Below are 279,540 nucleotides of genomic sequence, written 5' to 3'. Positions count from 1 at the left end.
GGAATGACCTTCCAAAAGAGGTGGTTGCAGCAAGGTCAATTTTGTCATTTAAGAAAAAGTTAGATAGAGGTTATGGGCAGAGTGCAGGCAAATGGGACTTGAGGAGATCACTTAAATTGGTACAGACTAGAGGGGCCAAGATGGCCTGTTTCCGTACTGTAATTGTTATATGGTTCATGTTCATGAATCATAAGTAAAATCATGAGAATATTTTAAGTCCTAATGTTATCAACAATGAAGTCAGAAAGCTGGACAGACATGCAGTAAGCAGTGCCCCTACACCCCCCCCCCCCACCCCACCACCCCACCACCCAACTCTGAGATTTAAGTGCTCAGTGCTCATTGAAATCTGGAAAATGATGCCAATAAACACAGATAAATGATGAGGAAACCCTTTTGGTTAAATTGAAGACTGCATTTGATGCTATTAATTGACGCATAGTGAAGATGCATTTATTTTAATAATATTCAAAACATTGAGCTGCATGTTGTTCAGTTAACTCCAATGGGTCTTGCTGAACTAATTAAAGCTAAGTAGATATGGTTTTGAGCTAAATATTCCAAACTAAACAAAGATTCATCAAGTCACCTTGCTCTCTCAGAAATATTGTACAGAGCACAGCAGTCATCCAGTAACCTTCAAACTTATTTGTGTGAACCATGGTGTATTTCATAACTAAAAGGAGTCTGAAGTCTATGATTCTATGGGTCTTTGAATGAATGAACCATCCATGACATTAAAAAATTTAAACCATTAATATTAATTGAACCATTACAGTCGAAATTTCAGTGAGATTGAAAGATTTTATAGATCTATATCTCATGTAATATTAACTCTCTGTAGAAACCAGTTACACCCAGTAACCTTCATGGCTTTAAAAAAATTTGAACTGCATGGAATTCTTTAACACACATTTGGCTGTGATACAGTTGACTTGTTAAATGAAGATTTAAGTCCCAATTTTAAACCAATACAAATATTTTGTAAGAATAACATGGGTGTTCTTGACGGTCCTAATCATTTGTTGACCTCACCAAAGCCTTCGGCACCGTGAGCAGGAAAGGGCTTTGGCAAATACTAGAGCGCCTCGGATGCCCCCCCAAAGTTCCTCAACATGGTTATCCAACTGCACGAAAACCAACAAGGTCGGGTCAGATACAGCAATGAGCTCTCTGAACCCTTCTCCATTAACAATGGCGTGAAGCAAGGCTGCGTTCTCGCACCAACCCTCTTTTCAACCTTCTTCAGCATGATGCTGAAACAAGCCATGAAAGATCTCAACAATGAAGACGTTGTTTACATCCGGTACCGCACGGATGGCAATCTCTTCAATCTGAGGCGCCTGCAAGCTCACACCAAGACACAAGAGCAACTTGTCCGTGAACTACTCTGCAGACGATGCCGCTTTAGTTGCCCATTCAGAGCCAGCTCTTCAGCGCTTGACGTCCTGTTTTGCGGAAACTGCCAAAATGTTTGGCCTGGAAGTCAGCCTGAAGAAAACTGAGGTCCTCCATCAGCCAGCTCCCCACCATGACTACCAGCCCCCCCCACATCTCCATCGGGCACACAAAACAAAAACAAAATCAGGCAGAATTAAGCAGGAGTCAGCCAGTTTGATGGGGCCTGCATAATGCATTTCAATTAATGCTTTAAGGTGATTTTAAGTCTAGAAATCTGGAGATAGGAAAAGTGCAAACCTGCCACAGAACTTGGTTAGGGGGAAGCAGGAGGAAAAAGGAGATTGTTTTATTCTAAATTCATCTGTGAGTAAATAAGCCCAGGAATTGGATCAATGAACATTGTTTTTTTGTGCACCTATCAGAAAATTGGGCCAAATTCTACCATACGTAATTAATATTAGCATGTTTGATGTTTTCCAGCATTGGACGTGCATTCAATGGCATCTTTATTTATGCAAGAGGCAGTTCCTCTTTTATCAACCTATCTTCAATGTAGGGACAATCGCTGGAAAGATTAATATAATTACTGCCCTTGTGGTTGTTCATGCTGGGCGCCTTTTTTAGACTGCAAGTACCTGTATGCAACAGTCCCGGTGGCTGGACATGCAGTAGAGTTGATGACCGTCAATGAATTTTTCCAGAACAATTTACCCTGCAGGCTTCCTCCAAAAAGTTGTAGGTGTCCTGCAGGATAAATTGTGGTGCAAGACTTGACTCACAAGTCCTGCACATTCCTTTTTAGACTGCCTGCGTGTGTAGTGGCAAAATTCCTGGATTGTGCTCTTACGCGTCTGCAGTCTAAAAACCATAATTGTCCCTTGAGTGTTACAGGCTTCTCCTGTCTGCTGCATTGGAGCAGGAAGACTTTGTCTGCGCCTCCCTCAGGGATCTGGATGGCACTGGGCTCCAGCGAAGAAGTGCACATCCACACCTTGGAGGTCATGGACGGCTGGGTTCAAGCAACCTTCCACAACAACTTGAAGATGAACTTCTCCAAGCTGACTGCCATCTCCTAATATCAGTGAGGCATGCTTGATGGTTCATTAAGCATTTCTTGGTGGTCCGTTTCAGCTTCCCAATCATAATCTCAATCTACTGGAGCATTACAAATATTCCCTTCTCCTTCAACCCCCAAACCACAAATGCAATCCACTAGCAAACAGTTTACTGCCCTGTGACTGTATACCTTGAAGCTATTTGTTCATCCCTTGTTTTGTATTGGCCATCTGAGTGGGTGCAAATGCAAACATCCTCCATGTATTGCAGATCATTTACTGAGGTTTGGATAATCTTGGTTCTGGAATATCACGGCCATAGGTTGAACATCAACTCAGAACTTATGCCAATGAATTTCACTTGAAGCACACAAAACAATTGGCCTAACATTCAGTAGCTGCAATACTTTGGTCATCCACCAACCTACTCCTGCTGAAATGCTCAGCCATCCAAAAATAAGGGTTCACAGTGAGAAATCTGGGAAATATGGGCCATTTTCAATACCTTGGAAGCCACACTCAGTGAAGACAGACATTTGTTGTGTTCAAGAATAGGTTCAATGTGTTAAACAAGAATCAAGCTTGAACACGTGTTATCAATAAACAGTGGGTTTTATTTTCGCACAGGGGAATTCACAAAAGGACACACACGTAGACTAATGTACACAGCACAAGGGCGTAGTATACCAAGAAACGAGGGTTTAACTTCTTCAGTGCCCACCACCTTCAGGCACAGTATACCATGAAACCAATGAGTACCAACACATGAATCTGATCTCCAGTGTCACCACCTGATCAGGATCGAGGATGGGCCAATTGAGTTGACCCTTCAGAGCTGCCCGTGGCATCCAGCATGGAGTTCCGCAAGTGTCACAACTAACAAACACACATACAGCAATAATACACAAATAACTATATATCGGGTGCAAATATATCACTGCTAAGCATTCTCAGTTCACAATTGGGAATGCGAGGGTTAAACAGACATCATCATCAACTCTCTCTATCTCTAGCAGGCACAGCACACAACTAATAAGTATATCAAATAAACCTGGTCTCCAGCATTGCCTACGGCTTGGGATCCGGGATGGGCCCATTGCATTCAATGCTCCAGAGCTACCTGTGGCCTGCAGCTTGGAGTTCAGCGATGGTCACCATGCAGCAGCAGCAAACAGAGAGAGAGAGAGAGCAGAGACTGCACATGCTCAGCTTTTTCAATGCAAAACCCATCCATGTGACATGCAAGGTACAATCATGCATCAGCCTCACCTGTGGGCAGATTTAACCCTGATTGGCAGGTGAGGTGACATCCTATTAGGCTCCAGCCAGAGAAATCTCATGACTCTCCGCAATCACATTCCCACCAGATTCTAGACAGAAAGGCCACGTTATCCTCATAATCCACACTCCCAACAGGTTCCAGATGGAGAGGCCATATGACTCTCCACAATCCACACTGCATTCTACCTCTCAGAAGTCATCATACCATGCCAATCCATTTACAGGCTAGTATCCCATGGACGTATCTACATTACACATAGCCCATACCCACTGATGGCCTGCCAACCTCCGTGCCAACCCCCCCAGCCTCACCAGGTTCCCCATGGGGAGTAATGTCCAAGTAACCAGTTCCTGGCTCAATTAACTTGTTCATTGATTCTCATGTATGGTGAGTGAGTGGTATTCCCAACTGGCCTGGAATGCAAATGCCTTGCTCCTTACCAACAGCAGCACCAGTACCACCACTAACTGCATGCAAGTCATCCAAGGCCATCTTGACTCCTCCTTCCTCTGTGTGCTCCTTCAAATTTAAGAGGCATATGGTGGCATATAGCAGGCACCATACTGTCCCATGGGTAACCTGGGGTCGGCCAAACAGCTGCTCATCCAGGACTTACCCCAGGGAGCACTCACCTTCACTGGGCTGTGAGCTGAAGACCCTCTCGTGCCTGGATACTGTTCCTGCTTGCACACTCACTGATTGGTTGGAGCATTGCCGGCTGTACCATCTACAAAAACATTCCCAAGACCTGCTCACATTTCGGGGACTCACTCTGAGAGATGGCACTTTGTATTGGCCAGATTGTGCACAGGGAAAGATCTGCCCCCGGGCCATCCATCCCATTGGGAAGCTGGATGTGCGCTGTTACTGGTGTGGGGCGGTTGGTTGGTGACCATTACCTTCCCAAAACAGGAATATCAAAACCCTTGGAGCTGGACAGTTCCACACGAGTCTTTGTTTTCAGTTTCAGCAGGGATTAGTGTTCACGGAGGCCCTTCATTATCGTTCAAGTTGTTGGCTCTGTCAGCATATTCATCAGCCACGTGTCCAACCACCACTCAGTGTCACCGTCACCGCTTCCAACACCTGCAGATGTCATCCTGTGAAGGAAGGAAAGTCACTCTTTCTGGGTTAGTCTGTGTGTTTGCATGTAGACAGGTTATTCCTGTTTCCCCTGGTAATGGCACCCATTGAATATTTCCCAGTCCATGTGCTGTGAGCCTCCACCCTTCTCACTGTCCCTTTCCCAGCCAAGCGAGTCTATGATCCACCTAACCACAGGCCATTCCAACTGACCACAGACCGCTCCACCTGACCACAGGCTGCTCCACCTGCCCACAAGTCAGCTCACCTGACCACCTCTCAGTAAGGGCACACCACAGGACACACACAAACAAGAGTCTTTACAAACATGGTGGCTACAGGGAAAGGTTAAATTGGTTAGTATTATGCAAAATCATTACCACCGCATGTAGAGCATGTCGAAAGAATCGAAGGCTTGTTGATCCAAACCAAGGCTTTTATTAACTAGAAGACTAGTTATCACATCTAGGTCGACCAGTCCAGAATAATCTGGAATGGCCAGGAGGAACCCTTTAAGACCAGCCAGTAGGCGTGGCTATGCTCTCAGCCAATCACAATCATCCTACCCTACAATCTATACATAAACCCATTGGTGATAGGATCTGGACTATCACACCCCACAAGTCCAGTCAGAAGTCCTTAAACCCTGCTCACAGCACCAGATGTTGTATTCAAGAATAGGTTTGATGTATTCCAAGAGAATCAAAGCTGGACATGTGTTATCATCAAATAGTGGGCTTTATTTATGGATAGGGGAATTCACAAAAGGGCATACACTCACACAGACTAACTTACATAGCACACAAGGACAGAATACATATCATATTATTCCAGTTGTTTCCCTGTTACATATTCTCTCTCATGGTCACCAGCTCATCTTGATTCCCCGACCATTCAGCCATGCTAGAGATAATTTACAGTGGTCAATTAGCCTAAAAAGCAGCACATTTTTGAAACATGAGAGGATACAAGAAACATGGGAGTAAAGCCATGGGGTCACATGAGAATGCATAAACATCGCAGCACCCATGATCAGAATCAATCCCAGAGGCAAATAACACTGTGAATCTTGAGGCCCTATCATGGTCTTCTATAAGTATTGGAAGGAGCAGACCTCCTCAAAAACTACCCAGATCCCACAATCACCCCTTCTGTCTGGTCAGCCATCACTTGTTCCATCTATGGGAGAATCTGCAGTTGTCATATTGGCATCATTAGCCAATTCAGAACCTACAAACTGAAGTGCATGCAAGTAATTCTTGATTACAGGGGACACTCTGTGAAGCTATGGGCTCCCATGGGCTAGTGCGGTAGTGATCAAAATAAAAAGTCTAACAACTACCATATGTTCCAATCACACATTATTTTTAAAAAATTTAGCCATAGAGCACAGTAACAGGCTATTTCGGCCCAATTACACCCAATTAACCTATAACCCCTGATACATTTTAAACGGTCGGAGGAAACTGGAGCCCCAGGGAAAATCCATGCAGATATACGCCTTACAGGCAGTGTGGGATTCGAACCTTGGTCCCGATTGTTAGCACTGCGGTGGTGTTGTGCTAATCACTGTAAAGGTTAAAACACTGTGTTTTGATTCTTAGTTAATTTTGTGCCTGTCTCTTTAAGAGAACTATTGTTTGTAATGTTACCAATAGTGACTATGATGTAATGTGTCATAATATCCACCAAGGCTAACTCCTTGCTCTCATTCTACAAGATGTGAAGGAAGGGTGAGCATGAGAAATTTTTCTTTAAATTTTGTATCTCTATATATCTTTATGTTTTTATAGCAGTCTTTAGCTATTGCTTTTGTTAAGACAACTTTTGAGTAATTAGATTATCTTTATACAGTAAATGTTTTGTTATTCACTGACATGAAAGTCTTGTGGCAGAGCTATACAAAATGTTTGTCTGTTCTATCAACAAATTAAAATTACATAAAGTAACATCCACAGAGTTTGATTTATTGGATTAAAAAAATCTAAATTTGGGATATCGCAGCACACGCTTTGGAAGATGATACTTTGAAATTAGGATATATTAGAATAAGGAAAGTGCTGTCTACAACCACTAAGCCAAACACCACCCACCTGTGTATAAAGAGAGCAACATAGCCTCTGTCACTGAACTGATCTAAAGAATTCCATGCAGATAATTACCTTCTTACACACTTTTCTCCAATAGGACCATATGTGTAATCAAATACCTGAAGTCACCGATCATGGCGCAACATGGATATATGAATGAACTAATGGTCAGACTGAGATGATCAATTATACCTTAATTAAAATAAATATTATTGCCCAATAATAATGAACATTTTGATCTCTACTGCTACATAAGCAATTGTGTTAATACAAAGAAGCTCTATGATTCCAGCATCTGTAACAGTTAGCCTTTATTCCCAGCATCTGTTATAATTACTAAGTCCGTCTTTGTCTTCAATAAATGTTATCTCTATAATTTGTTAGTTTATCTAAAAAGTTAGTCCAGAATCTCTGCTGGCACACTTTTTCATAGAATTGCTTTAGAGCAGGGGTGTCAAACTCAAATTCACGGAGAGCCAAAATTAAAAACTTGGACTAAGTTGAAGGCCGAACTAAATATTTATTGAAAATTTTCAACAACATCTGCATGTTTTCTCTTCTTTCAACATATGTAATGTTAAACTTTTTCTTATTAAAATAAATGTTTAATAATAGTTTTGGATAAACTCTTTCATTGTCATTGTCATTGGCCCATTTCCTTTAGCGTCTGAAACCGTGCACATGACGAGTCAATGAGGGATGATTAAAGCAGTGGTCTTCAAACTTTTTCTTTCCACCCACAGACCACCTTAAGCAATCCCTTACTAATCACAGAGCACCAATGGCACAGGGATGCGAGTGGAAAGAAAAAGGTTGAGAACTGTTGTATTGTGGTAACTCCACATCTGATTAGGTTAATTGTTAGGCAAGTGGTCAGAGAAGGACTCCCCCACCCCACCCCAAGAAAGGCTTAAATCACAGGAACAAAATAAGCTTCCGTCTCATTGCTCCCAATCTTACACACAGTCCTGATGTGGAATGTGGGGTCGCAGCTCCACGTTCACCCGAGTTCAGGTGCTGTCTGTGTGGAGTTTGTACGCTCTCCCCTTGTCTTGGACCAACAGGTCGGTCACCTGACGAAGGCACCCGAACCCCCCGTTGAAACGCCGGCATCCGGGGCGGTGGAGGAATTGGCTGAGAAGAGCGCGTTGCTCCCACCCCCCTCCCATGGTTGGAGAGGGATTAAACTGCGATCTCACGGCGCCGGGCTCGTCTCCAACAAAAGGAGCAGGAGGCAGGGTCCGCCGCGCACGGAGCGAGGGGGAAGGCATCGCCAACGAGACGTTCGGTCCGGCGTCGCCGCTGAAGCGCAGACCCAGCGAGGATGGTCCCCAACTCCAGCCGCGTCTGTGTGTCCGGGAGCCGGGCGAGCTGAGTGCGGTGCTCCGATCCCCGGGATTCGGGACTCTGAGATCCCTCCACACCTCCGGCGTCTTCATTTTCACCTTCAGTGTGCGTGCGCTATACTGGCGTGGCGGCCAGCAGGCCAACTCTAATATATATTTAATATGATCTTGCGGGCCAAATATAATTATATCGCGGGCCAAATTTGGCCCGCGGGCCAGAGTTTGACATGTGTGCTTTAGAGTGTTCAAACCTCAGTGTGCTACAACTTCAACACAATGGTAGACATTGCTCATCATTGCCTCCTTCATCTTTCTCTCCATTAGTTGTCCTCTCCTGGTCCTGCTCTATGTCCTGTATTTCTGGTGATGGTAAACAAAGGGTATCTCACAATATTTTGTTGAAATGAAATGCCAGTTGTGGTTTAAACAACTTCATGGTGAAGCAGAGCTCAGGAGATTCATATATCATGTTGATGAAATAAACAGTTTTACTGGCAGATTGCAAGTCATTATTGCTGAACATGGTTTAAACCTCAGTGCCTCTCTATGTATTAGTTGCAAAATGGTGCACTTGCATAGACCATGCTCTTATGTGGATTTCCACCCTTCTTTTTAGCTCATTTTGACTAAACAAAGGTGGAGAATGATGTTAAATAATCTTTTCATAACTTTTCCTTTGTGGACTTGTATGGGTAATGGATGGAAAGAAGTGGGTTTGGATAAGGGTAGGACTTTTACAACAAAGTGTGGGCTGTGTATAGTAAAATAACTTTATTTAAAACTTTTAAAAACAACAACAGAAAGAAAATTTATGCAATACAAATAATAACAAACACATATATAGTACATTTGTGTCAGTATTTTATGTTGGTCTGTAGCTTACCTTGACAGATATAGTAAGGAAGTGAAATTGTTTCTAGAATTGCTTGATATAGTAAGGGAATTAAATTGTTCTGTATTTAAGAGATTCTCACTCCTAGCTATCACAATCCCAGCAATACCCTGAAAGGTTGTGCTACTGGATATTACGGACATCTCTCCTGACCTTTAACTGCTAAGTCAGAACACATGCTGTGTGAATTTGGGATCTCCCTTCCTCTCTCTGCCAGCCTCTCCCTCTCATTGAAGCCATTACAAGTGATGGTGGTTTTTCATTGCATTGAGCTCTGTGCCTTTAAGGGCTGACATTTTTCGGTGATTGTCGTGCAGTGATGTCAGACTTTTCAGGACCTTTCATATGCAAGTCCCATTTTTATCCATGTCTGCAGCTGAAAAGCACCTTAACGTGCTTTTTAAATAACTTTAGGGTGGCTTGGGGCCCAGCTTGGCATTAAAACAAAACGCAATGAGTTTACTTCTCCAAAAGAAAGAGTGAATTCTAATTTCTAGGCCCTCGTACACTGAGAGAGGCAGGAAAACTGGCCACGCTTCATCCTCAGGAAATCAGTTGGTTTGCAGTCAGCTTGGTTTCCACAAGCTTATTTTCTGCTCAGACGAGCTCTGAGGGGGTTTTTTTTCCCAACTTGAATATTGTAATTCAGTAACTGGATAGATATATAGTATCAAAGATATGAGGACCATTGAAGCAAATATCACTTTTATTTTAAATGTAAATTTATGTACTATCCGAGCAGTTGAATAATTCAGTAATTTGATAGAGGTTAGGTATTAAAGTCAATGCATATTTGATCTCTAATGAAGGTGATATTGCTGATTGCAGCTGAACCACTGATTGCTTATCGTGTAAAATAGCCTTGACCAATTTAGCAAGCTATTTAACTGTTCATTGTACAGCAATGCCAGAAAATGCTAAATAATCAACAGTTAAATACTTTGCTAATGTGGTTAATGCTATATTAGGTGATATATGTTGTATGGTGCTAGAGAATGTTTGCCAAGTCACAAACTGTTTCTCTAAATGGTCTTCAGGAAAGTGAGCAACAAATTGGCATGAACAAAAGAAATGAATTTTTTAGCTTTAAGTTTACATGACCAATGCGGATCTCAAATTACTGTCTAGATTGAGACTTATTGCTCTTGTACAGTGAAATGGCAGAGATAAAATGGAGACATTTTGACTGGTGACCAATATCACTCACACAATTGTGGCAGATTATTCATTCTAATATGACTTTTACATATAAATAACAACAAATTCCTGTAATAAATTTGCCTACTTACCTCCGGAGTGGCCGTTCACACAGACAGGGTGTTTACACTGGAGTTGCAGTGATTTCGGAGTTGCGGTGATTTCAGAGGCTGGGCGTTTGAGGTGGGGATAGTTTGAGGTGGGAGTAGTTTGAGGTGGGAGTAGGTCATCCCCATCCCCTGACATCCCCTGTCCCCTATTGTCCCTGTCATCCCCATGGAAAAGTGAATCTAGACCTAAGTACCCAGTGGGAGAGAAGCAAGCGGTGGCTGGCTCAATGCAGGAGCAATGGCTGACTTCCTTACCCATAATCCCCAGCGCAGCTGGAACTGCTCTGCATATCCCTGGCTCTGATAGACCGGGTCCAGCTACATGGAGGATTATGAGTAAGGAAGACAACCATTGTTCTCACATTGAGCCAATACCGTGATCTGGTGTGGCGCTCATTTGAACTCTAGGCTCGGTAGCACTGCACTCCTGCTGTCACATTGGAAAGTTAGATGGGGGGGGCAATGGATGGCTGTGGTCAGGGAGGTGATGGATGGCCAGGGACAGGGGAGGGTGGAAGGCAGGGGCTAGGAGAGAGGCGGTTGGGCATATTCATTAGCCCATTTTTGTGGAGCACCTGCAGTCAGTTTAGACCACAGGTGGTCCGTAAAAAATGTCTAGGGGTCCTAGAGAAAAAAATGACAGGATGGAATTTAGCAAATAAATTCCGTCACAACATTTTTACACTGCCAGCGAAGTAGGAAATTTGTGCAGATTTTCTGTTGCTCAGCGGGTGTGTAAAAATCATAAATTACTCAGTCATTTAAGAGAATTCATTGTCTTAAATGGCATTCCTGTCTTTAAGTTTACATAATCATTTTTTCAAGTTACTTCATAATTTTCTAGATGGCAGAGTGAGAGACATGTTGGAAAATTACATCAGGGGCAGTTCAGCCCATTCACTCCAGCCCCAGGATTGGTTGAGTCTATGGAGGGAGGAGTCCACTGGGTTTTCTGTTTGCTGCTTTCTATGCACTTGTCACTGATGACTCTCAGAAAGGAATAAAATCTAAAATCAGTCAGAAATCGGAAATAAAAACAAAAACAAGAACAGGTCAGTCAGCACTGGTAAAAAGAGAACAATTAATATTACAGGTCATGCACCTTTCATCAGAACAACAAGGATGGGAACATTTGAAGTCCATTTAAAGAAGGTTCTTGCAAACTAGCACCAGCATGTCTCCTGCAACACCAGGGGACTGAACACTCTGGACCACTGCTACACTATCATCAAGGATGCCTACCGTGCCAATACTTCAGAATGCCAGACCACCTGACTGCAATTCTCCTTCTTATATACAGGAGGGACTGAAAAGCATGGAATTGGTGATGAAGAGTGTATGAAAATGATCCAGGGAGGCAGAAGTGAAGCTTAGGGACAGTGTAGAGTCAGTGAACTGACTTGGTGGTTATTCTGAATTCATGTGCCACAGTGGTCAATGATGATCAGAAAATGCATGGACAAGAGTGTTCCAACTTAAGTTATCCAAGAGTATCATATCCAGAACCAAGAGATCAGTGGCATTCTGATCAAGCGATTCAGAAACATACAGCAAGTGTTGGTACAACCTCCAGAAGGGCTTTTCCAATGCAAAAAGGCAATTCTGGTCTAAACTGAAGTCATAAATATATGCTTGGAAGCTTGTGGCAGGGCTTGCACGCTATCATATCCTTTAAAGCGAAACAAGGTAGTATCATTACCTATGATGCATCTCTTCCAAACAAGCCTTCTGTGCTCACTTTAAAAGAAAACAAAAGAAGAACCCTTGCAAGCTCCCATATCCCCCAGTGACCCTCACTCCCAGTTTCAGAGACTGATGTGAACTGAACCTTCAGGAGGGTGAATCTTTGAAAAACGTTTGGCCATGTCCTAAAACCTGCATCGATCACCTGGCTGAAGTATTTGCGGATGTTGTCCCATTTCGCTACAAAGGTCAGAGGTTCCCACCGGCTTCTAAAGGTGCTTAAGAAGATCAAGGTGGCCTCCCTCATTGACTGATGATGTGAGAAGGGCTTTGAGAGGATGGTTATGGAGCAGATGGGCTCCTATCTCAGGAAGAAAGTAGACCCACTTCTGTTCACCTATCGTCACTGCGGGTCAATGGCAGACATCATCTCACTGGCCCTCCACTTTGTATTAGATCACAATGACCATATGTCAGGCTGTTTATTGACTATATCTCAACGTTCAATGTCAAAACTAAGGGATCTGGAACTCTGACTGTCCCTCTATAATGGGATTTTAGAATTCATCATCCAAGTCCACGGTCAGGGTGGATTAGCAGCATCACCTCCTCTTCACTGGCTATCAACTCAGGAGCAGCCCAAGGTTGATGGCTCAGTCCCCTACTCTACTCCAGAGTTCTGTTTTGTGTCTTGGCCTATGTGTCGTGTGGTTTTATGTTAAAAAATGACAGTTTGCCTTAGAGAGCCAAGGTGAAGGTGCACTGCTGAGAGAGTGGGAGATGGACTGAACATGTGCAGAAAATGATCTAAACATTTCTAGACTTGGACAATAAACCACCACTGGGGGTGCTGTGGAGTGGAAGAAAGCCCAGAGCATGTGTCATGGTCTGGTTGATAGTTTAGAATGTTGGGATTTCAAAAAGGATGAACTTTCCGAAGGCAGCCAGAAGAATCTGGACCAAGCTAGTGGTTCCTCTCTCTGCAAGCAACACAAGACAACTTCGAATTTTGTGCTCTCTCTCTCTCTCTCTCTCTCTCTCTCTCTCAAAGATCTTTTGGCTTCAGTTTATCAAACAAACTGAATTTTGTTTATGATCTTTGCTTCAGTTGAGATCAAAGTTTTGTGAGTCTTGTGTGTTTTGTGTTTGTTTTGAGTCTAAGTTTATCTCTGGGCTGGTTGGAAGTGTAGCTTAGACTTTGATTACGGATGTTATATTTAGGCTGAGAATTTATTAGTTTTACACTGTTATAGAGATTTGCAAAGTAACCAGTGGGCATTGTTATAAAAGGGGGGGATTTTGAATTAAAGTTTGAAGGTGAATTTTTTTGTTAATAAAGTAATTGTTCATCTTTACCCCTGTGTGATATGCCTTCTTTGTGGTTCCTGGTTTGATCTTGTAACACTCCATTTACACTCAATATTTTGTAGCTAATTTTGGCTCCAACGCAATCTATAAATTCGCTGATGACACCACCGTTGAAGGCCAAATAACTGGAAATGATGAGTCAGAATACAGGATGGAGATCAAAACCTGGTTGGTGGTACCATAATAATCTTGCTCTCAATGTCATCAAGACATTGATGTTAGAAAGAGGAGGTGAAGGAACCACACAGCTGTCTGCATTGATGGGACAGAAGTGGAAAGAATTTGCATCTTCAATTTCCCAGAGTCCACATACAGAAGATCTCTCCCGGAGCCAGCACATCAAGGCAACCATGAAGAAGGCACAGCAATGCCTCTCAATGAAGTTTGAGTAAATTTGATATGTTGTTGAATACTCTACTGGTGCACTGTGGAACATATACTGACTGATTGCATCACAGTTTGACTTGGTAGTTCGAGCACCCAGGAAAGCAGATGGCTGCAGAAGATAGCTTATATAGCCAGGTCCATCAAAGGGTTTGATCTTTCATCCATTATAACTATCTATGTGAGTAAACAAGAAAATCTGCAGATGCTGGGATCCAGAACAGTACACAAAAGTGCCGGAGAAACTCAGCCGATCATCCATAGGAAATGAAAGGCAGTCGATGTCTTGAACCTGAGCTCTCCTTCACGAGTGCCAATAACCTGAATAAAAAGTTGGGCGGGAGGTGGGAAGGGAAGGGGGAGGAACATGGGCTTACAGGAAGGAGATAATAGGTGGATATAGGTGGCAGGCTAGAAGAGAAAAAAGCTGAGAAGTGATGGGGTGGGCTAATAAAAATAGCTCTCTGATAGGAGAAGGAAGGGAAGGGGGTGGACAGCTGGAGGAAGGGCAGCCAATATCATAAAGGACTCCCATCACCCTGGTCACAGCCTCTTCTCACTGCTACCTTCAGGTGCAGAATCCTAAAGTCCAGCACCTCCATGTTCAAGAGTAGTTTCTTTCTTATGCCTATCAGACTCTGGAACCTCCTGTGGTAAACCTCTGTTTGTATATTTAACTGTCTGGACACGCCCATTGGCCAACTGTACCTGTGGCTCCTCCCACTGACCCCTGAATGAAAGTGACTGTACTACAGCCCCCTCCCCAGTTCAGGACAGAAGATTAACGTGGATGTGACTCCATTCTATTGTGAATAAAAGCCTATCTTCTACATAACTTTCAGTTTTTTTGAGTTAATGATGGTGCATCAATTTTATACACAATAAATTTTGATAATGGAGCAGATCCTGAAGCCAGAGAAGTTGGAAATCGACCCTCAATCTCCTGAAGCCGCCACCAACTTCGAACTCTGGCTGTGTTGCTTCGAAGTGTTTCTGCAGGCATCATCTACCATCGTCTGATCAGAGAAAGACAAGCTGCAGGTACTACTCTCCCGAGTTGAGTCCCTGGTATATTCAATGATCAGGGATGACGCATTGTACCCCAGAGATGATGGAGATTCTGACATGCCAGCACCTGAAGAAAGTAAACGAGGACTACGCGAGACACCACCTGCCACTCTAAAACATCAATCTGGGAAACCAAGCATCGAGTTCCTCTGGGCCCTACGAACTCTTGGACGGACTGTGACTGTAAGGCTATGACAGCCATGGAGAACACAGAGGACTTGATTAGAGATGCATATGTTGCAGGCATCAAATCCAACTACACCCACCAAAGACTGTTGGAGCAAGATGAGCTCAATTAGCAGAGGATGGTCGAACTGGCAGGCATGCTGGAGGTGGCCCTTCAGAATATGGAAGCCTACTCGGCTAACAACATGGCTGCCTCATGCTTGCTCCGGGCACCGCCACCTTGGGATATTCCACCACCGCCACGCATCACTAGCGATCTGACCATGGCCGCTGTACACTGCAAGCACCTAACTCTGCTAACGCCACATCCCACCAATGACCTGACCACAGCCGCTGTACTCTTTGAGCAGGCAAAGTGCCTCTTCTGTGGCCTGGGCAAGCACCTGAGGAAATGCTACCCAATGAAAGATGCAGTCTGTTCCACTTTTGAGAAGAAAGGGCATTATGCAAAAGTGTGCAAGTCTAAATCACTCCAACCCAGCAGTATTGAGTGTGGGCTGTGGGGGCCGCAATCTTGGAGACCCACCACCACTGCAAGCATTTATGGGGCCACCATCTTGGATGCTGCCATCTTTGAGACCCAGCAGTGCCCCATGCCGAGCTATGTGGGGCGCCATCTTGGATGCCACCATCTTGTGGCCAAACACACAAACTCTCCACCACACCTACAGACAGTGACCCAACACTTTCCTCCATCACACTGTTCAATAGTGGGAGCACGAAGAATTTCATCCACCCTGACTCGGTTCAGTGCTGCTCCCTCACAGTCAGGCCAGCGAGTCATAAAGTCTCCTTAGCCTCAAAGTCCCATACAGCTGATGTCCATGGCTACTGCATAGCAATCCTGACCATCCAGGGCAAGACTACAAAGACTTTAAACTCTTGATGATGTCACAGCTATGTGCTGCCATGCTACTGGGACCGGACTTCTAATGCCACCTTAAATGCGTGACGATGGAGTACGATGGGCCCCACCCCACCCCAACCCCCACTGCCTGTAACCAGCAGTTCTTAAACCGCCCACTGTGCTCCACCAGCAAGAACCCAACCCCCGGCCCCTACCCCCACTGTTTCCAGCCAGCAACCCGAAGATTGCCCACAGTGCATGACCTGTGTATACTCTCAACCATCAAAATCACCCTTCCACAGCTGTTCACTAACGTCACCCCAACTGCAAACCCATTTCCACTAAAAGTAGACAGTATAGTGCCCGGGGCAGGGCCTTTATAAGATGAGAGGAGCAGTGACTATTCAATGATCTGATCATTGAAGCTAGCATCAGCCTCTGGAGTGCCCAAATGGCGGTGGTGAGGAATGGGGAGAAGAACAAGATGGTCATTGACTACAATCAGACTATTATCAGATATATGCAGCTGGACACGTACCATCTTCCCCGCATATCCGATTATGGTAAACCAAATCATGCAATATCAGGTTTTCTCCACCATCAACCTTATATCATCTTATCACCAGCTTCCCATCCACCCAGAGGACCATCAATATACTGGTTTTGAGGCAGTTGGCTGCCTCTATTTTTTCCTCAGGGTTCCCTTCAGCATCACTAATGAGGTCTTGATCTTCTAGTGGGAGATGAACTGAATGGTAGACCAGTATGAGCTGCAGGCCACATTCCCATATATGGACAATGTCACTATTTGCATCCACAACCTGCAGGACCATGATGCCAACCTCCAAAAATTCCTCCAGACTGCTAAACCCCGTAACCTCTTAAGGCTAAGTGTGTATTTTTCCATCCTTGCCTCTGTCATGGAGAATGGAGTCATTGGCCCTGACCCTGATTGCATGAACCCTCTTTTGGAACTCTCCCTTCCCCACAGCCTCAAAGCCCAAAAAGGTGCCTGGGCTTCTTTTCCAACTATGTCCAGTGGATCCCCAATTATGCAGACAAAGCTCGGCCCCTCATTAAATCTACCTTCTTTCCCCTGGCAGTTTTCAGCCACATCAAAGCAGACATTACCAAAGCTACGATACACCTCATGCATGCCATCCCATTCCAGGTGGAGAGCGATGCATCTGACTTCGCCCTGGCAGTTACACTTAATCAGGTGGTAGACCCTTCGCTTTTTATCACGCACTTTCCAGATCCTCGAAATTTAACACTCCTCTGTCGAGAAGGAGGCCCAAGCTATTATCGAGGCAGTACAGCACTGGAGACACTACCTAGCCAGCAAACGATTAACCTTGCTGACTGTTCAACAACCAGCAGTGAGGTAAAATCAAAAATAACAAGCTATTGAAGTGGAGAATGGAATTTTCCATCTACAATTACGATATCTTGTGCTGGCCCAGGAAACTCAATGAGCCCCCAGATGCTCTATCCCATGAAACATGTCCCAGTGCACAAATAGACCAAATGCAAACCTTCCACAACGGCCTTTGCCACCCTGGAGTCATCAGGTTCTTCCATTTTATTTTAAAAAACCCAATTTACCTTACTCCATTGTGATCAGGACTATGAATAGGAACTGCCAGGACTGTACGGAGTGCAAACCGCACTTCTATTGACTGTACAGAGTGCAGGTGATAAAGGCAACCAGCCCTTTCAATGCCTGAGCATTGATTTCAAAGGACCCCTCCCCTCCTCTGATCTCAATGTGTACTTTCTCAACATCATCGACGAGTATTCACATTTTCCATTTGCCATCACCTGCTTGGACATGACAGTTGCCACAGTCATCAAAGCCCTACGCAGCCTTTTCACTCTCTTTGGGGTCCCCTGCTATATCCATAGTGATCAGGGGCCCTACTTTATGAATGACGAGCTGCGCTGGAATCTGCTGGCCAGAGGTACTGCCACGAACAGAACCACCAGCTACAACCCTCAAAGGAACGGGCAGGTGGAAAGGGAGGACACTACTGTCTGGAAGGCCATCCTTCTAGCCCTGCGGTCTAGAGGCCTTTCAGTCTCCTGCTGGCAAGATATCTCCTTTGTACCACCACCAATGCCACCACATGAAAGTCTCCAGGTAGACTTTATTGGTAACAGCAACCTTGGGCCTCCAGCTCTTAATTCTTAATGAAAAGAAAAGTATACGTAAGGAAAAAATGAATCACACAATATGTAAATGACACACTCCCTCTTCTTGTTTTCTTTATTTTCCCTTATCTTTCCACTCTTTTCTCTTTATAGTTATTGGGGGGATAGTAGGGGAGTTGGGGAAAAAAATGGAAAAAGTCACTATGTATATATACATACAAAGTTTGTGTAAATATTGTTAGAGATTGGATATATTGTGATGTATTAAATTAAAAATTTAAAAAACCTATGCATCATATATTCTTAAATTCAGAGACAGTCATTGTCGTCACTGCAAGGTTTTGTGGAGATTCTTCATCAGAGTCCCCTCAAGGGATTATGTGAATAACCTACATGTGTAAACATCTCCTATAGAACCTCTGTAACATTAACTTGATTTCTCTTTTTCAGAATTATGATGAAGGGTCTGTAACCTGGGATGTTCATTTTCTTTTCCTTTCCACGTATGATGTATGACATGCTGGGTGTTTCCAGCATTTTGCACAAATTAAACTTGAAACTAAAGGAAATGTAGTTTCCATGGAGAAGCTCAAAGGGCGCAGTGATTATTGGCATCAATGTCTGTGAATGAATTAAGCAAATCCATGCTCCAAAGTGAGAAAAGTGTGTGAACAAGAAAAGATATTTATTGGATGGACATAAAGGAGCAAGTATAATCACAATAGAGTCCATACCATACTACATCAATGACAGCACAGAAGTGGTACCAGAAGTAAGTACTGTAGTGTGATAATGTCTTGAAGGAAAGTGTCCATCTGAAACATCAACAATTCCTCATTCTCTCCTCGCATCCCACCAACCCCCAACCCCCCCCCCCCACCACACCACCACCCCCACCACTACCAACTCCTTGGCTATTCTCAACTAGTTGAGTTCCTCCAGCAGTTGGTCCAACTTTTATTATCAAACTTTCCACAATGGAAATACAGAGAATACCACAAAAAATAGCCAAATTGCTTGGAAATGCAAAAGAAGCACATATTAATATTCATTTATATTAAGAATTTGAACTCTATGTCAGGGCAACATTTGGAGCATGGCCTTTTTTAATTGAATGTTGAAATCAGAACAATTGAAAGAAAGGATCAATGGTACTGCAGGCCTGTATAGGTGCAGTGAACTGAGATTCACTGGTAGTGTGTTGTGCTGATGGCTGGCCCCGCCTCCTGGTTCCACCCTCATCTGCTCACATATGACCCTGGTTTCCTGCCTAAACCCAGAACCCTTCCAAAGACTACTATGAGACCCTATCCTTAGTTATAAGCTAATAAAAGTGTTTGCTATCCTCTAGTCATGAGAGCTTTTATTCATGCTTCACCGGGCATGTCCTCACTGGGCTGGGCAGGATGGTCCACCTTCTGTACCTGAAGCCCCTCTCCATAAGATCCCCTAATAAAGGCCAAGAGCCTTAATCTCTTCCCTCATACCTGCCTTGGACCTGAGCCAGCAGCAATGTAGAGGCACGTCTGGGTCTTCTGATCAATAAAGCCTTTGATTCTTGCTTTATGTCTGCGAGTGGTTATTGATTGCACCACAGTAAAATGCAGCACCTTCTCTACCAATTAAGTTACAATAGGCATCAAGTGCTTCTAGGTCAAGGAGGGTTGCTCGGAGGGGAGGACAAATAAATTGCAGGCTCAGAATTAATCTTATTCCATGACTCATCAAGGTATAACTAAGAGTCCTTAATATCAACAAAAAAAGCTATTCTATTCACCAATATTGACTCCACCCAGGAGACAACCAATATTTTTGTTTGCTGATCCTACATGGCTTCATGCTTGCTTCATATTTTCCTAGCGTAAAAACTATACTGTGCAAAATTAGTAGGTAAACAGTATTATGGACTAGAACAAGAAGCTGTAAGAGGTAATTGGGCACTTTCCCCTCAGTGAAAACTTAGTAGATTGGGCCAGCCCATATAGTACATTCATACAGGCAGTGCTAATAGCTATATAGTGGTTCCACCACACTTGGTAACAGGGCTTTTCATGTCTAAATCTCATCATGCCCTACTAAAAGGTGCCAAAATCCTATCTAAAGTCACTTGGAAGCATTTAAAAGCATGTAAATAAGTTGAAACAATTAAGGTATTCTTAAGATACTAATTATTTAATCCAGCCATTCTCAACCTTATTTTGGTTAAGGCCCCATTAGATCTCTGCTTTGTTTATAGGCTCCCATCCCTGTGAAGCAGACAAGTTTAGTTGGTTTCATCCATAATGACTATGTAAAAAACATAAAAATGTTTTATAATTTCAGTTCCCCCCCCCCCTTAAATGTGCTGTGAGCCCTAGGAATGGCTGATTAAAACCATGACATTTGCTCTTCTCCAGTGGGGAAAATCTCTGGAAATTTATGGGAAAATGTAGCAATATCACCCCTCCCCCCCCTTCCTGAAGTGCACGAACAGTCCAGCTTTGAGTACAGTTTGAAAAATGCAGGCAAACAGCTGTCATCAACTTCGGGAATTGTACAAACCCATAGCAATGTATGGAAATTCTAAACTTGTTGGGACTAAGACAGAAAAATGTCACCAATGGACATTGAGACTATATCACCTTGTAATCAATAATCATTTATTTTGTTACATCATTGGCAATTTATTTCTTCCAATAAAGCATGCCTTAGAGGACCAGTGTCAGCCAAATATTTTTTTATAATTTCTCAACCCTTTCTACATGAAATAATGATCATTTTACATGAACAAGGCAATTCATTGATGCAGCAATACACACTGCTACTTTACAACTCCAGGGACTTGGTTCAATCATTACTTCAGATGCTGTCCGTGTGGAGCTTGCAGGATCTTCCCATGACTGTGTGGGTTTCCTCTGAATGCTCTGCTACAATTATTCCCAATCAACAATGGTATGCTGATAGATCAATTGACTAATGTCAATATGAAGAAGTGTCAAAAAGAATCAAAAGAAGCTGATAGATGTATAAGAGAGAATAAATTGCATGACTAGGTGGGAGTAATGAGAGGGGAAATAGGACATCTGAGAATACTTTACTGGAGGCTGGCATGATTTCAAGAATGGCATCCTTCTGTGCGATGAGTGGGCATGTCTTTTTTTACATTTGAACTTGGTTTTGCTTTATTTTTGGTTGATATGAAAATAAATGTTTAATATATTTTACAATTAATGAAGGATAAATAAATTGTTTCTTCATGATGACACAGGTAGAGCGTGTTTATTTCAAATATTTTTTTATAAAGAACAGTTAATTAAATAATGCAATTTAACCTTTACTGTCACTGTATTCAAATACAGTCACCTCATATTATTGCAAAGGCATGATCATTTAATTAACATTCCATTGAAAATGAGAGCAATTTAATACTAAACAAATTTTAAATGCATTTGTTTCTGTGGAAGAGGTGACCAGGTCTAATTTTCATCATTTTTACTGCTATTATCTTCAATGTTTGTTTTTCCCTTAGCCTGAAATTTTTTATTATTTTTATTGGGTAGATATGTCCCTGCCTGGCTTTTATATTGTAGTCAATAATTTATTATTTCAAGTTTTAAAAAAAAAGCATCATGCTTGAATATGGTACTTTATGTAACTCATAAATAACTTTGATCTTGGCGTTAGATGATAGATCATTGGAGCATGTTTTATTCTGAATATAAATGGAACTTTTTGTTTCAATAAATTAATCTCAGTGGGTGTGTGCATAATGAATCAATTTTCATTTAGTGCACAACTAACCTACATTCCATACCCCACATTCCTCCTACAATTGATGTTAATACTAATGAACATGATTATATTTCAAGAGAATAGAATGTACTAATATCATTGTTTATTTCAAAATAATGAAATGCTGCAGATTTTTTTTTCTTGTTGTTATTCTTCTTAATGAAAACAAGATGAAGATAAGTAAATCTAATATTTGGGTCTCGAGACCGTTTTAATGTTAATTTTGCAAATTTGGTACTGAAATTGTTTGCACTGCTATCACTTAAAAAGAAAGAAAATTGAAGCAGAAAACATCCATTTGGCCCTTCGTGCCTGTTTCCATCATTAAACGTAAAGGTTGATCATCTATTCCAATGTTACATTTGTCAAAATGTGTAAATTTCAATGTGATTCCCTTTCACTAGTAAATTTAATTCCTGCCATCCCAACAATCAGTCTGGTGAACCCTTGTTGAACTCCATCCGTGGCAAGTACCGGAACAACCTTTCTTAGGAAAGAAGACCAAAACCTCAGACAATCATCTAGACATTCTCACCAAGAACCAGTGTAATTGTAGCAAGACATCTTGCTTCTCTAACTATATAATTTTGCTATGAAGGCCAACATACAATATGTCTTTTAACTGCTTGCTGGATCTATATATATATATATATATATATACACACACACACATATATAAATATATATGTGTGTGTGTGTGTGTGTGTGTGTGTGTGTGTATATGTATGTATGTATATATATATATATATATATATATATATATATATAAACTTCAGATCATTATCCCAAATCAGAATTTTTTTGAAGACAAGGTGATTTGGACCTGAGCCCTTAGTTTCAAGAGCATTCTTCTTTTCCATTCTCAGGTCCACATTCAAACAAGTGTTCATGCCCTCTAATTTCTCTCAAGCAATATCTCTGGACAGATTTAAATGATAGGACAAATTGTAAAGGGCATGACAATGCAGTGGCTCTGTTAGACCTCTTCCTTCTAGGCATCTCAGAGATCATGAATCCCTTGGAATAGTTGTACTTTGCATGGGAGTCATGAAGCTTACAAGAAGTGTATGAGTGTAAGGGATTAACAATACTTTGAGAAAAATATGAAGCTCAATCGGTGTACATTACTCTAATGAAGTCTTCACCAAGTTCCACTTGTTATTTCATTTTCAAACTTCTCCTTGACTACCACCTCTCCTACCTGTCTGCCCAGGAAAAGCAAGGATTCCTTTTCATGTTAATTTTACTTTTCAATTGCACATGCATCTAGGGGACTAAATAATCTCTTTTCCTCTTTGGAGAGGGGGGGGGGGAAGACGCTATTATCATGTGACTGAGGTATGGAATTGGCTACTCTAGATTGTCAGACAATGTTGAAATGTATGTATGAGACTAAGCCAGCAATAGCTACAAATTAATAATTAATCAAATGTTTAGAAGTAATGTATACCCACTTAAAGCACAACAAAAGGAATAAATATGGCTATCACAGAAATCTAAAGATGGTGTTAATTAAAGGGCAAGTCATATATTGTTGCAAAAGCAGTAAACCTAAGGATTATATAAATCAGAATAGGGCAAAAGGAGGACTAGAGTATTGTTAGTAAAAAGATGGTAAATATATTTTATTTAATGATCTTCTTTAGATATGTAAAATGTAAAAAGATAGCATGGATCATCATCTTGTCATGGTGGAGAAGCTTGTGTGGTCCTGAGATCCCAAAAGTAATGCTGCCTGGAGGTGTGCTCCTGGTAGGGCCACACACGGTGGTAACATTAAGGGTGAGGTCCATGACAAAGAATAATCCAGCCAAGACCTCAACGATGGAAGAGGGCAGATGGTTACTTTGAACTCAATGGTTGTGAAGGCGGATGAAGGCTGCAACAAATCCATCAGCTCCATTCGACATGGTTTTCATGCCATTGGAATGAGTTGGTTGACTAGTGAAGTATCATGTGCTTCTTGGAGTGCAGCATTAAGTACACATTAAACAAATGCACACACGGGCATCTTCGCTCAGTGGGCCACTTTCCAAGATTGTTCTCATAAGCCACTTGAGAGTCCATAGGAAGGAAGACCATCATTCTCGACTTCGAGGGATCACCATGACAACCACCACCCAATGATGCATCCAATCAGGACACTCACTATTATGTTCCTGTAGAATGTTGTTAGGTTGGTGGCTGGTAGCACTACCCTCCTCAATGTCCTTAGGAAGTGTAGGCACAGCTGTGCCTACCTGACTATTCAAGTCAAGTCATGTTTATTTGTCATTCACACCATAACCATTGCAGTGTACACTACTGTACAGTATACAGTAGTTTTTCTCCAGACTGTGGAGCTGGTTATTTACATGGCTAAATTACATCAGAAACTTTTTTATAAATAAAATATCAATTATGAATATCATGTTGCATATGCTTGCCTTGTGTCCCTAGAATTCAGAAGCTTCACAGCTTGGGGAAAACAACTGTTTCGCAAACTGGTCATGAGGGCCCAAATGCCTTGGTACCTCTTCCCGGATGGCAGGAGGGAGAATAAATTGCAGGAGGCTGTGTGGAGTCCTTCACAATGTTTATGGCTTTCCTCAAACAACAGTCATTATAAATATCTATCATGGCAGAGAGAGAGACCCCAAATATCCCCTCAGCAGCCTTTACTATCTGCTGCAGGGATTTGCGTTCTGGATGATGCAGTTCCCGAGCCAGGCAGTGATGCAGTTACATAGGAAGCTCTCAATGCATCCCCTGTAGAATGTAGTGAGGGTGGAGGTTAGAAGATGGACTTTCTTCAACCTCTGCAGGAAGTAGAGGCATTTTTGGGCCTTCTTGGCAATGGATCAGGTGTTGGTAGACCAGGAGAGATTCTCTGCTAGGTGCACACCAAGGAATTTGGTGCTTTCAACTACCTCGAAGGTGGAGCCATCGATAGTTAGCAGAGAGTGAACCCCCTGGGGGTCCCAATAAGGAGCTGTTGAGCTCTAGGATAGGTCATCTATTAAACGGACACCAAGGAACATTGTACTCCCACTCACTCTGCTATGTAAATGTAAATACGTAGTGCAGAATGGTTCTTCATCCTCCTAAAGTCCACTGTACAAGTCTTTCAGCCTTCTCTCTTTAATGACTCATCATTATTGCCAACAAAGCCAACTACTGTTGTGTCATCTGCAAACTTCATGATTCTGTTGGAAATGAAGCAGGGAGTACAGTCGTGAGTTAACACCATAAACAGTAGCAAGCTGAGCACACAGCCCTGAGGTGCACCAGTGTGATGGGATTTGAGGTTTTCCAAGATCCGGTTCCACAGATACTGCCTGAACTGCTGAGAATCCTTAATTGTTTTTCTGCTTTTATTTCAGATTTCCAGCATCACAGTTATTTGTTAAAGCTCTAAAACTAATAGTTCCCCTTTCCCATCACTCTATTTCACTTCCAATCAGACGGATGGGCACACTGCTCCAATTCCTAGTCTAACTCCTGGAAAGTTGTAGCAAGTATGCACTCTGCTGCTGGATTACATGAAGGTTTCAGAGTAAAACTCACCAAATGTCCAGCAATTGGGAGTTTTTCTTTCATACAAATTTCCTGACATAACATGAGCAAGGAACCCATTTTTATTTCTTTTTTATTTTATTTAATACCTCATTTCAACAGCTGTCATGATGAGATGCAAACTAGTGTCAAGATCAATCATCGTTATAAATGCAAAACTCTAATCTCTTTTCTATTATCTCCAACAATGGAGAGAATACTCCATCATCAATAGTACCACCTGACAGTGTAGGAACAATTAACCTGGAATATTACAATCCACAAATACAGTGTTAAAGTTAAATAAAAATGCATATTTTAAAATGTTTCTAGAAGCTCCTGCATTTGGGGAATGAGGAACAAATTTATGTGGTAAAGGTCCATTAACACCCACAGTCATCTGAAATGTGTTTAATTGCTTTTTTTTGTGTGAAAAAGGGTTTCCTGAACAATGTTTTTATCTATTACTGTAAGAAATGCAAGATCACACCATCTGGTGGATCGACCTAGTCATAACATAACTTTCAACTTGGTGCCTGATTTCAATCAAGCTGAATTATGATTGTATAAATTCCTTAATTGAAGTAACATTTGTAACAATTATAATTCAGGGTATTACACAAAATAATTGACAATTAACAGCTCAATTTTGGCATAGGAGCTATCAACTCTGCCAAACACTAAACATACTTCAACAGATGCATTGTGGAATCTATACGAACAGATTGCACCACAGACTGGTTTGGTAAAGGTAACAAACATAGTCAGGTCCATCACAGGCTCTGGCTTCCCATTCATTGAAGACATTTAGGGGAGGGCACTACTTCTAGAAGGCAGCCAACTTCATAAAGGACTCCCATTACCGTGGCCATAACCACTTGAAGGCACAAAATCCTGAAGACCACTGCCTCTATGCCAAGAACTATTTATTTCCAACTGCTATCAGGCTCTCAAACTTCTCCTTGCTGTACAATTTGAGGACCTCTAACACCATATAAAAAGCCTATCTGCATTATTATATTGCCACTTTTTCTTGCACTACTGTAAATGTGAATATTATTTATCTATCTTTTGCATTCTTTGGCTTGGCTTCGCGGACGAAGATTTATGGAGGGGGTAAATGTCCACGTCAGCTGCAGGCTCGTTTGTGGCTGACAAGTCCGATGCGGGACAGGCAGACACGGTTGCAGCGGTTGCAGGGGAAAATTGGTTGGTTGGGGTTGGGTGTTTGGTTTTTCCTCCTTTGTCTTTTGTCAGTGAGGTGGGCTCTGCGGTCTTCTTCAAAGGAGGTTTTGCATTATTGCATTATTATCTCATTTTCATTAAACACTGTAATGGTTGTTTATGAAGTACAAGTAAAATTTTCAGTGCATATGTACATAGCACAATGTACATGTCAATAAACCCATGATCATTATCATCAGCTGTGAACCCTGAAGCAAAAGTGTGGAGATGATATAGATTTAAAAGTCAGCAGGTTGTCCTACCTTCAGAGTTCATGTGTATCACACCTTTTGGTAATCCTATTTGGAGACACTATATTGACCAGAAGCAGAAATAGATGCAAAAACAGTTAATGTAATTATTTTTATTTTAGCAAAAAGAAGACAGTAACAAATATTGTATTTGAGATATAGAATTTGCATTGGGTACCAAAGAATTTGCACATTTCATCATTCCATTTGATTAAACTCCCAGGCTAAGTTGCCTTAATGTTTGCCATACTTTGTTATTGCCTCCTGGGTCACACCTGTGGTGCAGAGCATATCACATGTAGAGATATTATTAGGATCAGATTAAGAGAATCTTTATTTTACCAATCTTCCATAAAGAGGGGAATCGTTTTAGTTTTTTTATCATTAAAATCACTTTAAGAGTTTTTCTACTGTCCAAACCAACCACAGATGATGCTACGGCCTTGACTCTCCACTCATTTTCAAGCCATCTAGAAAATTGATGCCTCATAGACTAGGCTGTTGTTCATTGAATGCTCAACATTCAACATAATCACACCTCAGAGGCTGGTGGATAAACTGTCCTCGCTGGGACTCAACATCTTTCTCTCTTGACCAAAAGACCACGGTCAGTCCCGGTTGGTAGCAAAGTCTCATATTCCACCATGCTGAGAACTGGCACACCTCAAGGCTGTGTGCTCAGCCCGCTGTTGAAAATGCTGTTGACTCATGACTGCACTGCCAGATTCTGTTCAAGCAGAATCATCACGTTTTTGGATGATTTAACATTCATTGGCTTCTTGGTAATAATGATGAGTCGGCTTAGAGAGAGGAGGTTGGGAGGCTCATCAAATGGTGCAAGAACAACAACCTGAGTCCAATGTGGACAAGACAACATTGTGGACTCAGGAGGATGAAAGTTGGCCATATTCCAATGGCAACATGGAGGAAAGAGTGGAGAGCACAAAGTTCTTTGGTGTGCATATAATGAATGATCTAACCTGGGCCCACAACACCTCCTCATTAGTCAAGAAAGTGCAACAAAGCCTACACTTCCTAAAGAGGTTAAGGAGGGCAAGGTTACTGACCCCATCTTGACACAATTGAGATTGTGCTGTCAGCCTGCATCATTGCATGGAATAGTAGATGCAAAGCTTCAAACTACAAGTCAATCCAGAGGATCATTAAAACGGTTGTGAAGATCACTGGGGTCTCTGTTTCCTTTATTGACAATATTCACTAGGAACATTGCTTAAATAGAGCTAAAAGAATTATTGAGGATCCCTACTACTATCAGGTAGGAGGTACAAGAGCATCAAAATCAGGACTGCCAGGCTGAGAGTAAAACATGAAAGTCTGCAGACACAGTGATTGAAGTAAAAACACAATGCTGGAGAAATTCAGCAGGCCAATGTACTTCATATAGTAAAGATAAAGTCTGTTTGACCTGCTGAGTTTCTCCAGTATTGTGTTTTCACTGCCAGGCTGTGAAATAGCCATAGGTATATGGGGACTCTTCGGTTAAGGGGGGCAGAGAGAATGATTTAGACAATGACATAGATAAAAAGAAGGAGGAAGTACTGAAAAAGGATTACAGAGAGCTAGGACAGAAACTAAGAAATAGGACAGCCAGGGTGGTGATCTCTGGTTTGCTACCTGTGCCAAGTGCAACTGAGGACAAAACTGGAAGGTTAAGAAAAATGAATGTGTGGCTGAGGGGCTGGTGTAAAGGACAGGGTTTTGGCTTCTTGGATCATTGGGATCTCTTTTGGGGAAGGCACGACCTCTACAAGGATGGGTTACACCTAAACCCAAAAGGGATCAATATATTGGCAGCTAGGTTTGGTACAGCCGTCGGGTGCGGTTTAAACTAATTTGGCAGAGGGGTGGGAACCTGTATGATAGGGCAAAGGACAGAAAAGATAAAACAGGAAAAGTTAGGTTAGGCAGCGAAAGTAAAAAATCAGAAAGAGCAAGGAGGGTGAAAAAAGCAAATCTGAAGGCTTTATATCTTAATGCAAGAAGCATTTGGAACAAGGTAGATGAATTAGCTGTGGTAATTGAGATAAACAAATATGATTTGATTGGGATTACAGAAACATGGCTGCAGGGTGGGCAAGCCTGGGAACTTAACATCCCGGGGTATACGATATTTAGGAGGGATCGGCAAGAAAGAAAAGGGGGTGGGGTAGTATTGATGGTGAGAGAAGGGACCGATACGATTGACAGAAAGGATATCAACTCGGAAGATGCAGAATGTATATGGGTAGAACTGAGGAATAGCAAGGGTTAGTGGGAGTGGCATATAGGCCTCCAAATAGTAGTGTAGAGGTGAGGGAAGGCATTAAAAGAGAAATTAGAAAAGCGTGCAATAAGGGAACAGCTGTCATCAGGGGAGACTTTAATTTGCATATAAATTGGACTAGCCAAATTAGTAAAAATACTGAGGAGGAGGAATTCCTTGAATGTTTATGGGACGGTTATCTAGACCAATATGTCGAGGAACCAACTCGGGGGCAGGCCATTTTAGATTGGGTATTATGCAATGATAAGGGGCTAATCAACATTCTTGTTGTACGAGGCCCTTTGGGTAGGAGCGATCACAATATGATCGAATTCTCACTCGACATGGAGAGTGATGAAATTAAAACCGAGACGAAGGTCCTGAATTTAAATAAAGGGAATTATGATGGTATGAGATGGGAGTTGAGTAAGATTGATTGGGTGGTGTTTATGGGGGAGTTGACTGTGGATAGACAATGGAAAGCATTCACAGATCTAATGGAGAAATTGCAAAAATCGTTTATATCGGTTTGGCATAAAAATAAACCAAAAAAGGTGACTCAACAGTGGATAACAAGGGGAAATTAGAGACAGCATTAGGTCCAAAGAGAGAGCATATCAATTGGCCAAAAAAAGTACCACAACCGAAGACTGGGAGCAGTTCAAGATGCACCAAAGGAGGACAAAGGGATTAATCAAGAGAGCAAAAATAAATTACCGATGGGGTAAGCTTGCTGAAAATATAAAAACCGACTGCAAAAGCTTTTATAAATATGTCAAGAGGAAAAGATTGGTGAAATCCAGACTAGGTCCTTTGCAGTCGGAATCAGGGGAATATATAATGGGGAATAAGGAAATGGTAGACCAATTAAATTCTTACTTTAGTTCTGTTTTTACAAGAGAGGATACAAATAACCTCCCAAGGATGTTGGGAAACATAGAGACTAATGCAAAGGAGGAACTGAAAGAAATCAGTATCTCTAAGGACATGGTCTTGGGGAAATTGATGGGATTGAAGGCAGATAAATCCCAAGGGCCTGATAATTTACATCCTAGGGTACTTAAGGAAGTGGCCATTCAGATAGCAGATGGTTTAAGAATTATTTTCCAGAACTCGATAGATTCAGGATCAGTACCCATGGATTGGAGGGTAGCTAATGTTACCCCACTATTTAAAAAGGGAAGTAGAGAAAAAGCGGGGAATTATAGGCCGGTGAGCCTTACATCAGTAGTGGGCAAAATGATGGAATCCATTATTAAGGATGTAATAGCGGAGCATATGACTAGCAGAGAAGGGATCGGACGGAGTCAACATGGATTTACAAAAGGTAAATCGTGCTTGACAAATCTATTGGAATTCTTTGAGATGGTGACAGGTAAAATAGATTGGGGAGAGCTAGTGGATGTGGTGTACCTGGACTTCCAAAAGGCCTTCGATAAGGTCCCGCATAAACGACTGGCTTCCAAAATCAAGGCTCATGGGATTGGGGGCAAAGTATTGATGTGGATTGAGAACTGGCTGGCAGGTAGAAAACAGAGAGTTGGGATAAATGGCTCATTTTCTGAGTGGCAGGCGGTGACCAGTGGGGTGCAACAGGGATCTGTACTGGGACCCCAGCTGTTCACAATTTACATTAATGATCTGGATGAGGGGATTGGATGTAATATCTCCAAATTTGCAGATGACACTAAGCTAGGAGGGGTTGTGTGTGCGGAAGAGGGGGTCAGGAAGCTCCAGTGTGATTTGGATAAATTGAGGGACTGGGCAGATACATGGCAAATGCACTACAATGTGGATAAATGTGAGGTTATCCACTTTGGTAATACAAACCGGAGGGCAGATTACTATTTGAATGGCAATAGATTAAGAGATGGGGAAGTGCAGAGAGACCTAGGGGTACTTGTACACCAGTTTCTGAAGGCGAGCATGCAGGTACAGCAGACGGTTAAAAAGGCAAATGATATGTTGGCCTTCATATCAAGAGGGTTTGAGTACAGGAACAAGGATACCTTACTGCAGCTGTACAGGGCCTTGGTGAGACCCCACCTGGAGTATTGTGTGCAGTTTTGGTCGCCTTATCTGAGGAAGGATGTTCTTGCAATGGAGGGAGAGCAAAGGCGATTCACCAGGCTGATACCTGGAATGGCAGAAATGACTTATGAGGAAAGATTGCGCAAATTGGGATTGTACTCCCTGGAGTTTAGAAGATTGAGAGGGGATCTCATAGAGACCTATAAAATTCTGGCAGGACTGGACAGAATGGATGCAGATGGGATGTTTCCAATGATGGGAAAATCCAGAACCCGGGGCCATGGTTTGAGGATAATAGGCAAACCACTTAGGACCAAGATGAGGAGAAATTTCTTTACCCAGAGGGTGGTGAATCTGTGGAATTCATTGCCACAGAGGGCAGTAGAGGCAGGTTCATTAAATATATTTAAGAGGGAATTAGATCTATTTCTTCAGTATAAGGGTATTAAAGGTTACGGAGAGAAGGCGGGGAACTTTAAGATCAGCCATGATCTCGTTGAATGGCGGAGCAGGCTCGGAGGGTCGAATGACCTACTCCTGCTCCTATCTTCTATGTTTCTATGATTTGCCTGAAATTTTACATGGGGCCTGCACTGTGCCCTCTCTGAGCCCCTCACTCACTTGACAGTGCCTCCCCCAAAAATGTTAAAGCCTTACCTTACCGCGTTGTAGGTTAATTGGTTGGGGCACTCCATGAACACGCGGCCACACTTGAGCTGAACTTGTCCAACCCTGACCGTGCCCCCTTGTGGTCTGCATCCTAGTTTGCCTAATGGTAGTGTCAGCCCTGGCCACAACTAGGAGAGTCAGTCACTCCATGGGACATCAGATATATCCAGTGATAGCGTGGACTGAGTCAATGACGACGGCGGATTTCAGTGACCCCCCTCACCCCCACCCCAGAAAATATCAGATGCTTTCTCTGTCTGGCTTCTTTTTTACTTGCTTTGCCCGAATTTTTCACACTGTTTTGCATGAATTTTGGAGGGGAGTTTCCCCCCCCCCACCCCACCCCACCCACCCACCCACCGCTTTGTACATCTATGGAAATAGCTTCTGCCTGCAGTTTGTGAGATTGGGTGCCTTATCATTGAAAGTGAGTAAACTATTCTAGAATATTTATACATATTTATTTTATATTTTATGGATGTACTTGATTATTATGTGCTGTGTGAAAATATATTATGTGTCTATGTGTGTTCACCATGTTCTGGGGAAAGGTTGTTTCATTTGGTTGTATATGTAGTCAGATTTTGATACAAGTTGAACTTGAATTTGAACATTATTTTATTCCTCAGTCTGATTGTTAAATATTCTTATGATTTTTCAAAGTTTATTTTTATTTAATAAACTTACTTTGCAATTTACAATTCTGTCAACACTTAAATAAAACTTATACTCTTGCTTATTTGTGTAGATTTAGATACAATACATAAAACAATCAGCAATTGGTATAAGCATATCTCCTCAATGCCTCACTAAAAATCTCATGAATGTTATGCTGTTAAAATTTATTTTCACTATTAGTATTTACCTTGTGGAAATTTTCATTAATTAAAGCACGGTTAACTTGGCAGTTAGCGCAATGCCTTTTCAGCGCAGCGATTGGGACCAGGGTTTGCGGAGTTTGTATGTTCTCCCCATGTCTGTGCAGCTTTTCCCTGGGACCTCTGGTTTCCTCCCACTCTTCGAAACATACCGAGGGTGTAGGTTCATTGGGTGTAATTGGAGACACGTGGGCCGAAATAGTCTGTTACCGTGTGTAAGTCTAAATTTTTAAAATTAAAATTTCTTTAAAGTTGTGGCATGGTTGGCGTAATGTCAGCAATCCAGACCGGGTGAAAATCGCGCACTGTATTTGAACGTTCTCCCCATGTCTGCGTGGGTTTCCTCCAGTGCTCTAGGTTCCTCCCACCGTTCGGAACGCACCAGGGGTTGTAGGTTAATTGGATGTAGTTGGGTGTCACGGGCCAGTGGGATGAAATGGCCTGTTAGTGTGCTGTATGTCTAAATTTATAAATTTAAAATAGTTGCTTCAACCTGTTTTAAGATGCCTTTACTGCTTTCTTTCTGTCTGCCTCCTCCGATTAGACTTTTTAGCAATTTTTACTGAAATTTTTGGAAGAAACTCATTGAATTAACATGAAACACACATCTGAAAAAAAAGAAATTTGATACAAAAACAGAATACTGGAAGCACACAGCAGGTCAAGCAGCATCGGTAGTGAAAGGAAGAGAGTCATTGTTTCCGGCAAACAATCTTCCAACAGATCTGCAAAACTGCGAGGTACAGTTTGCAATGCATACAGATTTGACACTGGATTCATTAAAAGCATTTAATAAAACACAAAATTCTGCTGACACTGTGGTTGAAGTAAAAACTCATTGCTGGAGAAACTCATCAGGTCAAACGGTATACTTTATTAGTTAGTTAGTTCGGGATCCTTTTGTCTCAGAAGACAATGGTAGCACCATGGATAGTCAGTTGGTTTTAGAGCAGTGTCTGGAATGGCTCTTGGTGTGACAGTCTCTGCCGTACTTGCTGCAGATGAAGTTGGAGCGATGGGTTGTGGTCAACTGGCTATGTTGTCTTCGCTTCCTCCGTGTCCTCTTGTCCTCCAGCTGACGTGCCCGCTTTTCCACACTGCTCTTCATGCCCTTTTTGACAGCTTTTCTCCAGTGGCTATGGTCATCAGCAAGGGGCTCCCAGATGAGCACATGGATGTGAGTGAGTTTCAAAGATGTGAGTTTGCACACATCTTTGAACCACAGCTGTTGCCGGCCGGTGGGCCGAGATCCTTCAGCCAGACAACCATACAGCAGGCCCATCCTCCATACAGTGTACACAGAAAAAAAAAGGTACATAACTATTGTTTCAGGCTTGAGCCCTTTATCAAGGTATGGAAAAATACCTTTCCATACCTCTCCTTTTAAAATTGTGCAAAATCACTTTTCAATGCTTCTATCCAATTTTTTTTTCTCAGTTCGCTGAAATAATACAGTTCTGATGAACTATTCAGGAAAGTAGATTATCCTTTGGAGGTAACAATGACCAATTTATTGAATAACTGCAATTTAGTAAGAATTATTATTTCAGTTGCCTTAGAAACCACACATGCCATAATTTACAAGACTGACTCAGTCTTTGTTGTAAAGTTAGTAGTTTTGGCAATATGACAAGAAATCAAGATTTGGAGAGACCAGTTAATACAGGAACAGAAATTATTCATTGTGTGAAAGAAAGGTAATTTGCCTCTGTCAAAGCTACTGTTTGCTAATTAAATGTGACATGACTACAGCTAAGAACAACCATTGTCAAGTAACTTATAATATTTTCTTACTGATAATAATGTAGAATGAGGGCCAAGTTTTGTTGACTTTTGAAAAGCTGCCAACACTCTCCTCTTCTCATTGAGATTTAAAAAAATAAATGCTTCTCAGCTGGTGACAATGCTGAATTGTGTAAAATAGAAAGACAGTTTTATACACCGATTCAAGATATTATGGGCGAATGAAGAATAAATTAAACAAAGATCCAAGACACCCAATCAGCAAGATCTTTACTTTGTGCTTTCAAGGATTTTTAAATGCTAATAACCTAGCATGTCTAATGCATCTGCAAATTCAACAATCCATGGTAAAATGGAGTTGAGATTATCGGACTAACATGAATTTTGGTGCAAGCTTACTTCACTGGCATGAGACGTGCATATGATTCCATACATATTTTCTGCATATATAAGGAACAGAGAAATTAATTATTGTCATAGCATTTCCAAGACTGCTGATTAGGCACTTTGTAGAGCAACTACAAAGCCTCAATAAAGATTGTGGCTAAGGTTCATATCTTTGAAAATTAGACTTTGGAAGAGGTGCAGCCACTCAAAAAAATATAAAGTATTTGGGGCTTTAGAGAATCTGAGTCTGTGTACCAGAGTGAACAACCACAGCAAACATGTATTGTTTCTGTTAATACCGTCGCCTACATATTACATGGGAACAGTGCCAATAAATGACAATCAAACCATTTGTTGCAGGTTGTGTACAACACGTACAATTCCCTTCTGTCCAATGTTTATTAACTTTGGAAAGTTTGGAAAATTATGGAGTCAGTGAACATAAACTGCTGGAGTCAGTGAACAAAAAAAAAGACTTAAGAAATTCTTGTCTGCAATCCAAATTGCGCAACATGGCAAATGTAATTGTTCTGCTTATTGTTCTATGTTACAGAGGCCATTCCAATCCTGATCACAGGTATGAGTGTCATTACATAGCAGAAAAATATGCTCCCAAAAAAATTGTCAAAAAATGCTTTGAAATTCAGAAAAATACAAGAACTATTATAAATTAATCAAACTACTGAAAATTACCCAATAATTTAATGCACTAAAATATAACAGAATGATAATATAGAATGATTTTAAAACATTGGAAGTAACAGTGAATTTGAAAATAAAAATTAAATAGATTTCCCGCTGCAATTAATCTCATTTGATGTTTTAAATTCATCAAATGATACAGCACAGTAATAAGGCTTTTCCGGCCCAGGAGCTCACACTGCCCAAATACACCCATGAGAATAATTAACCTATTGGAATGTAGAAGGAAACAGAGCACCCATGAGGAAACCCACACGGACACGAAGAGAATGCACAAATTCCTTACAGACAGCGTCAGATTCAAACCCTGGTTGCTGGCACCATAATAGCATTTTGCTAACCACTACATTAATGTTCTGATTAGGTAAAGATATTTAAAGATGCTGAAATGTTTGAATGACGTCCAGCAAGCTATGAAATTCAGATCCATTCAAGACAAAGGAACAAAATTTCAAAAGCTGTGAGCTTGCACTGTTGCTACTATCAAGTACATTCAGTGGTGTCAATCAGAGATGAATTTTTAGATGATTTAGTTTCAGTAATTTAACACTAATGTCTGTATTTTATTTCAATTTTGTTGTTCATAATATGGTCTGTTTGTCTAAATTACTCTCTATCTTTCAAATCATTCTCTTAGCTCTTACCCTTTCTTACCAGTTTCTCTCCTTTACCAGTTCCAATATCGAGTCACTTCCTGATTTAACTTTATACAACAGCTTTACCATTGGGTTGGTCCTGCAGAAACCTTGATTACCTTGGCATTAATATAATTAAAACACAGAAATGGTGGATTAACTCAGAGGGTCTTGCAGCTTCCATAGGAGGTAAAGATATATTATCGATGTTTTGGGCTTGAGTTTTTCTTCTAGGAGCCCTTCCTCATACTTTGAGGAAGGGCTCAGGCCCAAAACATTGGTTATATATATATTTACCTCCTATGGACACTACAAGACCTTCTGAGTTCCATGCATTTCTGTGTTTTTACTGCAATCACAGCATCTGCAGATTTTCATGTTTCACGGTACTATAATTAAAGTGATTTACACTTTTGACAGAATTTCCATTTTTTTAAGAGCAAGAAGTATACTTTTTCTCAAATCAGTTTCAGATAAAATACCAATTAAATCATAATGTAATAGGAAGTGCATGGATAGTTTAATGAAAATAAACTATATAATGTAGGATGGATGATTGGAGAAATCTTATCAGAGACTATCCAATGGCCAGTAGTGGACAGTATAAGCATGACAACCAGACACAAAAGTTATGATCATTAGGTTGGGATTCTATATGTATTGTTTGAATATAATTTCCATTACACTTTGCTTTAGGCACCAAGGAATTCTCACTGTTTCTCTGTAGAACAGGCCAAGATGTTGGTTCTGGCATAAGTGTTCCAAAAATAGCATGGTTTTCTTTTCAATTCAAAACTAACCACTTTTAGATTTATTAAGCAGATGTCGGAGTGATAAATTTGATGGAGTATCTTGATGAATCAGAATCAGAATTTATTGTCATAAACAAGTCATGAATTCGGGGGTTTTGCAGCAACATCACAGTACAAACATTCATATTATAACCATCTTACAACATTACTATAAAATAGTAAAGATAATAGCGCACAAAAAGTAAGGCAGTGTCTATGGCTCATTGATTATTCATGAATCTGATGGCAACGGGAAGCATCTGTCCTCTTCTTTAGGCTCCTGTACTTTTCCCCAATGGTAGCAGAGTGAAGAAGGCATGGCCTGGGTGGTGGGGGCTCTTTGACGATAGAGGCTGATTTTATTAAGACACCGCCTCATGTAGATGTCCTTGATGAAGTGAAGTCTGGTGCCTATGATGTCACAGGCTGAGTTAACCACCCTCTGGAGTTTATTCTTGTCCTGAGAGTTGGCGCCTCCATACCAGGCAGCGAGGCAGCTGGCCAGAAAGCTCTCCATGGCATACCTGTAGAAGTTTTTGCAAGTCTTTGGTGAGATACCGAATCTCCTCAGACACTTGTTATGACACCATAGGACCCCAAAACCCAACAGCAATAGATATTCACCAAGACAAATAGTTACTTAAACAAAAGTTGCTTTTAATCATCTTTAAACATGAAAAAAGGATCATACTTTAACTTATTACCGTTAACTTAACTAACTTAACTTAGCCCCCTTTTAATTCTAAGCACAGGTGTATGTAATGTGTATGTAAGTTCAGAAAAGTTCTTTGATTCATAGTCCAATCTCACTTCTCATTCCTCCAAGTTTACTGGTTGCAAGCAATTCTTATACTGTGCACAGAATTTAACATTTATGAAGTTCACCGGGCTTTGGTGCTTGAAAGGTAAATCAGGAAGATTCTTGTCAGTTTTCAGAGAGAGATTTGTTGTTCCTGGACACAAACTGATCCCTTTTAATCAGCAAGGTCAGTGTCTTGCTAAAGAAACTTGCCCATCAGGGTTTTCCAGATGGTAACCTCTTTCTTTCAGGTCACCACAGAGTTCCTTTTTGTTTCTCTTATTTTCAAGTGAAAATTTAGGCATGAACCACAAGGGCTTTGACCAGGCTAAACTAAGCACTCACAACCCATCTTCCAAATGGGGTTTTTCCACAAGCTTTCCAGCTTGTCCTGTTCCAATCCCAGCTGCTGCTGTTGACTGTAGCACTACAGAACTGATCTCTCTCTCTCTCTCTCTCTCTCTCAGAGACAAAAGCCTGTTTTACTCTCTCTGCTTGAAAAATCACACGGCCTTCTTAGAACAGCAAGCAGCACTCCAGACAGCTTGTGGCTCTGAATTACTTATCTGATCTCTTCCATCTGTTGCTTTTCAAAACAACAATCCATTACTGAAGTCTCTTTGGCACTCCCAAAGTTTTTGCGAAGGCCCCCAGGGGCTACCCTGTCTGGCTTGAGCAGAGCTCCAGTATTTTAAATGAGATCTGTTTTGAAGTGTTTATATATGACCTACACTAAAAAAACCTTCCCCAATTTATCTCCCAAAAACCTATCCATATACAATACAAACACAACATAATCTGTCACACACTTCACAAAGTACAGTCACTGACAAGCCTTTTTTGCGATTATGTCAACATAGAGGCCTCAGGACAGATCCTTGGAGATGTTAACATCCAGGAATTTGAAGTTCTTGACCCTCTCCACTACTGAGTGCTCGATGAGTACTGGATTGTGTTCCCCTGACTTCCTCCTGAAATCCATGATCATCTCCTTGATTTTGCTGACGTTGAGTGCAAGGTTGTTGTCATGACACCATTCAACAAGCTGATCTATTTCCCTCCTGTACACTTCCTCATTGTCATTTGTGATTCTGCCAACCACTGCGGTATCATCAGCAAACTTGTAGATAGCATTGGAATTATGCCTGGCCACACAGTCATGGGTGTATAATGAGTAGAGCAGTGGGCTAAGCACACATCCTTGGGTTGTGCCTGTGCTCAGTGAAGGGGAGACATTGTTTCCAATTCATACTGACTGTGGTCTTCCAATGAGAAAGTCAAGGATCCCGTTGCAGAGTGGGGTACAGAGGCCTAGAGTTTGTAGCTTCTTGACCAGCACTGAAGGAATAATGATATTGAAGGCCGAGCTGTAGTCGATGAAGAGCAGCCATATGTATGAATTGTTGTTTTCGAGGTGATCAAAAGATGAGTGGAGAGCCAGTGATATGTGGAGCGATTGTGGTGATAGGTGAATTGCAGTGGGTCCAGATCTTTACTGAGATGTGTATTAATTCTGGTCATGACCAGCATCTCAAAGCATTTCATCACATTAGAAGTTTGTGCTACTGAGTGGTAGTGATTGAGGCAGCCCACACTACTCTTTTTGGGTACCGGGATGATTGATGTCCTTTTGAAGCAGGTGGGAAACTCTGACTACAGCAATGAGAGGTTGAAAATGTTTGTGAATATTCCAACTAGTTGGTTGGTGCAGATTTTCAGTACACTGCCAGGTATGCTGTCAGGGTCTGACACCTTGCAAGGCTTCACTCTCTTGAATAATGTTCTGATGTCGCCCTCAGAGATAGATATCACAGGGTCCTCAGCCTTTTCAGGGATTCTAATAGGCACTGTTTGGTTCTTCTTCTCAAAGCGGGTATAGGTGTTCAGCCCATCAGGTGGTGAAGCATCACAGTCATCTTTTGTGTTCATCCTCACTTTGTAGCCTGTAATGGCCTGCACTCCCTGCCATAGCTGGTGCATATCTGTCTCTGTCTCTAGCTTCCTCTAGAATTGCCAGTTTGCTTCGGAAATGGCCTTCCACAGGTCATATCTGGATAACTGGTAAAGATCCCAATCCCCTGCCTTAAACAGCCTTGTTCTCGCCCTCAGCAGGTTGCAGATCCTCTGATTCATCCAGGGCTTCTGGTTGGGGAACACCTGATATTTGCACATGGACACACACTCATCCACACAGGTCTTGATGAAGCCAGTGACACTTGTTGAATATTCATTCAAGCCTATGGATTTCTTGAATATTTTCCAGTCCACCGATTCAAAGCAGTACTATAGATGCTTCTCTGCCTCCCTCAATCATATTTTCACCACCTTCACCACTGGTGCTTGATCTTCAGTCTCTGCTTGTATCCTGGGAGTACAGCCAGGTGATCAGATTAGCTGAAGTCCGGTCATTGGTATGCATTCTTCATGGTGGTGTTGCAGTGGTCCAGAATGTTGGTTCCCTGGTCTCACATGTGATGTGTTGGTGGTAGTTTATCAGAGATTTCTTCAGGTTGGCCTGATTGAAGTCTCCCTCAATAATCGGGAAGGCATCAGGATGTGTTGTCTCATGGCTGTTTATCACAGCGCTCAGTCCCTCCAGAACCAGCCTGACATTAGCCTGGGGTGGAATGTACACTGCAACTAGGATGATGGCAGTGAACTCCCTCAGTAGGTAGAATGGATGACACATGATTGCCAGATGTTCCATGTGACAGGGCAGGACTGGGACATGACCGTCACATCTGTGCACCACAGTGAATTAATGATGATATAAATGCCACCTCCCCCGGTTTTTCCAGATGTTGGTGTGCAGTCAGCGCAATGGAGGATGTAGCCCTTGGGCTGCAGCGCTGTGTCATGGTGTTTAGCCATCTTTCTTTAAAGCACATCACACAGCACTCCCTAATGAATCTCTGATGTTGAAGTTTGGCTTGAAGTTCATCAAGTTTGTTCTCCAGGGACTGTACGTTGGCCAACTGAGGCAGTGGAAGCCTCAGGTCCCGACATCTCAGCCTGACCTGTAGCCACCCGCCCCCCGCACCCCCCCCCCCCCACCACCACCACTCCTGCGTCCACATGGTCAAATCTTCTTTACTTGGCCTGTAGGTCCACTGCTGATAGTTCCCACGGTGTTTAAATTTTCCGTGCGCTGTCCCTTTAAATCCTCTGCAATATTTAAATGCGCTGAGCATTTGCTGTCTGCAAATCCCATGAAGTTTAAATGGGCTGTTCTCTAACTGTTTAAAATCCCCATAGTTGCGTGAGCTGTTTAAAGATTTCTCCCTACTAACATTGCTGATTCTACTGGTTTCATGGTCTGTTGCCAGTGATCTTAGTACATCGATGTTGGGTGAGTTTGATTTTATGTTTTTCATTTTTTGTTCGATTTTTAGAAGTTCTGAACAGGAATATTTGATTATTCCCATCAGATCTGCACACAAAGTGTTGCCGCTGTAAGTGCCATTTTGAATTGTACATTGAATTGAGATGGAAGGAGAGGAGAGAAACATATCTGATGTAGGCTATGAATCTTAACAAGATGTTTAACAAAATCCTACATACAAATTAGAAGTGCATGGGTGTGATAGTACAGACCTAAAACAGCCAGATCGAGAGGTAGAATGCCACCATTTGGAGAGCAGTTACACTGGCTCTCTGGTCTAAAGGTCTCCCCACCTCTCACTGGCAGGAGGTTCTCACTAGTGCCTTACACTCCATCCGCTTCCTCCTATGTACCGCAACAAATGCCACCCCCCACGAAAGGATGTTCCTTTTCCCGAGGAAATCCGAATCAGGAACCACTGTACCGGCATGGCTCACCGTCCCTGGCCCTGTCCTTTTGTGACGCCACGTCCAGCACTCAAAGAACGACCCCTTGGTCGACCGAGTGACTCTACTCCACGCGAACCCGCATTACACCTACGTTGGGTTCTGTTAGGTCTGCTTTGTTCATGAATGAGTGAGACAAACACCAGGCTGAGTCGAAATCAGGGTTCTTTGTTCTTTATTACCGGATTGTAACACTTGCGACTAACAAAGTTAGTCGGAGAATGCATTCTGCCGTTATCAGCAAAATGGTGATTTTTTATACCCTTGGATACATGCTTAGAACATCATCATATCATTACTTGTCCAATGACTAAAACTGTTGCTATCCTTTCCCTGCTAGCTTCCTGCCTCTCAATCCATCAATGTCTCTCTTATCTTGTAAGTACAAGGATGCATTCTGTTACTCCTTAGTACTGGGTGACTCCTTCTCCGGTCCCATCTCATGATGTTTTACCTAACAGGAGTACAAGGACACCTCCCCTTCTTGTTACTGCCCTGTACAGGGTAACTCCCTACACATTCCCATCTCATGATGTTTTACCTTACAGTTCCCAGATGGGCAGGAGGACACTGTTTCGGTGCGGGACCTAGCTCAGGATGCGGTAGGCCCAGCAAACCCCCCCAACCCAACCTTCCCCAACTCTTTATTCCCCAGGCCCCATGCCGGAACAGAAGGACCGACAGCACCCCAATGACCCAGGCCACCCTGCCGACAACACGGCTGGGGAATTGAGCAAAGGTGCGGTTGCACCCGACGAGCCCGCTGGCGACACCACTCCAGCGACCCCAATCCCGGCACCACGGCAGTCACGCCAGATGGTCAGACGACCTGACCGCTACAGTCCTTAACCTACCCCTTCCTTTCATTCTCTCTCTCATTTTTTTTTCCTTCCCTTCCATCCCAGGGTCAGTTCTCCAAGAAGGGGTGAATGTGATAGTACAGACCTATCACCAATGTATATAGTTACAGTATCTAGAGTATGTAAAGACTGTGCTTACAGCAATTGGCTGAGAGCTTAGCCATGCCTACTGTCTGGGCCTTAAAGGGTTGTGTCCCTAGCCAGGTTGGATCATTCTGGACTGGTCAGCCACCTCTGAAGAACTCCTGTCTTTTGCTAATAAAAGCCTTGGTTTGGATCAACAAGTCTTTGATTCTTTCGACGAGCTCTTCAATGGGGTCCAAGGAAATGAGGCAAGTTATATCCTGAAGTACAAACGCAATCAGTTACCACAGGACTGAGTGTGGGTCTCTTGCAATTTCTGGTGTTACATCTGACACTTAGAAGTCTTGACCTTTAGTAAAAATACAATCTTTTATTTTTGCCCATGAATTTCATTTTGATTCCTTTTGCCATTAACACGAAGAGGAAACATAAAGTAGCTAATTAATGATGCAACATGTCTTTGGTATGTGGGAGGAAACCCAGGCAGATATTATTCAATTTGGAAAATTACACAATATAAAAAAGAAATGGTTGATCACAGTGAGAAATGTAGAGAAACAGAGAAAATCTTGGAGTGCTTAACCACAGATCCCTTAAGATATCAAAGTAAGTCGATAAAGTGGAAAATAAAAAAAATTGTAATGTATTTCTTTACTGGTCAAAGCAAAATACACAAGAACGTCATGCCAGATTCATATAAAATGCCATTTTGATTACGTCATTTTATGCATTATGGCCACTGCATTACAGGAAAGATGCGATCGCTCTAGAGAGATATTCATATATAAGCGATTTCCAGACTATTTATGAGGTAAAATTTGTTCAGATCAGATTGTTCTCCAAGGACTATCTGCAGGAAGATTTCATTGAGATATATAAAATGATAAGAAGCTAAAAGAGTGAATAAGGATTTCTTTTAATTGGGAAGTCAGAAACTGGGGGGGGTGGGGGGAGGTCATAGGTTTAAGGGGACTTTAGGGACAATTAACCAGAAGAGTGGTTGCAGCTAGAACATACTACACGAAGGGGTGATGGAGGTCAAAATCCTCATCGCATTCAACATGAGCATCTGAAATTCAGTAATGTACGAGGCTTATGGACTAAGTTGTGGGATTAGTCTGAATAGTATTTTTTAGCCTGCTTAAATACAATGGGATGAATGTTGACTTTCTGCATCATAGATTTCTAAAATTGTTGATAATAATTGAATGTTACAGGAATAGGAACCAGAGCAACCTCCATTTAGATAGCTCCCTTAGCATCTCAAGATACTTTGCAAGAATGTTAGAAAGCCAAAAAAAAATGTAACTAGATATTCGAGAAGATTATGACAGTTTTGGTTTTAAGGGGTATATTAGAAAGAAGAAAAATAGAGAAATGGAACTAGTAGGGATTTAAATTTGGAGATACTCAATTGAACAAAATTGGAGGACTTCAGAGAGAGTTATAGCACCGGAAATAGCACAGAAATAGAAATGGGTGAGAATATGAAAGGACCTGAGAACACATATAAGATTGTTTTAATTGAGCTGTTGCTTAATCAAAAACCAATGAAAATGAACAAAAATGAGGTGCATTAGGTGCAACTTTGAACCAGTGGGCCAGAGTTATTTTTTATTTTCCAGTTTACCAGGCACGCCCTAGTGTAGGTAAGATTTAACAATGGCATAGAGACTACAAATGCTGGAATCTAGAGTAAAAGATCACTGGAGAAACCTCAGTGAGTTGAGCAGCATCAGTGGGTGAAAAAGAATTGTAAAGAAAGGGCACATGGCTCTACTTGTAGTCAGAATGCAGTCGAAGAATTGGAGAGCAGTAGAGAGGAAAATTTCAAAGTTGGTAAGGCATGCAGCATACAAAGTAAATTTAGAAGTGACGGAGGAGAAGGCAGAGGGCTAAGAATGATGGCTCTCTGACAGGAGAAGGAAGGGAATGGAAGAGGGTGGGAAGCTAGAAGAAGGGAGACAAAAGGATGATGGAAAATAGAGCAATTGGGAAAGGGGCTATCAGACATTAGAAAGTCAATACTGATGCAGCTGGTTAGAGATTACCAAGATGGAACACAAGGTGTTGTTCCTGCAATATTCAGGTGGCCTCTCAACACGAGGCAATGGACAAATATATCAGTGTGGCAATGGGGTGCGAAATTGAAATAGTTGGCCACAGGAAGTCCTTGGGCTTGCAGCAGACAAAACAAAGGTGCCTTCCTTTCCTTCTTTTATCAGAGAGCTATCTTTCTAAGCCCTCTGCCCTCTCCCATCACTTCTCAGCTGCTTTCTCTTCTTCCTTCCCACCTATATCCAACTATTATTTCTTTCTCATTAAACTGAGTGTCCTCCGCCCACATTTTCCCTTCCACCCCTGTCCCATCTTTTTATTCATGTCAGCCTGATTTTTGGCACTCCTGTGGAAGGGCTCACGCCTGAAATGTCAACCATCTCTTCTGATGGATGTTGCTTGGTCAACTGAGTTTCTCCAGCGCTTTTGTGTACTGTACTGTGCTAGACCCCAGCATCTGCATATTTTCTTGTTCATCTTCAAAGTTGGCATGACTTGAAGATACTTCAAAGTGGAGTAGTGAATTGGAGACACATGAGATTGCAATTGCTGAAATCTTGAGCAAACAGTCCACAGGAGGAACTCAGTGGGTGGAGCAGCACCAGTAGGAGAAAAATAATTGTTCACATAGTCTTTATGAAGAGTTCCAACCTGAAATGACAATTCTTCTTCTCCCACTAATGCTAATCAACCCACTGAGTTCCTTCAGCAGATTGTTTTTTGCAACAAAGGCATCGATGAGTGTTTCAGCATCAAATGTTCTGAGACAGGGGGAGAATATTTGACCTGATATCCAACCACAATATGGCAATATAAAATGCCCATATCTATCATGTTCCACAGATTTTACGACATTTTTGAAAAGTAATATTTTGATATTAATATTTGGATAATTTTGTTTTCAAGATTCAAAATTATTTTATTATCATGTAATGAAAACAGAAAATGTTACATGACACAAAATTTCCTTTAGTCTACCTTAAGGCAGACAAAGATTCACTATCACCAGAAATTTCCCAGTGCCCCATACAATCAGAGAAAGAGAAGCAAAAGAGAGTCCCTCCAGAGTCAATGAATGTCCATGGATTTGCCTCCAGCGCTTCAGTGGCCTCTGCAGCCACATGGCCTTTAATCCAAACCATCAATAACCCAAGCTCGAGATGTAAACATCTGACATAATCAGGAAGCCTCCAGCACCCTTGACACCCTCTCACGTTCCGGTTCCAAAACCTGGAACCCCTTCAGCCAGACTCAAGCAATCACAGCCTGGTTTAAGTCCCTTGACCGCAGTCGCCAGGAGCCAACAGCCTGCCTGGGTTCCTCGTCACAGCCCACAGCCTGTGCGTTCATCAGCCTCAGAGCCCCTGCTGGTCCACCGCCATGGTCATTGTCCCCATGGGTTGGCTAGGCTACTTCTCCTTCTCAAATGAGGGGTGGTCTCCCCTTTTTCTGGTGCCCTGCACCAGTCCTTTGCTTTCCTGGAGTCTGCAACCCATCGTGGTCACTGTTGTATATAGGTGCCTCCATTGTGGACTTAGACCCTGCGGTCGCAGGGTTTTAAAATAAATTAGCAGACCCCACATTAATTTTTGATTTTTAAGATGCACCATAATAGTTCAACCTTTAATTATGCAAGGAAATCCTATTCAGACAATATTTCTAAAAACCCTTTGTAGTCCATTTCCTCCATTTATCAAATTCATCAAGTTGGAGATGAGTTCATAGCAATGCCACCAGATGGTGCACAGACATCTTCAGAGAATAGTGCCTTGAATTGAAGAACTGTCGTGGAGAAAATAAGAGTTGAATTAAGATAGATAATAGACATGAAAATTGCTTTTGCATGATTAACTAATAGCAAACAACAGAAAAAAATTGTTTGGACCTTGCAGAAATGATCATAGGGTTAAAAAAGTGCACAACTGATGTTCCAGGTAAGGTGCATGCTAATAAATTCCCATTGGTGCTGATGAATTGTTTGTTGAGCTTTCTTTTCCCTTAGAGGTGGAATAATAACCAGGTGCAGTCAGAGACACTGAATGAAAAGTAACCTTTATATTTTTATTTGAGATTATTCTTGACTCCAGCTAAACCCATTGGGAAACCATGCAGCAAGAAAACTGCTCACAAGATATTTTGATTCCTATGCTAAGTAAAATAGATTCTTATATTTATCCAAGCCCTTCATAATTTTATATGCTGCAAATAAGTTTGAGATCAGCCTCCTCTATTTTAAATAAATCAAACCCAGTCTATTCAATATTTCCACACAGCTAAAATTGTTTCCTTCTGACAAAATCCCTTTGACTCCTCTCTGCACCTCTCAAGGTCTATCATATCTTTCCTGTACCATAGTGTTCGGAACTAGATTTAGAGCTCAAGCTGCGATCTAACTAGTAGAAAATTTTTCTAATCCTACTCCTGTTTCAATTTTCTTGAATTTTTGTGTGATTGGGTAATATCTCAGCTAATGTAAGAAAGAGCCTCCTTATCAACCTGTCAACCTACTTTTAGGGATATTGGGGCAGAGAAGTCTCAGGACAACAGGCTCCTAACAGCATAGTCAGTTAGCACCCTCACCAATGTTCTTCCGCACTATATTGCACCAAACCCCAACTCCTGATCTGCCCTCTGCTACCAGCATCTCAAATCACATCCAAAATCCTCACTTACAAACCTGCTGCCACTGAGATTCCTGGATCTGTCCTGATCCCTCAGGTCTGCTCCATCCTGACCAAAAATAATTTCCCGATTTTTCCCCTCACGGCCTCTAAAATTCTTTGCTACTGGGATCCAACGTGTTAAAATCACAAGTTTGATATTCATTACAGTTACTTGCTTCGAGTTCGGGTATTAACAAAATAAAGTCAGCATGCTTTTCAAGGGTACTTGTAGCACTGTTACCAGTTTTCTGCAAATTCCATGTTTCAACATTTTCAAATGTAAGGGATCCGGACGTGTTGAACAAAGAAGCTGGAGGACTCAGTGGGTCAGGCAGCATCCTTGGAGAGCAATGGTCACTCAACATTTCAGGTTGGACAGTTTGCCAAGACTGAATCACATCAAGGAAGGGGAGAGGGTGGTAAAGAAACTGGGGAGATGCTCCAAGGGGATATCATGCACAAAAGGTCGGAAGAAGAGACAGGTAGAGGGAGAGAGTGAGGATTAGAGCGAAAAGGAAGAACAGAAGTAGTTAAAGAAGAAATAGTTGGCAGCTCATTCCAAATATGGACTAGCCCCTAGATGAAAATAGTTGGTGCTTAATTCCATAAGACAGGCCATTGAGCCCTTCAAGTCTGCTCCACCATTCAATCATGGCTGATTTATTTTTCTCCCTGTCACGTGAATAAAAGGTCCCTCGACTGGAGGGAGAACAAATGCTTTTATTAGTTTATAACTAAGGATAGGGTTCAACAGTGGTCTTCAGAAGAGTTCTGGGTTTAGGCAGGAAACCAGGGTTATATGTGGGCAGATGGGGGTGGAGCCGGAAGGCAGGAACAGCCATCAGCACAACACCCTACCAGTGAATCCCAGTTCACTGCATTCCCCTCTTCCTGTAGAATTTAGAATCTGTGAATGAAACAGAGAACATGGGTTCAGAACAAGTGGTAAAAAAAATATATAGTTATTTACAAATTTAAGTGGTGCAGTCCAGGGGTCTGGAGATCCTGGTGGAGCACCTTAGCACCAGGGGCCTTGGACTCCATGGGTCTCCTGGTCCCCTTGAGTAGGGAAGAGAGGCAGGCTGGGTCTCCAGCTCAATGATGGAGGGGGGTGCACTTTCCTCCTGAACGATCCCCCAAGACATTGACTGTGGGTGGTGAGAATGAGCTCCATGGCTCGTAGGGCACCTGAGGCAATGACCCTCTGTTCCGGTGGGTGCCAGGTCCCTGATGGAGACGGTGTCCTCCCTGCCATCTGGGTACTCCACATAGGCATACATGGGATTGGCATGGAGCAGTTTCACCCTTTCCACCAAGGGGTCAGTCTTGTTTCTCCTCACATGCTTCCTAAGAAGGACTGGACCAGAAGTGGTGAGCCAGACAGAGAGTGTAGTTCCTGATGCTGACTTTCTTTCAAAAGTGAATAGGAGCTCATGAGGAGTAGCGTTAGTCGTGGTACATAGTAGCGACCAGAGAGTGCAGCGCTATGGGGAGGACTTCCTCGGAGACTTCATGCTCCTCACTCGAGTGATCCCCACCATCCTGGGTAGCCCTGCGTGGGAGAGATGGCATCAATCTTGTAGTCCGGCAAGATGATGATGATGGCACCGAGTTGGAATTTTGGTCGCAGCTAGATGGCCGCCAAGCCTTTTCCCTCCATTTCCTCACCACCAGCCTCCATCAGTGTGTCGCGCAGCATGCAGGTTCGAGTGAATTCAGGGCAGACAGCTTGGGGCCGGAATCAGATCAGAGAGTAGTACAAGCCACAGGCTTCCCTGGGTTTCCCCTCACGTAACAAACCCTCACCCAATCTCCTTTCTTGCCACAGCTGGAACACACTGAGTCTTTTGCTGGGCAACGAGATCAGGGATGCTGGCTCTTGCCGCAGAAAAAGCCCTCCCTGGCATGGGAAGCAGCAGCTGTTAGGGCTGGGGTAGCGGGAGCAGCTGGTCTTTGGAAGGGGTCACCTGGATGGGCAAGCTCACTGGATTCTTGAGCTTGGCCTGTTCCAGTGATTTGGCCAGCTCAACATGGCTGTTCTTCTTTCCTGACTCGAGCAATCGCTGTCTCATGTACCTCGAACAAACCCCCGCAACTAGAGCGTCCCGGATCTGTTCTTCCTCACAAACATCGCTCGTAGCCGCTTCGTATCTGTACTTCTTGGCAAGCATCCACAGATCCAGCAGGTAGTCATCAATTGTCTCTCCTGACCCCTGGCGATGTAGAGCAAGTCGCTGCCTCGCTAGGACCTCGTTCTGCGACTTAATGACTTGTCTCAGTTCGCGTTCAGGTAGGCCTGGAAGCAGTCGAGCCAGTATGTGAACTTCTCAGCCACGTTGGGGGACAGAGGGTCTATCAGTAGCATACTTGGCTTGAGTAGCGCTTCAATCATTAGGGAATAAGCTAATAAAATTGTAGCATGAATAAAAGCTCTCACGACTGGAGGGAGAACAAACGCTTTTATTAGCTTATAACTAAGGGTAGGTTTCAACAGTAGTCAGAAGGGTTCTGGGTTTAGGTGGGAAACCAGGGCTATATGTGGGCAGAAGGGGGTGGAGCTGGGAGGTGGGGCCAGCCATCAGCACAACATCCTACCAGTGAATCCCAGTTCACTGCACCCTTTCAATCCCACTCTCCTGCTTTCTCTCCATAACCCTTGACATTCTTACCAATCAAGAACTTATCAATATCAAATTTAAATCTACCCAATGACTTGGCCTCCACAGTTTCCGCAGATTCATCATCCTCCGACTGAAGAAATTCCTTATCTCTGTTCTAAAGGTACATAACTTTATTCTGAGGACAATAGGGTCTGTACCCTCCGGTCCTGGACTCTCCCATACTGGAAACAAACTATTCACATCTATTCTATCCAGATCTCTCAATATTCAATAGATTTCAATGAGATCACCCCTCATCCTTCTAAACTCCAGTGAGTACGGGCTTAGAATCAATAAACTCTCCTCATACATTAATTCTCTCATTTCAGGGATTATTCTCATAACCTCCTCTGGTCCCTCTCCAACACCAGCATATCCTTCTTTATATGGGGCCCAAAACAACACATAGTAGTTCATATGTGGACTGACCAACACCTTATAAAGCCTTAGTATTACAACTTGGCTTTTCTATTCTAGTCCTCTCAAAATGAATGCTAATATTGCATTTACCTTCCTTAATACTGACTCAACCAGCAAGTTAACTTTTAGAAATCCTATACAAGGACTCCCAAGTCCCTTGGATCTCTGCTTTATGAATTTTTTCCCCATTTTCTACACACTTATTCTTTCTACAGAAGTGCATGAGCATACCCTGTATCTGCCACTTCTGTCCAAGTACTTTGGAGACTCCATGCCTCCTGAACACTCCCTGCTCCTCCTATCTTTGCATCATCTGCAAACTTGGCCAAGTAGCCATCAATTCCATCTTCATCTAACATGAAAAGTAGTTGTCCCAACAGAGACCCGTGCAGAACACCACTATTCACTTGTAGCCAGTTAGAAAGGGCTCCATTTATTCCCACTCTTTGCCAGTCTGCCAATCTTCTATTCATGTGAGTTCCGTTCCTGTAATATTACCTTGTTTAGTAGCCTCATGTGTAGCACCTTGTCAAAAGCCTTCTGAAAATCCAAATAAACATCCACTAACTCTTCTTGGTCTATCCTGTTTATTACTTCCTCAACTAACTCCAAAAGATGTGTCAGACGTGTCAGGAAACCATGCTATCTTCTGTCTATTTCTTTCAGGTACTCTGAACTTCATCGTTCATAATGGATCACTGAAGTCAGGGTAACTGGCTGTGGTATATAACCACAGCACTGGGCCGCGTGCCCACCAGCCTACTGCAAGGGATGACCTTTGTACCTGCAGGTAGACAACCTGGGAGGCCGACTCCACCTGGCCAGCTGTCAATCACCAACCTGTACATAGACTTGAGGCGGTCCCTCCCTGTTCAGTCACACATGTGGAGCCATCAAGATATTACAATTGGTGTACAGACTTTAAGTGGATTAAAGCCTGTAGAACAGTGTTTTTTGTCTGCCTGCTGCTCCACAGCACATCACAATTTAATCCACTTAAAATTAAAGACCATGAAGAAGTTCCTCACCATCGAGAGACTGGACATTGACCCTGAACACCCAGATGTCCCAGCACGCTTCAAGATCTGGAAGCATGCGATTAAGGAGATCATCCAAACACAGGCCGAGGTGATTAACGCGAACCATAAGAGACTCATGGTACTTTGCACCAAACTGGGCTCCTGTGCTTTCCAGGCCATCAGAGACTGCTTGGACTTCGAATCTGCGATGGCTGTCCTGGAAGTCATGTACAGGCAAATGTGCTCTGTGCCTGGTACCTGCTCAGCATCAGGGTGCAGCAGCCAGGTGAGACAGCAGATGCCTATTTGAGGGCTCTGCGTGAGCTAGCTGGCCCGTGCACGACCAAGACTGGGGTGACCGAAGGGGAGGTGGAGCAACTCATCCAAGATGCCTACGTGCGAGGGTTGCGATCGAGGGCCACCCAGCAGAGACTGCTGGAAGAAAGTACTGCCTCCCTTACCAGAATCATGGAGGTGGTTCATGCTTTGGAAGCTGCATCCCACCATATAGAGGTTTTTGATGCACAACTCCCCCAACCTCTAGCCTGGCCAAGGCCAACAACTACAGTCACCAAGGGGCTCAACGGGCAAGAGACGATCAATGCTGCTGAAAGTACTGCGGTCCCGGTTTGGGTCGGACAGGTGCTCCCAGAAGAGCTGCTCGGCAAGGATCTCACATTGCTTCTGATGCAGTAAGAAAGGCCACTTCACTAAGGTGCGTCTTTCTAGACCCGTGGAGAGCACTGCGGTCCTCCATAATCAGCCAGGAGCCCCCTCAGACACGGTCAAGTGTGAAAACCAGACAGCATCATTACCACTTCCGCCCACAATGCCGACATCACTTCTGGCCCAGCCACCCACCCACTCCACTGCTGTGTGTTCACTGCGTGTGCCACCATCTTCCTTCACCCGACTTCCTCCCACAGCAAAGATGACATGTCCACTAGCACCGATGATGTCATCTCCTGCCTCACTTCCAGTCGGGTTGCCCAACTGCCCCGATGCCAGGTGTGTCCACTGGGCACTGCCATCATGGGCCAGCCAGCCCCTGACCGCATTAACTTGCTCACCTTGCCAATGGGATGATATGGTCAACATGTGTGCATACACAACTGCACACTCGCCGCACCCCACGCCCTAGAAGGAAACTGCTGGTTGTTATTTGCCATAACTATTGGGAAGCAGCGACTTGGACCCTGAGATGGTCCAAGTGTCTACCACACTAAAAACAATCATTCCCCATGGACTTGGGAACTCGATGATGGACATCGCTTTCAACAGGAAGGTAACAAAATGCCTGTTTGATAGCGGCAGTACTGAGAGATTTTTGCACTCGAACATGGCCCAGATGCTGAAATTAAAGGTATACCCCACGAACACCTTCACTGCCCAGAACCACTCTATCATGGCATTTGGGCGCTGCTTAGCAGATCAAACAGCAGGTGGGGAAACATTAAGGGTTCAGGCTCCTGGTCATGCCCAAGCTCTGTGCCCATGTCATCTTAGGGCTGGACTTTCAGTGCCACCTCTAAAGCCTCACCCTCGCCTTAGGTGGCCCACTCCCCCCACGCACCATCCACAGCACACAGCCCAGCAACCACCCCCAGTCTACCTGTGGGCTCTCAACCCTACGGGTGCCCCTTCCATCTCTCTTCAACTACCTGACGCCAGTCTGTAAGCTTATAGCAATCAAGAGCAGGTGCTACTGTGCGGTCGACAGGATATTTATCAAGGCAGAGGTGAAACGGCTTCTGGAGGAAGGAATCATAGAGCCCAGCACCACCCTCTAGAGAGCCTAGGTCCTGGTCGTAAAAAGGTGCAGAAAACCAAGGATGGTCATCAACTATAGCCAGACCATCAACCAGTACACACAGCTGGATGCCTACCCCCTACTCCGAATAGCCAACATGGTCAACAAGATAGCCCACTATAAGATATTCTCCACGATTGACCTGAAGTCGGCCTATCACCAGCTCCCTATCCACGCTCGGGATAAATCTTGTACTGCCTTTGAGGCAGACGGGCACCTCTACCAGTTCCACCAGGTTCCCTTTGGGGTCACAAATGAGGTCTCCGAGTTCCAGCGGGAGATGGACCACATGCTTGACCAGCACAATCTCAGATCTCCTTCCTGTAGCTGGACAATGTCACTATCTGCGGCCATGACCAGCAGGACCACAATGCTAACCTGGAGAGATTTCTCTGGACAGCTGAGGAGCTGAACCTCACTTACAACAAAGAAAAGTGCATGTTCAGCACTACACGACTCACCATCCTGAGGTATATTTGGAGCATGGTGTAATTGGTCCCGACCCCGAACACATGCACCCCTTAATGGAAATTCCCCTCCCTCACTCTCAAGGCCTTCCGCAGGTGCCTAGGGCTCTTCTCTTACTACTCGCAGTGGGTCTCCCACTTCTCGGACAAGGTCCGCCCACTGGGCCAAGCCACCACCTTTCTCCTCCCCCCCAGGGTGCAAGTGGCTTTTCCTTACATCAGACAAGATATTGCCGATGCCACAATGCATGCTGTGGACAAGGACAACCCATTCCAGGTAGAGTACAATGTCTCTGATGTTGCACTTGTGGCCACCCTCAACCAAGGGGGCAGACCCGTGACCTTCTTCTCCAGGACCCTCCATGGTTATGGGCTGGGCACTCCGCCATTGAAAAGGAGGCCCATGCAATCGTGGAAGCAGTCCGCCACTGTTGCCACTACCTGGCAGGCAGAAGGTTCACCCTTCTCACAGACCAGTGCGCAGTGTCTTTTATGTTCAGCACCACCCACAGGGGAAAGATCAAGAGTGACAAGATCTTGTGCTGGAGAGTCGAGCTGGCCACTTTCAGCTATGACATCCTGTACAGACTGGGTTAATTCAATGACTCCCCTGACACCTTGTCCCCGATCTATGCCAGTGTGCAGTCCAACAAACTGCAGGCACTGCACAACACCCTTTGCCATCCTTGCATCATGTGCCTGTACCACTCAGTCCCAGAACCTTCCCTTCACAGTCCAAGATGTCTGGACCATGTCCGAGTCATATAGGATCTGTACAGTGTGCAAACTGCGCTTCTTCCACCCGGCACAGGCCCATGTCGTCAAGGCCTCTTAGCCCTTCAAGTAGCTCAACGTAAACTTTAAGGGCCCTCTGCCTGCACGAACAAGAATGTCTATTTCCTCACGGTCATGGATGTATACTCTCATTTTCCCTTCACCATCCCTTGCACTGACACCTCCACCACCACCATTATCAGGGCACTGAATCAGATCTTCATTCATCCACAGCGACCGGGGGTCCGGCTTCATGAGTGAGGAGCTGCACTAGTGTACTGACAATAACCACACCACCAGTGCGAGTATAAGACAGCTTTAATAAACTAATATGTACATTACGAGGTCTTGTCTCTCTGCAAGATGAACCTGGAAGGCTAGACTGTAGCTCTGGACTGCTTTATATACAAGGTCACCGGGATGACTCCTGGTGACCTAGTGGAGTAATTACATATCACCACAGCTAGTACCTGCTAGAGCGAGGCATTGCGGCTAGTCGCAAGGGGCAAAGGGCAGATGGAGCATGAAAGGGGGGTGATCTGGAAGGCAGTCTTCCTGGCCCTGAGGTCCAAAGGCTGGTACGTCGACTATTGTCAAGATGCCCTCCCCGAGGCACTCCATGCCAGACAGTCGCTCTTGTGCATGGCTACCAATCAAACCCTTCATGAGCGCCTTTTCTCATTCCCTAGGAAATCGGCGGGGGGCCTCTCCCTCCCAACATGGCTAATGTTTCCGGGACTGATGCTCCTCTGCAAGCACGTGCGGACCCACAAGTCCAACCCCCTTGTCGAGCTCCTTCTCCATTCGAACCCGAACTATGCCTATCTCAGGTACCCCAATGGACGTGAGAACAGCGTGTCGACCAGGGATCTGGCACCAGCAGGGCCCCCCACACCATCCCCACACTATGGGTACCCTTGGCCCACCCTGTGTTCACCAGGAGCCGCCCACCTTCCTCTGCCTCTCCGGAGGGCCCCATTCCTCGTGGACCAGCCCCACACATAAACCCCCTCGCTGCCAGACACCACCCTGTCCACACCTCCAGCCACCCCTCAGGCAACCCCACCCTTGCCGACCATTGACCAGGAGCCGACCCTGCAATGGTCTCAGAGGCACAGATGGCCGCCGGACCGCCTGAGCTTGTAAATACTACCCGGCACTGAGACCCCCAGCCCCCCAGGACTCATTTTAAGAAGGGGGTGAACGAGGTGACACCACCACAGCAGTGGGCTGCGTGCCCACCAGTCTACTGCAGGGGGCAACCTCTATACCTGCAGGTAAACAACCTGCGAGGCTGAATCCACCTGGCCAGCTGTCAATCACTGACCTGTATATAGTCTTGATCTGGTCCCGCCCTGGCCAGTCACACATGTGGAGCCATCAAGATACTACAACTGGTGTACAGAGTTTAAGTGGATTAAAGCCTATAGTACAGTGTTTCCTGTATTTTGTGTCTGCTTACTGCACTACAGTGCACCACACCGGCCAATAATTTCCTGCATTTTGCCTCTCACTCTTTTTAAAGAGTGGTGATATTTTTAATTTTCCAGTCCTCTGGAAGCATTTTGAATCTAGTGATTCATGAAAGATCAGAAGTTATGGATTCTCAATCTCTTCAGCTACACCTTTCAGAAGTGTAGCGAATAGACCATCCATTCAGGTGACTTACCACCTTCCGACCTTTAGTAAAGGTGACTGCCATTACTTCTGCCCCTTGACTCAAATTTTGATATGTCACTGGTATCTTCCACAGTGAGGTCCCACTTAAACTCCCTCTCCCAACCTTAAACCTATACTTCTAGTTCTAAAATCACCTATACTGGGGGGAAAAAAAACTGTGAGCATTTACTTTATTCATGTCCCTCATGATTTTATATTTGTCCAAAAGATAGCACACAGCCTTCTATGCTTCAGGGAATAAAGAACCAGCTTATCCACTTTCTCTCTATAACTCAAACCTTCAAGGCCCACTAATATCCTAATGAATCTCTCCTGCGCCCTTTTCAACAGTGTTGACTTTCATTATTGATGATTGAATTCATTTTGTGTATAAAATGATCTGCCTTGCCCAGAACTTTATCCTGGACTTGATTATCGGGGAGCAGTGTTTTATACTGGGGCGGGCTCTTAGAAGGCGTCGCCTTCTAATGCAAAACGCACTTTCTTAAATGTTTTAATGACGGAGTCAACAATGGGCTCTAAATATGCACGTAAGCAGACATTAATTGTGTGGTGTAAATCAATATCTGAGGGTGGGGTGTTTTGATTTTTAGAACAGATGATAAGGATTGAATTGCTGGAGGAGGCGGAATTAAATGCTATCATTACATCTATGAGACATTTATACAAGAATTTAAATAGGTGAGGCAGAGAAGGAGACAGATCTTCTTCAGGAAATGTATCTACTGTAGATGGGCAAAATGGTCAGCATGTTCACGGTGGCCCGAAGGAATTGTATCTATGCTGTACTATTCTAAAACTTAATAGCTCTATTAAGTATTTTCCACTCACATTCCACCTTAAGCAATCCCTATGCCATCGGGGCTCTGTGATTAGTAAGGGATTGCTTAAGGTGGTATGTGGGTGGGAAGGGAAGGTTGAGAATCACTACTCTAGACCCAATTGTTACTGAAATATTTTTGTTGAGAAAAATTGTCATTGACCCATTTCCTTTGGAGTTATGAAACTGTGCACATAACAAGTCAATTAGGTATGATTAGAAACCTTATTCTTCCCACCCACATACCACATTAAGCAATCCCTTACTAATTACAGAACACCTATGACATAGGGAATCCTTAAAGTGGTATGTGAGTGGAAAGAAAAAGGTTGAGAACCACTGCTCTAGATCAGGGGTGCCAAACTCAAATTCACGGAGGGCCAAAATTAAAAACTTGGACTAAGTCGAGGGCCGAACTAAATATTTATTGAAAATTTTCAACAACATCTGCATGTTTTCTCTTCTTTCAACATATGTAATGTTAAACTTTTTCTTATTAAAATAAATGTTTAATAATAGTTTTGGATAAACTCTTTCCAGAAGCATTAACAAATGAGAAATAAAATGTTCAATAAATAATATTTCTCTATAGAGGATTTGTCAAATGTTGCTAGTGTGCTGTCGAATAGTAAAATCTGAGGGCTATTGAGAATGTGGGAGAATAACATGATTCCTGAAACAATCAAATGGGTGACTGATTGTGGGCATGAACTCTAGCAGGGTTATTTGCCATGCCCTTTTTCCATTGGTACAGATATCCTTTGATTTACACACTTTTCAAGTTTTATGCCTAATGAGCCTGTATCCAGGTGCAGGACCATTTTTAACCAGGAATATATTTATCACTGTGACATGAAACTATTGGAAGATCGTTTTATCCTGAGATTAAAGTTCATAATACTTACTCAGGCCTGTGTGCGGGAGGGCGGGGTTTGCGGGCGATCGGGTTGGACAACGACAGTGCGGGGGCATCGGCTCTCGCTGCAGGGCGGCATCTCGGTGGATCAGCGGCCCCGTCACCGTGAGTCGCGGGTCGGCCTGCGGCAGGGAGGGGGAGTGGGCAACGGTCCTGGCGAGGTCAGGCCCCCCCGAGTTTCTGCCGGACCCTCCTTGACCTGCTGAGTTTCTCCTGGACCCCCCTTGACCTGCTGAGTTTCTGCCGGACACCCCCCCTTGACCTGCTGAGTTTCTCCCGGACCCCCCTTGACCTGCTGAGTTTCTCCCGGACATCCCTTGACCTGCTGAGTTTCTCCCGGACCCCCCTTGACCTGCTGAGTTTCTCCCGGACCCCCTCCCCTTGACCTTCTGAGTTTCTCCCGGACCCCTCCCCCTTGACCTGCTGAGTTTCTCTCGGACCCCCCTTTGACCTGCTGAGTTTCTCTTGGATCCCCCTTTGACCTGCTGAGTTTTTCCCGGACCCCCTTTGACCTGCTGAGTTTCTCCCGGATCCCCCTTTGACCTGCTGAGTTTCTCCCAGACCCCCTTTGACCTGCTGAGTTTCTCCCTTCTGGTGTTTTTACGAGAACCACAGACTTTCACTCATACATTGATGAGTGGGATCAAGGGCCAAACATTGTCAGGTACCTCTCTGCTGGATAAAGGATACGGTTTAACCCGCTGAGTTTCTCCAGTGTTGGGTTTTCACGAGGTAGAGTCAAAGGGCCGAAGGGCCTGTTTCTGATCTGTAATGTTCTACGGACCCTGCTCTTTTTTCCGTGCCGGTGTCCCAGGACCTTTCCAGGGCAGTCTCCGTGCTCAGGACCACACTGGGATCCCGGTCAGCGGTGGAGGAGCAGGTGAGCATGGCTAATCCCGATCCAGCCCACGCCACTCCCGAGATTGGCGGGGGGTTCCACCCTACCTGCCCGACCAGCCTCGCTCTCCACGTGTACACCGGGCACCCGCCGCTTGTCCGGTGGGAAGGCGCAGGGCGGCCGGCGCCCCCATCGCCCGGCGGGGAGCCCCAATTTTCCCTCCGGCGTCCCGACTCCATCTGCAGCTCCAAGAAACGCTGTTCCACTGGGGTTCCGGGCGCTGGGAAGCGGCCTTGGCTTCCCCTGACACCGGCCAGGCCGCGCTGCGGTGGGGGGGGTGGGCGGGGGGACACGACAGCGTGTTTATAAAACCACCCACCACTACTTTTCAAGGACCAGGATTTTTCTCTCTCTCTCTCACCCTGGGACACAGCGGTTACTGTGCATGCGCTATACTGGCGTGGCGGCCAGCGGGCCACCTCTAATACATTTTTGATAGAGCCAAATATAATTATATAGCGGGCCAAATTTCGCCCACGGGCCAGAGTTTGACATGTGTGCTCTAGATGCTGGAAATCTAAAATTTGGCACTAGAGATCATAGAATTCAATATTAAGTTTGGAAAGTTGTAATATGCCCAGGTGAAGGCAGAGGTGTTGTCCCTCAGACTTGTTGTTGGCAGAGTGGGAATGGGATGGAAAATTAAAGAGGCAGGCAAGATGGAGCTCTGCGCCATCACTGTGAACTAAACATAGGTAGTCTGCAAAGTGATACTGTAATATCCATGGGATTGGTACTCTGTAACATTTTCATTGTTAAAAGCAGATTCAGATGATGATGAAGTTTATTGTCATGTACATTATACAATGGACATATGTGTGGTGGTATGTCATGCATGATGTCATTACGCCACTTGCCACCTGGTGACCTTGTATATAAGCCCGGGGGGAGGGGGGGGGTTGGTTCCCTTCCCCCTCATTCTGGCCTAAGCTTGTTCAGAGACAAGACCAAGACCTCAAAGCCTAGCTGTATACCAGTCTTTTAAAACTAGTGTTTTACCTGCACTCTGCCTCGTGTGGTTTGATGCTAGTAGCCTACAATATGTACCAAAATTCTTACTTTCTGCAGCCAAACAGGTACTTGTAAAGAAAAAAAACCATAATAGTAAACTAATTGGACTAAATAAAAGAGACAATAAAAACATGACTGATATAAATATTCACAGTAATCTATTGAAGACAAAAGTGACTTAAAATCATGCAAACAATCCATAATTAGTAACCAATGGGACGTTCAAGAGACTGATAGCTATTGGGGGGAAAAAAATTGTTATTGAAGCAAGAGGTGTTGTCATACCCACACTCCTGTTCGGCTCTGAATCATGGGTCCTCTACCGGAATCACCTACGGCTCCTAGAAGGCTTCCACCAGCGTTGTCTCCGCTCCATCCTCAACATTCATTGGAGCGACTTCATCCCTAACGTCGAAGTACTCGAGATGGCAGAGGCCGACAGCATCGAATCCACGCTGCTGAAGATCCAACTGTGCTGAGTAGGTCACGTCTCCAAAATGGAGGACCATCGCCTTCCCAAGATCGTGTTATATGGCGAGCTCTCCATTGGCCACCGTGACAGAAGTGCACCAAAGAAGAGGTACAAGGACTGCCTAAAGAAATCTCTTGGTGCCTGCCACATTGACCACCGCCAGTGGGCTGATATCGCCTCCAACCGTGCATCTTGGCGCCTCACAGTTCGGCAGGCAGCAACCTCCTTTGAAGAAGACCGCAGAGCCCACCTCACTGACAAAAGACAAAAGAGGAAAAACCCAACACCCAACCCCAACCAACCAATTTTCCCATGCAACCGCTGCAACCGTGTCTGCCTGTCCCACATCGGACTTGTCAGCCACAAACGAGCCTGCAGCTGACGTGGACATTTGCCCCTCCATAAATCTTCGTCCGCGAAGCCAAGCCAAAGAAAGACCTTCTTCCTGAAGGTAGCTGTGAAAAAAGGTTGTGACCAGGGTGGTGGAAGTGCTTTATAATGTTGGTTGCCTTCTTGAGATAGATATCTGCGAAAGATGGGAGGTCAGAGAACTACGTTGGACCTAACTAGGATTACTATTTTCTGCAGCCTCTGCATTCCTGGGCAGTTGAAGTCCCAAACTAGACCGCGAGGCAACCACAGTGCATGCGGTATTAAGACCTATAGGGATCAAGTGCCCAACTTCTCCCTATTCCATTCACTGAAGAACTCAATGCACCCATTTGTGCTAAACTGGCTAATCTAGTTTAGCAAACAGAAATGTGGAAGGAGTGTCTTCTATAGTTAAAGTATTCTGGAGGAAAAACCCAACACCCAACCCCAACCAACCAATTTTCCCCTGCAGCCGCTGCAACCGTATCTGCCTGTCCTGCATCGGACTTGTCAGCCACAAACGAGCCTGCAGCAGACACCCTCCATAAATCTTCGTCCGCGAAACCAAGCCAAAGAAGACAAAATTAGCAACACAAAGATCTCCATCCTGTGTTCCTGAATGAGTTTGTTGCAGTGTCACTGTGTGTTATTCTCCAATTATGCAGTACTGGTGCAAGATGAGATATAACTTCAATTGAGTGGCTGTTTGGGAAGGAAATGAAAAAAGGAGATAAAACTACTGGGATACCCTGTAAAATTATTTGAATGACAGCCCTATTCTTGCTGCAGGAGAATAAAACCTCTCAGGGATTCCCTCACAAATTCCAAAAGAACATTAGGAGGCCACAATGACTCAGCATTGTGGCTCTTTGCATCCTATTTTCACTGCCCAGTTAGTGGGATATTTATGTCTGGACAATTAGCCCCAATATCATTTGTAACAATGTAAATAACTAAGAAAAAAAGACACTTTGCAGAGGGAGGAGACCATATCATTCAAATAAGAAGTACTTACACCCTAGAAGATGTGTAAATTCATGGAATCAAGATAAATGCTTTATCTGATATTAATCACTAAGATTTTGAGTTTTTAGAAGCGCAACTTGCCATGCAAGCAGGTTTTGAGAACTGAAAATTAATTTGTATAATATGTTTTAGTATCAGTAAATTTTTTTTAACCTTGTTAAATGCTAAGTTTAAGCCTATTTGCTTCATTACAGTATAAGCAAATTGGGTTCTCTTTAACCCAGGGGTCTCCTGGGGGGTCGATGGGACTATCCAAGGGGCCGATAATTGCCAGAGGATTGAAAAGGGTGGGAGAAGTCGATTGAACTTTTGCAGTGGAAAGCAGGGGCAGATCAATGGAAAATAGCGCCTATGGCAGTGGTGGCCAACCTCTCATGATAGCTGGCCTTGGTGGCCGCCATGTTGTATTTGGCTTTGGCCTTTAAATAAGTTGAGAGCAATCAGGAGGATGCACTGTGTGTAGAAGAAAGATCTATGTGTTCTTTGTACCTTTGGTAACGCTACCCACACCGCGTCCAGCACCGCCACCTCATCCAGCGCTGCCTTCACCCCTTCATCCCCTGTCCAGTGTCAGGATTCCATGCCTGGAGATCGACGAGGAATTAAGTATTCCATGAAGGGGTCATTGGTCAAAAAATGTTTGAGGACCTCTGCTTTAAGCTATGGTATAATTCATGCTAGGTATCTAAAAGAGCATTCCAGGTTTTAGACTACAGTATCGTGCAATGTGACTAAAAAATAAATCCAATAACAGCTCAATGTTTCTGTTTATTCATTTTATTAAGAAGGTAGATGTCTAAACAATGTATAGGTCTCATAGCAACTGGGTCCTTGCTTATTTATACTGCTCTTCTCATTAGTGAACCCAAAATAATTTTCCTGAAATTAACAGTAGAAAACAAATCTTTTAAAGGCTGATTGTGAGAGGCAGGCAAAATAGCATGCACGCAGTGAGAGGGGAATGAAATCAAAATGTGAATAGTGAATTTCAGTTTAATCTGCCACCAGTCAGTCTAAATGGAAGATTTTGAACAAATGCATTGGTTTTCAAAGTACAGTATAGAGTCCCACAAGCAGGGATGCAGTGCTGCCGAAGTTCACCAGAGTGCCACTCCGGCACCTCTGTGAAAAAAGGATCAACTTCTCCACGAATGAGGGTGATGTGATTGTAGATTGAGGAGAACATTCCTCTCCCAACAAGTTTTTGAATTTAAGTCCGAATACTGTCTGCTCTCCAGCTTTCCATTTGGCACACAGGTATTAGTGAATCAGGAATGGTGGCGAGGCCAGACTGTAAATTGAGGGAATAATTGGCGGATACTCTGTAGTGCCCCTGTACTCCAATGTGTGTGAGCAAGGACACCGTGGTCTCGTGATACTTACACGGAGAAGATCATCACCATCTGGTTGGGGTTGGACAGAAAGGTCCAGTCTCCCATTTTGCCCGAATTTCATCCGCCTCTATCAATTCAGCTGTGCTCGGCACTTACAGAATGGATCAAACCGATTAGCCCTCATAGAAATTATATTTTTTTATTTCTCGGCCGTTGTCAGAGAGGAGGGGGCTTTGGCTGTGGTCAAAGTTGTTCCAGTGAGTTTAGAGAGAGAAAGACCTGGGAAAAAGGGAAAGACACAGTATGGGGGTGGGGTGGGGGGGGAGGGGGAAGAAAGGCACTGGATAGAGAGGGGAAGAAAGAAAAAAGAGGGTGTAGAGCTCATCGAAAGAATCAAAGACTTGTTGATCCAAACCAAGGCTTTTATTAGCAAAAGACAGGAGCTCTTCACAGGTGGCCGACCAGTCCGGAATGATCTGACCTGGCTAGGGACACAACCCTTTAAGGCCCAGACAGTAGGCGTGGCTAAGCTCTCAGCCAATCGCTGTAAGCACAGTCTAGATACTGTAACTATATACATTGGTGATAGATCTGTACTATCACAGAGGGGAAGAAAGAAAAGCGTGGGATTGAGAGATAGAGGCTCGGAATACAGAGTTGAATGTGTGTGTGTGTGAATGGGGGGAAGTGGGGAGAGCATAAACTAAACCAGGGAGATAGACCCAGGATCGAGAGGGAGAGATAGAAAAAGACCTGGAAAAGAAAGTACTGAGGGATAAGGAGACCGAAGAGAAAAGGAAAACTGGGATAGTGAGAAAGATAAATTGACAAGGAGATTAGGGGCAGTGAGAGAGGTGACTTGAGATAGAGTGATGCAGGACAGAGTGAGGAACCTCAGGAGAAAGAAATATGAGATAGAAAGAGAGAGTCGTGGGAGAGAGGGAAACTGGGTAGATAAGTCAACAGACCTTGAATAGTGTATAACTTGGGTTAGAGAAAAGATAAGAGTGATCTATTGATAGGCCTAAGTGTTGGGTATAAGCCCACGTCATGATGTCACCCTTCCATATATATATATAACCCTGTGCGTCAGTAGCCATGTTAGTCTAATAGAAGTATAGGATGAGAAAGCATCACGTCTTCGAGTCTTAATTGTGCAAGTGCATTCACAACAATAATCTTGTTAATGTCTTAACTATCACTATATTTCTGTAGAGCTCTGGAATACGTAAATATCTTTCATCTTGAAGTGCTTGATATTATAAGAAGCCTTATTCATATGTATGTTACACACAATTTCTGTACCTGATCATTTCATGTACTGGGCAACTTCCCTACTCCTTTCATGTAATGAGCAGGTACATAGAGAGAGGATATAGGAAATGGCAGTCACTTTGCTATCTCCGGCACCTAAAATATTTGCACTGCACCCTTACCTACAAGCTAAATCAATAAGCACAGCAACTTCACTTAACACTTGGCAACACATTGTATGCATGTAACCATCTGTCCCAGCTGTGTTCAATCTCAGACCTAGTGATTTATGATTAAATAAAATGTAATTTAACAAGATTAAAGTTTTGTTATAGTAAATCAAAAGATTACAAAGTAAGATTTTAACTTCTCCATTATCATTCCAATATCTTGGTACAGTAATGAGATTGATTAAAAAAAGTATTTTGCTTGAGATTTTAGAGGCTTTTACACAGCCATTACATTCCGGAATATTTGTGGCTTTTTTACACTATGCACCAACATTGAATTTTGCGGGGGGGGGGGGGGGGGGTGATTCCAGTCCAGGATTTTTTTTCCAGCAGCACCTGAGTGCCATCTGTATAAAAGGGCAATCCAGGACAAACTCATGTGTACCGTTTTTTTTTAGTCTATTTACGGGTAAGCATTTAAAATTTGGACACAACATGCAAGTAGGACAACAGGAAAATTCTTTTTAATAATAATAACGCTGTCCCGCTCTCTCCCGGTGGCCCGCAATTATACAGCAAAGGTTAAAGGCAGAATTCATCTGGCTGACAGCGAGTAATTCACTAGGGAATATCTGATCGCAGGCATCTGGGGTTTAGCTCATTTTAGATGCCTATGCATAAATGTAGATGTCTTCCCATAAATGCAGAAGTCTGAAATGGCTGGAGCTGGAGATGAAATGAGTTGGTGGTGAAATAGTGATGCATCCCCTACTAGACTCACTGTTTCACTGATGTGTTGCTGGGAGGAGGATAAAATAAAATCTGTAAATCCACAGGTAATGCACAAATATTTCCTAATGCTGTTTCATCGGGTAGTTCTTGTGTAATCAGATGACAATAAACTTGACTTGACAAATAAATATAAAGCAGAGGGAAATCTAAGATTAGCTAAGTCTAAAATTGGTCAAAATGCTTTAATTTATAAAACATAATAAAAGGCAATAGTTTTGAATGTTCAAACAACGCATTAAGCCCTGGGAATTTTGTATTGGTGTTTATTTTTGCACCATTTGATTGACATTGGACTCCCTTATCTCCTGAGGATCCCCTCCTGTCCAAAGATGACATGCAGGCCGCCTTCAGGAGAGCGAATTCGAGGAAAGTATCTGGTTCAAATAGAGTACCCGGCTGAGTATTTAAAATCTGTGCTGACCAACTTGCCAATGTATTCATGGATATCTTCCACATCTCACTCTGGTAGGGTGTGGTACCACCTGTTTCAAATGACCATCAATCCTACCAGTGCCAAAGCAAAGTGTGGTAACCTGCTTAAATGACTATTGACTAGAGGCACTCACATCAGCAGTGTTTTAAAAGGCTGGTTTTGAAGCATATCAACTCCTGTCTGAGCAGTGACATGAACCTGTTCCAATTCACCTAATCCGAGCAACAGGTCTATGGTGAATGCCATCTCATTGGCTCAACACAAAGCCCTGGAACATCTGGACAGCAAAAATCCATATATCAGGATGCTCTTTATCAACTACCATTCAGCATTTAACACAATATTCCTCTCAAAATTGGTTAGCAAACCCCAAGACCTTGGACTCAACACCCCACTGTAGAACTGGATCCTAGAATTCTTCACCTCTGGACCACAATCAGTGAGGATTGGAAAGAACATCTCCACCACAATCAGTATTGGAGCACCACAGGGCTGTGTTTTTAGCCCCCTGCTCTACTCACTATACACCTATGACTGTGGAGCTCAGTATGACAACATCATCTTCAACAAATTGGTTTGTTCAAAAAGGAATGATGAGTCAGCATACAGGAGGGAGATTGAAAACTTTGCTGAATGGTGCACCAACCGCAACATTACACTCAATGTAACCAAAACCAAGGAGCTGATTGTTGACTTCAGGAAGGGAAAACCAGAGGTGTATGATCTAGTGATCATTGGGAGAATAAGAGGTGGAGAGGGTGAGAAAATGCAAGTTCTTGGGAGCCACTATCTCAGAGAATCTTTCCTGGGCCCAACACACAAATGGCATTGTGAAGAAAACATGTCAGTATCTCTAATTTCACAGGAGTTTGCAGAGGTTTGGTATGACACCGAAAACCCTAGCAAATTTCTACAAAGCTGTGGTGAAAAGTGTGCTGACTGGTTGCATCATGGTCTGATATGAGGACACCAATACCTATGAGCATAAAGTCCTGCAAAAGATAGTGGACACAGCCCAGGACATCACAGGTAAAACTCTCCCCACCACTGAGAACAATGCAGTGTCATTGTGTAAAGTTTCTTTTCACTTCTAATAAGTGGTAATTCTGCCTTGCTCACAGGAGAAAGAATCTCAGGGTTGTATGTGATGCCATGTCTGTACTCCAATTAATCTGAAATCTGACACGTGAAATCTGTAATCTACTAAGTAAAATGCAATAATGATGATTTCTGGAAATTAAAGAAAAAAATGAAAGACGATGGAATTCTGAAATTAATAAACAAACAGAAGGTTCTGGAAAAGCTCAGCAGGTTAGGCAGCATTTGTGAAAGGAAAAAAAAAATTATATCTGAAACACTCCATCAGAAAAGTTAGTCTGAGTAATTTCTGGAATATTTCATGGGATTCCAGAAATTTGTCCAGATACTTCATGTGATTCCAGAAATTTGTCCATAAGGCAGGCATCATCCCCTGAGCAACATCACAGTTGAAGTTTAGAAGCGACCATCTAACAATTACAGCACAAAAACAGACCATTTTGGCCCTTCTAGTGCGGACTGATCTAAGTACTCAGTCATCCTTGTTTTAATGGTATTTCTCAGGGCTGTGAACCCACAAAGATAAATTTCAATACTATCTATATTTAAATGCCTTTTAATCCAGTCCAATGATCTCAGTCCTGATTGCTCTTTTCCTTGATTCACCATTCATTTCAACCCTGCCAATTCTTTGGATCTTTGACCCAACCTGGCATCTACCAATTTCCCCCAAACCTCCCCAGTCACCAAATGTAATATTCTCAATGGCCCTCATTGTGATGAACTCTGTAACCTCCTCAATGGAGCCCTGATTCTCACCACACTCCTGGACAAATCTCAACCACTCCCTCCCATATAAACAGTAAGATAGATTCCTCTGAAAAGCTAAACCCCAATTTCCCATTGACTTCAAACAGGTCTCTAATGCCAAACAGCTCCACCACCTTCCACTCCAACAGAGTCTGAGTTAAAACACTGTAGCTATAACTTCCTAGGTCTCAAACGTGGTTATGACCACTGACTGTCTCTCACACTCGACCCAGCGAGACATAGCTACAGTCACAGACAATATTTTTCTGTGCACATTTTATGTGTTGGAAGCTACTAAAATTTATACCAGTGGGCCCTTGATTGAAACAGTTAGAAGATATATTTTGAACAGTGCTTTATTGTTCTGCGGCCTACACATAGCCCTCTGATACAAAATCTGCTAAGATAATCCATGTTAACATATCCATAAGGATGAAAATATAGTAAAAACACTCCATTCAAAAATATGAAATAAGAGGACATTCTTCTGGCATCCAGAAGAGCAAATGACCTGCCTCAACCACTATCGGTCAGTGGCACTGACATCTTCCGTGATGAAGTGCATATCAACTCCTGTTTCAGATAGAACTTGGACCCACCAATTCGTCTACCATCACAACAGGTCAATGGCAGACACCATCTTGTAGGTCTTCCAATCTGCATTAGATCATTTGGTTCACAGGAACACCTATGTCAGGATGTACTTTATTGACTATAGCTTGGTGTATAACACATTCATACCAGAAAAGCTTATGACAAAGCTAGATGATCTGGGATTCTGTTTGTTTCTCTGCAAATGGATCTTCAACTGCTTCACCAACACTCCATAACACTCCTTACTCTGACTGCATGGAATGCCTGGAATATTTCTGAATATCAGATCAAGTACAAATTGTATAATATAGTCTCAGCATAATTTAGAAGGGCCTTAAATGTATACCCCCATGGAAACAGGTGTCAGAATTGCAATGTGCTATTAATTTGCATCCAATGATTAAAACGCAGCCTGCATTCCACTTTCTTGCTGCCTGCTAATTAGCATGGTTGTGGCGTGCAGGCAGCACTAACTACCATGTTCATTGGCTGCACACGGCAGCAACAGGCTAAAAATAGTAACTTCTTTGCAGCACTTAAAACATGCATTGCTTTAAAGCTACCCTGCATCTCCCAAAGTGTTGGGAGTTGAGTAGGAAGTGAATAAAAACTGACTTGGGGGGTAGGGGCGCAAGGCAAGGGATAAGGAATGTCACAATGAAAGAAGGTCCTTTACCAGAGAAGCCAGAAAGCCTCCCAGGCGCACACACACAATCAAGAGATCATTGCTATGTCGGAGGACCTGAATACAGATCAGCTGAAAAAAGTTCCACTACCTCATGTTGTCAAGATCAGGGCATGCAGGCACCATTATCCACTCCCACTATTCTACCAACAATCTCTTGGAATTATAATCTGCATTTATTATTCATTAGTAAAACATGAATGCATTCAGACACCATCATTGAAGTAAAAACACAATGCTGGGGAAACTCAGCAGACCAAATGTAGCAAAGGTACATAACCAACGTTTCGGGCTTGAGCCCTTCATCAGGGTATGAAAAAATATGGGCAGGTGCCAAACAAAATGATGGGGGATGTGGGAGGGGGAGCACACTCTCAAAGGCAGGAGGTAATAGGTGGATAAGGGAGAGAGGGTACACTAGCAAGCGGGGAGAAGGTACATCTCTGTGAATGGAAGGGAAGGGGTGGAGAGCTGGAGGAAATAAGACAAAGAGAAAGGGAAGGGAGGGTGAATGAAGAGTAGGCTTGCAGAAACTGGAAAAGTCGAAGTTAATGCAATCCGGTGGAATAGTACGAGGCCATGGACAGACATGTGAGCATGGGAGTGGGGCACGGAATTGAAGTGGTTGGCCATTGGGAGATCCCTGTCACTGATGCGGACAGAGCAAAGGTGCTCAGCAAAGCGATCTCCCAGTCTGCGCCTTGTCTCTTCGATGTAGAGAAGGCCACTAAGGGAGCACTGGATGCAGTAGATAACTCCAGCGGATACACAAGTGAAATGTTTAAAGGACCATTTGGGGCCCCAAATAGATGTGATGGAGGACATGTGGGTGCAGGTTTGGCACTTCCTGTGACCACAAGGGAAGGTGCCAGGGGACATTTGGAGGGGAGGGATGAGCGGAAGAGGGAGTCATGAAGGGAGCGATCACTACATAAGGCAGAGGGGGAGGAGATGGGAAGATGCGTCTTGTGGTGGGATCATATTGTAGGTGGTGGAAATTACGGAGGATCCAGAGACTATTGGGGTGGTAGGTAAAGTCAAGGGGAATCCTGTGTTTGCTACGTCTGGAGACAGAGGTTACCAGGGCAGATAAGCGGGAAATGGAGGAAGTTCGGGTGAGGGCTAAGTTAATGTTGGTGGAGGGAAAGCCATGTTTCTGGAAGAAGGCGGACATTTCAGATGATCTAGATGGGAAGATCTCATCTTGGGAACTGATGTGGCAGAGACAAAGAAATTGTGAGAAGGAAATAGAATCCTTGCAAGAGACTGAGTGTGAAGAAGTGTAGTCGAGGTAGATGTAGGAGTTAATGTATTTGCAAACTATGTCTGGGGAAAGTTTGTCTCCCAAGATGGAGACAGAGAGATCAAGAAAGGGGAGAGTGTTGCTGGAGTTGGACCAGGTGAATTTGAGAATGGGTTGGAAGTTGGCAGCAAAATGAATGAAGTTGATGAGCTCATGACAGGTGCATGAGGCAGCCCCGATAAATTTGCCACTATAGCAGAGGAAGAGTTAAGGGACTTTTCCTGTGTAGACTTGCAGCATGGTTTGCTCGACAAAGCCCACAAACTAGCAGGCATAACTACCACCCATGCAGGTACTCATGGCTATTCCTTTGCTTCGAAGAAAGTGGGATGAGTCAAAGGAGAAGTTATTAAGAGTGAGAACAAGTTCTGCCAAGCAGAGGAGGCTGGTGATGGAGGGTGACTGGTTTGGTCTCTTGTCAAGAAAGAAACAAAGGGCTTTGAAACCTTCTGTATGGGGGATAAAGGTATAAAGAAGTTGAACATGAATAGTGAAAATGAGGCCATCCAGTTCAGGGAATTGGAAGTTATTGAAGAGATGGAGGGCATGTGAGGTATCACATATGTAGGTGGGGAGGGATTGGACCAGGGGAGATAAGATAGAGGTAAGACGATACAAGTTTGGTGAAGCAAGAGCAAGAGGAAACATTGTATCTACCCAGTGTAGCGCTGTTGATCAACCACATTAGACTGAGAGTTGTGATTAATAGGCTTTAATCCCCATCTCACATGTTGCTGGGCCGGATCCAAGGCAGGTACTGAGGGAGGAGTTTGGGGGTAACAACCTTTATTGGGATTTCTGAGTTGGAGGAGTCACAGGTACAGGGGGAAGGGCAGCTCATACAATAAATACATACATAGCTATACAGTGGTTGCACCACACCCAGAAAATTGGGCTTATGCATCTTAAGTATCTTGGGTTTAGGTACCCTGTTTATAACCAGCAGAGTTTCTTCAGCATTGTGTTTTTATAATTTTTTTTAAGAAATGGCAGACGCAGTGTAATCTGGACAAGTCTGAGGTATTGCACTTTGGGAGTTCAAATTTAAGGGGAATATACTCATGGAAGGTATCTTAAAAGTATTGATATTCAGAGAGATCTGGTTGGCCAGGTCCATTGCTCATTGAAAGTGCAAAGAAGGTATATGACATGCTCGTCTTCCTTGGGCCATACATTGAGTATAAAAGCAAAGAACCATCTGTAGAAAACTTTGGTTAGGCCACACTTAGAATACTATGCACAATTCTGGTTGCCCCATCACTGGAAGAATGTGGAGGCTTTGGAATCGGAACAGAAGCTGGTTTACCATATTGCCTGGATTAGAGGGTATGAATTATAGGGAGAGATTGGACAAATTTGTTTTCTCTGGAGCATAGGAGGCTCTGGGGAGACCTGATATAGACATGAGAGGCATTGGTAAGGAAGGACAGTCAAAATGGTTTGCCCATGGCAAAAGCATCACACACTAGAGGACATGTGTTTAAGGTGAGGTGAGGAAATTTTAGGGAGATGTCCTTGGCAATAATTTTGTACAGAGGTTCCTGGAACAGGCTACCCTGGTAGAAGCAGATACAATAGGTTTCTTAATAGACAGGTGAATACGAGTGGGATGGAGAGGTACGGTACTTGTAAAGTGCAGGCAGCAAAATTTTCATTTGATTGAGATATCAAGTTCGGCACAGACATATGGGTCGAAGGACATGTACCATGTTTTATGTTGCAAGTGTGGGTATCTCACATTGTTATTCATTAAGTTTCACACTGGAACGTTGCCCTCTAAAAATTCCCATGGATATGGCCTATTCTGATGCTATTTGATATTTGACCTATTTGCTGTTCCATATGGCTTGGCACATACTTATGGCTATACTCTATTCCAAAGGAAAGTTTTGTGATGCGCTCTTGGTTTGTGACACTGTCTTGAAACTAACAGCAAGCCCTTCATCATCTATTACCCCTAAACCTTAAAATCCTTAACACAAGATGTTAACTATCAACTAACCTGCAAGTCACTGATAAACGTGATTGTACAAGGACAGATTATAGGTGATATTCACTCCTAGAAAATTGAAAGTCTCTAGTACCTGAACCTTAGATCACTCTTACAAACCTCGTGCCCAATCCACCCACAACCCCCACCACTCACTCCCCCCCCCCCACCACTCCTATTCCTCAGGTCACTGACAAAAAATCTTTGTCAAGGCCTCAGCAATCTCTTCACTTGCCTCTTTTACTAATCGGGTACATATCCCATCAGGCCCACAGGAATTAAAAGACCCATCAGCATGTCTCAAAATGTCTTAACATGAACATTTTCCACGTTATGCTCCCTTGTCATCTGTAAAAACTGATACAATGCACTAATTTAGTAGCTCTTCCATCTCCTCTGAGTCAAACTTAAGTTCACTCCTTTGACATTGAGTGGTCTTTTACTCTCCCATCTTTCTCTTTTTATTGTAATATAAAATGCCTTGCGATTTTTTTGAATCCAGTTGGCCAAGGGCATTTCATAGCCACTTTTGCCCTTCCTTCCTAATGTCCTACTTCAGTACAATTGCAGAGTTTTGTTAAAGTTACTGCTTGACTGTAGTGTTCAGCTTTCGTTTCTTTTCCATACAAAGGTGAATACAGTGCAGATTTGCTGAGTGATTGAATGAAGGAGAATGATAAAGTTAGTTGGGAAATTAAGCACAGTCTCATCATATTTAGACCCACTTGTGGGGATTTACTTGGGGGTTAGTTATCTTTGCTATTCTCTAACCTGGAACTCTACCTACTTAAAGACTAGGAATATTTTAAGCTGAGATCAATGAATTTTTTGAGCACAAAGGGTAACAAGGTACACAGGAATTAGGCAGGGTAGTGAAGGAGGTGCAGAATTGGCCATAATCTTCTTGTATGACAAAACAAGCTTGAGGGTCCAACTCAGTAAGAAAGGTAGGTAGGTATCTGTTTGTTTATCGTTGGAAATTGCAAATGAAAAGTGGATTGTTTAAAAATCACCAGGGAAGATAGGTGCTTGTTTAAGTAAAAACACAAAGCTGCGGAAACTCAAATGGTGCATGGTATCTTTTATCTTTGCTATATACTGTTTGACCTGCTAAGTTTCTCCAGCATTGTGTTTTTACTTCAATCATGGTGTCTGCAACTTTTGTGTTTTACTTAGGTGCTGTTTAAATTTCTCCATTGGCTAATTAGCTATAGCCAGTAAAGGGAATGGGAGCTTCAATGGAGTGACCACTGGGGAATGGCCTGTGCAAGACTGGGATTTTGAGGCTTTAACTTGGGAGGTGGTGATAGCTGAGTTGAGCTGAGAACAGTCTTGTCGAGGATTCAGTATGGAGGCACAGCTAAGGACAGGTTTTTCTCAGTTTCATTCTATTTCACAGATAGTGGGAATGACAGGCTGGGCAGGAACATGCTCCTCTTGCAGAATGGGGTAGTCAGGAAAGCCAACAATATCCCTGGTGAATTCCTCTTTGAGAATTGCATCCAACTGCAACTCCTTACAAACTGTGTTCGAAAATTGGAGCTGGAGATGGATGAACTCAGGATCATTAGGGAGGCTGAGGTGGGTGATAGACAGGAGATATAGGGAAACAATCACATCTTGGAGGCAGGAGTAAAGTAGCTGGGTGTCAGGGGAGGAAAGGGAATTGGCAGTCAATGCAGAGTACTCCTGTGGCTGTTCTCCTCAGTAGCACAAATACAATTTTGGATTCTGCTGAAGGGGACAACCAGACCTACCAGGGACAAGCCATGGTGGTGAGTGTGGTGATACGACCACCAGCCGACTGAAGGGGGCGATCTCTGTACCTGCAGGAAGACCACCTAAGGGCTGACTCCACCTGGCTGGCTGTCAATCAGCCGACCCGAATATAGACCTGAGCCAGACCCTCCTGAGCCAGTCACATGGGGAGCCACCGAAGCATGAATAAAGCCTGTTGTACAAGTACAGTCTTTTGAGTTTCGTGCTTGTTTATTCAGGTAAAATTTTAAAGAACGACCATGGAGAGGTTCCTGTCGATCAGGAGCCTGGAGATCGACCCTCAGCACCCGGAAGCCCAAGCATACTTTGAGATCTGGATTGAGGCGATCGTCCTAAACAGGCAGAGGTGATCAACATGAATCAGAAACGGCTCATGGTGCTCTGTACCAAGCTGGGCGCCCGAGCCTTCCAGGCCATCAAGGACTGCACTGACTAAGAACCTGCGATGGCCATCCTGGAGAGCATGTATAAGCCCCCAACAAATGTGGTTAATGCCAGGTACCTGCTCAGCATCTGGACTCAGCAGCCAGGTGAGATGGCAGATGCCTATCTGGGGGCCCTAGGGGAGCTAGCCCACCTGTACCTGACCAAGACCAGGGTGACCAAAGGGGAAGTGGAGCGACTGATTTGAGATGTCTGTGTGCGAGGGCTGTGCTCGAGGAGTGCCTGGCAGAAAATACTGGAAGAAAATATCACCTCACTTGCTTGAACAACGGACGTGGTCCACTCCCTGGAGGCTGCAGCTCTTGATGCTGAGGTTTATGATTCCTGACTCCCCCAACACCTGGTCTGGCAGATACAGATGACCGCCATAGCCGAAGGGCTGCATGTGGAAGAGACTATCATTGCTGTTGGTACCCTGCCGAAGTAAGTAATTCGGGTCCCGGTGTAGGTCAGACAAGCGATCTGCATAAACTGTCCAGCGAGGAGCTCATTCTGCTCCCGATATGGGAAGAAAGGCCACTTCGTGAAGATTTGCCTTTCCAGATCCATTGGGAGCATGGCGGCCATCCGTGACCAGTTGGGAGCCGGTCCGAACATCACCACGTGCGAGGATCGGGTGACACCATCACTCACCCCACCACTTCCGCCTGCAATGCCAACGTCACTTTCGGCTCAGCCACCGACCGGCACTGCTGCAGTGTGCTTGCCCCGGGTGACGCCATCTTCCCCCAGGTGGCTACCACCAGTACTGCCGACGTCACTTCCGTCAGTACTGAAGACATCACTTCCACCAGTAAGGATGACGTCACTGCCTGCTTCACAGCTGACTGGGATTTCCGATCACACTGACACCACGTGCACCTGCTGGGCGCCGCCATCTGAGGCCAGTCAGGTCCCGACTGCACATTGACAGGATAACGTGGTCAACACAGTCGCATACCCGATCACCCACCTGACACACCCCACGCCTGGAAAGGAAGCCGCTGGCCGCTATTCACCTCACCCATCAGGGAGCAGCAACTTGGACCCTGAGATAGTTTTAGCGTTCACCACCTTAAAAAGGGACATTCCCCAAGGACTTGGGCATTCAATGATGGACATCGCTGTCAACGGGAAGGTAACAAAATGTCTGTTCAATAGTGGTAGTACTGAGAGCTTCGTACACCCGAAGTGGCCCAGACATTAAACCTCAAAATCTACCCCATGAACTTTGCTATTGTCTTCGCAGCCTCGGGTACTGCTCAGTGGATTTAATGGGGGGGGGGGGGGGAAATGTACCACGGGTTCAGGCTCCTGGTTTTCTTTACAATTGATCTAAAGTCGGCCTACCACCAGCTCCCTATCCATACACGGGATAAGCCATATACAGCCTTTGGGAGACAGGTGCCTCTACCAGTTCCACCGAGTTCCATTTGGGGTCACTAATGGGGTCTTCCAGCAGGAAGTGAACTGCATGGTAGACCGGCACAACCTAAGAGCGACTTTCCCGTACTTGGACAATGTCACCAGGAGGACAATGATGACAACCTGGAGAGATTTCTCCAGATGGCCGAGGAGCTGAACCTCACGTACAACAAAGAGAAGTGCATGTTCAGCACCACCCGCCTCGCCATCCTAAGGTACATCGTGGAACATGGTGTCATCAGTCCTGATCCAGAACGCATACGCCCACTAATGGAACTGCCCCTCCCTCACACGCTCAAGGCCCTTCGCAGGTGCCTTGGGCTCTTCTCCTATTACTCTCAGTAGGTCCCCCATTCCTTAGACAAGGTCTGCCCACTGGCCCAAGCCACCACCTTTCCTCTCCCTCCCGAGGCGCAGGCAGCTTTTGCTCACATCAGGCAGGACATCGCCAATGCCACGATGCATGCCGTGGATGAGGACACCCATTCCAGGTGGAGTGCAATGCTTCTGATGTTGCCCTCGCAGCCACCCTCAACCAAAAGGGGTGAACTGTGGCCTTTTTCTCCAGGACCCTCTACGGTTCCAAGCTCGGACACTCCGCCATTGAAAAGGAGGTCCAGGCAATCGTCGAAGCGGACCGCCACTGGCGCCACTACCTCACAGGCAGGAGGTTCACCCTCCTCACCGACCAGTGCACAGTGGTGTTCATGTTCAGTACCGCCAATAAAGGCAAGATCAAAAACTATGAGATCTTATGCTGGAGAGTTGAGCTGGCCACGTTCAGCTACAACATTCAGTACAGCCCGGGGAAGTTCAACGACTTCCCCGACGCCCAGTCTCGGACCTGCGCTGCGGTGCAGTCAGACCAACTGCAGGCACTACACAACTCCCTTTGTCACCCAGGCATCACACGCCATTTCAAGTCCCAGAATCTCCCCTTAACCGTAGACATCTGGAGCATGACCGAGTCATGCAAGGTTTGTGCGGAGTGCAAACCGTGCTTCTTCCACCCGCCACAGGCCCAGGTCATAAAGGCCACTCAGCCCTTTGAACATCTTAACATCAACTTCAAGGGTCCCCTGCCTTCCATGAACAAGAACGTTTATTTCCTCACGGTCGTAGATGAGTACTCCCATTTTCCCTTCATCATCCCTTGCCCAGACACCTCCATAGCTACCATTATCAGGACTCTAATGCAGATTTTCACCATGTTTGGATACTTGGCATTCATCCATAATGATCAGGGGTCCGGCTTTATGAGTGAGGAGCTGCACCAACACATGACTAGTTACAACCCAAAGGGCAACGGGTAGGTGGAGGTATAATAACGGGGTGATCTGGAAGGCAGTCCACCTGGCCCTGAGGTCCAAAGGCTGGTCCATCGACTAATGACAAGAGGCCCTACCCGAGGCACACCATGCCATACGGTCGCTCTTGTGCACGACTACAAATCAAACCCCTCACGAGCACCTTTCCTCATTCCCCAGGAAATCAGCGACTAGAATCTCACTCCCAGCTTGGCTCACATCTCCAGGGGTGTGCTCCTATGCAAACACGTGCAGTCCCACAAGGTCGACCCGCTAGTTGAGCAGGTGCTCCTCCTCCACGCCAATCACAACTACACCTACATCAGGTACCCAAGGGGCCATGAGGACACTGCCTCGACCATGGATCTGACACCAGCAGGGGCACCACCTCCCCAGTGTCACGACTATCCAACCCAACTTCTCCACCATTGGTACCTTTGGCCCACTAAGGATCCTGGGGGCTGAACCATTCCCTCCACCCCTCCAGCAAACCCCACCTACCCAGCCACCCCAACCCCCCGGACAAACATGCAAATAAACACCCCAATGCCCACACCGGCGCCCACCACAACCACGCCAAACCCAGCTAGCCCTCAGGCAGCAACCACACCCTTGCCAACCTTTGACTAGGAACCAACCCTGTGACAGTCACAGAGACTTCGACGGCCACCGAACCGTCTAAACTTGTAAATGTAAACTTGTAAATATCACTCAGCACTGATTTATACACCACCTCCCAGGACAATTTTAAGAAGGAATTGAATGTGGCGATACGACCACCAGCCTACTGCAGGGGGCGATCTTTGTACCTGCAGGAAGACCACCTAAGGGCTGACTCCACCTGGCCAGCTGTCAATCAGCCGACCCGAATAGACCCTCTAGGGGGCTGACTCCATCTGGCCGACTGTCAATCAGCCGAACTGAATATAGACCTGAGCCGGCCCCTCCTAACCCAGTCACATGGGAGTCACTGAAGCATGAACTGGTGTTCAGACTTTTACCTGAATAAAGCCTGTTGTACAGTCTTCTGAGTTTTGTGCTTGCTTGCTGTTACCTCAGCACACCAGTGAGGTCTCCAGCATAGAGTCTGGCCCTGTGGCTAAGAAAGGGAGGAAGGAGAAGAGGGGAGCTATAGTGATAGGAAATTCGATAGTGAGGAGGACAGATAAGAGGTTCTGTGGAAGAGATCGAGAATCCCAGATGGCTCCCAGGTGCCAGAGACTAGGATATCACAGATCAAGTTCATGGTTTTCTCAGGAGGGAGGGTGAGCAGCGAGATGTGGTGGTCCATGTAGGGATCAATGACAATGGTAGAAAGGGTGATGAGGTTCTGCAAAATGAGTTTAGAGAGAGTTAGGTGTGAAGGTCTGGATCTCCAGGATGGTGATCTCAGGATTGCTACCCATGCCATGAGCTAGTGAGGTTAGATATAGGAGGATAATGCAACTCAACATTGATAAAGAGATGGTGTAGGAGGGAAAGCGTTAGATTTCTGGATTATTAGGCTCTCTTCCAGGGAAGGCTCGATGGGCTGGGTGGCATATTCCTGCTCCTGTTTCTTATGTGCAGGTGGGATGGTTTGCAAGGAACTGGATGGGGACTAATATGCTAGTGCTGCTCCAGAGGGATGGTTAAACTGGATTTGCAGGGAGATGGGAATCAGAGTGCCAGAAAAGATAGTGGAGTGGAGGAGGATAAAGATAATGTTAAGACTGCATACAAAGGCAGAAATAAAAGATCGTGTAAATAATGTTCTCAGGTGCATCAATTTTAATGCGAGAAGTATTGTAAGAAAGGTAGATGAGCTTGGACCATGGATTGGCACATGGAATTACAACATTATTGCAATTGGTGCATGAGGGGCAGTAGTTGCAGCTCAATATTCTGGGGTTCCATTGTTTCAGATACGATAGAGTGGGAGGGATGAAAGAGAGAGGAGTAGCAGCATTGCTCATCAAGGAAAATATCACAGCCATGCTCAAATAGGACAGATTGGAGGGTTCATCTACTGACGCTACAAGGCTGGAACTGAGGAATGGGGAAGATATAGCTACATTAATGGGGTTGTATTATAGACAACCCAATAGTCAGTGAGAATTGGAGGAGCAAATCTGCAGAGATAGCAGACACTGAAGAAAACAAAGTTGTGATAGTAGGTGATTTTAACTTTCCACGTATTGACTAGGACTCCATACTGTAAAAGGGCTGGATGGCTTAGAGTTTGACATACAGGAATGTGTTCAGTAAAGTTTTCCACATCAATGTATCAAGGCACCAATTAGAAAACTGCAATGCTGGATCTCTGATTAGAAAATGAGACAGGAGAGGTGACAGAATTATTTGTAGAGGAACATTTTGGGTCCAGTGATCATAATGCCATTAGTTTCAAGATAATTATGAATAAGAAAAAGTTTGGTCCTCGAATGGAGAAGCATTAATTTTGAGCAAATGAGAAAGGATTCAGATTTTAGATTTATTGTCAGAGTACATACATTACATACAACCCTGAGATCCCCCCTTTTCCTGTGGGTTAGGCAGAATTACCACTTATTGGTTGGGCAAATGTACACATGTAAATAGATAAAGAAAAGTAAACAAATTAACTGGGAAATACAGAGAGAAAAAAGTTCTCAAGTAAGATCCTTAAAAGAATCCCTGATTGAGTTGTTTGTGAGGAGTCTGATGGTGGAGGAGAAGCAGCTGTTTCTGAACCTGGTGGTGCGAGTCTTGTGGCACCTATACCTCTTCCCTGATGGTAACAGCGAAAACAGAGCGTGCTGGTAGTGTGGATCCTTAATGATTGCTGCTGGTCTCCAACGGCAGCATTCCCTGTGGATGTTCTCGATGTGGGGTGGGCTTTGACTGTAATGCCCCAGGCTATATCCTCTACCTTTTTACAGGGCTTTACTCTCAGGGATATTGGTGCCTGCATTACAGAATGTGATGCAGATAGTCAGCACACTTTCCACTACATCTATGTAGAAACTTGCCAGGGTTTCTGATGTCATACTAAACCTCAGCAAACTTATGAGGAAGTAGAGGTGCTGATGTGCTTTCTTCACAATGAACCTCTGAGATAGTGACTCCCAAGAACTTAAATTTGCTCACCCTCTCCACTTATGATTCTCCAATGATCAATGGATCACACACCTCTTGTTTTCCCTTCCTGAAGTTAATAATCAGCTCCTTAGTTTCACTGGCCTTCATAAATCAAAGTATTGAGTGTAGAAGTTGGGATGTTATGGTAAAGTTGCATAAGACATTGGTGAGGACAAATATGAAGTACTATGTGCAGTTCTGCTCACCTACCTACATTGAAAGAGTTCAGAGGATGTGCCATATACTACTTTACGAATAGGACTACTTTACTTAAGGTGGTATGTGAGTGGAAAGAAAAAGTTTGAAAACCACTGTTTTAATCGTATCTAATTGACTTGTTATGTGCACGGTTTCATATCTCCAAAGGAAATGGGCCAATGACCATGTTTCTCAAGTGAAATATTTCAGTAACAATTGGGTCTAGAGCAGTGGTTTTAAACCTTCACTTCCCACTCACATACCACTTTAAGCAATCCCTTACTAATCACAGAGCACTTAAGGCATAGAGATTATTTAAGGTGGAATGTGAGGTTTTAACAAAAGGGTTGCCCATCTTTGCTCGAACACTACATTATTCAGCATAACCAATGCTTCATGGCCTTTCACAGCTAAAACAAACACATGAGAAATGTATGCAATTCTCCCATTTTATTGCCTTATTGTCAAATATTATTGATGTAGCCAGCCATCCAACTTGTTCCTCTTCCCCATCAATGCTGCAATCTGCCATTTACAGTTCATTCTCCAACAACACCTGGAATTTGCGACATGGTGGTAGATTTACCAAAGTTCTGTTAAAGGGACACAAAATATAAATTTTGCATTTCAGATGGTCTGACTTGCAAACAGAAGTGAATAAACTTAGGAATTAAAAAAAAACTGTATGGTGGTATGATGGTAAACTTCGTTTCACAAGTTGGCGCTGGATTGTTTTCAATTTGTCAAGTCAAATTAGGTCAAGTTTATTGTCATCTGATGATAAAACAAGTACAACCCGATAAAACAGCATTCTCCGGTCCTCAGTACAAAACATGCAGACACACAACCAGAGACAACACACAGGCTGACAAATAACATATCTATAGAAATAAATAAATAAATATTGCTATGTGCAAATGAGAGTCTCGGATGGTTAGTGTGAGCAGTTTCTTTGGTCGTTCAGCATTCTCACTGCCTGTTCCTCAGCCTGTTCGTGCTGGCTCTGATATTCCTGTATCTCTTCCCCAATGGGAGCAACTGAAAGATGCTGTGTGGATTGTTGAAGGGTATTCAATGATTTTGTGTGCTCTCTTCAGACAACAATCCCAGAGATCATGCTGACAGAGGTGGGGTGGGGGGGATGCGCAGGAGACTCAGTGATCTTCTCTGCCACTCTTATGGTCCTGTGGATTGACCTCCAATCTAATTGTCAGATTCTGCAAACCTTTATCTCCAATAACCTGATACAGAACCTCCTGCATGCTGACCATCAATGCAGGAACACCCCAAGGCTGCATGCTTAGTCCCCTAATCTACTCCCTGTACACCCATGACTGCACAGCCAAGTTTAGCTGCAAATGAATTGACAAATCCACTCACAACACCATTGTTGGCCAAGCAATTGGAAATGATGAATCAAACAAAAGGAATGAGATCAAGAACCTGGTTTGGTAGTGCTAGAGCAACAATTTTGCTCTCAACGTCATCATGACCCAGGAGTTCATTACTGATTTTAAGGAAAGGCCAAGGGACCACACACCCAACCGCAATAATGGGATGGAGGTGGAGTGGGACAGAATCTTCATGTTCCTGGGAGTTCACATTTTAGAAAACCTTTCCTGGAACCAGCATATTGAGGTCACTGTGAAGGCACAGGAATGCCTCTACTTTCTAAGGAGTCTGAGGAGATTTGGCATGTTGTCGGATACTCCATCAAACTTCTGCAAGTGCACTGTGGAAAGTATACTGGCTGGTTGCAGCACAGACTGGTTTGGCAATTCAAGTGCCCCTGAATGCAGAAGGTTGCACAAAGTAATAAGCAAAGCCAAATCCATCACAAGATAATAATTTTGAGCAACTGGGTAGGTGAAGATCAGACATTATACAACTTTATGACAGAACAGAGTCAAGCAGTTAAATGCTCAGCTTCTATTCCTATTTTCTGACTTATTTATTCTTTATTATTGTTAAGTGAGGATACTTACAAATAAATGGTATATTTAGTATTTCATTTGAGGATATGAAGTGGTGTGCTTTTTTAGGGAAGGAATGTAATCCTGTGCCATGTCAGCACTGTGATTAATTTTATTACTGGGACCTGGTCCTAGAGCTTTGTAGATCTGGGAACTGCCAGCCTAGGGCCATAGGCCCACTTTCTACACAGTAAATAATTTTGGAGGATCTTATTAAGAAACCTATGGTCTAGTAAAATAGGAAAGTGTTATTTGGCAATGAACTTAGCATTGGGTTTCTGGACAGATATGTGAGCATGGGAGTGTGATGCAGAAGTGAAATGGTTGGCTACTGGGAGGTCATGGCCTTATGTACTATCCCACCAAGGCCACCCACAAATTGGAGGAACAACACCTGATTTTCTATCTGGGCACTCTCTAGCCAGATGGCCTTCACGTTAACTTTTCCAGTTTATACTAACTTGATCCCCTCTTCCCTTCCCCTTGCCAGTTCTCTTCCCTCGCTTCCCCTTCTATTCACCTTGCCATCCCTCGTCCCCTTGATCACTGCTGTCCCCTCCCTTCCTTCTCCACCTATCACCTTTGCAACCACACCTCCCACCCCCCCACTCTTTTGTTCGGACGCCTCCATATTTTGATGCCTGAAACACTGCTCGACCTGCTGAGTTTCTCCTGCTTTGTGTTTTTACTTCAACCATAGTGTCTGCAGATTTTCGTGTTTTACTTCAGTTTAATTCCAGAGTCTGACATCTCTGAATTATATAGGCTTATAAGGGCTCAACAATTAATAAATTTAATGTTTTGTGACAGTCCTCTGTGTTTCTCTTTATTATGGATTCCTCAAAATTATTGATAGACAAGTTAGTTTAAGGTTTTAATTGCAAACACAAAAAATTAATGACAATTCATAATAATTTAGTGACCACCACATCCTTACAGCCTATGATATTGATAGAAAACTATTTTTTATGAAGAGAGACTTTAAATACTGATCTCTTTCCACTGGAGCAGAATATAAGCAAGAAATTTATTAAAGGCTTTTAAAATTAATTATGTATTTTGATAAGAGAGTATGAGGTTATTTCCTTTAGCTGTTTAATAAATGATAGACAATCATTCTAAAAATATCATGTAAAGAAAGATTATGATTTCTATTTGCACAGTTATTGAGGCTGCATACTTTGTTTTGCTACAATGGGAGGCCAAGGCCAAGAGGAATGCTACTTTAAGAGAAAATGGATAACTATTTAAAGCAGAGGAGACCATGAAACATTGATATTAGATTTGGTAAAATGCTAGGAAGAACATTAGATGTCAGGTTGTTTCTTTCTGAGGTATAATCTACTATAAATTTATTCAGATTAAATATTAGAGCTATTAATTTGATAGCAATTTTCATTAAACTGATTATTGATTCCACTTTAAAACAAAATAAATTTTCAGTACTGTACCAAGAGAGTGCAGTATTGTAGAGATCATCTTCTTTCAGGTGTTAAATGAAAAGACCAAAAACAGGAGTAGAAGTTGTCTATTCAGCACATCGAAATGGTACGCCATTCAATCATGAGCTGATCCATTTTCCCACTACACCCCATTGCTCGGCCTTCTCCCCAAAACCTTTGATGCCCTGGCTTATTAAGAACGTATCAATCTCTCCCTTAAATACACCTAATGACCTTGGCCTCCACAACCACCTGTGGGAACAAATTGCACAGATTTACCACCCTCTGGATAAAGAACTTCCTCCACATCTCTGTTCTAAGTGAATGCCCTTCAATCCTGAAGTTGTGTTCTCTTGTCCAAGATTCTCCCATCAAGAGAAACAACCTTTTTACATCTACTCTGTCTATTCCCTTCAACATTCAATATGTTTTAATGAGCACCACCCTCATTCTCCTAAATTCCAATGAGTACAGGCCAAGAGCCCTCAAATGTGTCTCACATGATAACCCTTTCATTGCCAGAATCATCCTTGTGAACCTCCTCTAAACCGTCTCTAGTGTAGGTACACACTTTCTGAAGGGCCCAAAACAGCTCACAGTAGTCTAAGTGAGGTCTCAGCAATGCCTTATAAAGCCTCAACATCATACCCCTGCTCTTATATTCTATTCCTGTAGATGTGGTAACTTTTAAAAACAGAAGCAGAAATTTCTTCCAATATTTCTTCAATTACCTATAAAAACACAAGGCAGTTCATTACTGTTTCTATGATCCTTCCATTTATAATTGAATGAGTGTAATAATTAATTAAATTTTTCATTGAAATACAATACATGATATCTAAATTAGTCCTAGAGTTAAACAACATGGAAAGCAGCTCTTTAGCCCAACTGTCTATGCCAATGAAGTTGCCTATCTGAGATGGTCCCACTTACTTGTGTTTTGGCAATCCATTTATCTGTCGAAATATCCTTGACATGTTGTAACCTCCACCACTTCCTTTGACAACTTGTTTCATATACACACCACCCTCTGTGTGGGAGAAATTGCTTCTCAGGTCCCTTTAAAATCTTTCTCTTGCCACCTTAAACATATGCCATCTCAACCAAATTAAACTCCATCTACAATTCCTCAACCGCTGATTCAGTTGACCAAGATCACATTTTAATCTTGGATTAAATTTACCCAGCCTTGGGTAAATTTACCTTGGGTAAATTTTCTCATTGTCTACCATACCATCAATTTTAGTGTCATCTGCAAACTTACTAACCATAAGACATAGGAGTAAATATAGCCTATCAGAAATTTAACCCATCGAGTTTGCCCTGTCATTTAATCATAAACTGATCCATTTTCCCACAGCCCCACTGTCCGGCCTTCTCCCCATAACCTTTGATGACTTGATTAATCAAGAACCTGACATTACCATCTAAATTTTCTTCCAGATTGCTAATATAAATGGCAAACAGCAGAGGAACCACCCATAATCCCTTTAGAACACCACTTACCACAGGCCTCCATTCTAAGAAACAATCCTCCACCCTTTGTATCCTATCATCAAGCCAATAATAGTATCCAATTAACTAAATCCTATGTAATTTGACCATCCAGACCAGTCTGCAATGCAGAACTTTCTCAAATGTTTTGCTAAAGACAATCAAAACAATGTCTACCATCCTGGTCTCATTAATCTTGGTCAGCTCTTGCAGTGAACTGGAATTCACTGTCTATGTATTGTTCAGATGGCTAGCTCCACCCTCACCTAACCCAATATAAACCCTGGTTTTCCTACCTTACCTCAGGTTCACCTGAGGACTATTGTGTCTATTGGCCATTGATTGTAAGCTATTAAAAGTGTGTTTGTACTCCTCACTTGTCTCTGAGTGTATTCAGTCGCGTTACAATGTTAATAGCTTAACTTTGAAATGGGATGAAAGCCCTGCTGAAGCCAGGCATGCTCCAGATTGACCCTCTATCCCCTGAAGCCCCAGAAGAATTTGCCTACTGGCTGGAGTGCTTCCAGGCCTACCTGAGTCGCACAAGACGTCTTCAACTCGGATAGTCTCCGGAGATCGGCACTTCTCTCTCTCGAGTTGGCCCCAAAGGGTACGCTGTCATCAGGGACTATTCTACCTACGAGTCAGCCATAGAAGGCTTGAAGGCCCCAGAATGATGTGCTGGTGAGGCACTGACTCTCTCAATGTCGGCAGCGTTCGTGTGAGTCGCTGGACAAATATGTTCTTGAATTGTGGGCCCTGATCAGAAAATGCCACTACAAAGCAGCCACAACCTGGGTGAGACAGGAGGAAAAAATCTGGGACACCCTTCTGGCAGAAGTGAGGTCAAGGTACATGAGGCAGTGACTGCTGGAGTTGGGGAAGAAAGACTTGGCCAACACTTTGAAACTGGTGAAAGCACTCGAGCAGGCCCAACTGGGAGCTGACAACCTCAAGGGCGAAAGTGGCACCTTTTCAGAGGACCAAGTCATTGGGGCACCGGTGACTCCCGCAGTCCCAACACTGACCGCTGTGGCCACGCGTGATCAGGGATACTACTTCTGTGGACAGGCACAGCAGTCCCGCACCCAATGCCCCACGAAGGACTCTATGTGTGTAGGATGGGGTAAGTGAGGGCACTGGATGAAGGTCTGCAGGGCTAAAGGGAACCCAAAGAGGGAGATTGCATTTGCCACCCCCTGAATCATCGCTTGACCCGTGCCCGAGTCCCAAAGTGCCAGCCTCCGCCTCTCTGTGTTGTTCGCCACCAGCGTCTTGCTGTGGTTCGTGGTGGGACCCGTCACTGGAAGTGAAGCATCATGGGAAGCCACGGCGGCCATCTAGCCACACCTCGAGGTCGGTGCCACCTCGTCCTTCATCAGATCAAGATGGAGGGCAGCCATCTTGTCGCGCCATGTGGTCGATGTCATCTTATCTGCCCGCGGGCCAAGAGGGGAGAGTCGACATCAGCATGGGGAGCGATGGGGTTTCCGAAGCACTGGCATCAGTCGTCCTAGATCAGGCAATACCTCACCAATTGAATAACTCAATGATGGAGGTGAGGGTAAACAGACATTTGACTAATTGTTCCACTGAGAGCTTTAGAAACTCTATAATGGCTCTGTGGTACAACTTAAGAGTGTACCTGACAGACTATCATATTTTCCTAGCTTCGCCTTTGCACTCTGCAATGATCCAGGGGTATTGTATAGTACATCTAACTGTAAAAGGGGGGAATTTTGAAAATTCCAATTGTATGAACTGAAGGATTTGTGTGCACCTGTATTGCTGGGTCTGGACTTCCTGTGTCACCTTAAAAGTGTGACCATAGAGTACTCTAGTCCACTCCCTCCAATCACTGTGAGGAACGGAAGGTCCCAAAAGCCAGATTCCACATGCAGTCTCTCCACCCTAAATATTGATCCCTCCCACTGTTTCCGAACCTGACTCCTGATTGCAAACCAATAGCTACAAAGAGCAGGCTATACAGTGTGAGAGATGGGGAATTTTTCAGAGCCAAGACACAGCAGCTGCTCAAAGAAAACATAATTGAGGCTAGCAACAGCCCATGGAGAGCCCAGGTTGTAATCATGAAAGGGGAAGAAAAGTCCAGGCTAATGATTGACTATAGCCAAACAATTAATCATTTCACACTCCTGGACACGTACTCCCTCCCTTGAATTTCAGATATGGTAAATGAAATTGCCCAATACCAGGTCGATTCACTCAACTCATCGACCTGAAATCTGCATACTATCAGTCACCGATCCATTCCGAGTCCCTACATTTGAGGCAGATGGATGGTTCTATCAATTTCGGAGGGTCCCTTTTAGTATCACCAATGGGGTCTCGATCTTCCAGAGACAGATGGATAAAATAGTTGAAGAATTATGGGTTGAAGGCCACCTTCCCTTATCTCGACAATATCACTATTTGTGACTCCAGAGGTTACTCCACACGGCCAAGGCCCTGAACCTCACATACAACTTCAGTAAGTACATGTTCTGGTGAAATGTCTGGTGAACCTGCGCTATGTGGTGGAGAATAGCTTCATTGGCCCTGACCCTGATTGAATGCGCCCCCTATTAGACCTCCCAATCCTGAGGACCATGAAAGCCTTAAGGATGTGTCTGGACCTCTTCTCCTACCTTGCCCAGTGAGTCCCTCACTATGTGGATAAGGTCCGCCCCCTCTTAAAGTCTACCTCTTTCCCATTGTCAGCCAAAGCCCAGGCAGCTTTTGACTACATTTGGAGCTACATCGCAAAGGCCATCATGCATGTGATGGACGAGAGTGCACCCTTCCAAGTGGAAAGCGATGCCTCTGACTTAGCTCTGGCTGCTACCCTTAACCCTGTGGGCAGGCCAGTTGCCTTTTTCTCCCACACCTTACAAGGCCACGAGCTTTGGAACCCATCTGTGGAGAAAGAGGTTCAAGCCATTGTAGAGGCCATCAGGCACTGGATGCATTACCTGGCTGGCAGAAAATTTATACTGCTCACTGACCAGCGATTGGTGGCATTTATGTTTATTGATACAAAAAGGGAGAAAATAAAGAATGATAAGGTCATTAGGTGGAGGACTGAACTCTCCACCTATAATTTATAACATAGCAAACAGACCAGATACTCTCAATGAACCTCCAAGTGCCCTGTCAAAAGGAAGATTGCCTCTGGACATACTGGCCAGTTGCGGTCACTGCACGATGAGGTTTGGCACCCAGGCATTACCCGCATGGCTCATTTCATCAAATCATGCAACCTGCCCTACTCCATTGAGGACATCAGGGAAATGACCAGGTCCTGCCAGGTCTGCGAAGAGTGCAAATCGCACTTCTACTGCCCCGACAAAGTGCATCCCGCCCCTTTGAACAACTCAGTATCGATTTCAAAGGTCCATTCTCTTTCACTCATGGAAACGTGTACTTTCTCAACATCATCGATGAGTATTATTCATGTTTTCCATTCACCATCCCCTGCCCAGACACGACCACCACCAGTCATCAGGGCCTTGCACTCTATTTTCACCCTGTTTGGGTATCCAAGCTATATCCATAGCAACCGGGGCTCATCATTTCTGAACGAAGAGCTGCTCCAGTACCTGCTCATAAGGGGCACTGCCTCAAGCAGGATGACTAGCTACAATATCCGGGGGAACAGACAGTTGAAAAAGAGAACATAACTGTATGGAAGGCTGTGAAACTGGCTCTCCAGTCCAAAGGCCTTCCAGCCTCACGCTGGCAAGAAGTCCTACCCACGGCACTCAACTCCATAAGATTGCTCCTATGCATGGCAACTAACGCAATTCCTCACGAGCTTATATTTATGTTCCAGAGGAAATACACATCTGGGATTACTCTCCCGGCTTGGCTGATGGCACTAGGGCCAGTCACGCTGAGAAAGCACACGAGGAGGAGCAAGACAGATCTCCTGATCGAGAGGGTGCACCTGCTGCATACGTGGCATACCCTGACAGCAGAGAGGACACCGTCTCGATCAGAGACCTGGCACCCGCCATAGCTAAGGATGTGATGCCTCAAATGTGCCAGGAAGTTCAGGAAGCCCAAAGTCCTCCAGTACTGTGGTGCTTAACCAGAATTACCAGACCCCCTGACAGACAAGGTAAATATTTTAAAAATATTAGTTGTTTTGAATGAATGGTCTCTGTTCTTCAGCCACAGGCTCAAAGGGTGAATGCAGTGAACTGGAATTCACTGTATGTATTGTTCAGATGGCTAGCTCCTCCCCTGGCTCCACCCTCATCTACCCAATATGAACCCTGGTTTTCCCACCTTACCTCAGATTCACCTGAGGACTATTGTGAGCTATTAAAAGCACATTTGTACTCCTCACTTGTCTCTGAGTGCATTCAATCACGTTACACTTCTTCAAAAATTCAATGAGAATCATGAGGTACTATTTTCCCCACACTATAATATTCCAGTCCAATGCATCATCCACCTTACCTATCAGGCTCCTTACATTAAAATAAAAGCAGTTAAATCTGTCAGAATTTCCTTGCTCTCCGACTTGCCCCAGCCTGCACAATCTATCAAGCTTGCTCACTTTAATATTTAAGTTAGCCTCGGCTTTCTCATCTGCTTTACTGTCATCCCCATCCCTCAACCCTAACCCCTCCCCACACCCTCAACAGATTAGTTTAACCCCTCCCAAATAGCACAAGTAAATCACTCCCCCATGCTGCTCCTCAAACCCTTTTAAGATGGACTATTTCTAGATTTATCCAGATATTTAATTCCAAATAAATATACAATTTACATTTATTTAGAATTTCAAGATTGTCAAATCCATTAAGTCATTTTTGTTCTGCTTGAGGACTATTTTCTGCATTTTTCTATTAATCCTATTCTATGACGTTTACCTTTAAGGTTTAAATCCTGATGAAGCCATTCAAAAATTGAATGCACAGTACACTGAATAATGACAAATCTATGACCTAATTTTTCATAGGAGCACCACTGGAAAGGTATATTTGCTAAGGGAGGAGGCTCTGGATTTTAGCTTGGAGAAACGGGACTAATTCAATTTGTCCAGAATAGAGATAGAGAGCTATGGAACTGAAGGAGAAAGAAAAAGCTACATTGTAATTGAATATGAGGATCCAACTTAAGGCACCTTGTTTTTCTCTGCCCTAACATTACTGGTTTTGCTTCCTGTTGTCTCGACTCTGAAATCGCCTCTCTGAACTTGTTTCTTAATTTAAGACTATCCTTCATGCCTGTTTCATTATATTCCTAATATCTTCTTTTGGTTTGATCTCAAGATTACATCAATATTGTCTAGTTCATCTATCTGTTATATTAACACTTTTTTTTCCTCTCTCCACTAATCTTGTTTAATATGCTGATGTTTTAACCAGCATTTCAGAGCTTTTACATGTTCCTTGGTTAGTTTTGCCTTTTAAACTTCCCTCATTAATTTATTAATCAAGTGGCTTCATCAATAGTTTATCATTATGGAAGTCTTGTCCCTACCCAATCTGGAAATATTCTCTGCATTGTATCCCCAGGTCTGATGATGAGTTTTCCACCTGAAACTCTTTTTTTTTTCTTTCTCCAAATGCTGTCTGAATCTATGTTGAGTGTGTTTCAAGTGTCTTCTAATTTGATTTCAGATTTCAAAGAACTGCAATTCTGTTTTGTTTTCAAGTTTTTACAGTATTTGGAGGTTTAGTTATTACCAATTTTTTCAGCTGACTGCACAATCTTGGAGTATGGTGATAAAATCAGAGCTTGTCCCTCAACATGGTTACTCCATGTTTATGAATTACTAAACCAATAACATAATAACCTCTTTAATTTTGTCTTAACTTTCATGTATGGTTTTATATATTCATTAAATTTGTTAACTTGTCCAATTTATAAATAAGGCAAAATGTTGGTTTCAACTGTATCTCTTGGATGAATCCATAGTCAGCTGTGTGAAACTGGCGACTCGAGGAGTATGTGGCAAGAGATCAAAACTACAACAGACCAGAAGACAACCTTGTGAGTCAAAGACAACAACGCCTCCCTTCCAGTCTGAATGCTTTGAAACTAAGAACTGGAGGAGATTCAGGGAGGCGGCCACCTACAATGGCCATATCAGTATCAATGACTATACACGCACAGTGACCAGCTACACAGGCAAGTATGGCGTACCTGCAGCTAACTTGAGGAAGCAGGACCAGACAACATACCCTGTTGGGTACTGAAGGACTGTGCAGACCAACTGACGGAGGTTCTTATGGACATCTTCAACAAGGCAGTGCAGCAGTCCATCGTCCCCACATGTTTCAAGTCAGCCACCATTATCCTGGTACCAAAGAGGTTGACAGTAACAGTCCTCAATGATCTCCACCATTCTGAAATGATTTGAGCATCTGGTGATGGAATGCATCAAAGCATACCGTCCAGAGACACTGAACCCATTTCAGTTCATCTCTAGACTGAACCATTCCACTGATGAAGCTATAGCCTTGTTCATCCACTCTGTCCTGATCCTCCAGGATAACAATACCTCATTCGCTAGTCTGCAGTTCATTGAATTTCAGTTTGCATTTAATATGATCTTATCTTATTGGCTTATGATGCAACTGTACTCACTGGGACTTCACACCACTCTCTGTAACTGGATTGTGGACTTTCTAACAGAAAAAATGTCTGTGCAGGTCAGCAGTGGAACATCAAGCACAATCACACTGTACTCAGTCTACTCCTGTTCACGATTGACCCACGACTGCAATGCCAGATCCAGCTTCAACAGAGTTATCATGTTTGCAGATAACATAACAGTAGATGGCCTCATCAGCAACAATGATAAGTCACACTATACAGAAGAGGTGGAAAATGCCATGAAATGCTACAAGAATAACAACCTGAGTCTCAATATGGACAAGATGAAGAACATGATCATGGACTTCAGGAGGACCAGGAACAATCATCCTCTACTACTCATCAATAATCTGTGGTGGTTAAAGCAGAGAGCACCTAGTTCCTTGAAGTCCACAAAGAATTGACCTGATGGATACACATCTCCTCACTTACAGGAAAACATAACAGCGACTGCACAGTGGTGGCCACCATTATGTCAATCTTCTATTGGAGTTCTATCGAGATCATCCTGATTGGCTGCATCACACTGTGTAACAGTTGCTGTAGAGCATCAGATCGGAGGTCAGGGGAGCAAAGAGGATCACTGGGGTTTCCCTTCCCCTCTGCATCAATGTAATTTACTGGGACTGTGGTCTAAAGTGGGCTCAAAAATCACGCCACACACAGCATCTTTGAGCTACACCCATTGAGAAAGAGATACAGGAGTATCAGAGCCAGAACCACCAGGCTGAGAAAGTTTCTTCCCATGGGCAGTTAATATTTGTAGATAACGTACTGTGCATATGTATCGCTTGCCTGTATGTATGTTATGTGTTTGCAGTGCTTTTCACCGAGAACTGGAAAATGATGTTTTGTTGGGTTGTATTTGTAAATGCCATGATAAATAAACTTGAATTACTTACATTTACAGCATGTGTCCCATTTACAGCATGGACGTGTCTGAATGCTTGAGCCAGTCAGTGGCTAAAAATGCTGTTCATGATATCAACTTTTGCCCTAGAACAGTTGAATAAAATTGGGCGATGGAAATCAAAAGAGATTTTTATTATTTATCCTTTCGCTGGTTCTTGTGGTTCAGAATTTGTGTCATCATCTAAATAGATGATTTAAAGTACAAATTTCATTGTCTTGTGGAAAGTCAACTTAACCACTGCTCAGGCTTCTCAAAAACATTTTTGAATTTACATTTGAGACGAAGAAATGGACTGCTGATCTGTACAAAAAAGATATTAGTTGCTTGGTGTTCCAGGGTTTAGATGTTTCAGAAAGAATTGGGAAAGAGATAAAAGAGTGGAGGTGGAGTTGCTTATTAGACATAGTATCTACTTTCTTAGGAGTTTGTGGAGGTTCGGTATGACATCAGAAACCTTGGCAAACTTCCACAGATAAATAGTGGAAAGTGTGCTAACCAGCTGCGTCACAGCCTGGTATAAGGGCACCACCACCTCTGAGCAGAAAACCCTGTAAAAGGTAGTAGATACAGTCCACTACATCATAGGCAAAACTCTCCCAACCTTCAAGAAAATCTACATGGAGAGCAGCAGCAACCATCAAGGATCCACACCACCCAGGATATGCACTGTTCCTGCTTCTGTCATCAGAAAAGAGGTATACGTGCCACAAGACTCATACTCAGGTACAGTTGCTACCCATCCACCATCAGACTCCTCAACAGTCTCAATCATAAACTCATTGAAGCACTCTTAATTTGCACATCATTTATTACTGAATATTTATTTTTTTTCTGTATTGCACAGGTATTTCTTAATTTGTTTACACTTCTCTCTTACGTCAATGTATCTTTCTTCTTACCAACAAGTAGATATTCTGCTTGAGCCACAGGAAAAATTCTCAGGGTTGTATGTGTATTCTGACAATAAATTTGAACTGTTAACTTATCACAGCTGTAGTCAGGGAGGACTATTAAGCCGATCAGAAACAGGAAGGAAACAATAGCTCCACTGGGAGTGTACTGAAGAGCCACCATGTCAATGAAGATCAGATAAATAAGCACATTTTGGAAAGGTCCAAATATAACAGGGTTGTTGTCATGGGTGACTTTAACTTCCCCTATATTGATTGGTATATTGTTAATGCAAAGGATTTAGATGGGGAAGAATTTGTTGCATGTGTAAAAAAAGATTCCTGACACAAGCCAACCAGAGGGGAGGGAATATTGGATCTATTACTAGGCAATGAACCTGGTCAGGTGATAGACCTCTATGTGAACAAACATTTTAGAGGACATTACCCCAGTTCCATGATTGCTATGGACAAGGACAGGAGCATGGTATGATATGGGAAAGTATTTCATTGGGGAAATGCCAATTAAAATGATATTAGATGGGAACTTGGGAGCATTAATCAGGGAAAAAATGTTCTCAGGGAAATGCAAAACAGTACTGTGAAGGTTTTAAAGGGACCATTTACATGGGGTTCTGGATAGATTTGTCCTGCTGAGACAGATGGTAGGGTAAAGGAATCATGGTTGACAAGAGAGAGATCGAACATTTGGTCAAGGGGAAGAAGAAAACATAAATAGGGTTGAGGAAGCAAAAAACAATTGGTTCTTGAGAATTATAAGGAAGAAACTTAACAAGGAAAACGCTATGGCAAATAAGATTAAAAGAAAGTCCAAGAGGAGAAGTATGGCTAGAATGCTCAAGAACAAAGGGGGAAATGTGCCTGGAGGCGGTGGAGATTGGAAAGATCATAAATGAATACTTTCCTTTGGTGTTTTCCAGAGAGGGACATTGACAAATGTGGGATCAGCACAGAGCATGTCGAGATGAGGAAATAGTTAATGTTGGAGCTTCGCTGAAAAACATCAGAGATAACTCCTGGGGCTGAATGCAATAAACCCCAGGTTAAGACAGGAAGCAAGGGAAGAGATTGCTGGGATGTTGACAGTGATCTTTGCACCTTCTGATACGGAAGGATTGGAGGATGGAAAATGTTGTTCCGTTGTTCAAGAAAGGTAAAATCAGAATTCTAGAACAGTAAGTCTTGTATCAGTGATAGGCAAACTATCGGATAGGATTCTTACAGACAGGATAAACGAGCATTTGGAGAAGCGTAGTCTTATTAAGGATGGTCAGCATGGCTTTGTGAGGTGCAGGTTGTACCTCTAATTGAGTTTTTCCAATGAGGTGTTAAAACAAATTAATGAGGGTAGAGCAGTATATGTGAATCTTAGTAAGGCATTTGACAAGGTTCCACATGGTAGGCTCATATAGAAAGTCATGAGACATGAATCCAAGGAAACCTGGATGCACGGATTCTGAATTAGCTGGCCCATAGAAGGCAGAGTGTAGTAGGAGAGGGTGTGTATTCTGACTGGAGGTTGGTCAGTAGTGGTATTCCAGAGATCTGTTCAGTTCTTTGCAATCTTTATAAATGTTCTGGATTAGGAAATGGAGGGGCAAGTTTAGGGTCGGTGCCAGAACAATTCTTAGCAGGGGGCGTAAGGGTAATCACAGGGGGCGTAAGGGTAATCACAGGGGGCATGATCTGACTTTTTAAAAACTTGCTCATGAGGGGGGGGGGGTGCTGCCTGCCATGAACCTCCTCCATGCACCGCCACCCCCCCTCCCTCTCCCTCTGAAGCCACAAACAGGCTGCTTATATTTCAGACTGGTGACACTAGGCTAGATGTTAGTGGCGCTAGACTGAGTGTGTGGGGGAGGGGGGGTTGGGACAATAGCTGCGAGTGAGTGGGAGGTGGTCACAATACCTCGTTTGGGCGGGTCAATGCCAGCAAATGCCCCCTCCTTGGCGCTGTCCCTGAGTGAGTTAGTAAGTCTGCAGGTGGCATGAAGGTTAGGGATGTTGTAGTGTAGAGGGCTGTCATTGACTATAATGGGAATTAGACAGGATCCAAAGTTAGGCGCAGAAGTGGCAGATGGAAAATATAGGTGATACACTTTGGAAGATTGAACACGAAAGCGGTGTACATGCTTAATGGCAGGATTTTTAGCAGTGTGGAGGAACATAGAGATTTTGGAGCTAGAGAGCATATTTTATGAGGATAGGTTGAGCGAGATTGGGATTTTCTCTTCAGAGTGATGGGGAGGTATAAAAGATTATACCATTGTTGGCAACAATGGCCAATACCAGAGGATGATGTTTTAAGGTGAGTGGGGGCAAGTTTAGGGGATATGTAAGAGGTCATTTTCTTCACACACAGAGCAGTGGGTTGTAGTTGAGGCTGATACAAAAGATTCTTATAAGGTAATGGATGAAAAGTACAAGGAACTTGCTGCAAGAAACTAGCATTGCTCCTAAGAATGAGAGAAGTTGAATATTCCAGGAAAAAAGATGTGGAGAGCAAGTTGAGTTACTTGGCCCCAAATCTTTCAATACCAAACACCAATGCCCCTCCCCCACCATCCTCTTAATCACAATTACTCAGAAAGCTCAGAAAGAATCAATGCCTGGTCATTTGAATATAACATTTCAGCTAAAAAAAATCTGGGCAACATTGCAGATCATGCAAATCGCTTTACTCAGCAGTTCATTTGTTTGAACTCCATCGGTACTCTCAAATCCAGTATCTTCTTTGATTGTGGTCATTGTTCCCTGTACTTAGATGACATCAGTGAATGGCTGGTCTTGATAGCAGTGGAGAAAAAAATACTGAAGGGCCCTTTGAATTGATGTGCATCAAGTTGATCTTATAACATTACAACACAGTACAGGACCTTCGGCTTTCGATGTTGTGCCGACCTATGTATTCTTTCCAAAAAGAAAACCCTAACAGTTCCTACCTCGTAACCCTCTATTTTTCTTTCATCCATGCGCCCAAGAGTCGCTTAAATGCCCCTAATGTTTCAGCCTCCACCACCAGCTCTGGCAAGGCATTTCAGGCACCCACAACACTTGGTGTGCAAAAAAAACCTTACCACTGAGGTCTCCCTTCACTTTGTGCGGATGTCCTCCAGAGTTTGCCTTACCTACCTTGGGGAGAAAGGTGCTGGCTGCCCACCTTCTCAGAATGTTTTCGATCTCCTCTCATCCAACCAAAGAGAAAAGTGCTGGATCAGTTAAACCTGCCTCACAAGACTTATTTTCCAATCCAGGCCACATTGGAAAATGTCTGATGAGGCAAGGTTACCAGAGATATCATCTTCCAAGCCTGCTCTCCTCCTGTTACTAGACCCGAAGGTGGTGGGAGGAAGCTACCCAGACTTTGGCACACTTACTCAAGGTATGTTCTGTTAACATTTCAACTTTCTAAAAGTCAGTTCTGCATGGCTTTCAAGATATTTGCCTGCACCCAAACCCTGCACCTTCAGGACGTTGCCAGTCAAACAGCTGATCAGCCGGTCTAAAACCACATCCTCACCATCACCGGCGCCCAACAAACTCCCCCTGCTCGCAAGCGCGTCACCGCGCGCTGATTCCGGTGGGCGCGCGGGCCCGAGCACGGGAGGGGGGGGGGGGCGTCTGGGAGGACGCGCACGCGGGGTCGGTGCCGGCGATGGGAATCGGAGAGCGGGGCTGCACGGAGGAGCGGAGCATCGGGGAGTAGGGAGCCGGAAGGCCAGCGCCGAGGAGGAGGCCTTTAAAAACGGTGAGAGGCGCCGGCCTGGCGGACGGACGTAACGGTCGCTGTGTGTCTGGTGGGGTGTCTTTCGCCTGCTCCGGACGGGAGCCGGGGTCCGGTCACGGCGATTACCTGAGCGCCGTGCTGTCAGTGGGGAGGAGGCCGGCACAAGTGCGCTCTTGTAAAATGAGAGGGTGTCCGCCTGGGCCCATGACACCACCGCAGTCGCCTGCCCGGACCGGGGGACCTCTGGGCTCTCCGACTGCGGACAACTGCAACCAGCAGCCGGCTTCCCCAACCGAGCGAAACAAAAAGCTCCGTTTAAGAGCTCGCTCAATCCGGTTTGTGAATAAACAAATCGATGTTATTAATAAAACTGAGCGTCAAATGACGTGGGGGGGCAATTGCAGCAGGGTTTCTCTCTGTCCGGTTAACGGATCAGCGGGGGGGGGGGATTGCAGCAGGGTTTCTCTCTGTCCGGTTAACGGATCAGCGGGGGGGGGGGGGGGGAATTGCAGCAGGGTTTCTCTCTGGCCGGTTAACGGATCAGCGGGGGGCTGTTCCTCGCTCGTCCAGTCCATCAACACAAGGAGCCTGAGCCTGCATTTGCTGTCTGATCCCTGCGCCCGAGCGGGGAGGGACAGGTAAAGGCAGGGGCTTGTGTGTCGGAGGGGACCACTGCAGATCGAGCTGCATGTGGCAGGCACGCCTGGCAAGCACAAGTGTCCATGACCATGACGAAGCAACAGCAGCACGTCTTCTTCTTGTGGATGATTGTTTTTTGACCAGAGCACGAGTCAACCTGCCCTCTCTTGTAGGTCGCAGCCTGGTGTAATTTGAGAGAGAAACGCGGCTTGCAAGTTTTTACCCGTTTCTGAATGTTTCACGGAAGTATTTCGTGGCTTTATATATATATAAATGTTTTCTGTCGGTCCAAACTCCCAAGCTGGAGATTTGCAGGCTGTTCTGCCACTGCTGACGGAAATAAAGCATTGCAGCATCTCTTTCCTGGAGCTCTTGTAGGCCCGATGTTGTGTTCCCTGAAAAACAGCTGATGTACGGTTTAAAGAGTGTTAGTTGTAACGTTGCGGACGGATTTTTTACCCTCTTTTCTGAGAACAAAAAATAGTTGTGCCTGCCGATGTGAAATACCTTTCAGATTTATGACTAATTTTTAACGGATGAATTTTCCAAAACCATTTCATTTAAACGATGATTTTGCGGCAGTGAGTTGGGAGTGGAAAGTTCCACTGTCTAGTACTTTTAAAAGTTGGTATACTTATGGCTTTGTTTTGAATGCACAGATTATTATTTGTGAGAAGTCAAGTTGTCTAGAATATTGGTTGAAAATGGAATTCAATTCCTAAAGTTGATGTCTTATTGATGACTGGTGATTTTGTGGTACAGAGTACCTTTGTTTTTCAACCAGAATGGATTGGGATTGCAGCTTGTTCAATTGCTGCACATCAGAGTTGATAGACTTTTGCTGTTAATCCACATATTTATGAGAATCCTCTCTTCATTTGCATCGGAATTAGAAAATAGTTTTGAGTAATCGAATAAGAAATGTAAAAAATACACTTTGCAATTTGACATCACTCAGCTAGAGTTTAAAATAAGGTTAAATCGTGCAGATCTTATAAGATTGATTGTGTTAAGACTTCAGTTACTTGAAGTATTGTGTTGTTGCAAACTGTTCTCAGGATTACATGCACAATCTGCTGGAGAAACGAGAGTTCCTCTAGCAGATTATGTTTGGCCACAGATTTCATCATTTGCATTCTCCTGTGGCTCTCAGGCCGACGTCGACTCGTAGAAATTTCCAAAGATACAAACTGTGAGGAGCCCTTGAATAAACTATTTGTTTCTACGTGGCAAATGTTATTTGTAAAAAGAAATGGCCCGCACTGTTGCTCAGAATGAGATGGCGAAGAATCATAGCCATCAAAAGCAACAAAATTGTTCTGTATTAGTAGGATGAGAGTAAACACAGCAATTGCTATGAGTTGAATTGTGGAGCCAACAAGGAGACAAAAAAAAATTCTGTACAGAGACAATCATAAGCTAAAGATTGGCCCTCTTACTGCTGGAGCCATAGTACAAAATGGTAGGGTTGTGTATTTTGGAAATTTCAGAGGCTTTGTAAAAATGTGAGAGCCATTTCTATGTTTGAAAAGCTGATATTTTCAATCATAATATTGAAAATAAAATTAGGATAAAGATGTGGCTCCATGTGAAAACAACAAACAGTTGTTAGTAGAAAAATCACCTAAATTTTTGCACTGGATTTATCAACATAGGTTAGAGATGATATTGTCAACAGTCCTGAAAAAACTACACGAGAATGGACTTGTGGATGAATATCATCATTCAAATTGATAAGCATGTAAGATGCTATGTTTGCATAGCCTTGTTGGATTGCCATGTCATTTGAAATTGCCCTTAAAAATCAACTATATTTTGGACAGGACAGCATATTGGTCGGGGGAGGGGGAAGAAATCGGTATCTCTAAAGTTGAGACCAGGTTTTGAGCAAAACTGGTGCAGAAAATGTGAGGGAAATGTTGTTGTTGCCATTTTAAATAATTGACTCAAGCCTGTAGATGTGGGCTATAAAATATTTTAGTTATTGCAAACAAGAATACCGATTCTAAAAGCATGCCTGGACTGAACACAGCAAACCAGAATTGTAGCAGTCAAGCAATGTCTCAATAGAAAGCAAACAATTACAGTGCAAAAACACAGAAGAAATGTTTACACAACATTGAGATCACTGAGGAATCAGAGGAATGGTGTTTAAATGCTATAAATACTGTTCTATGAATGCTGATTTTAAAATGACAAGCAAGGATCCCTGATAGAGACATGTGGATATTGCCACAGCTATCACATGGAAGAGTCATTTATTAATGGAGGAATCATTGATGAGAACAAAAGATGATAAGAGCGTAAGAATACACTCAGAGTAGGCCATCCTAGCCTACAGTCTGTCCTATCATTTGATTTGATCGTGGCTGATCTCAACTATGCTCTGTGCTGCTTCCCAATAGACCTCAATTTCCCAACTTTTCAAAAATGTATCTGTCTCAACTTTAAGTAGTTGTAGTGTATTGTAATGAGATTATGAGAATAAAGGAAACTTTTGATCCATTGAAATGGACTGAGGGCAAGATTACTGATTATAGTTGTTGTCAATGCTTAAAAGAAAAGAGTAGTTTGAATATGGAATGGAAAATATACTCATCCACCAGGTTTAAGCAGGCTATCAGTGATTCATATACAAGCACAGGAGGACAATGGGCAGGATGATTAGCTTAGAGTTCAGTGGTTTGCTAATATAGCATCAGCAGTTTGAATCTGCCGCTGTCTCCAGTGAGTGTGCATTATCCCCGTGACCTGTGTGGATTTTCTCCCAGCGATCTGATTTCCTCCCCCCCCCCCCTCCAAATGCACAGGATTGGATGTTATTACGCTGAACTGATATGATGCTGTATTGTTAAATTGGAAAAAAAAATTAAGGGTAAGGGTTGGTGCTTATGCGTACAGATATATGAGCTCTATTGAATGAAAGTGCATGAGGAAGAGTAAAGTGGCATTAAGGTGGCACAGAGTGGGGAATACTTAAAACAATAGAATGGTGTAAACTTTAAAAGTGACTTCTAATGATAAGTAATTCACTCTGCCTGCGTAGCAAGATGTGTATGAGGAGCCCGCAGTGTCAAAATATTGTATGATTCATTTCGATGCCTAGCTTAAAGTTGACAAAGAAAGCCAGCATCTCCTGGCGAATAACATCCACCACCTTAACCATGCGAGATAAAACTGTCACCAAAAATAATCTGAATAACTATAAATCAGAAGGAAGAGGAGCATTTCTTGTGCAATCAGCGTGATTTTTTTTCTCTCTAATTCCAGAAGCGAGGAGCCTCCAATGCCTGAAAGTGTTTAGAAATGGTATTGGGTTAATATGAAGCTTAACTAAAGAAGATATGCCTCCATTCAGAAGGAGATATTATTTTGGTCTGCAGTTAGATGAGATTTTACAAGCGGTAAAATAAAAAAGAAAATTGAGGCAATGGGTCAAATTATGTTAACTCTGTTGATCTTGGTACACATTGAAGCTATTGAACCAAGATGAGCCATAGTGCTCCAATAAGGATCAATAAAATCTTTACAATTTGTGCAAGAAATGTGTCAGAAATTAATCTTTTTAAAATAGTACGACACCATCCACGTGAGGAAACTGGCTTGCAATATTTGGAATGGTGATTAGTCATATCATGGATTACGTACTCAGTAGGATGAGAGGTTTCATCTCAAAAGAGAAAGAAAGTGCAGGCCAATTGAAGAAGACACTTTGGTGATTTGGAGTTGATGTTTTGCTATTTCTTGTTCAGAAGTCTTTTTCTGAACACGTCACTGCTAGCTATGCTATGTCTGAAATATGCTCACAATGGCTGAATGACAGATGCAATACATACTTTGTCAAGACTACTCTATGAAGATGCAATAAATAAAGGAAAAAAAAACAAAGTTTGTGTTGCACAGATGGCAGATGATTATTTCCTTGTCATGCCGGTGAATATTGAGTGACACAAAATAACTATTTTATAACAGGTGTACTCATTGAACAAATAGACCCAGAGACTAGTCCATCTGAAGACAGGAAGCATATCACAGTGTGAAATGAATACCAATGCTGTATAAACTGGTAACATAGTACTATGGTCTTGAAAGAGTGTCAGGAGATGACAACGGAAGAATTTTCTGTTTGCACTTGGATATTGTCAAAAAGGAAAGCAATGGTTAAAGTATTTCTGTTGAGAGAAATCTAGGAGGCTTAGCCAGGAGATGTACAGGATATTAGGTCTGTTGAACACAAATGCCTAAAGCAGTATTTCAGATATGGAAGTGTTTGTCAAGACACTTTCTGTAATATCAAATCTGTTATTTGTAAAAGAGAAATGACCCAGTTTTGGTAGTATTGACAGCTATTCAAACTGTCTAGAAATCATATATGTGACCCCCATTCATTGCTGTAACCAAAAAAATTAAGATTTATCTGTGCCAGGTGAAGTCGAGATTGTCATATCAGACCATGGTCCAGTTCAGATCATCAGTATAAACAATTTATAAACCGTAGGATTAGTATAAACATAATCTTAATTTTTCTACCACCCATTTTCCAAAGAAGAAGTGGGAAGATCTGTTGGCATTATGGAAAAAATCATTGAAGAAATGGTACAGATCATCAATCAAATATGACCATGAAACATTGCAGTTATCTTTTTCATTTTTTAAATGATAGTCACAGCCCCCTTGACAACAGAATTGGTCTCAGTTTGGAGAGGAAGATGGAGAAGAGAAAATTAAACTAAGCATTATGAAGTTGAATGTGGTTTTTAATTGTATTTTTATAAATTTTTAAATTTAAAAATAGTTATCTGTATGCTTTTAAATTATTTCTCTATTTTTATGCTGATCAGAAATGATGAAGACTCCTTAAGACAGCACAGTCAGAAGGCCATCAGAGTGCTCTTAGGGTGGAGCTTTTGTTTCCACAGTCTACGACGTAGTTTCCACTCCACGTCGTGGAATGACTGCACCAACACTGGCGTAGAGGAGGGGAATGTGATCACAAGGCCATAAAATAGACTAATCAGAGCCATGGAATGGATCGGTACAATCTTGTCCAAAATGTCAAATGCCAGCTTGGCTGTATTTCTCCAAGTTTTGAGGTTATGAATTCAAAGCCCATTACTTGAAGAACGAATAAAATCAGATACTTTACTGCAGTAACATTTACTGGTGAGTATTTATATTTTTACAGCATCTTTCTCAACCACTTGACTTCATTTACTTCAGAGCAGTAAATTGCTCTTGAGGAGGAACTGGAAAGAGAAATCAGTTCATGTTTTGGGTCCTGGACCATTCCTCAGAACTGGAGGAAAAGTGGAGGGAGCTGGGAGGGGGAGGACTTGAAGTGTAAAAGACAACCTGGATATTGTCTGATTTGTTTCTGAATCCTGCATTCACAATGGTAATTGTTTTCCAAGTTCAGGCAACCTCTCGTGTACCATTGAGGGGTGGGAGGTTGGATTCTTAGAAAATAATTAATATCTTGATTCTTGTAATGCGAATCTGTTCAAACATTCAAGAAAACGTCAGTTGAAAAAAATGTTTACTTATTTTTTTCATATAAATTCTGTCAAAGTTAATTTTATTTCATATCTCAAATTTTTGGATGGTGGTTTGTGAATTTGTGTGGGTAAATTTTTGTAACATGGGGATTGTCTGGACTCTCTCTTGAGATGTCATCATAACTGAAGACAGGAATTGTAGCAGTTAGTTGCATTGACATTAAGTAGCAAGGTAATAACAACAGAATAATTTGAGTTTGGTGCCGAATATTGTGTTGTCAGAAGTGCAGTTTTTAACTGAATGTTAAAAATTGTTTTTTGTTTATTGGGCATTCAGATGTTTTGAGCTCCCCAAGAAAACTTGCATTAAAAAGGCCTGAAATGTAGGAAGCTTATATAGAAGCTGCCACTTGGTAGGTCAATCAGCTATAGGTTATGTGAGACTGCTAATATTGAGGAGAGTTCATTAGGTTAAATGGGTGCCTCTTATGTCAAAAGGAATTATGACAAGAATAAGAATAAAATTGAAAATATGTGTTTATGATATAATTTCAATTCACATTGGCCTATCTTGTTGAGATGAGTTTTGAAAGCATTGGAACTGCAGGTTATGTGCTGGTAGTAATTGGGCAGAGTCCCAGCACACTTTATTAAAGATAAGGAATGCCTACCATTCTTTCCCAAGACTGTATTTGGCAAGTCGGCTGGCTGTGCTCTGTCTGCCTTCATACAGACTGAGCCTAAAAAGAAAGGCTTCTGAGATCGCACAGCCGTTATTTTTTTTTCGGTCATGTGTACGGATGGTTGTAAGTCATATAGGTTGTAAGTCGGGGAGAGGTTATATATTCCCTGTATATTCTTGTGTCTGTGTAACAACTTCTGAAATGTTACTACAGTACATTTCTGATTATCTGAAATGCTTGTGAATGAACCTATCTCGGTTAAACGTTTTTTTTTCCGGATATTCGGGAATTTTCTTTAAAGTAGTAACAGGAGAATACTTGTATTGGCTGTCACTGATCCCCAACATCTTCCCACGCAGTCTCCAGTAGAATTTCAGTGACCCTGCTGAAAGGGTATTTACTTGGGCGAGCAGGGAGAGAGCGGGGCTTGGGCAAGTGACTGGGGAGAGAGCGGCAGCATGGCGTGGGCAAGTGGGGAGAGAGTGACATCGTGGCTTGGGCAGGCGAGCGAGGAGAGAGCGCAGTATTTAATTCAAATTCTGAGAATGCCACAATGCAATTTATCACAGCTACAGTAACTCATGGCAAAAAAAATGACAATTTAGAAATAGATAATCTGTGCTTTCCTTTCCTTCAATGTGTAACCTGTGGACAAATGTCTCCTTTGTAAAACTGATTCACCATTTGAGCATGGTGGGTAAATTTTTTTCAACCTTTTTTCAAATAGTGACATCATGTCTCACCCGGGGGAAAAGAAACATTTGGATATTCAGAATTTTGGTTCATCAGTTTTTGGTTAATTGGAAATGTACTGTACCGTATCTACTTCCATCACTTCTCCTGGGAGCCAGTTCCTGGAACCTGTCACTCGAGTTTTTAAAAAAAACCCTGCACATTTCCTTTAAATTTTCCCCTTTTCACCTTCAGCACATGTATTCTGGTAGGCAACATTTTTATCCTGCAAAAATCTGTGTATCCTATCTGTTGCTCTCGTAATTTTAGAAATGATCAGCTCCCTCCTCAGCTGCTGAAGCTCCAGAGAAAACATCCAACCTATTGTCTTATCTCTCCTTCTAGCTCATTTGCTCTAATTCAGGCAAAATATCTATTATGTACCCGTTCCAAAGCCTTTAAATCCTTCTCACAATGGGGCTACCAGAATTGCACACCATACTCCAAGTGTAACCTAACCAAACCTTAATTTCTGCCCTCTAGTATTTTGACATTCCTGCTCTCACCATTTAGCAGTGCATCTGTCTGAGAACAAACTACTCACTAATCTGTTTAAGAACTAATTACTCTCCAATCAGTCTGAGAACAAACACACCTTTTCCTTTTGTATATAGCACTCACCTGTCCCATTTGCAACAATTCTTGGTCATCAGATTTGTTCCCATTTCTGTGTCTTGTTGAGGATCCTACTTAATAAGTAGGACAGCACTGTGCTAGACATGAGGCTCAATCCTACACATTACATACTGTAATTAAGCTTAGCTAGGCAAGTATTTTTACACAGAGTGGTGGGTGCCTGGATGGGCTGACATAAGTAGTGGTGGAAGCAGGTACAGTAGTAACGTTTAAGAGGCTTCTAGATAGAGATGCGAATGTGCAGGGAATGGAAGATAGGGATCATGTGCAGGTTTAGTTTAATTTGGCATTCTGTTTTGTGCAAAATTTGTGGGCCACAGGGTCTATGTGCTATACTGTTTTATTTATTCAGTGTGTGCAGGTGACTGGGTGTATAGGTGAGAGGGGGTTAAAGAGGAACAGGGTTTGTTGGATGAGAGGAGATTCAAGGATGGGGAGATTTGAGTGAGAACAGATAAAGAGTGGGTGGGAAGGCCATGCAGTGTCCCAGGATAGGAACCATTTGGCATTTTTCCACTGGGCCACCTTTAACTGGGACAGTGACTGCTTTTCCATTAAACACACTTATCCCCAGGGATCGGAGTGTTCTACCTTCAACTAGAAATAGGTGACTTCCTGCTGCCTTTTTTCTACTGGTTTAATCAGCACGCCGGTGTCAGCCTCCGCCAAGGATATGTAGGGGTAGAGGCCATCAATCCCAGGAGAAAAGTTGTCATTTGACGCTGGCGTGCTGACTGTTTTCTTTTTCCACTGAACCCTGTCAGTTAATTCTTCATTAATTCCTGGGACACTGTGCCAGTGGAAAAGAGAGAGCAAATTTGTGTGAGGTAATGTCCTTGCTGAACAGTCTACTCTCCAGCAGCCTGGGATCCATTGCAAGTGGACAAAGAGGTCACTTGATATTTTCACATCGTTGGTGAGTTGCCTCCTCACTTTGAAAGAAACATTGCATGGGTACCTACTACTCCTCAATATTGTCATTGTCAGGACAGGACCCAAACATTGCTTCACTAACATTCTCACCAAGAGTTAGACATGACTGGCTCAAAGAACAAGCTTCTGGATTCACTACATTTTGGAGGGGCAACTGGCAAGAGGAATATTGCAATAAGCTAATCTGTCATCTCACAACTTTTCCAATGGGATAAATGAATCCTAGAACCTACAGGTGAAGTCAAAGGGGAACTCTGCTCCTACCTTGGGAAGTTTTGGCCCCTTGTGTTAGAGGGAGTACTTTCTGGGTAACTTCATTACCATCTTTGGAAAATATGGAAGCCTCTAAGTCATGATGCCCAGGTCATGAGGGATACCAGCGATTGCTCAACTGATCTTAATCCAATAGTCAGAATCCTCTTCAAGTAAGGACAGAAACTAACTGTGATAACTTAGCTGGAACTTCCCTGCTGTTTGGCAGAAGGAAAGTTAACATGATGATCCTCCTCATTTCATTTCACTCACTCTGTCCACTTCAGTTGGTACCACTAGTAAACTTCTGCCACATACCTTTAGCAACCAGAGTTCAATCATGACCTCCACTTTGTGTGAATGTAGCATTTAATCACATGGATTTCTTCTTGGTGCTCTGGTTTTATCCCACGTGACAAAAATGTGGAGGCTACTAGGTTAATTGGTCAATGTAAATGCCCCAAGAGTGAGTATGAGCGGAACGCTTAAGCCGGTTACATGTTATGATTACAGTGGTGAGCCACTAGACGTTATGATTATTGAGACAAAAGCACTCACGTGTGTAAAATATAACGTGATAGAGATAAAAATCACTTGTTTGTTGACGTGTTGAGGAGTAAATGTTTCATTTTATCTAGGACCTAAGTGATAGAATTTACATACACTTCATAATGGTGGCATGGGATATTTTGCACTAATCTGATTAATCAAGGCCACTTGCTGTAATAGCTATTAAAAATGTACTTCTGATAGAGTAGCAGATGAAATGTTAGGCTAGATCTTTGTGGTCAAATACAAGAATGATATTTAACCTACAATTTCATTTCAGTACGTAATGGCTTCCAGAAACATTTGTGTGACTTGTAATAGTACGCTTGCTTAAATTACAGCGATGGAGTGTGAGAAACACAAAGTAATTTCCAAAAGCTCATATTTGATTGAGTTACTGCAGTGCAATTTTAAAAACTTGCACATTTTTGAAACACTTTTCAACATTCAGAGTTCCAGCACTCAGTTAGAATGGACTTGTCACTTATTTATCTCCAGTATGACAACTGATGCCTGCACATTTGTAGTTTGAGTTTTATTGACCACCATGTTGGGAAGAGGATTAGTGCATGTGTTGGTAACTGGAAATATGGAGAGTAATCAGACCATGAAGTCAATTAGTGTGGAATATTTATTCGGGCCCCCAATCTCCCCTTTCAAGTGAAACAACATTTCACTTTTGAATCTGCAGTGGTCTTCTAGTGCATCCAGTGCTCCTATTGTGGTTTCCTTTACATCAGAAAGACAGGATGCAGACTGGGAGATCATTTAATTAAGCAACTTCGCTCTATCCATTGCAATAGTGGGGACCTCCCAGTGGGGAACCATTTCAATTCCTTGCCTCATTTCCACAGCATCATGTCTATCCATTGTCACCTGTAGTGCCAAACTGAAGCTATCTGCAAATTGGAGCAACAACTCCTAATCCGTCTAGGCACTTTCCAACCAGATAGCATTTACATTGTCTTCTTGGTTTCTGTTAGACTCATTTTTTCTCTCTCTCTCTCTCACTTTCTCTATCTCTCTGTCATATTGCCTTTAGCTCCCCATCCCCTTCTTTCTCTATTCATAAAGCTACACCCTCCCCCTATAACCTCAGCTTTTCTCTTTTTCCTCCCACAGGTGTCCTCTTGTCTATAGGCCTGTGCTCCATCCCCTGCCCATTCTTATCTCTTCCCCCTACATTTTTATTCAGGCACCAGTCTGCTTTTTGCTTATACCTTATCGAAAGGCTCAGGCCTCAAATGTTGGTTATATAATTTTGCTTCCTATGGATGCTATATGACCTGCTGAGTTTCTCCAGCACTTTTGTGTAGTAACTCCAACCTCTCTGTGTTCGCTTTGAAAGACCTCATCTCTTTCCCTCCGCACTTCATTGGTACCAATGTGTAGTGTGACTTCTAGCTGCTTGTTCTCTCTTTTAAGAATGCTGTAGACTCAATCAGAGATGTCCTTCACCCTGGCAGCTGGGAGGCAGCATACCATCTTGGAGTCACACCCTTGGTCGCAATCACCTATTTGTCCTTCTGACTATTGCGTCCCCTATCACTATTGCTCTCCTTTTCTCCCTCCCCTTCCATTTTGAGACATGGCTGCTGTAACTTTCTCCTTTTAGGTCATTCTCCCCGCCCCTCCACCCCCTCCCAACAGTTTCTGCCCTTTCATGTTACACTCTTTACCTTCCCAGTTACTTCCTGTCTGCACCTTCGGTAAACTGCTCACTTCAGCTCTTGTCTGTTATTTCCTTGGCATGCTGAATTATCCACTGTAAGTCCAGCTACAAGTCCAGATCCCTGATCTGGACAGTCAGAAATTGCAGCTGTGTATGCTTCCCAAAGGAGTTGCTGTCAGGGAGACTGGAACATTCCCTAACTTCCCACATTCTGTGGATGATACTTGATTTTACTTTGACTAAACAGTGGTTTGGTTCTAGTAATTAATTGCTCTTAGATAGGAGAACACTAATGAGAATTTCCTGAGGAGTGTTATGATGGAGACAATGAGCAGAGGCATATGGAGTAGAATAATTGCACCACCCCCACCCCCGGCCTCAAGAAGAGAGAAGAAGGAGACACACTCCAAAGGAGGACATTAACACTTAGTACCTACATGAAACAATTTAATAAGCCTCAAAAAGGAATAATGTTTGAGATGTGTCCTCAAAAAAAAACAAATGGAGGCATTGCTACAGCAGTGTTGGTACAGATTTTGAAGAGCAAAGACAGTGGTGCCCTGATGGGTTCAATCCAGTCCTAATTAATATAGGTTAAAGGAGCTGACAGTGTTTTATTTCAAAATCCTGCCACTGTGGGGTCTTTACTCAAGATGACAACGCCTATGCTTGACAGTGGCCATAAGGGGTTGCAGACTCCAAGGAAGCAGCGGACCAGCAGCGCAGGATACCAAGATCAGGGAGTACACCCCCAGTTAAGAAGAAGAAGTAGAAGAGATGACTCTGCAAGATAGTGACCAGTGAGGGGCTCAGTGACTGATAGACCCACAAAGGCTGCAGGCAACTTGCGGTCAGGGGTCTCACACTGGCTGCAGACTTCTGGAGCCTGGCTAAGAGGAACCAGATTTATTTATTTCAGATTTATTGTTAGAGTACATACATGAGATCACATACAACCCTGAGATTCCTTTTTCCTGCGGGCGTGGCAGGATTACCACTAGTTGGTAGTGCAAAAAATAATCTGTACATAGTGTAAACATGTAAACAAATAAAAGAACTGTAAGCAGATAATGAATATAAACAAAAGAAAATCAATAAAGTGAACAAATAAAAGTCCTTAAATGAGACTCTGAGTTTGTTGTTGAGGAGTCTGATGGTGGTGGCGTAGCACCTGTTCCTGAATCTGGTGGTGCATGGCCTGTGGCACCTACACCTCTTTCTTAATGGCAGCAGTGAGAACAGAGCGTGTGCTGGGTGATGTAGGTTTTTGATGATTGTTGCTGCCCTCCAGCAGCAGCATTCCTTGTGGATGTACTCAATAGTGTGGAGAGTTTTGCCTGTGGTGGTCTGGGCTGTGTCCACTACCTTTTGGATGTCTTTATGCTCAAGGGTATAGGTGTTCTTGTACCAGACCGTGATGCAGCTGGACAGCACACTTTCCACCACACATCTGTAGAAAATTGCCAGTGTTTCTGGTGTTATACCAAACCACCGCAAACTCCTGAGGAAGTAGAGGCTTTGACGTGCTTTCCTCATGATGCCATTGATGTATTGAGTCCAGGAAAGATCCTCCGAGTTAGTGACTCCCAAGAACCTAATTTTGCTCACCCTCTCCACCTCTGATCTCTCAATGATCACTGGTTTTGCATACCTCTGGCTTTCCTTTCCTCCAGTCACCAATCAGCTCCTTAGTTTTGGTGAAATTGAGTGCGAGGTTGTTAATGCACTGTTCAGCAAAATTTTCAATCTCCATCCTGTATGCTGAATCATCCCCACCTTTTATACAACCCACTATGTGGTTTCATTGGCAAATTTGTAGATGGTATCATTGTTGTACAAGGCTACACAGTCGTTAATGTAAAGTGAATAGAGGAGGGGGCTGAGAACAGCCCTGTGGTGCTCCAGTTCTGATGAAGATTGTGGAGAACTTCTTACCAATTTTCAATGATTGTATTGGAGCTGGGATTTGAGAGGGTGCTGAGGGTAAGAAGGGCTCCGGGTGCTGAATATTTGCTGACCATGGCATAGGTTTTGGATTTTGAGCTTGAGTTTCCGCTGGAGGCAAATCCGTTGGCACTCATTGACCCTGATGGGACTCTTTTTTTGCTTCCCTCTCTCTTGCTGTAAGGGACATGGGCACACTAATGGTGACTCTTTGTTTGCATTATGGCAGGCAAAAGATAATGTCATATAACATTATTTGTTTTGAACTATTACATGACAATAAATGAACTGAAAAATGCTACATGCTACAGCCAAAATTCTGACCTTGGAATTCTTTACAATTGGAATTTATTATAATTGGAAAGCTACATTTTTTCCTTGATGCATGTGATTGGTGATAGACTGAAACTCAATATATTTGTAATATATTGCATTTAATCATCCACTGGTGTATGCATGCATAATGCAAAGAATAATAAGGATGTTTAATTTGGATAGTAGCAGGCAGAGTATTTATATAATATCACAAGGTCATGTTTCCCCATGATTTATTGATGCTTATGTCAACTGAGATGTAACACAATTGAAATGGATTTCAGTCCCTTCATATTCTGCTGGTGTTATTGCAGCGTAAATGTGTTGCCTTCATTCAATACAACAGTTCTGTATCAATATTTGAGTCACAAGGCCAAATATAAGGTGGCTGCTGAACAATGGATTATCCACTGGCTCTTGTATCTGGTGTTCTACCTTTGCACATGAAGGAGGCCTGCAGAGCTGTTCTATTCAGTTTTGATCTCTTTACAATGCTTGGTAATACAGGTGCCCATGTATGGTGATACTGCATCTAATACAAGTTCGCCATCCATAAAGGTAAGCCCCTGCTACAAGATTTATAGCAAGAAGGATGAGAGAAGATTCCTTTCTAATTGTTTGTTACAAAACCAAAAGCCCCATTACTGATAGTTTCTACCCAAGGATGCTGTAGAGCTGCTGAGTTTGCTCAAGATTCCAGCATCTGCATATTTTTGTGTTTCTCACAAGGCCCCTATTATTTTTGTGGCTCGTTGTTACAATGAATGACAAAACATAAAGCAAAAATAAAATAGCTAAAACAATACTGTAAACATTATAAACTAATTTTATAGGTTTCACTGTCCCCTCTGCAATTGATTCTTGTCTAACGGACCACAATCAGTGAAAACTGAAAATAGTACCAACTCCTCAATCACAAGCCCTTTTGGCACTGAAAAGCCTGCTTGCTTGTTCACACTGAACAGAAGAAAATCTGGGTTGGTGAGTCCTTTTATGCAACAAACCAGCTTCCCGAAGCAAAAGAGACAGGATGTATAGCACAGCAGTGTCGGCATCTAGTATGATGCTGTGTTGAGAAAAGAATCAGATTCGGTGGGTCTGGTCACAAGGGTTTGCAATCACATATAGCTTTTATTAATTATGTACTGTTTAACATTTTCCCATGCTCTTCTACAAATTGTTGTGTGTTATTAAAAGCTACATGTGATTGCAGACCCACCGAATCCTCTTCTCACAGGGGGTGCTGACATTTGCACTCTATGCACCTAGTAGAGTCCTCTGCTCTATTCACTGTGCAACTATAGCTGAACCTTTTCTGGACCCAACATCACGATGCCATTTTCCCTTCCTGTTTCAACAAGGCAACACGGGTTGCCCCTTTTAAATTGGTCCGACATCAATACACTCCACTTCTGATACCTACCTTGGCAGATTAAAACCGGGTCAGTTCAGACCCAGCCAATCCGCCTTCGATGCATTCACATAGCTAGGTGAAGTGTCCAAAAGGCATATAATACCTGGCTTTAATCGTCTGTGTAAAACGGGTAATAGTCAACACCAGAACTACAGAATGTGTACTCAATCCCCTTCTATACTTCCTTTACACTCACGACTGCAGCTAAATACTGCTCCAACGCCATCTTCAAGTTTGTTGACGATGCCATAGTAATAGACCGAGTATGGTGAGATGGACTATAGGAAAGAGATTGAAAGCCTGGTGGCGTCTTCCCAAGATAACTAACTCATTCTCAATGTCAATATGATGAAGAAGGTGATCATTCACTTTAGGAGAGGGGGCAGAATGTACACTCTTTTCCACATTAATGCTGCTGAAGTCGAAAGACTAAATAGCTTCAAGTCCTGAGGAATAAATGTCTCCAGCGACAGGGTAAACACGAAGAGAATGTAGTGGGTTGATTGGTGGGCTACTGACTTTCAAAGCTGTGGACTGCAGGGATAACCTCATAAAAAAAACTTCAACAGACTCTTGGTTTAGCATGCCTGGGTTTTGGTTTGCTTTGTCATTGTGTTTAGTTAATTAAATCTACCTTACAAAGCCCATCAGCAACTTGTTTATGGAAAGACAAACCAAATTAACATTTTAAGTTCATTACTTTCCATCAGAATGTTATCTCCAGTGTATTTTTTTTTCTTTCAGACTTCCACTTTTATGTTTTTTGCTTTCCTGCCTTTCGTTTATGCTTTTGAGATCTCATACAATATGTCTGAATTGTGTTTCCTACTTGCAGTGTAAAATAAAAGTGTACACGTATCTTCAAAAATTGGCTGACAGGTTCTTCAGTTGTATTTGTGGCATTACGAATGCTGTTGTCCTGATAGAAGACAATGAAGTGGCACCTCAGTAATTTTGGAAATGTTTGGGAAGACTGGTTGCAAAACAGCTGAGACACCCTGCAATCTTTATTGTTCACTGATACCTTCAATCTTATGATGGCAGAAAGCTAAGCTAACATGGAAACAAACTGATGTTCAACCTGATGATATTGGCATTCTTTGCAAGTGCCCATCACTTTCACTTTAAAAAGTATAGGTTCCAAATTTGGAGGTTAAATTTGCAAACACAATCACCATTGTACTATACATACCCAGTACTTTTTCAAAAATAAATCAAAAATAAAAGGTTTTAACCTTTAAAAAATATATGAGGGGCCTTTTGGTATCTTTATTTTCCCCTTGTTGACTATGGCATTTAATAACTAACCTCGTCTTCTCTGTTGAAGTTGCTGATTGTATTGATTGCAGCGTTCACACAATATTAATTACTCTGTGCATTGGCATATCACTTCAACAGGGAGCACAAATTTTTAATGGCTAGCACCAGTTAAAGCTGGCACATACTGTTTAAAGCCAGGTGATTGCAACTTGCCATTGGCTAGAAGTCATGGTGTTACAACTTTGCATTGGAGATCTCAATGTGACACCGTCACATTGGAGTCTTTAATGAGGTGGAAATAAAATGTTCTACAACTGAAGAAGCCAAAGGAAGTCTGTCAGACAAAATCTGAACTCCATTGGGCAAGGACTGCTGTGGTAGTTAATGTCAGGCTTTGAGAGCCAGATGAATACTTCAATAAAAAAAATTCAGTTAATTCACAAAGTCCAGGTCAGTGGTGGAATCTTCAAATGTCATGCTTTTTTTGAACCACGTCTTCAAAACAGCAAAAGGCTGCTTCCAATGTTCAAGCTATGGCCTGTGCTGAAGTTCAAATTTATGGTCAGCAGACATACATGACCTCAGATTCAACACAGATTTTTTTTCTGCAGGCCAGGCAGAATTCACTCATCAGTAGTGCAAAAAACTACTCAAGAAAAGATACAAATACAAAAGAGAAAGATGTGAACAAGAAGAAAGTCCAATCAGATTGTGCAGAACAGAAAACAAGCATTTAATAATAAATAATGTGCAAAGTAAGAGCCCCTAAATGAATCTCTAGTTGAATTTGTTGCTTCGGAGTCTGATGGTGGAGGGATAGTAGCTGTTCTTGAACTTGTTGTATGAGTCTTCTGTCACGAATATCTCTTTCCTGATGGCAGCAATGAAAACAGAGCATGTCCTGAGTGCTGCTTTCTGATGACAGAGTTCCAAGTAGATTTTCTTAATGATAGGGAGATTTTTCCCTGTGATGTATTGGGCTGTGTCCACTACATTTTGCAGATCTTTCTGCTCAAAGGTATTGGTGGCCCAATATGCCCCCAGGCCATGATGCAGCTGGTCAGCACACTTTCTGCTACACAACTGTAGAAGTTTGTCAAGGTTTTCGACATCACTCCAAACCTAAACATGGGTCCAAGAAAGGTCCTCCGAGCTAGTAACTTCCAGGAATTCAAATGTACTCACTCTCTCCACCTTTGATTCTCCCAAAGATCACTGGAGCATGCACCTTGTGTTTCCCTTCCTAAAATCCACAATCAACTCTTTGATTTTTCAGATTTCAGATTTATTGTCAGAGTACATACATGACTTCACATACAACCCTGATATTCTTTTACCTGTGGGTGAGGAGGAATTATCACTTATTGGTGGTGCAAAAAAACTGTACTCAGTGCACTCCTGTAAACAAATAAAGGAATGTAAACAAACTGACTGCAATTTAGAAAGAAAAAAAATCAATAAAGTGCAAAAGTAAGAGTCCTCAAATAAATCCCTAATTGAGTTTGTCGTTGAGGAGTCTGATGGTGGAGGGGTAACAGCTGTTCCTCTGTCTTGTGGCACCTATACCTCTTTCCTGATGGTAGCAGTAAGAACAGAGCATGTGCTGGGTGGTGTAGATCCTTGATGATTGTGGCTGCTCTCCGTCGGTAGTGTTCCTTGTAGATGTTCTCGATGATGGGGAGGATTTTACCTGTGCTGTACTGGGCTGTGTCAACTAGCTTTTGCAGGGTTTTATGCTCAATAGTACTTGTGTCCCCATACCAGACTGTGATCCAGCCAGTCAGCATATTTTCCACCACACGTGTAGATGTTTGCTAGAATTTCCAACGTCTTTACCAAACCTCCGCAAACTTCTGAGGAAGTAGAAGCGCTGACGTGCTTTCTTCTCTATGCCATTAGTGTGTTGGGCAATGAATGCAAGGTTGCTGTTAATACACCATTTAGACAAGTTTATAATCGCTCTCCTGCGTCCTTACTCGTCATGCTAATTTTTATACAACCCATTATCATCAGCTTATTTGGAGATGGTGTTATTGTTATTCCAAGCCACAGAAGGGTCTATTCCAAAGCCACCAAATCTTTTGTGTGGTAGCAGAATGGCTTCTCGTATTGAGGAGTTCCAGGGCAGAACATCAGGCTAATCATTAGCCGTAATGAAAGTTGAATTTATTGCATAAATGAGAATCACAATTTTTGTTACTATAGCAAGATTTTGTTTAGTATAGCTTAATAACTGGAATGTTAATTGTAAAATCCTAATTGCAGTTCAGTACCCTGTATCTGAAATGCTTGGGACCCGATGGTTTTCAGTTTTTGGGTTTTTATTTTGTTTTCGGAACAATGGAGCTAAGCAGCACAGTAGCATCAACAGAATATCTGTATCAGCGGTTAACAAATAACAGCATGAATTTTGAGCTCCAACTTGACATCACGAGTGGAAAATTCACATGAAATCTTTTCTTTTGATCAACATAAACACTAACTCTTTTTCTTAGCAGTCATCCATAGTGATATCTGCAGGCCTTTTTGCCATTTTCAACTATACCTTTGTACACCAGAGCTCTGTTGTTATCAAAATGGTGCCAACAGAGCAGCAGAGCCCCACATGGGGAAGTCAGTTGGTGAATTTTTTTCAACATGTCGGTGCTAAATAAAAAGTTGGATTTTGGATCTTCAGATACGGGGTATTCGACCTGCATTTGATACTTTATTCATCCTAATGCTGGGATTAAATTCATTTTCCAGTTAGCTTAACTTTAGGATTTCAATAATTGTTGAGTATAAATCACTGGAATATGGTTGCCATAACTAAGTAATGTACCAGAATTACAGATATCTATAGAACAGAAACGGGTCTTTTTAGCCCATTTTGTTCTTGCTGACCATGATATTAAGTTATGTTCAACCCATTGGTCTGCCTTAGTCATGCATTTCTCTACTCCTAAACTTATAGGTACTGTCGTTTTATCTACCTCCACTTCCTCATTTAATAGCTTGTTCCTTAAATGCACCACATTCTCTATGGAAAATTCTACCTCATAAATCTCCTTCAAGTTTCTTTCTTCTTACTTTAATCCTCTAGTTCCAGACTCCCCTGCTATGGGTGGGATCCCGTTGTAGTTGATGGAAATTGTGGAGAATGATATGTTGGATACTGAGGTTGGTTGGGTGGTATGTGAGGAAGAAGATAAACACACTGAATTGCTGGAGGAACTCAGCTGGTCTTTTCAACATCTATAGGAGTCAAAGATGTATTGTCGACATTTTGGGCCTGAGCCCTTCTTCAAGGAAAAATCAGAAAAGGTAGAAGCAGGATATTTCAGAAAGTTTCAGAATTCAAGCATTGGGATTGGAAGGTGTTAATTGCATATGATAAGGGACTAGGTAGAATGTATCATGACTGTGTGAAAGGAGACCGGGAATGGAGAGATGATGGAGAAAGAAGGAGGTAGGGGGGAGGGGGTTTAATGAAAGCCAGAGAGGTCAATATTAATGCCATCCAGTTGGAGGGTGCTCAAGCGGAAGATGAGGTGTTGTTCCTCCAAGTTACTGGTGGTCTCAGTTTGGCAGTTCATGAGACCATGGGCAGACATGTTTGCAAGGGAGATCCACTCTATTGCAGTGGAGAGAGCTGAGGTGCTCAAGAAAGTGATCTCCCAGTCTGTGTCTCGTCCCTCCGATGTAGAAGAGACCACAGCGAGAGCACTCAATGCAGTAGATGTCCCTTGCAGATTCACGTGAAAATGTCACTTCACTTGGAAGGACAGTTTCGGGATCCAATTGTGGCTGAGGGGGTAGGTGTGGTGCAAGTGGAGAATCTCCTGCGGTCACAGGGGTAGTTCCCAAGGGGACAAGGGAGGAGTGGACAAGGGTATCACAGAGGAAGCGGTCCTGTAGAAGGCGGAAAGGGGAGGAGAGAGGAATATGTGTCTAGTGGTGGGATCAGGTAGTAAGTAGCTGAAATGGCGGAGGAGGATCTGTTGGATGCAAAGGCTGGTGGGGTGGTAGGTGAGTACAAGAGGAATACTGTCCTTGTTGCACGTGGGGACAGAGGGTGCCAGGGCAGATGTGCAGGTAAAGGATATGCGGATGAGGACCAAGTTGATGGTGGGTCTGGATTCCTCCCCCATTGTTTGAACATATCCAATTAACACTTTTTGTTGGTCTGAATTCCTCCCCCATTGTTTGATCCACTTATCCCCTCCTTTTACACAACCCACTTCCGTGGTATCATTGGCAAATTTTAGATGATGTTATTGTCGTACTGAGTCACACAGTCATGGGTGTAAAGTGAGTAGAGCAGGGGGCTAAGAACACAGCCCAGTGATGCTTCAGTACTGATGGAGATTGTGGAGGAGATGTTCTTACCAATCCTCACTGATTGTGTAGTCTGGAGGTGAGGAAATCCATGATCCAGTTACACAGTGGGGTGTTAACTCCCAGGTCTTGGAGTTCGCCATTCAGTTTTGAGGGGACGATGGTGTTAAATGCTGAACCGCAGTCAATAAAGAGCATCCTGATATTTGTATCTTTGCTGTCCAGGTGTTCCAGGGCTTTGTGTTGAGATGGCATCTGCCATAGACCTGTTACTACGATAGGCAAACTGGACTGGATACATGTCACCACCCAGACAGGAGCCGATATACTTTATCACCAGCCTTTCAAAACACTTCATCACTTGATTCATTAAGGCAGGTTATTACATTTTTCTTGGGCACCGACCGGTATGATTGACGCCTGTTTGAAACCAGTGGGTTTAATGGCCTGCAAGAATGAGATATTGAAGATATCTGTGAATACATTGGTAAGTTGGTTAGCACAGATTTTTAATGTTTGGCCAGGTACTCCATCTGGGCTGGATGCTTTCCTTGGATTCACACTCCTGAAGGCAGCACACATGTCGTCCTCATAAGGGGACTTTGGGATAGGGTGGTTCTTCGCTGTTATTGTCATCAGATCGGGCATAGAAGGCATTGAGTTCTTCTGGAAGCGAAGCTTTTCTAAATGCTACTTCTCTGGATTTGGTTTTGTCACAGGTTATGGCATTTAGGCCCTGCCACAGCTGTCAAGTTTCCCTTCTTGTTTCCATTTTCATCCGCAGTGATTCCGTTGTGATTTTTAACTTTCCTTTCACGTGAAATATAAAAAAAAATGGTAGGTGTAACACTTAACTAGGGAGGTCAGTGGAATGTTTGCCTTGTACAAGAGGTATGGAATATAAAAACAGACAAGTAAATATTACATAGTTTTGGTTTTGACATTTAAGGAAGGGCTTGGATTGGAAGTAGTATAGGTTTACTAAATTGATTCTTGGGAGGAAGAGTTTGACAGGTGTGAAGGGAGGGAAAGAAAATTTGAACAAATTGGAATTTATAAGAGCGAGAAGTGCGCGTGATGGGCATTAACAGTGAGGGTGCTGAAATATTTATCCAATGTAGAATACCTAAAATTTGGCGCATCATTTCAGATAGAAATGAGGAGGAATTTCTTCAAGGATTGTGAACCTTTGGAACTGTGCAAGTGAAGTCATTGAATTAATTAAAATACAAAAGACTGTTGTACTCACTTTGGGCATCTGGTAGTGCTGCAAAGGTCAGCATTTGTTGATCATTCATAATTGCCCTTGATGAAGCCTCTTCTGGATCCCAGATGATAGAAAGCCATGGGTTATCAGATAGAGGCTCACACTCCAGAGAATATCCAGCCTTCAACTTTGTTGTGTATCCATGACATTTATGTGGCTGATACGGTGGAATTTTTGGTCTGTGATAACTTTCAGGATATTAATAGTGAGCGGCAACAATGGAAATACCATTGCATATCAAGGGCTGGTGTTTGTTGGAGGTGTTATTGTGGGGTGTGAATGTTACTTTCTTAGGATTAGGCTGTAATCGGCTGGATCAAACATGTCTTGCTTTATGTGAACAGGACGTACCTGTGCAACTTTCCACATGGTTACGTAGGAGCTAATGTTGATTTGTACTGGAACAGCTTGACTGAAGACACAGCTGATTCTCTAGTGCAGGCCTTCAGTACTGCAACTAAAGGCCTTTTTATAGAGTAAGAAAATGTGACTGTAAAGGCGGAGATTCTCTGCCTTCATGTTGCAGACCTTATTTTCATAAATGCGGCTCCAAGGCATTGGCTTTGATCCCTTTTCAGGGTTGTGGGAGAGGTGGAGCGGAGCACTCTGCCTCACTTCATGAAGTAAACTGCCGCTGAAACCAGCTGGCTTAGGGTGGGCTGATGACATCACGATGCTGTTGTCAACCTGCAACCCTGGAGCCACTACTAGGGCTCCCATGGGGCTTGGTGCTGGGGTTAGGGCTCCCTCCTACCACCCAGAAATGTCCTCTTCCCACTCCCCTTCCACCTCTCGCTTCTTCACCAAGGCTGCTGAGAAGCAAAAGGGCAGCGAGGAGCTGGAGAGAGCAGGAATGGACTTGCAAGGTGACTGGGAGTTCAGGGAGAGCGTGGAGGGCCAGCGAGGGAAAGGAGAGTTGGAGCCCACTGAGATGCTGGGGCCAGAGGACAAAGGGACCAGGGTGTTGAGGACAGATGCTGAGGAGTGGATATGGAGAAGTAGAGCCAGGTAGTCCGATAGATCCAAGAGGGGAGCCAAGAACCATGCTCGGCATGCTGGAGGGGCAGAGATGAGCAGAAGACCTGGAAGAAGGATTGTTGTGGACTATTCATTATTTTTGGTACTAAAGGGACTTTGTTAACATTAACACAGGAACAGCAATGGAAAATTCACCAGAAAACGGTAAGTTAAAAATAATAGATTTTTAAAAATTAAACTATTAATAACATAACATATCTTACTTATCTCTAAACTTAACTCTAAATTTAACAAATTTAGAATGCACACATTTCAAATGTAAATGTGTGTCAGTAATAAAGTCCCACTCTGAAGAGTCAATTTTTAAAACTTTAGCATCATTTTAGTCTTGCTTGAAGGTCTTAAATTTTCAGTTCAGAAATAATTACAAAGCACTTTTAAATATCATATCTTCAGGCCTTTTTACTCACAATTCTGCCCTTTTTTCAAAGGGACAGGGAATGTGACTATTCCACAAACCCAGACAAGGGTTAAATGAAGTGGCCATACAAAAATAGACCCAGTAGAATTCTGTCCTCTTATCCAAAGAGAGAATGAAGTGGTCTTCATTATTTCCAAAGGCACTGATTCTATGTTCCCCTCTTTCCAGGAGTAACACATACAACAGCACTGTAACTCAACCTTGTCTTTCACAAGGTTTCAACCCCTGTGTTTCACAGGGTTTTGACTACTGTGCTCTCCAAACTGAAGTGAATTAAATTTTCTGAATTCGATGATATATTTCTCCAAACTATGTGATGGTTACATCATCAATGAGGTCAGTCTTAATTCATAGAAAACGTGATCAGTGACTGGAATTTTAAACATTTACCAACCCCAGTGTTTTGTAAACCATGTGATCTTCATACCTCTTTCTTGATTGCCTCAATAAAAGATTACCTCACTTCTCTTTCAAAGTCTTAAATATCTCACTCACATGGCTCTGTTTCATTTCTCTTGTTCAAGAAGCCTTGTGGTTTACTTTAAAAACAGATGACTTCCTTCAGCAGTTCTTATTGAGTACTTAGATACTTCAATTTTTAATGAAGCAAGCACTCCATTATTCTTGTCTGAGAATGAACTCTCTTTAAGCACGATGGTGTATCTGTAAATGTGCTCTGACCTGCATGTGACCCTATACAAGCCCACAACTAACTTACTAAGAATACGTGTCTAGATAAAATATAGTTTTAATATTAAACTACGGATTAACACAAATCTGTTACAGGATCAATGGCTGTCTTCATGACCCATACTCCCCCATGCAGCTGGAACTGCTCTGCACCGCTTCCCCCGACTCCAGAGGATGCTACATGGCATCGCTCTTCATAAAAGTGGCGCAGGAGCAGACCTTTAAGGCTTTAGACCTTTAGACCTTCAAATTTTTCCCACGTGGAGCCCAGCATTAAAAAAAAGACCTTGGGATGTTATCTGATTCCATTGTCTTCACTGAGTCTAGAGCTCTCAATTGCTTCTTGACACCACAAGAAGTGAATCAAATTGATTATGGGTGGGCTTTCTTGATGATTTTATCTCAGTAGGAATCTGGGATGTGTTGTCATTTTGGCATTCATGCTGAGCTCCATCATTTTTGAGATGGGGGTGTTTATTGGAATGCCTCCTTCTGTTAGCTGTTGTCCAGGTTTATTGGTGACTTGATGTGGCAGGACTGAAGAACTTGGATCTAATCCAGTGGTTGTTAAATCATTTAGCTTTGTTGGTCTTCATCTATAGTTTTGTTGCATGCTTTGTTATACCAGCTCGTTATTATTTCTAGATGTATTTAACTGCTTTTGGCATACCTTTCTACACTCCTTATTGAACAAGGATTGAACTCATGCCATGATAACAATTGTGAAGAGAGAAATATGCCAGGCCATGAGAGACTACTAGATAGTTAACATCTGTGAGGAGAGAGAGAAATTAGAAAAGTGATAGAGATGGGATCAGCCGTGTTCTTATTTGATTGTAAAAATTGACGGTTAATGGAAAAGTTGCTCATAACAAAGACAAAGTCAGTGACCAATATAAAAGATTGGATTGGAAATAATACTTGAATAACAATTTAGAGAAAATGTAAAGCCAAGGATGAATTTAAACAAAAGAATGAAAAACAATTTTTTTTGGTAATGTTTTGTATGTGTGATTGGTATGCAGGATAGTCTTGGATATATTACACTGGACAACAATTTTTTTCAAAAGGTTTGCTTCCTGAAAAGAAATTGGGGATTATGATAGACAACTTCAAGCTGAACACAAAGATAATTTCAGATTTGCTGTCTACCGTAGGAAGTGGGAGAATCATTAAATTAACTTTTATTGAATTTAGCATGTTTTTTTTTAAACTTTATTTAAGATTTTATAACAATAATAACATATAGGATTACATTTAAGAAAATTAAGAATAAAATAATAAAATTACAATAGTATCAGTAATCTAAATAAACTATACCTTCCCCAATAATTATTACACATTAATAACCCAACTCAAATTAGTCCAACCCCCCCTTTCCCCCCCAAAATAAAGAGTGAAGAATTAATAAAGTTAATAATATATGTGAGAAAAAAACCCACTTACAAAAAAAACAAAAACATAACCGATTAAAATACTAACAAAAAGAAAAGTAATTAATACTAAGATATCAGACTTAAAAAACATATTTAAATCAAACTTAAATGCATATATTTAACAAATGGAGTTAAGATGAAACATATATTTAACTCAAACTTAATGTTACTAACTTTACTAATTTTTTATATTATCTATCAAAAATTCTTAAACAATAATCAATTCTTAAAAAAAATTGTAGCATGAAAAAAACATGAAAAAAAACTTTCTCTATAGAGATAAACCTTCACCAAATATCAACTAACTTCACATCTATCATCATATTAGTCACATAAACCACCATCTTAAAACAAAATTCAAACCTCATTAAGCATTGTACAATTCAATTTTAGTACTCTTCCACCATTTTTCCCTTTTACTCTTGAATAGTTACCCAATAAAAGCTCCAATACCACATTTAAATATCCCCAATCATTACATTAAAATTCAGATATCCAAATAATAAAAACACATCTACAACGAAATCTATATCTTCAACAAATGGAGCATAAACCACAAACAAAATTCAAGCCTCATTAAGAATTGTACAATTCAATTTATAACTTTCACCATTATTCCCTTCGTTCTATAACTAAAATAGCAAAATAATATACACCAGAATTACCACTCCTTTCACCTTAAAATTAAAGAAAAAATATAAAAAAATCTTATCTGAAATTTAAATGTGAATGGGATGGATATTCCTTATCTACTGAATAAACTTTACAAAAAAAACCACATCAATTTTTAGTTTTTTAAATAATCAAATACTTTCTTATGTTTTTTTTATATTTAAACAAAAAAAACCCCTTCACTCTTTAATCTAATAATACAAAAAAAAGGAAAAAAAATGGGTAGGAGGTTAAAAATACCCCCTCTCGTCTAAACCGCGCAATGTGGTAACTCCCAAAAATAAAATGGGTGTGAGATAACTCACACGTAGCAGATGACTTTCAGGAAATAGTGCCTATCCAGTTCTCTCCCCCAACTCTCACTTCATCTTAAACTAGCATCATCATTATTTAATATACCTTTTTTTAAAAAAAAATTAGAAAAAAAAAGGACAACTCTTCTTTTAATCAGCTCCAACTGCCGAGTCACCATTACAACCATTCCTTCTTGGAGCACAGCTCTTTTCTTTCATCTCTTGTCTCCTTAGAGATCGCGGCGGTCTATGTCTCTGTTGAAACTGAGTAATTGGCAGCTCTTGAGCAAATGCTATAGCTTCCTTTGGAGAATCAAAGAACTTTGGTTGGTAACCATCTTGAAAAACCTTCAAAACAGCTGGATATCTAAAGGTTGCCTTGTAACCTTTCTTCCACAACAACTCTTTAGCAGGATTGAATTCCCGTCATTGGAACATAACTTCTTGACTCAAATCCGCATAGAAGAAAACTCGATTATTTTGAATCATCAAGGGTGATTTTGTCTGTTGTGCATTTCTAATAGCCACTCGTAAAATTATTTCTCTGTCGTAATAATTCAAGCAACGAACCAAAACAGGTCTTGGACTTTGACCTGAAATAGATCTTCTACGCAAGGCTCTGTGAGCACGTTCCAGTATTATACTTTCCGGGAAATGTTCTTGACCCAGCACCTGCGGAATCCATTTAGTAAAAAATTTTCTTGGGTCTGGTCCCTCTATACCTTCCGGCAAACCAATAATCTTTATATTGTTCCGTCTGGATTGGTTTTCCAAATAATCAATCTTTTCCACCAAATTTTTATTTTGAGTTTGTAAGTCTTCGACCATTTTGGTCACATCAAAAACTTGATCCCGTGAATTTAGCATGTTTAATTGCATAATGATCCTAACACATTGCATCAATTCAACGGACCTCAAAATATTTTGCCACTAATTTTTGTACTCAGCATCTAATCTGTTGCGTCAGTGTCCAACAATAGTTGGCCAGCATTGAGGGATTCCATTTGCACTGATTTCCCTTTTCCATGGTCATAATATCCTGGTGAAACCTTTCACCATGTTCGTTATTGATTGCACCAAGATCAGCAGGGAACAGGCACAAACAGAAAATGAATTTTCAATAACTTGTTTTTGTATGCTTGAAGATGACCTAAAATATGACAGGAAATCACAAAAATAGGTCATATCTAAAAAAAAGTACTACTCTGCTGGTACTTGTCACCTCTCATTCATTATGTTACTGCCAGTACTTTGAAACTACCCAATTCCCTTTAGAGTTGCACCATGCATATGGAAATTCATACCCATTTAGTATTGTATCGGTGTACTCTGCTTTGAAATTCATTTAATCAAATTTGGTATTTCCTAGCAGAGATGTATTGGAGCTCTTATTTACAGAATGAAACACAAAAGTATGCTGCACAATGATTGTAGTAAAAACACAATGCTGGAAATACTCAGCAGGCCACACTGTATACTTTTAATATTGCAAAGATAAAGATACATAACCAATGTTTTGGGCCTGAGCCCTTCATCAAGGTATGAGCAAAATGTAGGCAGGCTCCTGAATAAAATGATGGGGGAAGAGGGGCAGGGGAGGAGTACAGGCCCACAGGCAAGAGGTCATAGGTAGATAAGGGAGGGAGGGCACAAGAGAAAATGAAGGAAGGGGTGGTAGCTCTGTGAATGGAGAGGGAAGGGGGTAGAGAGGTGGAGGAAAGGAGATAGATAAGGGAGAGATGGAGAACTGGGAGTGGTTGAGCAGAAACTAAAGAAGTCGATGTTAATTCCATCCAGTTGGTGGTGGTCCTCCAGTTTATGGGTGGTTTGGCAGTGCTTGAGGCCATGGACAGACATGTCAGCGCAGCTTTGTGTAATTTAGTAGTGTAACTTTGAAACTCCAATCGTAGCAGAGTTTCCCACATCCTGACACTTTTATACTCTGAGCCTCAATGCAGCTACTTGAACTTGCTCTGATCAGAATTTGATGATTCCTTTTATATGCAAAATGCTTTGTATCCACCTCATTGGGATGAGCCTGAGACTCATTTAATTCCTAAACTTCCATGTTGGGGCGTTTCCCAAAAAGTTGCATTTTTATTTCCAAAATAATGTATGCTGCCTTCCATCTTAATTTGTGTTGTATATGGATATAAGATTTTGTTAAAACAAAAATCTGTTTGAAGGAAAAAATAGATAAATGGGACTGTGCTGAAATGCATATATACATTTAGCCCTTGCAGAGGATGGATGTTTGCATTATGTTCTGAGCTGTATTGAGTACCTTGAAGACATAGATGCACGTTTTGACCATTATGTCAATGTTCTTTTTCCAGGATGGGTTCCCCACCGAATTTTATAAAGACTTCAAAGATCTCTTAATGCCCCTCCTTATGAAGGATCAGGTGGCAGAGACACATACCCTCCCAGAGTCTTTCTCAACAGCAATTATTACGATGATTTTGAAAAAGGATTGGGATCTGCTGAATTCCTCTTTCTATAGGCCCACTTCATTATTGAATGCAGATTATAAAATGATAACAAAAGCTTTGGCCATAGATTGGCACAATATTTGACGAAGCTGATGAATCCAGACTAAGCTGAATTTGTACAAAAGAGACAATCAGCAGAAAACCTATGCAGATTACTCAATATAGTGGATCTGGCACAATTGGGGGTGGATTCAGGTGTGGCCATGGCTTTGCATGCAGAGAAGGCCTTTGCCAGACTGGAGTGGGACTTTCTGTTCAAAGAACTGGAAAAATTTGGATTGGGACAGCCATTTATTAATTGGGTAAAAGTGCTCTATCATAAACCCTAAGCTAAAATTATTACAAATGGTCAGATGTCTCCAGTGTTCCTGCAGGGCTGCCCATTGTCCTCAGTGTTGTTTGTATTAGCTATTAAATTGCTGGTGAAGTCATCCGACAAGATCTAGAAATAAAAGGGTTCAAAGTGGGTCAGGTGGAGCACAAAATCAATTTATTTGCGAATGATGTGCTAGTATGTTTGACCGACCTGAGGGATCATTGGCCAGGCTGGGGACCAAACTGGAAAATTATGGCAAGATCTCGGGGTACAAGATAAATTTGAATAAAAGTGAAATCTTGCCCTTGACAAAGGGGGATTATAGACATGACCAACAATGGAGCCAGTTTAAATGGCTGCAAGAGGGCATTAAATATTTGGGGATAAAAGTAAATAAGGATTTGAATAATTTAAACTCTTTGCTCCAGAAGATTGAGGAGGATTTGCATAGATGGAAAACCCTGCCCGTAACGTTGATGGGCAGTTATTTGCATTAAAATGAAGGTGATGCCAAGACTACAATATCTATTTCAGTCCTTGCCCATTCCATTGCCCTAGGGCTTCTTTAAGGTGCTCAATGGATGTGTCAGGAAGTTCTTATGGAATGGTAAAGTGGCTAGAATCTCCATGGAAAAATTGACATGCGAGTATAAATTGGGAGCCTTGAAATTACCGGAATTAAAAAAAAAAAAAAATTTTTGGCGGCCTAGTTGAGGTTTATCACCACATTCTTTGAGGGAGGTGGTAGTCCCTCCTGGGCACAAATTGGACCACACACAGGAGAGTTTATATATAAATTGGACACAAAATTGATATCAAAGAAAACAGATAACCCCATATTAAAACATGTAATTCAGACATGGCAAAAAAAATTAATATATTGGAATAAATATGGGAATATCTCCTAAAGCGCCCTTGACCCAGAATAAATTAATACCTATGACTTTGGATAAAATCCTGGACACCTGTGGTGGGATGGGAATAGGTGTATTGAGGATTGTTATGAGGAAGGGCAGGTTATTTCTTTTGAACAACTAAGAAATAAATATGGTTTGTCCAATAAAACTTTCTTCTGCTATCTCCAGCTAAGATATTTCTTAAGGGATAATTTTGGACTGACTATGGCCCTGGCCTTATGCAGTGACATGGATATCCTAATTTGAAAGGGGAATATGCTTAAGTTTATTTCTATGATGTTATCTCCTATTCCAAAGTGAGGGCCAGAAGCCAGGCTTACACAAGTCAAAGGAAAGGTGGGAGATGGACTTGGGAACAACAATCCACTAGCCGTGGACAGGATGTCAGCAGTTATTAATGCCAGGTACAATACAATTTCTGCATCAATTGTACCCTATACCACAAAAATTAATTTTGGAAATGTCCTTCAGATGTGGTGTGGAGATTGGAACCTTTAGCCACTCAACCTGACTCTGTACAAAGGTGAAATTCTGGGAGGACCTGGGGGACATTCTGAAAAAAATTAAAGGTGGATTTTTCACAGAATCCAGAATTGTACCTTCTGGGAAACATCATGGATAAGAGTTTTAAACTCTCCAGATACCAAATTCAGTTTGTGAAGGTGGCTTTGTCGGTAGCTAGGAAGTGTATAGCGGTCACGTGGAAGTATGACTCCCAAATAAACATTACACGATGGAATACGGAGATACATACAATTCTTAAGCAATTCTCTGCAAGATGCATTCACCAAGAAATGATAAGCAAATCCACTTAACTGTCATCATATATATCCAGCCAGACATTATAGACCAAACTTTACAATGTACTGAAGAGTGCATTTACACATTACAGTCAATGTAAACCCAAAACCATATTACAAATTACGAAGGATATGTCAAACCAATTCCCAAACAAAATGAAGTGATACTATCTCCACCAGCTGGTTTCCTGGAGAAAATCACGTACAATTTAAGGAGAAAATATGACACATTCATTAGGGTATGGCAGTCTTATCTGCAATGTATAGGCACGCAGATATAGCTACACCCCTTCTAAATAGAAGAAAGGTTAAAATCCGTACTAAAAGTGGAACGATTGCGATAATTGAAGTGGGTCGTGGTGTAGATGATGTGCTCTTGTTTGTATCTTTTTCATTTTACTTTGTTACTTGGGGTTTATATTTGGTTCCTTTAAGCGTTTGTGACTATAGATTTTTGGTTCTTTATATTTAATGAATTTACATAATATTTTCCTCACAGTATTAAGGTATGGGAGGGAAGGGAGAGGGGTGGGCGGGGGGGGGCAATGGAATCTTAATGTGATATAATCATTGAAATGATGTGAGTGGGAAGGGAAGGTTGAGAATCACTGCTGTAGACCTAATTATTTCTGAAATATTTTGCTTGAGAAAAATTGTCATTGGCCTATTTCCTTTGGAGTTCTGAAACCGAGCAAATAACTAGTCAATTAGGTACAATTAAAACAGTGGTTTTCAAACTTATGGCATAGGGAATACTTAAAGTGGGATGTGAGTAGAAAGAAAAAGGTTGGGAACCACTGATTTAGAGGATAGTTTTTATAATGTAATACCTACAATCTGTAAATATTGGCACCAAATTTTTAAGAAAATATCATGTTTATGTCTTAAATTATATGTAATTTCCTCACGAGGTACACAACTATGTATTTCAGCATGCTGTCTATCCATTCCCAAATGCGAATCTGATTTCGGTGTCACTGTGATACATTTTCTTGCAGCTGCTTATGCAATTTCACAAATTCCTTTTGAAACGTGTTAAGTTTCAGTTTTGGCCTTGTTTCAGATATATTACCTAATAAGAAAAGCATTGGATCTTGAGGACATTTAACTTTAGTGGCCCATTCTAAAAATGCTCCTGATTCCGTCCAAACAGCTTTCAATTTTAGACATGACCAAGTGGAGTGTAAGAAAGTACCTATCTCTTGGTGGCAACTAAAATATTTATGTTAACTTCTGAATATTTGCTGGCATTTTAACTTGAGCACCTACTTTAACAGCAGCCTTTTCTACTTCTTCCTCTTCCTTTTTTTGCTTCTGTTCTTCTTCCTCTTTGTCACTGGCCTGGAATTCTGCTAAATATGCAGCTTCTCACACATGCACAGTGATGCATCTTCTTCCTCATTGTCCATCTGTTGCTGCAGCTGCGGTAGCACTGCAGTTTGCTGTGTTATTGTCTTAGGAGCTCTTGCCACTCGACTAGGAGCCTTCACCACGATGCCTGGATCCATCTGAAAGGTAGGCCTTTCTTCTTGCCCTTGCTAATTTCTTTCTTGCACTCCCGATGGGCCAGCGACGTTTTTATCCTTCTTAGGTGACATTTGTTAAATTCACTCTGTTTAAAAACAGTTTCCAAGAGTTTACTTTTGGTCTCTTAACTCTTTAGCTTTTTCTCGGCAGAGCCAGATTCTTGTGTCCTGGCTCTACCTCATCACATGACGCGTCTCCCCCACCCCAGATGTGCTTTCTTCGTGACAACATTAGTGTGTTGGGTCTAGGAACAGTTCTCTGAGATGGTGACTCCCAGGAATTTGCTTACCCTCTCCACCTCTGACTTCCCAATGATCGTATTTTCCCTTTCTAAAGTCCACAATCAGCTCCTTGGTTTTGGTGATATTGAGTGTGAGGTTGTTAGTACACCATTCACCCAAGTTTTCAATTTACCTTTTGTATACTGACTCGTCACCTTTCTTTATACAACCCACTACTGTGGTATTGTCAGCAAATCTGTAGATGGTGTTATTGTCATTCAGAGTCACACAGTCATGGGTGTAAAGCAACGAAGGCAGCGGGCTAAGAATGCAGTCCTGTAGTGTTCCGTTACTGATTGAGATTTGGAGGAAATGATCCAGGATTCAATTACATATGGGGTATTGAGGCCCAGGTCTTGGAGTTTGCTGATCCGTTTTGAGGAGATGTTATGCTGTTGAATGCCAAACTGTAGTCAATAAAGAACATCATGATGCATGTGTCTTTGCTGTCCTGATGTTCCAGAATTTGTGTAGACTTAGTAAAAAAGCATCCGCCGTAGATCTGTTTCTGTAGTAGGCAAATCGGAAGGAATTGCAGGAGCTGAAATGCTTCGAAAACAGCCTCTCATATGAGTACCATTGATCGGTAGTCATTTAGGCAGATTACCACATCCTTCTTGGGCACAGGTACGATTTGAAGATGGGGTTAGAACAGATAATTACAGGAACGGGGATTAATTCGTTGTGTGGGATAGCTTGATAACTACATCATAATAAATTATACACCAGAATAGATACTATTCTACTATTGCTACAGATTAACATGATTTATGTAATGAACTGCTTGACTGGAAGGATGTAGTTGTTACATTCGAAGCTTAATATTACAGATTTCCCCCACTATCTGAAAGTAGAGCATTCCAATGAAACATTTCATAAGTCAAAATGGCAGAATGAAAAGAAGCAATTACCATTAATTTATATGGGAAAATTTTTTGAGTTTTTCCAGACCTAAAAAAATCTATTACTAGATGCTGATTAAGAGAGACCACTTTGCTCCTAGCAGAACCAATGGTAACTTCAGCAGCTTTCAAGATACTTTCTCTCTGCCTGTAAATAATATGAATGGTGGACACAGGCAAGTTCAACACACGCACAATGTCTGTATTTCATTCATCACAATTGAAATGCTTGATTACGTCCAGTTTTCTTTCTTTGGCTTGGCTTCGCGGACGAAGATTTATGGAGGGGGTAAAAAGTCCACGTCAGCTGCAGGCTCGTTTGTGGCTGACCAGTCCGATGCGGGACAGGCAGACACGATTGCAGCGGTTGCAAGGGAAAATTGGTGGGTTGGGGTTGGGTGTTGGGTTTTTCCTCCTTTGCCTTTTGTCAGTGAGGTGGGCTCTGCGGTCTTCTTCAAAGGAGGCTGCTGCCCGCCAAACTGTGAGGCGCCAAGATGCACGGTTTGAGGCGTTATCAGCCCACTGGCGGTGGTCAATGTGGCAGGCACCAAGAGATTTCTTTAGGCAGTCCTTGTACCTTTTTTACACTAAGCGTTTTACACTAAGTTTTACACTAAGCGTAACACCCTTATGAGCTCTTTTAGGCTTTTCTGATACCTTAGGACACATCTTTCTAACAGATACACAAAATAAATTGAGATAAAGCACAGATGTTCATAGGCACAGTTCAAAGCTATGACAGCTTGACGCTGAGTATAGATCCCGGGAAAAGAGCCTGGTGGCTCCGCACTTGCTGCCTCTCTAATGACTCGCTGCGAAACAAACCTGAATGCTATATTCAGTTTCGCCTTTTTTTATAAAAGCGAAAATCCTCTTTGGATTTCTTTCAGTTAGTGAAAACAGGTACTAATGTAAGTCCTTTGTAAAAGCAAAGTGGCATAAAGTGAACTTTTGAAAAGCAGGGGATACCTGTATTCAGGTTAGAACACTTGAGTTATTGCAACTCCGATGACTGCACTTGAAATCCATCCCCTTCCTTTTATTGTACAATGTACAAATGCACTAAACATTTTCAGAGTTGTAACAAAACAGTTTACACCAATCAAAATAGAAAAAAATAAATTACCACAATATGTCAAGACAGAAAAAGAGATAATAAAGGATAGATAAATAATCACAGTTGAAGTTAGTGCAAGAAGAAAAGATCCTGATCTCTATAGGAACACCAGGTACGACCTGCAGAATGCCATCTTAATAGCAAAGATGTTTCTTTGAGTGAAGGTAGAAACACAATCAGGTGCACGCCAACTATTGCGGGACTTGCAGGCCAGTATATCCTACAAAGCAAAACCTAATGTCATAAATAGCTGTGATGATTCACTCCCTGATAAGCTGAACATCTTTTATGCCTGCTTTGAGAGAGAATTAATTGTTCCAGTGAGAATCTTTGCAGAAGCTGGCCACCCAGTGATATTTGTTTCAGAGGCCAACATCAACATCTTTCAAGAGGATGAACGCAAGGCGTCAGGCTCTGATGGCATACCTGATAGGGTTAAGGAAATCTGTTCCAACTAACTAGCTGGAGGTTTCACAGACTTTTTCGTTCTCTCACTGCTGCAGTCGGAGGTTCCCAACTGCTTCCAATAGGTGTCAGTCATACCAGTGCCCAAGAAGAGCTGGGTGAGCTGCTTCAATGACCATCGCTCAGTCGCACTCACATCTACTGAAATGAAATGCTTTGACAGGCTGGTTATGGCCAGAATTGTCTGTACTACTAAAACTTGTACGCAATTTGCCTATCTCCACAATTGTGCAACAGTAGATGTATCTCACTGGCTTTCCACTCAGCCCTGGATTACCTGGGCAACAGCAATACCTACATCAATCTGCTTTTCATTGATTATAGCTCAGCTTTGAATTCCATCATCCTCTCAGTAATGGTCAGCAAGCTGAAAAACCTGGACCTCTAGGCCTCCCTTTGTAACAGGATCCTTGACTTCACATCAGAAGATTAAAGTCAGTGCAGTTCAGTAACAACATCATGTAACAATTAATACAGATGAACCTAAAGGATGTACGCTTTGCCCACTGCTCTATTTTCTCTACATTCATGTGTTATGGATTATATTATATTTTATATATAAATGTCTTTAAAAGAAAGAGATTGTGGGGGTTCAGTGTAGGTCACTTCACAGAGTAACAAAATACATCCCGTTTAAAATGCAAGAGCTTTGCTGAAGTTAGACATTCAGGCACCAGTGATTTTTGCAAATACAATGGAACTGCTTTGGAAAGAATTTCAAAAGCAGGTGCTTTAATATTCCAATCATTTACTTCTCACTTCTCCAAGTTCACTGGTATAAGGCAATTCTTATACTGTGCACAGAATTTAACACTTACGAATTTTCACCAAGCTCTGGTGCTTAAAGGTAAATGAATACCGCTCAGGAAGGTTCTGGCTGGTTATTTTGCACCTTTTTTTTGCATAATATTGCTGCTGCAAAACAACACATTTTGTTACACATGTTCGTGACAATAAACTAGATTCTTGATTTCTGAATGATGTTTTAGTAGTACAGACAAATCTTTTGGTGGTTCAGTAGTAGTTTATGGTTAGGCTAGTCTGATGAGTTTCAAGAGCATTAATAGCTTTTGGATAAAAATTGTTCTCGAACCTGGAGGTGCTGGACCTCCGATCTTTGTACTTTCTGATGAAGGGAAGAGCTAGAAGATATTTTGGCTAGGATGATAGGGACATTCATGTTGTTGGCTACCTTATTGAGACAGTATCTGACTTAGATATTTTCAATGGATGGGAGGTTGGTGTCTGAAAGATTTGGCTAGGATTGACACTTTCTGCAATGAGATGGCATCTGCTGTTAACCTGTTGTGGTTCTAGGTGAATTGAATTAAAATGAGTATGTCAATATAATGCACTTTTGAAATTCTTCTGTCTTCTGTGACATGCACAGTCTCAGGAGAACGAGTGCATTGAAAGTGATGTAAATTGAGAACCTAAATTCTCATGGTGATTAGGCTTGGCAGGATATGTTGCATCTCTACCTTTTCCAATTTATAAACTAGCCCAACAGGCCACTAACACCTTTAAAATATAGCACAAGTAGAGAAAAATAATTTAATAGACCACTGTAAAATTCTACATGAAATTGGGAATATGGACACCTTAAGAGCAACATAAGGTGTGGTAAACACAGTCAATAATTTATTGTAGGGTATCTTTTTGTTTTTGACATTCTTCACGGCTGTTTATTTATATTCCATAGGGATGATGACTATCAATTTCCACAACAGCCATGGAAAATCTCTGCACATATTTTTTGTGGGCTTTTTTAAGTACCAAAAACTGAAACAAACAGTGCAATTTTTTTCCATGACAAGTGTAGCAGCGCTTCTTCAGGAATATTTTATTAACACATTTATGTATTGAAACTCTTTGTCCAAAAACATTTTCAAATATTAGATTGATTTTTAGGGTCTTCAAAATGGATTGGGGTATGTACAGAATAATAAAGGTATATTTAAATATCATTCACTGACTGTTTCATGGACATGTTAAATTTCTTTGTAGCTATTTCTTTGTCTGTTAAATAGACACATGTGGTAGTTTCAATATAATTCTTGTTTCAACAGTGAGAAAAGAAAATCCTGTTTCAGAATCTCCAGTTATAAAGCACTCAGTTTTATAATTTGTGAGTATTTATATTGTATTATTTTGCAACTATAAGGACGTTAGATATAGAAGTAGTATTAGGCCATTTGACCACAATGTCTCTCTGCCATATACCAAGATCACAGGAAATCTTTTACTCCATCTCCACTTTCCTGCACTAGTTTGATTGACTCAATGCCCAAAAATATATCTTTTACTCCATCTCCACTTTCCTGCACTAGTTTGATTGACTCAATGCCCAAAAATATATCAGTCTTTGTCTTGCATATATTCAGTAAAGGATCCTCCACTACACCAAAGAATTCTAAAGGTTTGTTTTTCCTCTGGAAGAATTAATTTCTTCTCATCCCAAGCCAGAATAGCTGACCCCTTATTTTGAAACCATTGATACCCATCCAGAAGAGGCATCATTTTGGCATTTATTTGCACATTTCATAGAGATTACTTCTCATTCTTCTTAACAGCAGAGCGTAGGAAGGTTCAGTATGTTTAATATCTAATCATAGGACAGATCTTTGTTGCATGTATTTCCTTTCTTGGGTAGAAAGTCAAAACCTTACAGATTATTTCAGGTACAGTCTCACCATGCTACTTTGTAATTTCATCAGACATCTTCTCTTATGCTTATATCCCCATTGCAGTAAATGTCAACATACTATTTGCCTTTCTATTTATTTGCAGTATTTTCATATTAACTTTAGTGATTTATCTTCAAGGTTTACTTCAATCTCCCTGAACGCAAATATTTTTTCAAGTTCTCATATTTTGAAAAAAGTAGTAAAGTTCTGATATTTTTCTACCAAAATGGATGACTTCACATTTTTCATTTTGTATTCTATCAGCCCTTCCTCATTATTTGCACAGCTTGTTCGTAAACTTTGCTGCATGTCATAACTTGTAATGCCATCCAGCTCTATATCATTGAGCCACATTTTTTACAGCAATAAAACATACTAAGGGCATGTATTTCAAAATTTTCAATGACTTTTACCTTGGAAGGATGTTTACATCTGTCCGTTCCCAATTATTCACTTAAATGCCACACATAGATTTTAAAATTTTAAGATTTTAAAAGAGTTTAAGATTTTAAAAGGGACAGACAGAGTAAATGTGGATAGGCTTTTTCAATTAAGAAAGGGGGAGATTCAAACTAGAGGACATGGTTTAAGATTGAAGGGGGAAAATTATAAGGGGAACATGAGGGGAAATTTCTTTACGCAGAGGGTGGTGGGGATGTGGAATGAGCTTCCGGCAGACGTGGTCGAGGCGGGATCATTGGTTACATTTAAGGAAAGACTGGATCGTTACATGGATAGGAGGGGACTAGAGGGGTATGGACCGGGTGCTGTTCAGTGGGACTAGGAGGGTGGGGATTTGCTATGGCATGGACTAGTAGGGCCGACTGGCCTGTTCTATGCTGTAAGTGGTTATATGGTTATAGCACAATGATGATTTAATCGGTGGCTAGTGTAGAGGAACATTTTGCCTATCAATAATTTTAAGAAATTATCCACTTGTAAATATTGAACCAATAGCTACCAAATCCTATTTAAAAACCTATCAAGAAACATTCAAAATGCTGGAAAGACTCAGCAAGTCAGGCAGCACTCCTTGAAAGACAAGATAGTTTACATTTCAAGCCAAAACCCCTTCCACAGTAAGTATTCCAAAGTGGTTAAAGTAGCAGAAATAAATTCTTGAAGTGAAATATTGTTTACATACTACATATTAGAGAAACTTTTATTAAATGTTACTTTGCTATTTTAAGAGTTAAATTTGAGGTGTCCAGGTCTCCAAATTCTCTACCATCTTTAAAAGATAGACCACAGTCTTACCTAATCAAGCATTTTAGAATAATAACAAATTGCTCCCTCAATAAGCACATTTTCTTTGAATCCTCCTCTTCCCCACACTCTTGGAATCCTAATCCTAACCCTCAAAGAACCCCACCTTTCAGTCCTGTCTTTTAGTCAATGATACGGACATTATTCCTTCTACTGAAATCCTCCATGTTATCAATTTTATTCAAGCAGCAGTTGTTTGTCCAGTTTCCATGTTGATGCATTTTCTTCCAGGGCCTTCAGTTTTTCCTGAGCCATTATCAGGTCATTTTCAACCTGGTCCACTCGAATTGTCAGGTTTTCAATGGCGCCGTCCCCATCACCGATATTTTGTCTGCTACCTCTTTCAGCACGTTTTCTACATTAGAAAGTCGTCTACTCAATGACTCCATTGTTTCCAGCAATTTTTGCTGACCGGGTGTCGACCGCCTGTCTATTTTAGTCTGCTCTGACATGGTTGCACCTTTTTCACAAGTCCCTTGTGGTCTTTTTGTTGACAATTTCGGCAACTTCTGATGTTCAATGGTAGTTTTTTGGGTCTTATTTTTCTGACCTGTCATTTTCTATTTTTAAGCACATAAATTCTTTAGTCTTGTAACTTTGAATCTTCTTCATGGAGAGCTCTTCTAACCCACGTCTGACTAGATCCTTCGCATGGTCACGCCCCAGCATCTGATAACAATTCTATTATTTTTTGTATTCTGAGTATTGAGGCTTTCATTTTAACTTGTCTGATATCTGAAACTCTGTTGTGCAAAACTTTTTTTTAAGCACTGGAGAATTGACTAACACAACTGTAACAAGGTCTGTATAAACTCCTTACAGTCAGTGCCGAATTCAAACCCAGGTCACTGGTGCTTTATTAGCATTGCACTACAGTTATGCTAACCGTACTGTTAAAGTGGACCTGCAAAGACTTGACAAACAAACACAAATACAGCTGCCGAGTATTTTATCTTTGGTTTGCAAAATGTGAGAAATCTGTTACAGCAAGAGGCACTGCACGTGTAGCTAATCTCACCACAAGGGAGTTTGCCTCGTGGCTCACAAGGTTGTATATTTATACAATAAATTTCCAGCCCTCCAGGACATTTGAACAGACTTCTCCATATAAGTACATTTCTTAGAATTCTGTTGGGATTTATTAACCAAAGGTTAATAGTCTTTAACTGCCTTTGCCAAGTAGGGAGTTGTTGTTGTTCTTAATAATTTAACCTTGTTGAATTAGCAAAACATTCCATGGAATGATCTCTTCTATATTGTTTTGGCTACTACTTTAAAACTTAAATTCACAGTGCCATCCAGTAGTTTAAAAGAAGTGCAATTTGTGGCCATTTACATAAACTGTAGTCATTTGGTATAGTACAGTACATTTCCCCTTCACCAGAATTCTGTTAACCAAAATGTTCCATTAACCAAACTTTTCTGCAGCACCAACATGATGTCACAAGTTGAAAAAATTGATCACCCGACTCACCCATGTGGGCTCTGATGCATTGTTGGTGCCAGCTGGGAAGACAGATGCTAACCAGCTGGATGTCGGCTCAGAGAAGCAGGCTGGAATCTCAAGCCATCAATGGAAGTCAGTGGGTCAGGCAGCGGATGGGGAAAAATTAGGAGAATTTAGAACGCCATTTGTCCTCGTTTCGGGTAACTCTCTCCCCTCTCTCTTTCAATTTTCTCTTTACCCTCCACTGTACTTGGTTTACAAACTGCATGCTGTTGTCTCCCAGCGTCATCAAGGAGAGCCTGGGCCGACAGCAGCGATGGGAAAGTGTCGGGGACTGGCAGTGTGATGGGGAGGTGTGGGGGACCGGCAGCAGTGGGAAGGTGTCAGGGACCAGCGACGGCAGTGGGGATGTGTTTGGGACTGGTGACGGCTGATGCTACTGTGCTGTTTTGGGTTTTTTTCGGTTTTGTTCCGTTAACTAAAAATACCTCAGTAACTGAAAACCATCTGCTTCCAAGCTTTTTGGATATGGGATATATACTGTAATTATATACAGTTTATTAGGCTAGCTAAAAATATTTGCTTAAAACAAATTAACCATAACTAGGGAACTGGTAAGAATTATTTTCTCAAGTGCACGAAAAATACTGTGAATAGTACACAAAAGTTATTTTTTATGGACTTTCTTTAAACTGGTTATAAGGTATATAATGGTGCTCTGGAGTATTTATAATCTCAGTTCCCCAAATTATTTAGTTATTGTTGTTTGTGGAAGTATTTGAATATCATGGTTTTTACATTATCCTTCAGAAGTACTTAATTGGCTGAAAGATGTTTTGGATCATTGTAAAGTTGTGATGGGTACTTCACAAAGCCAAGATGGTGTTAGTTATCATTTAAAATAAATGATAGTTGCTAAAAGGTTGGTATTAACAATTGACACTGTTTGTTATATTTTATATATATATTATATATTATAAAACTAGATCTATAACAGTATTTATAATACTTAGTTTTTCTCCTTTGTAGGCTAACATTGCACGTGACATGGCCACAACTTGTTCAAGTAACAATCAAAATGGAAGATCACAGTTGCACATAACTGGTACGATGTTCTCTTTTTACCATATTTTGCTTGAAGCTGCAGAATAATTTTTATAGAGACAAACTAGTCATGAAAATGGTTGAATCAAAGTCATTATTAGAAAAGAAGATTTGTAATAGTATTTGATGATTTAGAATCTCCTGTTCCACTCCTCAAATAGGGTCTTGAATTGTGGAACAATGTGATGCTTAATTATATGATATTTTCTTTAAGTAACAGTATTCCTGTGCAAAGGTGTCTAATGGGGATAATAGTTTCTGCTATGGAAACTTCATCTACTTCTAAATATCTGGAGCCATATTAAATGTGGAAAAAGAACGTTTATTCATAAAAACAGATGTTTTTAGTTTTTGTGAAATTGTAAATATTTATTAATCAATCATTGATACTATTGTTAAAAGCTTCTTTTTGGATGCTGTAGAGAGGGTGCAGAGGATATTCGCAAGAATACTGCCTGGATTAGAGACCATGCCTTATGAGGATAGGTTGAGTGAATTTGGTCTTTTCTCCTTGGAGTGACGGAGAATGAGGGGTGACCTGATAGAGGTGACAAGATGATGAGAGGCATTTATTGTGTTGATAGCCAGAGACCTTTTCCTTGGGCTGAAATGGCTAACACAAGGGGCATAATTTTAAGTTGCTTGGGAGTTGGTGCTGAAGGGATGTAAGAGGTGAGTTTCTCCACACAAAGTGGTACAATAGCATCTTTTAAGAGGCTGTTAGATTGATGCATGAAACTGAGAAAAATGGAGGGTTATATAGTAGGGAAATTTGATAGAGTAAGTTATTATATTAGCACAACACTTGGACTGAATGGCCTGTACTCTGCTGTATCTGTTCTTTAATGAAACCTGCCAAATGTATTGTAATTCAAAGTATTTTAAAATTTAGATAAATGACTTGAGAATTAATATCTTTTCAATGTGACAGATTATGTTGTATTTTATATTGTATATAGATATGTTTTAAGGAGATAAATTGTGGCAGGTTTTTTTTAGTGTAGGTCACATACAAACACTTCAAAACAGATCTCATTTAAAATACTGGAGCTCTGCTCAAGCCAGGTAGGTTGGCTCTGAGGGCTTTTGCAAAAGCTTTGGGGAGTGCCTATGGATTGATGTTTTGAAAAGCAATAGATGAAAGAGGAATAGTTCGGAGCCGCAAGGTGTCTGAGTGCAGTTTGCTATTCTTAGAGGGTCATGTGGTTTTGCAAGCAGAGGGAGTCAAACAGGCTCCTGGGAGTGTGTGAGAGAGAGTGAGAATTCTGCTCAACAGTTCTACAGTTCAGCAGCTGCACATGGGTCTGGAAAGGACAAACTGGAAAGTTTGTGGAAAAATCCCATTTTGAAGACAGGTAATTTTTTAGTTCAGCCTAGTCAAAGCCCCTGTGGTCCATACAAGAGGAGAGGTTTGGCTGCCTAATGTTTGAAATAAGAGAAAGAAAAAGGAACTCTGTGGTGACATGAAAGAAAGAGGCTATTATATGGAAAAACCCTGATGGGGCAATTTCTTCAGCAAGATACTGATGTGGCTGATTAGAAGGAATCAGCAAACAAAACATCTCTCTCTGAAAACCAACAAGAACCTTCCTGAGTGGTAACCATTTACCTTTCAAGTACCAAAGCCTGGTGAACTTCACAAATGTTAAATTCTGTGCACAGTATAAGAATTGCCTGCAACCAGTGAACTTGGAGGATTGATAAGTGAGATTGGACTGTGAATCAAAGAACTTTTCTGAACTTGCATACACATACGCTTAGAATTAGAAGGGGGTTAAGTTAGGTTAATAGTAATAAAATAAAGTTTGATCCTGTTTCCATGTTTAAAGATAATTAAAAGTATCTTTTGTTAAGTAGCCATTTGACTTGGTGAATTTGACTTGCTGCTGGGTTTTGTGGTCCTCTGGGCTCATAACATTAGAGTTTCCCCATATTTTCTTAAAGTTTTGATATTGGTGATTTTTGTTTTTGTTTTTTATTTAATTTGCGATATTTTGTCCTACTTTAAGACCAAAATCCTTAAATGATACCAAAGTCTATTATTGCAGTCATTGTGTATAAAAATGTATTATCTTTTTCAATAATTCCATATTCTTGCATACCTACAACACTACTGTAAATTTCCTCATTCTCTTGTAAATTGCAGCATGCTTGATAGGCTCCCCATCCACAACCATTCACTCATTCTCCCAACAACACTGTAGTTACAGTTTGTACAACTGGATCTACTGGATCTATTTCAGCTACTCACCAGGTCTCCTTACACAGCACCTTTCAAATATATGACCATAGCTGTTTAGAAGGACAACGACAGCAAAAACATGGGGACAGCACAAGCTAGAAACACAAGAGATTGAAAATGTAAGAATCTGAAATAAAGAATGAGGTGCTGAAAGGGGATCAGACAGCATCCATGAAGGTAAATGGATAGTTGATGTTTCAAGTCAAGCCCCTTTTTCATCAAAAGTAGGGACTTGACCAAAGGTATTGATTATTCATTTCCCTCTGCATTTGCTGTTTGACTTGCTGGGTTCCTCCAGCAGCTCCATTTTGATCTCCAGGCACACATCAAAATCCTGTAACTCCCTCAATTACACCTCAAAGATATGAAGCAATTCACCATCACCTTCTGAAGGGCAATTAAATCCTGGGTATGTCTGTGAAGTCCACTTGTTTTGAATGAATTTTTAAAAAATCACAATACCGTTCTCAGATCCCGATTCAAATTGTACCTTTTTTCAATTGGGAATTGTTTTAAAACTAGCCAATTCTATTTTGGTTAACTCTTTTGCAACAATTAATGTCCTCCTTTGCTGAGCTTAGAATGAAGTTAAACTGGGTTTGAGGGACCAATAACTGCTAACCCAGTGTGTGATCCATTCTCATTTTTAAAAAAAAAAATCCTGTCTTAATAAAACTGACTTTGTGTCAAGTTAATTAAAGCACTTCTAAATGTTGCTTAGTTATCCACCATACAAAAGTTAAAGCAAAGCTTCAACTAAATAACTTGTTAGTGAACATCTAGATAAGATTTTGTTTAGTCTTTGAAAAGGCTTTTCTTCTATAAGAACTGAAATTGAAACATTGGCTTAGCAAAGTGAAAACTTTTCAACCAATTAAAAATAGTTTGTATTTAAATCTGACTTGTTAATCATGCAATTGAAATTTGAACATTGCCAATGAATTTTAAATATTGATGATATTGTAAGTCATTAACCTCAGAATCTATTGACATAACAGCATTTATTGACAAAAGGCAATAAAATTGGGTTCCTTCATTGTTGCTTCAATGAAAATCTTGCAGTGAGTGGCTCTAGCTCTAAGCATTGTATGCCTTAGATCAGGGTTTCCCAACCAGGGGTGCAAGATAGTATTCCAGGGGGTGCGAGATAACATTTCAGTTTTTTTTATAAATCCATACTCCTTCAATTTGGATAATATGTCGGATGATGAAGAGCTGAAGGAAGATCTTATTGAACTGCGCACAAATCGTGTCCTTGAAATGCAGTTTGAGAGCAAAACTTTGGAACAATATTAGTGTTCGGCAATGGACATGTGTCCAAGACCGTGAAAAAGCACTAACTGTGCTCATCCCATTCACGACGACATACTTATGTGAGTCTGGATCTAGTGCCCTTTTGTCAATCAAGACAAAAGCTAGAAATCGCTTGGGTGCACAGGCGGACGTGCGGATTGATGTCAGCAACAAAGTGCCACGTTTTGAAAAACTCTTAAGCAATAAACAGGAACAAAAAAGTCATTAAATTTAAATTGGTTTATGAACATTTGAACATTAGTTCTTTAATTGTTTTAAAGAAATTTCATGCATGGATGAAAATTTAATTTTTTTGTCGGGTGTATGCAATTTTTAATTTGTTGTAATAATTTTTCTTTTCCATATGTTTCATTTTTGTTTATATAATTAAAAATTGATTATACATATTTGTTTTGGTCACCTTCCCCTTTATTCTTAAGTAAATTATTATTTTAAGGGGTACGAGAACATATTAAAAATTTTTAGGGGTGCGGGGCATAAAAAAGGTTGGGAACCACTGCCTTAGATGGATGTTTTGTTGATAGTAGATGTCCCAATCTTTAGTTTGTAGTGGCCACAATAATATCTGCTAGTTACAGCAGAAAGGGTGAGAAAACAAAACAAAAATAAGGCAGAGGATAGGAAGCATATTTATCGTAAAAATAGTTGGCAGAAAATGGGAAGGTAAAGAGTGATGGATGAAAAGGAGCAAAATAAAAGGAGAGAAGCTAATGCTTCGATGCTGCTTTGAACTGGGTGGAGGGATCAGAAGGCATGTGAACATGTTGAGTCAGGTTAGAATCAGGTTTTAATATTGTCCTTAAATAGATTTGTATGTAAGGAATGTAACATTAAAGATATCAAAGGGATGCTTTATTTTTGAATGGATGCTCTGAGCTGACTTTTGAGGGAGGGCACATTAGAACCTGCATTGTCAACATGCAACCACACCCTCTGTGATAATGTGCAGCCAAATCACTGGATAGCATTTCAGGATAATTTACAAATTAATGTGATCCATAATGTCAATAGTTCATGAAATTCTGATGAATTTATTTGTGATCTAAAACGACTATGTCGAATTTTCCCATCCAAATTCACTATTATTTACTATTCTTTTTGAAAATATCACTTTTGAACCTCTGATAATTTGGTTCTTAGATATTTTCCATAAAGATTAGAAAATATACTTCATTAATGGGTCTAATGCATTTGGGATTGTAATACTGTCCTATTTTATTTTGTAACGTTTAGTATCAGTAGGGCTGGATAACGGGCAAATATCCAATAGCAATAAATATTTGGAATCTACCTTTAAATTTTCCTCAGGTCAGTCTCGCTTTTGGTAAGTAAAAAAAAAATGCAGATGATAGAAATTTTAAATAAAAAGGAGAATATTCTCAAAATACTCAGCAAGGCAGGAAGCATCTGTAGAGAGAAACAAAGGTAGCAAACTGATAAGAGGTCAACAACCAAATCGTTAACCATTTCACTCTCCAAAGCAGCAGCCTGTTTGCTGAATATATTCAACATTTAAAAATAATACTGCAAATACTGCATCTGATGAAGGGTTTTAGACCTAAAGCACTTGCTCTCTTTCTTGCTTCACAGAAGCTATCTGACCTGCCAAGTGTTTCTAGCATCTTTTTTTAAAAAAAATATCTAGTATTTTCTATAAAATAAAATTTTCTATAAAAATATCTAGTATCCTGCATTTTCAATTTTTATTTCAGTATTCTCTTCCTGGTTAAGTTTTGACTGGGGGAAAAAAACAGAGAAAAAGCCCTTGGTATTTGCTGAATTAAAAAAAAATCAAATTTAAATTAAATTTAGACATAAATAGCAGGTGATTTCAGCCCACGAAGCTGTGCTGCCCAATTACACCCAATTGACCAACAAGCTAAGCACGCCGCCCCTGCTAAGCGAAGCGCGCCGCCCCTGCTAAGCGAAGCGCGCCGCCCCTGCTAAGCGAAGCGCGCCGCCCCTCAGCTAAGCGAAGCGCGCCGCCCCTCAGCTAAGCGAAGCGCGCCGCCCCTCAGCTAAGCGAAGCGCGCCGCCCCTCAGCTAAGCGAAGCGCGCCGCCCCTCAGCTAAGCGAAGCGCGCCGCCCCTCAGCTAAGCGAAGCGCGCCGCCCCTCAGCTAAGCGAAGCGCGCCGCCCCTCAGCTAAGCGAAGCGCGCCGCCCCTCAGCTAAGCGAAGCGCGCCGCCCCTCAGCTAAGCGAAGCGCGCCGCCCCTCAGCTAAGCGAAGCGCGCCGCCCCTCAGCTAAGCGAAGCGCGCCGCCCCTCAGCTAAGCGAAGCGCGCCGCCCCTCAGCTAAGCGAAGCGCGCCGCCCCTCAGCTAAGCGAAGCGCGCCGCCCCTCAGCTAAGCGAAGCGCGCCGCCCCTCAGCTAAGCGAAGCGCGCCGCCCCTCAGCTAAGCGAAGCGCGCCGCCCCTCAGCTAAGCGAAGCGCGCCGCCCCTCAGCTAAGCGAAGCGCGCCGCCCCTCAGCTAAGCGAAGCGCGCCGCCCCTCAGCTAAGCGAAGCGCGCCGCCCCTCAGCTAAGCGAAGCGCGCCGCCCCTCAGCTAAGCGAAGCGCGCCGCCCCTCAGCTAAGCGAAGCGCGCCGCCCCTCAGCTAAGCGAAGCGCGCCGCCCCTCAGCTAAGCGAAGCGCGCCGCCCCTCAGCTAAGCGAAGCGCGCCGCCCCTCAGCTAAGCGAAGCGCGCCGCCCCTCAGCTAAGCGAAGCGCGCCGCCCCTCAGCTAAGCGAAGCACGCCACACTTTTATTAGAACAATGTTATCACATTTTTAACACAACACTCTAGTGATCTTTTAATCCTGATCATGAAGAATAGTGTGAAAGAACAGAAATTGAGTGTATTTTCAGTTGAACATGGGGCTTTCAGATATGTTTTAAGTTGGAGAAAACTATGGAATAAATGTTTCAAATGCTGCTGAGATGGAACCTTGCACACCAAGAACATGATTCAGAAAATTAGAAAATGTTTTCCATTATTTTCCATCAAATAAATTATGTCTTCCATTGTGGAAAATGCAATTTGGCACCACACGTATTGGTATCCATTTCACTAAAGGAATAAAGTTTTTGAATCTGGTCTTGTATTCAATAAGTTAAACACACATAGGAACTTTGCATAATCATGGCAAAATTACACAAATTGTTACACAAGTCAAAATTAAAGCTGATTTTAAATGCAGCTTACATGTACCTTCAGGAGTGTAGCAGCTACACCGCTACTGAAAGAACATACAACCAGACGGGTTGAGCTCAGTGAGCAGAACTGATTTATTGCAGGCTGGTGGGGTGGACATACTCCCAGCCCGAACCTGGCTGAGAACCGCACTGGGGGGCACTGATGTCAATGGGTGTTACGTGGTCCCCCAGAGTGGGCTTCTGAGCCCTGTGCTGAGAAAAAGGGGAAACCCCCCCACGACACCTTGGCCAGCTGGATTACAAGCGGGGCTGGTTCGTCTGTCTAGTGGTGTGCTGCCACACAGCTCCCCCACCTCCCACCCCGGAACCAGTGCCAATGTCCTTTTTAGCTGGGTGGCCTCGCTTCTTGGGCAGGGCCACAATCACTAGTTCGGTGGGGACGAGGTGCGCTGGCTTCAGCCTGTCCATAGTAAACAGTTCCCACCTGCCTCCGAGGTCCAGCGTGAACGTAGACCCTGAATGCTGGACAACCTTGTACGACCCCTCATAAGGTCTCTGCAGAGGTGCTGCGGGCAGGCCCCGCCGAATAAAAACTTACTCTGCGGAAAGCAGCTCGCTGGGGATGTGAGATGGCCGTGTGCCGTGACTGGGCGGTGGCGGAGGTGTGAAGGAGTCCAAGCACGCCCGGAGGTGGGGAAGCAGCTCGTGCAGCGACCGCGGGGTGTTGTGAGGCGCATTGATGAACTCACCAGGAAGTGCCAGTGGTGCGCCGTAGACCAGCTCAGCTGATGACGCCTGCAGATCCTCCTTGGGCATGGAGCGGATGCCCAGGAGCACCCAAGGCAGTTCGTCCACCCAGTTGGGATCGGTGAGGCAGGCCATAAGTGCCGACTTAAGGTGGCGGTGCAGACGCTCAACCAGTTCATTGGCCTGTGGGTGATAGGCCTTGATGCGGTGTAGCTCGATCCCCAACCTGTTGGCAAGGTGAGCCCAGAGCGTAAAGGTGAACTGGGCGCCCCGATCGCTGGTGAGGTGATTCAGAACGCCAAACTGGGCAACTCCTGCAGCCCCTTGAGATTGTCCGGACATGGGAACTCCTTGATAACGGCGACCTTCGTAGTGGTGGGCGTAGCTCCCTCGGCTGTGATGGTATGGCCCAGGAACTGCATGGACTCTTTCCCAAACTGGCATTTAACTGGGTTGATAGTGAGGCCGAAGTCAGCCAGCTGGGAGAAGAGGGTGCACGGGTGGGCCTTGTCTTGCACCCGATCCCTGCTGGCAACGAGGATGTCATCTAAGTAAATGAAGATGAAATCCAGGTCCCTGTCACTGAGTCCATGAGGCGCTGGAAGTCTGAGTGGCGTTCTTGAGCCCGAACAACATGTGAAGGAATTTGAACAAGCCGAAGGGGGTGATGATGGCTGTCTTGGGTATGTTCTCAAGGTGCACCAGGATTTGGTGATACTCGCGCACCAGGTCAACCTTGGAGAAAATCCTCACACCGTGCAGATTGGCCGTAAAGTCCTGGATGTGAGGGATGGGGTAACGGTCAGGAACTGTCGCCTTGTTGAGCTGTCGATAGTCTCCGCAAGGGCGCCAGCCGTCGAAGGCTTTCAGGACCAGGTAGAGCGGCGAGGTCCACGGGCTGTTGGACTGCCGAATGATCCCCAGCACCAACAGATGCAAAAACTCGTCCTTCGCCACTTGGAGCTTGTCAGGCAGGAGCCGGCATGCCTCGGCGTGAACCGGTGGGCCCTGGGTGGGGATGTGGTGGAACACCCCGTGGCACAGCGAGGCAGCGGAGAACTGTGGCTTGAGGAGGGCTGGAAACTCGACCAGGATTCGCTGGAACTCATCTCTGGGCGTGCCTATCATGGCCATCCGAGGTTGCTCTGTGTGGGAGGCGTCGAGGCGAACGGCCTGGAAAGTACCGGCATCCACCAGGTGCCTACCCTGAATGTCCGCCAGAAGCCCGTGGGCGAGGAGGAAGTCAGCACCCAGGATGGCGGTCGGAAGGGACGAGACGTTGAACCTCCATGAAAACTTTCTTTGGCCGATTGGGAAGTGGACTCTCTTGTCTCCATATGTCTGGGTCTCTGTTCCGTTGGCTTCACGGAGGGGAGGTCCTCGAGGTCGGTTCCTGGACATGATGGCCATAGCCGGGATAACACTGATATGGTCCCCAGTATCGATGAGGAACCGCTGACCGCTAACTGAGTCCCGCAGGTAGAGGAGGCTGTGTCCTTGGCTAGCTGCCGCAGCCATTAACAGCGGCTAGCCTGCTCATTTCCCTGGAACGAGCAGGGCTGACGACACTTCTGAACCTTGCTTCCCCAGCGCTGGTGGTAGAAGCAGAGGCCTGGATCGGATGCTGTGCCCTTGGTTATGCTCTTGGTGGCCCCTACAGGGGCTGGATGCTCAACTGAATGCTAGGCCTTCAGATTGCCAAGGAACATTGTAATGCGGAATTATAACTAAATGTGTGAAGATTGGATATTAGTGTACTTTAATTGCATGCTAATTCAATATGCATACAATTCTCCTGTCCTTATAGAATCATCAAAGATCCACACCACCCAGCACATGCTCTGTTCTCACTGCTACCATCAGGAAAGAGGTATAGGTGCCACAACACGCACACTTCCAGGTTCAGGAACAGCTCCTACCCTTTCACTATCAGTCTCTTCAACAATAAACTCAATGACTCATTTAAGGATTCTTACTTTTGCATTTTATTGATTATTTTTTTTCCTCTGTATTACACAGTTTGTTCACATTTCTTAGTTTGTTTACATGGATATGTTGTGTACAGTTTTTTGCACCACCATTAAGTGATGATTCTGCCTCGCCTGCAGGAAAAATAATCTCAGGATTGTATGTGATGTCATGGATGTACTCTGACAATAAAATCTGAAATTTGTAGCAAGGAACATAACAATGATGACAGATTGAGTTTCTTTATTCTTTTAGCACACGTAAGAAAACTATTTTACTCGGCAGGTTCATGCAGATTTCCATAGGAACAATCCTATTAGTGCCATTCTTCCCAGCAACTGGGAATGTAATGAATGAAATTGGCGAGGGGCGTGGCAAGATGGCGTAGAGGGCAGATGTGCGGTCCTAATCCTCCCCAGCCAGTTTTTTAAACACCCGTTTTTAAACTTTAATTTAAGTACATAAACATTTTATTTCTACTTCTAAGAACATTGTTTATTTATAATGGTGGCTAATATTAAAAAAACCTAAGACCCAATTACAGAAAAAATTACTTTTTAAAAGTGCTGAAGAACTGAGGCCTACCTGTCCAGTTGGAACCACGGAGTCATCGCCTGGATCCTCCTAGTTTTAGAGAACTCCAGCTAGGTTAAGTATTACGCCGGCGCCGGTCTTGTCTCCGCAAGATGGTGCCGGCTTGTTGATGAAATTGGCTGACATTGACCTGCGCGTTCGTGATGTCAGGCACGCGGGCGACCCGACCAAGAAGAGAGCCCTCAAGCCTGCGCTGCTGTCAGGGTAGCCGGGGACACGCAGGATGGTGTTGGTCTTGCCGGGCATGTGCGGTGTCTCTAGGGTCCGCAATCTGCTTGAGCGTGTGTGGACTGTGGGATGCCCGAACGGAGGCGTCCCGTTGTGGTCGGGGTGCAGCCGTCGGGTGTGCAGACCCGCAGCCGCACAGGAAAAGGCCTGACAACAGTGAAACAAGAAGAAGACTTACCTACAATGGCCAGTTCACAGGAACAATTGGAGGAGGAGTTTGCAGAAGGTGGACCTCAAGATGTGGCACTGGAATCTGGACTGAACTTTTTTCTGTCCTGGAAGGGATTGCTTATCATATCGATAACATATCTCAACAAATGACTCAAGTGACAACTAAAATTTCTAATATGTCTGAAGATACGTCCCAACTTAAGAGAGATGTTAATAAATGTCTTACATCAGTGGATGTAGTACAAGAAAATTAAAAACAAAATGGAGACAGCTTTTTCTGAATGTAAAGAACAAGTTGTGCATAATAAGGATAAAATAGAGAAAGAGGAAGATTCGTTTGTGGATTGGGGAATCCAGAAGAGAGATTTAGTGAAAAAGATTGATTCATTGGAAAATCAAATTCGGAGAAATAATGTAAGATATTGAAGGAGCTGCTCCAATAAATTTTTTTAAGAACTGGATCCCCGAGATGCTGGGTAAAGAGTTTTTTTTGGGAGGTTTAATATTGGAGAGGGCATCTAGAGTGCTAAGGAGGAAACCATTACCGGGCCAATCACCACGAGCAATTTTAATTCGGTGCCTGAATTATCAGGATAGAGAAATGATTGTACGGTTGGCGGAACAGAAGGGAAGACAAAGTCAATCTCCAATGATGAGTCAGAATAATAGAGTTTTTTTCTATGCAGATTTGAGTCAAGAAATTATTAGGCGTCGACGGGAGTTTAATTCAGCTTAAGATGTGTTGTGGCGGAAAGGATATAAATTTCCTTTTCGATACCCTGCTGTGTTGAAGGTTTTTTATGGCAATTATCAATCTCAATTTTTTGAGAATGATCACGATGCATTGATTTTTGCTAATTCGTTACCGTATCTACATGGCCAGGGAAGAATCTCACCGTCGTCGCCTAAAAGAAGGGCCAATAGAAATGGAAAGAATGGGAAAAATGGGAAAGATGGAAAGGAGGTTTTGATACACATTCTTATTGATGCTGAAGATTCAAACCAGTCATTGAGACTGGGGTCGCTGGGCTGAATATTTCTATGACGTTGAATTACATTATTATATATATTGTATTTGTGGCTGGCGGCAGGTGGATGGCACTGAAATCTTTGATAATCACCTGCCACTGTTGGGGTTTACCACACCCAGTTTTTTAGGGCATTACTACCTTTGGGTGTTTTTTTTTCTTTTTTGGGGGAATTAATTATATTCCTTATATAATTTTTTAATAATATTAGGGGAGGGAGAGTGGATTTCGTTTACTAGTAGGAGAGCAATTTTTTTTGTATTAAGTGATTATATTGTTAGTTTGTTAAGATGTCTAGTTTGAAATTTGCAACGTTTAATGTTCAGGGATTAAATAATCCAATTAACTGAAAGCAAGTTTTAGCTTATATTAAGAAAATGAAATTTGATATTGCTTTTTTACAAGAAACACATTTGACCGAAAAAGAGCATTTGAAATTGAAAAGAGATTGGATTGGTCATGTGTTTTTTTTTCTTCATTTAACTCTAAGGCAAAAGGTGTAGTGATTTTAGTTCATAAGAATCTTTTGAGTTGCATGCTGTAGAGGAGAATGCTGGGAAGGTTTTAAAAGTGGATTGTAAAATCTTTAACGAACTTTGGACTTAATATCTATGCACCTAATGAGGATGATGAATGTTTTATTTCAGACACTTTTATGTTATTAAGTCAAGCTAATTAAAATATTTTAGTTGGGGGAGATTTCAGTTGTGTTTTGGATCCTTTGATGGATAAATCCCAAAATGTATTAGGAAATCAAAGATGGCGATGCAAATTGGGGCTTCAATTAAAGATTTAAATTTGGTAGATATTTGAAGTAGAGTTAATCCTACAGAGAAAGATTTTTCTTTTCATTCTTCTCGACATGATTCATTTTCTAGAATAGATTTTTTTTAATATCGGCACATTTACAAGGAAAGGTATCGCAGGCAGAATATATGAGTAGAGTTAGATCATTCTTTTTTTTTCCTATGAAAGTTCAGAAGTAGTACATTCATCCTATAGATGGAGATTTAATACAATGTTGTTGAAAAAACCTGAGTTTGTTACTTTTGTTAAGGAAAGATTGGTTGTTTCTTAACAGAAAATGCTAATTCAATTAAAAGTCATTTTGTGTTATGGGATGCGTTAAAAGCTTACTTAAGAGGGCAAATAATTAGTTATACTACTAAAATTAAGAAATGGTATATGGCTGAAAGTCTTAAATTGGAGAAGCAAATTGATGAACTGGAGAAGGAATTTCAGAAGAAAGTGATGGAAGATCAGAAAATAGCTTTCACTAAATTGAAATTGCGATATAATACGTTACAGACTTATCAATTTGAATGTTTACTTAATCGATCTAAGCAATGATATGAGTTGGGTGAGAAGACACATAAAATACTTGCATGGCAGTTAAAGAAGGAACAGACCTCATGGGTTATTAATGCTGTTAAAAAGAATTCAACAGTTACCTCTAAACCTCAGGAAATCAATTACCAGTTTTATTCATTTTATTAAAAATTATATGCTTCTGAGGGGAAACGGGATAATGGATCTATTGATTCTTTTTTATTTGCACTAACGTTATCAGCATTAGAAAAAGAGGATATTATACATTTGGAAGCTCCGTTTACAGATTTAGAAATTAAAACTGCCATGTTGGAAATGCCTAATGTTAAGTCACCAGGTGATGATGGGTTTTCGGTGGAATTTTATAGTTTTTTTATGAAGATTTATCTTCGGTGTTTGGGGAGATATTACAACAAGTGACTGAACATTATGAGTTACCAGAATCTTGTTCTAGTGCTCTAATTACTGTAATTCCAAAGAAAGATAGAGATCTGTTAAAGGTGTCTTCGTATAAACCTATTTCTTTATTGAATGTGGATTATAAATTAATAGCTAAAATGTTAGCAAATCGACTTGCTAAATATTTGCCTAAATTGATACATATTAGACCAAACAGGTTTCATTAAAAATAGACATGCTTCAGATAATATTCTTCGATTAATTAGCTTGGTTGATGCATATTGGCAGAAACCCAACCATCCAATGGTGGTTGTACTTGATCCGGAAAAAGCTTTTGATAGGGTCGAATGGGATTTTTTATTTAAGGTTTTGGAAAAGTTTAAATTTGGCCCCTTTTTTATTGGTTGGGTTAAAGCTTTATATACAAACCTGACTGCTAGGGTGGTGACAAAAGGACAAGTTTCATCATCGTTTAAATTGACATGCTCTACCCAACATGGTTGTTCATTGTCACCACCTCTGTTTGCATTGGCTATTGAACTGTTAGCTCAATTAATAAGGCAAAATGAACAGATACAAGGGATGAGAGTTATGGATGAAGATGAATCTATTTGCAGATGATGTTTTGATATATTTAACAAACCCAGAACAATCTTTGCCATATTTATGGGAATGTTTATTACAGTACAGATCATTATCTGGATATAAAGTTAATTGGGATAAAAATAAAATTTTACTGGTTGGTGAAGGAGATTATTCAGTATATAAAAATGTTATTAATTTGAAATGGTCAGATAAAATATTTAGGAATAATTGTGAATACTGAGTATCAATCTTTATATAAATTAAATTATGTTCCATTGTTGAAAAAGATTAAAGCAGACTTAATTAAGTGGAAGGACCTTCTTTTAATTCTAATTGGTCGGGTTAATTGTATTAAAATGAATATCTTTCCACGTATTCAATATTTATTTCAATCAATACCATGTTTTCTTACAAAGAACTCTTTTCAGGACTTAAATAAAGTCACTAGGGAATTTTTATGGAAAGGTAAACTACCAAGGGGAGCATTAAGTAAAATTACTTGGAAGTATGCATTGGTGGATTACAATTACCTCATTTTCAAAACTATTATAAAGCAGCCCAGTTCAAATTTATTAGTGGTTTGATGGATTTGGATCGGCCTCCAAGTTGGGCTAAAGTTGAGATCCCATGTATTTCTGAAATTGCAATGCATCAATTTATATTTTGGTGGAATATAAATTTGTTACGGGAGTATAATATGCCGATATTCAAACATTTATTAATGTTATGGACAAAAAAATAAGATTATAGGATCAAAAGGTAAATTGTCTATTTTAACGCCATTATATAATAATTAGCTTATTCCTTTTTCAATATTTAATAGTCATTTAAATAGTTGGGATTCTAAGAGTATAAAAACATTACAGGATTGCTTTGTAGAAAGACAATTTCTTTATTTTAATCAAAAGAACATTTTGGTATCGTGGAAAATTCTTCATTTTTTTATTATCAAATTCGATCTTTGGTGAAAAATATGTATGGTCGAGAGATGATTTTACCTGTATTGTCGGAATTTGAGTCTTTGCTTTCTTCTATACCAAAAAAGGGCTAAATTTTTGTTATATACCAAGTATTACAAGACAATATGAATAAACCGGAATGGGAGAAATCTAAATTTAAATGGGAAAATGACTTAACTTTTGTTTTTCCTGAAGAATATTGGACGGATATGTGTTATGATAGTGTTACTAGATTGACGAATGCACAGTATGGAATGGTTAATTATAATTTTTTACATCAGTTATATTTAACTCATGAAAAATTGAAAAAATATGGTTTCAGTAATTCAGTTTCCTGTTTTAGATGTGGTACATCTGTTGGAAGTTTTTTACATGCTGTTTGGTTCTGTGTGTATGTACAACCATTTTGGGAAGAAATTAAGCTAATTTTGGAAAAATTGTATAAGTTTAAGTTACCCTTAGATCCATCCATTTTTTAATTGGGTTATATGATTCCTTTAAAGGTTGTTGGATAAACTTCAAATTGCATTTGTATATTTAGCATTGTCCATAGCTCAAAAATGTGTAGCAAGTACATGGAAAGATATTACAGTAATTAGCATAATGAAATGAAAGCTACTGTTACGGAAAAAATTACATGCGCTTTGCATGATAATTATTCTTTTTTTGTTGATAAATGGTTACCATATTTGGAGTATATGCATTTAGATGTACTTTGATTTATTATATTTTTAGTTTCTGTTTATATATTTTTTGGCTCTCCTTAAAAGAGTTGGCTGAAGGGGTGGGAGGTTGGGTGGGGATTTAATTTTGGTAATTTTTTTGTTGTTTTTTTTCCCCTTTTTTTTCTTTATTATTAATTCTTTCATATAAAAAATGTTGTTATTGTTTGTATTTTGTATTATTACTAACAATTTTTCAAATAAATAAAGTTTGTAAAAAAAAAAATGAATGAAATTGGCCTAAACATTAGTTTTTCATGTGCATTTGATTATTTGACACAAAATCCCAGTGGGATTATGGGCGCAGATGCACAAAAAATTGGTCTAAGATGTTGATTTTAAGAAAATTCCTCAAGGAGAAAAGAGGAAAGTTGAGGGAGGGAATTTCAGAGCTTAGGGTTTTTGTCATCGAACCTGTGGGCACATAAATAGAATGATTAGACAAAACTGATACATTTGATTTAAAAAAAAACTTAAACACGCAAGGCAGTAACAGGCCCTCTGGCCTATGAGTCCATGCCATCCAATTGATCATGACCCTAGTACATTTTGAAGGGTGGGAGGAAATTGGGGCACCCAGAGGAAACCCACACAGATGCAGGGAGAACATACAAACTCCTTACAGACAGTGCCAATTCGAACCTTGGTTGCTGGCGCTATAATAGTGTTGCTCTAACAATATCACCCTAAAATCTGCAGAGGCCTTGGAATTGAAAGCTGGAGTAGGTACACAGAGAGGAATAACTGCAGCTATGGGTAGATTTGAAAACAAGAGAATGTTGTTACATATTATTTACCTGGGAACTAATCTAATCAAGGTATCCAACCACAGAGATAATGGGTAAACAAGATTTGGGTGGATTTAGTTTGTGGATAACAGAGATTTAAATGTACTTAAGCTTATAGAAAGTGGAAGATATAAGGTTAACTAAAAATGGGTCACAAGAACATTGTCTAAAGGTAATAAGAGTTTCAATCATGTTTTCAGCTGAACATGATTGGGGCAGGGTAGTGATTGTAATGTTTCAGTATAACTACTGTATATTTTGGCATACAAGGCAATTGGCGTACAAGTTTACCCGTTTTCAGCTTCATTTTAAGGGTTTTATGGTATATCTGACGTATAATTTGACCCCCATTTTCTGGCCGCCAGAGGTGCCCTATTGACCGGTTGTCGACCCCCAATGCTCACAATGCCTGAGATGGGCTGTTGACTGGCGCATACATCGATTTTTTTTTTTTCTTCTTCCCCCCATCCCACCCCCCCAATAGATCGCCTGGATTGATATGCTGGGCATAGGCTGGAGGTGATTGCTATCATGGAGGGTCCATCGACACAATCTAGCACGCAACGAAAATCTGAAGCGAGCTTTAAGTTGAAAGTGATAGAAATGGCCAAGAAAATCAACAAATGTGCTGCTGCAAGAAAATTTGAAGTGCACGAGAAGTTGGTTAGAGATTGGCGGAAGAAAGAAGAGACTTTAAGAAAAATATCAAAAAGGCAATGTTTTTTGAGAAAAGGAATCACTCGTTGGCCAGATTGGCAAATCACATTGCCGAATGGGTACTAAACAAAGACAAGATTACTATGTAGTCATTTGAATTAAAGTAAAAACATTTGCACTGCAGTGGGACAAGTCGCACCCAGATATCTGTGATGATTTTGAGGCTACAGTAGGCTGGTTCAAAACACCAAAAAACAAAACTTACACAGAAATTACCAAAAGATCTTGATCATAAAGTTGTAAGTTTTCACCAGTTTATTATACGTTACCGGCAGAAACACCAGTTTACGTTGGCAAATATCGGAAACATGGACGAAACCCCCATGAATTTCGACATGATAAGCAAGAGAAAGGTGTGCAAAAGGCCACAAAAGGACCAGGTTTATCATGGTGTTATCAAGCATGGCCAACAGGACAAAGTTAAGACCTATGATAATCTTCAAATGCAAAATTAAAATGAAAATAAAATTCCCTGCAGGTATTTTTGTACATTTTCATGAAAAATGATGGATAGATGAAAATGGTATAAAACTGGATAGACAATGTGTGGAACAGACGGCCAGGTGGTTTACACAAAGAATGGAGTTTGCTTGTGTAACTTCGTGCTCAAAGCATGGGACAAAGTTAAAGAAGACTGTGATAAAGTCATTTAAAAAGTGCAGCATCTCTTGTGCAATTGATGGCACGGAAGAAGATAATTTATTGTGGATCACTGATGACGAAGCTGAAACAGCCACCTCAGATACAGACTGGGACCCGTATGATGACTGTTTAAACAGTGAGAGTATGGATCTGCTTGTTGCCATCAGTGATTTAGAAGGGTTCTAAATGTGTTAGTGTTTTCAGACAATGGTAGCGATTTTGAAGGGTGCTAATTTGTGTTGTTTTCAATAAAAATCTCAAAGAAAATCTGTTGCAATCGGCTTTTTTAAAGCTTTTCAAGGGTTGATTTATACGCTAAATCGGTTTTTCAAGGGTCAGCTTATATGCCTGATTTTGAACTGAATTTAAGGACTTGAAAGTGTATCCAGCATATAAGTCGACCCCCATTTTTTTGGAGAGTTTTTTGAGTTTCATGACTCGACTTATATGCTGAAATATATGGTAAATAAGGTTGAAACTCAAATTGGGCTTGACTTTAGCACTAAACTTGCAACTAGTTTGATTTGGGTTCAGTCAGATGCCAGGGAGAATGGATGCAATCTTTGGCTAGAAATGTAATTGGTGATAAAGACTAAAGGCAATATCTGGTCTTCCAGTTATGTAATTAGAGGTCAAAGTACTGCAGAGAGAGTACAGAGAAGTACATTGCGATTGACGTGTCCAAAGTGATTAACCTTAAAAAAAATCTCAAACATTATAGTCTAGAATGAAAATGTGTAAAACCTGAATAAATTAAGCCAACATTTTTAATGAAAATGAGCCAAAATTGGATTAGAGAATTTAGACTGAAGTGAAAAGTGGTTAAAAATAAAATTGGGGCTGAATGATTTCAATTATCTGCTGATTTAGTTACCAAAAGTTTTCAGGTTTATGGTTTAAAAAAAATTGCAGTGGGAGAATTAGGCCTTTCCTAATATTGGATTATTTTTGTGTTTATTTCTTTCTCATTCTGACAAGATCATAAGAACTTGTATAAGGTGATTAAAGAAAAGAGTACTAATTCAGGGTTTTTTTCTGAATTCCTTTTAAAGGAATACAGATGGTTTCTCACTTTGTTTCCTTTATTGTTAATAGAAAAATAAACAAATTGAAAGTTTAAAAATCATAATGGAAAAATATTAAATATTAATGTTTCCATGGTGAAAATATAAACATATTTGGATGGATGAAATGGGAGGCAATTTATATTTATGGAATTTAAACATGCAAAAAATTAAGACTAAATGATTTTGATGATGCAGTTCGGAATGGTATTGTCCAACTCAAAATTATATTGTTTGGCTTTGTTTTGATCTTCTGGGTTTTTAATGAGAGTTACTTACTGCCTGCATTTACTCAAATTTGTACCACAATTTTACTTAATAGTTGCTTCTGCAAAGCTAAAAAGAAGAAAGAATTGGTTTGGAACTGCAATTTATGTGGAATTATCAGCAGATGGAGAGCTAAAGAAGTCTGCAAAATCAAATAGTTCATCCAATCCAAAATGGGATGAGCACTTAACAATGTAAGCATAATTATAAAATGATGACTTAATCTTCTATGACATTCCTTTCAATGTATATTTTTAAAAATCTAATATAAGCTTGTAGATATGTTCCTATCCTAAAGTTTCACAGTGAATTGGACTGAATAGCCCAATGAAACTGAATTCTTTTGAATTATATTAAGACCTATTGTTAAAATTACACTTAAGTGTGTAAAAAATCCAAAAGTTTTTTGGTGATATTGAGTTGTGACCTTTTTCTCAATAAATGTAAAGGTAGGTCCCAAGTGTTTCCCCAAGTATAGGGATTGAAGCTCACCTGAAATAAGTAGATTCCAAATTGCCCAATCCAGGAATCTGCAGTGAAGGCAATGGTGGAAAAATCTATAACAGAATTATTTTATGTGAGCAATTGAAAGAGCTTGGTGGGCAAAATGGGCTTACTTACTCTGAACTTCATGTATGTGAGAATTTGTTAATTTGCAGTGAGAATTTATATGGTAAATAACTATTAAATAGAAGAGATTATGTATATGAGTTTATCAACCATCAATATGTTCACTTTTATAGTCAGAGTTTTGCAGCATGGAAATGGGCCATTCAGCCCATTTTGTCCTTGATGACCAAACTGTCCCATTTCCTGCATTCCTCTAAACCTTTCCTATTCACATGCCTGTCTAAATATTTCTTAAAGGATCTGTTGTATCTGCTTCTACCATTTTTTTCTGGCAGCTCAGAGCACCCTCTGTATGCTTCTCGGGTGCCTTCTATATCTTTCCCTTTCACCTTAAATCTGCGCTCTAGTTTTTAGATTCCAGTACCCAAGGAAAAGGACATTGTGATGACAATGCTATTGACCTTATCTATAGCCCTCATGGTTCTATGAGCCTCCATAAGGTCTCCCCTTAGCCTTCTGTGCTCTCATTGGAACATAGTCCTGTCAATGTTCTCATGAATTTTTTCTAACTTTTTCTGTTTTAATACCATCTTTTCCAGAGATAGGTGACCAAAACTGTCACAGTTCTTGCTCCAAGTACAGTCTCACAAATGTCTTGTACAGTTGTAACTGAGTTTCTACACTCAGTGCCCTGACTGATGAAGGCAAGCATAGCATACACCTTCCTCCTCACCCTGTCTACCTGATTCACCACTTTCATGGAAGCAATTTTAACCTCTTTTTTATTTAAGGATCAAAGGACATTAAACACTTTAGCAGTTATCTCATCACAGTCAGAAGAATCAGAACATTTACAGCAATAAAACATCCTTGTGGTACAGAAAATGTTAGTTTGTTATCTTAAAATGTCTAAATATTTTGAATTATATTTTAAAATTATTTTTAAAGTTGTTTTATGGACCTATGTTACAATACACCCTCTCTGTGTGCAGGAATGTAACGCCACACACCAAATTGGAGTTTAAAATCTGGAGCCATCATACTTTAAAATCTGATGCATTATTAGGGAAAGCCACCTTAGACATTGAGCAAGCTTTGGAAATGCACAACAGAAAATGTAAGTTTTATAATGATATGTCACTAAGAACTGTTATCCTTAGAGGAATGTCTGTTACTGGATAGGTATTATACAAGGAAAATGTAATATAAGTGTGGCAGCTCCACAGTTAAACTTAAATCAGTTTCTTTAACTCAAGTCTTTTTTTTGTATTTCCCTCCCTTCATCCTTAATTGGCAGTGTTGCCTTGAGCTGTCTAGCTTCTCAACTTGGGAGTTCCAAACATTTCTGCTTCTGCTATCTTGGACTTCTTCAAACAGACTTTTTCTTTTTCAATCTATTTTTTGTTTTATTTTGGAAAAAAAATCAGGTTGAATAGATCCATATGATATAATGTTCAGATAAAGATAAAATAGAATTACAGATGATAAATAAGATACATATGATCCATGTTACTGATGAAAAGAAAGAAAGGGAAAAATAAATTATCTATAGCTAATCTAATTTCTAACCCCAACCTGAACTATTGCTGGCAAAGTCAGGCGTCAACTACTAATTTTGATTATATTTTTTTTTAAAAAAGGAAATGAAAAAAAATATAAGGACCAAAAATAATTGATCTATAAATTTTGAAGATAGTTGAAAAAAAACCTCAAAGAGAAGAAAACTTAATACTCATTTTAGTAGTTGAATACCTAATTTTCTCTAGAGAAAGGGATGCCATTAAATCCAATAACCATTATGTATGTGTGGAAGGGAGAACATCTTTCCATCTCAGCAGAATGAGCTTCCTAGCAATCAGGGAAGCAAAAGCAACTACATGGGATTCAGATGGAGTCCATTGGTCCACTCACTCCAAAAATAGCAATAAGAGGGCTCGGAGTCAGATTGATATTGTTAGGTCTGCTTTGTTCGAGAATGAGTGAGTCAGACACCAGACTGAGTCGAAATCAAGGTTATTTATTACCGGATTGTAACACTTGCAACTAACAGTGTTAGTTGGAGAAGGCGCATTCTCCCGATATCAGCAAGTGGTGTTTTTTTATACCTCAGGACACGCACTTAGTAAATTATCATACCATTACATTGCCCAATGAATAAGCTGTTGCTACCCTTCTCTGTTAGTCTGCTGCACATCATCTTGTTATTGCCACACTTATCTTGAGCGTACAAGGTCACACCTGCATCCTGTTACTCCTTAGTACTGGGTGACTCCTTCTCTCGTCCCAACTCATGATGTTTTTACCTTACAATATCAAGAATTAAAAATAGAGTACTAAATAACTCTTTCCAATAGTTACAAAGAAAGCAACATAACCAAAACATATGATATAAAGTACTTTCTTGAATTGTATATTTATCACATTTAGAGAATATATTGGGATAAAATTGAGCTAATTGAACTTTGGAGTAGTGGACCCTGTGAGCTACTTTAAATTGTAATAAGGAACGTCTAGCACAGAGAGAAGATGAATGTACATGACTTTTTAACAGACTTTTTAACCTCAGCTTTTGGTAATTCCTAATATTTTCTTTTCAAATTTTTTTTTCCCCCTAGAAAAGTAAAAGTTCTTTCTTAAATTTATTTTAAATATGTTTGGCTGTTTTCTATTTTAAAGGCTCACTGTAATTAAAATTTATTGTTAATAGTTATATTAATAAGTTTGTTATTGTTATAATTATTTCTAGCTAAAAACTAAATAATATAATTCTCCACAAAATTACTGTATAAACTTGTGTAAAAGGCAACCCCTTATTTTAGGCCAAAAAAATAAAGTAGACTCTAGTCTCTCACCTCGGCCCCAGCCACCAATGGTCTGGAGCTCCCACTGCCTTCGACGTGGATTTCTCATCTGGTCCTAGCTACCCACAGACTGGATCTCCCGACACCTCTGATGACACAGATACTTACCGCAGTCTCAACCTCCCTCTTACCAGCATCCACGCCGACTCCCTTGCTAGTTCACACATCAAGTTTAGCCTCTACAAGGCTGACACCGCTACTGGATCCCACAGGCATTACCCCATCCCCCCCCCACCACCACTCCTTACTCTTCCCTATCCCCTCACACGCAACCCTCTTCTCTTCTTTTGATCTCCCTCTTTCTTCTCACCCCCACAACCCTTGTGTTTTTACTTCAGCCACGGTGAATGCAGACTTTCATGTTTTACTCTTATGGCTTTATTACTTGGTAGGAGGTGTGTTTTGATGTGCAGACTGTATTATTACTTTAATTCATTGTGTTTTTGTTCTTTAATCATTTAGAGATTGTTTGGATTTCTGCTACTGATATTTTGGATTTAGACAGTATTTTGGATTCTAGTGTGAGTCTCAAAAGTTGTATCAATGTAGCAGTCAAACCCATAAATTTAACATCTTTTAAAAAATGGTCTAAACAGTGGATCTCAACCTTATTCTTTTCACTCACGTACCACTTTAAGTATTCTCTATGCCATAGGTGCTCTGTGATTAGTAAGGGGTTGCTTAAGATGCTATGTCGGTGGAAAGAAAAAGTTTGAAAACCACTGTTTTAATCGTACCTCATTGACTCGTTATGTGCACGGCTTCATAACTCCAAAGGAAATGGGCCAATGACAATTTTTCTCAAGCAAAATATTTCAGTAACAATTGGATCTAGAGCAGTGATTCTCAACCTTCCCTTCCCACTCACATACTACTTAAGCAATCCCTTACTAATCACAGAGCACTTACAGCGTAGGGATAACTTAAAGTGGTATGTGAGTGGAAAGAAAATGGTTGAGAACCAATGGTCTAGAAAATACGACTTCTACATGAGTATTTACAGTATCAATAGTTTAATGATATAGGTTGTTGTTGCTATAGATTTATAATCAACCAAAATATCATTGATCTGTGTTTATATGATTTTTCAATAGTGGAAAATGTTAAAGAGGTATTGAAGCTAACATTAGAAAACAAGACTGGGGTAGTGCAAACTGGTGATCTGACTATTTTCCTTGATGGCATGACTGTGGATCAGGAGTGTGTACCCAATGGCAATACATCAGCAGCCAGTGAGTAAATAGAAAATATAGCCTGTTGGCCAGTATAGTTCAGTAAAACATTTTATATTTGTATTACTAGTTACTTTAAAACTGCTTGAGTATCTTGTTATATATTCATTTAACTGATTTTATTTTACACAGAAGTTCAACAGAATGGAGATGCCATCCACGTAAATGGAGATGAGTTAACTACAAGGGCTAGAACAAGGTGTGTAAAGACTTTGCATGCAGTGTAGTCGGATAAGTTACTTAATGAGAAGTAACTCATTATTGCGAGTGACTATTATGCATTTTACTGCCACACAATGTGATTGCACTTCAGACTAGTTCATTTTAGAATAGCGTAACTTACTACTATGTTTGTAATAAATGGAATTACAGTATTTAAAAATAAATGCTTTTGAAATTACCATCAATTCTCATGGCTCAAACCTAGAATTATTTTTAAGCATTTAATAGATTTAAATTGCTGGCGGGTGTGTGGATCAGAATTTATCTGCTGTTTGTGAAAAAATAGTCAGATGTCAACAAGGTTATTCTAGAAATCTTCAATTATACTACTGCCTGAAGTCAGACTGAATTGTAAGCATTGTTTTACAAGTGGATAGACAAAATATGATGGAAAAAATATATAGATGTGTAGAAAATGGAGCATAAAATGAATTTGTCGTAGAAATGGAATGTTATAATTTGTTTGGTGCATCAATGTTTACAGTGAAAATAAATTACAATTGGGAGCTGCTGCTTTATATTGTAGTGAGCATTATAGCAGAGAGCGGAAGAACAACACGCACCTGATGTGATTATAGTCAAGACTGCTATTATTGCTCTCCCTGCCCTTGCTTATATAAGCCTAGCTTCCTGCCACTGGGCCTGGTTTTCCAGTCATTGTTGGCGGAAGTGACTTCACCAGCCCACTGGCGCTGATTGGTTGATGTTCCCAACAATGTTCACTGTTTCCCGCCGTGCTGACTGTCGGCTGGGAAGAAAGGCCATTAGCCCATGTGGGCTTTGTGAGATTACTGAGTTCGTCTGCCATTTTGTGCATTGGATTTCCTCCCAGGTAGCAGGCTGCTGCACGAACCCCCCCCCATACAGAAACAGCAATCCGGGCATTGTCCTTTGATTTTTGGCAGCCTGCCTTTGCGTCATGGGGGCCATGTGGTGACCATTTGGCTAGTGTTCAGGTGTGCTTGCTTGAGGCGGTCAATAGTGAATGTCTCCTTCTTACTGCCAATGTCCAGCACACGTGGACCGTTGTGTCTGGTTACTTGGTAAGGCCCCTTGTACGGTTGCAGCAGAGGCATGCAGTGTGCTCACGTTGTAGAAAGACGTTTTTGCATGTCTTTAGATTTTTGGGTACAAATGTTTTGGGTTGGCAGTGTGGTGAAGGCTGTGTTGCAGCTAGAGTGCCCAGTCGTTTCTTCAGTTTTTTCAATGTTGCTGCAGGTGGTTCTTCTGGGTCCTTGGCAGCGACCAAGAACTCCCCAGGGATGACTAAGGGTGCACCATATACCATTTCCTCCGCCGAGATTTCTGCTGCCAAGGTGTTGAACTCTTCTTTTGGTGCCATGCGAATCCCCAGGAGGACCCACGGTAGTTCATCCATCCAATGTGGTTCCTTGAGCTGAGTCATCAGAGCCACCTTCTGGTGTCTGTGGAACCACTCCAACAACCTGTTCTCCTGGGGATGATATGCTATGATTTGGTGGAGTTGAGTTGGGTCCCCAGTGATGATCCCAGCGCTGTCCAGAGCCAAGGCTCAGTGCAGGCCTCGGTCTTTGTCTCTGCCAGTGGGGACTGCTTCTGGCCATCTCATGAAGCGATCGAACATCATCAAAAGGTATCTTGCCCCCCCAGGAGACCAGCAGAGGTCCTACAATGTCTATGTGGACATGGATGAACTTTCTTCTTGCTCGCTGGAAGGTTTGAGGGAGTGACTTGATGTGCGATTGTACCTTTGACTCCTGGCAGAGTGTGCAGGTCTTGGCCCATTGACTGACCTGCTTTAGGAAGCTATGCCAGATGAACCTGCTGGCTACCATCTTGACGGTGGTCCTGATGGCCAGGTGTGCTAGGTTTTGTATCACGTTGAAAATATGCCGTCTCCAGGCTGCTGGTATGATGGGGCAGGGTTTGCCGGTGGATATGTCGCAAAGGAGTGTCAAGGTACCTGGGCCGATGGTGATGTCCCCAAGCCTGAGGCTTGAAACTGCTGTCCTGTACACAGGAATATCAGGGTCTGCTTGCTGTGTCTTGGCCAGAGCTGTGTAATCTATCCCCTAGGACAGGGTCTGGATGGATTGGATCAACAGCCGTGACAGTGTGTTGGCCACCACGTTGCCTTTCCCAGCGATTATGTCTGTGGTGAACTCAGACGTGTAGGACAGATGCCTCTGCTGCCTGGCCAATCACAGGTCCGACACTATTTTGAAGGCAAAGGTTAATGGCTTGTGGTCTGTGAAAACCTTAAATTGCCTTCTCTCCAAAAAGTACCTGAAGTGTTCAAAGTACAGAGCCAAGAGTTCACAGTCAAAGGCACTGTATTTAAGTTCAGGTGGCCAGGGGCTGCCACTGCCCCTCAAGCAACTGTTCGAGTACGCTCCCGACCGCTGTGTTGGAAGCGTCTACGGTGAAGGCAGTTGGGGCATTTATCTGCAGGTGTACCAGAAGCGTGGCATTGGCCAGTGTGCCTTTTACCTTTTGGAACCCCTCCGATACTTCCATCCCAAGTGACCTTTTTTTCCTTCCCTGCAGTTAGTGCGAACAGGGGACGCATGATGTGGGATGCCGCTGGTATGAAACGGTGGTAAAAATTGATTATACCACCAAATTCCTAGAGATCCTTCACTATGTGGGGTTTGATGAAGCGCCTGATGGTCTCTACCTTTTTGGGCAGGAGTGTCGCCCCATGTTTGTTAATTCTGTGGCCCAGGAAATCTATTTTTTATAGCCCGAACTCACATTTGGCCAAATTGATTTTTAAGCCAAAATCGCTCAGGCAAGTGCACAATTGTCTTAGATGGGCCGCGTGTTGCTTGCTATTACTGCTGGCTATCAGGAAGTCATGCAGATAAATGACCTCAAACTTTATGTCCCAGCCCACTGCGTCCAACAGCCTCTGGAAGGTCTGTGCTGCATTTTTGAGCTCAAAAGGCATTCTTAGGAACTCAAACAGCCCAAAGGGGGTGATGATAACTGTCTTAGGTATGTCATCAGGGTGGACTGGGATCTGATAATAGCCGTGGATGAGGTTGATTTTCGAGAATATCCACATGCCCTTTAGGTTTGTGGTGAAATCCTGATATCTGTCTGGTGTGATGGTCTCATTGAGGCAGCGGTATCTCAAATGTCTTCCATCCTACTGCTGCCTTCGGTATCATGTGCAGGGGGAGGCCCAGAGACTGTTGGAACGCAGAACAATCCCCAGCTCTTCCATCTTTTTAAACTCCTCCTTCACGAGGTTGAGTTTCTCGGGTTGAAGGCAGTGTGTCCTGATGTAGAATTGGGGGCTCTCTGTCAGGATGTTGTGCTGTATGCCATGTTTGGGCTCGAACGAGGTAAACTGTGGTTCCACGAGGGAAGGCAACTCCGCCAAGATGCTTGTGAATTCGTAGTTAGACACTGTGATAGAGTCGAGGTGTGGGCTGGTAACTTGGCTTCACTTGGCATGCACCAGGCACTAACTACCCTTAGAGGTCCACCAGCAGACAGTGGGCCTGGAGGAAGCCTGCTCCCAGGAGCAGTTGTGCCACCACCGCCAGTGTGAAGGTTCATGTGAAGTGGCTGTGGCCAAAGCGGAGTAGGATGGTGTGGATGCCAGGGGTGCTGGCTACCAGGGGTTTTACTGCATTTCCAATGTTCTACTCATTCCTCCCCACCTCAAACAATTTTTCCTGCAATTCAAATGAATGGTTCCAGCATTTTCTTTTTTTTTAAATTTCAAATGTAATGAGAAGAATTAGGCCTCAGTGAAGAATGACACAAAATATCTATTTAGTTTATCAGTCATTTCTTTGTTTTCTATTCCCACTTCTCCAATGTTTTCCAGTGGTCCATTGTCAAAATCTTTTGTATCCTCTTGTATGTTATTGGCCAGTTCACCTTCATAATTCATTTTTTTTCCACTATTACCTTTTATTTTACCTTCTATTGGTTTTTAATAGCTAACCAGACCTCCAGCTTCCTGCTAAATTATGCAAAACTGTCTCCCCTCTCTTTTGCTTTCATTTGCCTTTGATTTTTCTTGTCAGCCACAGTTGCCTCACTTCCCTGCTGATTCTCCTTTGGGATGAAACGATCCTGCATCTTCGGAATTACTCTCTGAAACTCCACCTATTGCTGTTCTCTTCCTTGCTTACAAGAGTGCCCTTTCAACCAACTATAATACCAATATGTCCAATTTTATCTTCACCCGCTCAAACTGCAGAGTGAATTCTATCATATTTTGATCACTGCCTCCTTGTGTTCCTTTACCGTAAGCTTCTTGATCACATCTGGTTCATTGCATAGCACCAAATTCAGAATTGCCTTTTCTCTAGTGGACTTGAAAAAGCCATCTCGTAGGCATTCTACAAATTCCTTCTCTTGGGATCTAATCCAACCTGATTTTGCCAGTCCACCTGCATATTCAAGTCACCCATGACCATCATAACATTGTCTTCCTTGCATGCCTTTACACTCCACATCCTGGCTACTATTCAACACCCATAAGGGTATTTTTACACTTGCAATTTCCTCACTATATCCACAATGAATCAACATCTTCTAATCTTATGTTCCTTCTTGCCAAGAATTAAATTTCATTTTTTTACCAGAAGAGCCTCCCCAGCTGTCTGTCTCCCTTTTCAATAGGATGTGTGCCATTGGATGTTTAGCTCCTAGCTGTGCACCTCCTTCACCCATGACTCTGGAATGACCATAGTGACACATCTGCCTTTTTCCAACTTTACTTGAAGCTTGCTCACCTTCTTTCATTCACTGCATGTATTTAAATACAGTATTCTCAGTCCTGTATTCACCACCCTTCTCACATTTGCTTGGTTATTTTTTCCCTTCCTAAACTTTGTTCTTTCTTTTTATTGCAGAAACTTAAATAACCTGTCTTGTGCTCTCCTTCCTTTAGTTTTATCCATACTTTTCCAACCTGTTGAACACCTCCCCCCCTTCTATTTAGTTTAAAGACCCATCTGCAGTCCTGCTTATGCAATTCATCAAGACCCTTGTCCCAGCACAGCTCAAGTGGATCCAATCCCATCAGAATAGCTCCCTTCTTCTCCAGTATTGGTGCCAGTGTCCCATGAATTCAAACCCACTTCTCATACCAGTCTTTTGAGCTATACATTTAACTCCCTAATCCTATCGGCCCTGCACCAATTTGCTCGTGACTCGGTTAGCAAACCAGAGATATTGCCTTTTTGGCTCTGCTTTTTCAATTTAGTTGCTGCCTGCTGAAATTTCCTCAGCAGAACTTACTTCCTTCTTCTGCCGACATTGTTGGTATCCATGTGCACCAGACAACTGGATCTTTCCCCTCTCACTGTAAATTCCTCTGCAGGTCAGATAAGATGTTTTGAACCAGCACTAGGCAGGCAACACAGCCAATGCCTCTCGTGTTCCTCACTGCAGAGAATTGTCTCCATGGCTTCCTGGACCATGATGCCACAGTCAGATTGCTCATTTATCATGCAGCCTCCACTCAGCCACACAGAATCTCTGACTTATTGGAAGAACTCAAGGGCTGAGGCTCCTCCAGCACTAACTTTTGGATCCCATTACCTGCCTCACCAGCAGTTACCCCTCTTGTCCCTGAGACAGACCAAATTTGAAACAGTTAATCTAATGGATGGGATTGCCTCCTGAAACACAGTGTCAAGGTAACCCTCCCCGTCTGATGTGCCACAGTGTTTGAAGCTCAGTTTCCAGGTCATCATCTTTGAACCTGAATTCCTTGAACAGCCAACACACGGTGCAGATATGGTCACTTGCACTACAACAGGGACAATCGGATCATGAAGCTTTAGTTACATCACGTGATTCTGCATCCCCCAATTACCTGTAATTTTGTGGCTTTTATCTACTTACTATATTGCCAATAACCTTTGTTTTAGTCTCAATTACAAACCTGGTTTAAAGAGGAAGGATCAAGGATGTTGTCAGATTCCTTCTGAAGCCTCTGCTTGCTGAAGCCTCTCGGGCCAAAGCCGCCATGTCCCACTCTTGATTGGCCAATCGTTATATGGCTGCATAAACTTCACTTTCTGCTGTGCCACCTGATCTCTTGCAGTCTCCATTGCTTTCTCTGCACGCTCCTCCCTATCTCTCGACATTCCTCTGTGGTTGCCTGACCCTTTGGAACCAATCCACTATTTAAGAAAGGTGCGAGAGAGAAAATTGTAAACTACAGATATTTTGGCCTGATACTAGTGATGTGGAAAAGCTACAACCAATTATGAAGTAAATGCTAACAAGGAATTTGGAAGTTAGAATACATGGATATTCTTGTACAGTTAGAAATAAATAGGGTCATCCTTTTTGCCATGTTATGGATATTTTTAAATTTAATATTTAGACAAACAGCAGGGTAACAAGCCCTATTGCCCCACGATCGCCTGCCGTCTTATTGCACTCAATTGACCTTCAATCCTCAGTACATTTGGAAGGATTGGAGTAAACTCATGCAGACATAGGGAGAAGGTACAACCTCTTTACAAACAGCACAGGATTTGTACCTGGGTCACTGGCACTGTAACAGCATTGCACTAACCTCTGCACTAATCATACTCCCCTCCATGCTAACTGTGCCATCTCAATGCTAACCATGCAGCTCACGGTTAAAAGTAAAAACAAAAGAGCATTTATTTAAAATGAGAGGAAGGACTTTTAAAGAAGATCTGAAAAATTTGTTTTATTTTAAACAGAGTTCTTGATATCTATACTGTCAGAAGAGAAAGCAAAATCATTTTCTGCATTTAAGAGTCATTTTGGCAGACATTTAAATAGGCAAGGTATAGAAGGCATTAGGGAGCTGGAGTTGGATGAATGGATCATTCAGGAGGCAGAGGGGATGATAGACAGGATTTATAAGGACACTGTCACACCTCGGAGGCAGAAGGAAAGTGGGTGGGTGACAGGAGAGAGAAAGGGAACCGACAGTCAGTGCAGGGTACCCCTGTGGCTATTCCCCTCAATAATTAGTATACCATTTTGGATACTGTTGGGATGAATGACTTACCAGGCACAAACCATGATGGCTAGGTCTCTGGTATGGAGTCTAGCCTTGTGGCTAAGAATGGAAGGGAGGAGAAGAGACAAGCTGTAGTAATAGGAATTCCATAGTTAGGGGATGATAAGAGGTTCTGTGGAAGAATCCCAAGAATCTCAGTATCTGAGATATCTCATATCAGAGTTCACTGCATTCTCAGGATGGAGGGTGAGCAGTGAGATATCATGATCCATGTAGAGACCAATGAAATGGGTAGGAAGGGTGAGGAGGTCTTACAAGGAGAGTTCAGGGAGTTAGGCTCTAGGTTGAAGGTCAGGACCTCCAGGTTTTTGATCTCAGGAGCTAACCGTGCCACATGCTAGTGAGGTTAGAAATAGGATTATGTGGCTTAACACGTGACTAAAAACATGGTGCAGAGTGGAAGGGATCAGGTTTCTGGATCACTGTGATCTCTTCCAGGGAAGGTGGGACCTGTTCTAATGGACGGTTTGCATCTGAACTGGAGGGAGACTAATATCCTTGCGGGAAGGTTTGATTGTGCTACTCTGGGGTGTTTAAACTAGATTTGCAGGGGTATGGCAATCAGAGTGCCAGAGGAGGGAGTTCCATGTAATGTTAGAAGTCAAAAGGTTGAACGTGATGGAAATTTTCTCAGGTGCATCTATTTCAACGCAAGAAGTATTGTAGGAAAGGAAGGCGAGCTTAGAACAAGGATTGGCAGGATGGGGGGAGGGGGTGGTGTTGGCATTGCTTATCAGGGAAAATATCACAGCAGTGCTTTTGCAGGACAGTAGATGAACCCTACTGAGGGTATGCAGGTGTAAGTGAGGAATGTGAAAGATGTGACTACACTTATGGGGTTGTATTGTAGACCACCCAATAGTCAGTGAGAATTGGAGGAGCAAATCTGTAGAGAGATGGCAGACAGATGCAGGAAACAAAAGTTGTGATAGAAGAAGATTTTAATTTTACATACATATATTGACTGGGACTCCCATACTGTAAACGAACTAGATGCTCAAATGTGTTCAGGAAAGTTTTCTAAATCAATATATAGAGGAACCAACTAGAGAGAGGGCAATACTGGATCTCCTTTTAGGGAACAAGACAAGACAGGTGACAGAAGTATGTGTAGGGGTGTAGCGGCAGCTACACTGCTAACTGAAGGATCGCACAATCAGGCGAGTTGAGTTCAGTGAGCAAAACTAATTTATTGCAGTCTGTCTGGCTGGTCTTATACTCCCAGCCCAGACCTGGCTGAGAACAGCGCTGGGGGGCCCCGACGTCACCAGGGCATCACGTGGGTCCCCAAGTTCGGGCTTCTGAGCCCAGTGCAGAGGTCGGGAGGAAACCCCCGACGGCGCCATTTTGGCCAGCTGCCCCACCACGTGCGTGACAAGCGGGGCCGGTTCACCTGCCTAATGGCGTACCGCCACAGGGGAACATTTTGGGTCCAGTGATCATAATGCCATTAGCTTCAAGTTAATTATGGTCAAGGATAGGTTGGGTCTTAGGTGGAGATTTTAAATTAGGGAATGGCAAATTTTGAGAAAATGGGAAAGGATTCAGAATGCATGGATTGGGATAAGTTGCTTTATGGAAAGTATGAACTCGGTAGGTGGAAGATCTTTAAAGGTGAAATTTTGTGAATAAAGAGTTTGTTTGCTCCTGTTAGGATTAAAGGCAAAGTAAACAGGCATAGGAAGCTTTGGTTTTCAAGGGATATTGTGGATCCGGTTTTGAAAAAGAGAGAGGTGTATAGCGGTTAAAGGCAACACAGAGAAAGTGAGGTACTTGAGGAGCATTAAAAAAATGCAAGAACAAACTCAAGAAAGAAAACAGGAAGGCCAAAAGGCAGACATGTAAAAGAAAATCCTAAAGGGTTTCTACAGGTATATTAAGAGTAAAAAGATAGTCAGGTACAAAGTTGGTCCCTTTGAAGATCAGACTAGTAAGGCCTTTGACAAGGTCCCGCATGGGAGGTTAGTCAGGAAAGTTCAGAAGCTCGGTGTTCATGGTGAGGTAGTGAACTTGATTCTATATTGGCTATATGGGAGAAGCCAGAGAATGGTAGTGGATGATTGCATCTCTGACTGGAGGCCTGTGACTAGTGATGTGCCTCGGGGATCGGTGCTGGGACCATTGTTTGTCATTTACATCAGTGATCTGGATATTGATGAGGTAAATTGGATCAGCAAGTTTGCAAGTGTTGTGGAAAGTGAGGAAGGATTTCAAAGCTTGCGTAGGGATCTGGACCAGCTGCAAAAATAGGCTGAAAAATGGCAGATGGAATTTCATACAGACAAGTGTGAGGTGATGCATTTAGAAAGGACAAACCAAGGTGGGACAAGATAAATGATAGGGCACTGAGGAGTTTGGTAGAACAAAGGGATCTGGGAATATAGACACATAATTCCCAGAAAGAGGTGTCACAGGTAGATAGAGTTGTAAAGAGACCTTTTGGCATATTGGCCTTCATAAATTAAAGAATTGAGTATAGGAGTTGGGATGTTATTTCTTCTTTGGCTTGGCTTCGCGGACGAAGATTTATGGAGGGGGTAAAAGTCCACGTCAGCTGCAGGCTCGTTTGTGGCTGACAAGTCCGATGCGGGACAGGCAGACACGGTTGCAGCGGCTGCAGGGGAAAATTGGTTCGTTGGGGTTGGGTGTTGGGTTTTTCCTCCTTTGCCTTTTGTCAGTGAGGTGGGCTCTGCGGTCTTCTTCAAAGGAGGTTGCTGCCCGCCAAACTGTGAGGCGCCAAGATGCACGGTTTGAGGCGATATCAGCCCACTGGCGGTGGTCAATGTGGCAGGCACCAAGAGATTTCTTCAGGCAGTCCTTGTACCTTTTCTTTGGTGCACCTCTGTCACGGTGGCCAGTGGAGAGCTCGCCATATAACACGATCTTGGGAAGGCGGTGGTCCTCCATTCTGGAGACGTGACCCATCCAGCGCAGCTGGATCTTCAGCAGCGTGGACTCGATGCTGTCGACCTCTGCCATCTCCAGTACTTCGACGTTAGGGATGAAAGCGCTCCAATGGATGTTGAGGATGGAGCGGAGACAACGCTGGTGGAAGCGTTCTAGGAGCCGTAGGTGATGCCGGTAGAGGACCCATGATTCGGAGCCGAACAGGAGTGTGGGTATGACAACGGCTCTGTATACGCTTATCTTTGTGAGGTTTTTCAGTTGGTTGTTTTTCCAGACTCTTTTGTGTAGTCTTCCAAAGGCGCTATTTGCCTTGGCGAGTCTGTTGTCTATCTCATTGTCGATCCTTGCATCTGATGAAATGGTGCAGCCGAGTGAGGTAAACTGGTTGACCGTTTTGAGTTTTGTGTGCCCGATGGAGATGTGGGGGGGCTGGTAGTCATGGTGGGGAGCTGGCTGATGGAGGACCTCAGTTTTCTTCAGGCTGACTTCCAGGCCAAACATTTTGGCAGTTTCCGCAAAGCAGGACGTCAAGCGCTGAAGAGCTGGCTCTGAATGGGCAACTAAAGCGGCATCGTCTGCAAAGAGTAGTTCACGGACAAGTTTCTCTTGTGTCTTGGTGTGAGCTTGCAGGCGCCTCAGATTGAAGAGACTGCCATCCGTGCGGTACCGGATGTAAACAGCGTCTTCATTGTTGGGGTCTTTCATGGCTTGGTTCAGCATCATGCTGAAGAAGATTGAAAAGAGGGTTGCAATCCACTGAAGAGGTACTGGGCTTCTCCTCCAGGAAAAACAAGGGCTGGTTTGACGAAAACAGCCAGGAAATCCAGGAGCTGCTGGCAAAGAAGCGAGCTGCCCACCAGGCTCACCTTACAAAGCCGTCCTGTCCAGAGAAGAAACAAGCCTTCCGTCGCGCATGCAGCTATCTTCAGCGCAAACTCCGGGAGATCCAAAATGAGTGGTGGACTAGCCTCGCCAAACGAACCCAGCTCAGCGCGGACATTGGCGACTTCAGGGGTTTCTACAAGGCTCTAAAGGCTGTGTACGGCCCCTCACCCCAAGTCCAAAGCCCGCTGCGCAGCTCAGACGGCAAAGTCCTCCTCAGCGACAAGATCTCCATCCTCAACCGTTGGTCAGAACACTTCCAATCTCTTTTCAGTGCCAACCGCTCAGTCCAAGATTCCGCCCTGCTCCAGCTTCCTCAACAGCCCCTAAGGCTAGAGCTGGATGAGGTCCTCACCCTGGATGAGACATATAAGGCAATCGAACAACTGAAAAGTGGCAAAGCAGCAGGTATGGATGGAATCCCCCCAGAGGTCTGGAAGGCTGGCGGCAAAACTCTGCATGCCAAACTGCATGAGTTTTTCAAGCTTTGTTGGGACCAAGGAAAACTGCCTCAGGATCTTCGTGATGCCACCATCATCACCCTGTACAAAAACAAAGGCGAGAAATCAGACTGCTCAAACTGCAGGGGAATCACGTTGCTCTCCATTGTAGGCAAAATCTTCGCTAGGATTCTACTAAATAGAATAATACCTAGTGTCGCCGAGAATATTCTCCCAGAATCACAGTGCGGCTTTCGCGCAAGCAGAGGAACTACTGACATGGTCTTTGCCCTCAGACAGCTCCAAGAAAAGTGCAGAGAACAAAACAAAGGACTCTACATCACCTTTGTTGACCTCAGCAAAGCCTTCGACACCGTGAGCAGGAAAGGGCTTTGGCAAATACTAGAGCACATCGGATGTCCCCCAAAGTTCCTCAACATGATTATCCAACTGCACGAAAACCAACAAGGTCGGGTCAGATACAGCAATGAGCTCTCTGAACCCTTCTCCATTAACAATGGCGTGAAACAAGGCTGTGGGATGTTATAGTAAAGTTATATAAGACATTGGTGAGGCCACATTTGGAGTATTGTGTGTAGTTTTGGTCACCTAACTACAGGAAAGATATCAATAAGATAGAAAGAGTGCTGAGAACATTTACTAGGTTGTTGCCTGGACTTCAGGAAGTGAGTTACAGGAAAAGGTTTATTCCCTGGAGTGTAGAAGAGGAAGATTTGATAGAGGTATTTAAAATTAAATATTGTACTCTAGCTAAGCTTTTCCACTGAGGGTCAGTGAGATACAAACCAGAGGACATGGGTTAAGGATGAAAGGGGAAAAGTTTAAGGGGAATATTAAAGGGAACTTCTTCACGCAGAGAGTGATGGGAGTGTGGAACAAGCTTCCAGTTGAAGTGGTTAAAATGCTTCTCAATGTTAACATTTAAGAAGAATTTGGACAGGTATATGGATGGGAGAGGTGTGGAGGGCGATGGTCAGGGTGCAGATCAGCGGGATTAAGTAGAATAATACTTCAACATGGACTAGAAGGGCCAAAGTGCCTGTTTCTGTGACGTAGTGGTTTATGGTTCTAAGAATATGATCTTAATGCAAGTGACTGGGATGAGTCCAAATGAACAAAAGGGTCAGCATGGACATAGTGGGCCCTAGGGCCCATTTTTGTGCCGGTATAAATGAAATTGGACATGATTATTTTGTTATGCACTTCTGAAGTAGTAACTAGCAGAATAGATATGGGGAACTGATGGATGTGGTGCTTTTGAACTCTTAAAAAGATTTCAGTGGCATACCACATGATATTATTAAACAAAACTAGACCAGGTATGATGAAGGGTATTAGACTAGCTTGAAATTAGGTTTTAATAATGAACAGAAAATAAGTACGAGTCATCTTTGAGTTGGGAAGATCTAACCAGAATGACTGATGCTGCAGTCTCAAACTATTCATAATCTATATTCGCAATTTGGATCAGAGGACCACGTAGGGCAATGCTGGGAGGGGGGTACAGGCAATTTAAGTGACTGGGCAGTTGGAGTGGAAATGTGAGAAAATATAAAGTGAACTACATGCGTGGAAAATAAATAACAGCATTGTTTTTAAGTGGTGAGTTATTGAATTTTTTTGTTGTTCAAATCAAGTTGGTGTGCTTTGCAAATCAATGGTAGTTAACATACAGGTACAAGAAAGAATTAGGAAGGACAAGGATATGTTGGCCTTTATGCAAGAGGATTTGTGTCAAAAAATAATCAGGAGAAGGTTATTTTCCCCCTTCACTTTTGAACTGCCGTGTTATCAGTTCATGGGTTTGGAGCCAGTATTTTGCATACTCTTGATGAAGTGAGAGGGGGAAAATGTGACTATGTCAATTGACATTTTACATGTGCATGAGGAGTTTGGATGTTATGGAGAGGTGGAAGAAATTCCAGCAGCCTTTTGGATAATTGATGGACGTGGCTTGTCTTTTTATTTTGGATATTGGGGATAAGTGAGCAGGAAATCCAGATAGGTCTTTTGAATAATGGTAACAGGGAACAAATTAGATACTAACCGAATTAACGGAGTTCATGGAAATCTGGGTCCAGTCCAACCAACAATGAGGCTGGATGTGGAATCAGAATTAGTAGTAAAGACTGGGGCCATGCAAAACAAGTGGTTGAAGTTCAGTTTTCATACTGGTTCTAATCCATTCCTACTGGAAATAATCTGCATGGAATTTCCAATTTTGAGTACTCTCCTGGCAATGTAGTCCAAGGTCCTGTGTAATCAGATACAGGGTGAAAAGATGATTCATGTCAAGAAGTGTTCAGTCGCATTTCCAATTTCACAAAGCATTGAGGGTCCTAACCAACTTTTCCATGTAGGGCAGGGGTTCATTTTCACCTTCTCCAACCTCATCTGTTGCATTTGATACTCCCATTGTATCTCCTCTACATCAGTGAGACTAAAGGCAGACTTGGGGACCCTCTCGAAGAGCATCCACTCTCTGACCACAGTGGCCCTCCTGAAAACTCCTGGTTGCATGCGCTTCAACTTTCATTTTGATTACAATACTTACCTGTCTGTCCTGGCCCTTCTTAACCCCCAGAGTGAGACCATTTATAAACCAGAAGAATGACGTCTCGTATTCCACCAGGGCCATCAATGGCCCAATGTTCTGAACATAAAATTATTGAATTTCAGCGAAGAATTTTTCAGTGCCATTCTACTCTGTCCCTTTTCTTTTTGCCCCTTTCCTACATGCTGCCAATTAGTGCTGTGTTATGAAGTGGAAAATTGGCCATAGTTTCCGTTCATGGTCAGTTATCAACATTCTGTGGGAATTGCAAGCATGTGGATGTAGGGAGGGTACTGGATTGGCCTCAGACATTTCTGATAGAAAATAGATTGAATGAATCAAAAGGGAACTTGATTATAGAACTTGAGGTTGCTTCAATTGCATTAATTTTGATTATATTTTTGTTAAGATCCAACACCGAAACCTCCAACTGTGCAGATAGTCCATCGACAAGTTCTTCACGGCAATCTGCAGCCAGTTCACCAGTAATGAATGGAGAAAGCAATCGATCTCCTTGTCCAGCAACAGCCAGGCCAAAAAGTATAACAGCGCCAAAAGATTCATCTTCCTCAGCTGCCTGCAGTACTAGTAAGAATTTGTAGCATGTTTGTTTCAAGTGTGAGAGGCGTGATTTTACACAGCACTTTTCCTGAACTCAGAACCTTACAGAATTCATTATTAGGAAAGGAAGCATTTGAAGTCTCATCACTGTTGCAATTCAAGAAACTCAATAGTAAGTTTATATACAGCAAAAGTCAACTGACATTTTAGTTGGATTTTAAAAGCCCATTGGCACTACTTTGAAGCAGAGCTGGGAAGGCATTCCTGTTATTCTGGACATCATTTAATTCTCATAAATGAAGAAATTCAAAAACTAATCAACATTTTCTCAGGATTTCTATTTTAAAATAGATGGCCTTGTTCACTCTGCTATTTAGAAGAGTTGCTGAATATACAAACAATATTCAAATAATAGTATGAACAAGACAATCTACTTTGCAGATTAAAATTGAGTTTTGCAGTTCTTTTTGGTTTCTCAATTATTGAGGAATAAAGATTGTCCATATCAATATCGATGCTGTTCCTGCTGCTTTTCAAAATAATCCTGCTAGAGATGTTAAATCCACCTAAAATGGCAAATTGCTTTTGCCTTAACATGTACATTTTTCATCAGAAATCAGAGTATTAATCTCTATTTTGTATGGGAACCTCTAATATTCTGACTTGATGCAAAAGTGACAGATATTGTGTTCAATGGTTCTGTATGATTCTAATTTAATAATATATAATTTATAAAATATCTATTAATGGATCTTATTATTCTATTGTGAATTCTGTATTTATCCCTAATACTTATTCAACTTCAGGTATGCATGAAGATGAACTATAATTTATAGGGAGCCATAACTATTTTTTATGATAATTTACATGGTTTAGAAATACAGGTAAACCATGTTCAATGCAGTGATAGCCCAGATTTCTGAGTGGAGGTTTGTGGTTGAAATTACCTATAGGTTTTTTTTTTTGTGAAATATCCCAAATAGAGGTAATTAGTTTAATACTTCAGAATCAGAATTTATTATCATGAGCACGTCACTAAATGTGTTCCTTTGCGGCAGCCTTGCAGTGCAAATGTTGCTATAGATTACACTTAAAAAATAAACAAACGGTGCAAGAAAATAGGATAAAGTGAGGTAGTGCCTATGGTTCATTGTCATATGCATCCAAACATCCATACAGTTCCAAACTGAGTTCCAGAATGATGATTAATTTCCAAATCAAGATTGTATGCAACTTGGGAAGAAAACTAGCAGTTGAAAGTGTTTCTGATATTCTTGATTTTTTTTAGCAGCAGAGATTATGGGATTGAAAGAAGTAGTTGAGACAAGTTTTGGAGGTGACATGCACTACAGCCACAATGAATCAGTAATGGAAGAACAAATGTTTAATGTGGTGGATTTCCATCTTTTCTTGCAAAATTTATGGAGGATCTATGCCCCCTCATTGAGCAAACCCATTCATGCACTAATTTTCTCTGTAACCAATTCCACATTTTCATCAACTACTCTCACCTCCAAGATTCCTTTATTCATCTATGCAAAAACATAGAATCATAGATGTAAATAGACCATTTGGCCAACTCACTTAATCTGACCAGTGAACACCCTTCTGTATTAACCCCATCACCCAGCACTTAGTCCATAGTTCTCTCTCCTAAGTGATTAAATGGTTATCTGGAAGCTTCTCAAGTGCAGTTAGTGACTCATCTTCAATCACTCTCTACCTGAAACATTAACCTTCCTCTTGCATCTGCAAATGCTGCCTGGCATTTCTGGATTCCTCCAGAAGTTTGTTTTTTTTGCTCTAGATTACAGTATCTCTAGTTTCTTGTGTCTCTAAGGTTTTATAAAATTGCAGGATCACATCCATCTTTCTGCATTTAATGCCCTGATTAATGAAGACCAGTATGCCTTCCTAATCAGATAGTTTACCTGCCTTCAAGAATCTCTTGTCATACTCTTGACTTCTTTTTTTTCCTCAATACTCTCTAGTCTCATTACTGCTTCCAAAATGTATCAGATCACTTAAACTCTATCTGCCATCATTCAGCCCACTTCACAAAAAGATCAATCTTAGATTACCTTGCACACTATCAACAACTCTACCAACTTTCATGTCACTTGTGAACTTGCTCATCCTGTGTCTCACATTCAGAGCCGAGTCATTTATGTACATTATGAACAACACGGGTCCCAGTAACGTCTCCCTGTGGAACACTGGAGTGACTAGCAGTATTCCACAGAGATCAACATTGAACATTGTCAAAGGCTTTACTAAAGTCTATGTAAATCATATATTCTTCCTCATTGATACATTACATCTTCAAGTAATTCATCAAATTGGGCAGATAGGATCTGTCCTTTGTAAAGCCATTTATGATTACAGGTGCAGCAAATAATCAAGAAGGTAAAGGGGATGGTCTTCACTGCAGAGGGATTGAATTGGATTAAAGCAGAGAGGTTTTGCTGCAAGTGTACAGGGTACTGGTGAAGATGAACTTGGAGTATTGTGTGTAATTCTGTTCTCCTTACTTGAGAAACGTTTTGGAGGCAGTGCAGCTCAGTTGTATTATGAAGGTGTAGATTTACTGTAAGTTGATGCTCCCAATCTACAAATCTACCTTTGATAAGTCCTCCCAAATGTTAGTGCAATTGCCCTTTCACCAAATTAAAACCTTAATTCCTGCTCCATCCTTGTCCTTTTCCGTTACCACTTTAAAATACGATTATGGTTACTATATTGAAAATGTTCCCTTGCTAACACTTTCTTCACTGGACCAACTACATTCACCAAACAAATGTCCAGTAATGCTCCTTCCCTTGTTGGTATCTACATACTGCATCAAAAACCTCTCCTGGACACACCTCAAAAATTCTGCTCTGAGACTTTTAACAATAAGGTAATTCCAGTTAATATTTGGGAAATATAAATCTTGAGAATGATAACCCTATTTTTATTGTACTTCTGTGATATATACTTGCATATCTGTTCCTTTATCTCCTGTTGACTGTTGGGAGGATGGTAATAGAGTCCCAGAAGAATACTGACATCCTTTTTGTTTCCAATCCCTGCACATAGAGCTTAATTTGAGGAGTCTTCATGGATATGCCCCCCTTAATACTGAAGTAATATGATCCTTGACTAGCAATGCAATACATAACCATATAACCACTTACAGCACAGAACAGGCCAGTTCGGCCCTACTAGTCCATGCCTTAGCAAATCCCCACCCTCCTAGTCCCACTGACCAGCACCCGGTCCATACCCCTCTAGTCCCCTCCTATCCATGTAACGATCCAGTCTTTCCTTAAATGTAACCAATAATCCTGCCTCGACCACGTCTGCTGGAAGCTCATTTCACATCCCCACCACCCTCTGTGTAAAGAAATTTCCCCTCATGTTCCCCTTATAATTTTCCCCCTTCAATCTTAAACCATGTCCTCTAGTTTGAATCTCTCCCTTTCTTAATTGAAAAAGCCTATCCACATTTACTCTGTCTGTCCCTTTTAAAATCTTAAACACCTCTATCAAGTCCCCTCTCAATCTTCTACGCTCCAGAGAAAAAAGCCCCAATCTGCACAACCTTTCCCTGTAACTCAGACCCTGAAATCCTGTCAACATTCTCGTGAACCTTCTCTGCACTCTCTCTATTTTGTTTATATCTTTCCTATAATTTGGTGACCAAAACTGTACACAGTACTCCAAATTTGGCCTCACCAATGCCTTGTACAATTTCATCTTATCCTCCCTACTCTTGAATTTAATACTCCGATTTATGAAGGCCAACATTCCAAATGCCTTCTTCACCACACCAACTACCTGAGTATCAGCCTTGAGGGTACTATTTACCAACACTCCTAAATCCCTTTGTTGCTCTGCACTCCTCAATTGTCTACCATTCAATGTATATGACCTATTTAAATTTGCCTTTCCAAACTGTAGCACCTCACATTTATCTGTATTAAATTCCATCAGCCATTTCTCAGCTCACACCTCCAGCCTTCCTAAATCACCTTTTAATCTACGGTAATCTACCTCACTGTCCACAACACCACCAATCTTTGTGTCATCCGCAAACTTGCTTATCCAATTCTCCACCCCTACATCCAGATCGTTAATATATATAACAAATAATAGTGGACCCAGGGCCGAACCCTGAGGAACTCCACTAGTCACCGGCCTCCAATTGGACAAACAATTTTCTACCACTACTCTCTGACACCTCCTATCCAACCTCTGCTGAATCCATTTCACTACCTCTTTATTAATACCTAATGCCTCCACCTTTTTTCCTAACCTCCTGTGGGGAACTTTGTCAAAAGCTTTACTAAAGTCCAAATAGACAACATCCACAGCTTTCCCTTCATCAACCTTTTTTGTAATCCCCTCAAAGAACTCAATCAGGTTTGTCAAGCATGATCTACCCCTGACAAAACCATGCTGATTACTCCCTATCAATCCCTGTACCTCCAAAAATTTGTAAATAGCATCCCTCAGAACACTTTCCATCAACTTGCCCACCACAGACGTCAGACTTACAGGCCTATAATTCCCAGGTTTGCATTTGGACCCTTTCTTAAACAGAGGAACCACATGCACCACCCTCCAATCCTTTGGCACCACCCCCGTGGCCAGTGACATCCTAAATATCTCTGTTAATGGCCCCACTAACTGTCCACTAGGCTCCCTGAGTGTCCTAGGGAATATTTTGTCCAGTCTGGGAGATTTATCCACCTTTATCTTTTTTAACACAGCCATCACTACCTCCTCGGTTATCCTTATATGCTTCATGACCTCCCCACTATTTTTCTTTACTTCAACTGGTTCAACATTTTTTTCCCTAGTGAATACCGAGGCAAAAAAACATTCAAAATTTCCCCCATTTCCTCAGACTTCTCACTCAGCCTACCCTCGCTATCTACAAGGGGTCCAATTTTATCTCTCACTAATCTTTTACTTTTAATGTACTTATAGAAACCCTTTGGATTTATTTTTACTCTGTCAGCCAAAGCCTCTTCATGCCTTTTTTTGGCCTTTCTAATTTCTTTCTTAAGATTCCTTCTACACTCCTTGTAGTCATCCTTCAACTTCTCAGCTCCCTGCTCTTTATATCTCTTGTACACCTCCCTTTTTCTCCTAACCAAATTTCCAATATTCCTCGAAAACCAAGCCTCCCTATGGCTTCCAGCTTTTCCTTTGATCCACACTGGGACATAACTACTCTCTACCCTCAAAATTTCTTTTTTGAATATCCTCCATTTTTCATTAACATCCTTACCTGAAAATATCCTGTCCCACTCAATACTCCCCAAATCCCTTCTTATTCCTTTGAAATTTGCTCTTTTCCAATCCAGAACCTCAACTTTAGGCCTCTCCTTGCTCTTCCCTAAAACTACCCTAAACTAACAGAATTATGATCACCTGAAAATTCTATACCTTGGGATATTGAGTTTACGATCTTGTCCATCCTTCCACCATGTCTCAATTATGTAAACACAGTAGAGGAGTTTACAGTGGCCAATTAACCAAGCAGCTTTCATGTCTTTGAGATGTTGGAAGAAAATTGTGCTCTCAGAGGACATCAGTGTAGTTACAGGGAAAACATGTAAACCCCATGACTGAAGCAAGGTTGCTGGAGTTATATGGCAGCTCTGCCCTAAATGATTTCTCAAGCAAATGGAAAACTTAGTCCTCAATGCTGCTGAGACTCTTGGATGTTGCAGAAAATATCCATTGTTCCAGATTATCTAATTATACAGAAAAATAAATGTGTATGGTGCATTGTGGAGCAACAGCACAATGTAATGTAAAGTAATTGTTTGTTGTGAAAGAACAGGTGAGTATAAACTAGCCTTTCAAAATAATTCTAATGACACACATTCAGAGACCACAAAGGCTTAACTTGCCCATTTAATCAGTACATTAAAACTTAAAACACTATGGGTGTGAGGCAGGGAAAAATTAGATTGTTGTGGAGTAGCTTTACATAGGTAGGTCAGCACTCCCAACATCCTGGGCTGAAGGGGATGTACTGTGCTGTAATATGAACAAAAATTAAGTAATTTACTGCAAATTCTGAAACACAAATTGTATACTCAATTTTGCCATCACACCACTATTTCATGTTTTTAAAAAATTTATAAACATTTTTGCTGATTTTGTTCCAGTAAATGGAGAAGCAGTGTCATCACGACCGATAACGCCTCCATCAACAGCATCATCCCCATCTTCATCAACAATAACAGTGACTGTAACTGCTACCAGTGGAGTTATTACAGAATCCATCGAAACTTCAATCCCTATCGTTTGCACTACTAGTACAACTTTACCTTCCATGTCTACAGCAAATTCAACGGAAACAAATACAGCTGTTGTAGCCAATAACACTACTTCATCACCGAGTACATCCATTGGTGCAACTGCTGATGTTCCTTTAGCAGCTACAGACACTGCTGCCAGAAACAATACAGGAGTAGACAGTGGAAAACCTAGACATACAACTTCAAATACAACTGCTGGGCCTGTAAGACAGCAGCCAAACAGCATTAATATAGAACCACTTCCAGCTGGGTATGTACTAGAACGCTCACTAATTTTGTCATAGAACAATAGTTACAGGATCAGTGTCTGCGGAAAGATTCTTCTAAATATGATAAGTTTTCTCTTAAAATACATTTTATTTTTGCATTGCTCATTGCTTTGAAAAAGTTTGCATTATTTTATTAAATATGTTTGCAATGACAAAATTATAAAGAGTAAAAATGCAGAGTGGCCCATATTGTGCATTTGTCATTCTTCAGAGACATTTTCTTTTATAATTTTGTGATGGGTACAGATTGTCGGTAAATTCTGGACAGTGCTTGAGATTTTAATATTCTCTGATTCCATCACTATCTTTTCCAGTTTCTCTTTTAAGGTGATGATTCATGACAGGGTTTTATGATGCATTGTTTACCCCACATGAACTTCCTTTCAAATGGTATTTAAAATTTAGGAGTCCTGGCAGTGCATATCCTTTTTGTCATCTTCTCCTTCCACCTGCTTAAGAATTTGAAATGCTGCTTCATTAAATTTGGTAAACTCAGCAAGTATCTAGAATTGAATCTGAAATCTTTTCTATGAATGAACCTGTCATACACTTATATAAAAAGTTTTTCAGCAAATTTTTAATCTTTATCCCATTTTGTTTGATGGATGAGTAAGTTTACAGATGACACGAAGGTTGGAGGAGTTGTAATTGGAGATGTAGGTTGTCGAAGGTTACAAGAGGATATTGACAGGATGCAGAGTTGGGCAGAAAAGTGGCAGATGGAATTCAATCCAGATAAGTGTGAGGTGATACATATTGAAAGGACAAACCAAAAGGTTGAGTACAGGGTTAATGATGTAGATGAACAGAGGGACCTTGGGGTTCAAATTCACATATCCCTGAAGGTTACTGCACAGGTTGATAGGATGGTTATGAAACCATATGGGATTCTGGGCTTCATTAATAGGGAAAATTGAGTTCAGGAGTAGAGAGATCATGTTGCAACTCTACAAATCTCTGATAAGACCACACTTGGGGTATTGTGTTCAGTTCTGGTCACCTCATTATAGGAAGGATGTGGAAGCTATGGAGAGGGTGCAGAGGAAATTTACCAGGATATTGCTTGGATTGGAAAACAAATCTTATGAGGCAAGGTTTAGCAGGTCAGGGACTTTTCTTTTTGGAGCGTAGAAGGATGAGAGGAGACTTGATAGAGGTGTACAAGATTATGAGAGGAATAGATAGGGTGGTCAGCCAGTACCTGTTTTCCAGAGCAGGAATAGCAAACACCAGAGGATATATGTACAAAGTTAAAGGAGGGAAGTTTAGGGGAGACATTCGGGGTAAATATTTTTACACAGAGAGTTGTGGGTGTCTGTAATGCCTTGCCAGGGATGGTGGTGGTGGCTGAAACATTGGGGGCATTTAAGAGACTCTTAGACAGGCACATGGATGAAAGAAAAATAGAGGTTCATTGGGAAGGGTTGGTTTATTAGCTTTTTTTAAGGAATATATGGATCGGTACATCATCGAGGGCTGAAGGGCTTATACTTTGCTGTAGAGTTCTATGTTTTCTTATCAAGTACGTTTTAAAAGTTTATTTCTAACATTCTTCCTCATACATTATACCAGGTACTTCCATGTCTAACAGGTACATATAGCTGTACAAAGTAAAAGGGCAAGAGCATAGTTACAGTATAAAGTTACAACTGATTTAAGATCAATTTGTAGAAAGCAAGCAGAGCATGAAAACAATGTTGGGGTGTTCAGTTAATATTTGTTATTCAGAATTGAACTGAAGTCCAATAACCTGTATGATTCGTTGCTCCTAATTACATTATAATTGCCTCTTGCACTTTTTAACAAATTATTAATTCTTTAATTCATGTACTAAATATGTATTTTGATCTGTCTCTCCGTAATGGCAACCAATGGGATATATCGCTGTATTGAAGACAATGAATACGTGTAGGACAATTATACTTTTTAATGTTAAATACACTTTAATGATGAGTGTTTAAAATTGGGAACTTGAGCTCATATTCTTGAATAAAGGGGGCTTTGGTATCCAAAACAAAGAGATGAAATTAAAGAAGGTAAAATTCTTGCACTTTAATGTAGCAAGGTGTTGCAAGGCATTTCACAGGAATGTTTTCATATGTTGACAACAAGATGGTTAAGATTTATTAAGGTAGACTGTCAAGGAGATTAGTTTTAAAAAACCTTATTGGAGGGAAAGATAGATGACATGCACGCCAGTCAGAAAGTGATCTAATTCCAGAGCTAAGAACCTGGAAACCCTAACCCATCTGCCAATGGTAGAACAATTATATTTAGGAAAGTTCAAGAGACCAGAAATGGAATTGCATAGATATCCTTGATGGCTGTAGGTCTGTAGGAGACTAAAGACATAGATTAGAGTATAACCAAGGAAGAAATTTGGGACAAAAATGATAAGAAGTCTAACACCTAGTTTAACTGGGAGCCAATGTAGCTTTTTTATGGACAAACAAAACCTGAGACAAATTAGGGTTTTGTCATTAGTTGAACTCAAGCAAAAAGATGGAAATAAAGTTTCTTAATATAACAAAAACCAAAAAGTTAAATAACAATGCTATCCTTGTTCTGGCTGAGATGAAGTTCAAGAAATAAAGGAGATAGATGCAATGGGCTCAAAACTCTAGGAGAGTGGAATAATGATGAATGGAGGGTGAAGTAAGAGCAGCTGATGGTCTAAAGTGCAGTTGTAAATGAGCATGGAAATTATTTTCAGGAATTTAGGACTGGAAAGGAATATGGCATGTGGTTCAAGTGACCCACACTTATCTTATTTGTGATGATGAAGTCAGCAAGGCTACATGAGATACATAGAAACATAGAAGATAGGAGCAGGAGTAGGTCATTCGACCCTTCGAGCCTGCTCCACCATTCAACGAGATCATGGCTGATCTTAAAGTAATAGATGTAACTCAAAATGGTTTGGGGGAAGTTCATACAGAGGAAGAGATTAATGAAGAGAAGTATTGAGCTTGGAGAGAAATCTTGAATTGAAGTAGAGATTGAAATTGTTGTAAATGAAAATCACAAGATAAGGCAGTGCCTAAAGGAAAATAAAATATGAGGAAGATTTTATAGTTTAAAAGTGGATAGATGCTAAATGAGAGTTGAGTGGACTTGCAACAAGATAAGAGAAGAAAAGGTTTAGTCCAAGAGTAATTTCACAAAGGCAATAAGCAGTGAGAACATGATGCAAGATAGAGTCAGTAAGAGAGCTGTAGAAACTCAGCAGATCATGCGGTGTCCATGGGAAGCAAATGGATATAACTGATGTTTTGGGCCTGAGGCCATCGTCATGAGCAAAAAGCAGACAGGTATCTAAATAAAATGATGGGGGGAGGAGAAGAGGGAAGAAAGGGCAGCAGAAGGAGCACAGGCCAAAGGCAAGTGGTCATAGGTGGATATGGGTAGGAGGGCAGAAGAGAGGGAAAAAAAGCTGGGAAGTGATAGGGTAGGGGTTAGCTCTTCTGAATGGAGAGCAAAAGGGGTGGGGAACTGGTTGAAAGGAGAGAGAGAGAGAAGGGGCCTAATGGAAAATGGAGGTCGATATTAATGCCATCTGGTTGGACATTGTCCAGACAGAATATATGGTGTAATTTCCCTAAGTCTGCGGGTGGCCCTGGTATGACAGGTCATCAGGCCATGGGCAGACATGCTGGTGCAGGATCTCGAGTATATACTTAAAAGTCAATAGGAGAGGTTTCTTTTGAGGTCAAAGTTTCTTCAGACAAGCTTCCATCAACGTGATGACAATGGAATCAGCATGGATCTTGTTTTAAAAAGTGAATTGACATCCTGGCGACTATAGGCGGATAATATATAATTCACTAGCAGCATTGGAATTAGTAAGAAAATTTGCAAATTTGCTCCCAGCCTGATAGAAATATCAGTTCAAGAGCATCAGTGAGAATGTTGAAGTTATCCAGAGAAGGAGTAGCCTTGAATTTCTTGATAGGCCCATTGGAGAATACCATAAGTGGTGCAGAGAGAAGCTGTAGATTTCTTTAAGGGAAGTGGTGGTAGAAACAATGTAAAGTTGAGGAATGTTGAAGAGATTTGAAGGATAGAAAAGTGAGAAATTACTTGAGACGAGGGTTTAGGTGAAGAGAATGATTTTTAAAAAATGAAGAAACCAGTGTAGAAAGGTGAAAATGACGAGCTTAGAGTCAGTAAGGCAGCAAAATACATGGAAATAAAAAAACAGTTGCACATGCTGGAAATCAGAAGAAAGTCCGAGAAAGTCAGTAGGTCAAGCAGCATCAGTGGAAAGAGAAATTGGAGAAACATTTAACGCCGGATTGAAAACCATTGTTTTAATCGTACCTAATTGACTCATTAAGTGCATGGTTTCATAACTCTAAAGGAATGGCCCAATGGCAATTTTTCTCAAGCAAAATATTTCAGTAACAATTGGGTCTAGAGCTGTAATTCTCATCTTTCCCTTCTCACTCACATATCACCTTAAGCAATTCCTTACTAATCACAGAGCACCGGTGGCATAGGGAATACTTAAAGTGGTATGTGAGTGGAAAGAAAAAGGTTGAGAAGCACTGATGTAGCTATAGTATAGCATAAAAAAACTTTCACAAAGCATGCAACTAGGACAACGGGAAAATCTTTTTAATAATAATAATATTGCTGTAATTTACAAGAGAAAACAAAAGCAGCTTAGCTGTAGCAGAAAGCATTTTATACAAACAAACTGCCACTCTCCCTGCTTGGTCCCATTGCCCCGCTCTCTCCCAGGGGGAGTGGGGTGGTGGGATCAATGTGGGAAATGCTGGCAGGCTGTCGGAGGGAATGGGGCAGTGGGATCAGTGTGGAAGACTGGTGGCGGCTATAAGATGGGAGCAGGGTAGTGGGATCAGTGTGGGGACTGGTGGTGGGCTGTTGGAGGGGGAGTGGGGCAGCGGGACCAGTGCAGGCACCGACAGCAGGCTGCTGGGAGAGTCTCCCGACAGCCCACCACTAGCTCCCAATGATAGATGGTGGTGATACTAGTGAGCCACACAATGGCAATGATCACTTTCAGTGGTACTCACTATTATCACCCTAATTTCAACTTCACGTACAAGACCTGGGGAATTTTTTTGGGGGAAAGAATTGTGTCTTATATGCCATCAAATATGGTCATTTTTCTTCTATTTAAAAAAAGCATTGTCTATTTTATCTTTTATGTACTAAGTGTATTAATTAACTTTGAAAAAATAACTTTTCATAAACTAGTTTCACTTTCTGAAGGTGGGAGCAAAGGAAAGACCCTCATGGTAGAACATATTATGTTGATCACAATACAAGAACCACAACGTGGGAGAGACCGCAACCTTTACCACCAGGGTGAGTTAGACTGAATTAGATCTTGAATGTATTATGAACCTGTTTGTGAGAGTCTGAGTTCAATTAAACACTGTTTTGTCTCCTAGTTGGGAAAGGCGGGTTGATGATCGAGGCAGAGTGTACTATGTAGATCATAACACGAGGACAACAACATGGCAACGGCCTACAATGGAATCAGTTAGGAATTTTGAACAATGGCAGTCTCAACGAAATCAATTACAGGGAGCTATGCAGCAATTCAACCAACGATACCTCTATTCGGTAGTTAATGCCAGTTTTTTTGTTTCATCCTTTAATCTGCATTAAAAGACATAATTTACTCTATATTCTTTCTATTCTACATTATTGTCAATGATAATTACCTTCTACATGTCGGAGAAATGCTTCCATCTGACAGTGAGAATTGTTTATCTTTGTCTGGTTTTTATGATCTTAAAAATTTTAAGTAATGTCAGTATTTTCATTTTTGCTAGTTTGAATTTTAATAAGAGGTGGAGTTGTAGAAGGAACATATTGAACACACTTCTAATTAGACTTGCAACTGCCACTGTCCATGCAATGAATTGTGCAATAAAGCTGTAAAGCACTTCAATTCATGGGGAAAAAAGAGGGTGACAGTGTAGATTTCCTTTTCATCAGACACCTTCAGTAGTTATAGATCATCTTGATTTAAGAATTTGAACTGCTGATGTCTGATGTTTCATTTCCATCTGACTTTATTACCCTGGTATTAAATAACTAATCTTGTCAACAGGCTTCAATGTTATCAGCAGAAAATGATCCACTTGGGCCTTTACCACCAGGCTGGGGTATGTGAACCATCAGTTTTGCAAAGGTTCTCTATCATTTTTTTAAAATGAATGAGATGTGTTGTGAATTATTCAGGGAACTTGCCTGCTCCTAAATTGGCTGTGATGGAATCACTTTCTTTGGTTCAAAGGATTACAGTATATAAATTATACTTCATTAAAATAACTAAGATTCACGTATATGTTGAAAAAAAATATTGAACTTTATTTAGATAAGAAACGAAATTTTCATTGGGACGTAGATGACTAATGAGATGTCATTCACTCCAGATGAAAAAAAGAAAATGCATGCAGAAAGAAAACAATGTGTCTGCTTTATTTTTATTTTCACTCCTTTTAACTTGTTTAAATGTATAATATGAAATCCTGAATCGTAGGATTTAAATTTGGTCAGCATGTCATATTTTTTTCCTATTTTTGCCTTTTCTTACTTGGTTTAATGAGAGAAAGTGAATTTTATTGCAGCCAAATTGTACACAATGTCTGGTCCTCCCCAAACACACCCTTCCTGTTCTTGACACTCAAAATTTTTAAAAAAATCTTAAGGCTGCTTTATTTTCTCTCTCCAACAGAAAGGAGGGTAGATGCAAATGATAGAGTTTACTTTGTGAATCATAATACGAAGACCACTCAGTGGGAAGATCCAAGAACACAGGGGTAAGAAGATATGTAAATTTCTGTATTCCTTAAGCCCAATTGAAGCAATAATACATTCAATAAATTGTTAATAATTCCAATATGTTTTATTGGAGAATTTTGGTGTTGCATCTGAAGTTTTCAAATCTGAGTTATTGTTTTCTTACTTCAAAGAGAATATCTACAACCTAGTTTGTCAATCCAGAATTGATGCATCAGACTAAACCTATTTATGATGACAGAAAATTGAGACTACAAGCCAATTTCTTGTTGATTATTCTGGAGTGATTTTAGGGATGTACAATGGGGTTGCACAGTAGCGGTTAGCACATCGCCTTTACATCTCCAGTGATCAGGACCAGAGTTCGTATTACGCGCTGTCTTAAAGAGTTTGTACGTTCTTCCCATGTGTGCATGGGTTTTCCCTGGAGGCTCCGGTTTCCTCCCACTGTTCAAAATGTACCGTGGGCATAGGTTAATTGGATGTAAATTGGGTGGCACTGGCTCGTGGGCCAAAATGGCTATTGCTGTGCTGGATGTTTAATTTAATTTAAATTTAAATAAATATACAAGAATTATACTGGAATTAAACTGTTTTGCATATTTCACAAAAGAATCTCAAAAGCTACAGACATCTAGCTGTCAATAACTAAAATGTATATAAATCAATTATCTGCTGCAAATTGCATTATATTTGCAGGATGAGCACAGTTTGGAGATACACTTGTCTGATAAGTCTCATGGTATAAATTCTAATTACGAAACAATGGCCAGATTGACATTGTTGAAAGCAAGGATTGAATATTTTGCCATAAATTGGGGAAGAAACTTGATGAGAAGTGAATAAACCTGAAGAATGAAAATATGAGTAAAGCAAAGAAGATATTCAAATTAAATTTCATCTGCTGGTCCTACATATTGAAAAAAATAAATAGACATTATAACAAAATAAATTTTTAAAATAGCACTATTTGACATTACAAAACCGGGGTTGCTCATATGTCAAGGTTATATATTTTTTCCAAAAAATATGGAATATAGCATGTTTTTATTTTACTTTATATCATGAATGATTTGCAGATGTCCACTTTTTCTATTCTACACTGTGGGGAATATCATTGGGGTTAATTCCATCGTTCCTTGCTATTTTACATGTAGCTTGCAAAATGAAGATCCACTTCCAGAGGGCTGGGAAATTCGGTACACAAGGGAAGGTGTCCGATACTTTGTTGATCATAATACTCGAACAACTACCTTTCAGGACCCTCGCACAGGAAAATCGTCAGGGTAAGTTTTAGTCTTGAACAAACATGAAAGAACCAGATAATTAACTGGTGAACTGCACCCGTATTCCATTTTTCAATTTCACAATTTTTTTTAAACTGCAGGCAATTCTGCATGTTTAAAGAATTTCATGTATGTTATATTCTAAATGTAATTCTACATGACAATAATAGAACCTTTACCTTTATTTGCATATAAAATGAAAACCTAATCCAAATCCAAGTTCAGTTGCACACAATCCAAATATGAGTGTGTACATTTGGAACATTTCCCAAATCTGACCTGACCATCTTGAGCACAATGCTTAAGCAGGCAAAATCAATGCACTTGAAATGCAACTTCCCACAAGTTATCTTACTGTTTGGCAAATCATCCTGACCCGAAGAAAGATACTAAACTGCCACTGCGTTGGCTTAACCTGAGCCAATTCAAATGCTTTATCCCAACTTGAATGCAAGTGAGATTACTTGCAAATATAAATCAAAATACAGGTTGTACCTCTTCAACCTGGCGATGTTGAGACCTGGGCATTGCCGGACCACAGAAATTGACCCCTAACGGAACCCTTTATGTAAACATATCAACGGTAGAACAAAACTTAAAACAGGAAATAATTCTGCGGGGCAGCATGGTTAGTATAGTGTCTTTACAATGCCCAAGTCCCACGCTGTCTGTAAGGAGTTTGTACTAACAGCAGCAGATTCATCCTTTACAGCGCCAGTGATCAGGACTGGGGTTCGAGTCCTGCGCTGTATATAAGGAGTTTATACTAGCAGTGGCAGATTCAACCTTTACAGCGCCAGAGATCAAGACTGGGGTTCGAGTCCTGCACTGTCTGGAGTAGTTTGTACTAACATTTGCAAGAACTGCCACAGATTGAACCTTTCCAGTGCAAATGATTGGGACCAGGATTCAAGTCCCATGACACCATATTATATACTTAGCAAAACTATATGGGATACTATAGTGTACCTGTAAACTTTTTATTAGTAAGTAGGGATCAGTGTGGGGACTGGCACAGGGCTGTGGGGAGAGAGCGGGGCAGTGACGTCAGTGTGGAGACCGACGCAGGGCTGAGGCAGAGAGCTGAGCAGTGGGGTCAGTGTGAGGACTGATACGAGGCTATGGGGAGAGAGCAGGGCAGTGATATCAGTGTGGAGACTGACGCAGGGCTGAGGGAGAGAGTGGATCAGTGTGGGGAGAGAGTGGGGGAGTGGGATCAGTGTGGGGACTGACAAGGAGCTGTGTGGAGTGAGGAGGGCAGTGGGATCAGTGTGGGGTCCGACACAAGGCTGAGTGGAGGGAGTGGGGCAGAGCGATCAGTGTGGGGTCTGGCATGGGGCTGTGGGAAAAGAGCAAGGCTGTGGGATTAGGGTGGGGTCTGATAACGGGGTTGTGGGTAGAGTGGGGGCAGTGGCATCAGTGTGGGGACCAACAGGACTGTGGGAGAGAGTGGGGCAGTGGGATTAGTGGGACTGATACAGGGATGTAGGAAGAGAGTAGGGCAGTCAGATCAGTTTGGGTGTACTGTATACAAGTTCCTATAGCTAGTGATTGCTTTCTCTAAATTTCTGCGGACTTGCTCATGGTAACTGAATAATTATGGACTTCAGATGTATATGCGGTTGCCCAAATAGACGTTAAGCGGCGCATACCTAAACTTGCCAGTCCATTGGATTTTCTGGACTACAGAATGCTGAATGAGTGAGATACAACCTGTATCAAACCATTCTGACCTGTACTTAACAGGTGTAGCCAACTCCCTTTGCACTTTGGTCATGTAGCTAGACTCCAACCTGAATCAGGCTATGATAGGTCAAAAGGCCTTGTTCTGTGCCATTTCCTCTTATGTTACTATTCAGAACTTAAGCAAGAATTTGTCTTTTGATGCGGTGAGAATGCTTGTTTCTGTACCAGAGAATTGTATTGAAAAAAATTTAAAATATCATTGTACAAGAGTTGGAGGCATTTCCAAATTAAGTTTGGTGTTCTTTAAGGGTCATTATTCAAATTCATGATAGGTATTTCAAAAATGTCACAAAATTTCATTATAACTGTTTTTCTTATTTCCACAGTGCAAAGGGCCCACAGATTGCATATGAACGAAGCTTTCGGTGGAAGTTAGCACATTTCCGATATTTATGCCAGGTAAATTTTCATTTTATTTTCTTCACAGCAATCTTATTCTTAATTTTAATCACTTTCAAAAATATATAATAATTAAATGAATCAACAAAGAGGTCAATGTAAATTTTTGGATTTTAACTATTCAAATGCAAGTTTTCATTATTCTATCAAATATTCCTAGTTGACACATTTGTTTTTTTCTTGCAGTCCAATGCATTGCCCAGTCACGTAAAGATCACTGTTTCCAGGCAAACCTTGTTTGAAGATTCCTTTCAACAAGTAAGTGCTATGCTATGGAAAGTAAAGGAGATTGTGTATTGGAAGATCATCATTTGCAGCTAAAATTTCACAAGGTTTAAAAGAAAACGAATTTGATACCACCTTCAAACAAAAACTTTAAAAAAAGCTTCATTTATCTGAAATGTTCAGGAAGATGAAAGGCGATCATACCAGCTTCAACACTGTTTTATAAGACAGATGCAGAAATAAGCTATTGTGTCTGCCCCTCAATTCATTCATGAGCAGATCCATTTTCCAAGTCAGTCCGTCTGCCCAGCCTTCTCCCCATAACCTTGATGCACTGGCTAATCAAAAACTTATCAATCTCTTCCTGTTATGGACTAAATCAGCAGTAATAGTAATAACCAAGGCAATGGTATTTAAAAAAAGCAATAATTTTTATTATTAATACCATAATACTTCTTACTTAACTCTAAACTTAACCTCACTATATGCAAATGTACATATGTATGTGTTCTAAAACCCAAACCATTGCAGTTTAAGCTTGATTCAAGAGATGATTTTGTGTTGAAACTCAGTCTTTACTGCTGTTCAAAAGGAATTATGGAGTAAGTGTGAGGCATCAGATTCCTTTAAATTATTACTCAAAAGCAATAATGAAGTATTTGAAACATCAAGACATCATACCTCTTTAAAACTCACAAATTTATTTTGTAGAGTTTCAGAGAACTTTCTTCATATGAACGATTTTTCTCTTTCTTGCATGAAGATTTTCGAATCTGTGTTCCACAAGATAAATCTGCCCTCTTTTCCAAAGAGACAGTGAAGTGGCTGTTTTCTTCCATGATGAATTCACAACCCAGCCAGGACTGTAGGAAGTGGCCATTCGAAAATGGACAAAATAGAAATGTGTCCTCTTTTCTAAAGAGTCAGCAAGGTGTCTAAACTACTTTTCCAATGTTCCTCCTTTTTATAAGGAGAACATAAACAGCCTTTTGTTACTGCATTTCAATCCTGTCTTATTTACAGGATGGTCAAGCCCCTTCAATCCTGTTGTTACCTACATGATGGCCAGGCATCTTCTGGTTTCAAAATGCCTCTCATTCCAGTAAAATGTTTCTCTGAAAACTCCCATCACGTGACATCATTTTTCTTTCTGTTTCATTTTTCCAAAAATATGAATGATGACAGGTGGCCTTTTGAAGTTACTTCCAAAGTTGATTCACATCTATATGCTAAAAGCATCTCTGTCCACTAGCTTGAATGGATCTAACTCAGAATAGTCTGCACAGGTCACTTAAGGAAGAATTTGCTTGTTTCAGTAGCTGCCAGCAGAATGTTGTGGTGTACACAAAAATACTTTTAAGCAAACACCTATTGTTCTTGAGTTCTTGATGGAGAACAGTACTTTTATGACTGTTTACAGCTCTGAATTAGGAGTTATCCAGTCTATTTTTTAAGCAAACAATCTTCCAGCAATTGAATAAAGCATTCAATTATAATTTTTATTGTTTTTTCCAGACACTTCGACTCCAAAAATGGCTTGCTATCTGCTATCTCAAAGAATTATGTGTGTGACCCTGTATCCAAGCCCACAAACTAACTTTACTAAGATATGTATAATAACATTATAACTTGAAAGATTAATATTAACTCAAATCTGTAACTTTTCCTTAAATACACCCAACAACTTGGCCTCCACAGCTGTCTGTGGCGACAAATTCGGCAGATTTACCAACGTCTGCCTAAAGAAATTCCTCCTCGTTTGTTCTGAGTGGATTCCCTTCGATCCTGAAGTTGTTCCCTCTTATCGTAGACCCTCCCACCATGGGAAACAACCTTCCTACATCTACTCTATACATGGCTTTCAACATTCAATAAGTTTCAGTGAGATTACCCCTCATTCTCCTGAATTCCAATGAGTACTGGCCAAGAGCCATCATATCATATTCCTCATATAACTCTTTCATTCCCAGAATCATCCTGCTGAGCCTTCTCTGACATCAGCACATCCTTTGTTAAATAAGGACTCCAAAACTGCTAACAATACTCCATGAGGTCTCACCAGTGCCTTATAAAGCCATTACATCCCTGCTCTTCTATTCTGTTCCTCTTGAAATGAATGGCAGTGTTGCATTTTGATAGACACCTCAAATGTAAGGCACATAGTATGATTTTTTCAGTGTTGTGTAATTTTTTGTCTTGGAATGAACTATTTATTTTCATGCTGGAAATATGACCAGACACTTCTGGACATGCATAGATTGTGTGGGATGATGTCATTCTCCTTGAAATATGCTTTCAGATTATTACAGGGACACTTAATCCCAAGATTATGTAATGCCTTTCCAGTTGCATGCAATGCTTTGGGGCTCAGATGCATTCTAAGTTTGCAGCTGGAAGAGGCCTATAATCAAAATAATTATTGATACCCCAGTATTGTGTGCTGTAAAATTTCTCAGACAATAGATTCATTTGGCAAGGAGATGTGACACAGAGTAGATGTGCAGTTAGATGGCGAGGTTCAGTCAAGTGTTGAAGACAAACTTGCTCATTCTAGTAGCAGAGTTAAATATGCATAATAAGGCTCATGGAGAAATGCAAGGTTAGGTTGCATCTATTTTAATGTAAAGAGTCTGATAGTAAGGCAGAATAGACAAAGTGAATCAAAACATTGATTCGCACGTTGGAATATGGTACGATTGCAATCATGGAGTCATGGTTGACAAAAAGGTAGGTACTGACAATTCAGCATTTCTGGATGTAGAAATTTCAGTCAAGATGGAGGGGGAGGTGGGGGTAAGGGTATAATAGAAGAGGGGACATTCCATTACTTATTAAAGAGAATCACCAGTGCAGGTATGAGATAGAATGTTTCAGAAGCATTTTCTGAAGATGTTTTGGATAAGGAACAGCTGCTTCTGGGTAAATACATTCAGAAGCTGGGATGATCTTCAAAAGGGAACAGTAAGAGTTCAGGGTCAGTATTTTCCTAACAGAGTTAAGGGAATTCTGGATGCCAGGATACTGAGGGTTTGAAACAGGAAGAAGCATATGGTAGATTATAGAACATTAAACAGTAGATTCTGTTTTGAAATAAATGCAGTTCAGGAGGGAAGGCAGTAATGAAAGAAGGAATGGGGCCCATTGCAGACCAAAGGTGTAATCTGTGCATGGAGAAAGACAATGTGGGTGAAATTATAAAAAAATATTTCTCATCAGTATTCACTGAGAAGGATATTGTTGATAGAGAATACATGGGAGGTAACTGTACAATTCTAGAATAAAGCACCATTTAAAAAGGAGGAGATGCAATAGTAAATTTCTTAGCAAGCACAAAGATGGACAAATCCCCAGGGACTGAGATGATGTGTCCCTGGTTGCTGAAGGAAGTAAGTCAGTAGATTGCAGAGGACTTGAATAAAGATCTTGAAATGTTGCCCATAGGTGTGGTGCCAGATGATTGGAGCACAGCAAATGTACTTTTGTTCAGGAATGGTGCATGGTAAAGCCAGATAACTGTAGCCAGTGTGTCTAATGTCAGTGATTGGGAATTATTTTGAAAGAGAGGAGAGAAAGGGTTTAATCAGTAGTCAGCACTGATTTATGAATGATCAAATTTAGGGAAACTGTATTGATGAGGGCAATGCCATTAAGGTGGCTTGATAGCCTTCTGTAGGTCTTTGCAAGGTTGGAGCTCATGTAATCCAAAGTGCGTTGGTAAGTTCAGTGCAAATTTGGTTTGGTAACAGGAGACATGGCAACCGGAAATGATGGAGATCTTTGACCAGTAGTGTACCACAAGGATTGGTACTGGGACACATGCTGTTTGTTATATCCATTAATATCTTAGTTGAGAATGTAGGTGGTATGATTAGTAAGTTTGAAAACAGCACAAGATTTATGAGTACTGTTAATCATCATATTATGCTACAGAATGATATTGATCTGCTGATATGTTGAAGAGAGCAATTGCAGATGGAATTTAAGTTGAACAAGGACATCTGCTGATGCTAAGATCGAGTGAAATACACAATGTGCTGGAATAACAGCAGATCACATAGCATCCAGAGGAAGTAAAAGATAATCAACATTTTGGGTCACTAGCAGAAGAGGGAAAACTAGACTTTTTTGAAGTAGAGGATATCTCAGATGTTCTGGAATGGAAGACCTCATCCTGCGAGCAGGTGCGACAGATGGAGGAATTGAGAGGAAGTAACAGAATCCTTACAAGAGACAGGGTGTGAAGGGATGTAGTTGTTATCTGTGGGAGTTGGTAGTTTATAGAAGTAAGGATTCTATTCCTTTCTCTCAATTCCTCTAATCCTCTTGATCCCAAGGAGAACGCTTCAATTTCAGAAAATATGAGATGTCCTCCTTCAAAAATATGTTGCTTCCCCTCTACTGTCAACAACTCAGCCCTTTCTTGCATCTTTACTATTTCCTGCATATCTGCCTTGGCCCCGTCTGCTCAAGATGCAACAAGGACAAGATTCCTTACCTAACACCCCACCAGCCTCTGTATCCAACATATTATCCTCGACAATTTCTAGCATTTACAACAGCATCCCACCACCAGACTCTGCTTTCCCTCCCCTCTCCACTTTCTGCAGGGACTCCTTCGTCCATTCATCCATTCCCACTAATCACCCCCTCAGTACCTACTCCTGTTACTGCAAGAAAAGGTACAATTGCACCACACTTCCTCCCTCTCCACCATTCGGGCCCCCAAACAGCAACACTTCACTTGTGAATCTACAGTGGTTATTTACCATAGATGTGCTCCTGATGTGCCCTTCTCTACATCAGTGAGACTGAATTCAGACTGGAAGATTACTTTGTTGACCATCTTCACTCTATCCGCTCACATGAACATGTCTATCCATGACATCATGCACTGCCAAACCGAGTCTACCCATTAATTGGAGGAACTACCCCTTGTATTGCATTTGAGCATTCTCTAACCATATGGCATTAATATCGACCTTGTCCAGTTTCTGTTAAACCCCTCTCCAGAGCCTCTTTCTTTCTCTATCTCTCCTCCAACCTTCACTCTCTTTGTGGAGAGTTCCCCTATCTTCATCGCTTTTCAGCTTTTCCTTTCTATCCTACGAGTTAAGCTGTGTTCCTTCTCCTTCCTCTTCCTCCCTTCTCACTTCTCCTCTTCTCCCACCCTCCTCTCCCCACCACCCCTCCCCCCACACACATTTTTATTCAGCTCCCTGTCTTTTTTTCTCATACAAGGGGATCAGGCCCGCGAGGTTGGTTACCCTTTACCTCCTATGGATGCTGAATGACTTGCTGAGTTTCTTCAGCATGTTTTCTGTATTGCTATGATTCTATAATACGTCTACTTTTTTCAGTCTTGGCAATGTTCTCATAAAGCAAATTTGCACCCTCTCCAATGCAGCACCATTAATGAAAATTCAAAAAAAAAATTGCAGATATTGCAGACCTGGAATAAAAATAGAAAATGCTCAGCCAACCAAACTTCAACTGTATTTGAGAAAACAGAGTTAAAATTTCAAGGGCTTTTTCAGCGAATGATTTTATTAAGAAAAAACCTGCAGATGTTGAAAATCTGAAATAAATGAAGAAAATGTTTGAAGTGTTCAGCAGGTCAGGAAATTGTGGAACGTATTATATTGCAGATGAACAGGTGGGGTGTGGAAGATCAAAGAGAATGAGAGAAGCAGCAAACTACTGAAAATAGGTCAGGCAACATTGTGTTGAAAAAGAAAGAACATTTAATGTGAATAACTTCATCAGAACTGGAAAAGTGAGAAAACATTTTTAAATTGTGGAGACAGGGAGGGTTGAAGAGAACAAAGTGAATGCTTGAATAAGGTTGGAAACAAAGATTTCCAGATACGGGTAATTCAGTACTTTTAGATTTGTAGGATTAATAGATGAATGGAGCCGTGACAATAAACAATTCAATATTCACTTTCAGGGACTTGTCATCCCGGGTTTGACTTTGTGTCTGAACTGGCTAGTTCTGAAACAAACAGGAAAAGGAGGTGGTTTTTTTTTTTTTGAAAACTTTATTTATTTAAGAAAATTGTTAATAGAAAAACAATATACAATCCAATATAAGTAATTATATATATATATATATATATATTAAAAACATAAACACAAAGAAAAAAAATTTAAAGAAAATATACCCCTCCCACCCCATCAGCCAGCTCTCTTAAGGAGAGCTTAAAAAAAAGGAAAAATATATAATACATCAAAGTACATCTAAATGCATATATTCCAAATACGGTAACCACTTATTGATGAAAAAAGAATAATTATCATGCAAATTATATGTAATTTTTTCTATCACAATACAAGCTTTCAATTCATTATGCCATCGCATTATATTAATCACTGTGTTATCTTTCCATGTACTTGCTACACATTTTAGAGCTACAGACAGTACTAAACGTACCAATTCAATCTGAAATTTATCCAGCCCTAATAACTTTAAAGGAACCATGTAACCCATTAAAAAAATAGATGGATCTAATGGTAACTTAATGTTATATAATTTTTCCAAAATTAACCTAATTTCTTCCCAAAATGGTTGTACATAAACACAGGACCAAACAGCATGTAAAAAAAAGTACCAGTACATACACCACATCTAAAACAAGAATCCAAGTTACTAAAACCATATTTTTCAATTTCTCTGGAGTTAAATATAACTAATGTAAAAATTTATAATTAACCATTCCATACCGTATATTCGTCAATTTAGTTACACTGTCGTAGCACATATCTGCCCAATAATCTTCAGGAAAAACAAAAACTAAATCATTTTTCCACTTAAGCTTAGACTTCTTCCATCCGGTTTATCTATATTGTTTTGCAACACTTGATACATAACAGAAATATATTCCTTTTTTGGTATAGAAGAAATCAAAGATTCAAATTCCGTCAATACATGTAAAGTCATCTCTCCATCATACATGTCTTTCACCAAAGCTCGAAGTTGATAATAAACAAACAAAAAATTTTCAGCAACATCAAAACGTTCCATCAATTGATTAAAGGAAAGAAACTGTCGTACAAAACAATCCTGCAATGTCTTTATACCCTTAAAATCCCAACTCTTTAAAATAATTATTAAATATTAAAAAAGGAATAAGCTGATTATTATATAATTGGGTTAAAATTGACAATTTACCTTTTGATCCTAAAATCTTATTTCTTTTAGTCCACACCTTCAATAAATGCTTTAATATCGCCATATTATATTCCCGCAACAAATTTATATTCCATCGATATATATAAATTGATGCACCTCAATTTCAGAAATGCAAGCCATCTTAACTTTCGCCCAACTTGGGGGTTGGTGCAAATCCATCAATCTACTAATAAATTTCAACAGGGCTGCTTCAAAATAATTTTAAAAATGAGGTAATTGAAGCCCACCCAACGCATACTTTCAAGAAAGTTTATATAATGCTACCTGCAATAATTTACCTTTCCATAAAAATTCTCTCATGACTTTATTTAAATCCTGAAAAAATCCCTTTAAAAGAGGACACAGTATTGATTGAAATAAATATTGAATTTGAGGAAATATATTCATCTTAATACAATTAACTCGACCGATTAAAGTTAACGGGAGATCTTTCCATTTAATTAAATCTGCTTTAATCTTTTTTAGTAAAGGAACATAATTTAACTTATATAAAAATTTATGATCAGCGTTTACAATTATTCCTAAATATTTAATTTTATCAGGCCATTTCAATTTTATAATATATTTATATTCTGAATAATCTCCTCCAACTGGCAAAATTTCACTCTTATCCCAATTAACCTTGTATCCAGATAATGTTCCATATTACAATAAACATTCCTGCAGATGCGGCAATGATCATTCTGGTCTATCAAAACATCATCTGCAAATATGTTAATCTTATATTCTTCATCCATAACTCTCATCCCTCTTATCTGTTCATTCTGTCTTATTGTTTGTGCTAATGGTTCAATAGCGAATGCAAACAAGGCTGATGACAATGGACACCCTTGTTGAGTCGAACGCGTCAATTTGAACAGTAATGAAACTTGACCATTTGTCACCACCCTGCCAATCGGGTTTGTATATAAAGCTTTAACCCAACCAATAAAAAAAAAAGGGCCAAATTTAAATTTCTCCAACACCTTAAATAAAAATTTCCATTCAACCCTGTCAAAGGCTTTTTCCTCATCAAGTGCAACCACCATTGGATGGTTGGCCTGCTGTCGATATGCATTGACAATAGTAATCAATCGAACAATATTATTTGATGTGTTTCTATTCGTAATAAAACCTGTTTGGTCAATATGTATCAATTTAGGTAAATACTTAGCAAGTCTATTTGCTAACACTTTTGCTATAATTTTATAGTCTACATTCAGTTGAGAAATAGGTCTATATGAAGACACTTGAAACGGATCTTGATCTTTTTTCGGAATTACAGTAATTAAAGCACTGGAGCAAGATTCTGGCAACTCGTGCTCGTCAGTTACTTATTGTAATACATCCTCAAACACAGAGGATAAATCTTCATTAAAAACTTGTAAAATTCCACAGAAAATCCGTCATCCCCCGGTGACTTTCCATTTGGCATCTCCAGTATAGCTTCCTTAATCTCAAATTCTGTAAATGGAGCTTCCAATTCCACAACATCTTCTTCCTTTAATCCTGGTAATGTTAATTTAAATAAATAAGATTCAATAACTCCACTCTCCTGTTTCCCCTCAGAAATATATAATTTTTGATAAAATAAATAAAACTGGTCATTAATTTCCTGAGGTTTATAGGTAACTATTGAATTCTTTATAACAGCATTACTAATCCATGAAACCTGTTCCGTCTTTAACTCCCATGCAAGTACCTTATGTGCTCACTCCCCCAACTCGTAATAACCCTGCTTAGATCAATTAATTAAACGCTCAAATTAATAAGTTTGCAATGTGTTATAACGTAGTTTCAAATTAGCCAAAACCACTTTTTTTCATCTTTTGTCACATCTTTCTGAAATTCCTTCTCAATTCAGCAATTTGCTTCTCCAGTTCTAAACTCCCTGCCATAAACTGTTTCTTAACTTTAGTAGTATAACTAATAATCTGCCCTCTTAAATAAGCTTTTAGTGCATTCCATAACACAAAACGACTACAGAATTATCATTCTCAGTCAAGAACAAAATGATCTGTTCTTTAATAAAGGTAACAAACTCTGGTTTTTTCAACAACATTGTATTAAATCTCCATCTATAAGATGAACGTACCATTTCTGAACTTACACAAGAAAAAAGGCCCCAATTTCTATCGCCATCTTCGATTTCTTTATACTTTTTGGGGATCTATCTAATAAAGAATCCAGAACACAATTGAAATCACCCCCAACTAAAATATTTTCATTAGTCTGATTTAACAACAAAAAAGCATCAGAAATAAAAAGCTCATCATCTACGTTAGGTGCATAAACATGAAGCAAAGTCCAAGATTCCGCAAAAATTTTACAATTCACTCTTAAAACCCTCCCAGCATTTCCTTCCATAGATTGTAATTCAAAAGACAAATTCTTATGAATTAAAATCGCTACACGTCTTGCCTTGGAATTAAATGAAGAAGAAAACACATGACCAACCCAATCTCTCTTCAATTTGAGATGTTCTTTCTCAGTCAAATGTTTCTTGCAAAAAACCAATATCAACTTTCATTTTCTTAATATAAGCCAAAACTCGTTTTCGCTTAGATTATTTAACTCCTGAACATTACAAGTTGCAAATTTCAGATTAGACATCCCTACGAAATAACAATATGATCACTCACTACAAATCGCTCCCCTTATAATATCTTATAATCACTATCCCTCCCCTAAATATATTTTTTTTAAATTCCAAAACAAAATTTTTATTAACCAAAAAAATACTACCCAAAGGTAGTAACGCCCTAAAAAAAACTGGGTGTGGTGAACTCCACTAGTGGCAGATGACTATCAAACACTTCAGTGCCATCCACCCCCCACCCCCAGCCAGAAATACATTATTCACATCAACATAATCAAATATAATCAATATATTCAACCTTTGACTCCAATCCCAATGATTGTTCCAGGTCTTCAATGTAAATAAGACTTTGAATTAACACTTCTTTCTTTCCATTCTTCCCATTTCCATTTCCATTTCCTTTCCTTTTAGGTGACTGCGGTGAAAATCGACCATTCTCTGGTAGTGAATTAGCAAAGATTAATGCATCATGGTCATTTTCAAAAAATTGAGATTGAAAATTACCATAAAAGACTTTTAACACTGCAGGATAACGAAAAGCAAATTTGTAACCCTTCTGCCACAACACTTCTTCAGCCGAATTGAAATCCTGACGTCGCCTAATAATCTCCTGACTCCGATCTGCATTAAAAATTACTCTGTTATTTTGAGTCACCATTGGAGTTTGACTTTTTCGTGCCTTCTGCATCGCCAACCGTAGTATAATTTCTCTACCCTGATATTTCAGACAACGGATTAAAACAGCCTTTGGCGGTTGTCCCGGAAGTGGTTTCTCCTTAACGCTCTATGTACCTGGTCCAACTCTAGGCCTTTCGAAAAAAACTCCTTGCCCAACATCTCGGGAATCCATTTCTTAAAAAATTTTATTGGATTGGAACCTTCAATATCTTCTGGAAGACCCACAATCTTCACATTATTTCTTCGACTTTGATTTTCCAGTGAATCAATTTTTTTAAATAATTCCTTCTTTTGAATTCCCCAATCCACAAAAGAATCTTCCACTTTCTCCATTTTTTCTTTATTTACTTTCAACCTGATTTTTACATTCAAAAAAGCTGTTTCAATTTTTAAAAAATTTTCTTGCACTGTATCCACTGATTTGATACATTTATTAACATCACTCTTAACTGCAGTCATATCTTCAGACATAGTATTTATTTTAGTTGTCACTTCCAAAAATCCTTGAGTCATTTGTTTAAACATTTTATCCATTTGATAAGCAATCCCTTCCAAAACAGCACACATGGACTCCATTCCAGATTCCAGTGCCTCTTTTTGAGCCCCACCTTCACTAGTTTCCACTTCCAGTTGCTCCTGCGTGCTGCCCAGTAAAGGTAAGTCTTCTTCCTCTTCAGATGCCGTCAGTCCCTTTCTGGTCTGGCTGCGGGTCTGAACACCCAACGACAGCACCCCGACCACTTTGGGACGCCGCCACTCGGGCCCCCCCACAGCCCACACCTGATCCAGCAACTCCCGAACCCTAGAGGCACCGCGCATGCCCGGTAAGGCCAGGGACTGCGCAGGTGCGGCTTCCAACGCCATTCTGCGCGTCCTATGCCCACCCGACGGCAGCGCGGGCTCAAGGGCTCCTCTCTCGGCCGAGTCGCCCACGGGCCCAACATCACAGGCGCGTGGGAAGGCAGGATCGGCGCAGGCGTCATACCCAGGCGGGCAGGGGTCCTCTGTCCCTTAGGAACTCCCGAAATTGACTCCGTGGCTTCAGTTAAGCAGGTAGGCCTCAATTCTTCAGCACTCTTAAAAGGTAGTTTCTTCTGCAATTAAGTTTTTTTTACATTAGTAGCCATTGTAACCCACTAATGTTGCAAAAAATAAAATACAATTTTTATTCACTTTTATAAACTTTGAAAACGGGTGCTTAAATAAACTAGCTGAGGAAGGGTGGGATCGCACGTCTGTCTTCTACGCCAACTTGCCACGCCCCCTCAAGGTTGTTTTAAGATGTTTCATTTTGTACCCTGACGGCTGCAAAAAAGCTGGAGGGATGAGCTTTCTCAAATTTTCATAGATAGCAGAGAGTCACAGATGATAGACAGGGAGCCACGCTTTGAAATAATTCTGAGTGAGGTGAATAGGTGTAGATGGAAGATATCAGGTCAGTATACTGGGGTATGGTTGGAAATCAGTAAAACCAAGGCAAATTTATTGTCATATATATATTGTACAATCTATGTATGCACAAAATCCTTACTTGTTGCAGCTGAATGGGTATTTCAGAAAAAAATCGACAACAGATTACATTAAATTAAAAAGAGATAATAAATACAAAAGGTAGATAAATGATAAATATTCAACGTTAGCATAGTGAAAAAAAAATGTGGCAATAGTGCAGTTCTTTTTGTGGTGTTAGAGCAATGACAGTGATCTTGTGAGGTGCAAAATTCTGTTCTGAGTCCACTTTGAGTCAAATAATTCAGACATTAAATGAAGCCAAAAAATGGGAGAGTTAGCATTGTGTGTGTGTCAGAAGGCAACCTCAGTGTTCTCGTTACTTAAGTGGTGAACTCTTCTGTTATTGCAGATGTTGAGGTTGAGTGATGTGAAATTACAGAGCCAGTGACTTACGGAGAGCACTGCTGGTAAAATAGACTTGACTGTCAACAGCATATAGATTGATTTTGGCACGACTTCAGATGATGGTGTTAATTGTCGAATAAATAGGAAATGGGGTAGGTGAGGAATAATATTTTTGTTGGAGATCTTCCTAAGTAACTCTGCAAAAATGGGAAGTAAAAGCATTACAGAAGATTTTTTAATAATAACTAGTTTGGAATGCAGCAAGGTAAAAACAGACTCATGTTACTAGATAAAGGAGGAAAGACATTTGATGATGTGGTCAGGTCCATATAGATTGAAAGGGACCAAGAGGGATAATGTGCCATGGCACACCCATGGAATTCATTTGTAATATTGACAAAAATCAATTTCAGGGCCATTGCAGGGCAGAAACCTGAGTGGAGAGGTTTTTCTAATCAATACTTATCAATTACTGGGTCTGTCATTTGGAGATGCAAAGCCTCAATGGCAACCATTGGTTTCCTCACAGCAATTCACATCAGGTGTTTCATAGAAATGAATGTAGAAAATCAGAAAAGAAAATAATTCACAAGGGCCATCTTTGATTGCAAGCAGAAATTAATAATTTAAAATCCTAGTATGGAATTAATGATTAGAAATGGCTAGAAAATACTGAAACTTGCTAACTGTTGGTATTGATCAATGAAAGTGTACTTCATGAGTTATATAGTTACTGTATGTCCTCAGTATAATGTATGATTGTGAGAGTAATTGATGTTGTGTAAAAATTTGTCTTTAAGGGATCGGTGAATGGCTTATACCAGGGGTGTCAAACTCAAATTCACAGAGGGCCAAAATTAAAAACTTGGACTAAGTCGTGGGCCAAACTAAATATTTATTGAAAATTTTCAACAACATCTGCATGTTTTCTCTTCTTTCAACATATGTAATGTTAAACTTTTTCTTATTAAAATAAATGTTTAATAATAGTTTTGGATAAACTCTTTCCAGAAGAAGCATTAACAAATGAGAAATAAAATATTCAATCAATAATATTTCTCTATAGCCTTGAAGCTCCTTTTAAATGTATTTTTTTTCACAAGCCAACAAGTCAAAAAAATAACAACTTTCTTCAATGACAAACAGGTTTGTCTTTTAAAATGATGAACATATAGTCTCCCTCCCACCTGTCTTGAAAGGTCCTGTTTTCTGTCTTTCGTTTGGCCATTTTTCGTAAGGGGTTTATTACATGTGAGTTGGGCGACAGGTCGCAGATGCTAATGAAAGTAAAGAGAGGAGATGGGGGCGATTAGCGGGCTGAGGGGCCGGCGCCAACACATTTGCAAAGCATTCTGGGATTTGTAGTATTAGCTGTGCATGCGCTATACTGGCGCGGCGGCGCAGATCTTGTGGGCCAAATATAATTATATCACGGGCTAAATTTGGCCCACGGGCCTGAGTTTGACATGTGTGGCTTATACAGTATGCTTCCAGTTATCAGAAAACCTTAGGACCGGACATTTTTTGGTTAACTGGATTTTTCAGATAACTGAATAATGGTGTTAAGCAGCCCAGTAGCGTCAGCAGAACACTTGCATCGGTTAACAGAAGATCAGCCGTTGTCAATCTCCGACACCTCCCACTGCTGTCGCCACTTTTGCCCAGGAGCCCGAGGTCCCTGTTCCTGCCCAGGAGGCCGTTCTCCTTGATGATGCCAGGACAGCGGAGAACTAAGTATAGGGTAAAAAAAAAGAAATTGAAAGAGAGAGGAGGGAGTTACCTGAAACAAAGAAAATCTTCCCATGTGCTGCCTGACCCCCGATTTCCTCCAGTCGCTCACTAATGGCTTGAGATTCATTCCAGCCTGCTTCTCTGAGCCGGCATTCAGCGTCTGTCTTCCTAGCTGGTTCTGAGCTCTGTTGTTACCAAACTGGCACTAACAGCATGCCCAAGCCCCACATGAGCACATTGGGTGAAAAAAAAATTCAACTTGTGACATCATGTTACTGCCGAAAAAAAGTTTGGATAATTGAACTTTTTGGTTAACCTATTTTTGGATAATTGGAAATGTTCTTTAAATGTTTAGAAAAACGTATACGTTCAATTTCTATCTTGTATACATAACAAAAATTGATCAAGAAATAAAAGAGTGCACATAAAGTGGAAAGACTATTCCAGCTGACAACCAAGAACCATCGAACTATTTTGAAACTTTTGTCATCCTATTTTGGTACAAGAATCTGTACCTATATTAAACACCTCAACGTTTGTACAGTCAAATGTAACATATCTTTAGTAGAAAACCCTGCACATCATGTTTAATGTAGTGGTTAGCATGACAATGTTACAGTGCCGGCAACAGGAGTTTGAATCCGATGCTGTGTGTAAGGAATTTGTAGATTCTCATTTCTGTGTGGGTTTCCTCTGGGCGCTCAGGTTTCCTCCCACCCTTCGAAACGTACGGGGTTGTTGGTTAATTGGGTATAATTGGATGCCAAGTGCTTGTGGGCCGGAAGGGTTTGTTACTGTGCTGTATGTTTACATTTAAATGTAATTTAAATTTTAAAAAAATTATATTTAATATGCATTTGTCAGTACGTGAGCTGTGGGTACCATAAATGCTCTGCTGTACAAATGGTATTTAAAACTACTTATTATGGTGGGAGTTCTAAAGTAAGGATATGCTGTAGTTTTTAAGGTTGGAAAGAATTTTAAATTATTGTAAAGGAATTAAATTTTTGTGCGCTTAATTTGTATTAGTGCATTTTCCTGTCTCCCTTTGATCTGTATTGGTTTCTGGCATACCATTGATTTGTTTTATAAGTTTTTATCATTTTTGAAAATCCCACAATGAGCTTACCCCTCCTCCTCCTATATGTCCATTTCTAGATGTGCTATTTTGTCAGTGCATCCCGAAATGAAATTACTTTTACGCAGGAGTACTTTTAGCCGTGTTGTTCCAGTCTCAGAATTTGGAATTTGTGTCCTTGACCTTTCTTCCTTTCTATCTCTCATATAAACCTTTGAAATAGGAACAGGAGGAAGCGACTCATCTACCTGAGCCTGCTTGGTCATATAAAAAGTGATTGATATAACTTCAACTTTGCCTTTGAGTCTTTCACTATTTTGCTCATCAAGAACCTAAATACCTGCACCTTAAAAATGTTCACTCTACCCACTCCTCCTGTCACTTCTCAGCTTTTTTCTCTCCTACCTTCCCACCTTTATCCACCTATGACCACCTGTTAGCCTGTGCTCCTCCTCTTCCCCCTCCCCCCATTTTTAAAATTCAGGCATCTGCCTGTTTTTACTTTATACTGACAAAGGGTCCAGGCCCGATATGTTGGTTACCCTTTACTTCCATGGATGCTGCGTGACCTGCTGAGTTTCTCTAGCACCCTTGAGTATTGCAACAGGACAGTTCCCTTAGAGTAACCAGAGAGAGTTCCAAAGACTCTGCACCTCCCTTTTCATCTATAAGATGTTGTTCAAAACTGATAACTCTTTCGGTTGTATTTATTGAAAACACTCATTACACTGGGAGTTCCAAAAGTAAAGTGACAGTTTAAGAGAGGAGAACTTTTTAAATTATTGTAAAGGAATGATTTTTTTCTGAGTATATTGTGCTTGATTTTCACCATTGCATTTATGTGTCACCCAGGTACACTCTTGCCTCAAACATGGTTATCTGGCCTCCCTCCTTGTCTGGTTCAATTTGTTTTTTTTAAGCACTCCCGAGAAAAATCAGACGCTATTAAATCACATTTGTTGTCAAATACAGATTGTTGTTCTTGTCATGGAGAGTTTCATGAATTTTTTTTATTTCAAACAGATCATGGCCTTAAAACCATATGACCTTCGAAGACGATTATATGTAATATTTAGAGGAGAAGAAGGGCTGGATTACGGTGGTTTGGCCAGGTAACTCTCAGTAACAATTAAAGATTTTTTTTTCAGTGAGAGATAGCAAAAGGTGATGATTACCGGCAATATATGCATTTGAAAATCCTAAAGTACCCCAAAATGTTTCAAATAAGAATAATTTTTTTTAAGCTGACAAAATTATTACTAGTCTCAGATGTAAGAGTGAGAGTGGTCATTCAGGTCTGTTGTATTTGTTCAAGGACTGAAAATGTCTTTTTTTTTCTCCCCAAAATCCCGTGAACTAATTAGTTGAAGTATATACATTTTCTTTTATTAAAATTCATTGGAAGAACAGCTGATGAGAGACTGAAGGATATTGCTGGTCTGTCAACAAATGGAGCAGGTTCTGCCTGCCCCCAGCAATGCCCAAACCTGCCTTGTTTGGTGGGGTGCAGTCCTCAGAACCACACTTCAGTGGTAAGTGGCCACGTGGCTTACCTTGACTTTTACACAGATATTATTTATCTTCATGTAATAAAACAGAAATATACCATTACAAAAAATTGTCTTTAGTCTGCCATACGGCCGACAAAGATTCGCTATCAGCAAAAGTTGCCCAGTGCCCCTTGCAGACAGAGAAAGTGAATCCCCCCCCTAGGGTCACTGAATGTCCATGGCTTTGCCTCTAGCGCTCCCACAGCCTCCTCAGACACACGGCCTTCAGTCTGAACCATCAGCAATCCGAGCTCCAGATGCACACCTCTGACATGATCAGGAAGATTCTGGCACCTTCTTGTATCCCAGGACTATTCCTGGTACCCCTTCAGGCAGTCTCCAGCAGTCAACAGCCTGATGTGAGTAATTTGACAGCAGTTGCCAGCAGCCCACATCCTATGGGGGTACCTCGTCTGCTTCCTGTGTGATCTTCAGCCTCAGAGCCCCTCACTGGTCTGCCACCGGTGGTCACCGGCCTATGAGTTGTCTTCTCTGCTTCTCCTTCTCAAATGGGGTTGGCCTCCCCATTTTATGGTGCCCTGTGCCAGTCCTCCGCTTCACCAGATTCTGCAACCCCTTGTGGCTGCCGCCAATCATAGGCGCCACCATCTTGGGCAAGACCCAAGAAGGTTGAGGGATTTTAAAATAAACCACTGTCAGTTCTTTTAACAAGCCGTTTAAAGCCTGTACAGAGCTGACAGTAGTCAGACTAAGCAGTTGGAGCCTGCAGGGGATCGCTGAGACTTTGCTCTCTGTGTATCCACAAAAGTGGCAGCGCTGCCCTTGCAGCAGTGCCTTTTTTTTTGGTTTGACCAAAACCTACTTTCCCCACACCACCTCTTAACCCCAAGCCATTGGCTAATTCATTTACTGCAGGAGTGCCTGTGGAGGGCAAGAATTCATACCACTTTCTTCCTGAAATCCAGATTCTCAGCGCAGTAGTGAGGAAGGCAGGAATTTACACCAGGTTTTCAGTGTTGCAGCATGGAAGCAAGGATTCACACTAGATTCTAGTGTAGGAATGTGCTGGGGTGGTGGAAGATGTATGGTATATGTACATGAGTGAATGGACTGAAAGAGCAAGAACTAGATTGAATCAGCATTCTGCAAGGTACCAGTCAACTTTATCAAATTCCTTTTGAAGATCCACATGTAAAGTATGTCCATATGTACAAAATATGCTCATGTAATAGTTGATCCCATGTAAAAGTTGACACCCCCCCCCTCCCTTTTTTGACCCAAAAATCGCAGGTTTTCCATATAACACGTGTAAAAGTCAACCTCTCTATTTTTGGCCCTATCTGGCTACCCATCTGAGGTCCCAACACCCTGACTGCGGACATATGACTTTGACCCAAAAGATTGGTTCAAAAAATTTGATTATTACTTGTAGGGTCGGTACTTTTAGTATACCAGTTAACCCAAGACTATTACAATGCCAACAACCATTGTTTGAATCTGCTGTAAAGAGTTTGTAATTCTCACTGTGACCGTGTACATTTCCTTCGGGTGCTCTGGTTTCATCCCACATTCCAAAGATGTTAATTGGTCATTTGCATGTAATATGGTAGCCTGGGCATGAGCCTGAGTGGCCTGCATATCATACTGTATCTCTAAATTAAAAAATTAATCAGCTTATCAATTTTCTTTATCATTTAATGAAATTGAACATCTTATTTGCTTTTTAACATATTTTTGCTGACTGTCCCTTAATTCTCACTTGTGGAAATATATTATTTTAACTGTAGCTCATTTCAATGGACATTCCCACCACTGACTTTGTTACCAGAAATATTTTTTCCTCTTCTTTTGAACAGTGGTTTAACCTTGTCAGTCTGGTGAAAGAACTTCAGTGTCAGATTTGAACAAATAAATATTTTTTAAAATTTAAATTTAGACATACAACATCATAACAAGCCCAACTATCCTATGATCCCATGCCATCCAATTACATCTAATTGACCTACAGACCCCATACATTTTGAAGGGTCGGAGGAAAACCACACCGACATGGGAGAACATATAAACTCCTTACAGGTAGTGCCAATTTGGATCTGGGTCGCTGTCACTGTAACTGTGTTGCACTAATCGCTGCACTAACTGTGCCATTTCTGGTTTCCCCCTTTTCTGTGAGGAATGGCGAATCCAGTAATTTCCATTTTCTTAATCATCTTAGTAAAAGATATTTATCCTACCTTTTAAAAACAAGAGATGCATCAAGCATCTTTGAATAGGAAATTACATTAATAATCTTGTAATTTGAGAACCTTACATGCTCTTCTATCACCTACCAATCTTGTACTGGAATATCCATTTAAGTAATAAAGATGGGAGTGAAATATTGGCTGGGTTTATTTTTAAATAATCAAAACATGGTTGACACCAATTTAAAATGACATTTATTTATTTTTTATGCAGGGAATGGTTCTTTCTACTGTCGCATGAAGTGTTAAATCCAATGTATTGTCTTTTTGAATATGCTGGAAAGAGTAACTATTGTTTGCAAATAAATCCAGCATCCACGATTAATCCGGATCACCTGTCCTATTTTTGTTTCATTGGACGATTTATTGCGATGGTAAGTATAAAATTCTTGAATCAATTAAACTGTTTAAGTTGTAAAGCACAAAAGAGTTAAATAGTCATGTCCTTGGAAAAGAATTAAATAGTCATGTCCTTGGAAAAGAGTTAAATAGTCATGTCCTTGGGAAAGAGTTAAATAGTGACGTCCTTGGGAAAGAGTTAAATAGTCATGTCCTTGGAAAAGAGTTAAATAGTCACGTCCTTGGAAAAGAGTTAAATAGTTATGTCCTTGGAAAAGAGTTAAATAGTCATGTCCTTGGAAAAGAGTTAAATAGTCATGTCCTTGGGAAAGAGTTAAATAGTGACGTCCTTGGAAAAGAGTTAAATAGTCATGTCCTTGGAAAAGAGTTAAATAGTCATGTCCTTGGAAAAGAGTTAAATAGTCATGTCCTTGGAAAAGAGTTAAATAGTCATGTCCTTGGGAAAGAGTTAAATAGTGACGTCCTTGGGAAAGAGTTAAATAGTCACGTCCTTGGGAAAGAGTTAAATAGTCATGTCCTTGGAAAAGAGTTAAATAGTCACGTCCTTGGAAAAGAGTTAAATAGTTATGTCCTTGGGAGTGAGCCTTTGAAAAGGGAAATAAAGCTAAAATTAGAGATTAATTTGCACTAACCATTTGATAATTAAATCTAAATGGAAAACTATTTCTCAATGCAATACCACATTAATAAAAATGTTTTACTACTTCTTTCAGATTGATAGATTAAATACCAGGCCCAAGTTTGAAATTATAGGTTGAATTTCTGCAGAGATTAGCAAAGGCAGATTTTGTTTTTGGAAGAGCTAAAGGTAGGTTGGCCCATAAACAATGGTTTAGCCTGCCCTCTGCTGGTTACATTATGTGATAGCAAAGAAATCTGGTATTTGATAGAAGGCAGAGAAGCCAGTAACTTGTCTGGGCATGATCGTAAAAATTTTATAATTGAAGAGGTTGGCAGGATAACTACTTTACTGTAATTATACATGAAAGGGGGCCCACTGGTAAGTTAAAGAAAAGATTTAATTTATTGTAAACCTGAACAAACCATTAAGTAAATATAGTCTCAATCGATTATAACCATTGGTATAAATATTCAGATCTTTGACATGTGTTTTGAATTGTTGAGCAAAATGAGTTAGACTTTTACATGCAATAGGAATGCTACGCTGAAATATACAGGGACGATGTGAATCTATATTAGACACAAATGGCACCTCCCCTGCACCACATACTGTAGGACTTGAATATAAATGAGCTTCGACAGGAAGGATGAGTCTTATATCTATAATATAGAAAGATGATTAATTACTTGCTGATTTGCTTGTGAGTCAATTGCAATAGAACTTATTGGGTTCATCCAAAATTATGTTTGCCGCTGCAGCATGCCTGCTTATCTGAAAACATTTTCAAATTCCAACTAGAAGCGGTGGTGTTCATTGGTGAATCTTCTGGGTTTCCTGCATGATTAGGAGAAAGATCATAATCAAAGACAAGTAAGGGACTATTTCCTTTAGGTTAATGCTCCTATCATAAAATATCTCAGGAACAAAAGTTTTTCGAATCAATAAAACCTGAGACCTTTGCCTTCAGACAAACCTGGAACCCTACATGAACTTCTTTGCCAGTGCAGGACAAGGTCACTGTCACCTGGACTTAACCCCTGGAGTCCAAAGTATGTGAGGAGCATGATGAGAACATTTATGTTATCCTGTGTAGCAGTGCAAAAGAAAAAGAAAGAAAAACAATAAATATTGGATATATTCAGTGTCTCTATAAACAGTTTGGGTAGAGATTTGATGGAACTTCATTGACCTGATGTCTGCAGCTGCTCTGTATCTTGACAAGTACTTACAGCATTTACTGTTTTTAATATCGAGACTTTCAAAGTTTGTGTTGCCTGCTTATTTCCATGGTTTAAGATACATCCTCAATCAAGACAATTAAAAACTGAGAGTGGAAAGGATAGATCTGTTTGTTATCATCCATAGAGAAATGAATGATGGAGGTAGAACAATGAATGACTTTCAACTGAAAGAGTTTGAGAACATAAACTAGAGGACATAGGTTGAAAGTGAGGGGAGAGAAATTTAATAGGAAGCTGACTGATAACTTTTTTTACATAGACTGTGGTGAATGTATGGAACAGGCTGCTGGAGGAGGTGGTTGAGGCAGATACTAGTGTAATGTACTATTGCAAGAAGAACTTGGATGGATTCAGGGGAGGGCTAGGTTTAAAGGGATATAGCCCAAATATAGCAAGTGGATCTAGTGTGAGTGGAACATTTTCCTTGGCGTTGGCAAGTTGAGCTGAATGTCCTGTTTCCACACTTTATGGCTCTAATATTTTATGCAGTAAAATACTTATTGTCAGTGTACCTAGCAGCATACTTGAATGAATGAGAAATATCTGAACCTCCAGAGTTTAATTTTTTTTTTCGATTACAAGGAAACAAAGGTCTACTTTAGGGCAGGAGATCATTGTAGGGGTTTCTTAGCATAATGTTCAACAAACAGAGTGATGGCAGGCAGGTCAACCATTAAAATTATTTTGACTTTGGAAGGGGAGGGGGCTATCTGATGCACAGCATCATGGGGAAATCAGAATATAATAGCTAAGGAGAGAGATAATAATTTAGCTGGAGAGTGAAAAGCATCAATCACACATGGTGGTGGGAATTGGAAGAGAGGCTATGATCAACTCTCAATCCGCTTGGATTACGTAATGGATCTTCATTAAAAATTGGATTTTCCTTCTTGGGTAAACCATTTGAACCTTGTTGCTGAGCTAACATAGCAGAAATTTCATTGCAGGAATACACCTCTTTACTCCCTATAGGGAAAGTGGGAAAGATCATGTCCCAATATTCAATCAAGGAGTAAAATATTAATCAACCACATCGATTCATTTAACTGATAAAATTTTGCACTAGTAAGATTAACACGATAACTTTATTGCTTCCAGATTAATAGAATCCATATTTATGCTCTTTATGAAGTAACAAAGCAAAATTCTATTTCTTATAGGCTCTTTTCCATGGAAAATTTATTGACACTGGATTTTCACTACCATTCTACAAACGCATGTTAAACAAGAAACTCACAATTAAGGATCTGGAATCCATTGACCCTGAATTCTACAATTCCCTTATCTGGATAAGGTATGTGCTTCTTAGTCAGATTATTATAATTTTACTTTAATAAACAGGTAGATCCAGATCAATCTGTGCTCAAATTAAACTCACAAGTTAACAGTAAGTGGATTTTAATGGATTGGGAATTTAATTTGACTAATTCCAAACTAGCTGACAAAATTCTGATAAAGTGACACTTTCTAGACTTCTGCCAATGTATTTGTTGAGTTTACAAAATAGACTTTTTTTATTTCTTTTCTCTGTACTTCTAACTTGCTTCTCATTTTGGGCAAAGTTTGGGGAATAGCTATTAGAAGAGCATGGATGTGAATACATTATCACAACCTAAACCCAATAGATTTTTTCCTCAAAAAAAATTATGATTCTGGTTAACCTACTAAGTTTTTGAAAAAAAAATGTCTAGAATTGCTGGGTAGTTTACACTGGTTTTATCAAGGCCAAACTGGCTTAAACCATATCTCTTCAATTATGACTCAAAATTTATGCAATCCTTAACCATGGTTTAAAGTTTGGCTGAAACTCATTTCATCACAAATGCATAAATAAATGATGATGTTGATTTGTTGGCTAATGATGTCTGAGGAGAGTCTGCAAAATGGCATGTTTGATCAGTTTTTACATATTGAAAGTCATTCATTTTGAACTAATTTCCTAATGTCCACAAATGAAACTGGTAAATGACTCTTTCATAGATGAACGATTAGAATTTCCATTGGTTTGTAACTTTTTATGGAAATATGTATTTCATGTTTTTCTCTTCACCCATGAAAATGATTTTTGGGTGCTTTTGCTACTTTTCTTATGAGTTTGCTTTACTATTTGCTTGATGCCAATTATAGTACTGACTTATCCTAAGCTGACTGATTCAGGATATTATCTATTAAGCAGTCAGAGGAAGACTGACAATAGAATTTTATGGCGTTGAAATTACAATGGCAAATAATATACTTAATTGACAAATTAATGCACCAATGTTTTATAATATTAATGAATCATTTCACATAGGGATAACAATATAGAGGAATGTGGCCTGGAAATGTATTTTGCAGTTGACATGGAAATTTTAGGAAAAGTTACCTCCCATGAATTGAAGTCAGGAGGATCTAACATTTTGGTGACAGAGGAAAATAAAGAAGAATACATTGGGTAAGTATTTTTTCTTAACCCGAAAGAAATCAGTCATAATGTGTTCAAATCATACATAATATACATAGTAGCTTAAAACTGTTAATACATCCACAAGAACTGAATATTTATCATCTTATAAGTTATTACTTCTAAGACATGTTAATTTTATATCTTCCCCGCTATTAGTCTATATCATGACAACATTTAATGTTAGCGATAGTTTTTTGCATATATATTCTACAGAGTACATATACACTGAAATTCTTATGTGCTGCAGATAAACAGATATCTCTATAAAAAGTTATAACAGTAGAATTAATTGAATTTAAAAAGACAATAAGCACATTAGATAGATAATATTCACAGTTATCCTTGTGAAAAAAAGTGACTAAGCAGTAGCGCAGATAATTGTGGTCTCAGACCAGTACCTTATTAGTGTAACAAGGGGAGGATCTGATAGCTGTTTTAAAGAAACTGTTCTTGAACCTAGAAGTGCTGGCCTTCAGTACCTTGGTTGTGACCTTTATCACATCGGCTTCCTTCGTGAGGTAGAACCTAATGTAGATGTTTTGAATGGATGGTAGGTTGGAACCTGTGATAGATCTAGCTATGTGTGCTACCTTCTGTCGCATTCTGCTTTCGTGACCACTTGAATTTCCAAAGCAGACTGTGATGGAACCAGTCAGTGTATTTTTCACAGTGCACGTGTAGAAATTTGATACAGTATCTGAATACATGACAAATCGCATTAGACTCCTGATATGTTTTTTTTGGCATCTTCAATGAACCAAAATGTAATTCATGGAAAGCGGTATCGAGCAAAATTTGACATTGACGCCTTAAAAAGATAACGGATGCACGATCAAAACTTGTGGTTACTGAGATAGGTTTAAAGAAAGATGGTAAAGAAATGCATTTAGAAAAGAAAGTTTAGGAGGGTTTGGTAGATAAATGGTCAGGTGGTTACATTTTGGTGTAATTAGAGTAGTCATGATATTGAAAGGATTGAATGTTTGGAGGGAATGACAGAGAAATGGGATGAGGCTTAAGGAGATATAAAAATGAAGGTGAAAATTGTACATTTGAGAGCTATCAGCAGAAAAACAATGGGATGCAAAACAAGAGGACAAGTAGTTAGGTTATATATGAAAGCCAAGATTCAATAAACTTTATTAGAACTTTCTAAATAGGAGTGAGATAGTATTAAACATCGAGGATACCAGATATTTCAGTGGAAGGTTGAGTTTCTTTGTGCTACAACATCTTCATCTTTCAGCATTCTTGGTTGGGGGTGGGGTGGTGGGGAGGTGGGGGGGGGGAGGAATTAATGTTATGTGAAGAGAACAATGCAAAGATGTGTGTAAACTTTGGGTTTCCAAATGCAAAAAATATAGTCACTGAAAATCTGAAATGGGTCAAAACTCTACCAAGAAGTATGTACAGTCATCGAAATAGTGCGACTATTTGTTCTGTGAGAAACAACTGTTTAGTAATTGTAATTCAACCATGTTTGTCCTGGTTAAAGTTTAATCTGTCAACAGATATCAGATTTATTGTCAGGGTACATACATGACATCACATACAACCCTGAGATTCTTTTTCCTGCGGGCCAGGCATAATTACCACTTCTTGGTAGTGCAAAAAAAAGCTGTACACAATGTACATATGTAAACAAATAAAGAAATGTAAAACAAACAATAAAGTGCAAAAGTAAGAGTCCTTAATCAGTCCCTAGTTGAGATTTTTGATGAGGTGTCTGACGGTGGAGGGGTAGCAGCTGTTCCTGAACCTGGTGGTGCGAGTCTTGTGGCACCTATACCTCTTTTCTGATGGTAACAGTGAGAACAGAGTGTGTTCTGGATGGTGAGGATCCTTGATGATTGTCGCTGCTCTCCAACTGCAGCATTCCCCGTAGACATTCTCAATGGTGGGGATGGTTTTGCCTGTGATGTCCTGGGCTGCATCCACTACCTTTGCAGGGCTTTACACTCAGGGGTATTGTTGTCTCCATACCAGACCATGATGAGTGGAAAACATTGCTGTTCTGCAGGATCCAACCACCCGGCACTAATGTTAATGGCTCCATTCTGGATTGAAACTGTTGGTAAAAGGAGCTGATGGTGTTTTTAATTAAAAATCTCCAACTGTGTGGTATGTGCCCAAGATGGCAGTGCCTGTGCTCGGCACAAGGTCACAAGGGGTTGCAGTCTCCGGAGGAGCAGATCTGCACAAAGCACCAGAAATGGGGAGAGCACCCCCGTTGAGAAAGAGGAGCATAGGAAATTACCCTTCAAAGCAATGACCACGACAGCGGACCAGTGAGAGGTTTAGCGGCTGAAAGATCCAGCTCTGGGTTGCTGGAGCCTGGCTCGTGCAAACAAGGTATTGGAACCAGGATTCAAGAGGGTGCAGCGTTCAAGAAGGGCCTCAAATGCTGAAGGCTTCCCATCATATTGGAGGTTTGGATCTGAAGCTTGGGTTGCCAGTGGATCAACGGGCTGAATGGCCGCAGAGGCTGCGGGAGTGGAGTGCTAGAGGCAAATTCACGGACACTCAGTGTCTCTGAGAGGACCTCTCTTTTGCTTCTCTTTCTCTTACTGTAAGGGGTTTCAGGCAATACTTCCTTACGACAGGCAGAAGAAAATTTTGTGTAATATATTTTTTATTATTACTCAACAGTAAAGGAAACTTGAATCTATTGCTTATTCCTAATTGCTAGACTACTTCAGGCTGTGTGTCTGGAGTGACACAGAGGCCAGAAAAAGAAAGGATATAAATTTTCTTTTCCTAAAAAAATTTAACAAATCAGACTGGTTTACTGCTGTCCAGATGCTTCCTAGATGCCAGTACAGATATTATCTTTTTAATTACAGTTATAAATTAATTACCCAAATTTAAATATCATAGCTGTCATGTGGGATTTGATATCTTGTCTGCTAATTAGCAGTCCAAATCAATTAATTGGTTAACCACTGTTGCCACAGAGTATTTTTTTGTTGCACAGGTAAAACTGGGTTCAGTGCCAAACAAAATATTGGGGAGTAATTTCTCATATTACTATGTGGGATGATACTTTATGCCAGCAGAAAGGATACAGAAATTAATGAGATACCTAACTGTCCACCTAATGCAGCCCTTTTCTTGGTGTTACAGGAGAGACTGCAGGTGTTGGAATTTGAAACTAAAAACACAATCTGCTAGAGGAACTCAGCAGGTCAAATCAGCATCAGTGGGAGTAAAAGCATGGTTGACATTTTGAACCAAAGCCCTTTATTGAGACTTGAGATGTAGTAGTAAAGCCAGTGTAAAGAAGTCAGGGTAAGGGAGTAGACAGGGATCCTACATGGATCAGTAAACCCAGTGGAGGTGAAAGATGACATACAGAGGCAGAAGATTGGCAGATGTGAGACAAAGGGAGAGAAAGCCTTAGAAATAAAGGGTTCAGGTGAAGGAAGACAAGTCATACAGGGTGGAATGAGTGATTAGAAGACAAAGGCTGCCAGGGGTGGAATCTGATAAGAAAAGATGAAAATGGTGATATGTAGAGAGACCAAATGGAACTGAGATTACTGGGGAGGGGAGGGGGGGATAGAAGGGGCAAGAGAGCAAAAGAATCCAGTGGGGAAATGAGGGTGGAGGGGAATTGAACTAAAGAGGATATTTTGAAAAGCATCAAAACGCTGCTGCAATGGCCAATCTGAGCTCCTGCTGTTGCATACCTTTTTAACTCCCTTTTCCATTCCACCCCGAATGTCTGTCCTAAGAATTCTCCATTGCTAGACTGAAGCCCAAAGTAACTAGAGCAGTGGTTTTCAACCTTCCCTTCCCACTCACATATCACCTTAAGCAATCCCTATGGCATCAGTGCTCTGTTATTTGTAAGGAATTGCTTAAGGTGGTATGTGAGTGGGAAGGGAAGGTTGAGAACCACTGCTCTAGATCCAATTGTTACTGAAATATTTTGCTTGAGAAAAATTGTCATTGGTCCATTTCCTTTAGAGTTATGAAACTGGAAACATAACAAGTCAATTAAATATGATTTGAAGTGGTCTTCAAATTTTTTTTCTTTCCACTGACATACCACCTTAAGCAATCCTTTACTAATCACAGAACACTTATGGCATAGGGATTGCTTAGGGATTGCTTAAGGTGGAATGTGAGTTTAGGGAGTAGTTTGAAAACCACTGAACTAAAGGAACAACTCCTCATATTTTACCTGGGCAGTTGACAGCCCATGGTACAGATGTAGAATTTTTAAATTTCATGTAATGAGTTCCCTGTCTTCTTCTGTATCCCTTTGGCTCTTCCCCATCCCCCCATTTTTGTCCCCTTTTCCCTCTAGCCCTCTACCTAGTCTCATTTCCTTCCCACCCCTCCTCTTTGGGATCATCCCCCTCCACCCTCAACTCCTCACTGAAGTTTTCCACTCCCTCTCCCCCACCATCTTTGGTTCCATCTGATCTCTTTATACCACCATTCTCACCTCCTTTTCTTATCAGATACCCGCACTGGCAGCCTTTGCCTTCTAATCACCCAACACCCTATTTGACTCATCTTCCTCGACCTGAACCCTTTGCTTTTCTTGGCCTTCTCCTTTTGATATCTGACAGTTTACTGCCTCCATTCATAATGTTTCACCTCCACCGAGTTTACCACACCACCTGGTGTCCCTGTCCAATCCATGTCACCCTGTTCTCTTTACACTAGCTTTTCTACCTAATCTCTCCATTCTCAGCTCAAAACCTCAACCATTCTTTTTTTTCTGCTGATGCTGCTTGACCCATGGAGTTCCTCCAGCAGTGTGGGTTTGGGCTTTCTTAGTGTTCCTGGATTTTCTATTCTTTTTAATTTCTTTCAGATATTGCTACTCACTTACTGCATTTGAGACAGTCAGAATACATAAACTGCTTTCTTTGATCCTGGCATATTGTTCAGTATACTTTCTGCAGTTTCTTGAAAGCATGATCTTCCATTGCAGACTAATGGCAGAATGGCGATTTACACGTGGTGTGGAAGAACAGACCAGGTCTTTCTTGGATGGCTTCAATGAGGTGGTACCTCTTCAGTGGCTCCAGTATTTTGATGAAAAAGAGTTGGAGGTGAGATTGTTACCCTTGCTGATTAAGGTTTATTGCTTGGAGAAGTTAAGTAATAATATAATTAGTATTTTCAGGTAGTTCGCATTATTTTTTCAAGTATGTTCTTATCTTAAATCTCAGACTATTACAATTACACTAATAATAAAAGTGGTTTACTAGCTAAACATGCTTGTGATTGATTTTTAGTGTTATGACATGCATTTGATTTTTCTAATTTAATTCCTATTATTCAGTTTGCCTTTGAAATTTATTATTTCAGGCAGTTCATTTCAGATCACAGCAATGCCGGGACAATTTATGATGCCACTTTTCTTTCTAATCAAGCCGTTTTATTGAGCTTCCACCACTGGGAATGGTTTCTCCTTTTGCACACTATCAAAATATTTTCATGATTGCGAAATGTGGTTGAATCTCCTTTTAAATTTATTGGATTCAAGGATCAGAACCATGACTTCTGCTGTTTCTCCTCATAACTGAAATTCCCCAATACCGATGGCATTTTGGTAGATGGTTTTTTTTTCACTCTTTTCTGAGTCTTGAGCATAAGATTTAAACCAGTATAAAACATGACAATTTTGTTGGAAGAAGAATAAATGGGCCACATAAACTGAACTGCAGAACTGTAAAAAGAGATAATTTTTTTTTTAATGTGTATGTGCCCAAATCTTCAATTATCACAGGTTAAATTTATTAATAAAAATAGCTGAAGCAGTCTGAATTTGTTATCAAAAGCATAAAAAAGTACCTGACCAAGGGCCCAGGCCTGAAACATTGGTTATCTTTTAGCTATCAAGGATGTTGTGTGACCTGTTGAGTTTCTCCAGCCTGTTTGTGTATTGCACTCAACCAAGCATCTGTAAACCTTTTTGTTTAACTCCAAATTTAAATGTTTAACACTGGTTATGTTCCAGATGTTAACCACTGCTTTTTGTGCCTTAGCTGACTTTATTTCCATCTTATGACGTAGAAGACCAAATGTGTCATCAAGTCTATTCCTGCTACAAGCCATCATTTTCTCTTGTTATTTTCTCTGTAACCTATTATAAATAGATTCTACAATCACAATGGGGCCTCTTAACAAACTGTATATTGGCCAATTAACCTATTGACATGTCTTTGGGAAATTGAATAACCTGGAGGAAATCCAAGTAGTCACAAAGGGAATGCATAAATTGCACAAAGCTGTCATCAGAGGTCCTGATTGAATTTGGGTCATTGGAGACACGAGGCAGCAGCTCCATTTGCTATGCCATTCCCTTCTATTCATGTTGAACCATTCCTTCAATCCTTCATTTAGAAGAGATTTCCAGGGATTAATTAGAATGTTATTACAAAACCAGCAACAATACATTGTTCAATTAAGAACTACAATGGTCCATCTGTCATATTACAATCTTCCAGCAAATGTTTCTGTCTTTTTCCCTCCAAGACTCATCTAATCTCCTTTTGAAAACATCTAAGCTACTTGCCTTCACTTCATTCTGTGTTTCACATTGTAATCATCTATGAGTAGGTAAAATTTCTCCATCAACTTTTATCAGTTTTATTTTTACCATATTCTTTTGGATTTCCTCTCAAGTGGAAACAATTGCTGCATGTCTGTATTAATTCATTCACATTGATAAAGATAATCCTAAAGTCATATTTAAGTTTTCTCATTCTGAAATCAAAGAACTTTCATCTGTTCAATCTTTCTACATTGGTTCCAGAAATGGGAGATGACATTCTTGTAAATCTATCTCTTCTCACTTTCTCGGTGTTGCTTTGCACTTTTTGCATCATGGAGACTCGAACTGTACATGGTGCTCTGAAGTGCACGATGGTGACCTTTATACGAAAATTGTACGAATAAATTATGTGAACAATGATAAATTTCTTATTCCTTTTAGTTTTCAGTGTATTGCTGACCTACAATGTACTCCTTTTCATGATTTGATCGTATATTCCAAGATGTTTTTACTCTTTTACTCCATTCAATTTCTTATTTTTAAGGTGTAGATTGTATAGTTTTTTATTGATGTACATGCTCATGTAGTTATGTTGATATTATTTTAACTTAATAGACTGTAAATTTTTTGAATATTATTATATTGCATTCTTTTACTGATCTAGCTCTACCTATCCTACTGTGTCACAACGCAACTACTGTTTCTGTAGCAATTGCAAGTTTGCTATTAACTTTTAAGTGGGTTATAAAGCCAAAATAAATTTTATTACCAAATTACTGAACCATCCAACCACTTCAACTCTTCTATACTTTACAATTCGCTCTTCTCTTTTGCCTCTTGAATCTTTTCTTTAGAGGCTTCCCTTTCATCTCCACCAACCAACCAACCCACACAATCTGCTCTTTAAAGCCCCACCATTCCGCTGTTTGAGATTTCCTCATCTCCACCCAGTTTTGAACTCTTTCTCTCCATTCTCTTGTGCAGAGTACAACACCTCATTTGATAATGAAATTGAGAATCCTTGCATGTAATTAATCAGGATAACCTGCTATGACTTTTACCACCAATTTGCCAAAGACACTGCTGTCCTTGTTTTGAACTTCTATGTCTAGAATTTAACCAATGTTTAAACTAAATTCTGAAAGAATGAATATTCATTGCAGGATTACTTGTTGACAGGGTGAGCTGTGCAGTTACAAATTAATACCTCACTGACTGTATTAACAGGTTATGCTCTGTGGGATGCAGGAAGTAGACCTGACAGACTGGCAGAGAAATACAGTCTACCGCCATTACACCAGAAACAGTAAACAAATCATTTGGTTCTGGCAGGTATGAAGCTTAAAATTCCTAAAATTATAGACATCTATTGTAAGAATATATACTTCTAAATGCAATGAATTGCCTGTGTACAGTTTGAAGAGGAAATCTAGCATTAAAAGTATAAATATACAGTATTCAGATAAGACGACCCTTGAAACACCCAAAAAACACCCCCCAAAAAGGGGTTGTTTTATAGGCCTTAAAATTCTACTCAAAATACCACTTGATTGGTTCCATAACCCACCCAGTCCCCAACCTATAACAATTTTTTAAGCTACCAGTATATTTTTCAAAAGCTGTACACAATCTTTATTTTGAACTAAAATCCATTACCTATGTGGCATTAAACCAAGAAAAGAATTGTAAAATTTAAAAAAACACATCACACACATTTAAAATCCTTAAAAATCTCTAGCTTCATTGTCTGAGGCAAAGAACCATGCAAACACATCTGCAAACTCACTGTTTACACTGTCATCATATGGGTCCCAGTCTGAATCTGGTGAGTCGGCTTCGGCTTTGTAGTCAGTGTCCCACAATAAATCATCCATTGCACTTTTTGAAAGATTTTTTGAAAGTCTCTCCTTTCACTTTATCCCATTCTTTGATCACAAAATCATGTAGCACGCATAGCCCCACCTTTTGTAAAGCACAATTGTTAGATTCCAGGGCCACTTCATTGACTGTAACTTAAAACTTGCTTCACATTGTCTTTGTTTTGTTTGTGACTCCATGATAACAATTTGGTAAATTTTGAAACGTATTTTAAAATCCAAGTCATCACTTGAAACAGTATTTTGTTCGACTAGATTCTGGATTCCAGGATCTTGCAAAGTTATGAATGATATTTCTGCTTTTTTTCCTGATAAAATGGTGTCTTTTTTTTTCCTGGGCCCATATTGTATAAGAATTTGATTTTGTTGTTACTGCAAAGATAGACATGACCAGCTATTTACTATCAAAGTTATCAACTCAAATGAAACAATGAACTATTCTTTGCAAATGATAAAGCCAGGTAAAAGGAAGAAGAATTATTTAAATCAGACATCTAACTTCATGGAGTAGGTTGGCATTCACAAAATAATACTTTTAAGAAGGGTGTTTTCTTAAATATCAAAATTAATTCTTTCCCCCAGTTGTGAGCTGATGTGGTGTATTTATTCCATTTTCTATTTTTATTTCAGATTTCCAGCACTTGATAATTTATTTTCAATTTAGTTAACCAAAATTCAGATCAAATTAGTTATTGAGGTTGCAGTTGATACTTAACTAAAGGTTACTAATTAATGGGGTATAATCTTTTGCAGGGACTTGGATATTATTAACTCCTGCCTTCACTAACTTGTAGTTATAACATATTGTTCTTAGTGGCATGGATTAAATATTGACAAGATATTACTTTATAATGTTTACTTTGTCTGATAAACAGATCTGTTAGCCTTGCATTTTCTTTTAAAAATGTGCTGTCTCTTCTGACATTATATAAAAAGTTCTAGGCTTAAACAACTTTTACCTTGCAGCAAATTTATGTTTCAGCTTTTCCTATAAAGCATAGGCATTGTCTATTTATGCCTGTTTCACAATATGATGAGAGCAATTTTTTTCATTTATACCTTTAGTAAACAAATATAATATCTGAGGTTTGAAGCTAACAATTTTAAATGTAAACGTCTGCTATCCTTTGTATGTAAACTTGTTCCTTAGGGGAGTGGTCACGTGATGGAGTAGCAGCTGGACTAGTGAAGCCAGCATCTCCAGAGAATAGTTTAAAAAAGTGAAAAAAAAACAAAAGCTGTAAGTTAAAAAGTATAGGAATCAACAGTTAAACATCGAAGGAAAAGAAAGAAGATTGCTCTGAAGGAAGAAAGAGTCGCTCTGCAGAAAAAAGAGCTGAAGAAATAGGCAGAAAACAAAAATGGAGGCTTTACCTGCTCTCTGGAACCAGGAGCTTCCTGGGCAAGGCAGGCTGAGCTGCAAGACTGGCAAATGAGCAATGTCGGGGCGAAGCATCGCAGGGTGGGGTCAGATACAGCAATGAGCTCTCTGAACCCTTCTCCATTAACAATGGCGTGAAGCAAGGCTGTGTTCTCGCACCAACCCTCTTTTCAATCTTCTTCAGCATGATGCTGAACCAAGCCATGAAAGACCCCAACAATGAAGACGCTGTTTACATCCGGTACCGCACGGATGGCAGTCTCTTCAATCTGAGGCGCCTGCAAGCTCACACCAAGACACAAGAGAAACTTGTCCGTGAACTACTCTTTGCAGACGATGCCGCTTTAGTTGCCCATTCAGAGCCAGCTCTTCAGCGCTTGACGTCCTGCTTTGCGGAAACTGTCAAAATGTTTGGCCTGGAAGTCAGCCTGAAGAAAACTGAGGTCCTCCATCAGCCAGCTCCCCACCATGACTACCAGCCCCCCCACATCTCCATCAGGCACACAAAACTCAAAACGGTCAACCAGTTTACCTATCTCGGCTGCACCATTTCATCAGATGCAAGGATCGACAATGAGATAGACAACAGACTCGCCAAGGCAAATAGTGCCTTTGGAAGACTACACAAAAGAGTCTGGAAAAACAACCAACTGAAAAACCTCACAAAGATAAGCGTATACAGAGCCGTTGTCATACCCACACTCCTGTTCGGCTCCGAATCGTGGGTCCTCTACCGGCATCACCTACGGCTCCTAGAACGCTTCCACCAGCGTTGTCTCCGCTCCATCCTCAACATCCATTGGAGCGCTTTCATCCCTAACGTCGAAGTACTGGAGATGGCAGAGGTCGACAGCATCGAGTCCACGCTGCTGAAGATCCAGCTGCGCTGGATGGGTCACGTCTCCAGAATGGAGGACCATCGCCTTCCCAAGATCGTGTTATATGGTGAGCTCTCCACTGGCCACCGCGACAGAGGTGCACCAAAGAAGAGGTACAAGGACTGCCTAAAGAAATCTCTTAGTGCCTGCCACATTGACCACCGCCAGTGGGCTGATATCGCCTCAAACTGTACATCTTGGCGCCTCACAGTTCGGCGGGCAGCAACCTCCTTTGAAGAAGACCGCAGAGCCCACCTCACTGACAAAAGGCAAAGGAGGAAAAACCCAACACCCAACCCCAACCAACCAATTTTCCCCTGCAACTGCTGCAACCGTGTCTGCCTGTCCCGCATCGGACTTGTCAGCCACAAACGAGCCTGCAGCTGACGTGGACATTTACCCCCTCCATAAATCTTCGTCCGCGAAGCCAAGCCAAAGAGAAGAAAAGAAGAGAGAGTAAAATGCATCTAGAGTTAAAGATTATGAACTATCAAATACCAAATATATTGCTAAAACAAAACCAATTAATTCCTTTCACAATGAAAAATATATACTTTAAGGAATGATCAAGAAAAGGAATTACAAGAATAAAAAATTGTTTCTGGTCAATAACTTACTGACATTTTAACAGCTAAAAGATAAATATGGAATATTGCATGATTCAATCTTTTTCATACTATCAGTTAAAAACATATTTAAAGAAAAGCTGGGAAATAATCTAAGGTTGCCAGAAGGACACTATGATAATTAAAAAGTTTATTACAAATATGTATATCAAATTACATAATAAAGGAAAAGATGAGAAAACACCATTGGGAAAATAATTTAAACATACAAATAAATAATTAAACTTGGAAGGAATTATTTGTGGACACCATGACAAATACAATAAATGCTCAGTATAGAATGATACAATATAATTGGCTTCATAAACATCACACATCAAAAATTTAAACAATGGTATATGACATTATCTGACAAATGCTTCCACTGTGAACAAGAATTTGGACATGTGCAAAAGTCAAACCCTTTGGGAAGACTTAAATTCAATATTACATCGAGTTACAAAAAATAAGATAACAAAAGACCCAAAAAATGTTATGTTAAGCAATATAAAAGATAAGTATTTAAAGCTAAATTTAAATAGATTTCAAAAATAATTTATCAAGATTGCATTAGCGACAGCAAAAAAAATGCTTAATGATAACTTGGAAAATGGATACACCTCTGAGAATACACTGGTGGCTCACAGAAATGAACAAATATATATTAGAGAAAATTACTTATAATTTAAGGGCTAATTATTGCTCAAGATGAACAAATTTAGGACCCATATGTAAAGTTTATTAGTAACCGCCAACTTCAGGTCTGCAACTCTTAACGAGACATGGTATACATAAGGATAAAGTGTATCACACAATATTTAGATGACACACTCCTTTTTGTCTTTATTTTTTATTTTTCTTTCTATAGTTATTTGGGGGGGTGGGGGAGAAAATGGAAAATGTTACTATGTGTATATATATATATATATATATATATATATTATATATATATATGTGTGTGTGTGTGTACTGAGTTTGTGTAGCTATTGTTAGAGATTTGTTATATTGTGCCATATTAAATATAAAAATTTCCCTATTTACTCTGAAAAGGCCTGTCTTCTTATCTCATCTACGCTTCCTAATTCTAGCCTCTCAAACCAGCAGGAATTATTTCTGCTTGGTCCATCAGTTCCCAATAATATTTTGAAGATTATCGCTTTGCACAGTAAATGTCAAAAATGGGTTGGAGAATCTTTCATTTTGTGTGGCTTGGTCACTGTTAGTGCAACACTATTACGGCATGAGCAAGTCAGGTTCAAATTCAGCACTGTTTGTAAGGAATTTCTAAGTTCTCCTCGAGATTGCATGGGTTTCCTGAGTGCTCTGGTTTTCTCCCACTTTCCAAAAACTTGCGGGGTTTGTAGGATAATTGGTGTATTTGGGGCAGCACAGACTTGTGGGTCAGAAGGGCTTGTTACTATGTTGCATCTCTAAATTAAAAAAAATCCTTGAGAGCATCAGGTATTTATAGGGCCATTCATTTAACACAAACTTTTCAGCATACCAAATCCAGGCCAACCATCAGCCAACTACCCATTTACACCATAGTACAGGCCCTTCAGCTCTCAATATTGTGCCAGCCCATATATTCTTTAATGGAAAAATGTACTAAACTCTTCCTACTATGAAGCCCTTTATTTTTTCTTCCATCCATGTGCCCATGTAAGAGTCTCTTTAATGCCTCTCATGTTTCAGCCTCCACCACCATCCCTGGCAAGGCATTCCAGGCACCCACAACTCTGTGTTTTTAAAAAAATATCTTGCCCCTGATGTCTTCCTTAAAATTCCCTCCCCCTCACTTTGTACATATCTCCTCTGGAGTTTCCTGTTCCTGCCCTAATAAAAAAGTCCTGGTTGTCCACCCTATTTATTGCCTCTCATAATCTTGTAGACCTCGGTGAAGTTTCTGCTCATCCATCTATGCTCCAAAGAGAAAAGTTCTAGCTCGAATAACCTGCCTCATAAGCCTTATTTTTCAATCCAGGAAACATTCTGAAAAAATGATTTTTACTAAATTTTGAGAAATTCTGAAGCACACCCCAATTATGCAAATCAAATGATCTTCCAGGAATTTTTGAAGGGGTTATGGTTAAATTGAGATGAGCTCTGAGATTCAAGCAGGAGTCATTAAAGGCCCCCCCCCCGCAATGAAAAATCAGTACTGTTCAAATAATTATTCATCCAAAAATTATTTAAAAGCCCAGAAAAAAAGTAATTTTATCTCTTGTACAAAAACAAAACTTTAGCACAAGTGTTAAACCAGATCTAGTTTAATCTGCTGCAATTCATTGATAAAGAAATTGAAACAAAAGGCCTCATTCTGTACAATTATGACTGTCCCTTTACCTCACTGGAACTCTCCTGTCTAGCCCCATTTCTCTTCATTCCCTTAATATTCAAAATTTTACGAAACTGTTGAGAGGGATTAGTCCCTCTGTGTTTGTGAATATTGGCATTACAAGATATTCACATTTAAGAGTTGTATCGTTGCCTTAAATAAATTTGAATATTTTTTGCTAGTTTGTGAAGGAGATGGATAATGAGGTGCGTCTACGACTGATGCAATTTGTCACCGGTACCTGCCGTTTACCTTTGGGTGGATTTGCTGAGCTTCTAGGTAGGCAAAACTGTTCAATGTAATTGCAACTACTGCTTCTGGACTACAGCTTTGCAACATCAGTGTCTAATTTCCAAAGTTCTAAATTAGGTACAAAGAATATAGATGCACTTTCAAGTTAGAATAATTTACTACTTGTAACATATTGCACATCCTTGTATGTAGAAACATTTAACAAATAATTTATACTTACAATAAAATATAAAGACTGCATACGAAATGCATTTTATTATTTTCCTAAACTGTTTTTGTTTTATTCCCTCTGACATACATCTTTACAATGAAGACAAGATTTTTTTTTATATACATGGGGGAACTCTTATCAAGGCACATTGGTAGATTTCTCTCCTACTCTGAGAATGACTTTTTTTTCTGTTTTCCTCCATCTAATGAGGCTGCCTATACATTTGTTGCTCCATATCCATAAGCTATATGTGTGACCAAAGTTAATTTGTTTTCCAGTTTTCTTTTCTCCCAGTCATTGCATCTCAAAAATTATGAATGCATGTATCTTTGTTTTGAAATACTTTTTTTTAAAGCAAATAGTATTGCAAATTTAAAATTGGATTCCTATAATATAGTGAAAATAAGACGAAAGATAGGAACATAGTGAATTTGTAATAGGATGAACAAATTTCAGTGAAAATAAAACCCCTCCACCATCAGACTCCTAAACAACAAACTAATTTAAAGACTCTTACTTTGAACGTTATTTATTATTGAATATTTATTTTCTTTATTGCACAGTTTGTTTGCACTTCCTTCTTGTTTTATTCCCCACTTTTGTTTTCACTACCATTAAGTAGAATTTCTGCTCAGACTGGAGGAAAAAGAATTTCAGGGTTGTATGTGATGTCATAGGGCAGCACAGCGAGTGTAGCAGTTAGTGCAATGCTGTTATAGTGCCAGCAATCAGGACCGGGGTTCAAATCCAGTGCTGTCTGTAAGGAGTTTGTATGTTCTCCCCATGTCTGTGTGGGTTTCCCTCTGGGTGCTCCAATTTCCTCCCATTGTTCGAAATGTACAGGAGGTTGTAGGTTAATTGGCTGTAATTAATTGGAAGCTCGTGGGCTGAATTGGCCTGTCACCACGTTGTATATTTAAATTTAAATTTAAAAAAATGTATGTACTCTGACAATAAATTTACACTTTGTGGAGATCGGATAATGCGGTAGGGAGAGTAATTCATTTTGAAGCATTCCACACAGATTCTGACCCTTTGGTCAGTAAGCTCGAGCTGGAAAGATGGGAAAGTGTTGCATTGAATCAAAGGATTGGTAGAGAGTCTAGCACAGACATTCTTAATGGGGGCCACAGTCTGAAATAATTTTTTAAAAATGTATTTTATGTAATTGGCCAAAGAACAGAAACCAACTAAACTTAACTGCTTCACAGGGAAAGGGGCCCATAAACCTTGAGAAGAGTTGTAAGAGGGCCAGAGCCAAAAAAAATATTGAGAATGGTTGGCTCTGGCAGACTAAGTGAAGCCTCAAGTGTTCAATGCAGTTGACTAATTGTTCACTTCAGCTACTTTGCAAACCACTGATTTTCTCACTACATTGGGAGTAACCAATGCTGCCCAATACAGACTTATGAACAGACACCACCCATCCCCATATCTCAGGAATTAATGAAGCAATTGGTGGGGGGGGGGGGGAATCAAGTGCCTGTTGCATTGTAAACTACTTGTTATGAATGAGATGGTGCTGCGCTTGTGAAATATTTGTGCTTTCTAATTAAATATACACCTTGCTCATGTATCAGTACTGTACTTAAATCTTGCATGATCTGTTTTGATAAAGTATTGTGATTGATTAGGTGGGGATATTAATTGGTCTTTTCCAACAGGGAGTAATGGTCCACAAAAATTTTGCATTGAAAAGGTTGGTAAAGAAACATGGCTGCCCAGAAGTCACACTTGGTGAGTAAGCTTTACTTGTAATAGGAACACTAGCAGTTTCAAATCTGTACTTTTACATATGGAACATCATAATTTTATATGCTCATTTCCTAGTTTGTCTTTGTGTTCTCTTTAAACTGTTTACTATCTTCCGTGATGTTTCTTGCAATTCCAAGTTCTGTCATCAAGTGGTTTAAATTTTTGTACTACCTCACATTCAAATGTTTATCAGGTCCTTGTACTGAACTCGGGAACTCTGGAGAGTTAAAAAATCTGAGAGTGGTGAATTAACTGTAAAGGAAATAAACCAATGCAACTCTTTATCAATCTATCTATTAAAAATGCAATGCTGATAACATTGGTAAGAGTGACCATTCCATAATTCTTACATATAGAGTCCTGTCTTCAAGGTGTGGCAATCTTTTCATGCTGTCTGGATTCAAAATAGATCTAACGACTCAGAACTAAATTCGTGATGCACCATAGGCCACTGTAACCTGTACACATGCCTCACTAAATCGAGTCACAGGAGCCAATGTTTACACGTATAAAAATCTGGTTGAAGTTGCAGCAAAACCAGCATATACTGGACAGATCTGAGCAATCTCAATGCTAAACTCAGATTCTTCACATATTAGGTTGATTGATGGTGATTGATGGTAATGATTAAGTCTAGCACATGAATGCCAAAACAAACTGAGGTATTTGTGACCATCTTTAGCCACAAAGGCCAGTGGATAATCTATTTTGGCTTTCTTCTGAGTTTCACAGAATCTGATTCATCCACTGGGATTAAGCAAAGGCTGTGAAACTAGATGTCATGACGTTCGTCTGAAGAGTTGCACGTCAGAACAGGTCATACCTCTATCCAAGATGTTCCACTTTAATCTCCCCAATAGTACAAAAATGGTCAGAGAACATGATGAATCCAATTTAGCTGATTATCACCCTATGATGACTTAGGCATTGTGGACAGCTAACAAACATGGACAAAAGTGAGAATGATTACCTTTGACATCAATTGAGTTAATGTCCCTGGTAAAAATGAAGTCAATAAGAATTAAACTGGATTTATTTGCATCTTACACAAAGATTGTGGTTGTTGGAAGCTAATTATATCAGCCCTGAACAATACACATGGTCCAACCATTTTCAGACACTTCTTCAGCAACCTAACAAACTTTAAAATGTAAACATGAAGATGCTTGTTCATTTCCATTTGAAGTTTTTCAAAATATGAAAGGCCCATTATTGATAACATTTGGACATAGTTTGATGCAAATATGCCAGACTATGACTATCTCCATCAATAGATAATCTAACTACTTTCAATGTTCAGTGGTATTACCGATGCAAGGTTTCATCGCATCAACATCCTAGCTTCCAAAAATGGTCAGAAGCTTAAATGGAGCAGCCTTGTGAATACTGGGACTGCAATAGCACATTGGAGGTTTTGTATCGTGTAGTGAGTGACTCTCCACCTTTCTTTCCAATACTATATATGTGATACTTCAGGAAATGCATTCCATTTGCCTTGATGAGAGTAACTCCAATGACACAGGAAGCAAAGCAGTCAACTTGATTGGCATCCCATTCAAATGCCTTCATCATGGATGTGCTGTGACTGCAATATGCACCATCTACACATTGTAGCCTAGACTTCAATAAGACCATTCTGGGAAAAAGGCAAGGGATATATTCCCTGATATCAAGGTGACATTTTACCCAGTGTGGCATTAAGAGCCCATGGTAAAATTTAAGTTTGTAGAAATTGAGGATTAACCCTCGATTGGTTGGATTCAATACTTTGCCGAATGGAACATGGCTTAGTTTTTTGGGGTTGCATTGTGTAACAATTACAAAATCCATGGTTGCTCCAACAGTATTACCCTAGCACATATTCTATACCACTAAAGGCAATCAGCAGATGTACAGGAGGATCATCAGCTGCAGGTTTTGAAAGAAAAATAATAGGGATATGAGGTATGAAGGGTTTAGTTTTTTTGGTAGGGATGTGTAGGTTTGCAGAACATAAAAGGCCTGTACCATGCTGTAAGTTCTATGTTCCAGGTAACTGTCGGTCCGAACTTGGAAATACATTGCCATACTTTCATAGTCACTTGACCTAATATTCTGGAACATATTCTAGAACAACCCAGTGGGAGTACCTTCAAGAAAACTCCACCAATTAAAACAGATAACTCTACTACCTTAATGCAGAGAGAAAATAACCTGTAGTAGGTACTATGCTCAACCTGGAGTAACATTTTTGACATTTAAAAAGGACGTCTGCAAGTGTTTAAATTGAGCTAAATATTCATTGACGTACGTATATTCTTCAACAGCTTTAACCGCTTGGATTTGCCACCTTATAAAAGTTATGAACAATTAAAAGAAAAGTTGCTTTTTGCAATCGAAGAAACTGAAGGATTTGGACAAGAATAGATGCAGCACATAATCTTGATACTATGAGATGGCATCACAATGTACTCGTTTCATGTCCAATCAATTACAGTTGCACAATTGTCTATTTGTATATAAGCTATTTGCCTAGAGAAATAATTTACATCTGGAATTCTATAAAATTGACATGCTTTTCTTCCAGTCATTATGCAAATTGTCTTGACCATAATATTTTACATACTTGCAATTTTCCTTTAAAGAAATATCTTGGGAGAAAAGAGTTTGACTGATTTCTGAAATATAGAATGATGTTTTTTTTTAAATCAGAAACAGCTGAACTATCTATCCATGGCTCTAGTTTTATAGAGCTTGTTAGGTGATCTGGTAGGTGTGCTATTAGGCCTCTTTAGTGCAAGTTGCATCTTCCAGAAGAAAACACAGGCCGTGTGGGTCAGTTCCGACTGATCTAACACTGTCAGGGTTACTTCTTGCATGGCTGTCACTGAAGTATTTAAGGCTTATGCCAAACACTATCAAATATCTAGATTTAACGCTGCTGGCTTGTTGAGATCATAGAACATGTAAATGCTGACATGAGATTTTCCTTTACTTTCTTGTTGTGTTATTGTTTTTTTGTGTGTGTCTTGTGTATAGTATACTGAAATAAAGAAAAGCAGAGGAATTGGGTAGTACCCCAAATACTAATGTTATTTTATATACCAGAAGCTAATGTGGACAATTTTCACAATGTAATTATGCAAAATATTACCTCTGCTGCTTTCATGTTCAGTCTTTTAGAAGAGTTACACTTATCTATCAGGAATAAAAGTAAATCAGTTTTGCACATTTGTATGGAATGTTGTGTAATTTGTTTTCTCCATTGCAATGGTATACATCCTGTTTTTATATAAATTACATAATGCATAGGTTTAATTCTTTTTTCTGGCTTTAAAATATAATTTCTATTAGGCCTTCGTCCTCAAGTATCAAGTGATTTAATTTTTAAATTCAGAAGTTTCAAAAACATTTAAAATAGTTTCAACAGTATTGAGGATATTTACTTATTGATATGTAACAAAAATCTATTTAAAAATAATTGTGAATTATATTGAACTGCAACTTTAACGCTGTGCTTCCTTGCAATGACTGGGGAGATATAGACATTTGAAATATAACATTTGTAATGCTTTAAATTTAAACATTGTAAATTCCATTAAAGTTTTTAATTTGTAAAAGTTTTGTAAAAGCTCAAGTTTGGTCAGTTTTTGCTCTCGCTTTTTTTGATGTAATTTCCCCTCCTCTCAAAACAGCAACTGACCATTTCTGCACTTCAAATAGCTAGTAGCAGCGCAAGATTATCTCTAAAATTTCAACCTTCTGACAGGTACTTGAAAAACTCACTTTTATCTGTAATTATGTCCAAAAAACTTTAAAAATGAAAATAAAATCAGATGCCTATTTTATTATTGTTTCAGTTGTTTTTAGTTGCAAATGGAAGGCTTTCTGTACTGTTTACTCAAGTGGGTGTCAACCACACAATGTGTAATGAAACATTGTTGATGACTGTAAGAGTTAACAAGCAAGATGGTCATTCATCTGGTTATTTTGGGATTTGGTAGAATTTTTATTCTGGAAAGCATGTGCATTGAAAAAAAAACTTGTCTGTACTACAAGAGGCATACAATATTTTTAGGGGATAATGTCAAGTTTTAAAATTCATTAACATCATCCTGCAGTTAAACTAATATAATTTCGAGTTTGTTCTTTTTGGCTGGCAGAGTGTATACTGCAGCAACATTCACAAATTTGCAACATACATAATATATATACTATAAATGCTGTATCAGGGCTGTACAATTTTGTGTAAATTCTTTTGTGATTCAATAAAAATATTTTTCATTGATGTCTGCGAAATTCATCCTATCAGAGTGACTGAAGGAAGGACGTTTTAACGTACAAGATTCACTTGAGCTAGTTTGTCAATCTTGTTAATAGCTTCAGTAATTCAGCAGCTTCTTTTTGAACCTAAAAATAGAAAAAAAGACAGATTACCTATAAGTGCCATGGGAATTTTTAAAGAAGAAATTCAGCTCTAATGTGTGCAATGTTTGGTTTCTGGTCATAAATCCTAGAGATAAATTTTTATAGTCACTTAAGCAGATGGAAAATATTTATGTATTCACTTGTTTAAATTTATCTTTTTAGTTAATTCCATTAAACTTCCCTTCTTTGCAGGATAACCTGTTACAGGTCTAATTTGGGGCAGATTCAGCAAATAATTTCCCTTGCAGTTAAGCAGTTTTTCCTTGCTTTTTTTTGCAAAAATTCTTGGCCATTAACGAAGTCCAGGCAGTGTTTGGGGTGCAGAAAGTACAGGAATCTCTGAATTATTATGTTTTTTCAGACAACATCTACCTCTTTGCCAAGCACACAGTGAAACAGGAATATTTGAGTTTACCACTGGCCTTCCATGCACCCACAAAATAAATGAATGAGGGATGCTGTCATTGCAAAAGATATTCCGATTGAGGACATCCTCCATTGTGTCGTATTGCAACTGTGCTCAACAGGAAGGCCAGAGACTGTTCTAACTGCCAGATCTATTTTATGTGGCACTCTGTACCTTGAGCTCTAATAGAATTGACTGAATTGAATTGTTTTTTTGTCATGTATACCGAGAAAAGATTTGTTTAATGTAATTCAACACAATTTATTACCTGATAGCCTGGAATATTCCCATATCTACCATTACTAAAAAGAAAGGGAACCTATCCTGGTTTAATAAAGAGTGCAAAGCAAAAGCAGCATGTGATAGCAGAACACAACTAATCAATTAGATCAAAGCCCTGTCCTTATACCACATTAAACATAGAACAGTATAGCACAGAAAAAGGTAATCATCTCCCACAACAGCTGCAAATACAAAAGTCCCCAGAATTAAAACTTGATGGCAGAGAGTAGACAGCCACAATCTTTCTCCTAGGGTAAAAATGCCACACACTAGAGGAGTACACAAAAGTGCTGGAGAAACTTTGTGGGTTATGCAGCATCTGTGGAAAGCACAGGACGGTTGACATTTGGAGCCCGAGCCCTTGCGCTTTTTGTGGATGCTGTGTAACCTACAGAGTCTCTCCAGCACTTTTGCGTACTGCACTAGACTCTAGAATCTGCAGATTTCTTGTTTATCACACTAAAGGACATGAGTTTAAGGTGAGCAGGGCAAAGTTTAAAAGAGATGTGCTTTTAAATGTTGCATTTTTTAAAATATTCGCAGAGATGTCTGAAATAGGCTGCCAGGAGTAGTGGTGGAAGCAGATGCAATAGTAACATTTAAAAGGCTTCTGTTTAGACCCATGAAATTGTGGAGAATGGAGGATTATGCAAGCAGCAAAGATTTAGTTTAGCTTGAGCCTTGTGCTCAGCACAGATGGGAACAGAAGGAATTGTTTGTGTTGCAATGTTCTATGACTATTGGGCGTGCAACAAAGTTCTTTCATAAATAGTTGCTATTCCCAAATGCAATATTTTGAAAATTAGAGGGTCAACTAAAGATTTGTACATAGAAATCTACTAAATATCCTTTATTTGAGTTGTGGTAATATTGGACAACCAAATTCGTGATGTTAATATGGCAGCCTCCACCCATTTGAACCACTTTTAAGCTGCATATTTATTGAGGCTACTCAATTCAGCCAAGCTCAGCTCGAGCTGAATGAATAGAACCTAGCTCATTTATAATAATATGTTCAACATAAAATGTTTAGAACTTTAGGAAGTCACGTTTACATTTTCACCAACAAAGCTGCAGAATAAGATTGGATAATCTTACCTGCTTGTCTTCTTCATTTCGTGCTGGGTAGTCTCTTGCTTTGGTCAGCCACAACAAGGCCAGCTTCTTGTTTTTTAATTTAATGTAAGTTTTCCCCAACATTAATAAGTTTTTACTGTAGAAATTGGGTTCAGCTGTAGAACAAGAGGAATTTTAAACTTGAGCTCCTCAAAGCATAATGAATTTATTTATGCAGTGAAGCAAATAAGTACAAGAAATTGTATGCATTTAATTTTTGGATCTATATTTACAGAGATATTATGAGCATGGTGGGAGTATGTAGATCTGAACATTTGCTTTATGAAGGAGATTAAATATTAAAAAAAGGTTTTTGTTCCCAATTTCTACCTGTTGGAAATTCACTTGTGCTGTTCTTAAAATACTGTCCACATTAACTCACAATGGCCACTAGGAGCTTTAGACAAACTAACACAAAAATTCTGCTAACAGTGGCCATCAGGTCATATTGAGAAATTAAAATGTCTGAATATGAACAAATTAACAGCCACTAATTTCTTCTTTCAGATTATGAATTTAAAAAAGTAGCATCCAATGACAATTGTACATCCTGTACTTCCCATTTGGCACTGTTGCAAAAGCCTTTAAGCACATACGTGACCTGTCTATCTGCAATTTAAAGGGGTCATCCATAAGAAGGCGCAACCTAACGTTGGGAGTCCAACTCAGATTGATAAATCCTCTTTGGGTTAATAATTTACTTGCTTGCTTCAAGGCCACATTCTTCCGCATCAATCCCAATTCTCTTCACAATTCTGTAACCCTCTTTCAACCTTATTGCTCCACCAATGATCACCTCTCTCCCACAAGTGATAGTTGCTCTCCAAGTCAGTTATCACCACCCCTCATCAGTGTTAGCTTGTTTCAGTAAAAGTAACCAGAAATCTAACAGATTGTTGTAAGTCAAACTCCTGACTAGAGTATTGTATTTGGTGTTTAGTTTCTGAACTATCTCAGCACCTAATTCAGATAGAATAGAACAAGAGTGAAACTGGGATGGATCCCTTCAGCATCAACCCAAGCAATGGATTCCGATGTGGCAAATTTGTTATCACCTCAATTGACTTTGCAAAGTCCCTCTCACAGATGTCGAAACATGCATTCAGCCAGGAGAGAATTTACAGACTTTCCAAGCAGTGGCCTGACAGACCGATACTAACCAAGCCACACATAAAATCCAACATTCCTGACTCCACCATTACAATCTCTGATGCGTCCTGGCTGAGAGATTTCTCCAGTCTGACACAGGTAGCAGTGACACTAGGAGTTTCCAATGTTGAAATCAAATCCCTTTGTATCCCACTGGCAAAAAAAACTCCCACTCATAACCACTAATTTTCTGTGAGAGCTGATAAATAGAAGAAAAGGGCTCTTCACCCTTTCAACAAAAACAAAAAGCAAAGCAAAAGGACAAAACTTTTAAACCCTAAGAAACTGGATTCCCTTAATATCCAAAAATATTTTGATCTCTCGTTCTGAGCCTCTGCCATCCTCTTGGGTAGACAATTCCAAAGGTCCATTGTCTTCTACATGAACATTTCTTAGGTCTTCAAAGTGGGCATGTGCAACTCTTCATAAGTAAAGACGAGGAACTTAATGCTTTAGTGGGTTTAAAGATGGATAAATCCCTTGGGACATAGGATTTTCCCAAGGCTACTGAGGCCCTGAGATTTTTATATCCTTGCTGACTACTGGTGAGATCAGAAGGCAGCAAATGGAGTCCCATTTTTTTTTAGAAGAGCTCCAGGGAAAAACCTGGTAATTATAGACCTTTGAACTTAAAGTCAGTAGTGGGGAAATTATTGGAAAAAATTCTGACAGACAAAATTAGTCCCTTGGAAAGGCAAGAACTAATCAGAGATAGCCAGCAGAAAAATAACACAAATGCTGGAGAAACTCAACAGGTCAAATCGTGCCTTTATGTAGCAAAGGTAAAGATACATTACCAACGTTTTGGGCTTGAGCCCTTCATAAAACGTTGGTGATGTATCTTTACCTTTACTACATAAAGGCATTATTTGACCTGCTGAGTTTCTCCAGTATTTGTGTTTTATTTCTCACTTAACCACTGGTGTCAACAGAATCCTGTGTTTTACTAGAGATGGCCAGCATAGCTTTTGTCAAGGGCAGATCCTGACTGACTAATCAGATTTAATTTTTTGGAAGATACATTGATAAGGGCAGTGCAGTAGATGACATTTTTATGGACTTCATTAAGGCCTTTAACAAGGTTCCATATAAGAGGCTAATCCAAAAGGTTAGGATTCTTGGAACCCAGGGCAAACTTGAAATTGGATCCAAAGTTTCTTTGGGAGTAGAAGACAGAGCAGTGAGCTCTGTAATAATTGGATCCTGTGACTTGTGGTACTTCATCGGGATCAGTGTCGGGAACTCTTGCTGTTTATATTATGTTAATTTTTTGGAATGTGGATGTAGGAAGCATGATCAGTAAGTTTGAAGATAAATGTATGGTAATATTAAGGTGGATAATTTTTAAAAATGTGTTGATTATACAGGCTGAAAAATGGCAAATGGAATTTCATCCAGATACGTTTTGGGTGTTATAATGAGGCTAGAACATGTAGGGCACTTTGGAGGACTGGGAAACATAGGGAACTGTTTACAGTCCAAAGATCCTTGAAGGTGCCAGTGCAGGTAAACAACTTGGTTATGAAGCCATATGGGACTATGGTCTTTATTAGACAGGGCACTGAATAAAACATTATCCCCACTTGATATTGACCAGTCACTCACTACACTATAGGAAAGATGTGATAGTGTTGGAGAGTGCAGAGGAGATTCACCAGAATTTAGCCTGGGATGGAGCATTTTGGTTATGAGAAGCAACTGAAGAGACTGGGTCTGTTTTCTTTGGAGTGGAAAAGGTTTTGTAGGTCATTACTGATGAACACAATGTTATGTCAGGTAAGAGCATATATCAGAGGTAGATAAAACTAGAGGACATAGATTATGGTAATAGAAAAAAAATCTGAGGGGGATCTTTATCAACCAGTGTGTGCCAAGTACTTGGAACACACTGTTTGAGAAAGTGGTGGACGCAGAGTTAAGGAAATATCCAGGTGAGGACTTGAATCACCTATGTATAGATAACTATAAATGTAGAAAATGGGATTAACATAGATGTCTCCCACTGGTCAGCAGGATGATCTTAATGGCCTGCTTCCTTGCTGAATGTCTCTGTGACCAGAGATAATGTAACTAATGTAAGGTACAAGACCAATAGGCTTATAGTAGTGGGCAACTTTAATTTCTCCAATTTTAAAAAAATTTAGACATACAGCATGGTAACAGACCCTTCTGGTCTACGACCTTATAATGCCCAAATATGCCCAATTAATCTACAACCTCTGTACATTTTGAAGGGTGGAAGGAAACCCACGAAGACACAGGGAGAACGTACAAACTCCTTACAAACGCTGGATTTGAACTCGGGTCACTGGCACTGTAATAGCATTGTACTTAGATGGGGCAAATTTGTTGGGTGCATCCAGGAGGGTTTTTTTGACATAGTATATACATAGTCCAACCACAAAAAGGGTTATATTAGACCTTGTTTTAGGAAATGAGCCTGGCCACATGATTTGGGTATCAGAGGGACAGCATTTTTGGAACAATGATCACAACTCCTGATGCTTTTTTTTTAAAATGGAAATTTAAAAACCTCGGGAGAGCGGGAGATGCAAATTACAACATTATTAGGCAGGAGCTGAGAACAGTCGATTGGGAGTAAGTATTGCTGGGCTAAGTCTGATAAAGTTTGGAACCGGTGCGGTCCAGTGTGGGGAAAATGGTAGCACATGCAAGATTTCAGAAGCTGAAATCAGATTGGATCCTTAAGAAATATTATGAGAAGAGGAAAGAACTCGTACATCGGAGGGCTGAAAGGGGCCATGAAATGTCTTTGGTGAGTACGATTAAGGAAATACCACAGGATTTTAAACATATATTAAAGACATGAGTGTAAGACCACTCAAGGACAAAGGAGGGAATTTATCCCTGGAGCTAGAAGTGGGTGAGATACTAAATGAATACTTTATATCAGTGTTCACCAAGGAGGACATGGAGGATTGTGAAATCAATCTGAGTTAATATTTCTAGGATATCAAAATCAAGGAGAAGAAGGTGATCATCTATTTTCAGCCTGATGGATTAATAATGAGATAATTGTCATACATGTTGTACAATCTCCATCTACACCAAAATTCTTACTTGCTGAAGCTGAATAGGTACTTGTAAAGAAAAACTGTTAACAGTAAACCAATTGATTTAAATTAAGAGATAATGTTCATAGTAATCCTAGTGCTTACTAGTTCTATCCCACACAAGGCCACGCTAACGCTTCCTAAAATGCTATCTTTTTCCAAATGCGAGTAAATTGCTATCCTTAAGAATCCACTCCAGTTGCTTCCCTATTACTGGCTCACTACCCATTGATTTGCTGGATTATCCCTATTGTCTTTCTTCCACAAAGGATATTTCCCAGGTGACTGACTGAGAGGCAAAAGAGATTGCTGGGGCCTTAACAGAGATAGGCCAAGTTCCAGAGGGTTGAAGAGTAACCAGTGTTGTTCCTTTGCTGAAGAAAGATAACAGGGATAAGCCAACAAATGTAGGGTGGTGATCCAGTAATAGAGAATCAACTGGAGAGGATTCTTATGGATAGGATTGACTCGTACTTGGAAAAGCATAGTTTTTTAGGAACAGTCAGCATGGCTTTGTGTGGAGGCGATCACGTCTTATGAACTCGGGTGAGTTTTTTTTGAGGAGGTGGCAAAGATCATTGATGGTAGAGCAGTGGATATCATCAGCTGGACTTACGCAAGCCACTTCACCACATCCCTCATGGTAAGCGGATACAGAAAATACATGGGAACCACGGTAAACTGGTAGAATGGATTCAAAATTGGCTAAGCCGTAGAATAGAGGTGAAGTGTGTTTTTTGACTGGAAGTCTGTGACCAATGATGTTCCACAAGGACAATTTTCCTTGGACAAAGGTGTCAATGAGCTGATACCCAAGTTTGCAGACTGAATAAAAATTGAAGTTGTGGAAAATGATTGTCAAAAGATGCAGCAGGATATATATATGTTGGAGATGTGGACGGAGAATTTGCAGATACAATTTAATCTGGTTCTGGAGAGGTGCAGAGGAGGTTCACTAAGGGTTATGCCCGAGTAAAGAATATTAATATTAGCTGGGACGAGAGGTTGGACAAACTTGGATTGTTTTGTCTAAAGTATCAGAGTCTGAGAAGAAATCTGGTGGAAGTTCATAAAAATTTTTGAAGGTGATATGCAAGGCAATTTTCTTTTACACACAGCGAGGGTTAGTGTCTAGAACTTGTTGCTGGAAGAGAGGTAGTTCTGGAAAATCAGATATGATAGGGATATACAAGACAGGCACACAAACATGCAGGTAATGGAAGAAAATGAAACATGTACAAGCTGTTGGTAGTAGTTTAATTTGGCACCATGGGCTGAGCGGCCTGTTCCCGTCCTGTACAGTTCTATGCACTATAACTCTGGCCTCTTGTGTCAAGTCAGTGGCCTTTTTTTCTGAACAGGTCAGACAGAAAAAAATTATCTCACAGCCTCTCCTGTGTCAAGCCCCACAGAATTCTGTATGTTTCAATATGATCACCTCTCAATCTTCCAAACTTGCAAGTTTGAATCTTCATTGCACTTTTATTATCACAATATTCCTCAGATCACAAGACCAGGCCTGTACACAGTATGCCAGTTGTCATCTCATCAGGGCTCTATATATTACAAGTAAAACATCTTCAGTTTTGTACTCTCATTCAATAAAGATGAATATTTCATTTGCCTTCTCATGTTATCTTTTAATGATTAATGTGCAAGGATACCCAGTTCCCTCTGATTCTGTGGTTCATGCTTTTTGAAATAGGCTTGCAATGATGTTAAAGAATTGGGACTATGTTTCCAAATGTGGATTGGACCACACCGGTTGTGACTTGGAGGAAAATATGAGGTAATGAAGTTTCCACACACCTGTTGGTGTCCTTATTGGTAAGCAAGCAATAACAATGAAATCTGTGCTCCTTAAGAGAGTACACATCCAATGCAAAATTAGATAAATGCCTGTGATTGACAGGATGGTGGTGGTGGTGGTGGTAGTACCTTCAGGTTCCTGGGAGTCCATGTATTTGAGGATCTCTCCTAAACCCAACACATTGAGGCAGATGTGAAGAGGGTACACTGATACCTCTACTTTTTAAGTCTGAGGAGAAAGTGAAAAACCTAGTCATCACAGGCACCAACCTCCCGTAAAATGAAAGCATCTATGTGGAGCACTGCTTCTAAAGCAGCCATTCTCAACAAGGGCCCTATGCCACTCCCACAGCACATTTAAGAAAAAGCCTTGTTTTCTTTTCACTTCAAGTAACATAAATATTTGTATGATTTTTATGTCATCAATAGGAGAAAAGAATAGAAGAAACCAAAAGTTAACTGCTTCATAGGGAAGGGGGCTGATAAACTTTGAGCAGAGGTCATCACCAAAAAAGGTTGAGAATGACTGCTCTAAAGGGCTGCCAACATCATTAAGAATTCCCATCACTATGGTCACATTCTTTTCTCACTGTTCCTTTCAGGCAGAAGGTATAGAAAAGTCTGAAGTCCAGCACCTCCAGGTTCAAGAACAGTTTTTAGCCGACAGCCTTCAGTCTCTTGAACTTCCTTGTACTTTTCTAACCCTAACCCTAAACCAGCACTGATTGGCACATCAAATATCTGTATTACTGAACTAACTGCAACTATGAATATTTATTTATCCAATACCTTAATATTTACCATCTTTTTCTGTCTTGCATTTGTGTTAATCTAACATTTTATGGTGGTATTTGGTGAATCTTATGTACCTGTTTAGCTGAAGCAAGGAAGAATTTTGTAAAATCCGTACATTGTACTTACGTAGATGACAATAAACTCACATTGAACCTTAATACCTCAAATTAATAGATTAAATTATTTGTACCATCTGTAGAGTCTTTGAATATACATGCAAAATTCCCTTTAGGTTTAGTAAAAACATTAAGAAACAAATCCTAATACTTTTATTACTCTTTATATGCTTTTGCTGGTTTGAAACCAAAATGCAAACATTAACATGGAAACAGGAATGTTCCTGGCAAAGGACAGCAATTCCAATGGGAGATATTTCAATGGGAGAGAATTCTGGACTGCACAAACCTGCAGGAAGGTTCTGATTCCTATAAGATTATATTTGTCACTGAATTGTAATATGCAACTTAAACCAATTTTACAAATGAATGAAATACATTTATGAAACTCTTACCTTCTTCTGCTTTGTTAAAATACTGGAGAGCCTGAAACAAAAGTGATTTTAAATGTTAGTATCTACTGTAACATAAAAACACATCAAGCTAAATGATCCACTGTTTTTGCTGGTGGTATTGAAATAATAGCTATCTTCATGGTTCATAATTAAATTAGGAAAAGGTAGTTTTGCCTTATATGAAGACCAGATTATTTACAGTGTCAGTGCCAGGGTGGGGGGGGGGGGGGGGGCCTTTGTGGACATTGCACATTGTCTTGTGACCCGCCCCACCCACGCAAGCCAAGCCTTTGAAAACTTTTTAAATTAAATTATATTTATCGTATTAAAACTTACCTTTTCATTAAATGAAATTAAAGGAAATAAAACAAAATTAGGAAAAGAAAATTGCATACACTCATGACATCAAAAAGGAAGTGACGTTGTAATGCGTGGGACGCGCATCCATTATGACGTCATACTGGAAGTTGCGTTGGGATTGTGAGCAGTGTGCACACCAGATTTATAACTGAAGAAAGCATGTCTACTGTTTCTCCGTTGCAAATCGATTGTTAAAGAAACATACACAATGGAACTCTTCTAAAGCTAAGTTATGCGTTTAATTCACTTTATGATGCCAGCCTTGGGTTTCATGATTATTATGAAAAATACTGAATGATTTTTGAGTCTGTCTGCATTTATTCCGTATGAGTGGAGTTTATAGTCTTATTTCCATGATGTTCTAATGTCGCCCACAGTGCAATGTGTGTGTGTGTGTGTTTGTGTGTGTGTGTGTATGTGTGTGTGTGAAAGAGAGAAACTTTGCAGCAGGTTTTTAAATTGGAATTGGGTTGGAGTGTTGGTTGTTGATGGCAAAGTTTTATCATCAATTGGTTGTGTGTGGTTAGATTTACAGTGGTGTAAATAGAAGTGAATGTAACAATGTACAGTGATGGAATTTTATGGATACAGAACTTTGAACTGTTTTCCTTTTGTATACATGTGAAGCCCAAAATAGTTGCTTTCGAAAATAGCTTTATTCCCAACCACGGGCAGTCGAGTGCAGGACCCGAAGTCTTTAAGCAGCAGGTCCAAGTGCAGAAACCCCAAAATACTGAAAGTAGCAGTCATGAAAAGCAGCCTTTCTCTGTCTTTTTTTTTCTGTGAATTGGGCGATCTTTAACAACAGATTCTCCTATCATTTTAGCATTAAGGATCCAACCAGAAATCCAGCCAAATTGACAGGACCAGTTACTTAGTAAAAACATAAAATGCTGGAGAAGCTCAGCAGTTTAAAGAGTGTCCTTTATGTAACAAAGCTAAAAATACATAAACGAATTTCAGGCTTGAGCCCTTCCTCACGGTATGAGAGAACGCTGGCAAGCATCCAAACAAAAGAAAGGCGGGGGGGGGGGGGGGGAGAAGGGGGGTTGGTAAAGACAGGAGATGATAGGTGAAGAAGGGAGGGAGTGATCAGGGGGAGAAGGGATGGCTTGGTGGGTGGAGGGGGAAAGGAGGGGAGAACTGGAAAGACTGGAAAGGGGAAAGAAGGCAAGAAGGTTTAACAGAAAGCAGAGAAGTCAATAGGTCCTTTCAAACTGCCTTTAAATGGGATTAACTGGGCTATTTGACCAGTTAGCGCCCCAGTTACACAGCAGTTAGAAAGGGTCTGGCCCGGTCAACCCCATTGGAATCCAACGACCTCAGAGGTAGTCAGGGAACCCAGTTAAACTTACCTAGTGTTTGTATGTGACCTACACTAAAAAACCTGCCCCAATTTATCTCCCAAAATCATATCTATAGACAATTCAAAAACAACATATTCTGCCACATCTGTATTGTTATTGTCCAATTTACCTCTGCATAAGTGGAGCTTGGTGGGGTGGCAAAGAATGTAGCAGCTATCTTCTGTTGAATCCAGGGCATTTCAGCAAATGTGAAACACCTAGAAAAATCAAATGAATTCATTATCCACCAACCTTTAGCCCAACATGTTATAATTAGGAATTTAACACTAAAATTGGTGATGTTTTAGATTGTAAGGAAGGTTGTCTAAGGTAACAGTAGAATATAGATCAGATGGAAAATTGGATACCTTTTAATCCCAAAAGGTGAAGCAGTTTTGGGAAGTCAAATATGGATTGGACAGATGTGGTCAGTGGTCAGTCACTAAGGAATGTTGATATCAGGGGTGTTTTGCCAAAATCGTGTTATATGGCGAGCTCTCCACTGGCCACTGTGACAGAGGTGCACCCAAGAAGAGGTACAAGGACTGCCACAATGACCACCGCCAGTGGGCTGATCTCGCCTCCAACCGTGCATCTTGGCGCCTCACAGTTCGGCGGGCAGCAACCTCCTTTGAAGACCGCAGAGCCCACCTCACTGACAAAAGACAAAGGAGGAAAAACCCAACACCCAACCCCAACCCACCAATTTTCCCCTGCAACCGCTGCAACCGTGTCTGCCTGTCCCGCATCGGACTTGTCAGCCACCAACGAGCCTGCAGCTGACGTGGACATTACCCCTCCATAAATCTTCGTCCGCGAAGCCAAGCCAAAGACAATCACCATTTCCAAGATAAATTTAGACAGGTACTTGAACTGGCAAGGCTCTGGAGGATATAGATCTAGTGTGGGCAAGTGGGATTGGCGTATTGGGCATGGTGGGCTGAAGGACTCTGATTATCACACCATTAATTAAGATTCTACAATTATGTTACAATTTTGCATAACATCAACAAATGTGACAGGACCAGCAAACTACTCCATCCACAGTTATCATAATGATAGCTTTCATTCACATGTGCAGACACCACATGCATGTGCGCGCCCACCCACACCTCTCAATTCTAGGGGGGGTTCCCTGGTTTTCAGCAGGATTTTGTGTTCATTTCAAACTGGAAATGCAACAAAAGTTGATGCAAATAAAGCAGAGCAACACCATTTGATTTACTCAAGGTTCTTAAATGAAATAACACAACAAATTGATTTATTTTTACAAAAGTACAAGATAGTCAACAAGAAATATGAATGTTATCAATTTTTAAGTAGGCAATAGCAAGAATGTGTAATTCTGCTTTCATCACTGAACTCGTTAGAAAGATAGACATTATCTGAATAAGAATCATTGTTAATTAGGTTCCTACCATAAGCCCATTAAATGAATTGATGTGGCATCTTTGGGATTAAGTTCAATGGCTTTCTATAAAAAGAGAACATTTTTCCAAATAACTACATCATCTGAGGAGTTTAACTTAATTGTTAGTTTGCACATGGTACTTTATCAGGTGAATTTCAGCAAGATAACAGGAAATTTTCATTTTGTTAGAATTAACATAGAGAAGAATTTACCTCAAACTGAAGAATTGTACAATTGGTCTGGAAGCAGATAACATTTGAGTAATTGCTATTTAAATAGAAGTTTGAACAGGACATTTAAGTCACCCATGTATTTAAAAGCATGCTTCGGACCACACTGTTCATGTTACATTCTCTACTTAATCTAGTCCCATATCCCTCTAAACTAGTGGTTTTAATTTTTTTTTTCTTTCCATTCACATACCATCTTAAGTAAACACTCACAGAGCACCTATGACACTGGGATTATTTAAGGTGGTATGTGAGTGGAAAACTAAAAGTCTTACACATGTTACAATTGCAACCACCTTAACCACTTCCTCTGGCATATACCATTAACCTCCATGTGGGAAAGTGACGTGACTCTCAGGTCCTTTCAAATCTTGCCACTCTCTCACCTTAAATCTAGTTTTAGATTCCCCTGCTCTGGGGGAAAAAAGATTGATGATTTACTTTACCTATGCCCCCATGATTTTAAGTCTCTGTAAATTCTTCCCTCAACCTCCTACGCTCCAGGGACAAAAAGCCCCAGCCTATCCAATCTCTCCAAATAATTCAAGCCTACCAGTCCCAGTAACAAGAGAGGGGGAAAAAAAGTGATTTGTGATGGATTCGAGTTTATTTATCTACTTATAGTTTGCAATCTGTTTTAAGCAGCAAATAGATTTAAGGACTTAAATGTAATTAGATGTCGCATGCTTTAAAGCAGTGGTTCTCAACCTTATTCTTTCCACGCACATAACATTTTAAGTAATCCCTATGCCGTAAGTGCTCTGTGATTAGTAAGGGATTCTTAAGGTGGTATGTGAATGGGAAGGAGGAGAATCACTGCTCTAGACCCAATTGTTACTGAAATATTTTGCTTGAGACAAATTGTCATTGGCCCATTTCCTTTGGAGTTATGAAGCCGTGCACACAACGAGTCAATTAGGTACGATTAAAACAGTAGTTTTCAAACTTTTTCTTTCCGCCCACATACCACCTTAAGCAATTCCTTACTAATCACAGAGCATCTATGGCATAGGGAATACTTAAAGTGGTATGTGAGTGGAAAGAAAAAGGATGATATCCACTTCTTTAAAGGTTGGATCAGGTTAAACTCTCATCTCTTCAGCAAACTAATAATTTACAGCCTGGAAGATGATAATTCAGCATACATGAGGAAGATTGAAAACTTGGCTGAATGGAGCACAAAAAACAACCTTGCACTCAATCTCACCAAAACTAAGGATCTGATTGTTATCTTCAGGAAGAGAAAACCAGAGGTATATGTTCCAGTGACCATTTGGAATCAGAGGTGGAGAGGGCGTCACGCTCTTAGAGGATCATTCCTAGACCCAACACGCTAATGGCATCGTAAAGAAAGCACATCATTGTCTCTACTTCCTGTGGAGGTTTGGTGTGACACCAGAAACCCTGGCAAATTTCTACAGAGGTGTAATGGAAAGTGTGCTGACTGGCTGCATCACGGTCTGGTATGGGGACACCAACACCCCTGAGTGTAAAGCCCTCCAAATGCTAGTGGATACAGCCCAGGATATCACAGGCAAAACCCTCCCTACTATCGATAACATCTACAGGGAACGCTGCCGTCGGAGAATAGCAGCAATCATCAAGGATCCACACCACCCAGCACACACTCTGTTCTCGCTAATGCCATCAGGAGAGCTATAGGTTCCACAAGACTCACACGACCAGGTTCAGGAACAGCTACTACCCCTTCACCTCAATGAAAAACTCAATCAGACACTAGTTTAAGGACTCGTGCACTATTGATTTTCTTTTCTTCTCTCTGTATTGAAATTTGTTTACATCTGTTATCTGTTTACAGTTCTTTATGTGTTTACATGTATACGTTGTGTACAGTTTTTTTTTGCACTACCAATAAGTGGTAATTCTGCCTTACCTGCGGAAAAAAAAGAAAAAAAGAATCTCAGGGTTGTAAATGATGTCATGTATGTACTCTTGACAATAAATCTTAAAATCAGAATTTCTTCAGCAATCACAAACACATTAAACAACCAATAGTCCAATTAGCATTTTGTTTGTTGGATGTTCCAGTCACACTCCTGAGAATTCCATGTAGATGTTGACAATGGTGAAGAGAGTTTTGCCTGTGATATACTGGAATGTGTCCTCACTACCTTTTGAGGGCTTTCTGCACAAAGCTATTGGTGCCCCCATACCAGGCTAAGATGCAGCCGGTCATCACACTTTTCACTACACATCTGTAGAAGTTTGCCAAGGTTTTCAATGTCAAACCAAATCTCTGCAAATTCTTGAGAAAGTTGAGGCTCTGATGTGCTTTCTTCATGATGTCACTAGTCTGTTGAGTCCAGGGACGGTCCTCTGAGATAGTGACTCCCAATGATCAATGGATTGTTCACCCCTGGTTTTCCTTTCCTAAAGTTCACAATCAGCTCCTTGGTTTGGTGACATTGAATGTGAGGTTGTTGTCAGTGCACCATTCAGGTAGAGCAGGGGTCTAAGAATGTAGCCTTATGGTGCTCTGAAGCAGATGTTCTTGTTAATCCTCACTGATTGGGGTCTGGAGTGAGGATATCCAGGATCCAATCACACCGTGGGGTATTGAGGCCCACATCTTAGAGTTTGCCTATCAGTTTTGCAGTGAGATTGTATCTGCCATAGTCATGTTGCTGCTGTAGGCAAATTGGAATGGATCCATGTCACTGCTTAGACAGGAGCTGATATGCTTCAACACCAGCCTCTCAAAACACTTCATCATTGTGGATGTGAGTGTCACTGGTCAGTAGTCATTTAGGTGACCTTCCTGAGTCAGGTTGCCAGCACTGGTCTGGGACTTGCTCTGGGAGGATCTTAAGTCCTGCAAATGCTGAGCTTTGAGGCATGTGGGTAGGCTGCTACTACAGAGGTAGCCAATATAAAGAGAAGAGGGCAGCACGGTTAGTGCAACGCTGTTACAGCGCCAGCGATCGGGAGTGGGGTTTGAATCCTGCGCTGTCTGCAAGGAGTTTGTACGTTCTCCCCATGTGTGGGTTTTCCCCGGGGGCTCCAGTTTCTTCCCACCAATCAAAATGTATCTTGGATGTAGAATAATTGGGTGTAATTGGGCAGAATGGGCTCGTGGGCCGAAATGCCGTTACCGTCCTGTATGTCTAAATTTACTTAATTTTTTTTTAAATTAAAAATCACAGGAGTGATATCAATAACATCATTTGGCACCACTTCATGTGTCCATGCTCCTTACTGTGGATGAGGGCAACTCTATAGGAACCCAAAATAAAAATCACAGAATTTGGACATCTGTGCCTTGATGTCTCCAAGTTTTCATTCACAGTTTGTTTCCTACAAGAGCTGGATCATGCAACAAGAAAAAAAATAGCATTACACTAAAATATAAATGTTGGAAGAAATTGTAGTACTATCTTTGATGGCCCTTTGAGCCTGTTCCACCATTCAATATGAACACAACCAATCTGATCTTTGCCTTTAAATCAATGTTCCTCTCTGATGTCTATAGCCATTGATTGTCCCAGAATGTACAAATCTATCATAGTCTTGAATATACTTAAAAGCAACATGCAAATCTCTCCCAGATACACAATAATAATTATGCTTCCCCTACCAACACCCCCCCCCCCACCCCACCAACCAACCGAGGGAACCATAGCACCAGAGAACATTACAGCAGAGAAAGTCTGTGCCAAACTATTAATCTTCCTCATCCCACTGACCTGCACCCATTCCATATCCCTCTCATCCGTGTATCTGTCCAAATTTTTCTTAACTAAAAATTTAGCCTGCATTCACCACCTCAGCTGGTAGCTCACTCTGTGTGAAGAAATTCCCCCTCAACTTCTCCCCTTTTACTCTTAACCCATGCCCTCTGGTTTTTATCTCACCTAACCTCTGGAAAAAGCCTACTTATATCCGTGATCATTTTGTACATCTCTATCAAATAACCCCTTATTCTTCAATGCTCTAGGGAATAAAGTCCTAACCTGTATAACCTTTCCCTGTCACCTCAGTTCCTCAAAACTTGGCAACATCCTATCAGATCTTCTCTACATTCTTTCAATTATATTGATACCTTTCCTGTGGTTAGATGGCCAAACTGTACACAATACTCCAAATTTGGCCTCACCAATGTCTTATTCAGCTTTACTTGAATATCCCAATTCCTAAACTGAATACTTTGATTAATGAAGGCCAATGTGTCAAAAGTTCGCTTTATTACCCCATCTTCCTGTGACACCACTTTCCAGGGAATTAGGAGATTCTGCCTTATCTCAGAATTAGTGGCAACTTGATTCTAAACTGTTCTTCATCAAGGTAACATTTCGAAGCAGATAATTTGTCAATCTTACATATGTCAGTGAAATCACTGATCATTCTAAATCTGTTCAGTCTTTCTTTATTAGTTAATCTCCTCATCGCAGGAATAATTTGGTGAACCTGCACTGCATTCCTTAAAACATGATTCTCTTGATTGATGAAGATTGGTGTGATCTCACTAGGCAGTTATGATGAGAGCTTTTTACTCCAGTACTTCTTCAGCTTTCAATAAAGGCGAACATTCCTTTTGGAGATAAACAAGAAAATCCACAGATGCTGAGGTCAAGTGCAATACACAAATGTGCTCAAAACTCAGTAGGAAGTAAAGGGGAAACATCTTTACTTAATATACTCCAATAGTACATTTTTTTTCCAATCACTTGAACAATGTCTCTGCAGACACTTGGTGCCACTTCATAATTTATACTTGGCATCATCATCAAATCTGGAAACTACACTCTACCCCTTTATTCAAGTCCTTCACACTATTTAGAACTGCCAATGCCACAGCTCTGCTCCCTGACAAATATCACTAGTTATGTCTTATCAATCTGAAAGCAGAAGATTTGCTTGCTATCTGTTAACCAAAACTCTAACCACATAACACGTTACCCTTAACTTCATGAGTCCTTATATGGCATTTTACATGGCACTTTATTGGTTCCTCTTGTTCCCCATTTTCCTTCCTACAGCATTGATGTTATATTTCCTGCAATCCAACCTTCCAGCATGATACCAGTTTCTGGAAGATTTGGAGGATGAGAAACAATGCAGACATAACTTTTGGAACCCTAAGATATTGCCCATCAGGTCCGAGATATATCACTTCTGTGTCCTATTAGTTTGCCCACCTATTTTTCATTAGTGAAGACACAAAAGGCTGCAGATGCTGGAATCTGTAGCAATAAACAAGATGCTGGAGGATCTCAGCAGATCAGGTAGCATCTGTGGAGGGAAAGATGTAATCAACATTTCAGGGAAAGGCCCTATAAAGTTGAGAGAGCCAGTACAAGAGGTAAGGGTGAGTGGTGAGGCAGGAGCTGCTATAGGTGAACCTGTAGGAAGAATGTGGGTAATGGGCTGAAGGATCAAGATTAGGAGGGGGAAAAAATGGCAAATAGGGAGCCAAGGCAGGTAGTAAGAATGATGGATGGTGAGAGGGCCTAGATCAGACTTTCCCCCCCCACCCCCTAAACTCACATTCTACCTGTACCATAGGTGCTCTGTGATTAGTAAGGGATTGCTTAAAGTGGTATGTGAGTGGGAAGGTTGAGAACCACTGCTCTAGACCCAATTTTTACTGAAATATTTTGCTTGAAAAAAATTGTCATTGGCCCATTTCCTTTGGAGTTATGAAACCGTGTACATAACGAGTCAATGAGGTACAAATAAAACAGTGGTTTTCAAAGCTTTCTCTTTCCACTCACATACCACTTTAAGCAATTCCTTACAGAGCACTTATGGCATAAGGAATACTTAAAGTGGAATGTGAGTTTTGGGAGGCAGTTTGAAAACCACTGACTTTGATAATGTACAACCTGATGAATTAGAATTAAACATTTGGTAATGAAGATAGGATCCTCAGGATAAAAACAGTACATAGAGAGAGCTAAGAAAATTGTATTTAAGGCTTCAATTTCAAATGAGGATTGGGAATAGCTGATATCAGAAGATTTCCTATAATCCATTTTCTGAATTCAACCTTTCCTTAACATTTGTTATCATTCAAACTTTTGGCCTGAATCCCACTTTCAAGGAATTATGAGAATGGTATTTTCTCAAGGGAATATCTTCACAATTACCAGAATCCATTTCATCAAGACCTTTGTCTTCATTTTGTCAGAAGTTTAAAAATTAATAGCACTTTCTGAATATTTAACTTTTGTAGATGCATTTCCAACTCATATGGTCCTACTTTAGTATTCCTCTAAAAATGTTACACTATTCCTCAAATGATGCCCTCAAAATAATACTTTTAATCTTAATCCACATTAAGTATATACTGCATGTGCGACTTTTAAACTACTTTTGCTGAATTTTACTTCCCAAAATATTCCAAATAAAAATTCTCAATCTTAAGAGTAAATTTTCATATAAACACAGAAGATAAATGTATCTATTATCTGCTACTTTACCTGAAAATGTTCTTTAATGACGTAAGCATTTGCAATTTTTGCTTTGATTCCCTCGTAGTCTCCAACGTCACTGACACATATCGCATACCACTGCGCAACATTTTAAGAAAACATTAATGTACTGTACAAGTAATTTAAAAAGTGAAAAAGCATAGGATGAAATGAAGCATTACCTTATGAGCTGCAAAGCTCAGTTCATTTTTTGCCAATGCCTTTTCAGCAAACTCCAAAGCTTCATAAGCCAATTGCTTCTTTCTTTCTTCAGTGATGCTTTCTAATTGAGCCAAGTCACGTGATGCTCGAGCTAGCCGCCACAGAAGCTCACCATTTGCACTTGATGGAAAACAGAATGCAGATTAGCCACTGTAAATTATGATGAAATCATCACCATTCACTGTCATTACCCCACTCAATATTGAAAACTCCAAGCGGCTGCCGGTGATACCACATTCCTCCAGAAGCTGTTGTTTGCAGCTTTCTGTTTTGGTATTTTGGAAATCACTTCAATTTTTACAAACTGGAGATGGCTACAAAACCAAATTTCAGCACATATTGTATAATTAGCAAGACAATTTAATCACCCATTGGAAAGATTAACAGTCAAATTGTGTTTTTTTTCTCTGCAATTGCATAATAAATAATGCATTCTCGCATCATAACAAGCTCAGTTAGCTTCCACAGGACATATAACCGTTTACAGCACGGAAACAGGCCATGTCGGCCCTTCAAGTCTGTACCGGTTCACTTGAACAACTCCACTAGCTCCTCCGCAAACTCCTGAGAAAGTAGAGGTGATAGCTACAAATTCAATAATAAAATTGTGTGAATTGGAATCAGTAATTTTGTTTGGCAAGGTCCCATTTCAGACCCTGATACAATTATTGTTTTTTTTTTATCTTCCTCAACAAACATGTATTGCTACAAAACCATGACTCAATCTCATTCTGGAAAGTTTCAAGCAATACTCTCCTTTCAACATTAATTTTATTATGTAGATATTTCATACTTCATAAACATTCACTGTATTACATCAATGGCATCAAAATATACTTTCCCCCAACAATTAACTGTCAATGCGATTGTAGCAACTGTGTCACAGAGAGAAATGATGAACGAGAAAATGATCAGGCGTAGTCAAGTCGAAGTTCAGTAAAAGTCGTTCACTCAAAGTCACACACAGCTTCTGAAAACCCCGCGCATTCCAAATGATGCCATCGCATTGTGACGTCATTACATCACTCGGAAGCTCCCGAGCTGGTTCGATTAAGCCTCAGGTGAGTCGTTACACTATCATTTTAATTCAAAGTCATTCCTTGCTTTAAGTACTACCTTTTCATTCAAACTGAACATTATTGGTGCAATTAACACAACTCTGTCTGTGTACAGTAAGCAACTTCCAATCATGTCTTGGAATAATTCGGACTACCTATGGGAATCCAAGAGGTTCAGTTTCCCACTATAACAAAGCATTGTACATACCAATATTGAGAGCAGATAATCTACAAAATAGATCACATTTATAAATATTTTCATGTATAATACCTGTTCTTGTGTTCAATAAGGAGGTGATAAAGCTTAGTCACCTCTCCAGTGCCATAAAGATAGTCAGCCTGGTCTACAATTTCTTCCACTGGAAATGCAAAAAAAAGTTAGAACAATAAATTAAAATAATAAAATCTTGCTGTTCATCTCTATGAAAGAATTAAAATTACAATTTATTTTTGAATGATCACTGTAGATATGAATTATGGCTCAGCATCTAGTTTTGATGTGGCTGCAACTATGAATGAAAAAAAAAGTTAAATTAGGTTGGGTTCTAACATGATCAACAACAATATTCAACAACTGAATTACTCAAATTTTTTTTATAATACTGTGCTATAGACATTGCACTCTAAAAAGCTTCAATTTTTAATTCTCTCACACAAGATTATTTTCTACCCTCATAAATTAATCCATTGCACCCAATTTATTACCAGATCAGCCTAACATCAAGGTCATCAAGTAAGCTAACAAATGTCTCCCCGCTGGGTGAAAAATGGAGGGTGGTAGGTAGAGATGAGTAAGGAAAACAGAGAAGTGTCTGGTCACAACTACCAGTCATGGTCTGCGGAGAAGACAAAGTGGAAAACTAATCTTTTTTTTCTGATCCATATTTTAACTTATTCAGACATGCTGAACAAAAAGTTGCATCAGTAGAGCATCTACAAGTCTTCTTACATTTCAGGATTTGACCTCCACAGTTCTATCTACAAAACTCACTGTTTTAATCTGAAGCACAGTGATCAGAGAAAGTTGGAGTTTGATGTGGCTCCTTTAAAGTTACAAAGGATTTTCATTCAACAAACAAAATGGTAATTATTTCCACCTGAATGAATGGCCAAGATTAGAAGTTAAAGATCTAAAATAACTGCCAAAAGAAACAAGGAAGGAAGATGAGATGTTTATTTCCCACTAAGGGATGTCATAATATAGATTAAGGGAAGAGTAGAGTAAGCAGTTGAAACAAATGCAAATACAGTTGAAAAGGAAAGGGTTCAAGCTCATAGTTAAACAAATGGGGAAAGCAAAAGAAACAACAGTCTACTAGTTCACTCAAACAGAAATCTCCCACACTGTCTCTACCAACTGGTCACATTCTCACACAATGCCAGGATGAACTCAGACCAGCAAATACTCACACTCGAGATCTCATTGCAAATAATGGGTACAATGATTGCTCTTTGGTATCACAGGTCTTTATATATTTTCCTCTGGTAGGAAGCAAGTCATTTGTTGGCACCTCTTCAAAGATGGCATATGTTTTAAAAAAAAAATTAAACGCAGAATGGCTAGAATACAAAACTCGTTGCCACTTAAAGCTGCAGAGGCAAATGTATTAGTTGCATTCAATGGTAGATTCAATGAAAGAAGAAAAAATGTGTTAATATGTTTGGATTAGGTATCTTGAGGCTAATAGAACAGGATGTTCATTCATATGCAGGATGGTCACGGTGCATTCGATTCACCCAAAAGGCACCAAGTCAGGCAGACAATTTTGTACCATATTGTTTGTCATTACGGCTAATGGGCAGGAGATACCACTTCCTTGACAATTGATTTACACTGCCTTATATCTAGTGTGTTGGAAAGAATAATAAAACCTCTTTATTAACCCGTAGGAAACTTTTTCTTCACTCTGTCAAAGATGGATCAGATAAAGCTATTCAATGTAACATATTATTGGTTCAAATTTTAATTAACAATATGAAACAACAAATGGTGATAAGCAGGTTTACCTAGATCAATCAATACAACATATATTTGCATTAAATGAAAACAACTCTCCCTCTCAAGTGATTATTTTGATCATGAGAAAAAATATATCAAACTAACTTGTAGCTGTTGAACTATGCTTTGCTTCCTGACAGTAAAAGGAGGGAAAACAAATCATTCAACTCAATGACTGAATTATTTATCCATAAAATAGCAAATGGTTGAATGGCTCAAATGCACAAAAATCCAGAATTGCATCAAGATTCGGAGATTAATGCAGCAGTTAAAATTAACTCATATCAGTCAAATGGGCTCCCTAATATTTCCCACAACTTTAAGATTCTATCCTGGTGCTAGGGTCAGCGATGTCTCTGATCAAGTTCACAGAATTCTACAAGAGTAAGGTGAGCAGCCAGAAGTCGTGGTCCATGTGGGGACCAATGACTTATTTAGAAGTGGGGATGAGGTCCTGAAACAGGAATACATAGAATTAGGCAGGAAGTTAAAAAACAGGACCTCTAAGGTAGTAATCTCTGGTTTGCTGCCGGTGCCACGCGCTAGAGAGGGTAGTATAGAAGGATGTGGAGGATGAATGCATGGCTAAAGAGCTGGTGCAGGGGGCAGGGGATAAGATTTTTGGATCATTGGGATCTCTTCTGCGGAAAGTCGGACCTGTACAAAAGGGACGGACACCACTTGAACTGGAGGGGGACCAATACCCTGGCAAGCAGATTTGCTAGAGCTGTGGGGGAAGGTTTAAATTAGTTTGGCAGGGGGGTGGGGAGTAGAGTTGCGAGCAGTGACTAGGGTGCATGGACACCTAGTTAATGATAAAGATAACAAAGGAAGGATGGAAGTTAAGGTAAAAGGTAGAATAGGGAATATATGTGAGGGTCATTCTCTGAAATGCATGTACTTCAATGCAAGAAGGATAGTGAACAAGGTTGATGAGCTTAGAGCATGGATTGGCACTTGGAATCATGATGTTGTGGCAATTAGTGAGACCTGGTTACAGGAGGGACAGGACTGGCAACTAAATATTCCAGAATACAAATGATTTAGATGTGATAGAACAGGGGGTAAAAAATGGGGAGGAGTTGCTCTGCTTGTTAAAGAGGACATTACTGCCATGAGGTGGCAGGATGGTTTGGAGGGACTGTCCAGTGAGGCAGTTTGGGTGGAATTGAGGGGTGGAGGAGGCATGAGGGCACTAATAGGAGTGTATCATAGACCAGCAAATGGGCCAAGAAAATTGGAAGAACAAATTTGTAAGGAGATAGCATTAATAAACATAAGGTAGTGATCATGGGAGATTTTAACTTCCCTCACATTGATTGGGATACCCATACAGTAAGAGGTCTGGATGGGCTGGAGTTTGTCAAATGTGTACAAGATAGTTTTCTTAATCAATATGTAGAGGAACTGACTCAGGACGGTGTAATACTGGATCTCCTGTTAGGGAACAAGATAGGTCAGGTATCTGAGGTTAATGTTGGAGAACAAATTGGGTCTAGTGATCGCAACTCTATTAGTTTTAGGGTAGTTTTAGGGAAGAGCAAAGAAGGGCCTAAAGTTGAGGTTCTGGATTGGAGAAAAGCAAATTTCAAAGGAATAAGAATGGATTTGGGGAGTATTGAGTGGGACATGATTTTTTTCAGGAAAGGATGTAAATGAAAAATGGAGAATATTCAAAGAAGAAATTTTGAGAGTACAGAGTAGATATGTCCCAGTGAGGATCAAAGGAAAGGGTGGAAGTCATAGGGAGCCTTGGTTTTCGAGGAATATTAGAAATTTGGTTAGGAGAAAGAGGGAGGTGTACAAGAGGTATAAACAGCAGGGTGCTGAGAAATTGAAAGAGGACTACAAGGAGTGTAGAAAAATTCTTAAGAAAGAAATTAGAAAGGCCAAAAAGAGACACAAAGAGGCTTTGGCAGGCAGAGTAAGAATAAATCCAAAGGGTTTTCTATAGGTACATTAAAAGTAAAGGATTAGTGAGGGATAGAATTGGACCCCTTGTAGATAGGGAGGGTAGGCTGAGTGAGAAGTCAGAGGAGATGGGGGAAATTTTACATGATTTCTTTTCCTCGGTATTCACTAGGGAAAAAAATATTGTACCAGTTGAAGTAAAGAAAAATAGTGAGGAGGTCATGAATCATATAAGGATAACTGAGGAGGTAGTGATGGCAGTGTTAAAAAAGATAAAGGTGGACAAATCTCCGGGTCCGGACAAAGTATTCCCAAGGACACTCAGGGAGACTGGTGTACAGATACTGGGGCCATTAACAGAGATATTTAGGATGTCACTGGTCACGGGGGTAGCGCCAGAGGATTGGAGGGTGGCTCATGTTGTTCCGCTGTTTAAGAAAGGGTCCAAATGTAAGCCTGGAAATTATAGACCTGTGAGTCTGATGTCTGTGGTGGGTAAGTTGATGGAAAGTGTTCTGAGGGATGGCATTTACAAATATTTGGAAGAACAGGGATTGTTAGGTAGTAGTCAACATGGTTTTGTCAGGGGTAGATCATGCTTAACAAACCTTATAGAGTTTTTCGAGGGGGTTACAAAAAAGATTGATGAAGGGAAGGCTGTGGATGTTGTCTATTTAGACTTTAGTAAAGCTTTTGACAAAGTTCCCCACAGGAGGTTAGGAAAAAAGGTGGAGGCATTAGGTATAAATAAGGAGGTAGTGAAATGGATTCAGCAATGGTTGGATGGGAGGTGTCAGAGAGTAGTGGTAGAAAATTCTTTGTCAAATTGGAGGCTGGTGACTAGTGGAGTTCCTCAGGGATCGGTCCTGGGTCCTCTATTGTTTGTTACATATATTAATGATCTGGGAGAAGGGGTGGTGAATTGGATAAGTAAATTTGCAGATGATACAAAGATTGGTGGTATTGTGGACAGTGAGGAAGATTACCGTAGCTTAAAAAGAGATATAGGAAAGCTAGAGGAGTGGGCTGAGAAATGGCTGATGGAATTTAATACGGATAAGTGTGAAGTGTTGCATTTTGGAAAGGCAAATCTAAATAGGTCATATACATTGAATGGTAGGCAATTGAGGAGTGCAGAGCAACAAAGGGATTTAGGAGTTATGGTAAATAGTACCCTCAAAGTTGATACTCAGGTAGATAGAGTGGTGAAGAAGGCATTTGGAATGTTGGCCTTCATAAATCGGATATTTGAATTCAAGAGTTGGGATGTTATGATGAAATTGTACAAAGCATTAGTGAGGCCAAATTTGGAATACTGTGTGCAGTTTTGGTCACCAAATTATAGGAAGGATATAAACAAAATAGAAAGAGTGTAGAGAAGGTTCACGAGAATGTTGACAGAATTTCAGGGTTTGAGTTACAGAGTAAGGTTGAGCAGCCTGGGGCTTTTTTCTCTGGAGCGTAGAAGATTGAGGGGGGATTTGATGGAGGTGTTCAAGATTTTAAAAGTCAACGTGGATAGGCTTTTTCAATTAAGAGAGGGGGATATTCAAACCAGAGGCCATGGTTTGAGATTGAAGGGGGAAAATTATAAGGGGAACATGAGGGGAAATTTCTTCACGCAAAGGGTGGTTTGGATGTGGAAGAAGTTTCCGGCGGAGATGTTTGAAGCAGGGACATTATTTACATTTAAGGAAAGACTGGATAATTACATGGAGGGGAGAGGATTGGAGGGGTATGGACCAGGTGCTAGTCAGTGGGACTCGGAGGGTGGGGATTTGTTCCGGCATGGACCAGTAGGGCCAAACTGGCCTGTTCTGTGCTGTATATGGTTATATGGTTATACATTTATTCAAAAACTCTGTTCAATTTTAAGCAATTTCTTCCAATCAATAAATGGAAATTTTTCACTAATTTCATAACTGTATAAAGTTCTTAAAGAGGAATATTTATCAACATAAAGTTTTAGCAATTGGAAATATTGACCAATATAGGTCTGCTTATAAACAAAGTACATTCAACCACACAGCCTGAATTATTTGAAAAAAACACACATAAATGCTGGAGAAACTCAGCAAGTCAAACAGTGCCTTTATGTAGCAAAGGCTGGAGCCCTTCATCAAGGTGAGGGGGAACATGAGAGATGTCTGAACAAAGGGGGGGAGGGGGAGTGGTGAGGGTGGAAAATGATAGGTGGAGGGGGGGGAAGAGGAGTCTAGGCTGGGTGGAGAGAGAAAGGAAGTAGGAACTGGAATAACTAGTTAAGGTGGGGGGGGGGAGGGAAAGCAAACTGATTAGTGGAATGTAGTTAACTCAATGTTCATGCCCTGGGGTTGGAGAGTGCCCAGACGAAAAATGAGGTGTTGCTCCTCCAACCTGCAGGTGGTCAGGGTGGGGTAATGTGAAGGGCCATGGACAAACATGTGAGCTTGAGAGTTTTTGTTGCGGATGGAGAGGAGGTGCTGGGCGAAGCAATTTCCTAATCAGCAACCAGGCTCTCCAAAGTAGCCACAGAGGGTGCACCGGATGCAGTAAATTAGTTCTTTTAGCCTGAATTATTTGATGGGAGATTTCATGATGGCAATCAGATTTTATTGTGCATATCATCTTTGTATTGGTAACTTACTACACAAGTTAGCAAACAATTTCCCATGGTTTAAAGACAGTTCTGAGAAATTAATTTTGGAACAGAGAGTACAAAGTAATGGGGTTATCTTCTCCTGGTATTGGGACCATTGCTCTTTGTGAAATTGAAGTAAGCTTGAACTTGAGTAGATATACACCTCAGAATTCATTTTGCTACTGCCATCAACAGTTACATCATCAATGAACACAAGTGCGCCAGTAGCTGTGGCAGTCATACATGTCCAGGCCATAACACCCCCACCACATTTCACAGATGAGGTGATAGCTTTGGATCTTGGGCAATTTCTTTACACCTCTACATCACTCTGATGCAGATTAACCTTGGTCTCATCTGTCCACAAGACCTTTCTCCAGAATTCTGCAAGCTCTTTTAAATACTTGTTGGCAAACTGTAAACTTCCCATCATGTTTCTATGACTAACCAGTAGTTTGCATCTTGCAGTATAGTTTCTGTAATTCTGTTCATGAAGTCTTCTGTGAACAGTAGTTATTGACATATCCACACCTGCCTCCTGATGTGTGTTTCTAATCTGTTGGACAGCCGTTTGGGGATTTGGAGGTCTTCCTTGGCCTGCCAGACCTTTTGTGATTACTGAGCTCATCAGTACGCTCTTTCTTCTTAATGATGTTCCAAACAGTTGATTTAGGTAATCCTAAGGTTTGGGTGAAAACTCTTATTATTTTATTCTTGTTTTTCCAGCCTCATAATGGCTTATTTGACTTTCATTGGCACAGCTCTGGACCTCGTGTTGAAAAACAGCAACTACACAGGCTCCAGATTATCAAAAACTTAAGCAAGCCCAGCTCTCTTAGACCTACGTCAATAAAGCAATTAAACATACCCGAGTACTCACAAACACCTGTGAAGCCAAATCTCCCAAACATTATGATGCCATGAAATGGGGGAATGATGTATAAAAAGTGCTGTAATTTCTACATGGCCAAAACAACATTTATACAAATAACCTTTAATAAATCTGGAATGTGCACTTTAATCACGTGAATTGTTTGATTGCAAATTTAAAACTGTGGAGGACAGGGGCAAATTAAAAAAAATGCCTTTGTCCCAAACATCACGGAGGGCAATACATCTTAAATTGCATGAATGAGTTTAGCATACAAGAAAACCATAGCACAGAAACAAGCCCTTCAGCCCTGTGCAGAACTATTATTTAGCATACTCCCATTAAACTGCACCTGGACCATAGCTCCCCCCATACCCCTCCCATCCATGTAGCTATCCAAATATTTCTAAATGTCAAAATGGAGCCCACATTCACCACTTCAGCTGGCAGCTCGTTCCATACTCTCACCACTCTTTGAGTGGTTTCCCCCTAATGTTCTCTTTAAACATTTCACCTTTCACCCTTTATCCATGTCCTCCCATTCTGACTCACCCAACAATGGAAAAACCTGCTGGCATTTATACCACTCATAATTTAGGATACAAATCTCCCCTCATTTTCCAATACTCCAGGGAATGAAGTTGTAACCTATTCAACCTTTCCCTATATCTCAGCTCCTCAAGTCCTGGAAACATACTTGTAAATCTTCTCTGCACTCTTTCGATCTTATTGATATCTTTCCCATAGTTAGGTGACCAAAACTGCAAATTTGCTCTTACTAGTGTCACATACAACTTCATCAACACATCCCAATTCCAATACTTAATTCTTTGATTTATGAAGGCCAACACATCAAAAGTTCTTTTTACAACCCTATCTACAAGTGATGCCACTTTCAGGAAAGTGTTTATCTGTATTCTCAGATTCCTCTGTTCTACTGGACTCCTCAGTGCTCTATTATCTACCTTGGGTTTGTCCTCCCAGCGTGCAATACCTCACACTTGTCCACATTAACTTCTTCCTACCATTTCCAGCCCAGTTTTCTATAAGGTCCAGATCCCACATTTTTTTAAATTCCCACATCAAAGAGCAGTTTGTAATCAACATTCTTCCCAAAAAGATCAACAATGACTTGCTTTCATTCCAAAATTGGTAATAAAGCTTATGTGGTAACCACCGTTTGTCAGGTTCTGCGTTCTTTGCGATGCATGTGTAAGATGTATTTGTGTTCCTGTTACAGGGCCTCAGGGCCTCGATACAGAGTTCTCAACAGGATTTCAAATGCTTTTTCTCCATCTTGAGAAGTCATGGTCCAGAGATTCCCAGGAGTCAATGGGGATGTTGCGTTGGAGGCTTTGAACACTTCCTTGAATCATTCTCCTCTATCCATCCTATTATTTTTTTCCTCTGACACAGTGTCCGTTACATGCGAAGTCAATGATGTAATCAACGTAGCCAGCCCAACTTGGATAACTGAGTGGACTGAGACCTCAATGCTCAGACTGGTGGCCTAGAAGAAGATGCGTATCATTCTCATGAACCTGAATGATCTTAAATGTCCATACCTTAAGGTGCCTTCGACATGTAGTCTGGATCTCAGAGCAGATACCACTGATGCTGCTAGCCCATGTGTTGTGTATTTGGTCTGAGATCTTGCTCTCCTGATTCTCTTTTCCTCAATCAGCCAAAGGCTGTACTGGTACCTTGTAAATTTCATCATTGATATCTGGGCTCTGAGATGAAGAAAGAGCTCCATGTTCTCCAGGGTCTTGCCATGAACCTTTATTATCTGAGGGCCAATGTCAAGTGGAAAGCCCATTTTCTCATGTGGTTCCACATCATGGCTTGGAGTTCAGCCTCTGAGCTTGAGCTGAGCACACAATTGTGGACAACCATACTGAAATAGGACAAGAGATTTCCTTCCATAAAATACACGAGTTAGCCAGATAATTTTTACAAACCTGATGGTTTCACAAGTATCAAATTTGCTTTTCATATTATTTTATTAATAGTATCCAGAACTGCCATTGTAGAGAGAGTGTAAGAGACCCGCTGAGTTTCTCCAGCATTGAATTTTTACTGCCATTGTAGAATTTGATTTCACAGTCTGGATCATGTATCCACGCTTCTGCATAATGAATCTAATACACAAACATAATGCTATTGAACCACCATATCTGTAGAATTTTTAAACCCTTGAATCTTCAGACAATTCACCAAGAAAACTGTATTGCAAAGCTCGATAAGGCAAGTTTACCTGTTTGATTTGCGTAGATTAGTAATGATCCTGGAATGTTTCTAAATGTCTTATAACCCAAGAAGGTTAATAACATCAGAGTGAATCCTCTTCCAAAATGGACAGCACCTTCCAAAACCTAGGCAGAAGAGAAAAAGTTATGGAAACACAAAAATTCCCAAACTAGTAATATTTTAAAATGTTGTTTTTATTCTCAGTGCCTCACTTGGGCTCATTATTAAAAGAACATGTTTGCAGACCACTGCTGTTACATATTTTTTCCTGATTATTGAATTTATCAGAACAACCAAAAATAATGTTGTTTGACACACAAGACACACAAGGGAACAAGGCCAGGAGTAGGCCCCTCAAACTCAACCATGGCTGCTCTGTCCCAAGCCTTAAACTCATCTTTTTTTGTTCCCCAATCTTTCAAAAATTACAATTTTTTAATCTTTAAATACCTCTGGTGATCAAGCCTCCACAACCCACTGGGATTGTAAATTAGAGCTTCACCACTCTGAGTGAGAAGAGATTATCACCCTCTATATAGTATTTCCTTCTGTGGTTTGTCTTTGTGAAAAACTTGGTGTGAACCACTGCTGGAGGAAACCAGCTGTAAGAATAAGCATTTAATTGATCATATTGTCAAATTGATGCCAAATATTCCTTCTCTCTTTTCCCCTGCAAGTTCAGTTCACTTAACCCCATTGATGCACTTCTGAATTCTCAACAATTCTCAATAATCACCTTTCAAAAATCAGAATTTAAAATTAAAATACTACTTGAAGCCACTAGTCTGAACTTTGCGGCATTGTACCAAGTGACAAAGAACAGTGACACGTCTTTTTCTTCTGCTCTTAATTATTTTTCTACATTTGGGCATGACACTGAGGGGGTTCTATTGTTGCCCATGAGAAGGTGGGCAGACCACTGCTGAATTTATCAGAACAACCAAAAATAATGTTGTTTGACACACAAGACACACAAGGGAACAAGGCCAGGAGTAGGCCCCTCAAACTCAACCAAGTCCTTCTAGGGAAGGTGATACCACAGTGCTGTTGGGGTTGGAAATTTCAGAATTCAGACACGGGATGATGAAGGAGTAGTGATGTGTTTCAAAGCCAGAAGTTTGTGTAGTTTGGAGAGGAGCCTTCTCATACACCTACTGCCTTTGTCCTTGATGCTAATAGAGATAACGGGTTTGGAAAATGCAGTCAAATAATTGCAGTGTGTTTTTGAAGATTGTACGCTCTGCATTCTTGGTGAGCCAGTGGTGGAAGGAATAAATGTTGAAGGTGTGGATGGGATGCCAACCAAGTGGGTTGCTTTATGCAGGATGATAAGTTAACTGAAACTTGCAGCAGCTCAAATCTGAATTACAATAATAAAAACAGAAAATGCTAGAAATATTAAGCAGTTCAGTCAGAACTGAGAGAGACAAACTGAGTTAGATCAAGACCTTTCATCACAACTAGGAGTTAAAAATCAAACGTTTTAAGTTACAGAAAAGGGGGAAGAGAGTAAGAGAACAAAAGGACTGTGTGACAAGGTGAAGACTGAGAACGAGTAATATGTGTGATAAAGCTCACTCAGACAAAGCCTTTGTTTATCCATAGCTACTCTGTCAGGAGAAGTAAATAGAACATGAATGAGAACAGTGAGAGAAAGTAAATGTTAGAACTCTGATGTACAAAACACAGTAGCACAGTAGGAGTCGAGGTTAGCTCAACGCTGTTACAGTGCCAGCGACCAGGTCCAGAATTTGAATCTCGCGCTATCTGTAAGGAGTTTGTACGTTCTGCGTGTGTGGGTTTTCCTTGGTGGCTCCAGTTTCCTCCCACTGTTCAAAAACGTACCAGGGCTGTAGGTCAACTGGGTGTATTTGGGCAGCCCAGCCTTCTGGCTGAAAGGGTCTGTTGTCATGCTATATAAATTTAAATGTAAAAATTTATAATGGTTGGTGAAAATCTAAAATAAAAATAATGCACCTGAATTATTCAAGAGATCAGGAAGAATCTTCGGAAAAGGAAAACAGAGTTAATCTTACAAGATTGTTCTTCCGAATTGGCCTGTTAGAAAGCAGGAAAGAAGGCCTCATGAGAATTATATAGTAGCCCGGAAGGAACGTGAAAAACTTAGGAGAGCTTGAAGGGTGGAATGTGAAGGGCTTACAACCCCCCAAGGTGTTCTATGCACATGTGAAGAACAGAAGGATGACGAAAATGAAGGTGGGCCTTCACGTGCCTGGATGCGGATAAGTTTGGAGAGGTCCTAAATGAATATTTTGCTTCAGTCTTCACCAGAGAAAAGGACATAGATCAGGGTGAGGTCATAATAGAACAGGCTTGTGTGCTGGATCATATTAAGATGAGGGAATAGGAAGTTTTGGATCTTCTTAAAAGCATTAAGGTTGATAAGTCCCCAGAGTGGGCAGAAGGATGGGTCAGTAGGTTTGCAGATGATGCAAAGTTTGGAGGAGTTGTTGATAGTGCAAAAGGTTGTCGTAGGTTACAAGGATATAGACAGGATGCAGAGTTGACCAGAATAGTGGCAGATGGAGTTCAATCCGGACAAGTGTGAGATGATGAATTTTAGAAGGTCTAACCAGAAGGCTGAGTACAGAATTAATGGTTGCATACTCAATAGTGTGGAGGAACACAGAGACCTTGGGAAGGCTGTGGAAGCTATGGAGAGGGTGTAGAGGAGATTTACCAGGATGTTACCTGGTTTGAAAAATAAATCTTGTGAGACAAGGTTTGCAGAGCTGGGACTTTTCCCTTTGGTGCAAAGAAGGATGAGAGAAGACATGATGGAGGTCTACCAAGATTCTGAGAGGCATAGATAAGTTGGACAGCCAGCCTAACTGTTCATGGATCTCCAGGTACTCCGTAATTTCATCTTTGACAATCGACTCCAACAACTTCCGAACCACTGATGTTAGGCTAACAGGTCTGTACTTCCTTTTCTGCTGCCTCCCGTCCTTTTTAAATGGTGGGGTAACCGTTGCAATTTTCCAGTCCTCTGGAACCATGGCAGAATCTATTGATTCTTGGAATATCATTACCAATGCCTCCGCAATTTCTATTGCTACTTCTTTCAGAACTTGACAGTGCATTCCATCTGGTCCAGATTTAACAACCCTGAAACCATTCAGTTTCCCAAGCACCTTCTCTCTGGTGATTGTGACTGCACTTCCCTCTCTTTTTTTTGAAAGACAGGTATACTGCTAATTTCTTCCCTAGTGATGTTAAATGCTCATTCAATTCCTCTGCCATCTCACTGTCTCCCATTACAATTTCTCCAACATAATTTTTCTATTGGTCCCTGATCTACTCTCGCCTTTTTTAATCTTCATATACTTTAAAAAAAAAGGTTTTGTCTTCCTTTTGATAATTATTTACTAGTTTCCTTTCAAGGTTAATCTTTTCCTTCCTTATAACCATCCTCATTACCTTCTATATGTTTTTAAAACCTTTCTAGTCCTCTATCTTCCCACTAATATTTACTTCCTTGTATGCCCTTGCTTTTGCTTTGACATTCCTTGTTAGTCACAGGCCACAGTTGTATCATTTTTACATTTAAATTTTTTTTTATTTTGGAATATTCCTGTTCTTCACCTTTATTTCTCTCAGAAACTCCAGGCATTGCTTTTCTGCCGTCATCTCTGCTAATGTGCTTTTCCAATCAACTTTGGCCAGTTCTTCTCTCAAACCTCTGAAGTCCCCTTTATATAACATATGTGATGTTAGAATTTAATCAAACATATTCTAAGAAGGGGATTAACAGGCAACATGTTCTGAAATTTTTAGTAGTGGAAGAATCACCAACAAAGCACCAAAATAAAGGGTTAGGCATTTAAAACTTGGGTTGATTGAAATGTGAAAATAAGTGAGAAACTGCAGATGCCAGAATCTAGAGCAATAAACAATCTGCTGGAGGAACTAGGTGGGTTGAATAGCATCAGTGAGAGAAAAAGAACATCATCCGGACTGAGGGTGCCAAGTAGAGATGACCAATGTAATGTGGACAGGGTGAGAGGGATTGGACAATGGGGTGTGGTGAGCCAGCGTGAGGTGAACAGAGGTAGTGGATTGGCAGGTGCCAGACAAAGCAAGAGAAAGACATGAGATACTTTTTTTTGGGTTTGACAGAGGCATCGAAATTACTCAATCAGCAACTTCCCCAGGAGATCACAAGTGAACTTTTTACATATGATATATTGGGGTTTCCTTGCAATTTTTCTGCATCCCCTTGTACTGACATGATGCCCATGCCTGCAGCTCCATTAACAGAAATGCAGAAAGAGAAATGGACCAAAGTCAGAAAACTTTCTAGCATTTTCCGTTTTTATTTCAGATTTCCAGCATCTGCAATTTTTGAAGGTTCACAAGATGTTTTTTTTTGTTTGAAGTAATTTATACTGCTTTACTTTTAATATTAAAATATAAACAATGGTTGAGTAACCCAGAAATTGTTTGGATATTTATCAGTGTGTTATTTCAACCTATGCCAGTTTATTACAATTTTATTGATGTATGAAGTATATTGGCCTTGTAATTTGTTGCAAGTCAAGATTTCTGAAAGGACTTGATCTACAGAGGATGTTAAGAAATCATAAAATACTTAGTGGTGTAAAAGGCCCAATGAACAACAAAAAAAATTGTACTAAACCTACACATAAAATAATGCTCTTAGATGCCTTACTTGTGAACAATTGTGCTTACTTTGTTCTGGATGCGGGAAAATATATAATAAATCTTTAAATACTTTCATACCTGATGGCAACTTATTTTCTAATTAATTTTTTTGTTCCCTAAGTGTGGTTTGCAGACTAAGTCAGCATTTAGCTCTGCCTCCTGAACTGCCCTTGAGAAGGTAGTGCTGCGCTGCCTCCCTGAAGTACTGTAGTCCTTGAGGTGTGTGCACTGAACTGGGATTCACTGGTTGTGTGGTGCTGATGGCTGGCCCCACCTCCAGGCTCCGCCCCCATCTGCTCACATACAACTCTGGTTTCCTGCCTAAACCCAGAATCCTTCTGAAGACTACTGTGAGACCCTACCTTTAGTTATAAGCTAATAAAAACATTTGTTCTTTTAAACTGTTTATTCTTAATGCTGATGTTGTAGCATTGTAAGAGTGGGTCTCAAGCAACTGCAAAATGTGCATATCCGGCATCTACCAATCCCTGTAGGTGCCAGATACCAGATACCAAGGGTTTTTCTGTACATGAATTATGGAAATCTTTTTATCATAATTGTAAAATGGAACTTGCTAGAACGAGAGAATCTTTTTTCAGTGGAAAGGTGGTTTATAAAAGCAAACAGCTTTCCAAGTCTTGATCTGAAGTTGACTTTAATCTCTGCTCTGGATTCTGATGGAACTGTTTGTGGGTCAGTCATTAATATGGAATAGTGTGCCTAAAATGGATTTTAAAAAGTGTATTTTTGTTTACAAATTTCCTCCTTGTAGATTGTTGCGAAAGATAATTATTTAATAATGATGCTGGATCCAAAGTAGAATCCAACTTACAATGCAGAATTGTGTTTATTCTTTCAATTGGTCATGAAGTATTTCAGGCAATTTGTGAGAAGATGTCAGGCCACAGGATGAAGAATAATCATTGGTGATTACAGCTGATCAAACCGGTGCGGACTCGAAAGGCCAACATGGCCTGTTTCCTCTCCGTAAATGGTTATATGGTTATATGGATCAAGTGTAAGATGAGTTGTACGGGGTGGAGCAGAATGATATATAGAGGTAAAGGCTGCCAAATGCTGCAATCTGATAAGAAAGTGATAATAGTGGTATAATGAGAGGTGTTGGGGAAAGGGCAGATGGGACCAGATGTGGGAGATGGAAGAATCCAAGGGAAATGTGGGTGACAAAAGGACAGAACCAGAAAGGGAGGGGGATGACAATGGGGAGCTAGGTGGGGAAGGAGACAAAAATGGACTGGGGGAAATGTTTTAGATTTAAGTTCACTTGTCACAAAATACCTAGAGCAGTGAGAATGGTAAGCTATGACAGGTTATCTTTAACCTTCATACAGCTATGTGAAGTACACAATTAAAGTATAGATTACGGTGAAAAGACAGATCAATTAGCATAGCTCTGTGATTGCAGAATCCTCCCTCACCACCTTTCGAGGCCCAAAAAAAAATACTTCCAAGCAAAGCAACACTTAACCTGTGAATCTGCAGGGGTCATCTACAGCATTAGTGCTCCTGTTGAGGCCTCCTCTCATCAGAGAGGCTGGAAGATCGCTTCGTTGAGCACCTTCTCTCATTTCATTGGAATCTCCCAAAGGCAATCCATTTCAATTCACCGCTCCATTCCCTTGTCGACATACCTGTCCACGGTCTCATGCATTGCCAAATGGGGACCGCCAGCAAATTGGCAGAACAACACCTCATATTCCATCTGGACACCCTCCGAACAGAGTGCATTAAGATAACCCTCCAGTTGATGCAATCATGAAGAAGGCTCGCCAGCTTGAGGAGATTCCAAAGACTCTCGAAAACTTCTACAGGGGTGTATAGTGGAGAGCATTCTGACTGGTTGCATAACTGCCTGGTATGGAGGTGCCAACACTCAGGGCAAGAATAAAAAAACTCCAGAAGCTTGTTAACTCGGCCTGCGAGATCACGGGCACCAGACTTTATTCCATGGAGGACATCCACATTAGGTGGTGTCTTAAAAACAAAAGCCTCTATCCTCAAAGAACCCCACCACCCAGACCATGCTACCATCACAGCAGGGCAAAGACAAGCACTCAACGGCACAGGGACAGCTTCTTCCCCGCCGCCATCAGATCCCTGAATGATCAATGAACTAGAGACACTGTGATGTTGCTGCAAAACACCAAATGTTGTGAATTCTGATTCTGTTTCCCTTCCTCCAGTTCTCCATTCAGAGCTATCCCCTCCCCTGCCCTCCCCTCCCCTCCCCTGCCCTCCCCTGCCCTCCCCTGCCCTCCCCTCCCCTGCCCTCCCCTGCCCTGCCCTGCCCTCCCCTGCCCTCCCCTGCCCTCCCCTCCCCTCCCCTGCCCTCCCCTCCCCTCCCCTCCCCTCCCCTGCCCTCCCCTGCCCTGCCCTCCCCTCCCCTCCCCTGCCCTCCCCTGCCCTCCCCTCCCCTCCCCTCCCCTGCCCTCCCCTGCCCTGCCCTCCCCTGCCCTCCCCTCCCTCCCCTCCTCTTCCCCTGCCCTCCCCTCCCATCCATGTTGGTCAATGGCCTCTTGGCTGTTGACCTGTGCTCTTCCCCCACCGTTTATCCAGGCCCTTGCCTGTTTTATTCGCTCCTTGGCAAAGGGCTCAGGCCTGAGACGTTGGTTCCCATTGAGCCTGAATTTCTCCAGCACTTCTATGCGTGATCAGGCTGGTGGATCCCAATTGATATCTCCTGCTCCTAACTTTTCGTGCTTTCCTTGAGTCTGAGCCTGGGCCAGACCCGTCCGAGGCCGCACTCGAGGCCGCGCCTGGGGCCCAGATCCGCACCGACCCTTTAAACAACGGGACAGTCTCCCCCCCCCCCCCCCCCCCCCCCCCCCCCACCTTCAGCCCCCGCCCGCACATTCACCGCCTTCGCGGCTCTATCGAAACGTCCCCAGAGCCACCACTTACCCGCGCCGTAAACTTGGGCCCAGCACAATCGAAAACCCCCGGCCCCCCTGTCCAGTTTCCACCGTTCACAAGCCCCGCAGCTCTCAGCATGGATCGGGCAAGAGCGAACCGGCCCGCAGCCGCCATCCTGCCGACTTGGCAGCGCCGTCGCTCGGCCGGCCACTCACTTCGGAGGCCACAGCGACATCTGGTGGCCCACGTCAACACAACGAGAGCAAGCTGAACGGGAGCATCTGGGCGAGTGGGACCATCGCAGTGCCTAACAGGGACCATCAGAGGCTGGACATACACCTGCCTAACAGGGACCATCGCAGGCTGGACATACACCTGCCTAACAGGGACCATCACAGGCTGGACATACACCTGCCTAACAGGGACCATCGCAGGCTGGACATACACCTGCCTAACAGGGACCATCACAGGCTGGACATACACCTGCCTAACAGGGACCATCGCAGGCTGGACATACACCTGCCCAACAGGGACCATCGCAGGCTGGACATACACCTGCCTAAAAGGGACCATCGCAGGCTGGACATACACCTGCCTAACAGGGACCATCGCAAGCTGGACATACACCTGCCTAACAGGGACCATCGCAGGCTGGACATACACCTGCCTAACAGGGACCATCGCAGGCTGGACATACACCTGCCTAACAGGGACCATCACAGGCTGGACATACACCTGCCTAACAGGGACCATCACAGGCTGGACATACACCTGCCTAACAGGGACCATCGCAGGCTGGACATACACCTGCCCAACAGGGACCATCGCAGGCTGGACATACACCTGCCTAACAGGGACCATCGCAGGCTGGACATACACCTGCCTAACAGGGACCATCACAGGCTGGACATACACCTGCCTAACAGGGACCATCACAGGCTGGACATACACCTGCCTAACAGGGACCATCGCAGGCTGGACATACACCTGCCCAACAGGGACCATCGCAGGCTGGACATACACCTGCCTAAAAGGGACCATCGCAGGCTGGACATACACCTGCCTAACAGGGACCATCACAGGCTGGACATACACCTGCCTAACAGGGACCATCGCAGGCTGGACATACACCTGCCTAACAGGGACCATCAGAGGCTGGACATATACCTGTCTAACAGGGACCATCACAGGCTGGACATACACCTGCATAACAGGGACCATCGCAGGCTGGACATACACCTGCCTAACGGGTACCATCGCAGGCTGGACATACACCTGCCTTTATTTTTAACTTTATTTAAGATTTTATAACATGAATAACATATAGGATTACATTAAAAAAAATTAAGAATAAAATAATAAAATTACAAAACAGTATCAGTAATCTAAATAAACTATACCCTCCCCAATAATTATTACACATTAATAACCCAACTCAAATTAGTCCAACCCCCCTTCCCCCAAAATAAAGAGTGAAGAATTAATAAAGTTAATAATACATTTGAGAAAAAAACCCACTTACAAAAAAAAACAAAAACATAACCGATTAAAATACTAACAAAAAGAAAAGTAATTAATACTAAGATATCAGACTTAAAAAACATATTTAAATTAAACTTAAATGCATATATTTAACAAACGGAGTTAAGATGAAACATATATTTAACTCAAACTTAATATAAAAAAATTAGTAAAGTTAGTAACATTATCTATCAAAAATTCTTAAACAATAAATAATTCTTAAAAAAAGAATTGTAGCATGTAAAAAAAGATGAAAAAAAAACCTTCTCTATAGAGATAAACCTTCACCAAATATCAACTAACTTCACATCTATCATCATATTAGTCACATAAACCACCATCTTAAAACAAAATTCAAACCTCATTAAGCATTGTACAATTCAATTTTAGTACTCTTCCACCATTTTTCCCTTTTACTCTTGAATAGTTATCCAATAAAAGCTCCAATACCACATTTAAATATCCCCAATCATTACGTTAAAATTCAGATATCCAAATAATAAAAACACATCTACAACGAAATCTATATCTTCAACAAATGGAGCATAAGACGTGATGGAGTAGTGGCCGGACGGTGAACTCCAGCCCTCTCCAGAAAAGTCGGGAAAAACAAGAGAAAATACAAAGGCACAGAAATACAAGTTAAAGAAAAGTGAATATAAAGGTGGAAAGAAGATGGAGACAAAAGGAGAAAAATCAAAATCAACGGAAAGAAGAGAGGTAGAGAAGACAACGGAGGAAAAAGGTGAAGGCCTTACCTGTCCGAAGAGGCCCGCTGTGGAGAGAAGACCCCACTACCTCAGGTCGGTAGAAAGAGAACTACAACAATGGCTCACAGAGCCGAGTAAAAGTGCGCAACCGCGCATGAAAAAAAAACACACCGACGGGAGGGGGGACCAGCTGGGGAGTCGATCTCCACAGCCGGCAACGACAGCTGCAGAACACCTGCAGCAAGAAGAGACCACAGAAGACAATGGAAACAAGAAAGAAGAGGAGGAAAGGGCAGCAAAGAAACAACAGATGGTCAACCTAGAGGAAGAAGAAGAGGAAGAGGAAGAGTACAGGGAAATAGAAGAAGAAAAGAAAGGCAAGGTAAAGGAGGTACTTGCTCTTGTTAGAGGATACATGGAGTCATTTAAAGAATGGCAAACACAGGAATTCAATGATTTAAGAAGAAGAATAAACAACACAGAAAAGAAAATAAATAAAATGGATATGACCTTAACAGAAATGGGGAAAAAAATGGACAAGATGGAAGAACGGGCAATAGCAGCAGAAATGGAGGTAGAAGACTTAAAAAAGAAATTGGAGGAATCTAATAAAAAAACTAAAGAGACACAAGAATTACTAGCCCAAAAAATAGATATAATGGAAAATTATAACAGAAGAAATAACATAAAGATAGTGGGCCTTAAGGAAGATGTAGAAGGCAAGAATATGAGGGAGTTTATAAAAGAATGGATCCCTAAGGCCCTAGGATGTCCAGAACTACAGCAAGAAATGGAAATAGAAAGGGCACATAGAGCATTGGCCCCTAAACCACAACCACAACAAAAACCAAGATCTATTGTAGTAAAATTCCTAAGATATACTACAAGAGAAAAGGTACTGGAGAAGACAATGGAAAAAGTAAGAGAGGGCAACAAACCACTGGAGTATAAAGGGCAAAAAATCTTCATTTATCCAGATATAAGCTTTGAACTCCTAAAGAAGAGAAAAGAGTTCAATGCAGCAAAAGCGATTTTATGGAAGAAAGGATATAAATTTACACTGAAGCATCCTGCGGTATTGAAAATATTTATTCCAGGACAACAAAACAGACTATTCTCGGATCCAGAAGAAGCACGAAAATTTGCAGAACAATTACAAAAATAGACTGAGGGATGAAGACGGGTAATGAGAGCAAAAATTATCACGATTGATATGTATGTGGGTAAAGACAAAAATAGACTGAGGGATGAAGACGGGTAAGGAGGGTAAAAATGACCACGATTGATATGTATGCGGGTAAAGAGGTATAAGAGTGAATAGAGACAATGGGCATATGTGAAAGTATCTGTAATTAGAGGAAAACATAGAGAGTATAGACAAGAATTAATAAGGGAAGGTAATGGAATAGAGAGAATAAGGAGGGAACTAAAAGAGTGACCTTTGTGACATATAAAAAACGAAATCTTTTCGGGGGGGGCTGGGTGGGGGGAAAAGAGCGGTCACTGCAAAATCAGTTGACGCTTGCGAGTGGATTCGCAAATCCAAATGGAGAGGGGAGATGTGGTTGTCCGACAAGGGATAAAGGGCAACTCAGGAGGGGAAGGGGAGATTG

At 40.9% G+C, this 279,540-nt stretch overlaps 2 protein-coding genes across 12 annotated transcripts; one reads left to right on the top strand and one right to left on the bottom strand.

Moving 5' to 3' along the window:
* The first annotated feature begins 97,258 nt into the window (after nucleotides 1-97,258).
* LOC138755644 (NEDD4-like E3 ubiquitin-protein ligase WWP1) lies at nucleotides 97,259-238,145 on the top strand. Of its 9 annotated transcripts, XM_069922007.1 has the most exons (27): nucleotides 97,259-97,386; nucleotides 102,846-103,167; nucleotides 134,910-134,968; nucleotides 138,222-138,440; nucleotides 139,270-139,345; nucleotides 158,296-158,434; nucleotides 159,803-159,927; nucleotides 162,766-162,903; nucleotides 163,036-163,102; nucleotides 177,354-177,532; nucleotides 183,673-184,075; nucleotides 189,333-189,428; nucleotides 189,515-189,689; nucleotides 190,183-190,237; nucleotides 190,810-190,894; nucleotides 192,032-192,160; nucleotides 194,233-194,305; nucleotides 194,492-194,563; nucleotides 210,665-210,753; nucleotides 213,610-213,769; nucleotides 216,779-216,912; nucleotides 217,912-218,052; nucleotides 223,013-223,133; nucleotides 225,809-225,913; nucleotides 231,843-231,939; nucleotides 233,788-233,860; nucleotides 236,185-238,145. In XM_069922007.1, exons 5-27 carry the CDS (start codon nucleotides 139,288-139,290, stop codon nucleotides 236,282-236,284), a joined length of 2,814 nt encoding a protein of 937 aa, XP_069778108.1. In that variant the 5' UTR covers nucleotides 97,259-97,386; nucleotides 102,846-103,167; nucleotides 134,910-134,968; nucleotides 138,222-138,440; nucleotides 139,270-139,287; the 3' UTR covers nucleotides 236,285-238,145. The 9 variants fall into 9 exon arrangements, with proteins under 9 accessions (XP_069778108.1, XP_069778109.1, XP_069778110.1 ...); XM_069922008.1 differs by lacking the exon at nucleotides 138,222-138,440; XM_069922009.1 differs by lacking the exons at nucleotides 102,846-103,167; nucleotides 138,222-138,440.
* rmdn1 (regulator of microtubule dynamics 1) lies at nucleotides 234,894-275,928 on the bottom strand. 3 transcript variants are annotated; one of them, XM_069922013.1, is made up of 10 exons: nucleotides 275,745-275,927; nucleotides 268,144-268,261; nucleotides 258,757-258,844; nucleotides 257,388-257,547; nucleotides 257,215-257,304; nucleotides 250,552-250,607; nucleotides 249,264-249,351; nucleotides 247,428-247,458; nucleotides 240,072-240,205; nucleotides 234,894-238,267 (listed from the first exon to the last, which is right to left on the bottom strand). In XM_069922013.1, the coding sequence occupies exons 1-10, from the start codon at nucleotides 275,868-275,870 to the stop codon at nucleotides 238,214-238,216; spliced, it is 945 nt and encodes a 314-aa protein (XP_069778114.1). In that variant the 5' UTR covers nucleotides 275,871-275,927; the 3' UTR covers nucleotides 234,894-238,213. The 3 variants fall into 3 exon arrangements, with proteins under 3 accessions (XP_069778114.1, XP_069778115.1, XP_069778116.1); XM_069922014.1 differs by lacking the exon at nucleotides 234,894-238,267 and adding an exon at nucleotides 246,251-246,350 and having other exon boundaries at nucleotides 240,118-240,205; nucleotides 275,745-275,928; XM_069922015.1 differs by lacking the exons at nucleotides 234,894-238,267; nucleotides 240,072-240,205 and adding exons at nucleotides 245,607-245,868; nucleotides 246,251-246,350 and having other exon boundaries at nucleotides 275,745-275,928.
* Nucleotides 275,929-279,540: the final 3,612 nt, after the last annotated feature.

The sequence above is a fragment of the Narcine bancroftii genome, chromosome 2 (genome assembly GCF_036971445.1).
Source record: "Narcine bancroftii isolate sNarBan1 chromosome 2, sNarBan1.hap1, whole genome shotgun sequence".
Classification (NCBI taxonomy): Eukaryota; Metazoa; Chordata; class Chondrichthyes; order Torpediniformes; family Narcinidae; genus Narcine; species Narcine bancroftii.
This window is presented reverse-complemented; position numbering and strand designations above follow the sequence as displayed.

Coding starts and splice junctions, on each gene's coding strand:
- LOC138755644 (XM_069922003.1), top strand. CDS start 98,054: ATGTGGCAGGCACGCCTGGCAAGCACAAGTGTCCATGACCATGACGAA. Junction 158,435..159,802: donor TGGGATGAGCACTTAACAAT/GTAAGCATAATT, acceptor CTCTGTGTGCAG/GAATGTAACGCCACACACCA. Junction 189,690..190,182: donor ACCAACGATACCTCTATTCG/GTAGTTAATGCC, acceptor TCTTGTCAACAG/GCTTCAATGTTATCAGCAGA.
- rmdn1 (XM_069922013.1), bottom strand. CDS start 275,870: ATGGCGGCTGCGGGCCGGTTCGCTCTTGCCCGATCCATGCTGAGAGCT. Junction 258,845..268,143: donor AATCTACGCAAATCAAACAG/GTAAACTTGCCT, acceptor TTGCATTTCCAG/TGGAAGAAATTGTAGACCAG. Junction 240,206..247,427: donor TTTTAACAAAGCAGAAGAAG/GTAAGAGTTTCA, acceptor CTTGTTCTACAG/CTGAACCCAATTTCTACAGT.